This window comes from Metopolophium dirhodum, chromosome 2 (assembly GCF_019925205.1).
Source record: "Metopolophium dirhodum isolate CAU chromosome 2, ASM1992520v1, whole genome shotgun sequence".
NCBI classification, from domain to species: Eukaryota; Metazoa; Arthropoda; class Insecta; order Hemiptera; family Aphididae; genus Metopolophium; species Metopolophium dirhodum.
This window is the reverse complement of record NC_083561.1, coordinates 21,950,343-22,236,270: the sequence shown is the minus strand read 5'-3', so window position 1 is coordinate 22,236,270 and position 285,928 is coordinate 21,950,343. Positions and strand designations below refer to the sequence as shown.

Here is a 285,928-nt window from a genome sequence, read left to right as displayed (position 1 = left end):
CATTTTACTTTTCAAAATCTTGTAATCTCTTTACTCTTGTTGTATACCTACAACATACTTGGCTTAAAACAAATATTGAAATTTGACGACAGTCTCGTTTCAACCACTTATAGTTGGAACATTTTTTGACCATAGTCATATAATAATTATTATATTATTCATTTTAAGGTTTTTCATATTTAGTACGAAACGCCTAAACAATCGTTGTACATATTTTGTACCATATTATGAAAAATATTCAAATGTCGGTCACAACTTACCACTATAGGTTTGCGCGCGCTTGTGTGTGTGTGTGTGTGTATGTCTATACAAGAAAGCGGTGGTTACATAAAAACACTCAATTCGTGCCCAATATAAATTATGAAGATAGTATACTTAATAAAGTAATAAGTAATAATGTATAATATATATTTTACATTTGCAGGATAACCTGTGATGATTTGCACAGACCCAAATGTTTTCACATGGGCCGCTGCAGTAGCTGGTACAATTTGTATTAATGATAAATGATAATATAGTTATTGGGATGTCATGATGTTTTTTTTTTCGTAACCGCAGCATGCCTAAGGGTGCATCACTTTTGTAAGATTTGTCCTTTCGATATAGGTACCTAACATTCGGCGAGTACACTGAGTTGATGTACGCTATTGAATGCGTTAACATAGAAGGCATTTAAAAAATATTAGGGCAGTACTACCCTAGTATATGGCATGGCGTATTGGCGTGTATAACTGTATAAATATCGAGTATTATACAGGTGGTAATAGTGGTATCTATTTTATATGTAAATATACCCTCTATAGCTATTGCCTATAGATTACAACAGTACTTAACTTTTTTTATGTGTATAAAACCAGAATGGATGAAAAAAGTCGTCTGTCGATGAGCTTTGCCGAGAGCATTGTGCGTAAAGCGATTTCGAATTTATAACGGTATTTATTATACCACGCGTGGTATATTACACACTCTGTACGCGGCCATTTCGTGTACCTATTATAAGTTATTAGTATAAATAGTTATATTATAATATAAGTATTATGATATTATATATTACATACGTCCGAGCCAGTGGAGCAACTATTATAGTCAAACTGGGGTCCCAGTGTGACTTTTTTTATAATGTGGCCTAGGGGCCCTGTAATTTAAGTCTTCTCTCGTCATTTATACGCTTGTCATTGTACTAGACATTTAGGGTCGATCAACTGCCGATTAATATAGGGTTCTAATACATACTATTCATTATAAAAAATTTAAAAAAAAAAAAACGAAAATAATCTATTGTTGGTATTTGGCTCTTATGGCCTTATGTCAGTTAATATATTGGGGGACCCAATCCCAATCCTCTCGGTAGTTTCACCATTGGACTCCTCCAATAAATAGTGGCTAGTACATTTTACTCACTTCAATATTACAACACGCGTCGATGGTTTGACGATTTTCTATTTTACTGAAATATATTACCCATAGGTATGAATAATATAGGTATTATGTTATTACGTTACCTATGTTCGATTTTCAATTCGAAAAATATTGCGTTATTGTGTGATCTTTAATATTATATAGAACCCCTCCCTCATCCATTTGTTGAAATCGATCCGATTTTCAAAAACACAATAATCTTTTATAAGTAAATGTGATATATTTTTTGGTTAGCGATTTCTCGGTTGTGGTAAGCATATTCGACATGGAGTCACAATAGGTGTAATCACTAGGATTCAGAGTTATTTAATATTTTGTTTCATTACACAATCCATCATATTTTCACTCAGAATGCGGATAAAATCGTTTTTTTTTATACCTAGGTATAACAGTATAATACGTATATATTATGTATTGTATGAAAATTGATGACAATAAGGCAGGAATCGTATTATCGTACCTATATCCATTACCTTAATTATATATTTTACCTACAATGATGGCAATGATGTCGCTGGAAAATTGGTTTTGTTATAATATTTTCTATGTACATTTTTCACAATCGTCATTTGATAATATTACACTATAATAAACGCGTCACGTATGCCATTGCTATATTATCATGTTTATGGTATATTTCGGGTTGAATATCCTGTGCGTGGACGAATAATCAATCTTATCGTATTTCGTTATCAACATTATTTATTTTCTATATTTATTATATTATAAAATATTGATTTTAGTTAATATATTATATTGATAAGGCTATTAACAGTATACGGGATTGATTAATATAGTATTGCACTTAAAAGTTAAAACACGTAGAAAACTATAGTATTATCCACTATATAATTGATAGTTAAACCGGAGTACAATATTTAAGCGAGAAATGCTTAAAAATATATACTATTATATTATATTATATTACATTTTTTATATATATATTTTTTATTCGTAAAAATTTAGGAACCTAATTTTCTATTATGATTATTGCTTATGAATTTCACAGCCATTTTCCAACTGTTTTGGTTGTTATTAGGTATGTACATTTTTAACTTATTAATATTACAATAATTACATAAATATGTTTTTGTGCTGGATTCTGCACGATAAAAATGTTTCTGGCCGATTTTTCGTGATGTTTTCGTTGTCATATGGTCACTTATTAACAAAGACATATTTATGATTCATAGACTTTCTCTGTAGAGGAAAAACATCGGGTAGCATGCTATGGCTTTATTATATTATGGTGTTCTTCGAATTCATGAGTTTAATTGCATTAGTTTATTGAGGCCCAGACAGTGGCATCAATTATTGTAAGACGCAATGGTGTGCACAGTGCATTTGTATACTACATGATTTTATTTTATTACATGTAAGTTAATCTATACGTAGTACCTATAGCAATTTTGTATCGGTTTTATAATTTTATACCTACCTACATTATTGAATAGGAGGTACTTGTCTATATTATAATATATATTGATTATGGGTTTATTTCGATTTTATGGAATAATGTGAAATTACGAAACCGATTGAGAATTATTATACTTATCTACAGTCTAAACAACATAAACAACATTACGATTTGTTATAGGTATAACCTTACATATCGAAAGAAGAGAAAGTATTTCGTTAAGTACTGAAAATTGTTTTAATAAACCTGTTAATATTGTCGTAGGTCAAGTCTTACACAAAGCATTTTACAAATAAAAAATGTTCACAAAGACACGAAGTAGATACTCACAATTTGATATAAATAACAATTTATATCAAATTGTGAATATCTACTAACAGTGAATAAAAAAATATTTCGCGTAGACGTATATACCTAAGCATTTTATTATTTTATTAATAAACAAACAGAGCTGAAAATTCTGTTTAATCTGTTATCACACGTTTTTTTTTTTTGTTCGAGCTTAGGCCGTGTTTTAAACAATAGTTTAATATTTAAATTGTTTTTTTGTTTAATACTACAATATAATGTTTATCTATAAGCCGATGAGTGGGTAGAATTTGAGTAATCGCTGTAGATTATTCAATTATTGTCTTAATTTTTGGGTTTAATTAATTATAGGTACCTATTGTAAATTGTAATCGTAACTCATATCCTATATTATTAAATCATAAATCTCAATTAACTCTGTTAAACATTTTAATTTAGAAACTTTAATAATTTTTTACGTAGGTGCCTATCTATTATCATGCATAATAGTGTAATATATTATTTTATTAACAAAAAGTGTTGAAGTTAAACCTAGATGTTCTAAAAACATTTATTAAAGTTAAAATTTCTGAAAACATATATATATATAAATGACCCTGAAAACCAAAATTATATAGAATAGCAGTAAGTACCTTCGCGCAGTCACGTACATCGACTTATAATATGTCCTGATTTATATAAGTCTATACAATTCAAAATTGAATGATTATATAACAAATAACTAATAGATGATGTTGTACTTTTTAAATAATTTAATATTGTTGAGCTATAATAGTTTATGCTAGAAGCTAATAATAAAAATAAATAAATAAATGTTGTAAGTACCTACCAAATATTTTTTTTTGAAGTTCAAATTGATATCATTAAAACGGTAAACGCATTAAGTATCTAATGTCAGAATGTCTAAACAAGAAGTGTGCTAAATTAGTTGCTATAATTATTTTATGAAATGGTGGAATGACTTATTACATATTATTATTGTAATAATTACTAGTAATCCCGAACATATTATTCTGCTTGATATTTTACCTATTCTCAACACCAATTCTAAATAATATATGTGTATCATTATGTATATATAATAACAAGCATTAATTTGATTATTCTGAATGTTGTTCAATAATTATAATATTACTCATTTTAATTTTCTTTTTAGGTATATGTATAATATAATATTGTAATATTATCATGCGTGCACTAGATTATGTTAATAAGCGTAATAATCGTAGAGTTAAGAGTCAGAAAGACTGAAAGCTAATAAATAATTATATTTATATTTTTAGTCGAAGGTTTCATAGCAAGAACAATAAAACAATAATAATATATTAGTAATTATGATACTCCATAAGGAGTGTTTGGTTAAACAAAAGTTAAATAATATACACCTATTTGTATAAAAACTAACAATAGTAGCTATTCGCCTAATCATAATATAGCAACGAAAATCGCTACGTAAAGTATCTACCTACGTAGATAGCATAAAACTAAATATAAATCTAAAAATTGAAATTAATTTTAATTATACCTATATATCAAGGGCATTTTGAGAAATTAAAACGAATGTTAATGTGGTTTACGTGTTTCAATAAAAATGTTGAAGGATTTATAATAGGTAAGTACCAGCAACACTTACATTTTTAAAATAATTCATCGAAAAAAGGAAATTTAATTTTATTGCTCTAATGTATTTTAAGTTTGATTATACGAACGAGTATTTATTCTATAGGTACCTATACAACATCCTTAAGTGCTTAAACACTTTAAAGTTAAGATTCTCGTGAAATCTATGGTTTTTATGGACACTCACTTCCGAGTTCAACGTAATCCCCTCGTTAGATTTTTTTCTTCTTTTTCATTATCAGCTATAAAAACGTAATTATATTTTAATTTTAACCTCACAACAATGGAGATTATAGTGATGTGAATTTGTGAATAATACACGCGTTCTAAATGGGGCATTATATACACACTGCAGCGTAGATTTATTTTCTACGATTCGATTCACACGGTATCATACACAGTTTAATACCTATACGTAAAATACTACAAGGTATAAAATGGTATAATACAAAAAACAAAATTCCGTATATTATATTTACAATTTACATCACTAATTAGTAACTTTTAGAGACTTCTGCAGTAATGGATTTGTTTGTATCCCGCACCGATGCCGTGTTGTGATGTTAAGAGGTTTCGTAGCATATATAAACAAAATAAGAAATACATTCAAAATATGTTCGTAATGACTACCTACCGCCTATAATGAACACATGATAATCAATACTGATATTGTAAGTAGGTACCTAGTTATAATATTTTAACGATATTTCAAATATAATATAATATGTACACCTGTCATTAGTTGTATTAAAGTATGTTTTATTAAATAAAAGGATGTATTGTTTTTTTTTCAAGAAAACATGTTTTGACATAGGTACCTATATTGTAAAGTTATTTTGTAGAAATAAAGTATAATGTTATGGTATTTATATATATTCTATTTGTAAAAATAAAAAATAAAAAAATATAAAAACCTATTTGATTTTTATTTTTTCACCGGTTAATTTCAATTGAAGAGAATAATAAATATATTTTGCATGAAAAATAAGTATGTGCCTATATTATATGTTTAACAGTAACTTTAATTTTAACAAATAAATATTTTTCTATCAATTATTTTATTTATCATGGTTAACTTATTTATACTTAATAATATTTTATACTAGACCGGGAGGCTAGTATTTTATATAAATTATTATGTATTTAAAAGCTTCATTGAAAAATGTGAAATTATATTTAGTTTTATTTTTAACTAAGTTGTGTTAAATAATACTATATATTATATTTATATAGGTAATGAAAAATCTGACATCATCTACAACTTACTGATGAATTAATATGTAGTCCACCAATCTGTAGTCCATTTATTTTGTTGTTGTCAATACCTACCTAGGTTATATTTTCTAAAAAAAAGGCGAACATTATAGTAAAATAAATCAAGAGTGGCTTCACAATGAAAACGTGCTTTAATTTCGAAACGAATTAATTGATTGATGAAAATGCAGTGATTGATGCGTATTGTTTATTGTTCCTATAAACTCTTGACAGTATATAAGGGCGTTTCATTATTCATTTATGCCTTATGGTCAATTTACTATTTGTTTTCGGTCACGTTTGAACACATTATACGTATCTCAACCAGTCGGAAAATAATTGTATAATATTATGCACACTTACATGAAAATAAAATGTTTGCACAGTTGAAATTGTTTTTTAGGTTAAAATAATTGATGTAATGTAATATTTAAATTGTTATGTTCAAATTAATAATAATATTTAAAAAAATTCTTCTACGGTATTGTTTTTAGGGGGAAAGGACATAGGGACTTTAGTTATTTACTATGTAAATACTTCAAATCAATACGTATTCGCGCAGCTTTAAAAATTTTATGGTAAAAATAAATTCTAGAAAACATAAATAAACATTATAGATTCCACCGACAGTCATTGCGTTTTAATGAATATTTTAGTTTGGTGTTTTTTAAATGTATATTTAATATGTACCGTACCCCATCAGGAGGTGTTAGGTACGAAGAAATACTCTGACTGAGCCCGGGTCTTATAGCAACACGTCATAATATACTTTAATATTTTAAGATTTTCGTACGAACAATAAATCGTTGTAACTAGAAACAAGTATTAAACAACTGCAACTTGTGGCTGTAAACTTTTGGAATGAAAGAATATATTCTTAGCCATAAATACGAAAAAGCGATTAGGTATCTATACCGATCGAATAACATTTAATCACTTACTTTTTAGACAAAAAATTATTCCACAAAAACATCAATTAAAACACCACGAAATGCATCATATTTGTGACGAATAGGAAGCATTGCACCTATTATATAGTGCACAAATCAAAAATAAATAAATAAATAGATAAATCTATTAGCTCGCCGAACGTGCAGGATTCGAGCGAACCACAGAAAATGAACGATTAGTGCTCTGGCATCCTATCGTGTGAAGTTTGTCTGGACTATATAGTGGCATTGACAACTCTGGGGTTGTGGCGTCGTGCCACTAAATCCATTGTAGGTGATGTACAACGTTGCCAAGACGTCGTCCTACGTCTCATCGTCAACTCGTATCGGTACCAAAAAACAAAATAAAACTGTGCTGTTCACCGTAACATTATAATGTGTTTCTCACTGCAGTCGAGGAAAAAATTATATTATACAGGTTTGCACAGGTCAGCATTGAAAATCATGTCAGCCCAGCGGCCATACGCATTAACTGTCTTAAACAATTCTCCGGTTAAAATAATAATGTGTCGACGAATGCCATATTATGACGTCGTTACTTGTTTCAACTATATAATATTTGCTTGTGATATTTATTTGTTTTGTATCAGGAAGCTTTATTAACGTATAAATATTAAGCATTGCGACTTTATAACTTATAAGCATGTGAATAATGGATATATATTATCATTGTGTATAATATGTCACATACTCGCTTACTAACATTCTAATAGTGAAATTACTATAATAGGTATCATAATAGATAGATGATAAATTGATAAATAAAATTGTTCATCTTCGTGGAGCGAATATTCATTTTGCACACTTCGCAGGTAGCTGCAATGAAATAATACAAATCTATGCGACTGTGCAGTACAACGAGGACTATAGACACCATTTCACGAAATTTACTAATTTTAATGATCTTGTGTATAGTTTTTATAACTATATATAGTAACGGTATAAACTATATAGGTATAGAATACATTAATATCTGTAAATAATATCATATAATATTATGATATATTGCATTGAAGTACAATATGTAAACAATAAACACCGGGATCAGAAAAAAATATTCTTAAGACTAATATATTACTTTTTGCTAACCATTGAACAATCGACCAAGTTTATAAACTAAATTACTTAATATTCGACACACCACACACAGTTGCTGTATTTTCCTTACTCGTGAACATTAAACGTCTTAGTTAAGAAATAACTCATACCTATATAATATAATAATAGACAAATAGTGATAAGTAGACTAGGAGTGAAGTTGCCAGAGGGCGTCTGTCCTAATGCAGTCCTTAGTTTTCACTTTGAACAAATTAACATATATATAGACGATTATCGTTACCTATCATAGCTGACGACATCAAATATACGCTGACTATTCGGCATGGAGTTAATTTGAATGCAAGGTAGATTGTACAAAATAAATTAAAAGTATATTATAATATAAAATGACGGTCTTGGCCATAGTCCGTGTATTCCTAAAAATGATTAATATACAGAGGGAATCGCCAGACATGTTCACACCCTTTTTCTTCAATAATGGAGTTGTTAAACATCTGATTTTGGGGTTTTTAAATATACTATTTAAAACACATATTTTCAAACTATTGAGTTTTTTTTATCATATACTTAAGGAAGGGAAGGTCCTATGGACATAATATTATAAACTTCTATTTTTCAAATGAGAATTGTCTACGGTAAATTATTTAGTGTATAATTTTTCTAAAAATGTAGACGTATCAGAATCAAAATTCGTATGAGTAGTTTTTCAGTTATTTTACTTGGTGATCTACTGTGCTGTAAGGATAACAGGTTTATAATGATGATGGGTTTGTAAGATACGGAGACTTTAGTGATTTGAAAATTTTAGTGTTTAATATTAATTTATCAACATTAATAATTTGAAAAATGGCCTAAGTATAATAAATACTAGATCCAATATTACACCTATTTTATATCCTTGTAAAAATATTTTCTTAAGGACTTTTGTCCTTGTAGTACAACAATTTTAATAACTGAGAATTTACTCCTTTGAATTTTGAATTAGGTAGGTACCTACATCAACATTTTTAAAAACAAATATTCACTAAATGTCTAAATGATTTACAGTAATAAAGGGGGAAAGACAGAAGTTTGTATTGTCACAGAACACTTCTTAAGTAGTAAAAAAAAATTCAAGAATTTAAAAAATGGCCTTTTAGGAGGTATATCTTTTTAAAAATTCCAAAAATCAGAATTCGAATAAATTCATGATTGATGTTTGGTGAATCACATTGTATAGTATATGGACATTGGAATACCTATTGAACAAATTTCGATGTGTACCTACTTATTTATAGATATACGAAAGTAAATATTTTTCTAAATTATTGTGATATCATATTTTATTGATATGACTAATTATATTTGTATATTATTTATAAAATAGATAACTTGATATTTTTGTCTTTTGATAAAGGTCATCAAACCAGTATTATAAAGACAATTGAAAGCGATTTAAAAAAATGAAAATAAAAATAAACACATTCTTACAACTAATTGGGGATTTAGTCTTTTACATATTGATGAATGTACATAATTTAAAAATAATTTTCAATACTAAATAGTGTTCGCGTGAGTAGCACAAGAAATCAATTTAGGTACAGTTTCTTATGTTGACTTTAGATACACTATTTAACCATTATTCTAATAAGCATACATTTATCACATTTATGTCTCAATTGTCTATTTAATTTGGCGAAGACACTAAACCTACTATAGACGAAAATTGTATGAATCAACATTATTTTAAATCAAGGCCCAGTGCCCCATGGTCTCTTTTAAATCAATAACTACAGACATACAACAGTAGTACCTATATTAGTAAATAATTACCTTTGTATTGGTATTGACTTGTAAGTACAGTCTATACAAGTCGTAGACCGCGATTTTTCGATAGATATTGTACTATTAGTACGTACCTATTTAGTAATATTATTATTATCATTATTAATTTAAGGTTGATAGCCTTGGCTTTATTACATAAACAGCAGAAAATATCCAATTTATATAATTAATCTGTCATTCATAAATAGGTCCGGAGAAGGAATTAAATTCAAGCTATACGAAATCCGTTACTTAAAATTATTTCTTTCAATATTATTTTGGAAGAGGGGACTAGTGGACTACTATAATAATAGATAGTAATTAACCACCTATAACAGCTATTGATGTATCATTAATATATAAGCGTGCTTGCTTTCTCGTTATAGAATAATTATAATAAATCTTTAATTTGTAGGGATCAACTAAAATCCTTATGACTGATAGGTAGGTATGGGATCTTATACTAAGTTAGGTTAACATGGTACAGTTAATATTATTAAAGTATTAATGTATTATCTATTATTTATTATGTATTTATATGCATACTACTATAGAGAGGACTTGTTTAAATACCTGAATGTATTACGGACACAATACCAAAATGTATCTAACCTTAAATAGTTAAATATCTTGGAGTAGGGCAAATAGCCATGAGGAAATCAATCGTAGAATTACGATTGTTATAAAAAACGTAATAATTAATAAATTAACTATTTTTTAAATAATTAAACATTTGTACCCGGAAAGATTCTGAATGATAGGCGTTAGTACTTATAGTTGTGAATGTGTGATATATTAAAATATGTATAAGTACATAAGTGTTTTTTTTTCATGTATAAAACTATAAACCCACCGTATTACAGAAATTCCAACTATTCAATTTAAATGTATTTATGTGTAGGTATTAATATCTAGTGTTTTTAATTTTTAACATTTACTAAAAATACCTAGCCGTGTTTAAAGATCAGAAAACAAATAGTGGGAAAGAATAGGCTGGTGCTCTGCCTGTACAGTAGGTGTTGACTGTTGAGTATACATCGTCATTGAATAAGTCACTGTAATATGTATGTGTTAAATTTTAATTCAACGATTCGTCATTACATACGAAGAACGCTCCTGAGGGTCTTCCCTGTCTGTCAGCCTTTGTTGCTATGTATATTTAACTATACATTTATATTTATATTAAAGTAATTTAATTTTACTAGTAAGTACATATACGCTGGCGTTTGCATGATTTAATTTTTACCGAAAACATTACATTTTAAAATGCCATTGTGTGTCTAAAATATAATAATATATGTGTACCTAATCACTAATCATATACTATACGTTAAAAGTTTCAAGTACCCACACAATTAATAATAATTTCAAACTACAACAAAATAATTAAAATTTTTATTCTTCGTTTGAATATATAATTTCGTCCAAATTTAACCTAAGATAATATGTAACTATAAAAAGAAATTTCGTTTATATATTTAAAGATTTTTAGTTTACAGTATAATATAAACTATTATTGAGGATCATTGTATTCGATTTTCGATCCTTAGCTATAAACTTTGAGAATATTTTATACATTTTTAATTATATAATAATTTAGAAATTTTAATGATTTTGATGAATTTTGTGAAAATTTGATTTTCAAATGCTTATAAATCGAAATCCTGCCTATATGTATCTTTAATATTATTAAATATCTATAGTTAAGACTTATGGGAAACTTTGTATTTTATTTTCAAGGTTTTTGATCGAGCGAAAAATTTTTTATCGGTATTTATAGAAAAAAAACTGAAGTTTTCAAATAACTATAAATAGTTATTTTCCCCTTATATTGTTTTGTTGTTTCAACTTATTTTGAAAAGTACCTACTGCGAGTTATTTACTATTCGGACTCCCCAAAGTAGATACCAACTATAGATCCAATTTTCTACCAGAAACCACTCTCAAAGTTCTGAAAATCTGAGCATTTTTACAAGGTGATGACTGACACAGAAATAAAAAGGAACAGGTACATTTTTGTAAAATCAATACCTTCATTGCACCGTTCAGAATCTATAATGTCCTATATAGATTATTTTGCAAAATTCAATTTGGAGCATATAAAAATGACGTAATTAATAATATTATACCATCCATATACGGTTTCGAGTTCATTTATAAATAATATTTACATTGACTCATGTCTCCTCCATGTATCAAAAAACAAACACAAGTGGCGGTTGACATATTATTATACTGAGAATCGAACACTTCTCACACAATATTAGTTATATATTTATATATTAAAATATTTTAATTACTGTCTGTAACAATAAACGATGTATTTTTAACGATGTCATGCTTCCAAAAACCATTTATCTTAAGTTGTGTTTACATTTTTTTTTAGAGGAACCTACCTATATAGTAATAATAGGCACACAAAATAAATAATACTTATTATTGTTAACATCGTCATAAATCATAATAATAATAATAATAATAATAATAATAATAATAATAAAATTGTATTATTATTAAATCGTATTATTGGAAAACGAAAGAGTAGTACCTACATGCTGATAAAATAACCAATATAGATACCTACAGTTCTATAAAATTCGATTTTTTGTTAAATGTTGAGTAAACTACAACAATTGTTATAATCTACATTTTTTTTACTATATCTTTTATAATAATTAAATGTTATCTAAAATAATATCAGCTAGGTATTTTTGTTCAAAGATTGTTTTTACTTATTAGGCACCTACGCAAAAACTATTAATTAAAAATAATGTCAACTCAATGAAATGATGATTAAAATATTATGATGGATAGAATAACATCAACAATAACCTCTATCAATTATCATTGGTTGGCATTCGTCTTAATAATTAACCATTGCAGGACAAAATATTTATGTGAATAATCTCAGTTGATTAGCAGCTATCCTTTTATTGGTTTTTCATAAGATGAAATTGGTACATTTAAGTTTCTATACTCAGTATTTAAAGTTGTAACTTTTAAAAAAAAAATATTTCTTTTACAAAATGTGATGTCATTGCAAAACATCATAAAAAATATACGTTTTTAAAAGAGTTACAACTTGAAATATTGAGTGTAAAAACTAAAAACTTAAATATATCATTTTATGAAAAACCAATAAAAGAACACCTAATCAACTAATCAACTGTAATTATTCACATGAATATGAGATTAAAAATGTATTTATTATTTATAATCATTATCATTCAAAAAAGCACCTACTTAAAAGTGTTTAACAATAAAGAATTGTTTGAATAAAATATTTTCAAAAAAGTTGAAACTCTTCGAAATAATACGAGTATAAGTACAGACACAATTAAATGGATCACCTTGTATAATATATTGTTTCGTTGTGCATCTTTGAAAGTGGACACCTAGGTATAGTAGGTACCTATACTGTCCTTGCAATTTAAAGAGGCATGCTGTGACCTACTCCAATTGATTGACACACTAGGGGTTTTAAATAATATTATCGTATTGATTTGCATGCTTTGAAAGTTTTAATGACGAGCACACAAATCTTAAATATGGTATAGATATTTTAACATTTTATATAAATCATATTGATACGTCTTAATGAACAATCATTAGAATTTTTTATAATACTTAACCTACCTAACCTTCCATTTTCCAAGCAGTACCTATACTATTATATATACGTTTATGCATCATTTTTATTAGTATTTACCGAGATGATTAGTTGTCATCGAGTGCCGTGTGCTGAATGCTGATAGTTGATACGCATCCGTATTCCATCCATAATAATATGCTGTATTAAATATTTTAATATAGTACCTATAATAAGGTTGTATAGCCAATAATAAACAAGTAGTACACTCGTTAGTACCTACATATACAGGCCACCTCTACATCAAATTTTGGGTTCACGTACTAAATGTTTTTGCGGGCCCTATACAAATCTTCCAATAAAATACAACCATGTTACAAGTGATACGGCCGTATACGAGTGTCCTATACACGATTTATACTTAAAATATTATAATATACATTTATATCTATAAAATAAGTATTCCTATCAAAATTTCAAAAATTACAAATTAATTACAACGGGATCCTAAAATAGCAGGAGCCCTGTACTCCAGGTCAGTTTTCTGTCACATGGTACCCATAAAATAGCCATTAGTATTTTCAGTTGAAAAATAACCAGCGTTGAGATGCGTATTAAAGTTTATTCGAGTCGTGTCATGGCTTGAAATAGCGATTGCCTGTAATTGGCGGCGGGTATGATAGTTTAGCAATAGATATTATTCAATGTGCGATGTCAACTAACAGTTAAATGTCTACCAAAAACTTACTTAGTGTGAGCATGGTATAACTACCTATAGGTACGCGGTGATTTCAAAGGAAAATTAATACAAACAATTAATAAGTAAAGTCGGATATAGGTACTTTTTCCAATCACACCAAACAATCAATAGGTATGTAGTGTGTAATGAAAAATATACCTATAATGGTAAACCATAATTTATTATGTTGCAGTACAGGTAAGTACCTGCGTTAGTCTAAAATATATACATTTGTCTTGATTATAAATAAATAAAACCACGGATTCCGTTGTGCTGACGCACTTCGTCCAGATTTTATTAAATAATAATAAATATTAAATAACTTTCATAATAAGTCATAACTGCTTCGCGCACAGTGAATTACTTCATCACCCAAACGATTTATATAGGTAGTGAATTTGAGATCAACCACGACAGAAAAACATCTCAATGAATTGATCTCAAGCCAATTTTAACAAGACAGCAGCGAATTAATAATATAGATATTTAAGTATAATACGACCTCGTGATAACTGATAACCCCATTATTTTCAAATCCAGGACTGGGTAATGGGTTCTATTAGGTAGACATCTATATAATATGTAACTTGTAACATGTATATTATATTGTATAATATAAATATATATTATAACACTAAGTATTGACTAAGACTGATATAATATTAAAAAATTAAAACATAAATAAAGTAGGTATATTTTATTTGTAAATCTCAGGTCAGGTTAGTTTATTGGTACTTTAGGATATTTTTATTTTAGAGCACCCATACAATTTAAATGGACAATAATATGTATCTCTCGTATTTAAATATAGCAATGTCACTTTCTCTTAACTTCACGACTAGGTATAATATGTAAAAAATAACCAAGTAAATACTACAAAGTAAACTTTATTAAAATGTAATTTTTTTCTTAAAAAAAAAATATTAATTCATTTTTATCCAGATATTGAAAAAGTATCAAATATTTATTAATAATTTGTTAACAAAAAAAGATAAATATTTATATTAATTTATATTTGTATTCAGTGTAAGAGTTATATATTTATATTTCGATAACAGTGGAATGGGTAAAACATTGAACAGTAACCCTGAAGATAGACGATTCAATGATGCAAGGACTCTTAAGCGTTGCAGGCGAATCCGAAAATAATTGAAATCTATATAAATAGCGTAAAGGGTAAATTTTTCAGAAGGATCGTGTATCATATAAAACTACAACTGTTTAAAATTAAGGTAGCACAGACTTTCTAGAATCATGGTAATTATTGTATATAAGACTTTAATGGTCACAATTCAAATATTATAATCTCCCACTATAATTACAGTGGACCTTATGAAATTAATTACACAAAGGCCGGAGGAGAAGTGTGGCCGGAGGAGAAGTAATGCTAACGCGGTTCCTCCTCCCGTCCTCGATTCAAACAGAAAAAAAAAAAATTACACAAAGGTAAAAATAATATATTTTATTAATCTTAGTTAAAATGTATAGTAATTATTGATTGAAATAGTTCATAAATGTGCCTAAACATTTTAAAGTCGTGTTAAAAAAAATGTATTTTTATAAAAATTTTTGCGCATACGCAGTTAGGTAAGTTAAAATACGCGAACATTGGTATATGTATAGACAGTCGACATTCGACAGGTGTGTATAATTAGTGTAGTAGTAGGTACGTATGTATAACTTTATAATTAGTTGCGGTAGTAATGTAGACTATAGATATTCAGTTATTATGTATGTACTATTATACTACTATGTACCTACACTAATCGTAAACGAGTTGAGAGAAGACGTAATAATAATACCACTAAACGAACGCAACTCTGGCGTTTGACAACTATAAGTACTGGACGTCTATGACCATAGATTGAAAGCTTAAAACCAAAATAGTTACCACTTATTTAAATTATTTCGATGTAAGTTCCTTTTTTATTAATAAAAAAATAAAAAAATAATACTGTTTATTAATCAAATGACAAATGGTATAGTTACAATGTATTTTAATATGTATATTGGCATATTGAGTATGTGTGTATTTAGTGCCGTGACATATCTACGTGGGATATGGGGGTCATATCCCCCCGGAACCCAAATTATGTACACAATACAACATGTATATAACAGTATGAATATAATATGTGTATACTGAATGTCTATTAAATATTATATATCTCCCCCTCGAAAAAATCCTAGATACGCTACTGATTTAGTGTATATATAATGTATATTTCGTATAAAATATAATACATTATACATACAAGTCATTGTCAATAGTTATTTTTTTTAAACAACAATAACTAAAATAAAATGATTTTAAGTGTTATAATAATATGTATCTTTTATAAACTATATAAGTAGCCAAGTAGGTACAAAATAGTGTTCAAATGTGTAAACGTTAAATGTTGATAAATATACCTAGTAGGTAAAAAATCAGTAGATTTGTATAATATAGGTTTTGTGCATAATATTTTTTTATATATATAATAATGCTATCATTAAGTATTTTATATAATATGTACCATTGTAGCTATAGCCTATTATAGGTATATAATATTATACATTAATGTTGTACTAATTTAATTTTGACAGTTCCACATTACGGTTTATCAATTAATATATAATATAACTATAATGGGTATAACTGTAAACGATTTACACATAGCATACAATAATAATATGTCTGTTTGTTATGTCAGACTATTTGGGTTGTGAATTGTATTCTGTAGATAATTGACTGATGACATTGACCAATATACGCATACAGTTTAAAGGATATTATTCTCACTTTATTTTAACAATGAATGTTCTAACGGAAATCGATAATATATGTCTCAGACCACAGTAGTTGCGGTGGTTTCTTAGAATGTGGTCAGTTTTCAATAATAGTTTGATTTTTTGATCGAAGTAAAAAACGATACATCATACAGGTAAAATATATATCAGTTTTCTTAGATTCAGGTGCATATAATGTCATTAATATTATATTTATTTATATTCATTACTCATTAATAGCTGTGATGCAAATATACCCATTCAGAAAGCATTTAAAATACTTTTTTGATTTTACTTATAGTAATTGTACAAGTACCTATGAAAGAAAATTCATTTGGTAATTTAGTAATTAGTAATTAGTAATAAAAAATTGAAACGTTACAGTTAATAGTATCATTAGAAATTTGTACTACATATACTTAATTTTATCAAAAAAAAGAAAATAAATAAAAATTTGTATTTTTTTTAATTCAGAGATAATTTAATATTAAATAAAAAAAAAAATTCAAATACATTTTTAATAATTTGATTTTCACTATAGATTAAATAATGGTTAATGATTAGGTATCAAAAAACAGTACGGAATGTGACGAATAATTCTTTTGAATTTTGTAAAATATTTAATTTTCAATTACAAATACCTACGTGGCTACGTCCCAGGTCCTAGACAGTATTTAAATAAATTTACTGATTTACTCATATACCTACTTTAAAATACTTATAATTAATAAATAATATTTATGTTTTATAAAACATTCATAGAATATTCACTATTGATAAAAATTGAATATAAATTTTAGTATCAACTACCTAATTTTTATGAAATGAGAAAAAAATAAACAAAAACGATACTCGAGACATTCATAATTATTTGGATGAATGATAACTCATTGGATAACGCAAATTATAAAAACGTCGATTAGTTATAAAAAAAGTTTTTCAAAGATAAATTTTATTGTCTAAACATCGCCGGGCGCCGATCTGTAATCGTCATTAGTGATAATTTTTCTATTACTTTTAGATGTATTTGAAACAATTCTACCAAGTCGATTTTTGTTTCACATTATTTCCATCGTATCGCAGAGACTTAATAGGCTAGGTAGATGCCTAGGAAGTTGAAAGTCAGTAGCAAAATATTCAATATTAAAAATGTATGTATGCATTAGTATTTTACCTTTTTTAAACTGGTTAGGGTAGTTGTCAAAAAAAATACTGTAACTCAAAAAATGTAATAATTTGTGCCACTTGTCCGGATAACCAGAATTCCTAATTATTCATCAAATAGAAAAAAAAAATATCAGACAATTCTAAGTTCTTATATCTATTGTTGTGGTGAAATTAAAAATTCCAATATTGGAATTAAATTTGAAAGTGATTTACAAGGCTATATTATACAACCTATATCTACTGTATAATTTAAATAACCGTGTATAAATGATTTTGATATTGGATTTGGTTCGTGATAATTTTTCAAAAATGCAATGGACATTTCGTTTCTTTCAATTCATTTTAATCCAAACTATATAAGACTGAATAATATGCGTATAGCGTTAATTCAAATAAAAAATTGTGTATATTATTATAATATATACGTCGGTATATGTTTCGTATATATTTTCTAAATCTAATTAAAATTTTACTTTAAAAAGCCTTTATTTGGAAAAAAAACGAATCATTTTAATAGCTCCTTATTGTCTTCTGTGCTTTGATGAAGTCATCGTTTTTCGAAAACTTGTATTATACTATTTATATATATGAAAGTAAACATAATATGCAAAAAGTACCTATTATTTCAGTACAACACCAATAAAATTGGAGAAATAATAAATTAGTCACTCGAAAACTTTTGCCATTTCGTCAACATGGTGCCATGGGCCATATTATGAGCTTTGACTTTGAAGACACCAATATTGCAACCAAGTTATGTATACGCGTTGCATATTTTTACTTATAAATTATGTCGTTACTCGTTGATTATTAATCGACCGGGTGCTTATAAGTTATGATAAGTAATTTATTGATAAAAATTAGCTATAATTGACAATTTGACGTACTTCGACTATACCTTTACAGTCTACATACTATAGCTACATGTAAAAAATCACGGAATTTAAAATTTAAAATTAGAAATTTGTTTGTTTAATTAACCATAAACATCCTATAAAAATATATAATATCTTTTTCACACTTGATAAATTTACTCGTAGTGGAATAAATTGAGAATAGTTTTCGTTGTAGATGTGATTTTGAAAGTTATATAGTTGTTTAAATACACCGGTGGATCATTCTTAAAATAATTTTAATTACAAAAACGTGAAAGAATCTAAGATTAGAATCATATGTGTATATAAAAAACGCGTGCAAAACAATAATTCTCTCAAATGTGTTTATTTTGCAAAAAAAAGTTCTGCTATGTAAATTTTTTTGCCTGAATTGTTATACGCATATTCGTTGAAAACATTTGCAAATTAACATACGCATATAGATTATAAATAGAATTAGTTGGTGTATAAACTATTCAATCCATAATTCTATCATAGTGGTTAAAATAAATAAATATTAAGATATTTTGTTAGCACTAACCCTATAATATTTAAAAAAAAATTTCAATCGTCGAAACTTTTTTTATAGCTAAATCCAAAGAATGTTATAATAAGTTCATGTTAAACAGGTTTAATGTAACTTGAACAATTTATATAACAAACGTCTAAAAAAATAACTAATACTGAAATTGAATGTCGCATACTCTCATCGATTGGCAAATACTTACTTGAGACAATACAAATATATGACAACTTTTCGGACGTTTATTGCATTTATAAATAGTTAGGTAAGTGTGCCATAGGTAAGAAGCTTGGGTGATACAGTAATATTTCTTTTACTAAAATACGTTTAAACGAACTATTGGCAAAATATAACAATTAAAATAGATTATAATATAAAACAATATACTAATAAGAATGAAAATTATATAGTTTTCGAGGAAAAGTATTTAATTACTTACATTGGTAGGTACCAAGAATACATTTAACGTAAGTATTAAAACTGTATTTTAAATACATACTTATTATGATTAGTATTGAGTGATTATTAATTTCACTAATTTGTATTTGATAAATTTTAATCCTAGATTATGAGCGGGGCGATTTTTCTATAATGTGTGTGTTTTTTTTGTGACACTTTGTCTATAAGTAGTAAAAATGCTTGCATTTGAAACTTTGATGGTGGTTTCTGGTAGTAAATTGGATCTAGTTGGTACTTTTTTGGGAAGGGGGTGGGGTCAAAAGTAAAATATCTCCAGTTTTTTTTAATAATATTTTGGGAATAACAAAAAAAAAATTAAGGAGAAATGGGTTAGCAAAACTAGTTTTTGACAAAATCAATTTTGTGAATTTATTACATGAATGACATTTTTAAAATAATTTCACTCTTTTTGAGTTAGGTAAATATAGAAATTTGACATTTTGGATTTTTTTTAGTTATTTCCCTAAAAATGTTTTTACTCGGTCAAAAACCTTGATAATTGAATACAAGCGGGATTCTCATTATTTGTTCATGTACCTTTCAATTAAAGAATATCATAAATACATTGTCATAATATATTTTAATAAACGTTTACTGTTAGATTTTTGACTACTATATATTCTCCATATTTTCGAACATTTGCAAATTAATTTGCAATTAAAAACTCATAAAATGATGGATATTCATACCAAAAATTAAGGGCGTCCGCAGGAATTTGTCAAGGGGCAAAATATTCTCCTTTTTACATTTTTTCTCACCATCCTTTTAGTTATAAAGTATTTTTGTGACATATTTTCTTTCATATAGACAAGGAATGTAAAAATATTTATGAATTATACGTACATAGTTAAACTTAATCTTACAGCATTAATTTTAATTTATTGTTATGTATTTTAAATTAGCAAATTTTTTAAGAGATAAAATGTTATTGTTGGTTTTATAATTTTAGGAAATTTATAAAATTAAATATTTCTAGCTTGTATTCAGTCATTGATAGGTACCAAAAAATTAAAAAGTTTTAGCTATTGTAGGTATGCCATCTATGAACATTTAATTTTATTATCAAAAAAGTAAAAACTTGGTTGACACTGAAATATTGCACTTGGTCCCACCTCCACATCTCATAATCTATAAGAGCAATGTTCTTAGTTCTGACTCTGAATCGAATGTAATAAAAATCACTCTGTAAAAAAAAAAGTTTATTTTGCGATATTTTATATTACAACGGTAATGATTGAGGTTGGGGTTATAATGCACTTTGCATTGTTTTTCAAATTTACGCAATACTGGTTTTATAACATACCTCCATTAAACTTTTTGACGATTTTAAATTTAAGGTCATTTTTTGAATTTAAAATTTTTTAGAGCATTTTGAAGTTTTTTCTAAATTTAAATTTAAAATTTTATTTTTAAATTTGCACATGTTTTTATATGATTTTTATAACAAATATATGATATTAAGTCTAAATCTATAGTTGCAGAAAAAAAATAGTTAAATTTCAGATTTAGTAGTCTAAATGATAAGTTCTGTCTGTTAATCTTTTCTACAATCATTTAAAAGTTTAAAATATATATGAGAATATTTATACCTTTAATATTAAAAATAAAAATAATTTAGAGCACTATTCAGAATTGTTAGGGCATTTTTAGTTTTTTTAGAACATTAAAATAATCAATAATAATATATGATAATCAACCTAGAAAAAGCCAAAGGAGGGGCAACTGACCCTACTTCCACCCTCCCCCTTTTGCGGACGCCCTTGTCAAAGACTTGGACATTTAATAGCAAGTTCCTTATACCGTTGCGATTATTGGAATTTATAAAAGTAAAGTTGTACACTAAAACATGCTTAATTCTGCACATTTTCACGAATTGAACATTACAAATGACCCGCCGGAAAATGTCTCCTTCTCCCCCCCCTCCCCCTCCCCTGGTTGTAGCATCGTTTAATGAAAATTAAAATAATAAAACTCAGTGTACAACCGAAAATGGGAGAAAGACGGGACATGCCCTTACTTACCAACCCTCACAATGGACCGTCACTATGGTTTTTCTATAAGACTGTCGTCCCACCCGTGGTGTTAAAAGAGAAAGAGTAATTAGAACATGGTCGGTAGTACCTAACATGTAGGTACTATGTTTATAATATGTAGTTATTAATTAAAAAATTAATAGATAGGTACCTAAATTGTTCAAAACGAAAAAAATTTAAACTTATATTCTATTGAGTTTTAAATATTCAGAAAGCTGACTATATTATTACCACTGTAGGTTAGATTAATCTAACAACTTTTATAATTACGTACTTACCAATATTTTAAAATAATTTCTTAAATGCTGCAAGGGAAATTTAAGCTACCTATTCAATGCGTGTAGTTACTACCGCATTAATAAATTATGCAAAGTAATTCAACATCGTTTCTTCTTTCAAGAACACGATTTTACAAGAAATGAGTTTAAGAAATCTTTATTACATTGAAATTAACCATCATAATAGTATAATATGCTTTCTGTTATATATTATATATATAGTTTATAATGTAGTATGGCATATAGTGTATACCATATAGTACCTATGTATATTTTCCACTGTCTAATCGATACTTATGTTCATTAAAATGATAAGTAGCTAAATAAGGCATTGTAGGATACTTATTTGATTTCTACATGAATTTATTATGTGTAGGTAATAAAATTTTATGTATTTATTATTATATAGTTGTTCAAGTATAAATCCTCCCAATAAAATCATTTACAATATTAAGTTTATTTATCTGATAAAAAGGATTATTATAACAATTAAAATATATTATATAGCAGTAGATATAATAGAAATAATACTATATAGATGTAGCACGCGTCACGTGTTATATGCTCTACACATATACTTACTTTGTGTAACACATAGCACTATTGGCATGTACAATAAAATTGTAAAATATAAAACCTGGCACGGAATGTGAAAATATGAAATAGGTATAGGTAGAGAAAAATCTAATTTTCAAGAGCTATTTATAGTGGTTGGTTTACATTAATCATGTAAATTGATAACAACACGTGATTTGTACAAATAAATCGCTGTTAAATAAAAAAAAAGCGGGTAAGTGGATGCCACTTTGCTGTACAGTAGGATACAAGCGGGTCACTGTATAATGGATTGTATAAAATTTGAATTCAATGATATCATATCATTGTATACGAAAAAACGATTCTGAGCGGAGACGGTTTGTTAGTCTGGATATTTATATTGTTATTATAGCCTGTAAGTCGAATAAATATTATAAATTACAACGAAATAACTAAAATCGTTATTTTTATTCGTTTCTATGGTGATAAACAAAGCATTCGGGGGACGGAGTGGCCGAGCGAACTAAGGCGTCGGTTGTGATGCACACCGGTGCTGGTTCAAACCTCGGTTTACGGGTGGCATTTTTTTTCGGGCAAGTCACGGTGTCCGGAGAACAAGTGCCGCCATCCCCCACCCGGGCATGGCAGATACCTACAGGTGCCCACTTGAAAATCTGCCAAAACTACACACACGTGTTACATGTTTACCAACCAACAGTATTCTCCTCTACAAACAAACAGCTAATGGTCATAGTTGCCGGGCTTAATGATCAATTAAAAAAAAAAAACAAAAACAAAGCATTAGAAATAAAACCCCATTTTTAGCGGTTTTTTGTAATTTGTCGGTGGTTTTTCCCGTGGCATTAAATAACTATTTAGAAAATCAAAAAATGACCTCTCTAAAGTACCATCTTGATCCAATTTGCTAAAATATAAGATACTATGTGTTGATATCGACAAAAAACTTCTTCTGGTAAAAATTTTGTGTACAGGATAAAAAAAAAAATGATAAACACCATTGTAAACCACTAGATCCCTCGCTCCTCTCAGAATCTAATAAAACTAAAAGGTGGAAAAGTGGGTCCTGTGGTTCTGGTGTAGGTACATTTAGATGTCGAGTTGGTCACAGTAATGATTCAATTCGTTAAATTTGAATTCGATAATAAATCATTCAATCTATGCGAATGAAAAATGATTCTGAGCGAAGACTATCTGTTAGCCTATATCACCAAGTATAATATTTTATGATATTATTGCTATATTAAAGACATTTATTTTACAAATTTTGTAATACAGTAGGTTGAAATGAGACATTCATTCACTCGACTCGGCTTAACTGCTTAAGAAAGACATAATTCTCCAATAAATAGTGTTACGAGATAGCTAGGTACCAATTAGATATCACCTTATATAAAAAACTCACATGGGTCAATCACATAAAATCAAAATACCTCAACAGAAGACCTCAGAATATCCAAAACTTTCATACATCGAAACCTGTCTGCTGTACACTTATAGGTATCGAGTTCACCTCGTCATTAAGTATGCGACTGTACTAAATTTGTAATCGATGATAAAATCATTGTTTACGAAAAACTATTCTGAACAAAAACGGATTGTCTGTCAGCTTATATTTTATTTTATTACAATACAGGCTACGGACCAAGATAATAATATATACTTTGGATAATTACAAATATTTTTTTGATTAATAGAAGAAGAGTGAATAATAGTGTTGGTAAAAGACTAAGTTAAAAAATGATTGAATGTAGTTTGGGGGACAGCATCGGGAGAAATTGAAAACCTTAGTCTCGAACAGCGAAGCACTAGACGTAATTTTAATATCGTGGATGGTCGACAATAATTGGAACGGCTGTACGAAAGAAAGATATTATAGTATACTTGGAAATAATGAGTGACAGTCCCAGAGATTCACAAAGTACAACTTATTGGTCAATATTTGATTGGAGAATACGAGCATAGTTTTCATTACAAAAACGCATAAAAAGTTTCATGTCATCGGCAAAATATATAAGGAGAAGAGTGTGACGTAAAACTGTGGCCGCACAGCATTAACGAGAAGAAAAAACCATAACGAAGAAAGAATGTCACCCCGAGGAACCCCAGATGACGGAAGTACCTCCATGTAACTTTACATATTGTTTTCTATTTATCAAATAGGATGAGGACCAAGAGACTAAGAGAGAATAGGTTCACCATAACCAGAGTCTGATGAGATTCTAATAATAATGCTATGGTTTACTTGGTAGAAGGCCTTAGTATAATCAGTGTAAATAATGTCGACTTGGAAATGCTGAGCAAATGACTAAAAAATAAATAAGATGAAAACAAGGTTACAACTTACAAGTGACGGTTATATATTATAATATTACAAATTATATTTCATGATAATATATTAATGTATATGCTATTAAAGTAATTTGTTTTACTATAAGTAATACCATGATAAAATATTATAACATGGCAACGAACTGACGTCGTTGGGTCTTGCACTCTTGCGCACATCATTGTATCCAGTTCACCTCACATTACACTATATAATATTCTGTAAATTAATCATGACAACCAATGAAAAGCGGCCAACTGGATACTGATGGTCAGCGGGGTAAAGAGTAGGTATGCGTATCATTAAATTGCCATCATACTATGTTATTTTGTCGTGAGTAATTTATTTATTTAGCGTATCGCATCACAAGCACAGAGTAATATACGTTAGGTAGATTTATTTTTTGCCGAAAACATTGCATGATATATTATATTATTAATAATTAATTGTTATAATACTTACTTTTAATAGTACCTATTTAATATTTATATTGTATATGATATATATATTATTGTTAGTAACTTTTGAGTCAATGCCGACTTGCCGTATACGGTGTGAATGGGTTCGTGGTATAAATAGGTATAAATAGGCAAAAGCATAGGTAAAATTGTTCTAAATATTTTGAAAATATCATTGTAAATATATATCAATATATGAATTATAATAATTAGTAATATACCTAAAACTTTCAAGTCCCCGCAAACAATGTTTTCAAATCGCTACAAAATAACTAAAATCGTCGTCCTTCTATTAAATACCTAGTTTTATCCAAGTTTTAACTTAAAATATCTGTAATAAAAATTGTGTTTGAATATTTTTAAGATTTTATTGCCATACATATAAAAACTTAATATAAACATTTGGTGAAAATTTAAAGTGTTGGTTTTTTTAATTACAACAAAATAAGAAAATCAAATTGGTCGAAAACCACATTGGCGTAAAATTTTCCGATTTTTATAATTGTGTTTTTTGTTTTCCCATCATTTGATTTTGACCTCTCAAAAGTACCGACTATAGATTCATTTTCCTACCAGTAAAGATATTGAAGTTGAAAACGAAAGCATTTTTTATATTCTAAATTTTGTATTCACACCTACACAAAAAAAACACACATTGACAAATCAACACATTTATAATAATTTATGACAAGTGCTATTTTCTGCACTGTTAAAAATTCATAAAAAAAATATAAGTTTTTAAACACGATAAATATATTATTTCAGCCTATTATTGGGAACTATATTTTTTGTCTACTCGAGTAAATTACCGGCAGTATAATACAATAACTTTCTCCAAATATAATATTATAGCTCACTATAATATTATAATAGGTAGGTATATAAAAATATATTATGTTTACGGGTTTTTTTTATGCATCTTCCCGAGTTCAGTTGAAAATGTATTCCGGTTGGCGATGATCACTAATTTTTATTTTTTAACTTTATGTTTTTAACGTTTGATTTTAGATATGATAATAAATATTATGTATCTACGTATCAAGAAACGGGTATTGCCATTATAGTCGTATACATACTCGTAGGTGACTATTATGATACTAAATAGGTATTAAACATGTCATTGGATTATTGTTTTGGAACGCTGAAAAGTTGTTTGTAATATTTAAGAACACGGATGTTCCAATAACAATATATACCATCTTGTAAATGGTTCTTTATATTTTATTTTATGGTTAATTTATTACAAGACAAATTTCATGGTAAAACAATAAAGTACCTATAAACTATGGTGGCTCAATTATTAATAATATAATATGAACTAGGTATTAATACAGTATTACAGTATTACTAAATGTATAAAAATAAACTAGGTGTATTAATACTGATAAGATTAAGACACTATCTATACTAAATTATGTCAGGTGCGAGTTTAAATCCCAAATTGATCATTTTAAATAGTTCGAGTTAAATTAAATTAAACCATGAAGCCTAAACCCGAGATGAGCTGATACATTTAATATTATTCGATTAAAATATAATATATCATGTAAATTGTAGATATGTATGCAAGGTATTTAAATTAGTTTTTATCCTCAATAACTGATTTGGTTAATACTTTTGTGATTAGAACAAATTTCTTGTACTATATCGAGATAAGTGCTTAGGAATAAATGATAATATTGTACTCAAAACGTATTTCTAAACAAGTAGTTTTGATAATTCCATAATAAATGTAAATCAGTGTAATGAAATATTTGAGAATATAAATATTATACAGTGAAACTTTCAATAACGAATATAACGAAGTCGAATAAGCAGCAAAAAAAATTCGTTATATGGAGGAATTCGTTAAATAGAATTACGTATTTTTTTCAACTTTTTTTTAAAATTTAATGATGTATGTATGTAAAAAACAACATCAAACATCATATTACAGTTTAATTTAACTTTTAACCTTAAATGTAATTTAAAAGAAATAATCTGTAAGTTTTGTTTGCTTATTATTTTTGAAAATTGTCCTTTTCTCGTAAAAAGTTTCTATATCGTCAAGTTTTAAAAAAAATTCATCGGGAACATTTGCTTCTTGTCTAAAACCATTTCTTACCACTGATAAAGCGTTTAATATGTCTTTTTCTGTGAGTTTGGATTGTTCTACTGCATGTTCCTCTTCATGTTCCTCTTCTCTTCCTACTTCTAACTGAAGTACTGCAGTAAAATTAATCAATTTGCCTACTTTCGGTGTCTTATCTTTATCGGGTACATTGTTCATTTACAATTTTAGAACTATGACATAAACTATGATATAAAATTTGATAGTGACAACATTTACAAAAACTAGTTTTTATCCAATAATTATTTCGTTATATAGAAACATCAGATTCGTTATTTGGAGATAAATTTACGTGTAATTAACAATGAAGGTCATAGTTCTTAAAAATATTTCGTTAAACAGAAAATTTCGTTAAATGGAAGTTCGTTATATGGAAGTTTCACTGTATTATATTATTAAATACCTACTAATATTTTGGTTCGGATTTATTTATTTTTTTATAAAAACGACACTGGTAATAATTGTGATATAGTTTTAATGAATTCAATGAATAAAAATAAAAATTAATTAATATAAATTAAAAGTTATTAATACAGCGGTAATGGTATTAATTTTTTTTATCATGTATTTTTAAGTATTATATATATATATATATATATATAGATAACTATTTTATTTGCACGATACAGTTTAACATAAATCAAAAGTGAATAAGAATAACTGTTATAGGTAGGTATATAGATTAAAATGTGCATGGATATAAGATGAATAAACATATATAAAGCAAGGTATCTACGTGATATACATGTGATAGGTACATTAGTCTATAATTACTGAGATTGAATATGTAATTAGACATTTTGTAAATATATCAAGAAGTGACCAGCTCATTTTACTCCACCTATAATAGTTTAGGTACACATGTATATTTTTTTTTATTAACATAAATTAAATGTTTACAATTAAAAACTAAATAATATTATGTACACTATACATAATATGCATAAAATGTATATAATTTAACTATGTAAATGTGAAATGAAAATCTTTGTACAGACTAAACTCTGGAACTTCTTATCAGACCTTATTGATTTTTTTTTTAACAAAAGAGTATATCACGGAGAAGGTTTCTACGAAAGAAAATTTTAGGAAAATCCACCGGAAAAGTAGGAAATATGGATGTCAAAAATACAATAGTGGTGCCATCTGTCCAGAAAAAAATAAAGAAAAAAATAAAATAAAAATTTAGTTTATTGTTGCAGATTAAAATAATAATATTAGTGTATTATATTGGTTTCTATTGGTTAATCGGGCATGTTTGTTGTTTTGTATTATTATTTTTTGTGTTGATTTAAAAATCGTGTACATTAAAAGGCAATAAAGATAGCACAATTAATCTGTATTATAAGATAACATTTTATTTTTTTAGATTCTGAGCGAAGCGATGAATGTATTGATTCTACAATGATGTGTGTTTTTTTTTTAATTTTTTTTTAATTTTTTTTTTTATTTTAATTTTTTTTATTTTTGTGTCTGTCATCACCTTTTAGGACAGTAAAAGTGCTTGGATTTTCTTCAACAGTAACTTTTCTGATAGGAAAGTGAATCTAGTTGGTATTTTGGAGGGTCAAAATTTCCCAGTAGTTTTCACAAGCGACGTGAAAAACAAAAGAAAAATTAAGGAAAAACGGGAATTTTTACGCAAAATCTGTTTTCGAGAAAATCGATTTTGGTTTTTGGTGTAACTCTAAAACAAATGACCGTAGGGACATGCAATTTTGACTGAATGTTTATATTAGCGTTTTATATACACCATAAAATTTTGAAAATATTTTGACTCTTTTTGAGCTGTTTACGGCCATTGTCAGTTTTCAATTTTTTTAGTTTTTTTTTCTATAAATATCAATAAAATTTTATCTGTTGAGTAAAAAAGCTTGAAAATTTAATAGAAGGCTCCTAGGTTATTGTTTCAAAGGCAGATGAAAAAAATTAAAAATCCTTAGTCACAGTTTTTAATTATAAGCATTTAAAGTTCAAATTTTGACAAAATACGGAAAAATCACGAAAAATAGCAAATTATTTTGAGTTGAGAATTCATAAAAATTTTTCTTTTTAAATCTAAGATTTGAAAATGTAATATAAGATTACTCATAAGTTTGTCTACCTTTATCAAAAAAAAAATGTCTAGAAAAAACTTAAATTAAATTTTTATGAGCGTCTGAAATTTATATTTTTACAACATTTGATATTTACTCGATTTCTCATGTAACAATTTTCTTATTTTATTGTAATTAAAAAACGAATGACTGTAGATACTTGAAAATTTCACTGAATGTTCATATTAAAATTTTCTATACACCATAAAATGTTGAAAATATTTTGACTCTTTTTGAGCTGTTTACGGACATTGTCATTTTTCAGTTTTTTTAGTTTTTTTTCCTATAAATATCAATAAATTTTTATTTGTTGGGTAAAAAAGCGTGAAAATTTAATATAAGGCTCCTGATATATCGTTCTAATAGCAGTTGAAAAATATTAAAAATACATAGGCACAATTTTTTTTTATAAGCATTTAAAGTTCAAATTTTGACAACATTTATCAAATTTATAATTTATTAATTATTTTGTGGTTAAAAATGTATAAAATGTTTAACTTTTATGGCTAAAGATTGAAAATTTAAAACAAGGCTCCGAGTAAATAGGTTATATATAAATTACTTTATTCACAATAATATCATCAAATATACTTGGTAAAATCATAGGCTGACTGACCGTTTTCGCTCAGAATCGTTTTTCTTATACAATGATATTATATCATTGAATTCAAATTTAACACCATCCATTACAGTGACCCACTTGTAACCTACTGTACAGCAGAGCGACATCCACTTATCCACCTTTTTAAATTCCCCCGTAAAGCAAAGTTCTTGACAAGTACATACAAATATATATATTGACAAGGTTAACAAGGGTAACTAGACCTGGTTCTTTAATTAGTTTAGAATTGAAATTTATACATATTTTATACATTATACATATTATATTATACAATATGTCGTAGACACTTCGTGAAATCGGTCTTTGTCATGAATAGTTGTGGAAACGGCCTAACTTTAGAAAATACGAAAATATTTCACAAAACGGCCACTTTTTTCATGAAATCATCACTCCTATTTCACAATTTATAAATTTTTTCACATTGTGGTCATTCACTTGTGAAATAAAATATATACCTACCGAACCAGTGGTGTATCCAGATTTTTTTTTCAGGAGAGGTTATAATTCATTTTTGACGAATTTTATCTGAAAATAATTTATTAATGATAACGTTATTATCATTTAACAATTTTCACGCGAGGGAGGGGCAAAACCCAGTGAACCCCCTAAACCCCTCCTGAATACGCCACTGTAACCGAACACAATTGTTATTACTATAATTATATTTTTACATAATATTATCTACTTATTATAGGTATTAGTTATAATAATTAGGGTTTGGGATTTCTTGCATTTGCGTGTTTTTTGGGGTGGTTGAGAAATATTATTCTAAGTATCATATCACATTTGTTTTGTGAAAATTAAAATTAAATACAAAGTTTCACTGCATATTTTGTTATATTTTAAGAAAAAAACATATTATATGACAATTTGTTATTATATTAATAATATTAATAAAATGTAATATGCTTGGTCAATATCGTCGTGTTTGTATAATGTTTTAGGAAACATATTTCAATATTTCAAATAGTTAAATGTCTTTACATAAGAATTATCGATTAATAACTGCTATCGAAAATAATTGTACATTAAATGTACACATTTTGTACAATTAGAGGCTATTAATGATATCTAGATTCTCTATAAGTACCTACTACCTAGTATGAAGTCAAGTCAGTTACAATCGCTACGATTGTAATTTTATATCCTAATACGATGTGTACCTATAACTTATAAGATAGGAAGTACCTAGCTATTTATCTATAAAATTAATTTTTTTTACTACGTCTACATAGTACGTTCTTACATATTTTTTATTTATTTTTACATTTAATGTTATGGTTTAAATATTTATGAAATACTTTATAATTTTTTACATATCATTATATAAATACAACTTAAATATATAAAGTATATAAAAAAATCTTGTATACATTAAATATGACGTCAATAAATAATGATGGATTAATTTTGGGTAGTAAAAGTTTTAATTCAAAAGTAAAAAACGACTTTGTGTATAAAATTACACGATGTCAAATTGAAGTGACTGCATTTCATGAAAAAATTAAAGTTTTATGAAATTTTTCTTTATTTCACGAAGTGGCTACAACATATTATTATGTATACTATGTACCTATATATATTTTTTTAAATTCATGATTCGATTATAAAAATGTTATTTTTATATACAAACGATAAAGTATCTAAATCTTTTGAAATTAGTAATTTTGTTGTTGTCTTTAAAATGTATTACTATACCAATCTGTATGGACAAATTTTAGTTGCCATTTTCAACAGCTTAATTACCACAAGTATGGTGTGTGTGGTTCATCTTATCAAAGCCGTCTTAACGGATTTAAATCGATGTTAATAGAATTAAGGAATCTACATAGATAGTATGTGTAGCTAGTGTATGTTTTTATTTGCCCTGTAATTATTATGGTAGGTACATTGCTCATTTGACAGGCAATTGCAAATAAAAAGTTTTGCATAAAAATATATTTTCAACTCTTAGGTATACAATATCGATTTCAACAATTTTTATTTTTTTCATAAACCCACCCAGATAGCAATATGTCGATAGGTAGATTATTTTACCAAAACTTAAACGGAAATTTGTGAACACTAAAATATTATAAATTTATCTTTTCCTTATTTTATTAATGTGTTAAATTAGTGAAAAATAAAATATCGTCTATTTGGAGGTGCATTATAATTACATAGTAATAGTTGTATGTCTTATAATAATTTATATTCATTGCATTTAATGTTTGCATTAGACTAATAGAAATATTATCGCAACGAATCTATTTAAACATTAATGTACCTAATATAAAGTTTGATATTAATTTCCAAAGTCAATAATGTAATTTATTTAAATACCTAATTATAATTATTCATCAATACGATTACGATACGATTTTTTTTTCATGACATAAACATTTACTAAATTTTATCCCTATTTATAAATAACTAATATAATAATACGTAGGTAAGATCGTAAAGCTTTATTAAAATTTTTTAGGATTGGTAAAATTGTCTAAACGGTGTCATAATATTGTTACAATTTGTATGAGTTACAAAACAAAAACTATATTATAATAATTCTGTGTTTATGAAGCTGTAAATGTAAAATATTATATTACGTACCGTTTATCTAGCTCTTATATTTCGTTATATGCATAATGTTGATATTGAGCATAGGTTACGCACATACCTATAATATGCTATATATTAATATATTATAATAAATTATACAATATACTTTTGTGGCTATAATGCTATAATATTGCTGTAGATGTATTGATTTTTGACAAATGCAAATTTATATGCGTCTCCTGGGTTTTTATTGCATAGGTATATATATTTGAATTGATTGTTCTAGTCCATGTCCATGTACATGTAGATGTAATAATAAAATTATATTCAAATATGAATAATTGAGCGCAATGTAATTTTTAGTAGGTATGCCTGCCTATATTATAGGTACCTCACTATAAATAACTATATATAATATGTGTTATTATTAGGTATACCTAACGTATGCACGGCCACATACTATATAATGACGTATTGGCGTATTGCGTACAGGTAAAGGAAACCATTATAACACACAGTATACCTATCTATATAATATAATATATAATTGCAATACAAAATATTATGCACGTATGAAATTTAATAGTAGGATAGGTGCACACACTTTAGTGCAAACACGACATAATATATTATCGTTGTTGCCACACATAAGTGTTTTCCTAAATTATTAATATAAACCTAAAATGTAATACACATAATATACATATATTATATGTACATTCAAATCAAGGTCGAAAACTAAATATTATAATACATTTATTTTGTATATGTACATAGTATTAATTATTCATTTTATTATGGTTTATTATACGCATACTTCCCCGTATATAGTGTAATGTAATTTACACGCACAATCCACACACCACATATACTATATACATATATATTATATATACAATAATACAATATACATATATGTATACATTATAATACCTAATTGTATATAGGTATATAGACTGCAGCAGCCAGCAGCTAGGTACCTACCGTATCTGCAGGCTCCGATTCCAGCATTACGCATTATTATAATATATTATAATAAATTAATAATCGAATATTTTACGACTGTTCTATAGCTATAATTGCCCATCTACGATTATTGTTGTTGTAGCGCCGACACAAAACCATGCAGATCCGGCGGATCATGATTATAATTATTATGAGAGTGCATAAAAAAATATATATATATATTATACCATGCACTTGAATTTTGTCGAAAACAAGTCGAAGACAAACGGTCGAATTGATGACCGAAGGACGTTCCGTGAACATAATATTATATTGTATTGTGTATAACATACTGCCACGTGTTACGCAAAAATGGAAGAGAGCGATTAAAATAGCGACGACCACTGCGGTGATTTTGGTTTGCACGAAATGTTTTTTACAAAAAAAATGGCAACGCTATTTCTAATTATTATTATTGTATGTGGGAACGACGAAAAACCGGATAATAACAATTGTATAGAGTTAGGTATTGATACTATGTAGTTGCCTTGTAAATAATTAGATAGGTACCCGCCGCAGAATTAATATAATATTACAATTTGATTTTAACATGACACCATTTTTCTGTTTTTCAAAACGTGCCTGGTATTTAATTGGGCTCAAAATAATAATATTCAGATATCTACGCATAAGTTTAACACGTCGATTTAGATAGACATTTTATTATATGGGTATGGTGATGAAAAAAATGGTACCTAACAATGTGCAGTGGTTGATGTAACATTGGCGAGACGAATTATATCAATAATTATTATGCCAGTTTCTTTTTTTCTATAATAAATAAATGAAATACAGGCAATATATTATTACCAGATATAAATTAATATATTATTATTATTTATTTGTATACCGTATAATAGATAGGTGATATAATAGGTAATATATTATCGCTATTGTGAAACTAAGTAAATAAAATAGTTTTTTGGACATACATTCCACAATGAAAATTATAAACTACATATAGGTAGTTGGTGTATTATATTATTAATGTTTAGATACAATATAATATGTATTATAATATTATGTAGAATTGGGTTGATTCCCAATCACTTTAAAACCATTACTTCCGTTGAATCTGAGAAACTCAGAAGTTGGGATTTATTTTTATATTGACTTTTTTGTAACATAATATAAGTACCATATAATATAATATTATATATTTGCATTTAAAAAATAGTTAACGCTGATGTCATTACGCATCAGTGCATCACATATGTGAATATATAGTAACATTTGACATTATTATAACCCTCAGTATTTATTATTAATATTATTGAGCTTAAATAATAAAAATATTATTTGAATATCAACACTGTTCTGTAAATGTTTTAAACACTAACTATCAAGACAGTGTAATTTTTAAGTTCACTACACACAAAGATACAAGTACACAACAATACAATATCACAAGCTACATAATTGATCTGCCCTAAATAATAAGTGTTATCGATAGCCCCCAGCTGATTCAATGCCACCCAGCGTCAACATCTTCTGCATAACCACTATATTGTTATTACTATAATAGTACATCATTTTAATTATTACGACGATCGAGAAACTAAAAAATTATACATCGCAATTATAATTTTGGTTTTTAATAATTTCTTTCGATTTATTAATATTAATATAAATATTTAATTGATATTAATTGTGGATAAACATAATATCATCGTAAAGCACCGATAGAATATGAGGGTATAATTTTGTATTTTTTATAAAGACGTAGGATTTACATGCCATAATATGCCGGGTTGCATGAATAATCGCTAAACATTAATGAGTTAATTAATATAGTGAACTAATGGCATACCTACCTTGAATATGAATTTGGTCAATTCAATATTAGGGAACCATTAAATTCATCATTGTTTTAAGCAACCCGGAATTAATGAATTAGTATGTTGTAGTAATTAATACAAAACCTGCCTTTCCCTCTAATCGTATACAATATATATTATAAGTAACAGAAAGGACCTGAAATAATTTTTGTTCTAATCAATATTTTTATAATTTATAGTTACTTGCGTTGAGTTGCGTTGCGTTACACGCGTATAATATAAAAAATATTTTTATTATTAAATACTGAAAACAAAAAATTACAATTTGATTTAAATTTTTTGGAAAAATTCAAAACAGCCAATTTGTAAATCTGATAGAACAATTTTTATGGTAAAAACAATAATTATCTAAGCCAAGTAATTTATTTATAGGATTTTTTAAAATAACAATACATTTTAGAGTAAATTAATTTAAAACGTAATAACTTTTTCCAAAATGTTATTTTTGGGAATTTCTTGACATGAGTACCTACTTACCTATATATATCTTAAATTATTTACTAAGCATATAATCTTCATTTTTGTCATACATTTAAGGAGCAACATTTTTTTTTCAGGTCTTCCTGTTACACTCTATAATATATTATATATTATTAAAATGTATTATATAAATGTACGTACAGAAATGGCTACATGGCTACATAGCCCACTAAATTCAGCTATAAATTATATTTAAATAAAATCTATAAGTTAATTTATATAAGAAAAATTGAATACAAATAATTAACGATAACAATTTATAAATAAAAAAATTGACAATACATTCTTCAATTTTAGAATTGGTATAATATTTTATTTTTTAATTAGTAGAGAATAATGATTAAAATATTAATTTTTATTTTATTTTATTAATGACAAAGCCAAGTAGGAAGAAAGAAAATTACTAAAATGACTATAGAAAAGCAATTTATGTATATACATGTACCTATATACTTATTGGCTACCTAACAGTTATGTAATAAAAACCACACAATCAATATTAGTAATATTTTGAAGGTAAAATAATAATATTATAATTAAAAAGTGGGCAAGTAGGTAACCGCTCAGCTGCTGAATAGTATGCCGTAGTTGTGGAATTTGCCTCGTCATTGATTGAGTCACTGCGTAATGTATGTGTTCAATTTGAATTCAATGATATACCTATCTTGTATGTATAATATGAAAAACCGATTTTGAGTGGAGACAGTCTGTCAGCCTGCCTAGGACATTTTATATTGTATATTTATGTAGCTATATTAATAAATAATAATATATTTTTCTATTAGTTATTATACGTTAGGTTGAATTAATTGTTGCCGAAAACATTGCATTTGGTATCCTAAAATTATCAGTAATAAAAGAAAAAAATATTAAGACAATAGTATGGCAATCGGGCTTTGTTTTTGGAACCGATGCATGCATAGAATACACCACTAGATCTACTACTGTAAGTCAGTAGGTATAAACTCATAACGTTTTATTCAACCATGTGTCGGTACCTATGTATTGTAATATTTTCTAAGACTATCGTTTTAGATTCTGAGTGAAACGATGAATGTATTGATTTTACAATAATGTGTGTTTTTTATTTTTATTTTTGTGTCTGTCATCACCTTTTAGGACAGTAAAAATGCTTAGATTTTCTTCAACAGTATTTTTTCTGATAAGAAAGTGAATCTAGTTGGTATTTTGGAGGGTCAAAATTTCCCAGTAGTTTTCAAAAGCGCCGGGAAAAACAAAAGAAAAATTAAAGAAAAACGGGAATTTTTACGCAAAATCTGTTTCAAAAAAAATCAATTTTGGTTTTTGGTGTAACTCTAATACATGGAATTTTCACTGGTTGTTTATATTTGCATTTTCTATACACGATAAAATTTTCAAAATATTTTGATTTGTTTAAAACTGTTTAGGAATATTTTCTGTTTCCAATTTTATTAGTCTTTTATTCTATGAATGTCAATAAAACTTTATTTGTTGGGTAAAAAAGCTTGAAAATTTAATACAAAGTTCCTAGTTCCTAGTTGTTACAATGATATTTGAAAAATATTAAAAATCCTTAGTCACAGTTTTTATTTATAAGCATTTAAAGTTTAAATATTAACAAAATGTATCAAATTTAAAATTTAATAATTATTTGTAGTTAAAAATTTATAAAATACTCAACTTTTATAGCTATAAGGATTGAAAATTTAAAACAAGGCTCCATGTAAATAGGTTATCTATAAATTATTTTTTTCACAATATCATCAAATATACTTGGTAATATCATAGGCTTACTGACCGTTTTCGCTCAGAATGTTTTTCTTCTACAATGATATTATATCATTGAATTTAAATGTAACACCATCCATTACAGTGACCCACTTATAACCTACTGTACAGCAGAGCAACATCCACTTACCCACCTTTTGTTTATATTACGTTTATTGCGGTTTTTTTTTTAATCAAGATTAACCGCGGTTGCATTTTATTTTAGATTTTTAATATGTTAAACGCGTTTGCATTTTATTTTAGATTTTTAATTTGTTTTTTGTAGTTTTAGTTGTATTATATTCTGCCATGATGTTTCTTTATGTGATTTGCGCTTATGTTTAGATATATTTATTTTAATTGTATTGAAATTCTTATTTGTATAAAACGTAGATTTATATTAATTAAATTTCACAATACTTGAACAGCATAATCTGAATCACTATTCGAATATATTAGCATCTCAATTATTATTATTATCATGTTTAGCAAACAATTATTTTAATGATTGCAATATTAAAATTTTATCAAATGATTATATAGTTTTTAATCTCGATTATTTTGAAAAGTATACTGGGTAATTTTACTTTTGACCTTGCACTTTGCAAACTATATCATATTTTTTACCAGAAGCCACCCAAAGTTTATGATTTGATCATTTTTCTACTAAAAAAGTGTCTTGAGACATAGAAAAATGATAAATAAAAAAAAACAACACGTTGTAAAATCAATAATTCATCACTCGGCTAAGAATCTATAAATTGTAATAAATGTATTTAACGTTTGTTTTTAAAAGTTTAAATTTGGGTAGTTTTTAAATTTTACTATAAGTACAAAATATGCATAAAATGCAGAATAGCCATATTCTTTAAATATTTTCTTTGGACATCAATATTCTTATCTCATCATAATTATATTTGTAATATAAATTATTTATTTACTTTAAAAAAGTGATTGTAAGTTGTAACCTAAGAAAAGTACAAAATATTAAAATAGAAACAACATATTATTTATCAGGTTAGATGCACACATTTCAAAGAGTCATCATCATAGGTATTATAAGTGCAGTATAGTGGGGTGATGTGGTGAATTATTACGCAGTTTACTCATTTATTTATAACAGAAGTGTGTGGAAAAAAATGTGTATTAATGTTATACTGTCACGGTTTGTTTTAATTTTCTCATCTCTGACAACTGTCTCTGGGGTTGGGTATGTATAAAATAATATAACCGCGCAGTGAGCCACTAAAAATCAGAGTTTAGTCCGCTTCTGAATTACACAGAATGTATAAACTGAGTTATAATTTATTATAGATACATAGGTGTTGGGAGGGGGGGACTTGGAGGAGCTTAGCCTCTTCCAAAATTTGTATTAGTTTAGATAAACTACACAATCCAGTAAACGTTATTTGAAGAAATTATTTTCTAAAGTTTAAATAACGATTTATTATTCGAGTGTTTACCATAGTAGACATCTGAACATAGTATAGGTTTGATAATAGTATAATTACAAATTAGTAATTACTATTTACTAATTACAATACATTACCTATAACATTTCAGTTTGTTTAGAATATAGTCATTACTCGGTAGTAGTGTTTATTTTTATATATTTGCAATTTTGAATCGACAGTTACAATTAATAATTAATAGTACAACAGAATAAATTAAATTCATTAATGCGTTTAATTTATTCTGTGCTAGTACACGGGGATGACTGGATGTAGAAAAGTATACAATTTTAAATTTTAATTTTTAGTTGGATAATTTATAACATCACGTCATAATGCACAATGGTCATGAACCTATTATGCGAAACGGGATACTATTGTCTATTAGTATAATACCTATAACTACGAAAGATATCGCCAAGTACCTAACTGCAAAATGAAAAATGTATAGATGCCTCAATATTTAGCAATTTAAATAATACATTATACCATGACGTATCGATTTGTAAACAGTAGACACTATAATATACGTCATACTCATTTTTCCAACGCTGTAGCCTGTAGGTATTTGTATAAAAAATAAATAATGTAATATTATCATAGGTATAATGGATCACTATACGCGAAACTAGAAAAGGTCAGGCCAAATGATAAATAAGTTTTTTTATTTAAATTTTAAATTGTCTTAAGTCAGTGTGTCATTTCTATGGTCTGACTGGCCTGACCCGTAGTTTCACATATGTGCATCACACTACGAAGGTATCCTTTTACCACGTTTACAACCAAATTACGACGTTACCAATATGTTACCACGTAGGTTTCGCATACCTACTTCGATATTTTACATTCATTTTCTCTGGCTGTTAATTTAATTACAACTCTTGCTTCTGAGTAATCTTAGTGTTCCGGATATCCAGTAAAAATAGGGTATACGACAACAAGGTAATAATATAGACATATAATGAAAGACATCAGCTGTGTCGACGGCTTTCACATCCGATACCGGTGGCCCATGAAGAAAATCAACTGCTTAAAAAAGAGATAGGTTCACTATATATTCTCACCATTTAATATCTCCATTGCGGTTATTTAATTAAAATCAAACTTTCAATATTTTTACAGAATTAGTAATTAGTACTTTGAACAGATTCTATAAAATTGTTAAAAAAATTAAGTGACCTTAATAGTTTAATATCCATCTTTAATTCTTAATTTGAAAAATATTGTTTAAAAAAAAAATCAATATCCAATGTGTATGAATATAATATTATTGTATTGGTTCTCCACCTTTTGTACTTACCGTCCCCTTTTTACCAATCATCAGATTCCTCGCTTACATTTTAAACTCAAAATTTTATATTTTTTTTTAAATATTTCGTCGATTATAACTCGAAAAAACATAATACAATAATAGTATATATTATTACAGATAACAGATAATAATCATAATTCATAATATTTTATAATAATTCATAGTTTCAATTTTGAAGTAAACTAAACAGAGAATTATAATAATGATATTATGTTGTACTTTTTATGATTAGAAAGATGAACAGGTTAGTTGTCATAATAAATTTTTTACTTGTGATTATATTTTTCAAACTTATATTTATTACATGTACCTACATGAAAATATATATATATATATATATAGGGGAGACCCGGGTAAGTTGACGAGCTGGGTAAGATGACGAATTTATAATAACTGATAGTAGATTATATTAACAGCTGATGTTTTACAACAAATGTAAGGAATAGTGTTAGGAACAACTATTTTACTATTTTAACTATTTTATTGTTATATTCTGCGATTTTACCGATAATAAATAATCACGATAAAGACCATGTGTTTTTATTTACGATTTTCTGTTATCACCGTACACACTTTAATTTTTTGTGTTTTGAAATAACGTTTTTCCGAAAAAAGGAAAGTGAAATCCATTATATATTGTTTTTAATCAATAAACTATAATTTAAGCTTTATTTTTATGTATAATTAATGTTTATTACGTATGTTAAAATGACAAAAATATTATCATGATTAAAATATTATCGATCGGGGCAAGTTGACGTGGGTAAGATGACTATCGTCAACTTATCCCATTTGATTATATTTTATATTAAATATTTTTGTTAATTCGTGTACGTTTATTCACGAACTTTGTGCAGGAGTTGAATGTTGGAAAACATTCACCTGCGAGTTTTGCAGAAAACATATTTTATAAGTTGATTTTCATATTACTTTCATATTTTATAGGTATGAAGACTGAATGTTTATTTTTAGACTGAAGGAATTTTATTGTTTTAGATATTTGATATTAAGGCTCTTAGAAGGTTACAATTTTATTTTATTGTTTTAAATAGGTATTTGATATTAAGACTGAACAAGGTTACAATTTAATTTTATGTTATTTTATTTGATTTTCAGACTGAAAGAAAAATGTTATTTTATTGTTATTTGTCTTTAAGTTTTTAAGACTCTTCGAATTTTTTAATTTTTAAATATATGCACTGAATTTTATAAAAAGTATATTTACTCATTAAAACATAATATAAATTATGCTTTGTCAACTTAACCCGGCAAAATGTCAACTTACCCCAGCACATGGGTAAGATGACGAATTCCAAATTATTTTTTATTTAATTTTTTTAACTTGTTAAAAAAAAAAATTAAGTCTAACTTTTAATTTTAGAACATTCTTCAAAAGTACCTCTATCTATGTGTGTACAATTTACAATTATATATAAAGGTAGTATATTTTAAAAATACACCGAACCTTAGATTCGTCAACTTACCCAGGTCTCCCCTAAATTTTATTCGGTGGACTTTTGTCTAACCGAGAGTTTAATTTTCATAAAATATGTCGAAAAGCACAAAAAATATTTTAAATATAAAAATAAATTTAATGAATTTAAATTAGCGCACCGAATGATCCCTTTAAATTCATTATATTATTTTGCCTTTGTGAGGTCAATTTTGGAGTGTGGAGTTGTAGTGTGGGATCTATATACTATTCATGTGGTATTCGGTAGGAATTAATTTGAGCCTATTCAGCGCAAGTTTCTCAACTATGCGTCATTTTTATTAAATATTGATCATTCACCTCATAATTATTATACCGCTATGGATTTATTGGGTTTAGTGTATTTTATATGTGTAATATATATCGTATAATTATAAGAATTAACTATATATTTGAACTTCACCCTATTGGTATTGTACAAATTAAATAAATAAATTAGTAAGTATAAATTATACCTACTGGCTACTATATGTAACGTTTAGAATTATTGATAACAATGAATATAATACTCTAAATTAATTACTTATGATAATAATTTTTATAAAAAAATCTTTTTTTTTAAAGTTATAATTAGGTACTCCTATAATTACTCTTAGAATTTTTATAATATTCAATAAGACTATACGATTGCTGTATTTTTAGATTTAATCGTTCAGTTATGTTTAATGTAATCTAATAATCTATATTTATATCATTATGTTTCCTTATTTTTTTCTTTCCAATTATTTATCGAAATATCTTCTTTAATAGCCAATTTATGTTAAGATCTTTCAACAGCACAACACAAATAAAAATAATTGCATTTTCTTAATGTGATTACAATGTGAAAATATGATAAACAGATTAATGAATTCGTTTAAGCAAAAAGCGAAGCTGTTGGTAACTAATGAATTATTAGATAACGAATTACGTGAATATAAACATATTTTAAACAATTTATCATCTCATGAGGTACCAAATCAGGAAACCAACTAATTATGTATTTGAATATGCAGTGTTGATTAATATTTAAAAAATATTTAATTATAATAACAATAATAATAATATTTATTAATTTCTCCAATAAGCCATATACTTACAAGGTGTATACAAAATTCATAAAAATTATTGTTGGATCACCTCCAAAGCGAAAGCTGGAGCTGAGAGTTCATGTGAGTACAATCAAGTAAACATATCAAGAACTAACATAAGAATATACAATGTGTGAAGTATTACGTACAATTTTTCGAAATATAGAGAAAAGTTTTCAAGTAAGTAACCTATAAATAAATTGTAAATTACTAAAAGATTATTTTATATTTTATTTTAAAAGATTATTTAAACCAAGAGACACAAGTTTTCTATTTAACTAGGGACTTAAAATTCATGAAATCATGAATACTTATTTTATGTTTCGTACAAAAATGCGTGAATACAAAATATGGTCCAGATTAACAAAAAGTAGTTCTCAATAAATGAAGGTAATATAATATTAATATCTTTAACAAATCATTTTAAAATCAGTTAGTATAAGCCATAAGGTATACTTATAAACACTAAGCAGGGTGCGGATTTAAAGGGATTTTTATGTTAATACATAATTTTATTAAATGTAGATTTCTTAATTCTGATTAAAATGAGCACGTTTCATGACACCATAAATAAAATAAAACATATTCATTATTAAATATATTTGGAAATTTTGAAGTAAATACATTTTCTTAAATATTTTACGAATAAGTATACATATTTTCTTGAATATTTCGTATTTTTTTGACAATAATAATTATTCTGTGGGAAATATTTTCAAACTTATAATTATAATGAAAATACTTATTTAAAAAAAAGTTTTTCAATTCGATGAGTAAGTGTGAAATATATTATTATGTATTTGTTCATACATTATGTTAGTTAGGTAATAGGTACCTACATGGCTACATATAATATTATAATTCATATTAATTGATTTTCTATTTTTTTAATAAATATTTATCGTACCTAATTGCCAATAACTTTAAACAACGCGAGACGGAACAGCATAATATTGTGCAACGATAAAACTCAAAGAGACAATGACACTTTATCACGTGAAAAGAAAACGGCGATAAAAAAGTTTAACGAATTCATTAGAAATCAAAATAAAATAGAAGTATGATGAGACATTTGGTTAATAATTAAAATCTATTATACATATTTAATCAACTTAAGAGCTGATTCGTACCCGTAAGCTAAGAATCATAAATTAATACAGTTTAACATAAGTTGTTCGAGTGTTTTGAAACATTGTAATAGAATAAAATAATAATATTTTGCTTAAAAGTTAAAACATCGTTAAAATCCAACGAGAGAACACGGATAATGTTTGTACCTTAAAGTTTGATGATAAATCCACTAACTCTAATATTTAAATTATAACAATACACAATACATTGGAACAGCTCGACGTAAATTTTGGTAAGTTATGCGGTACAGCCGAAAGACGGAGACAACACTTTGCCACATTATAGGTAGGTACCACTGGTACCAAGATAGGTATAATATGCGGACAGGACATCCTCTTAAAATATTGTTAGGTATAATTATTGACAATGTGGCTATTGCAATTAAACATACACAATTCAGTGTTTCCCAAAACGGTAATTGTATGTGGTATCTCCCAAATCCCAATGTATGCCGACATAATATAAATATTTAAAGAGATAAGGTGGGATAAATAAGTAATAACCGTACAAATATAATATCGAAACATATCTTCTGTTAACGCGTTTTATTCATTGTGTTCTCTTATATTTTAGTGATACACGAATGATTTATTTGAGTAGCCTGATTATCTTAGTAGCCACCCATTATTAATTATTTTATGAGTTTTATATCGGATCATAAATTCGGGAGAGTAAAATACATTTTGACCTATTTGCTATCGTTATTCGAAATAATCATACAAATGTTGATGAATGATTTTCCTTAAACGACGATTGTACTTTCACTAAATTATATTAACACATTGATAATGTTTAATTACCAATATTATGAATTAATGTGGTGTTTGTTGTTTGCCAGTGTCTTTATTAAACATTTGATTGACATTTTCAACATTTTTATGACTTGTTCAAACATTTTAATTTCAGTTAATTGACTGATGATTTGCGTTTCACTGATGTATAGCGATGGCGATTATACGTTTTATTATTACCTACCTAATAATTCATGCCTTTAGTTATTAACTAACAAACTATAGTCTATAATTAAACAAAACAATAGAACATTAGAACATAAAACAATCTATATAGTAGTTAATAATTTTTTTAATGATATTCGGCAAATATTATATTTATATTTATAATTCTGAGCTTTTTAATAAATACAATTCCGAGAAAAACTTTAGTTTTCTTAGTATTCGTAGTACCTAAACCTAATGAATTGTTTCAATAGTTAAAATTTATAATATTATAAATGTTTTCATCGACAATGATTTATTATTATTTATTTCTCGTTGAATTTTTGAAACGCAGCTTTAAATATTAAATTAAAAATAATTATTTAAATCACAATTCTATCATATTTATTTAATAGTTAATAATATATTAGGTGTTGTACGCAACTAAACGCATTCGTTAACAGATAATAGGTAAGTAATAACTCGCTACAAGTTATATTATATAGTATTATGACACTATATTGAACATAACTTTTTATAAAATACAAATGACTAATGACTGGTAAATAATAATATTCGACAGTAAAAATGTATAGGTACATCATAGAGTTGTATGTTTAATATTTTGAATGAAATGTCATATTGTGATCTGTAAAATTACCGTTAAACCACTGTATATATATATATATATATATATATATTATGTAGGACGTCGGCCTATTGTTGTAGTTTGTGTTAAAATTTGTGTATCGAAAAAAAAACACAGATTTTTTTTATATTATTCCTCGTACCTTATACCTACGATGTATATTAATGAAAAATTAAATATGTTGTCCATGGTATCGTTTTTTCACGAGAAAGTTTTTTTTTCTATTACCCAGTTAGGATTGAATAAAATTGCAATACATTATATAGCAGTATATGTACCTAGGTATATACACTTTTTAGTTTAAGCGTAACATTTTACGCATTTGATATTTTCTTCCGTATTATGAAACGGAATGTGTTTTGCGCGATTTTGATTTCAAATCGCTGTTATCTAACGACGACCCAATACTTCGGTAGATAGGCATCTACCTGCTATATAATATTGTACGAATAGTTAAAAAATATCGCAGGCACGACAAAATTAATATGAATATAATTTAAAAACATATAAATTATTTTCCTAAATCGTTAAATGTAATAGCACTTTAAAATTAATTTTTCAATTGTATAGGTGTAATAATGTCTGCAACAAAAGCCTACTTTATTCAAATAATTTAATAATAATGTGTTTATTCAATCATAGTTCATAATATGTATTCATTATTCTCATTATTATATTATATTTTATTATTCTGAAATAGCAATTTTCTATTTTTACTAGATATAAAAAATGTTATGAGAACGTGTTACACAATATTAGTAGTTGTGTTTTTTGTATGTGAAAATCTATGCCACATGTTTGCTTAAAAATAAATTAGTGAACAAAGGTTTATGCTATAGATCTTTGCATCTCTATTGTTACCCATTTGGCCATTTATAATAATGAAATATAATTTTGTTCAAATTAAAAACTAATCGTGTATTTATTTTATTGCTTTTACTTACCTAAATTATATTATTTAGAATGAGTTGATAAAAATTTGGTATGAATTAAAAAAATGAGGGAAACTATTGAGTGGGACTTAGGCATTAAACAACGATTTAGCTAAACTACGATGTTCGGTTGACGGTCGTACGAATGTTAATATTGTAGAGATATATCATTAAGAGTTTAGAGGTTATTAATAATTCTTAAGGTAAACCCTAATGTAAAGAATTAAAAAAAAAAATAAATATTAGTGTAATTTGTATAATTTTATAATTGGGTTTACGAAGACAATACAGTTAACAGGATGTGATTGAAAGAAAAACTAATCTAATCTTTGAAGTACTATGGAAGTATGAACTAGTTATAATAATGGTTTATTTCGAATAGAAATAGAACTGGAACAAACTTCTAAGCAAAGACACCATCGAATTGAGCAATGTGAAAACAAAAAAAATTGCTTAAACTCAAATCGAAAAGTTTATTGCATAGTACTCGTCAGGATATTTGTAAGTTAGGTATAACGAATGGCAATTATAAGAAATCAGTAACATTATTTATTAACTATTAGCTACTCGTGAATCGAATGATAACATGAATGGAAATCAAGCAGAATATATACAGAACACACAAACTATAAAATAGTTATCCGATAATAGGTATGATATTCCTAGTTGGTATCAAAAATCCAATCTTCTGGTCAGACGAAAATATCCAATTTTTTTTTTATGAATTTGTATTAAAAAAAACATAACAAGCCAGTAGAATTAGAACAGTAGAAAATATGACAGTAGAAATAGAACAAATAAAATAAAATAATAATAATCAAATAGAATTAACAATACAGGTTTGTATACAGACAAAAATAACTAAGAGAAAATAAAGGAAAATTGTTAAAAATGTATATTTATTGATTTAAATTAGGAAGATATCCGTGTTGATAAATTAGATAAATAATGTCACTGGGGACTAGGGAAGTATGGACAATATAGTAAGTGAATATGGTTACAGGTCAGGTGAGTACTGAGTAGTATAATTGATTAGAAATAAGTATTTATAATCAATTGTAGTACCCAAGGGAATGGAAGACAAATAAAAATATAAAATTAAGAATCTATAGAGTCACCGAGAGAACGAAAGTTGATCAAGATATGCCAGAGGTTGTACCTAAGTAATTTCCTCCACACTCGAGATTGCTCAAAAGGGATGAGTTGAGGGAAAGTAAATAAGAATAGAAAGGGAGTAGATTATGATCGAGCTGTGAATGTAAGAACGCGACTATATATGGAGAGCCGATGAAGGAGAAAATTCAAAAAATCGTAATTAGGTGGGTTAGGGTTGGCTATATAATTAGGTACTTTTTGGGAATAGTGAAGGAGGAAAGAGAAAGGCCATTTTAGGTTGCTAATATTCCAAAAAAAATGTTCCTATCGCCGATAGGACTGTAGGAGGTCAGAAAAAAGAGATTTAAAAACATGGAGTTAATATTAATTAAGTAAGCTACAGTAGAATAAAAAAAAGGGAGAAAGTAGGTAACCGCTCTTCTGTACAGAACTACAGAAGGTGTCTATTGTCCAGAGTAGATGTCATTGAGTAAGTCATTGACCATTGTAATGTAAGTGCTAAATTTAATGATAAATCATTGCATGTACGAAAAACGATTCTGAAAGAAGACGGATCGTCTGTCAGCTTATATTATATTTTAATACATAATACTGGGTAAGGCTCAAAAACATAGTGTGAATGTGTGATAATATACATTTGACATTTACATAATATATCTTAGTAATAAATTAGAAGAGTAAATAATTGTGGTAATAAAAGACCCAGTTAAAATGGTTTAAGGATAATTAAAGGTGGGACAGTCAATGCAGTTAGATAAAAGTATCAAGTGATGTATTAGCAATGTAAAAATATTCCAAGTAACAGTTATACTACTAGGTATAGATAAGTGTATTTATCATATATACTATACATATATGTATATTGATATTATAGTAATCTATTTTACTACCTATTCAAAATATGGCACTTTGAATAAATTTTAATTTTTGCCGATAAAATTGCATTATTTTATTAGGTATATTATTAATAATTAATAGTATTTATGTATATTATATATTATTGTTATCAACATTTGAGTCAATACCTACTTACCGTAGAATGGTGTGGTGGTGAAAGGTTCGTGATGTAAATAAGCAATAGCATTAAATTAGTCTAAATATTTTTTAATTACAACAAAATAACTCAAATCGTTGTTCAGCGGTTAAATATCTCATTTTGAACACATTTGAGTTTAACATTTCTATGATAAAAATGTAGCTTGTATATTTTTTTTTACTTTTTAGTTCCAGTTGTAGATATGAACTACTTATGAGGAATCCTGTATTTAATTTTTAGTCCTAAGATTTAAAAATGGAACTAAACACATTTTAATTTAAAATTTTCGTAATTTTGAAATTTTTTGTTCTAACTGTGGTTAAAGATGAATTTAGGTAATTACCATTAATTATCAAAATTATAATAATATATTGATCTCACTTATAGATCGTTGTTTATACGAGATTAAACACATTTTAGATTCTGTGATTTTCGTTAGTAAAGTAAGGTATTGGTTTATAATACTTTACATGGTTGGTCTGTTATCAGGTTTTGTATCAGACAAAATGCTATAATAAGTATTTGACATTGAAATTGGTTTCTGGTATCAGATTTTATCTAAATATTTTTTTTTTTTTTGGGGGGGGGGGGGGTAAAATTCCTGTCAAAACATACTAGTAAAGTTTAGACTTTAGAGTAAGAGTATTGATTAACGTAGGTACCTGTATATCAAATATTTTTCGATAGACAATGAACAATGGTAACATATGTGCATTAGACATAATCACATAGAGAGTAAATTATATTATTTAACGATAAATTAAAAATACAAAATAAATGAATAATCAGGGGTGCCGAACACGTAGTTCAAGTGAACTGCCTTGAAAATTGGGCGGGTGGCTAAAATAATATACCTAGTATACTTAGTATACTACCAAGTCTTTCTGTTATAATTTTATTAAATACAAGAATGTCATAAAAATTGGTTATAAATTATAATATATAATTAGTTGAGCCCGCTTCACAATCGTTTGAAGGGTCACCTGTTTAGGGTGGGTGGGTGATTGGGTCAATTAAACTATTTTTGGACTGCTAGTTTTAATTTCATTCGGCGCCACCACTGCAAATAATAATACACTGATACACTATGGGTACTTGATAGTTGATTTAGGAATTTAATACAAGATAAGCACTGAACAACTATAGAGTAAGATTAGTTGATAATCGTGGTATCGAAAACAGTCAACTCGAGTGCATGCTCTGCAAAGAGTACGCATATAATAAATAAGAAATCAAACGATGCGAATAATCGAATCATGCGTCTGATATGAGTACAATCGACAATAGTGTTATAATCCCGATAAACAAAGTGCACTTGAATCAATAAAAGTATGATAATAGCATAGGCACGATTTCAATTTTTTCCTCGTGGTAGCTAAACAAATTTATGCCAAATTCGAAATCTCCCACACATTCCTTTAGCTTACCTTTTTACTTTAATGTCTTATATCCAACAATAAGGTTTTCACGCTACATTTTATTAATATGTTGTTATTGTTATAACTCTGGTCTGTTCCGGGAGGAGTTATAGGGATAATGTACACACCCCACACACCAATCTGCAACAAAACAAATTAACAAATAAGAAATAATATGGTATATTCTTGCTATAAAATCAAATAGAAAATAACCTCTAATGGATTATTCTAAGAATTTATTGTGATAATATTTTATTAAGAATTAAGATCATGTCACTGACCCGTGTGCAACATAGCAAATTTGCATTCGGCTGAACCAATCTTTTGTTGTGATAGCTATAGAATGAGAATGAATTCGCCTGCTATTATCTATCAAACTTAAGTCGAGGACATTATCTGTGTTTGTACGTTGGTTTTTTACGATATTACATTTTTCTGAGATATAATGATCATTTTTAAATTATAATATTTTAACTAATCATAACTTGCATATTATACTGAAGTATCATAGAAAGCTTTAACCTACACATACACTATACAGAGAATGTTATGTTAAATAATAGGTAAATTCATTATAATATTAAAGCTAACAAAACTTTGCAATGTTGAGCTGTTGACCGAGCGTGGTTCAAATAGAAAAAAAATAGTGCGCTGACGTCGTCTTAATCAATCTTATACATTTTTATAATAACAAATATATAAATAGTAATAATTAGATAATCACAGTAATATACTAATATGTTTAGGTGATAGGATCTGTGCCACTGTGGTTGCAGCTGATTAGGGATTTTGACCAAAAAAACATATTTAAAAAATTCATATTTTTGTGATAGTGATATAGGTTCTAGTAGTATAAACGATTTTGTTTTTATTTAATTTGGATGGTGGATAACTAAGTTTTTGAATTTTTGATAAGCAAAATTAAAAATATATTTATATGCAGAGGTGGATCCAAAAATGTTTCACGCGTAACTGTATGTAATGAGCCGATTTGAACCCCTCCTATTCTCTTTCTTAAAATGTATATACATTGTAATTGTATTTTATTGTTTACTTAATTCGAAAATGTATAGCTATTGTTATTTATAATATATGTTTATTTTCTAAACATATTGTGCTACCTACTTGTCGTAATAAAAATATTGTATCTATGGGGTTATTACTTATTAGTGATTGGTAATAAATAAATAATTTATAAATACTAAATAATCCTATGTAATACTTTAATTGCTGAGATAAGATTAAGGTATCATGAGTAAAAGCTTTAAACGTGTTTGTTTGGACATAAATATGTTGACCACCTGGCAGCCTGAGGCGATTTATAACAATCGTAATGTACATCTTTAATAAATATGTACAAATTCCAAATGATGTTAACATTGTTAAATTAAAAAAAAAACTATGATAAGTAGGTAGATATAATTTATTCCCCATACCCAATTATTGATATCTACTTATGCTATAAATTGTAATTATGATTTAATCCTAAAATTTGATGAGTTTTCATAAAATTGTATCTAATCTAAAGTTGCTGTATTATATTAGACACTAAGAATAATAACTTATATAGGTAGGCGATTGATTATAATAATCGGATTACATAAAACCACACGATTTATCTAACTATTGTTAGGAGAATTATTTTCAAATTGCGTTTGATGTTCAAATTTTTACTAAATTTGTTTAAATTACAACAATTTGCAAATTATTTTGTAGTTATAAATTAAAAAAAATTTCAATTTCAACATAATAAAACGTTCTTCATAAGTTATTTTTGGAGAAACCGAATCATCTCAAAAATACATATTATTACAGTTATAACATTAAATATATATTGTAGTAGGTGCCCATATGCAGTTGTCAGATTTTTTGTTCTTGGAAGTACCAAATTCCATGCCAAATTTCCATAAAAATAACTTTACGATCACTCGTGTTCTTAAACCGACCGACAGACAATATCTGTTTGAAAATGATTTAGAATTGCAAACCATGAGTCCATACCGATTGATGAGCCAAGATTGCAGTTAAGCCGAGTTGAACGAAGTAGCTACCTAAAACCAAGTTGAAGTTTTATAGAACTTATTAATACAGTGTCTATTTGATAAACAGTAATATCAGTAGGTATTAAAATTGTTGTGAAAAAGTTGTTAAACTCCAATAGAAATACGGGTTTAAATTGTGTTTAATTTAAATGCAATAAACTTAAATACTATTGACTAATACAATACGTAAATACCTATAATATTTCTGTATAGTTTGACGAATAAAAAGGTCGTGATTATACCCAAATGGCTAAGTACAGTAGTTATACCTCAATGGTTATCAATTATACACTCATACGTTTATTATTTACCCACCTATATAAACTAACACAATAAAGATAGGAACTAAGTACCTATATAAAATAAAATATTATAAATATAGGTATAGGTTAGGTACCTACTATCTAAATGCGTTGGTACCTATATTATTTTAGAGATTGTGTGTTCATCTCTTATACGAGACAAATATTTGCACTTTCGATAGAACCAAAAACCCTTTTCGGACGACAGTAAACCATTCCAGAGACTTGATAATTACCTACATCAACCTAATAAGTTCAATCACTTGCATGTCACAATATATATGCATAGAATATTTCCATGGAAAACCCCATTGTAATGATGTGATACACACAGGTGTATAATTTTGTATATCATTGATCTTTGATTGTTCGATATGATTTCTACATGGCGTTTGGATGTAGAGAAAACTAAATGAATATAGTTGTATACTTACTACGCGTGTATATAATGATTAAGCCAAATTTATCCCATTTTTATGAATTTAAAAATAATATAAATAATTAATCATATTGTGTATTTGTGTCAGTTAAATTAATTTTCTATAATTTTAACCGTACCTTTTTTTTTATTTATAAAGATATTTACAATCTGTTATCAAAAGTTTCGCATGAATAATTCGTGGGGAAAACTTCAGTTCACCAACGGCATCTCAGAAAATGTAGGTACCAGGTAGGTGCCATTACAGTCAACAACAAATCCAGAATTTATGAACAATATAAACCATACCGAACAAAATAAAATATCATAGTGAAACGTTATTATTTAAACTACAGTTATTCAAACGAAGACAGGAACAGTTCGTATTCAGTTGTTAACTTAGAATCGGTGCACATACAGACTGCGACAGTCCCCGGAAATCCGGTAAATATGTATATTATTATATATGGCTACACTAACATATACAGAGTGTCAAGTATACCCACGCGTCATATACGTCCGATGTTACTATCTATTTATATGCTATTTATATCATGTAAATTATTTATACATTCATGTCATAATATATAATATAAAATAATATAATCACGTAAAGGCCCCGGGATGTCCCTATCGGAGACACTTATCAAATATATTATTGACGAATAGTCCTCATCATTTTTTGTTTCAATATGTCCTACATAATTTTTCAAGAAATACGAAAAAGAAACTCGATCTAGTTTTAAAAATTAAAATACGTATTATTATTTATTACGTCACGTAATCACATTATTTTTTTACATTCAATAGTTTGACACAATAGCCGCCAACTGTATTGCTTATTCACGTCTAACGTATAATTAACAGAACCATGTGTCAACATAACAATGGCTACCTAGGTTTGTGTATATTATGTATGACTGTGTACCTTTCTCAAAAACAAATAATTATAAAGTGCTTTTCTTAGGTCATCATCTTTCTGCTTATTTACTCGCATCAACAATCATAAATACATTTTTTATTTTGATGTTTTTGCGGAATTCAAATCTGGGAAATAGGTAGTAAAAGTAGATGGTTACCTATAGTTCACATCACAAATTCAAAAATAGTAAAATATATTGTTCAGTTTTTGATAGTGGCGCAGGTACGTTTTAAAAGGTAGATGGGGGGGGGGGGGAGACGTTGTGTCGATACTTTTTTCATAAAAACATCATATTATGTGCTCAAGCATGCGTTTATATTTTCTATTATAATCTTATTATTCATGAAGTTCCATCAGGATGGCTACTTCCCAAAAACCCCCATCTGAAATTTTGTTAATTTAATTAAATTTTTTCTATTATTTTCCAATTTAAGTCCAGAACACGTCATACCTATAATTTGTGATTATTGTAATTACGTTCTTTTACAGATTGCACGGTCACTAGATTAAAAATGAAAACTAAAAACAAAAAAAATCTGATTATTATTTAACCCTTATTGTGATACCTATATAGCTTTATATTTTACTAATATCGTCATTATATGATCGCTCGTAAAATCGTAGGTACGTATAAAAGCTGCAGTCTATCCATATATTGCGATATTTTTGTAGATAGGTCTTTCAAAGTAAAACAGTGGTTGGCAGATACCATATTATTTTCTCTGCATCCCCCACCTGGCGCTGGTGGTTCAACATGGTTCTCGATCAATAACCGCTTTCACGTCGCCGTCCAAGAGTATTGGTCCGTTAAATGTATAATGAGCAGTGCGACGACATTCCGGTGAAACGAGTCTTGTAATAATAATTACATTAGATTAGTTAGGTACCTGTGCCTGCGTTTATTTGTGAGCATTATCGTTTCAGGTCCAAAGAAACGCGTCACCCCGACTCACCCGTTTGCGAAGGATTACGACCCGAGGGCGGCACGCGAGGTATGAGACGCACCACGCACATCGGTCACTCGTGTTTGCGCAGTAGTTATATTATTTTCAACAGTTTCTGAAACTAGGACCGGAATATATTGTATTGAAACTATATATACGCATTAATATGAACAAGTGTCAAGTGTCTATATAGTGTGTATTATAATAATATATACTATATTATAGGTTTTCAAATCCTGTTTGTTTGTACCAATCTGTACAAATAGGTATATTATAAGTACGCGGCGACTTGAAGTCGTTGTCACTCGTTGTCACTCGTTGATAAGTATTTTTAATTATTTATTTTGTGTGTGTGTGTGTGTGTGTGTGTGGGGAGAGAGTTTGCATATTTGTGCTACTTGTATAATTTTTCTTCGTTGAATTTGTTTTCTTCTTAAATATAATATGGTAATTTGATTATATAAATAACATCAATGAAATTAATTGTTTTTAAATTTATTAATTTACCTACGCAAAACTATGTTACTAAGACGTAGTAATTACTATTGTGTATGTTTAATATCATAAACTTACATTTTTTTAGATTTAAGTAAAATAATATAAATTTACAAGGTAAGTACCTAGGTATGGGTTCAATATAGGTAAGTGAGATATAATAGACACGACCTCCAATTACCACAAGAGTAGGTATTATATAATGGTATCATAATTTTTCTTTAATATACCTAATACCTATACAACTTAGTAGGTACAAAATATTCGTATAACTTGTAAATGATTTATTATGAAAAAAAATGTTCTACCTATGGTTTATGCCTAATATAGGTGTTTCAGCCTTCAGTGTTTGTGCATACTATACCTACATCTCTAATATGAATTAGAGAAATATTTATGACAATCTTGGAGATGGAATTCTTTATTTTTTGTGTTTTCTAATGAGTTTAGAGCATTCGACTCGAGCAATATTCGACAATATAATATAAATAATAATTAATGTATAAAGAAATAAGTACTAGACATGCCCTTATAAATTTCATTACTTTTACGTTCAAATTTGTTCCCGTCTGTTAAATATTCTCGGAAAAGTTCAAATATAATAATTAGGTACAGATAATCGCAATATCAATCTTATAACTGTATTAGTTATAACCAGGGTTGAAATTTTATAACAATTGCATATTTATAATAAAATGCTTAAAAAATAGCAAAGTAGGTACCCATGCTTAAAAGTTGTTTCGTGATTCAGAGAACTGAAGTATAGAAAAATGAAATCTTGAATATTTTTGCATATTATTTTGAAATGTTTACATTTTAGTTGCTATTTCTGTAGTTTTTTTTTTTAGTTATTTTGGAATTTTCACCTGTATTTAAATCGATATTGGTCGCATATTGGGTCATTTTAACAAAAACACGTTTTTGATTATTATCTAATTTTAAAAGACAGACTACACGGACGCGACGCGAGCAGCGGTGTTCATCATTTCGTATTATTTGGTTTTATTTTCAAACTTTTGTTAGATATATACCAATTTTGGTTGTCCCCCTTTTATGTCAGACTACTGTGATTAACGTCCAACGAGTGTTTAAAGCGTTGTATACTACAATCAGGCACGCCCGCAGATAAGTAGCTCACTAGGTACAAAATACTTTTAGTGACAATATAAGCTGTGGGGGGCTTTGCCCACCACCACAAATTCCCTAACCCTAATTTAATGACATCTGTATGATGAATTTTTAAAAATACAAGGATTCATAATTTATATTGATTACCTAATAATTAGATACTTACCTACATAATGGTTAATATAAATTGGTTATTAATTGTAATATAAAATAATTAATTGTTTGAAAAAATACACCATTTAATGAATTAGCCCTTATTTTGTTGATACATTAGTTTAATTTTTTTATATTATATCCAAGTAGAGCTTTGGAGTTACAGGGAATGTATTTTTATTTTATGTAGCGCATAGCTTTTTTTAACTAGTTCATCACTAGTTTTTTTTTTTAATTTTGAATTGCAATTTTCAGCATTAAATGTAGTTGTTTTACAATGCAATTAAAATATGAATATAATTGTATAACAATACAATAAACAATTCATAGTGTTAGGCTTATAAGTGTACAATAATAATTGGGGGACGGAGTGGCCGAGCAGACTAAGGCGTCGGTTGCGACGCATACCGGCGCTGGTTCGATACCTAGGTCGCGGTACCTTTGGGCAAGTCACCGTGTCCGGAGAACAAGTGCCGTCATCCCCACCCGGGCATGGCAGATACCGCTACGGGTGCCCAAATCAAAAATTCTGCCGAAACAAACACACACGTTTAAACAAATCTACAGTAGGTTCCCTCCCCAATACATTTTCGGCCCCTGCGTATAACTCGGCTCTAGACGACCTGCAGACATACGTAAGTATAGGTACCCGATTAAGTAAATCATCCGAAGAAAAACAGTAAAAAAATAGGAAAAATTGAGTACCAACCTATATAGTTGAATAAAATTGGACACTATTCGACTCATTTGAGACCGATGATTACGATGATGCGTAACTATTATACTACACCGAATTTAAAACGTATGATAACAATTGTTATATAATTTACTACAAGTGAGTGTGACGCAAAAATTCAGTCCAATAATTCTTACAAGGTGACACGGTGTCGTATAAGTCTGCAAGTACGTACCTATTACCAGCTATAGCTCGATAGTAATTAAATATATTTTCTCAATTAATGGCCATCACCCTTCACCTTAGAATACTAAATTACTTAACTGCTTCATGATGTGCTTAAGAGGAATTGATACTTGCGTAGTCACATGTTATGTTCCTATCCGTCTTATACAAACATGCGAATATTTAGAAAGACATTTTTAAACCCATTTCATATATTGTAGTGTAGTTACAGTAAATTTTATTGTATCATCAAACTTAATAGTAAGAATATTGTCCGTGTTTTTTTAAATATAAATTTGTTTTTGGGCTGGATTCACGATACAATTTTTATGGCCGACTTTTGGTAAGGCCTTTGTTGACATGGTTACTTATTAACAAAAACATATGGCTCGAAATCTATATTATATACCGATTCTGAATACCAGTTAAAACCATTAAAAACCAAAATGTAGATCAAAACTGAAAAAAATAAATACCAATATTCAAAACCGAAAACGAAATGGGAAGAAATGTTTTAGGTTTCAAGCCCTGACAAAGAAAACACCTAGCGATGGAATCATACAGAATTAATAAATATATCAGCAATAAAATAAATAGAATTTTTTTTTTTTTTAATTATATTTTATATACCTTTACATAGTACATTATTACACAAATGCTAAACATTACATCAATTACATTAAATTACACAGAGAACTATAATTTATATAATATTACTAATATATATATATTTTTTAATTTATATAATATAACAAATATTATAATTTTTTTAGGGTTTTTTGTCGTGCACATAGCATCAAAATTTTAACTTCAAATAAACACGATAACTACAAATTCAAATGTTACACTATACCAATACACAAAAAAAAAAAATGTTTTTAAGTTTGAATATACAGGCGTTATAATATATATGTATATATGTATATAGTAGTAATATATACTAAGAATATTATTTTAAAAGTTTTTATTACATTAATTAAATACCACTACGATATTTCCTTAGTAAATCGAATAGGGTCTATAAAATAATAATGTCTAAATTTAAAACCACAGCACAGTTTTAAAGCTGTTTTGAATTTCTTTAAAAAAAAAAAAAAATAATAATAATAATAATAATAATAATAATTGTTTACACATAGTGAAAGAAATTCATACACTGATCGTCATTAAAAATAACAAAAAAAAAACTAACAAAATGTCAATTAGAATAAAAAACCTAATAAAAATTAATAACTTTTTAACATTATTTTCATATATTTATAAATATTATATAATGGAAATAATAATGAACAATTTTACTTACACTGTCGAAATATTAATAAACCTTTACACATCAGTCTTGCTATGAAATATATAACTTTTTTTACGTTTTCTTTACACTGCCAATATTAAATTGTTAGTAGTTAACCCCATACAAATTTACGTAGGAATAATAAATTAAAATACAGATAGACAAAGTAAAAATTCTAACCGTTGTAAAGTCATAGATAGAGTAAACAGGCTGTGTTTTTTCATTTTATTTATATACGTGTATTCTACTTAAAACTTCAAAATAAGTTTATGTCATAAATCATTTATACTGAACATAATATGTTTACCATGCATAATATATTGCATGTTAACATTTCTACAATAATCTAACTATTATTTTATTAGTTATACACATATATTAAAAAAAAATTATAATAATAGACGAAAAATTATAACTAAAAATAAATCTAAAAATATAAATCAAAATATATTTATATAATATTATCATATTAGTACTAAACTAGTGTAAATAGATTACGAGAGGATTAAAGGGGATGTCCGAAATATTTTTCATTTATATATATTATTATTATTATTATATTTAATATTATTAATTATTTATTATAACAGCTATTCCAAATATTATTATAAGAAACATTACAAGTCTAATTTTAAATGGGGGAAAAAATCAGTATCTATGCTTTATCAATGAATTAGTTACTTGAGAATTCGATGAGAGACATTTGTTTTATGATTATAATATACTAAGTGCGTCTCGAGAAAAAACTATCTGATCACAATCTATCAATGTGTATGATGGAACGAGATGGCATTTCACACATAAATACAGCCCCATTCATTTATAAAAAATAAAATATTAATGAGGTGTTTATGGTTCTAATAATTAAAGGTTGCGTGTAATATACTCGAAGAATTACAAATATAAATTGCATAGGTGGTTAAATTTTTAGAAATATAATATTAACATATATAAAAATGTGTATTTTAATAATTTTGAATGCAAAAATTGTATTATCCGTTATTAATGGAATTTATATTTTAAATAATGATTGCGTATAATTAAATGAGTATAAACAAAAATGTAAATGTATAAAACTGCGATATCTTTTAAAAATGGAAAGTCATAAGACAAAGGTTACAGTCAAGACAACAGTTTTATTTCGATAAATTTGCGATAGGCGCAATTACTGGTAAACAACATTATACTGGTTACCTATGTTTGTTGGAGCAAAATTTACAATTTAAAGTTTATAGATGGGTACAGGTCCATTATATTAGAAAAAAAAAAGTTTAATTACACAATATACTAAAAATTAGCAGTCTTATTTTTTTTTTATTTTTTAGATGTTTTATACATATTATAACCAAAACATAAAAATAAAATATTAATTTTAAAATGTTTAATTTTTCTAGCCCGTTATCGGAGCTTAAAAGCGTTATTTGTGTTTGTTTTAAATGTTTAATACATAAATTGGAAAGAAAAGAAAACTTTTTATAATTTATCACTTGAGAAAAAAGATTATGTTCACATTTCTTCATTATGTACATATTATCAGGAACATCGTAGTCTAACTTATGCGTCTATGAGAAACACGTTTTGAGTTTTATAAAATTATATAAAATAATTAGTTATTACGAATGACAGGATAATTTTTGTATGTATATATATAAAAACATAAATTTATATACACATATTTATCACCAATTTTTTTTTCAGTACGGATAGAATAATAATAAAAATAAAAAATAATTGTGTACCCAAAACTGGTAGGATTTAGCTTACAGATTTTTCATATACAACATAAACATAATGGCTTTCACAGATTTAAAAATATGCAATTTTATACATTTATATATATATATATATAATAATAATAAAAAAAAAACAAGCATTGCTGATTAAATGTGTACATTATATAATTTCTTTATACAGCGTATATATATAAAAAAAAATTACAGGAATGAATTACTTTCGATTTATAGGTTTATATGCATAATATTTATATAGAGAAAGAAACTTGATTTTATATTACAGAAAAACAAACAAAACTTCACTATCAAAATCTAATTTAAACCCTGTTTAAAAATTAAATGAAATACTATATAAAAAAAAAAATTATACAAAATATTATACACAATCATTTGTTAAGTTAAAAAAAAATGTATTTAATAAGATGACCCGATTTTATTTTTTGTACACTATAATATAATTGGAAGCAAAATATACACGAACGCTGTATAAGAAATTCGCTAAGGTCACAAAATGGGGTGCTAATTGTTTTTAATATACATACCTTGTAAACGTCACCATATTAGAACTTGTTAAAAAAAAATTGTCGTATTTGCCATATTGTATTCAAAGTGTAATTAATATTAAGATATATTAAAGCCCCACACTAATAAGCTAATTAGTAATTATTATTTTTTTTTGTTTCTAACAAATAATAATAATAATAATAAAAAAAAAAACATCCAAATCCACGTATTGCTAACTAAATTTGGATACTAATCTTTTTAACGCACAAAAATTAAGTTAACCCACTAACTTTGAATAATAATAATATAGTAATTTAAAAAAAAAAAGAAAAAAATTAGAACTGAATTTGGATTCAAAATACTAATTAAGGGATACAATGATAAAAAAAAAAAAAATTGTAGTAGAAAATATAGAACTGTTTAAAGCACTCCATTTGTTGGAGGTCCAATAGGTCCCAATTCAGATACAGGCACAGACTGTTGGTTGCTCTTCATGAAGTACTTTTCCAATTTCGAAATAATATGCTTGCCGTATGTGTACTTGCGCAGAGATGCAAAATGGGGACGGATTTTGTGCATAAGCACCTTACGTTGAGAAGATTCGCATACATCTAACATTTTTTGCACTACATAATTGGCATATTGATCTTTCATCATTACATGTAAAGCACTAGATGGTGAGAAAAAAACAATTTAATAATAACTCAAATGTATCCACAATTTATATAGCTACTCACTTGTCGTTGAAACCGCAAACCTCTTCTATAAGCATAGATCGTTCACTACGTGTAGCGTGCGTTACACATTTCTCCACAACGTTTGATGCAAACTTATGCTGGGACAGTGTCAACACCTTTCCGCGAACAGAGCATATTAATTTAGATTTGTCCTCTTGTTTACCATGTTCTGTGAAATGAAATTACAATTGAATAATTTAATACATGACCCTAAGAAAGTGCACCCAGAAGAGCAGTTATATATTAATACAAATTGTACTCTTTAAAAGAGAACAAGATGATATTAACACAAACCTACCTAGTACATGTTGAATTACATAGTTTCCATACTGATCTTGTATCAATTGTTCAACGTGTTGATGCATTTCGTCAAGAATCGGTGCTGTTTGTTCAGATGTACAATGTTCGAGTATACGCTGAATGACTCTGCATCCGTATGGGTGTGTTGATAATGTTAAAACCTGGATAAATAAAATGTAAGTAGTTAGATATTAGTAAAGACCATATTTTTCTTCTAATGCTTATATTGACATTTGCAATTTAAAATCACTTACTTGTCCTTGGAAAGCATTGATGATGAATTGCAGAGCGTGTGGATCAACGCATTCGATGCACTTTTGTACTACGTGATTACCGTTTTGGTCTTTAACGCATTTCAGGACATGGCCATCAAGTTCGCGTACAATTTCCACTTGTTGTTCTCCACCCACGCTCTCCAACGCCTTCTGGATAACCCTGCAGCCATACATTTGCAACGCCAACGGTAATACATGTCCACGTACCTATTTAACGCACAGTACAACAAGTCAAGGTCATATTAGAACGTTGAAATATAATATAATATGCAGTAACGACATACCTTCTGCGCTAATGTAGATTTCTGTTCGGGCGTGCCAAACTCGAAGAACTTTTGAATGACATAGTTGCCAAATACGTCGGTCATCAAGCTGTATGCCGCGGCCAATATCTCTGAGAACACCAACTGCTTCTCGGGCGTGGAAGCCCTCTCCAACTTCTGCTGTATAAATCTGGAGCCATGTTGGTCTTGGGAAAACTCGACAATATGATTGGTGAGGTCTCGTAGTTGAAGACTAGGGTAACGATTGTTCCTGCCACAGTGCAGGAGAATTCGATTGATTACAATTAACTGATCAGATTTATGCCGCCCCAAATTGAGAGATGAGCCACACAAGTTAAGCGAATAACTAATACAAGCCAAGCCCGTCCTTACACCTCAATCTTGCACTGAATGAGATAAATATTTAATCCAGTTTTAATTAAAAATTTTTATTTTTAATATTTAAATAAAAAAATCACGTACGAAAGGTATTATTGAGTAAATTAAGTAATTTAAGTAATCGGTTTCATTGATTTAAATCTTTTGGACCATATACTAAATTAAATGCATCATAAAATTACATTACTCACACCAAGTCTCACCCTCCCACCTTATTCAGTGAGCTCATCCCCAAAATTGCAGTAGACTAGACGTTGTTCTTAGGAAGGTAACCTACCTGAAGTCTTCCAAGAGCCTGCTGCGGCCGGACGGTTTTGAGTCCAACGTTATGGAGGAACCGCCCAACGATGAAGCACTGCCACGGACGCCACCCATTTTGTTGAACAAGGAATTCGTATTGTTTGGATTTGCCGCTGTGCTAAACATGGCTCCGTTGGCGGCTAGACCACCCATAGCATAATCTGTTGCATAAATAAAATACAATTAATATAAATATTGACATGAGCAATCAATGTTATTTTGTGTATATAACATACCACTGGCTCTAAACTTGGACATGGCTTCAGCACCCGGTGCAGCGTTCATCAGGCCTCTGTTGGCGTTATTGGCCGAACTCATGAGGCCCATCTGTAAATTGGACGCGGAGCCCATAGCTGGTGGAGGGGTTAGAGATCCCGAAGCGAGACCCAAAGGGCTTTGGGACGCTGTATGGTATAGACAGAGGAGAATTTGTATTAGTCACACGACCAATAAATAGATGAATACGAAAAACAAAATAAAATATTGGTAAATACCCAGTGTGTTGTACTGCGGCCACTTATGACGGGCGTAATCCATGGACGGTGAAAAAGCAGACGTGTTACGGTCAAAGGAATCGCGTCTGCCAGCATTTCCGGAACCTAAACCAAGACTGACGTTGACATCGTGTACGCCTGCTGTCGAAAACACACACGGGAAAAAAACAGCCCCGTAAGTATTGTTGCTTTTAGAATACATACTTATATAGTTATATTTGTAGGTAGGTAGTATATATGCGACAATAAAACATAACAATTAGCCGCAAAAGCAGTGGTGTCATTTACACTGCAGTTTTAACTGTCGGGTAAACGTATTGTTCACGTACCTCATACGCGGTTAATCTACAGTTTAAACCGAAACAATAACTAGACGTCTATTATAATACAATATTATAAATTTAAAAAAACAAAAAAGTTAAAAAAATGTTAACGTTGTTTTTATTATCCGAGCGTAAAATGATAATTAATATAATATAATACGCGTATACAGGGTGGGCGCACCGTGGTATTTACTCGTGTTAGGTGTACATAATATTAGATATTACTTTGGGGCTGTCCGGGGAAACGCTATTACAACGCCCACAGTGTATAGGTATGTATATTATAATAATAACAATAATAATAATAAAGCTGCGAATCTAAATCCACGGGAACCGAATAACAATTGTGCTTAAAGCATATCGTGTTTTTACGTTAAAATTTATGATCCTACTACTCAGGTTTAATTTAATCGACCCCTGAAACTTTAAGACGGGATGATAATAGTAATAAATTTCACCGGTGGTATAGTTGTTGCAAGTGCGTTTTCTTCACCCTCACGTCATGGCGTAGGGGTGGTTAACAAGCACATCCATCTTGATCGTGTTGTCACTATACTTCCGTTTTAATTAACCCGTCGGCCGAAGATTTAAATGGCCACGTGCACGTTACACGGCAGCAACGGTTATTCTGCTAATTATGTATACACATAATAATACGACTACCAACGGGTATACTTAGTAGGTAACAAATCTATCAATCCGCGAACACGAGATAACAATACGGTGGAACGTCAAAGGTAATAATAATACAGACTAAAATAAAAAATCGTAATAGAGAAACAATACAACGAAGTATAAGCAGTGTATATATTGGTATGGCTGCAGGTTAAATTGTGTAGTTGGGTTAGAAACGTGGATGGCGTTGACCTCTAAAAGCACCAAAAATAGTATTAAAATGGTACTCCATTTCTTCGTTGAAACTACACGGGTGTACACAATAGAAATGGAAAACGAAGAGACTGCAGCATAAGTGTTATACACTGGATGGGCGGGGGTAGAAGAGAGCAGGAAAACTCTATAGTTCTCTCTGGCCGAGAGGTAGCAATTCACACAACGGTATGGGCTATACCAGCAGTTTGACCAGTATTTTATTTATCGATACCATGAGTGTATAGAATATAAAGGCTTAAGAGGACGCCACACCACTCGTAATTCGGTTGTAAAAACTGTTTCGCGCGGGACAACTTTTCTCGCATTATAATTTTAATAGAATAAACAAAATTTTACTACATATAGAGGACAATTTTATCTATGTCGTAGCGTTTTTATTATTTGGATAACATAAATACGTTTAAAGTTATAGGTTTGAGAACATTTGACTTTTTTGTATTTTTCAAATGATTGTTAAAAATTATTGGGTAGTGCTATCAAAAAAAAAACGACGCTACGACACAGATAATTTTCTTCTTAGTAAGGATTTACAATTTTGGTAATTCTAATGTTAATATTGAGGGAGTAATGTTGTCCCGCGCAAAACAATTTTTAGCATATGGAATTATTGTAAAATAATTTTTCTAATTATTATCGAATTATTCCCTGGTGGCGTAAAACGACAAAACGCGGCTTCCCCCACTCCATTCAAGCACTCGCGTTTTTCGTCATCGGCCGGCACCGGGCAGCCGCGCGACAAATTGTGACAAAAATAAACATTTCCGATAATCAGAAGTCGATAGACATACTATTATTATCTTGAATAATGAATATAGACCATATCTAAACTTATTTATAAGCTACACTTGATTATGTCGTCGACCGTCGTAGTCACCATATGACAGAATACGCTGTGGAATTACTATATTATATTACGATACCTATTATAATTTAGCAATATCAGAAAGGCCTTTATATTAATTACTCATTATATAAATTGTATTTAATTTTTATGCTGTTGTATCTAACCATATTTTTTTTCGTGCCAAAATTGTATTAACCATTGTTAACATAATGTCACCAAAAAAAATTCGCGTCATCCAAAAGAAAGGAGCCCGATCGGGTAAGACTTCTTTAAAAAAAAAAATGAAAAAAGTTCGTAATGGGGTTCGTAAGGATGTGCAGTAAGTACTTTTAAATATAAGCTTCAAAATAAAAATACATTATTTCATGTCCTATTTTGTGACTTTTTGTAAGTAAAATATTATGTTATTTTGTAGAACATAATATGTTAAATTATAACTATACAGGTATATATAATAGTTTTATTATTTTATGAATATTACTTGATTTATATGCATATGTTCATATATTTTATATTGATGTGAGTCTCGTATAAATTTGCAAAAATATTTACGATTTACATTTTTTTACCGTTCAAAAAATTGAGTGATCACTTTATTTGTATACTTCTATATTTTTATCGAGATTTTAGAATTATAATACAAATCAATATTTTATAAAATTATATTGATTGATAATATGTTTTTAATTTGTAACATTTTATTAATTATTTTTATTTAAACACATAATAGAAAACTATAATTATTAATTATTATTTTTAATAAAGGGATTAAATACTAATGCTTTATTTTATATTTGTCTTGCCTTCTTTACATAATTTTGTAAAAAAAAAATAAATAGGTACACTATAAATTTAATTTTAATAAAAATTTACTAATTTTACCGTATTTTACCTAACAAATTACCAAAAAATTTTTTTACGTAAAATACTTATCACTTATATTTTATAATACAAAATAAAATAATATATTATATAAGGTATTATTATTACTTAATTTTTTCCTATTTATATCAACAATGTAGGTATCTGCTATTTAATTGTAATAAAATATTTTAGATTCTGAGTGAAACGATGAATGTATTGATTTTACAATGATGTGTGTTTTTTTTTTTATTTTTTTATTTATTTTTTATTTTTTTTTTATTTTTTTTTTTTTGTGTCTGTCATCACGTTTTAGGACAGTAAAAGTGCTTGGATTTTCGACTTCAGTAGCTTTTCTGATAGGAAAGTGAATCTAGTTGGTACTTTGGGGGGTCAAAAGTAAAAATTTTCCAATAGTTTTCACAAGCGCCGGGAAAAACAACATAAAAATTAAGGAAAAACGGAAATTTTTACGCAAAATCGGTTTTTGACAAATTCGAATTTGGTTTTTGGTGTAACTTTAAAACAAATGACTGTAGGAACATGAAATTTTTACTGGCTATTTATATATGCCTTTTCTATACACGATAACATTTTCAAAATATTTTGATTTATTTTGAACTGTTTAGGGACATTTTCATTTTCCATTTTTTTTTAGATTTTTTTCTAGAAATATCAATAAAATTTTATTCGTTGGTCAAAAAAGCTTGAAAATTTAATAGAAGGCTCCTAGTAAATTGTTCCGAAGGCAGATGAAAAATATTAAAAATCGTTAGTCACAGTTTTTTTTTTATAAGCATTTAAAGTTCAAAAATTGACAAAATATGGAAAAATCACGAAAATTAGCAAATTATTTTGAAAGAATTCGTAAAAATTTTCTTTTTAAATCTAAGATTTAAAAATGTAATACAAGATTCCTTATAAGATTATCTACCTTTATCAAAAAAAAAATTTCTATAAGAAAGTATAGGTACTATTATAGGTCAATTTTTTTTTACCGATTTCTAATACCATAGATACGTATGTAATATGTTTTAAACCTAGACTGACATACCGTCTCCACTCAGAATCGTTTTTCTTATACAATGATATTATATCATTGAATTCAAATTTAAAATCATCCATTATACAGTGACCTACTTGTAACCTACTGTACATGCAGAAGAGCGACATCCACTTACCCACCTTTTTTACAGTGTATTACCACTTTTACCTAATGATTAAAAATTAAATTATATTTTTGTATTGCATATATTTGCTATAATATACATCTTATACTTTTTGTTTATAAAAATTTAAATAAAATTAATAATTAATTATTACTGCAAAATTAAAATCAAGTACCTACCTATTTATGTTTGTATTCAATTTTTGAATTACTTGACTGGGTGTAATAGTGTACCTAAATAATTAGTTATTACGAGTAAATAATAATTTATGCAAAGTTAAAAAAAATATACAAAAAATGGTATTCAAAAGTGACTATATATGTTATGAAATAATTTTTCAACATTTTTTTTTGATTTTATATTTATTTAGAAATGAAGATTTAATTAATGAATTAAATAATGTAATTCCGTCTTCTAATGCAGAAAATATGATTTTGAATTATAACTCAACAATTGTTTACAATAAGTATGCATATTTGTATTTCCTTTAGATTATATTTTAATCTATCAATTTTTTTTTAATGCAGTGTTTTAGTACACGATTTAAATCTTGATGAAACGTCTGTATCGTCTGTAGTGAATACATTATCATCGGATATAAAGTAAATATTAAAACCAAGTTAAATTATGAATATATTGAATAACTTTGTTATTTTATGAAGTAATTTAGATGCAACATTGATTTTTCCTGAATATAAGGCCTCATGTTCTCGATTAGAGTGAGCAAAGATTTAATACTATTTTTCTTATAAGTACTATAAGTATTTACAAATAAATTAATATGGGCATAATAATAGTGTATAATATAATTAACAATTATTGTAGAGACAACAATATTTCTGACCATAACCTAAGTGTTATGTATACTGCATCTGAAGATAGTTTATCATCGGAAAATACTACAACTGCCGAGTAAGTGTGTACAAAAAAACTAGTGTTATGCAATTTAATTTAATTTTAATTTTTTACTAGAACTTATAATATACTGTAAAACATTTATTCAACTATGTTATTTTTTGTTTTTTTTTTTTTTGAATTCACAGACCTTTAACAGGCCGAAGAATTATTGATATTTTTCACTTTATCAATCAAATCCAAAAGGTACACAGTGGTGGGTTCGGTTGTTCATTTATTGACATGGAGTATCAGAAAGAAACATTTGTAGGATTTCAGTCGATTTTAACATTCAAATGTAAAGTGTGTAACATCAAAAGTAAACTTTATACAGAAAATCCTAAAACAGTACAAGTCCCAATTAATAAAGCAACTGTTCACGGCTGTCAAGCAATCGGTATTGGTCACACACAGCTGTCTGAATTGTTTTCATTTCTTGAAATCCCATCGTTATCGATTAGTGGTTATACGAAAGTACAAGAAAACGTAGCTGATATTGTGCATGCAACAGCATGGGATGAAATAAAAAAAGCTGGTGAGGAAGAAAAAAAAATGGCGTTGGAGTGTGGTGATATAGACGTAGATGGCACACCAGTCATCACAGTTGTTGCAGATGGGCAGTGGTCTAAACGCAGCTATCGGACAAAATACGACGCCTTATCCGGAGCAGTAAGTAGGCTAGAGTTTGCATATTTTTTATTAATCATTAAAACATAACTTATTGATATATAAATTTGTTTTAAAGAAATACAGTCATACTGCATATGTAATTAAAACTGTAGTTTTGTTTGTATGTTTAATTTTTTTTTACCTTTAGTACATATTTTGGTAATATATCTAATATAGTATATATAGTTTGGTAATAATGATAATTAAACCAAATCTTATTTATTTCATTTAGGCTACGATAATTGGTTTTAAATCTAAAAAAGTGCTTTTCGTTGGAATACGCAATAAATATTGTTGTATTTGCCAAAAATCGAAAAATAGTAAAAAAGTCGCACCTGATCATCAATGCTTCCTCAATTGGAAAAAGTCCTCAACAAGTATGGAGGCCGATGGCGTGGTTGAAGGATTTATGAAAAGCGAGGAAATGCATGGATTAAAGTATAATTGTTTAATAGGTAAAAAAATTAAAAAAAAATACTTGGTAAAATAAAAAAATTGTGGCATTTAAAAACGTAATAGGTGATGGGGACAGCAGTGTGACTAAACGCTTAAATGAAATTCAGCCGTACGGTCCCAATTTTCACATAAGAAAAATTGAGTGCCGAAATCATTTGATGCGAAACTATGCCACCAAACTTACAGTGATTGCTAGAAACACAAAATACCCACTTCGTGTTCGAAAATATATTCTATCGAATATTTTACGATTTAGAGGTGATATCACAAAAGCAGTTATACATTGGAGAAATATAATTGGAGTAACGAAATTAGAAAAGATAAAAGGTATTTTGTGGAAAATATTTTACAATTTATTATAAATTGAATGATTTTTAATTTGTAGGTATTCAAAGAGATGTTGCTAACGCCCCATACCATCGACTTGGTCAGCATCTAAAGTGTGATTCTTATTTTTGTAATGGATCGAAAAATAATGATTTAAACTTAGTGCCAGAGGCTGAAAGCTCTGGAATGATGAATGAAATAAAAAACTATGTATCAAGACTTGTTTTAAATTCCGAAAGTTTGTTAGAAAATAAAAATAACAACATGTGCGAACAATTTAATTCTTTAATAAACAAACACATAGCCGGTAAAAGATTAAATTTTTCGAGTAAAAGAAGCTATAATACTAGGGTAGAAGCAGCCGTAGTTTCATTTAACTCTAAACAGTATCTAAGAAAAATACACAAAAAGATCTCCAACTGTAGTCCAGGTGTGTTGTAGTAAAAAGTTTTAAAATTTTGAAAAAGGTATCTACATTAAAAATAATTATTTTGTTTTATAGGAAAATTTGGGAAAAGATTCATAAAAAATTATGAACGAATAAGAACCAACACATTAAAAAGAAGACAGTTATTCCCAGAAGCTAGAAAAACTAAAATTATTTGTACTGACGGTCCAGATGCTGACTATGGTTTGGCAGAGCCGCTAACAAACCAATATTCACCACAAGATTTTGAAAAAAAAAAAAAAGAATTCCTTACATCCTTAGAGAATGCAGATATTAAAAAAATTGAAGATGATACTAGAAATCAAAGTGAAAGTGAGAAGTGGTACTATGAACGCAAAAAACGAATTACTGCCTCTAGATTCGGACAAGTTTGTAAAATGCGTTCTAGTACCAGTTGTAAAAACACCGTGTACAATATACTTTATGCTGGAAATGTCCAATCTAAATATTTACAATACGGCAGAGATACGGAGCCTATCGCTCGTAAAAAAGCAGAATGTATAATTGGCGAAAAAATACAAATTTGTGGTTTGATAGTGGATCCTGATGAGCCATACTTAGCAGCAAGTCCAGGTAAAATATTTGAATATTAGGTATTATATTATATTATTTATGTTTTATAATTTAATTTACGTATACAATTTAAAATATATCGGGTCTAATATTATATAGATGGCTTGATTGGTAAAACGGCAATTATTGAAATTAAATGTCCATATATTGCAAAAGACACTTCAAGTGCAATAGATGCTATTAACAAAAAATTAGTAAGTCATGTTGTTTACATATTATTATAATCATTGCGTATACTTTAAGCCTGTAGTTTTACAATTTCATTTTTTTAAACTTTATAGTTGCCATATTGTAACATAGTAGATAATTGTACAAAACTTAAAAAAGATAATATTTATTATTATCAAGTAATGGGCCAGTTGCATATTACCCGCAGAAAATTATGCTATTTTGTAATATATACCAGTAATTGGATTACGGTAGAAAAAATTTATTATGAACCAGAATTTTGGACTTCTAATATGGCAGAAAAATTAAAAATGTAATTTATTATCTGACCTAACTTAATAATATTTTAAGTAAGTACATTTTTAATTTGTTTATAATTTTAGGTTTTATATGGATTGTATGCTACCTGAAATAATTCAACCACTTTATCCAATAAGAATGTTGAAGTCCGATATCAAAGAGCCTGAGCGTATTATTAAAATTATGACCACAACTAATAATAATTTTAAAAAAATGTGACCTTTATTCTCATCAGTTATTCTATAATATTTTTAATAAATGTGAAACGTGTTTTTAAAAATATATTACCATTTCAGATTTTATTTAGAATGTTTACTGCCAGAAATTGTCGATCCACTATATGGAAAACGATTTTTGAAAAGTGATATTAGAGAGCCTGACCAGTGACCACATTAAACACCAAATTAATAAAAAATAAAAATATACCTATATTAGTTTCATGTATGATATAATAGTGTTAACATTATAATTGACAAATGATTACCAATAGGCAATACTGTATTTTTTATTTAATTTAATTTGAATATTTAATAACTCAATAGCATATATAGTACCAACGGTAATCGTATCTTTGTAGAGAAAGGTAGAATCTTAAAAATAATAATAGATAGCTTTGATACGGGCTACTGTATCATCTTTAAGAAGTACCCAAAAACTGTAATTTAAAACGTATACCTACCTATGTAGTAGCAGTATAACGTAAAATCATATATTCAATAATTAAATTACTAAAAACTAATACCTATTTAGATATTTAGGTAGGTAATATTAGTTTAGGATACTGTTATAAAGTAGATATTATTTACTGTATTGTTTATATTTTGTATGGAGTAAGCATCTAATAATGCAATAATTATAAGCTGAGTCGCCGAGAAGGTATGCGCGAATATTACGGCGGAAACGCGTCATAATATAAGGTGTTTACATTTTATATTTACGCGATCAGACACAGTCGAAGGTTGAGGAAATAATAAACATCGCTCCCGAATGAGCACAATCGTCCGCCGGTCGCCGACAACGAGTATTGGGCGTGGCTTAAACGCCGCGTGCTTGCGCATCGTGAAAACACTTAACAGCGCGTTCTCTCGGCCGTTCTATTCGTTTCGCTTTAGGTGTAGCGTCCTCTTAACAGAATTATTAGATACTTACACATTTATGTTGAATATATTGTGTTTTCATTCGACAAATTGTTTACAAATACTATGCGTAATATATATTATACATGGGTGATGTCAACAGTTTGATAGTGTCGAAATTGTTTTTAAAAACGTGATACATATACAATCAATTATTATACGCCATGCTAGTTAGTAGGTAACCCTGTAACAGCATATCTGTGTGCGAATCCGTCATGTTAACAGGTGGGAAAATAATGTAATAAGAACGCATTGTATGTGTATAGTCGTTCAACGCACACGCTATATACGTGTAGTAACTACCTACCTATACATATATATATTATTTAATTTAATTATAACATAGGTACATATTACACAAAACAAAACGTCATATTAAAAAAAAACCTACTCGTGTGAGAAATCGTGTCACTCAAATATGTATAATCGGGTATTAATATTAAAACGATAACGGGCGGGGCGGGGCGGAGAGAAAACAACGACGTGTGAAAACCTGCACTCGAGTCCCTTTATTTTACCGACGTCGACGGCAGGGTAGGGTATAATAGCAGTTGTAGTAGTGGTCGTGGTTAGCGTGTAAGAGTGGGGATCGGTTAAGTGCGGTATGGTATTATTATTATTAAACGCAAAAGTGCGTACAACATAAACGCGTGTAAGAGTAGTATTTGTAGATCGTGTAGAGGCGTTTGGATCCTTCGGGAAATCCTTTGGTGTAGTGTGTACCAACCAAAGTCGGGCGGCGGCACATATTATTATTATTATTATTATTATTATTATTATTAATATTAATATTATGCAAAAGCGTGCAAAACAAAAAAAAATTAAAACAAAAACCACATATATTATAATAAACTGCGCGTATATATTATAAAAGGCTTCGCTAAGAGAAAAACATAATATTAATCCACACGAATCCTATACACGCTGCGGCTGCTGTTGCACGCTATACGAGATTATTATATCACACGGTTATTGTTACTTGTTAGGTATATTATTATCATTAGTCGTTTTACAAACGGTTGAGGCGGACTAAGGAATTTCGCAAAGGCGTATTATATATTTATACGTAATGTATTTAATATATATATAAAATATAAATATTATATGTACGTATATATAATGCGACATGCAACAACAACAACAACAACAACAACATCAATATCAACAACGATGACGAAGGCAACGGCGACGAAGGCAAAAACGTACCTGCGCTGACCCCCAGCGACGAAAGGCTGGATGTCAGTGAGGTCAAGTTGGTCGAATAGTTGTTGGCTGCCGAACCGACCGCCTGCTGAGGCTGTGGTTGGAGTCCTGTCAAAAAACACCCCGAGATAAAACACCAATAACACGAAAGTGGTGGCGACAGAGGTAAAGTCGTCTCGGTTACGTTGGAGTAGGCGTTCATGGCGGGCGTATATACTACGACATATTTTAATGGTGTACACGCGGCAAGGCTCGCAATAACATCGTATATTTATGATAAATATTGTATTATCCGCATAAATGTGCCCATGGAAAATTCATTAGCCTATGTTCTACGCACGCACTGCCAACATTATTATGTACATAATATATACATATATATGTGTATATAAACGCAGCACTACGCTGCTTTAATATGGTCGTCACACACCCCTTCCTTTCTCCTGCCGTGTCGTAATTTATACACCCCGTTTCTCTACCGTAGATATCAGTAGTTGTCACGACGAATGAAAACATATTATATATACATGCTCGCTATGCGAACGCGCGGGTCCGTTATATTAGTTATTACTTATTACTATATATTGTATCTCGTCAGCGTATATTATTATAAAATATAATGTAACATTAAAACCACTGTTCGCGCGCGACAGTTTTATATATAATTACGTAGAAGATACACGACCGCCGTCAAATGCGCGTGAGGGGGTGCGTCTTTCTTTCCGTCGCACGATAATTAAAACATTTCGGGCGGCAGCGGAAAGGCGATACGACGCGGGAAAAACACGCTAATGAAAATACTTTCGCTTTGCATATTGCGCACACACACACACACACACACACACACACACACACACAAACGTTTAACGTAAACTTAACATTTAAATAACATATGTATAATGCCATGAGCGTGCGCAGACTCTTGGTTTCGGAGGTGCACATTAAAAATTAGGGCCCACAAGAATTTTGAGACATTATAGGTATAGGCAATTATTTTTACAATTTTAACAATTCTTACAGTGAAAATGGATAAAATAATCTGTATCTGAATAAAAAAGTGTATGTATAGGTTAACCAAGTTATTTAGAAAACAATATAAAAATTAACCATACAAATAATTGACAACATACCATTTTTTGAGAATTATTCAAATGTTCAGCGAATAACGCCAACACAGCCTGTCCAGGGGGATAGATAAACGAAGTTTTTATTGTTTCGGATCATTGACAACTTTCATCAACGCTAATTTATCATTAGCTTTGCGCTTTTTTATTCGTAGAACCCATTTTTAAGTAAAGCCTCAAAAACTAATTATACTTTAGGTTACCTATATATAACTGTTCACACACAGAATAACTCAAACGAAAAATAAATGATCGAAAACTAACCAACCCCATCGGGGTGTTTGTTTAATAACTAGGGCCTTGGGTGAAAGGTCCCGGGGGTACTACTTGGGCATCATCTGTGCTCACGCCCATGTATTTAATGTATGTTACAAACGACTTAATAATCATAACAATACTGCGCGACGGGCGATGCTATAATGACATTATATATTTATGTTATAGACGATATGGCGTACCTTGTTGGGCGTTGACGATGACCGACGCCGGCGACACGAGTCGGAGCTGACCACCGTTGCGGGTCATCACAAGCGATCCGTTTTGGTCGTAGAACGCCGGTATGACCTGGTACTGGGTGCCATCACCCTGCGACGGGCTCATCGGCCTGCGTTGTTGCTGGGCCGTGTTGGTGCCGTTGGCCGCGGCGCCGGGCTGACCGGCTGCGCCGGCCGGCTGTATGATGCTGCCCGCTGGGTACATGCCCCACGGCACGCCGTAATATTGCGGCACCACTGTAGGACCTGAGCCCATAAAGCCTTTATTGTGACAACACACGCACGCACACAATAGTAATAAAACGTTCGATGCAGTACAATAATATTTTGATATAATATAGGTAGGTACAAAATATTATTTTTAAAAAAATGGTTGGCGAATTAACACAATTATAATATATGGCATACGTCGTATGGTGAGTAGGAAGAAATCCGGATAGGAAGCGGGCCTCATTCTAACGAAAAATATAGAACCAGAATATTATAAAAAGTCCAGATGATTTGGCATATTGTTATAATATCTAAGGAGGGTAGTTCGAATAATCTAACCTACTGAAAAATAATAAATATCAAATTTAGGAAAAAAATGATATGTAATATTCTCAGTTATTGTTTAACAATAGTATCAATAACATTCTACTATGTTCGCCGAACAACGCCAAGCAGGATAGACATTACACAGGTACGAGAAATGCACCACATAATTTGGAAAAGAGGTACCTAGGTAGGTATATGAGTAAGAACGGGGTAGTAATATATTGTGATGAAAATCGTAATACATATAATACAATAATACTCAGCACTTACGTATATTATTCAGACTATATCGATTGATTATTTACCCGACTACTTGCACTGTTTTTGCATTTTTATAATCAAAATTATAAAATATTATTAAAGAAAATAAAGAAAATAAATTAAAAAGATATTTCATTATTTTTAGTACTTAAAATAAAAATTTGAAAATCATTTGAGTTTTGAGAAAAAATACATACAAATGCCATCAATTGAATACTTAACTATGAGCAAACTTGATATTATTGCTACATTATACTTAGTTGGTTCTTATTGTATTTTTGTAATAAAATAATTGTACGTCCATCAAAATTGAATTCAAATGATTTTCGAATTAGCGGGATTTTTAAATTTCATAAAATATTAATTCAGAATAAATTCAAATCAATGCACTTATGACGTTGTTGACGCTGTGACGTCAATATAATATAGGTATTAACAGTGATGTATATTAATTCGTTTCAAGTTTATTTTTTTAAAAATTCAAACAGTGTATGTCTCTAATTTAAATATTATTTAGTACCAGCAACAAGGTATGGCTGGTAATTGGTATTATAGAAGTCCAGTAAATTCTAAATCGATGCGGAAAAATAGTCGTGAGGTATATAAATGTATATGAAATACCTTTCGACATGCTTTACAATATTACGGATGACGGTATGCCGGTATATTAAAATATTTTATACCTACAAATATTAAGAGTGATATGTAGGACTACGTAAACGACCACGCACGTGGCACACTTACCGGCGATCATGTAAGGTTCTTGCGGGTTGATGATGTACGGCGTCGTGGCCGTCGTGCCCGGCGGCGCGAACGTGGCCGCGGCCGCAGCAGCGGCAACCGGCGTCGCAGCCGGTGCCGATGCAGCCGCCGCCAGTCCAGCGGCCGCCGCGGCGAGCTGTTGCTGCTGCTGCAGGTGAAATTGTTGCTGCTGCTGTTGCTGGATGAGCTGTAGTTGTTGGGACGCCAACGCGGCCGCCGCGGCCGGGTTTGCCGCCGCGGCGGCGGCCGCTGCTGCCTGCTGCGCTTGATGGTTACGGAACAGCTGCTAAACGAAAGCGTTAAAACGAATGAGTAAACTGTTGATGACATTATTATTAAGTGTGAAAAGTGTAAATACATTATTATAATTTAGTATCGATCGGGAGATTTTTATTGTCTTGTTTCGTCATGCCGAGCAAGTACAAAAAACAAACACTTATTTTGTCGTCATTATGACGACCACCGCGTAGTGTTCGACACAATTTTTACGAGTAATAATAACATAATGTGCCCACTGCCCGCCCACACATACATTATTAATAAATCGTTAAATTTAAAGAGCCGATATCGTGTTTTCATTATTACTTATTAATACCGCGTTGATAAGAGTCTTACAACATCAGTTTTTTTAAAACTATTATTATTTCTATATTTTTACATTGTTTTCAGGGTGACACGTGGCGGTAGATATTTTGTTTTTTCAATGTACAAATTTGTGAATAATAAATGAAAAAGTTTGTGTGGTGAAATCTGAAACGAAAATACGTCTAGCCTGTTCTACTATGATGTCCTATAGCAATTCTGGGGTATCAATCGAGCACAATCATATCGGTAGAGCTCTGATACCTATAAAGGCAAATTACAATGTCATATATATAATATTCTCGGAACGTCGTTGTCGACAGACAATAGGTAATTATTAGAAAGCGATATGACAAAGCGACTGATAAGGGTAATAGGTATACATTAATAACAAACAGCACTGTATACATGGCTTTCAGTTGAAAATTTATTATCATCGCTAGGTTTGTATAATATGCGCATGTCGATCTGCAGATATTATAATCAAATTTTTTTATGTCTAGTCAACTTCTATTAACGTTATCGATGGGATATTAATTTATTTTTCCACTTGTTTTCAGAACGGTCAAAAGTGAAATTGACATTCTCATTTTACGAGTTATGAACAAAATATAATATTTTTTCGGACGAATACATTTTCATGCAATATACGACGGCACGTGGTGTATCCACTATCCTCGCTGTTAAGTTATTTTGGTCAAATACTAAAATGTCAAAAACAATACTATACATGTTTTTAACATAACGCAACAACTGAACTTGTGGATAAATGAAAAGTATGAATATATTATTGTGAAAGGTATAGAAAATGTAGTTTTTCTTTTATTTAACTTAGTACCACTAACTATATATATCATGTATTGTATACAATGCGTACAAAAAATACATGAATACAAAGTTTTAATAATTAAACGCACGGTTTTTTTTCGTTATAAACTTGCAGTAACCGCAATTCGTACAAAGTATTTGACTACAAAAAAATAACAAATAAACATTTAAAGTTATTTTTTGCTACGTTTGTGCTCGCGTTTAATAATGTAGCAATATCTGCATGAAGCTACTGAACAGGAGGTGAAGGTATAATAGCATTTTAGGAGGTTTTAACATTTGGATAAAGATTGCAGGGGTGTAAACACGTTGAATCGCTATGAATATTTTTGTGTAATATAATCATATTTTTTTACAGCCGGTTGCAGATTTTAGAACGAAGTAAAAATGGTAATATTTTCACCCTACATATGCGCGGCTGCTCATACACAGAACTATAAACAGTTCATGAACCATTCGTTTAAAACACGATTGCGATACCTATGCGAAAAACGCGAATAATAAAATAAACATATATACAATATGTGCCTACACGTGAAAAATACAGGGAGGAAAAGAAAATATTATTGTAAAAACGCACAAGTTTCAACTATATTTTGACAAGCGCCCTAAGTACATGGCGGCGTAATAGTGGAAGAGCGCGGGGCGTTATGCATTATTGTAATATTACAAAATGGGTAAGTTACTACTAAAAGTAACACGGCTAAGGAAAAAAATAATAAAACCATCGTTCTTTATTTCGCCCCGCAAATGTGTCACGCGGGGAAAGGGCTACAACGCCGCCAAAAGGAATAAGTGTAGTATATTTTGGGGGAAATTCGATTTGAAGGTTCTAAAACGTTCGATAAACAATATCTTCTATAGACATACCAAACGAATAAATAAACATCGAACGTGGCTGTCAACATGTCCTCCTTCCTGTGTGTATTTTTTTTTCTTTCTACCACCGATATATTCGTATGTATAGATTAAATAATTTAAAGCGTGCGTATATATAATAATAATAATAATAATAATAATAATAATAATAATAATAATAATAATAATATGTGCAGCCGTACTTCGCCCGAAGTAAAATGCAGTTATTCACCGTTACGGATACTAAAACCACCACAGATTTCGTTTAAATTCCGAATGCGCCGAAAGAATACACCGAAACCTACATATATTGTTTTGCTTAAAAAGCTTGAAGTTTTTTTTCTCCCTGTTGTTAGCCACCGAGAAGTGCTTGGTTTTCCATTTTTAGCGGAGTTCTCGAAAGCGAACTAGCAAGAGGAAGGTTAAGGAGAAAAAAATATACGATTTTCTATCACCGCATCTTCCATTCCTCGTCGACGTCACTGTGCTTGTGTAGGCGAATAGACGAAGATCTCGGAAACCGAGTAGCACAATGCCGCGTAAGTGAGGAGGCAGGGGCCCCGGACGAAGTGTTAAATACCTGCAAAGTGGTTAACAGGAAATTTGACACGGGTATTAGCTACAGAATAGAGGCACTCGGTGCCGAAAAAAAGGAAAAGAAAGAGGAAGGGAAACGAAAAAAAATACGTAGAGCTACGTGCACGGCGTGAGAACGGACGAGCGGGACAGGCTACTACGACAATGACAGGCATTTTCACGGACGATATCGGAGGTATTTAGAAAAGCAATTTTGTGTTCCGCCACGCGTCGCACCGCGGGGAGTGGATACGGAATTTCGCGGGCGCGCCCTTAGTCCGGGAAAAGCAATTGATCATTTTGCCGACTATATACCATATATATATATATATATATATATATATAATACAAATATACACACACCACTACGTCATATAATATTATATATAGTATAAGAAGTAGGTACTACTACTACCATTGCAAGCTACTATATAATACTTCTACTCGTATTATATGACGATCGCATATCTCTATAAATATAATATATTATATTATACACACGCCGCCGATCCCTCCGGGGAATACTCTATATCAATATAATATCATGTACGAGACGATAATAATACGAGGTTGGCAATTATTATTATTATTTATAGATAATAATATATATATATTACAAGGTACGGTGCAGGGACTATACACTACGCGACGACTACCCACGGTATTTTGATCGAATACAATTTTTCTCTCAGACAAGAAGCCGCTAGTCGACGGGATCGACCCACACACTGTGCGCTAGGGCGCGTTGTGTCATCAAAATTTCATACACCTGGATCAGCGGTCGCCGCTCGCGCACACGATAGGATGTAATAAACGCCGCAATAATAATATATTATATATAAGACGTCGGTTGGAGACTTTCGGGTTGATTGGCCGTACATTTTTAACCCAAACGAACTGCGTGTGATCGTTAGGATGAAATACAACGGCTCGTTCATTTATTTATAATGTATTATTATTATTATTTACAATACCATTTGCCGTCTCTGGAAATTTTCACATGGACGCAATTTGTAGCGAGTGCTCGTAAAATGATTACGCGGACGTGCAACCTAAGTCTAAACCTCACTACGGCACTTTATTGTTATAATATTATAATTTATAAGGTTCGTGTCTTACAAAGGTAGGTACAATATAGTGTACAACATAATTAGAGCGAATTGACTGATTATCAAACTTAAAGGTAAGAAAATTATCGTTGCTGATAGCCGATAGGTTGGTTTTTTTTTACAATAATATTTCAATTTTTCTGTGATATAATGAGTATTTTTAAATTGTAATATTCCACATAATATTTCTTACATTAAAAACTTTGTGACGAGAAACGTTCGTTGTAAAACACATGTTTTTGGTTGTTTCAGTAAAAGAGCATAGTAATATTTAATCATCACTTCATGAAAGAGAAGTTTTGGATATTTTATTCGTCCAACACTTATCTGAGCGAGTACCACATCAACATTAACTTTACCTTGTCGCACAAGTTTGTTTTTGTACGAGGTGCAGAATGATCAAAAGAATAAGTTAGGTCTTTATGTACATAACTTTTAAAATTATTTCTTAAATAAAATGTCTCCTCCTATTTGTCTGCACACATCTTTATAAGTAGAATTCAAAATTATAGTATTATGGGAAAAAAATGAATTCAGCAACATAGTATGTTTTTTTTTTGTTGACGATACAGTATTTTATACATACATTATCTGTTGGCTACAAATATATAAACAATGAACACAATTTTTGTTAAAAAAATATTTATAAATAAACAGACAGCAAACAAACAATCTATGGTTAAGACAATAGAAATTGTAACGTTGTCAATAGATTTTGGAATTAATCGTATTGTAAAATGACAAACGCTTTTATAACTACGGTGAAGTATAAATTAACGGTTGTAATTAAATTCACGATGGGTCATTTTAACTTGTTACAAACTTGGAATAGGTAGTAAAACAGGAGAGGAGTTTAACCTTGTACAATTTACAGTAATATATAGATTATATAGGTACTATGTTCCTTATTTAATGTTTGACGAATCAAAGAAAATAAACTAGATACTCGATTAATCAATATACAAATAATTTTATAAGGTTAGGTTTTGTTTGACTGCGTTTTATATACCACCGAAATAGATTGATTTATTGAACTCATTCACGATTAAAATAAATAAATGTTTAAATGGTTTTAATATAATATAAATAAACATATTAGTTAGCTATAGTTAGTATTTATTTATGTGTATGTTTAATTGTTATGAGACAAAAGCAAATAATTGACACTTTATGACAATAAAATTATCATACTTAATAATTATGATTACATAACTATTATCTATCCGTATACCTATAGTACCTATATTGTTTTTAAAGCCATTGATTATTAAATTCTCAGGCGAACACATCAATATTTTAATGAAGTTAAAACATAACTGTGAAATGTTCCTATAGGAAATATTTGTAAGCCGGCCAACAGCAATAAACGAAATTTTGATTAATTATGGTTCGTTTAAAGTGCAAACTATAGGGATGGTATAAAAAAATGGCAAAAATGCGAGTTGAAAGTCTAATAAATAATATACATAAACACTTCACAGCAAAAATAAAATGTAAAATAAAATTCGCTAATATTAGACTTTTATGCGGTGAAATGTCTGAAGAAATTATCGGAATTTCAATCAAAAAAAAGATTAGTTGCTTTTGAAAATAAAAATTTGAATGCTTTTTAAGCGCCCAATACATAAAGGAAAGGGATATTAAAATAGGTTTTATGTAAATATACACAGACATATATATATACGGTAAGTATTTGACGTATTCATGAATATTAAAAAAAAAAAATACATTCAAAACTGTCGAACTAAAAAGGGTTGTAGGTCGATAAAAATGAAACAAAATAAAAATACGACCTTCCAGTTTGTGTGTAGATTGTAGACGTGCGCGTAACGTCATGACAAAAACACCAAAAAGAAGACGTTATTGTGATCGAAACGCAGGACACACGCATTTTGGACAAAGACCGTCGTAGACGATTACAACAGTAATTAACTCTGGAACGAAATCACTGCCCCACGGCGACACTCAAAGGATGTGAAGGGGTTCGATGCCCGAATTTAATATATATACGTACCTATACGAATGTTATTGATTCGAAAGTCCACCACCCTCCGATGCCGCACTTATATTACACCGTCCATCATCACTAATGCCGTACAACAAATACGAGTACCTATACGCTACTACGATAAAAACAAATACCGATCAGTCTGCGCAATATAGCATACATACTGTATAGTAATAATAATAATAATCATTATTATACACGCTGCACCGATATGACGACAACGAATAGGGGGTGGTAGTGCAGAGGGCAAAGGGAAATTAATTTGACGTGAAACTTTACGAGAATATAGGGGGAAGAGTCTGCGAATTAATTGATTAATTAACGATTGCGCATGTGTGTATCACACGACACGACCGATACACCATCATTATTATTGTAATAGAATATAGGTACATATTATTAAACTAACATAATCACGATGGCGTAGCAAAAAATAAAATAAAATAAAATTGTTGACTCGCGTGTGTTAATATATTATAATAAATTAAAACAACAATATCGAAGAAAAAATGGACAGGACCAATAATGGAAAACCAATTAGTAAGAAGCTGAAATAAAAACGTTCGTCGACGGAGAAAATCAGCGGGACGACTACGATGGCGATCGAGGAAAAACATAAAATTGAACGAAAAATTACATAATATTCCAAACGGGTGTCACACATCTGCGGATGGTTTTCCGACGTTTCGGATCGGCCGAAAAAGGTTAATATTATAGACGCCGAAATCGGCGACGAGCGCGTGCGCCCCGTCGTTAACAGATCAGACTCGTGTCTGTGTTGGTATTTATTTGTTTTTATATTTTTTGTATTTGACTATACTCAGGTGCGATGTTTCGAATCGTCGGGGATGTAAACGGTTCGTTAACCCCGCGATTCGTCTTTGTGTCCGACAGATGCGACGCGCAGATAATATATTTGTTCCATGTACACACGCCGGGCGCGCCCGTCATATGCAGATAATATATATAGGTATACACAATGCGGAGCGAACATATCGCTCAATAATGCGTCCGTAAGTATTGTTTTGTGGTTTATCGGAAACACGTTTTCACCGATTTCTCAACATCGACAATATGCCTGGAAAAAAAATAAATAAATCGGGGTCGATTTCTTAGTGAACGGTCTTGCGGAAAGGGCTGCCTTTTTGCGTCTTTGTTACCCTCGCCGCAAACGAAATGATAAAAACCTGAGTATGCAAATGGGAACACGATTCTTTATTTTTCCATGGACATCCGCGGCGCCAAAGAGGCGATGAGACCATTTAACGGGTCCACGAAGACTAATACCACAGAAACTACCTTTTTAGTTATTTACTCGTTTAGTTTTTTTTTAATCCGAATAATAAATCAGTATTATTATTCAGACGCATTAAAATACCGACGACCGCGATTTGCTGCAGAAGACTCAGAAAAACGACAACCTACCCCCTCCTCCAACTATAGTCGTCACCGGACCGGATGTGGGATAAGTGATGATGTTTCCTGGATGCGATTTAAAAAGGTTTACTCGAACAGTCTCGGCGACGATAGTAATTCAATTCAATGGCTCCCTCTAAGCTATTATTACACTACAGTTTATAATATAGTAGTCATATTTTCGTTACAATACGTAATTAAAATGCAATTTCGTACAGGCTTAATCTTTCTAAACAAAAATCTGTTAAAAGCTATATTATACTGAATAAATTTAAAACATTCGACCGTTTTTTTTTATATTAAAAGCGATACAAATTCATTTCAAAAGTTTTTTATACATAGGTATACATAGAGTTTTACATAAAATATAGCATTATCTTTTTGACACTGTATACCGGGTTTAAATGAACGGCCCATAAAGTATATTATATACATCAGTTATCTATATATTTATTTAAATGCATACCAAAAAAAAGTTGACAGTATGAGATTTTAAAAAATGTTTTATTTTTTTTTTGGTAAATTTTAATTAGGTTATTTTTTTATCATTGCACTTGAAATAATATAAAAAAAACACAATAAAGTACGATTTTTTTTTTTTTTTGATAAACATAATTATTTACAACTAAACATTGAGATAGATTGCTTTAGAGAAAATAAGAGGTACGTTTCTTATTTTATTGTTATTAAAACATCATTTTGATTTGCTAGAAAGCATTATATAAAATCGAAATGACGATAACAACAACATAGCGAAGACGACGGTTGCATTGTTTCTGACTCCGCGTACAATAATGAAAAATCGGTTAAAATCAAAAACCATTCAAAATATACACCAGGACGTAGCCATCGTAGTCGTCGTTGACTCTTCATTTGCATACGATCCTTGGAATCCATTAGAATTTGTTGGATTGGAATAAATTCCATTTCCATGACTTCCCAAAGTCTATATACAGTTGAGGATATGGGGGGTAGGGGCATACAGGCGAGCAGTAGTAGCGCCGGCGACAGACAGCAGCAGAGTTGATCTCCCCCTTCTACCATCATAGCCATCAAAACTCATAACCCCGTGGAAGAATTTCCCAGTCGAATATAATATCGGGCATAACAATGGCCCCAAAGGTTTATCTATCGTCCGTGCACAGTAATTAATCATCTATAATACTGCTCAAATTGACGGGCCGTACGCATTGTTTCATATACAGATATCGAGTTGGAGACAAATATTGAAACGGGTGACAATAACACATTAATAACAACGATTTCAGGACGTTGTAAATACATATTATTATGTGTGTGTGAGTGCCAAACCTATCGTCTGTATATTTAATATTATAATTATGAGGCATATATTATATACGTGGGTGGTGTTAAGAGTAAAACTTGTACCTACGTAATAATCAATTCAATTAAAAAGTAAAATATTAATTTATAGCGGGTTGTCTAAATTAACGTGTGATGGGAAATTAAAATAAAAAGGGGTTTTCAAACACCATTTAGCAGTCGTGTACATTATAATATATAATACTGTTTATACGGCTGCAGGTAAATGTGTGCAACATGCCAGCACCTATATAACATATATATTATATATTGAGTGTTACACGACCGGCACCAAGTTTGTCAATTAATTTGAGTTTAAGCTCTTTCTCTCTCTTCTCCACATTACATACATCGCTACATCCTCTAGATTACATTCTAAAGTTATGTACATTTTAAGATTGCCAGCTGGTATCGCGCGTGGTCCTTCGAAGTTTATGTAAACGATCTAATTATAATGCGGTTGGTCAAAGGTTTTGTAACCAGGGTGGGATTATATTATCTAATGGAGCTATCGGTGGTTAGCGTGGTAAGCTTCGTCGAAGTTTTCTCTACACGCCGCCGACAGGAAAGCGCGTATCGTCGTATAACGGACTACACAACTATACCATCGCGGACTGACAATAAAATGTTGCAATGCAGTTGATTTATTGTTGGGACATTAATATGGTCGATTGAAACAAAACAAACGATAACCGCTCGGTAAAAGCACTGTTGCGAATATGTATACTGGGACGGACGGAATAATCTGACGAAAATCGGATTTCGGCTTTAGCTATTATAGTCAGTTAGTATTTTAAAAATTGTTAAACATTTTCCCACATATTATGATTTTGGTCTTCTTTCGTTTCTGATGTTCTGATAATACTACATTTTCCGTTCGTTTATAGTTTGTGACACGAAGAATTAAAAGTGATTATTTTAAACGTTAAAATAAGTTTAAAAATAAATCACAACAAAATGGACTGTATTTCTAGTTGTGTAAACTAGAAAATTGGGTTTCACGAGGGGAAAAATGTAAAACCACTTTAGTGTAACGCGTTTATACAAAAAGCGTGTTATGCTTTTTCTATGCCAGGCAGAAACTAATCAACCACCCCTATACCAAAGGTACATAATGGAATTTCATCGCGTAGTATTATATTATAGTCGCGTATCCAACACACGACGGCTTTATGGATGTTTTCCTCAACGAAATCCCTTTTTTTGAGAATACAACAAAGCTATACAACAAAACTACACAACAAGCAAGACGCCACTACTTAAAATATATGCTTTGCGATATTTTAATAACCTAACACCACACCACGCATTGCTTATTAAAATAAGTATGGGAAAATATGATAATACATATTCCCAATAAAGGAACAATACAAACAATAAACAATTTTTTCAATAAACCATTCAGCGGTGTTTAAATTGTGTATAGCATTGATACATAATAATCATAATAATATACAATAATAAAGTAATAAATTACTATCAATTTATACGTGCGTAGTTATGGAACTTGAAAAATGAATAGTTTCATAAGTATAACATATACTCTATCTAATGAACACGTTATTAAAATAAATGTGTAATTTTTATTCAACGTTTGACGTTAATGAGGTAGGTTTTTTAGAAATAACAGTAATTTACGACTAATGCCGTTGTTTATAGTATATTACAAACGTATATATATATATTATACCAAATAAGAAACAATAGTTTGATTCATAATTTATAATTAAAATTATTGATTGAATTAATATGCAAAAGATGTGTGCGGAACCCCAAGTCTGGGATACACCTATAACAATTTGATATTTTGAATGCACACAAACTCCTTTATCTTACACCCAACCTACCTAGGATATTGTATATAATTTATAAATGCGTCTAAACTTACAACTTCCCCTCGGTATTCTCACTATTCAGCATTATTGTTTATGACATTTGTGGTCAAAACAGGGATTTTGGATGATTTCTGTAGAGTTTACAAATGTATGGGGTTTTAATACTTAAAGCTCTCGACAGGGGTATAATTTAGGTTCTATATTGAATTGCTCGTTAAAATGATTTTAACATGACAACTGGTAAAATTTGAGTCACAATATTATTATTAATAATAATAATAATAATAATAATAATAATGATACAAAACAATAATATGTAAACAATAACATCTCTTCCAAAAACCGCTCGAATATGTATAAATGTGTAAATAATAATTATTATTTGTTATACGATTGAAATTATCCAATTAACTTTTGTGCCTATATACGGTGTTTGTTTGGATCGAGTTCTGGATTTATTAATCCACATTGTTTGCAATAAATTTGAACAAACATTAAAATGTAATCGAGAAATTAAAAATATTTGTATGCATTAAAAACTGGTTACAAGCGTCGGCGAAAAATATAACATCATAATAATATAGTATAATCATAAATTATTTTAAAATGTCAGTGTTAATTTTTTCACCGGCGTCTCGTATGATAACGAAGAAGCTGGTTGGTATCAGGAAGCCTAGCCTAACCTAACCTAACGTTAAATATTGTCGTACTTACGAGTCGGACCCAAGTAATTAGTTTAGAAATTCCAACTCGTACAGTTCGGACAGACGTTTTGGATCAACTTCTTAAGCTGCTTATAAAACTAACGACGAGTCACGTGTATTTAAGTGTATGCCTACTCTCCACTAATTGGTCCATAGTGGACGCCTATAACATTTTAGGTCAGCCAATTATATTATTTTGTACGCGTCTACTATAATACTACAATTATTCCTCAAGGGAGGCGAGCGGAGTAGAAACTATCAAAAACGACCTTAACGACGACGTGACATTTAAATGTCATCCTACACTGACATTTTTTTAACAATATACATAGGATAAAAACTCGATCGCTGTAGCACACTGCTGTTAAATTATATTAGTTGGTAGAATATGCTACGGGTGGGTGAAAATACATGGCCTTTGCGGAAAACCTCTTTAGCAAGAATTAAAAAAACAAACATTATATCCATATGCACGTGCAATCCATTGACATTTACCCTCGACGCCGACATTATACAATATTTATTGAACATTATAAAACGGTGAATCGTGAGAAACGTTCGCTACCCACAATTGCCATTCGGACACTATTTGTAGTATCGAACACGAAAACCTGAACACGCAACGTCGCGCATTTCCTGACTTAATTTATTATATTTTTTTTTATCGTATACATTACATATTATAGGTGCATAGACTATACGTGTATCGCCGCCGTCTCTGGGATATATGCGACGTTCAAACAAAATCCGAACACGGACGCGAGGCGACACATTTTTATGTTGCATTCATTCATCCCCCCACCGTAAAGAAAATCAATTTTAGGTGGGTCTACTAAAATGCGTTAAAAATTATATCCGCGTGGTTCATTTGTACATCGCAACTTCAATAAATCGTGAAGATTGCTAAGTTCAGAGATGTTAATATATATATATATTTTTTAAGATTTTTAAATTATTTCATTTTAAATCTAATTTGCACTCCGTTGCTTTTTCAATTATATTTTGATTAAAATTATTATTAAAAAGAAAAAATATCATTACAGAAACTTCCTCAGTGAACAACTAATTATAATTTAAATGAGGCTTATGAAGAGCCAAAGTTAATTTCATAAAACTTTATGCAAACTCTACACACAAAAAGTGTAACAATATGTATATTTCGTATTTTATTTTAGCTTTTGTGTGATTCGGATATCTCTCCGATATATAACTCAGACAACTCAGTTATTCGTGACTCAACAAAGCAAACGTACGATTTCAACGCGGGGCCAATATATGATATAAATTTTAACAGCGTTCGTGCAAGTGCATTATATTTTATCGAATAAACGTACATTGGTATTTCTCTACGGGTAATCGAATTAGTTTTCAACAATTATGTTTCTGCAGTACCTATACACAACACGTGTTTTCAAATATAATCGTATCGTTTTGTGGTCGCTGTTTACACGATATATCGTGTTCGAATATAAACTTCGACAATACTGAGCGAAAACAGCGACTATTTTTTTGTTGCATTTGTTTATCCCCCCACCGGCACTAGAGTGATTTTCCGGTGGGTCTACTAAAATGCGTCGGACCACGTTTATTATTGTTTCGTTTTATTTTTATTTATTTAGACTATACAGGAACGGGAAATACACAATCCATCTTATCGATGTGCCAACTGTATATAATATATATAGTACGGCGAAAAAAAACCGTTCGGTAAACGTGTAACACACTAACGTTAGGACATATTGAACTTTTCCAAAGTTATGACCCAGCCTTCCTTCTTCCGTTTTCATTATGACGACATATTGTTGCCCGAGTCTGGAATGTTAAATTACTAGAATAATAATAATAACAATAATAAAAAAAATCGGGATCTTGCTACACACATTTTATTGCACATTGCACTCCAACGTAAATTAGATTTATTTTATTACATAACATTTATAATATATATATTTGTATTCCGGGCAGCGTGTGATGCTAACAAAAAATCCCTGTATTAAATTGAACAAGAACCATTGCTACTTAAAACGCAAGAGATCATAAAACAACATAAAAATCCTACCTTTAAATTACCGTTCTAAATTTCATTTTAAAATCAAAAGACTATATTATAACAAAAAAATAATGAAACAGTAAAAATATAAAAGCATATTTTTATAATAAGTTCTGTTTGATCATCATCATGTGCCCCATGTGTATTTGTTTATTCACACAATTATAATACATTTATTTAATTTCCTGAAAATACTAAATACATATTTTATTCTTATTATACCTTCTAATATACTGTTGTAAGTACTTTATATATATTATACCTACTTATTATTTTACCATAATAAAATACCAAAAATCAAACATTATAATCGAAAAGAAAGAAAATATAAATGTATGAATAAAAAATATAACGTGCATCACACTAGACATTTTAACATATACGTAAAAACATTCATTTTCAAATCACACTTAAGCATTAACGTCTTCTTTACATATTACAGAAATAAATTAACAAACCTCATCATTAATTTGCAGAGAAATAATTAATATTAATAATCCCTTCCTCCCATTTTATCGTAAGTAATGAAAAAATTAAAAGTTAGTGTCACCAAACCGATTAATTTGTAACATTTGTTGGAAAAAACAACTGTAGCTGCCAACGATAAAAACTTTGATGTCATTTTTTCAGTCATAATAATCTAAAGGACTAAAAAATATTGAATTATGATTGATCACTGTCGAAAAAAACTTCTTTACTCGTTTGGAAAACTGGTCAAATACTGCAATTTGTCATAAAAGCATCATACGTGTGATTTTCTGTTTACGCTGCAAATGCTGATAGCCATATAAATTTCAAACGATTCGTTTTTATGTAAAGTAAACAATTTAATAGTATTCATAATAAATTCTAATAAATTATAATGTATTTACAAAATAAAAATAAAACCACATAAACGATCTATTTATTATTGAGGTTAAAATGTATTTTAATTACAGGGTACAAACTACACTTTCAACATGGATGTATGAATATAATATGTATACTTATATACATTTATATAATATAATCAGTGTAAATATAATTTTATTTTTTAAGTACTAAGTATATATATATATATATATAAGAGAAAATCATCCTCCAAGCCTGTGCTAAAAAAAAAACGAAAGAGTAAATTTAAATTATATATTTAAAATTCTAATCTCTGGGATTTATAGTTTTTTTTTAAATTTTAACCAAAACTAATTTTATTAAAAAATAGCTTTGAGCAAATATCATTGCAAAAGAACTACTGGAAACTTATTGACGAGTTCTAAAAGTTATGCGAATGAATAGAAATCAAAAACCAACAAATTATGCAAGATAATAACAGCTTAAAATAAATATAAACAAATTTTAAAATTGAACTTTATCGTATGAAAAGTCAATTTTCAAAATAATTCAGCAAATAAAATGCACACACACGAACTATGAAGTCCGATTGAAACATTTAAAAAATATAAAACGAAAATAAAGGTTAAAAATTAACGGTATATTGATTTCACGATAATAATTATTTTGGACTGAGTAAATGAAGTTACAAACTAACTTTTTTCGTAGGTGATTTGTCGTATTAAAAGCTTAAAAATATCCTAACATGGGCGGGGTTCTATCATTTTAATTTTTAATATTTTGCACATTGCAAAGGGTTGTGTTGTTATTTTTATTTGTTTGTACACCCGGAACAACACTACCACCCAAGACCTCTCACCCGCCACAACACCCACAAAAGGTATTTCGCATTAATCAATTATTATTACAATTTGGTACATTATTTTCATTACTCAACCTCGACATAGCGTGTTTAATGACAAATGAGCCGATTCTGGCATAGGAAAATGACTAATGGAAAGCGCGTCAAAGGCGCCCAACGTTACGGTAGGGAATATTATGGGGAATGATTGGTACCAGTGGTGAAAACGTGCCAAAAAAAAAAAAAAATAAAAATAAAAATAGTAGCAATTGATTAATTCTGTCAGCATAACATTGTTTGCATGACCTTTAAGCGATCCAAAAATTCCATACCTTAAAAAAAATATCTATGACAGTTGAAAGTTTATGTTTTGACGAATATAACCGACTGCCAGAAAAGAATTTATCATTTTATACAATTTAAAAAAAAATTTTTAAAAACCATTGCTGTACATTATTTAATTTATTTTTTTTTAAATGTTTATATCAAAGGCCAAGTGCATATTATGATGATGAATATTTCAAGTATTTGTACCACAGTTTCTTTATTGTGATAAGGAAACAACGATAGGCTTGCAAGAAAAAAAAAATAAGAGTGCTTTAGATACAATATATTGTGTATCACAGAAACGTAGAAACGTATATTTAAATCGAGTGCTTTTTATATGGTTTCTGAAGGGATAAAAACATAGTACCTTTAAACTAGGTCATAGATACATGGATTTGAATTTTCCATATCGAAAACAATATTTTTTATACCTGTAATAAAACTGTTTTTTTTATTTATTTTTAAGCAAATTAAATGATATCTATTTATTTCTTTGAACAGTACTTCATTCATATAGCACGAGAAACTTAAGTAAAGAAAGTTCCAAGATTAAGTCTTTAGAAATATAACTATGACAAATGCATATTTAAGCATTAATTTTCATATTTTACTTAGGATTATCATTATTAATTTCTACTAAATTTTTTATTTATTGAGAATACTCAACTCCCATATCGAAAGTATGTCAACGTCTAATGATTTTTAGAGGTGTATTAATGTCCTATTATCTAAAAGTAACATAAAAAGTGAAAAAAATTATTATTTGCTTTAAAAGAATTAGTTGACCGGAGAAATTCGAAGTTTATACATTTTATCGAAAAATAATCGAAAGTAATCGAAAAATAATCTACCATACATTATTATTTTTTATTTTGTTCGTACAAAGTACAAAATGTAGTACCTACCTATATTATATACATTTAATGAGAATATATATGATCTTCACAGTGGCTTATAATATATTATGGTATACACACAAAAAAATATTTTTAAATTATTTAAAAAATTGTTAATTTGAAGAAAATATAAAACTGAATCTTAGTAGGTATTGTTAAGTTACATATGTACCTACAACTATATTGTGAAAAATAGTAAAATTTCAAAAAGGAGTTTTATGTCTTATGTATGTAAGCTAAATAGAAAACAAAAAAGAAAACCAACTATGACGTGTAATGTTAATTTGATTGAAAAACCTATAATAAGGGTCGTGTATTCAATTTTGCACAAATTCTAAGAGTATGTTTAATTTGCATATGAAATGAACCCAGGAAGAGTTTTGTAATACGCACACTCGAGTTTCTAGTCATTTTACAGAAACATATCAACAAACCTAACTCTATAGGTTGTGTTTACCATGGTGGAAAATGAAAAATATATGTATATTTTGGAGACATACTTAGATCTATAATAACCACAAACCGGTAGCAATAGCAATATGTAATCGATTTTTTTGTAATTTACTTTTTTCGTATTATAATATATCATTTGTATTCCCTAGATAACAAAATACTGGTCTTATTTTACGAACTACATAGCCATCATATAAATTCCCCTAGTTCTAAATATATAAATATATGATACATATCAACCTACCTATATATTATATTAAATATGTTATATTCATATCAAAATGCTTTATATTGCCATACGTCGGCCCTACGTATAATATTTAAGTTAATATGGTTCGGTAAATAGAAGAAAAGTCGTTGTGCACTGTTCTTGAAATAATAATCAGCAGACATACACGAAACATCTTGCAAGGAAGTACATTATTATTTGACTAGTTGAGTCATGCACCGCAAGATAATAATACACATAGAGTGGGGAGGGGTGGAATAGGTGTCATGATCACTGACAACTAGCCGGCAACAAAACCCTCCACTATAGTTTCCATTAGCCATTTCATACATTTCGACTGTACAAAGCCGTGAAAAACATGCAAAACTATTATCATTTTCTAATAAAATATTCATTGGATTGAACTTTTGAATGTATAAATAACCGGAAAAATGTACTCTATGTTAAATTGTACATATATACACCTGGGTGCTATATGACACATGTATTATGTTTAATAATCCGCAGCAGTTCCATTTTTTCTCACCAACGGCATTAGTTTATACTTGTTAAATGTTTCACATTGTGAAATTACTCTTTAAATAGGTTCTTTTTTTTTCTGCTGACAGGATAAAATTACTCAAATAATATTTTTCATCAAATATTAATAAAATATACTTAAATTTATATCTTTTTTTTAATCTACTTCAGCTTTGATAATAATAATTTAATAAAAACATTTTTTTTTTGTAATTTAATGAATATAGTAGTTTTAAACTCCAGACTGAATGAATTCAATAAACAATAAACTGCTTTAATTACACAAACTTAGGGCTCAGATTCTAGGATTTACTAATTATTATAAAATACAAATAAGGAAAAAATTATTAGTCAGCAGCTATACACCTAAATTTGTTTAATGCATCATAAGGATTCTAAATATAAAATTGAATATTGCATACCTATTTGAAGGGTTTAGATTTTTAGTACTATTTTTCCAGTTATAATACTATTTTTTGATTTTTCGTTTAAAATGACATTTATTTTACGTGTTTCATAAATCGTAGATAAGTAGGAAAAAAAGAGAGCAGATAACAAATGTATCCATAATTCCGTTTAGAATAGTTGAATAGTAATGTATTGAAGATATATTCAACTAATTTATTTTTGTTCCCACATATATTTACTTTTGTACCTATTTTCTATATTTTCACACATTATTGGAAGTTTATTATTTATTAGGTTACCTATAATATATTATAGTATACGGGTGACCACTTTGTCTTTTACAATAAAACTTGGAAATTGTACTAATTCTTTTTTTTTTATGTACTCACGATTGGAAGGTATTTATAATACTTGTAATAATCCACTCACCTGAAACAAAAAACAAAGATATCTATAAAGTAAATGATATATTAATGAGATACATTATTATTAATCTATACACAATGAAATGAGCTCAAGCGCATCAGGCACTATTTGTTATATATATTATACATCTATATTTAAATATTAACTTAAGCATGTACATTTGTATTCACAAGAGAATATTCAATAGGTTACATTTTCGTTTTTATTTTTGGCTTTCAAAATTATTATTTATTATGCAAACGACTATATCTAGGGGACGGTTCATTGATATTAACAAATAAAAAAGAGATAACAAACTCGACCGCTTTAAAATCAGTAGCTGTATAGAGCAAGAGAATAATACTTCGTTAAAAAAGAAAGTTGAATTTGATGTTATTTTTTTCACCAATCATTTTTACATAATATTATATATTAATACTATGGAATTCTAATACATGTTATATTCATGCAAATAAATAATTAAGTACACATTTTATTCAATCGCTGACGCATAACATTCAGTATTAAATTATACTTGCAGAAAAACACGGTACACGTTGTCACTCGATATTTTAATGAAATGTGTAAGCCTTGTATTAATAAAAATAATAAAATACTGTAGAAAATGTTCTAAACATTATATTCGATTAAATGTTGAACACCAAATTATTACAAGCCCGTACTGCATTTAAACTTCGGTAAAACAATTAATTAAATAGCATTTTAGTATGGAAAGGTACTGATAAAAAACCATTTTAATCAAGGGGTTGGTGTAAAACCAGTTACTATAATATGTCATATAGTATAGGATATAATATGCATTATACTTATAGTCTCATGTGTTACATCACATTCCTTTCCAAATTATCCGGCTTTTTCTTCGAAAGGTAATGAAAAGGGTTGATTGAGAATACCATTCCCTTGATAGTTTGAAAGGTGTGTCAGTCAGCGGGAGACTACCACACCCACAGAGGCTTTTAAGTTAGTGAAACTACGCCCTTTATTTACGTTAGCTCGTCAATACTTATTTTGTTGATTGAAAGTGTTAAGGTTTATAGTTGACCATCTAAAATGATGTTTGTTGGCTGACTAACCAAATGTGAAAAACAACTGTGAACAATTTCCGATCAATTTAATAATTCTGATGGCTAGGAATAAATTATAGGTTATATTATGGGTTTGATCTAATATATTATACTGATCAGAGTATAAAAAAATCCAACGTTAAAGAACCCATCTAATAGGATATTCTTATTAGCTGTTGATAGTACAGAGTTAATCTCGCACAAAGCCGTAAGATAATAACAACTTAATTCCATCGTTAATTACAGTTTACAACTAAAGACCGTCACTTAAGCTTGTTTCCTTTATACATACACAAGACGTTGAACTCGAAGCCGGGATTTATGCAACAATAAATAATAATACCAACAACAACAATTACACTAACAGAAGAAAACTAGCCGAAGTTCAGGATAGGAAAAATATGGGGAAAAATCCACGACAAAAATGTGGTGGTAGTCATTTTGGCGGTGGACACGATTTCATATACAAAATAAAAGGTTTGTTGAAAACGCTCGCGACGATGAACAAGCAACGATTCAATAACAAAGCGTATTTTCGCAGTACACGATGCAGGGGCGGCGGCGAGCGGCTGAGTATTCCGGGGAGAATTACGCTGGCGCGTGTGTATTTTATTTATAATTGCAAGAGTAAACGCGTGCACACGAGCACATCGTTCACGATTAAAAACGACGTTTTCGCGCGTGCGTCGACTGCGTACAACAAACCCGAGAATAATTTACAAACCGGCAAAGCCCCCGTAGGTCGGACTTTAGGTGGGAGGGGGTGGAGGATCGCGCACGACCCTGCTGAATATTGTGCGAGAAGCGTACGGAGGACAAATAACGTAAGCGATGAGAAATTCAGAACCACCGCTTTCCCCGTCCGTACACACATGCTCGCGTGTGTGTACATATGTTCTATATACCTAGCACACGTATATCCCCGAAAATATATATTATACGAGATTGAAGTCGTTTTTAGGGAGGCTGTGGGCGGTAGCGATACTCTATACGCGCGCTCGTGTGTGTGTACAGCAAACGATATATCTACGGGTAACGCGTTTCTATAGATTCCGCCGACGGACTGCCACAGCGACTATACCGTAATAGTATACGTGTATATATTATATCCGTCGCACGCGCGCGCTGTAATCATTTATCAAAACGGTTCGGGTGCGCCGTGCTACGTCTGACTCCTCCGCGGCCGCAGCGCGCGCGTGTACCGAAATTGCATAACCTGAACGCCGGCGGTCGTAAGAAGTGGTCCACGTGTCGAAGTCGCTTTTTTTCTGGTGATATTATTATACTCTCGTATTATTATACCTTATATATAATGTATATGCATAATAACAATAATAATAATAATATATCGTTTGTATATTTTGTGTTTTTGTCTATACAAAATATGTAAATAAATTTTTTCTCATTCAGTATAATAACATCAGTATAGCCGCTGTGCAATATATAATGGTAGGGGGGAGGGAGGGAGAGGGCCAAAAATTACTTTTGTAGAAATGTTATAGGTATATTGCTAGTACCACATACTCAATACTCTATATATTGCAACAACTGCCACCGCCGGCGGGATAATAATAGAGAAATTTCGATAACCCATTCTGTGTCGGTTGGCGGAGGTAGTAAGTTACGATAGTGGCAGCGGGTGTGCTGCAATTCACGCGACGGGACAGGGGAGAACCAAACACGAAGACAGAGGAGGTGGAAGAGGTTATTTTCGTATTATTAGGCTTTTGGTATATAAAAACGACCTACGATGGGGGGGGGGTGGGGGTGATGGAGGCGGGCACAATTCGTGCTGCGAGCCCATTACCGATATTAACGATTCTCGTGTTGCTAGACAATTTGAGAGCGCCGGTCACAGTACATAATCATTAATATTGGTTACCCTTTCTGTCGAAAAAGGCGAGATTCTACTTAAATGGAAAAAATACAAATTTGACCAACTCAGTCAAAGACGGGTTTTTCTTGACCGCCGCCGACACACCAATATATATATGAAAGCAAAAGGTCGATTCCCTGGGCAATAAAATAATAATAAAAAACCAAATGCATATATATATATGTCTCTCAGTCGTGCTAGTCGTTATTAAAATATGAAAAACCATTACAACGACAACGACGCCAACGTCGCGTGTGGACATCTTTTTCTTCGCACACCCTAAAGTACCTATTTTTCATTCAAACGGGATGTAGATATATGCGCATAATGATGTTCCGTTTTTCTTTTTACATAATTAGTTTTAGTCTTAATGAAATCGCTCGTTTATAAATTATCGTCACTTACTATTATAATAATGAGTACCTATAATAACCACTTAGATGATTAAAACGAATAAAAACAGAAATTATGACAGCCGCATAAGCGTTAAATACGAACAACCATTAATGTATTATTTACTGAACAAAAGTTTTGACTGGACGAATAATACCAACATTAAGTCAATTTTCAGTTAACCACAACAAAAGAACGCTCGGTAAATACTAAACTGTAATACTTCCGTATTATTTTGTATTAACACTATGTCGTGAAGCCCCCGCCAACTATGGTCATTAGCTGTTTGTTTTTGTTTGTAGGGGAGGGAACTGTAGGTGTAACACGTGTGTGTAGTTTTGGCAGATTTTTTAGTGGGCAGTCGTGGGCATCTGCCATGCCCGGGTGGGGATGGCGGCATTTTTCTCCGGACACTGTGAATTGCCCGAAGAAAAATGCCGCCCATGAACCGAGGTTTGAACCAGCGTCGATGTGCGTCACAACCGACGCCTTAGTCCGCTCGGCCACCCCGTTCTATTAGTATTATTTTTATAAACAAAATTATAAATAAAACGATGTTTTTTTTAACGAGAAAAATCATAATTTAATAACTATTATTAAACTATGTTGATGTCTAACATAATAATAGTTACACATCTTTAATACATTTCTATAGCCTAAACATAACTGTAAATATATAACAATAATTATTCTTTTTAATCATTTTAAGACACAAAAATAAATAAGTAATAAAAAAAAAAAAAATTATTATAATAGGAACAGTTTACAGTATACTAACATAGTCGGAATACATATTTAAATAAAATCATAATTAGGCTAAATTAGAGGTACTCGTTGAATGACTATAATTGATTAACATTAAATTATTTTTAACATTTAAAATGAATTAAAAGTTTCCATATTTAAGCAAAATACTATACCTGTAATTAATTTTTTTAACTTCTGAAATATTATACTTTTTAAACAGATACCTACCTCTGATTTTTTTTTCAAACAGTAATAATTATGGTAAAACTTTAATCTATTATAAATATTTAAAATATATTGTCACTTTGGATAAATACTGAAGACGCATGCTCCGAAAATGGACTAGGCTAGGGGAAAAGTGCAATACTCAAACCAAAAGTCAAATATTCCATGATCCTTTAATAAAACATATAAGTTTCTATATACCAAAATCCTCTATCCGGGTAAGCAGTTGAGAAACTAGTCGCACGTGCGATAAGACAATAACAGAAGTTTTAATCTTATAACTATATAAGCGCTGCGGGTACGTATTTTCATATATAAAAGTTATGAATAAAAAAATATTATATAGAAATACACTATTATACGGTATATATATATATATTTAACTTCAATACTATTATAATAAGGAAATATACGCACTGTAATTAATATGAATTTAATAAGACTTTTTTAATCGTGTGTAGTGAAGTTTATCGAAGTACGCCATTCGGAATCATTATTATCCATATACATTACATCTTATAGGACTTCGATATAGACGACTGATTTCCAATAAAGTTGGTAGGGTTTGCACAACACAATAAACTCGCGGTGGACAAAATGCATACGATTTTTATTCAGTCAGCAGACGTTTATTTATTATTATTTTTTTTTAACTCCATCCATGCGGTTATTGGATTTTATTAAATTTTATTCGAAAAAAATAAGTATATTTACTACCTATACACCAAAATTAATTTATGACGTAAGAAAAAAATGTTTGCATATGAAATATTGTGAGTGAAAGTTTAAAGGGGTTCGGTTCATAAGTTAGATTGAATTAGAATCCATTATATGACACTGGCTGCCTCCACCATAATATATAAATTTGCCAAATTAATATCGATTGATAATATTTTTAGATTCTAATACATCTACTTTTGATGTAGCTATTCCGAGATAAAATTCTAATAACTGAAAATCCAACTAAAATAACTTTTAAGTAATAAAGATAATATGTATAGTCCTTCGCCAATAAATTAATCTTTCTTTTCTATACATTTATCATTACTTCATTAATTCGTCAACCTGTTATAAATTTTCCATAGTATATTTACTATATAAAAATATTTTGTTAACTGTTACAAATTGGAAACTACATTTAATAATCTTGAACATTTACTTATTTTAAGCAATATTTGGTATTTCGTATATATTGGCACATGAGTCATCCAGGCAAAACTTAGTCTGATAATTAAAATTATTGATTATAAAGTTTAACGTTAATTGAGTAAAAGTGATAAAAATGAACGGAATAGATGCCAAAGAAAAATCGAAAGAAAAAACACTTTTGGAAAACTGCGAGATGTGAAATATGTTGTAATCTACTAATATTGTATATTGGATGTAATCATTAACCTAACCTAAAACAAAAACTACGTAGGTATAATAATTTCATCCGTATTTCTCGTCGGAAACTATTTTTAATATTTGTATCTTCAAAGGAGTTGTCTTCCATTCTAAATAACTAGAACCCAAATATAAAAAAATCTTTTGGCAAGACAAGTATAATATTATATGTTCCCAATATTTTTTATTGAAGGCGGTGGGTACCACCTTCATTTCGACAATGAAGTTGTACAATAAGTAAGCTGCGAGTAGTTTTTATTTACAATACATAAAAAAATTATAGACAAATGTTTTCTGCTGCACTAATTATAGTATAATAGCATGTTGTACCCAACATATTTGAAAATTAATATTACACTGGGTTTGAATAATAGGAATGATTTTATTTTTATCGACATTAAAATGTATAAACCACTTGTGCATAAAGGAAACAACGAAATGACACATACAGCGAACCCTGGTCATTAATAATGCAGTGATGGTTGTATATATAAAAAAAAGACAGAGTACAAGTATATAAGGCACATCGAAAATACCAATATTTCTGAATAATGATTTTCACTTGTATCTAAAATAAAAATTGGGATAGATGCATTAATAAAACATAACTTAATGTATAATGTATATTATAATAGTGTATATATACCATAAAAGCATGGATATCATACTATAGGTACTATTAATTGATACAATACATCCTATATAATATATCGTAAATTATTAAGGAAATTAACCATTTGTGATAAAATTAAGCATTTCAAAGCGCAAAGAAACTTTTAAGTCTTATATACCTACTGCACATCAAAGACCCGCAAAGATCCTCGTCGGCGAATGAATTAACGTCTAAACATCAGTCACTATACGCGACTCGCTATATTAAATACACAACAATATTATACACTTCTACAAGTACGCGCCTATATGCACGACACGTGCGAAACGCTAATGACGAGAAATCATTTCAGACTCCTTACATTTTCAACCTCCTAAATTAATAGACTCACTACAATACGTCCGCTGCCGATCTATAAGTACATTCGGTGAAATCAAAATTTACGTCCATTAGAAGCGGCTTTCCGTTTGCAATATTGCACACGGTGCAAAGTACTATTCTTCCTCGTGGTCGGCACCACTGAATTATTGAACCGATTCCACCGTGATGCGTACAAATAGACACATTTAAATTAATGTTCATGGGGGAGGGGTTGTTTTTTATTTTTATTTTTTGCCACTAAGGACAGTTTTTTCCTCGGCGTTTTGATATTGACCCCCTCCGGTAGTTTTATACAGAAGTGGTGATTTGTTTTTGTGTTTTTTTAACAACTTTGTTTCTATTTTTTTTCCCTCAGTCACCAGACTACTGCTATCCAAAGAGACATGAAAAATGCATCCGCTTGTCAAACGTTTAGCGTCTGTAAATCCCTCGACAGACCTTTAGCCCTACGTAACCATTAATCTTGGCCACCGCAGTCAAGTTATCCGGGCACTAGTGGAACTGGCAGTGGTGTTTGGTCGGCAACACTATACTATTCGTTTGTCGCATTTTCCGTTGTCTTGTCGCGTCACTATTCCATACCACACTAAGCTCCAAGAATGATACGGAAATCTCCTATGTAGTTCTTTTCGCACATAGAGGTACATAAACGTAGGTAAGAACATTATTATGTAGGATAGCGATTAGTACTTACATATACAAGACCAATCCCTCCCTCTTCTCCCATTTCGAGCAATTTATGCAATTCTATCTCAGACCTCAGTAAAAAAGGATATAATGTTTCACCAAGATTACAAAACTACTTAATTACTTTAGAGAATTTCAAAATAAAAAATGAATTAATGAATCGTTAATAAAGACATTGATTGCGAAATGCATCTATAGCAAATAAAGTAAAAAATTATCTTTATATTTCCAGATCAAAATGAAGTTAATTATAAAAACAATACAATTGTATGTATAATTTATATTTTAGGTATAGGTATATTATTATAATATGTATATATACCGTATAGTACTTCAATAAATGCATATTAAATCTAATAATTAAGGAACATTGCACAATAAAAAAATTTAAATATAATATAATTTATATTCAGATAAGTATACAGAAAAAATCGATATTTTTATATCAAACAAATTATAAATGAAGGTAAACATTAGAGACATCTTAAAAGCAGCTATTATTTATATTGATAATATAAAATATTATGAGTTATTATTTGATATGAAGAAATAAAAATTATAACATATTATAGTTATAAAATAAAATCTTACTAACAGTTTTTTTTATACAATTGTAAATTATTTTTTAGCAAGCTAACGTTGACTTAATAAATGTCCAACATTAATTAACAATTAATTAATAGTGAACTACCTAATGATCGTATTGTTTTTTGGAGTTGAAAATTAATTTCTGTTTATTTTTAATACTTTTCTGAGATCGTCTCATCTCAAAACGTACACCACGTCATATTTATTGAACAATGCACTTTCTTTCAGACTTATTTTCGAACACTTGATCATCTGCCAGCAAGAGCAATCGGATAACATCAAATATAATAATTTATTAACATAATATATATAAATTATATATAATATATTTTCTAGACATATTTTAATGCAGTTATAAAGCTGTAGAAATAGTGCACAGGAATGTACGTGCAACAAATTTGTAAAATAAATGTTTATCCATATACGTATCTTGAGAAATAGCACTTTTTTAGTTTATAGACAAACAACCTTCCTATAAAATCCATCGATGGATTAGATCTAACTGTTACCTTTCTATTCTACGAACCATTTACTTAAGAATTTATTACACGTATTATAACTAACTTAAGTTAACTGTTCAATGTGTTCGAATATAAATAAGCAGACAGCTAGCAAAATAGAAGATAGTTTTTCACATTTCATATACCTATAATCACGGTTAAGCTTTCAATAAAGTTATAAAGGCCTTATTATAGAACATTTTTATTAGTACAGCTAAATAATTGAGTGCTTATTTTAAAAGCTTACTATTTATAATTTTTTAGATATACCTATTTATAACGTTTTTATTTACGTTCATTTTGTTAACAAACCAACAAACACATTGTTAAAAGCTAATACATCTAAATAAACATTTTCGAATGGAATTCTTATAATAATATTATAAGAGTACTTAAATATCATTCTTGATAATAGTGAAGATATCATTGTCTCACTAAGAATATGAACTTCAACATATGCTAACACTAGTTACTAGTTATAATTACTTGTACATGGTGGCATGAAGTCACGTACTCAAACCCAAGAGCTAGCACATTTATTTTGCCCATTACCCACTCCTAATAATGTTGGATACCAGTTGTTTTTAAGCTTAAAGAGTTGTATTTCATCAAAACGTTTACTAAGAATATTATATACAAAGTCTTATTTTTTAATAGAGTTTAAAACTTTAATATTGGTATCAAACCAGCGTACAGCCAGAATACCAAATAATATTAAAATTAATTAATTAAAAACTGATAGTTTCCCATAAAATATTTTTATCGACATTAGTTTTCTTATAAAAACAATTTAATAATTAATGGGTTGACATTTATCATATTAAAAAATGTATTAATTGAACTGCCCTGCAGACATTTTTTGTTTAATATTAAATATTAAATTTGTTAAATTCAGAAAAAATATATATTATATAGAATCGAATAAAAAATAAATATTAAAATATTATCTATGCATATATAGTAATTTTTTTACGATGATTAAATTTCATAGTAATTAATTTAGCAGCAATATATAGGAATATACCAACTTATTACTATTATTTTTTAAACAAGTATTTATTATAAATCATAAACGTAGGTATATTTTTATAAGACTAATAACGAGTAAAAAATTACACAAGTTTAATAAATATTAGTTATTCAGAATACTTTTAAGTATTTGTGTTATTAATATCAAGTACCTATTTTTTTTTTATATGCATACATACAGAGTGATTCACCAAGAATTATAACCCCTCTTTTTTCCTATAATATAGCATTTATTCAAATTCTGATTTTTGGAATTTTTAAATATACTCAAAGATCATATTTCAAATTAATGAAATTGTTTGTACTACTTAAAAACATCCTGTGGCGTCACAAACTTCTGTTTTTCAAACGAGAACCCCCCCCCCCCCCCCCTTTACTGTAAATTATTTAGTGGATCATTTTTTTGAACATTTTGATGTACCTAAATTACAATTCGAATAAGTAGTTTCATAGTTATTAAAATGTTTGTATTTAGAATAATAGTCCTTAAAAATGGTTTTACATAAATATAAAATAGACATAAAATTAGATCTAGTATTGACTATAGGTACTTGGGCCATTTTTACAAATTATTAATATTGATAGATTAACTAATGACTACAATTTTAGAATCTCCATAGCCCCCATATCTTATAAACCCATTACCATATACCTTTTGTCCTTAGAATACAAAGTTAAATAACTCAAAAACAACTCGTACGGATTTTTATTGATACGTAAAAAATTTCAGAAAAATTATTTATTGTATAATTTATAGTGGAACAAGGGTGTTCTCATTTTAAAAACAGAAGTTTGTATCTCCACAAGATACTCATTAAGTAGTACAAAAAACCTCAAGCATTTGAAATTATGGTCTTAAAGTATACATTTCAAAATTCTAAAAATCAGATCTTGAATAACTGCATTATTGAAGAATAAAAGGGGGTGATAATACTTGGTGAATCATGCTGTATATGTAATAACACAAAAACTTTTAACGTACATGAAACACATAGGCTACACTGAGCTAAAAATAATTACACACAGGTGTTTGTACTTTCTGAACACTAAAATAGAGCTATTCGAACACAGTTATTCATAGTTACGGTTTACCGGTTTAACCTACATCGTATTCCAATAATCATACAATTACGATGGATTAAGATTTTTTTACAGTTTACATGAAGATGAAAATTAACTATATATTATAACTTCTAATCGAAAATAATATTGGCAAGATTAATAACCCCAAAAAGACCAAAAACCCTAAAAATGTAGGTATTATAAAAATTTTTAATTGGATTTCGAAAACTTTCTGTTATTTGTTAAGTTTTGTATGTGTTACTTCATGTAAGGAAATATAAATATTATTGTTGAAACTAAACAATAATATAAATATAATATATATAATGCATGTACCTATGTATAAATTAAGTTGTTTAAAATTAGAGAAAACCGTAAGTATTCTTTTTAATCGTCAAAATATCAAAAATATAAATAAACAAAATCGATATTATAAGGCAAGTATAACCAGCTAATAACATTAATATTTCGTGTTTGTTTTCACCCGCTGCAGCGAGTTATTAAAAGACGGTGATCTAGTTTCTACTATTTTTTAACCGGTAATTTGTTTTATACATTTATAGATCATTTGTTTGGCAGTCTAATTAAATATTCTCGCTCGTTTTCCCACATGGTATAATAGGAGCTTGTTTAACAGCATTACACACACAAACACACACACACACACACACACACACACACACACACACACACACAATACGAGTGGAGAAAGTGCTATATTTTTATCTACGTGTGAATTTATTTTCACCTGTATACAATTTTTTTAATGTAGGCTAAGTAGCTCTACTTATTTCAGAGTCAATTTGCGTTTATTTGTTTTATTTTGTTTATAATGTTAAAACCTAATTCCAAAAGTGGAACGTAGGTACAACATACACGACAATTGGGGCAAATCCAAAAGAAATAATACCCACTCGCATCGCACCGTTGAATATTTGATATGAGTATTAATTTTTTTCTGTTTATATCGTAGTGTATTTTTTTGTGTTTATAATGTATTAAGCTTTTGTAACGGTATTGATAAATCATGAATATGCTATAATATTCTCCAGCACGATTCGTATTGGAACATTACGCATTATTCGGCGAAGTTCTGTAAAAAAAAACCAGAAGGAAAGTACCTACAGTTTTCTGGAGGAGTAGTTATCCAAAATCATGTATACTGATAAGGTTTAGGATTTCAATGGTTGCGTGAAGAGGGTGAAGTAGAAGGACAATTATGTTAAGTGCTCCAGACAACAATAACGTTTAAACATTATAGTCGTATATTAATTTACTTGCTGTTTTTATATATTTCTATATAGTATATTTTTATTTTCCATTATTAACTTTTCGTTTCATTTGGTTGACGTATACACATATAACATAATGTTACAGTTGCAACTATATTGTGTGTGTGAGTACGTCAGAATGCCAGCGATGGGTTACATCCCCCGAAGCTCCGGCCGGGCGAGTGGGAACATAAAAATAAAATAAATGCCGGGTACACTTATTGTACGAAAATGACACGCCAGGCAACAATAATGATATTCATAGTAGTAGAATGGCATCGTGGCGTTATTTCGGATTCCATTTTAGCACTCAAGGACTTACGCACCGAAGACGTGCCCGAACATTCATTACACAAGCGAGACGCATTTAAAATTCTTGGATGGAGCAGGGAAAATGTACACAGTTTGCATGCAGAGTTTTGATCATAATTCCTTTAGTGATATATATTTTTTTTTAAAAAAACGAAAAAAAGCCAGGATTTTTACGGTTGTCTGTTTTTTTTTCCAAATGGGTACGAGTAAACATGTTATGTCATGGTAAATCCATATCACGGATAACAATGATAAAAAAGGAATTATTTCCGATTAAATGCGAGAATTTTGGAAGTTTTTACTCCACTACATCCGCGGAACATTTAAAGCTTAAATATCATATCATAGAGTAGGTGTATATAAGTATATTTAAGTACATCATAGTTCAAATATTCAGTATAACTTCAGTTAAAATTAAAGAACGATGAGACTTGTTTTTCACTACTTTTTCTGTAAAAAATAAATAAATACCTACCTAAAATAATTTTTTTAAAACTTGTACATTTACCTTCACAGCAGGTAAGTAATATACATAAATAACATCTCCCAAATTAAAGAATTAAATAAATATTTTAAGATCAGCATTTCCTGTCTGAGAATGTATTGTGGTGCACTGAGATGGTACTCGTCTTTCTTTTAAGACACACGTTTCGGTGTAAAACCTTTAAAAATACAATGCATACAGAAACATATACATATTCTGTTCAATAGTAGCAAACAAAAATAATAAGTCTAAAACATAAAAATATACTTAGTACATAATATATTAATTCACATATTACAGATTACATATTAGGAGAACACGAGATATGAAATAGGTTTTTAGATTCTGAGCGAAGCGATGAATGTATTGATTTTACAATGATGTATGTTTTTTTTTATTTTTGTGTCTGTCATCACCTTTTAGGACAGTAAAAGTGAATCTAGTTGGTACTTTGGGGGGGTCAAAAGTAAAAATTTCCCAGTAGTTTTCAAAAGCGACGTGAAAAACAAAAGAAAAATTAAGGAAAAACGGGAATTTTTACGCAAAATCTGTTTTCAAGAAAATCGATTTTGGTTTTTGTGTAACTCTAAAACAAATGACCGTAGGGACATGAAATTTTGACTGAATGTTTATAATTGTATTTCCTATACACCATAACATTTTCCAAATATTTTGACTTATTTTGAGCTGTTTACGGACATTGTCAATTTCTATTTTTTTTAGTTTTTTTTTTCTATAAATATCAATAAAATTTTATCTGTTGAGTAAAAAAGCTTGAAAATTTAATAGAAGGCTCCTAGGTTATTGTTTCAAAGGCAGATGAAATAAAAAATCCTTAGTCACAGTTTTTATTTATAAGCATTTAAAGTTCAAATATTGACAAAATACGGAAAAATCACGAAAATTAGCAGATTATTTTGAGTTGAGAATTCATAAAAATTTTTCTTTTTAAATCTAAGATTTGAAAATGTAATACAAGATTATCCATAAGTTTGTCTACCTTTATCAAAAAAAAATGTCTACAAGAAAGTCAAATTAAATTTTTATGAGCGTTTGAAATTCATATTTTTACAACATTTGATATTCACTTGATTTCTCGTGTAACGATTTTCTTATTTTGTTGTAATTAAAAAACGTATGACTGAAGATACTTGAAAATTTCACAGAATGTTTGTATTAGCATTTTTTATACACCATAAAATTTTGACTCTTTGAGCTGTTTACGGACATAGACAGTTTTCAATTTTTTTAGTTTTTTTTCTATAAATATCAATAAAATTTTATTTGTTGAGTAAAAACGCGTGAAAATTTAATATAAGGCTCCTGATATATCGTTCTAATGGCAATTGAAAAATATTAAAAATACATAGGCACAATTTTTTTTTACAAGCATTTAAAGTTCAAATTTATTAATTATTTTGTAGTTAAAATGTATAAAATGTTTAACTTTTATGGCTTAGGATTGAAAATTTAAAACAAGGCTCCACGTAAATAGGTTATATATAAATTACTTTATTCACAATAATATCATCAAATATACTTGGTAATATCATAGGCTGACTGACCGTTTTCGCTCAGAATCGTTTTTCTTATACAATGATATTATATCATTGAATTCAAATTTAACACCATCCATTACAGTGACCCACTTGTAACATACTGTACAGCAGAGCGACATCCACTTATCCACCTTATTTGAAACTGTTACCGTAAAATCACAATTTGTACATAGTACTTTTTTTTTAAAAAACCGTTGTAGGATTTTACTTTCACAAACATGAATATTATTATTTTAAAAATATCGTTGTTTTAATATAAAAATAAAATTCATACCTAATGTTTTACAATACTAAAGAAGGTCTATTTGAACTTTGATATAAACAGAAATGTATTATGATACATAACCGTTTAATTGAATAAAATAAAAGTTTTCATTAGCTAATTGAAAATTACTTTTAAATGTTCACCAAATGTAACTTTCAGAGTTAAATTAATTTAATTAGGAAACAGAAAAATTTATATCATATTATTGAGGTAAATGTTTTTTTTTTCTGAACTGAATATAGTATAAGCGAATTTAGTATTGTTCAAAATTCATATAACTTGCAATTAAAAAATTGAAAATTACTTCTAATTACTAAAACCAATAGTATGTAAATTTTACAAATAATTTATAACAGTAGATAATAGTTCAAAATATTTTAATCCTTTTTAACTAAATTAAATATTTAAATATTTAATTGAAAAATATTGGTAACAACATTTTTTTTTTTTATAATTTATGTAAAATTGTATACATTTTAAGCAGAACAATTACTCTTCATAGAAATGTAATATTTTATGTATTGCAAAATGTTTTTTTAGATGATAAATAAGATGTTCGTAAAAATTAAAACTAATAAAATTCTAAATATCAACAACAAATATACTTAATTATTATAAACATAATACTCTAATAGATATTTTATGAATAACATAAAACATTTAAATACCACATAAAAATTATTTTTTCGTACATAAGGTAAAAATAAGTAAAAATCTTATGCACATCATACATTTAGACATAATATTTTATTATGCAAACAAATCAATATTTTTAAATTTAATTTTATCATGTAGGTAGAACACTAAACGCGGCCAACTTCAAATTTATTACGTCCATAGTAAAACAAAGTCCTAAAGACTAGACACATAATACAATATTCGTCCAAAAGTTGTGTGCCTGTCTCTTCTGTACTGGGGAAATAACGTTAATAGTTCCACAATACTACCCCCTGCTAATGTACATACCACAAAATTGCTTTTGAAAAGCCACCACCACCGCTCCACTACCATTTTCGACTGTATTGCGCTGAATAAAATAACACGCACCTCAGTGCAAACAAAACCACAAAGGCTCGGCGGGTTCAAGTTATTATTAAAACGTCATTATGTCACCAACTTCCAAATACAAGACACCCTCAATAGGTAGGGGTTAGGGGTTAGGCAAAACGCAATGAAAATAAAACATAAGACTTCGTGATCTTTGCGAATACGTCATAGGTACAGTAATACTACTATGTAGTTCAAAATAAAAAGAAGTAAATATGAATTTCAATAACTTGATATACATTAATTTAAGTACTTTTCCAGATATTTATCTATACACACTTATGTAATATGAGTTATATTATGATGACGTATACTGCAAGCAATACAAGTATACCAAATCAAGTAAATAGTAAATACAGAGGCACACAATGTTTTAGATATAATAATAAAATAAATGTATAGGTATTAGTTAATAAATCGACAAAATAATATAACAATATCCATATGATACCATCACGATAATTTGATTAATTATATGTATTGATATTTGATATACATATTTATATATACATCCCATGCATTACTCATCATAAAAATTAAGAACGTTATTAATATTAATCATAATTATTTGACGAAATAATTAAGATTACATTGTAACTCAAAAATTCTGTTTAAAGGACTACAGTAGTAGTCATTCTAACCCAGCCTAATCTATAAAGTATTACTTTCTGTAGAAATCATTGAATAATAAAATTCTCAACGGAAGCAGTTTACAGAATAGAATTTATGAAAAAATCTAATATACAACTTATTGCTATTATAGGTATCTACATGTGGAAAATTCGTCTCGATTATCTAAATTATATACTAACTCCAAATCGTATATGTAGCTATATATATATATATATATATACTATATAGATACAGCGAAAGTTCATTAAAACTCAATTTATATAAAGTATAAATTACTATCGACAACTAAAATATTATTTTATAATAAATACAACAGATTGAAGGTTACTATAAAAAGTAATCATAATACCAAAGATAGACAAATGTGTCAACAAAAGAACTGATAAAAAAAATGATGCATCAGCGTATACAGTAAATTTATCCATGATAATGACTTGAAATGGGAAACCATTATCGCTAAATATACAATATTAAACATATCCTGTCAGATAAAAATGGAATGTTCATATCATTTTTATGTGTAAAACTGTAAACGGGCTTAACTACACTTTGCATGTTATATTAAATTTAAAGAATTACCTTCAACCTTTAGAGTTAATAATCTAAATATAATGTAGATGTGTTCCTAATTTGTTTATAAACCTAAATAAACAAAATAATTATTTTAATATTGAAGAAAAACTTTTTTCGCATTATTTTTTTTACTAATTTTCTAATTTAAAACCAATGAAATTAGAAACTAAAACTTAATGGATATTTCATATCAAAACTGTTAGTTGTCTAAGTAACCGAAATTCGACAATATCCCAATTCCTGAGAAGATGAAAACAGTACATATAACGAAGAATATCGATTACTTATTAAAAAAAGGTTTTCTTTCGATTTCTATTGTATTAACGAGATGGGAAGGAAACGCATTTATTGTTCAAAAAAAGCATTATTGATTTTTCAACTATACTAAAGAAATACATTGAAGGAATTTCGCTTACTGTAGTAGCGAATACTATACATCCTTTAGCAACTTATATTTTGATATGTATTTTTTTATTAACCAATATAATAAATTAGTTCGTTTCCTTTTAATTTAAGTTCAAACGGTTATAAAACAGATTACGAAATGGCAGCAAATTTTCTGGGATATCAAAATAAACCATCGAATATACTACACACACACACACACGCTAGTCACTACGTACCTTAATATAATATATGTTTTATTTAAAACAGCCAATTATTTAACTTTTCTTACAACTGACGGTTCGTCAAACTCTAGTGACGTTAAAAAAAAATTCTAGTAGAATACATACAAATCGAAAATAGAACGAATTGTATTTCCGGCAACGTCGTAAGCACACAAACGGAGTTCAGTGGCCGTCAGGTTTACGACGAATCTCTCGCAAAACCGGTTCCTAATAAAAAAAAAAATAATAATAAAAATAACGGATCTTGCTATTTTTATTTCTCTCAGTCTATCTCGTCCAATGTTCCATTAATTAAGATCTGCCATCAGCTAACAATTACCCAGTAATGTTCATGACTGGAACATTTATAATGATCAGAGGAAGAGGAATACTAATATACACAGTGTAAGGTAATGAATGAGATAAAAAAATAAAAATTTCCTTTTGTTGAGCGATCCAAAGTAAATGAACGATTATAAAATGTTTCGAACCCGCCCAAGCCAAATATTACAAGGTTCAAGTTCACAACATTTCAAAATCAAACTATATTATTATGTTTAATTCACTAAGCGTACATCGAATAATAAAAAAAAACCACAAAAAATTACTTTACATCACAACGCTTTCTCACATACTGCAGTTAACCACTGTTTACATAAACGTATATTTGCAACTCAGCTTTTTTAAATTATTAGAAATGAACCAATAATAAAACTGAACAGAAAAAATAATTTAAAAAAATAAAATAAATTATATACTAACAATAATGTTTTTGTACACGTATTAATCTATAGGATATACCTGTAACAAATAACCTGACAACCTTCACCCACCAAATTAAAAAATTCTATATAACATAACAATGATGTTTGAAAATTTGAACAAGTATAATATACAGCTTAATATACAATCAAATATTTTTTCTGTCTAAAACATTTATAAAAACACGTATTATACATTATTTGTATATTAATTATTAACTATACTTCAAACTAATTCTATCGGATTAACATAAATGATAATTATTTTGTGTTGTAAATAATTATTTATAGTCTATAGATACTAGAAATATACTATACAATTATTTTCATACTCACAGCACATAGAAGAACAATTATTTTCATTGGTTTTATTTGACCCTTATCCTTATAATTAATAATTAATGTTATAAGTTATAATAAATGGATAACAAATAATCAGTTAAATTAATGTCTTATTTAATAAATATAATACATTTAAACGTTTAGGTATGCACCATAATTCTGTTGACAGGTTTTAGAGAACATTTATATAAGTAGTATCCGTAAATTAATATTAATATACAAAGACCAGATGTGGTACAATGTAATATTTAAGTATAATGTTAATAATATGCTTTTCCTGAGATCTTAGCATATAATTGGTATACTCAATTATTAATTATCTACAATAAAATACCTTAGTTCAAAATCGTATGCCACCGTTATATATCAGAATACTTTATTCCAAACAATATAGATTTATTATATAATTATTAGAATTAAAATGTATATAGGTACCTACTTCAATTCAATGATAATATAAAGAAAAATATATTCAAATCTAAATGGATAAACTATACATTCATCAACCGCTGCGAGCTGTTTAATACGCTAAATTCACATTAATTTATTATTGCACTATTATTTATGATTATCACATAAACATATTACAATTATAAACAGCTCGTTGAGTTAACGAGCTTGTTCATTTTGATTGGATTCATCGATTTGATATTGCGGAATTCAGCACAATATTAAATAATTGGTTAGGTTGAATATTGAAGACAGGGGTTTGAGATAAGAATTAATATTATGTATTTGTTGTGAATAAATTTGACGTAGAAAAACACTATAATGAACATATCGTATACGATTTAATAGAATATAATTTATACTTCATATTGACTTTATTCTTCTTTTTTTTAGCTGGTTATTTACACATAAAATATATACGTTATTTATGCCTCGATATTCTCTTGAAACCGTAGAAAAAGCGTCCTTTCTAAATACGGAACGCATTACTCTATACTTCTAAAGTTCTAACGGTGAGCGGAAACGTTTATCTATATCCGGCACCAGCGTTTTGCCAACAGACGCACGAGTGTTCATCCGGCACCGTATACCCAATCCCACCCCTTGTTGCATGTGTCGAGACATTCAGCATCTTTTGCACGAATAATTTAATCTCTCCCCTCAACATTACCATAGCAAAGGATATGCCCGGCAATACAGCGGGGCGGCCCCATTAGCATTATTATTGAGCGATATTCGTTGTTATAATTTTTCGATTAAGCTTGTATTATTGTCGCGCGCGCTTGCGTCGGATCTCTGTGACAAAATACCTTTTAATTTCCTGTGCCCACTGTGTGCGAGTTTATACACTATTGATGGCTAACTCGATATATTACCACAGCGAACAATGTAGCAATTTAATATAGGTTATACGTTTAAAATATTATATGTATGCTTATATCCACCTCGGATGGTATCGGCAGCAGAATTTATAGAAATAATGCATATCATTATGGTGGACGAGGTAGAGGAAAAAACAACACGATAATAACCAGGTCAGTTCATATATGAATCTAATAAAAAAAAAATACAATCAAGATGGCACAACCAATGATTCAGATGAAATAAACGTGGGATAAAGATACTGTTGTGTAAGTTGATAATAAACAAAGTACCTATTTCTAAAAAAAAAATAGAAATCCTCCACTAATTAATGATATTTAAAACAGAAAAACCAAAAAATAATTATACAATATATATTACAATTTTAAGACAAGCCGTTTTGATTTGATCAACAATATACCACCATTAGGATGTATTAACGTTCCATAACTAGAGTATGGCACTTGAAAATCCGCCGCAAGGAGGCAAATGAAAATGTAGAAATGTGAAGATGATTTATAAAATAATCGACAGCCCCTAATGCGATTATAAGCCTCGAGAGGTATAGCTAAGTGCTTTAGTTCAAAGTTATATAAAATGAACATAATCCGATCAAAACCCGGCAGTGTTAACCTTTTGCTCTTTTGATAGAATTTTTGTGGATTTTTCTTTGACCACTGAAGCGCTAAGCATATCATCCGACAACACCTTTACGTATCAATAGAGAAAATATTGGAAAAATAGAATGATATTGAACTCTGGGAGATTATTACTGAATCTAGCTTATTTCTTTCTTAGATACTACAACTTAATAATAAACGCAAGCCTCAATAAATAAATGTACCATATCATTAAATTAACTAATTTATTTAACTAAGCTATAGTTTGTTATTCAAATGTGCTACCATATGAAATAGATTAAAACTGACATGTAAGGACTAAGGACACATATGACTACATTAAAAACGATTATAAAGTAAATATTGATTATGTAAAATAATTTATAATTTATAACTTATATATTATTATACATATGATTTTTTGACACGGGTAATAAGAAAACTTTAAAATGTCGATTTAAAAATAGACATCAATGTACTTTTATTAAGATATATTTAAATTTATTCATTAATTATACTTCTACGGGTTTCCAAATTAACTTATTTTTAACAGCATTTATAAGCCGAAAACGAAATAATTGATTACGACCGAGCGTTGATACTTCTATGATCCAGATTTACTCTTAACCATGTACGATTAACAGCACAAATCGAATTACTGTCCAGGGTGACCTCTTCCCACTTGAATTACCACAATGGTATCGCTGCCGGGGATTTAATTAAATTTTTCCACAGGATAGGGAACACAGAAGGAACAATCAACTAACACATACAAACTCACAAGCGCACACAATAATTTTCAACCCTTCCCAGAGATACATAATTGGTTTGGTAAGTAATTTTAATTAGTTCTGGACATTGCATTGGAGTAAATTAAGGTTTGAAACAGGTGAACCAGATTAAAATAATATAAAAATTCTTCCTTCGTTTTTTTGTGATAAATTTAAAAATTACTTACGACAACAGTACTTTGTAAACTTTGATTTATATAAAGAACATCACTCACCTGAAAAATAAAATAAAATATATATTAGTATACACAACATCGAAAAACAACAGTTAATATATGTAAAGCTATAGAATATAAAGTTAGTAATAAAAATATAATTTTTATCAGTTCTTAAATTATTAAATGGATAATTTGTAATTTCAACACGTCTCCATTGCGTAAGCAAGTTATGATACATTAACTCCATAGGCTATAAAAATAACACTGCACCATATTTAAATGTTTTATTGTCAAAAGTTTTCAAAACATTTAATAAATAAAGGATAATATGCATAACATATAAAAAAGAAAATACTACCATGTTCTCTTAGATGCGTAGATCAATTATTGATTTATTCTAGTTAACACAAGCAATCATAACATAGCACATTGCCAGTAAAATTAACATTCTGTGAATTATAATCACGGGAGGTTAAAAATACATTTATCAAAAATTAAACAGCTTTTGATTTTAAAAGTAATTAAAAAATATATATTTCAAGCCCGTCATTATTTTTGTAGATAAAAACTCTTTAATTTCTTTTATAATTGAAGCGTTTTTAAATGACATTAATCCGACAAACTCTTACTATGGTCTCAAGCTACTAGGAACGTCTTAAATATTATATAGTGTTTATTAACTTTTAATTCCTACTCTGTACGTCGTTCGTTAATATAGATTTATACAGTAATTTTTAAGCCAATTAACTATGAAAATCGAACATAAACTATTCCAATAATAAAGGAAAGGCTTTTTCACTATGCATAATAAGGTGAAAGTTAAGGCCATCGATTTTCTATCAAGGGGGTTTCCTTATGTTGGTATATGACATTCGATTTGATTCACGTCATTATGCATTATGTATATAATATTATATTATAGAAAAAAAAGAATTTGAACAAATTATATTTTATTATTGTGCAACGACAAATAAAAATTGGTTTGGAACCCCTGTTTTTACTTTGTCCAGACAATAATAAAACGCCATTTATAATAAAAAATTTTTTATCCAATATATTAAAGAGGAAAATAAGTAAAGAAACCAGTTAAAACGATTATTATATTTTGAATTTTTGAATATCAAAACAATATAGTATACATTTATAGGTCAGAAAAAGTCAAAGCAGATCACGGCCAAAAGAATTACTATGAAACAAATTAAATATCAGTGTCCAATAAGAGATAAGTAAGCCAATGAGTAGTTAATGTTGTATTCAAAAATTATGTCCTTTACTCCATAAGTCATTGAGTTAGTTTAGAACAGATTACTACTGTGTTTAGGTACACTTAACTCTTCAAACGTTTTTGATTTAAAACAATATTATATTAACACTATATAAAACTGTTAATAAACTATTAACAGTGCGTCAATGCATCATAATTGATGCTAATAGACATGTCATTGAAATTAGAAATTGTAGTAAAATGGAACCAAAAACAATGATAACAATTAATTAAGACCCCAATAATTACGCAGTATTATTTATTATTTATTATCCCACTACTAACATATTTATTTATTATTAAATTCTTAATTTGGAAATTTGTAAGTTTTGCGTAACATTTTTAACACGATGACGAAGAATTTTGTCAGTAATCGGAAATTGTAAAATGATCGGACCAACGAAAAACATGAAATGCGAGTCACTTTATTTATTAAAATTGTCGGAATAGCATAAAATAAACATTTTCATCGAAACTAATACATATATAATAATAACCATCACATTTAGTACAGTTTATGCAACCTTTTTTTTTTTGTTAACTTATATCTGAAGTAATAAAAAAAACTGTTCACCAAAGGTAAAACAATACGCACACCACACACCGTGATGGTTTATACAAATAGAGATATGGTTGTAAATCGATGATATTATCTTTTTTTAACACCCAAAGAGCAGTACCTCTCTTATTTAAATATATAGATAAGCACTAAGAATATAGAAAATGAATTTACTAGGTATCTAATCTACCTACGCACATATAAATAATGGTAGCAATTGAACGGAAATAAAATACAATACATATCCGTAATGCTCGTACAGAAAGAAATCTATTTTCCATGAAAATTGCATACCTTTGTCCGTTGATCGGCATACACGTTTCATAGAGTATTAAATCTGAAGACATACCCCACACGTATGTGTCAAAGCTCAGAAAAGGATAAAAAAACATAAAGATTTTATTGAAAAAAACTTAAGTAGGTAGGTAACTAATGGACAGTGAAAAAATTATATATCTAAAAAAATCTTAAAAAAGTCAACCTATATAAAATTATTGCTTTCTCAATGAAACTCCCCCACACTTTAATCAATAGAAAAAAAACTACTGTTTACTTTTAGTGAATTCGTACATTTCCAACTTTCATTGTTTTTTATTTAAGAAATCTCATTATAAATAAATTAAAAAACAAAATACAATTGACACGAATGTTTTTCTTTTATTCTTTCATAATTCGTTTTAAACGACTGTTTTTTATAATTAAGAGTACCGAGTTCCAAGTTTTGAGGGTTTAGATGAAAACTTTTTATTTATCACCTATTTTTACCATAAAAGTTTGGTTTTCTAGCCACTCGATTTAATTTAATTTTGCTTTTTATCAGAAAAATATTTATTTCTTAAGTAGATAAATGAACCACAAGTAAAATAGTTACCCAAATGTATTCACGATTCTAGAAAATACCTTACACTAAAGTTGAAGAAATTAATGATCGGATAAACTAAAAGATGTTATAACTAATGATCGTATGACGATACCTTCCTCTACAGAGGAAGTTTCAAAATTAATCGCCATTGTTTTAATATTCTGAGCAAGTGAGGGAGGCACCTTGAGTTTTCCGGACTTTTTGTTCCAAGCCTTTAAAGAAAGTTAATTTCATTAAATTTGCGGGTGAAAAACGTATGGCACTTAAATTGCTACGGATACCTTTCCGGTCTCAAAAACCATTTTTCATTACTTTCATTTTTTATATTTAAATACAAATAATAATAATGAAAGCCGATTTTAAGTAGATACTCCAGTGGCAATAATAAAGCACAGTTTATGTAAAACTAATCATAGTGTTATTAAGACCAAATAAATAAATAAATATAAAATACATTATTATACTTTTTTTGAAGTGTAAAAAAATAATAATACCTATGCATATTTGATGATTTTTTATTATTTTTAACGGAGCGATAATAAAATATTTGATTCAGGTACAACTACTTCCACCAATTATTAAAACTCATAATGACAAGGAATAATGGAAATGTATTAAGTTTTTCAAACATTAATACAATGAAATATCTATATATTTAAAGAATACGTTATGCAATAAATAAATTAATGGCCAAGATTAGAACTTTAAACAAACCTAGTACCTAGTAATTTATATAAAAACTCATTTTTACTTTTTTAGCACATATAATAAAAGCAAGAGAAAAAAGACACGTTGAACTATAATAACAATAAGAAATATTAAGACACGCTGATCTCTACATTTGTACAGACAATTCTTTATGACATGCGAGTTTGGGTCAATACTGATGAGGGTAACCATAATTCGCCCTGGAAAATATCGTTAGACCATCAATCTCTGAGATCCCTTTTTTTTCTTACTCAACAAGCGTTCTACGAAGGAATTTCATTATACGACGTCGTAAGTACGAGATAGGAAATGAGAGGAATTATGATATATAAATATAATATATTGAAGATTGTGGGGAAGAAGAAATGGAAAAATCCACGTGGATATAATTTTCTTACATAAATGATTTTAACCGAACAATAAGTCCTCAATATGTATTTAGTATAAACCTTTTCGAAATCAACAATTGAGTATAAAACTGATATGCATTACTGATATTACACATGCATAGAACAACCAAAAACACTACACCAACGGAGAAAACAACTATAAGAATATTTACCGTGTTTATAAACGATGCAATAACAAACAAAATCGAAATATTAAAAAAAAATAAGAATTATACACTATTTTCTGTGTTAATTTAAAAACCTTGAAGACTGTCAAATGTCAACCAATTTGTTTGTAAATAATAATAATAATATACAATATAGGTATTCGAATTTGCTCACAGATTCTTTATAAAGTCTCTGGCAAAACAAAAATGACAGGCTCGAAAACATGTAGCACACGAAAACACAATCTGCTTATAAGCAGTGGTTTTCGAAGAGTCATGTCCTAATTTGGAAGATTTGTTTTGTTCTTTGCCGTATTGATTAAAATACACCAATTGTTCAATACTACGTGTCCTTGGGCATGTTATTGTATCAAAAGATGACCAATCAGCGTCTGACTTGGTGAACACAATAATCTCATCACACTTCTAACGGCTTCCATACCGTTTATAATAGTATATTTCCAACATCTTATATCACCAACGAGATATTAATGAAGTTTAATTAAGTTTTAAAAAAACTATATTAAATTTCATTGCTTACGTATAATTGACTTACTTTAACGTACCTCGTACCTCGTACCTACTACGTATATCAAAATTAAATTTAACTGATAAAATCGTTTGAAATGCACCACACCACATCAGTATATACACATAAATGTTCATTTAACTTTTAAGAACATTATTAATAAACATTCGTGTTTGATTATATGTTGTAATTAACTTTTCCATCTAAATTATTTATTATATTAAAAATGATGCGTTACCCTGTGTCGTATGATAATATAAAAGCCGACGATCATGATTCAAGAAAACAATTTAATGCGTAGAACAAAAGAATCTTTTTTGAATAAAGGAAACTACTAGCGTGCATCGTTGTGACAACCAGGAGATTATTCCGGTGAACTCGGAAAAATTTCGTGTCGAAAATTAAAAAAAAACCGCCTTATGGGGTCGTCACGCTCTGGTTGTAAAGAAAAACACATTATTGTTAGCGTTGGGTAGTTTTTTCTATCGTTGTGTCAATAGCCTCTTATAAAACTAAATGTTTCTAGGGTTTTTTTGCGCAAACGAACCAAAATCAATCTGTACACGGTCTACTTGTGTCGGTTTCGCACGAATAAAACGTTTTCATAAGTAAAACTGATCTAGAATAGACCTTGAAAACTCAACGATCTGTATCCAGAGGTCTACGACTTTTAGAGCAATTGCTAAAATTTGGGTACTATACTCCATCAATTCACTTTAAATGTATTACATTTTGAATTTAAATACCAATGGCCATGATCGCGTAAAGTTTGTTAAATCTATATAGGTAGATAATATTATATATATTATGCAGGTATAAATATGTATGTATATAATATATACTATAAACATGTGTGTATTTATACGGTTATAAAAAATAAAACAGATTTATGGACGGGGTCTATTGAGATTTCAGAAATGGTATATACACATTTTCTTTTTATAAATCGTAATATATTTTGTTGTAGTCTCTTAGGACGAACAGTTATTATTTCCCATTACAAAATAATTCATTTTTTCCGGGCCAAGTTAACCGGCTTAAATCGCACACGCGCTGTATTCATCGAAAACACGTCACCGCATAACACCCGTAACCACCACCACCAAGCATGTCTTTAGAAAACCGTTTGACTTCCCCACTTTTTTGTATAATGTCGCTGAGTATATCGCGTATAGTCGGACGTGTGAAAACGACACGGTATATTATTCATCCGTATCAGCAAAAGAGTAAGAGAAAGATGATGGCTAATGGACCAGAGAAAACGTCGGGGTGAATAGAGATAAAATGCGTAAACGGCACAAACCATGATAGTGGTGGTCATGTAAAGAAAATCTATTTTACGTATACACTATACATGGTAGGTATACGATTTTTGTGGGTTTTTTTGCCAATAATAATATTATGGTTAATATTATATTTTTTTTCTCATAGATGCGATGTAAGAAAGAGTAGAACTGCTTTATTGGGGAATAGGTTGCTATAGGGGAGCGGCTTTGAGTGTTATCCCAATAGAAAAAAACCACGAGAGATCTGGTGCATCTAAGTTGTGCTTTTGTTATGCGTGGGGTGGATCGAGTATAAAGGATTCACGCCGTGCACGTACCATGGCCTCTTTGATCTGCTTGACACCGATCGGGTTGAACCACTGGTGCATGTTGATGAACCGTTTAGGCACCATTTTCAAATGGTGCCTTTGGCCGGCCACGGCCGCCGCGGTCGTGGGTATCGGATACGTGGCAGACAGACAACCACCGATGGACGACTGGTGGTGTTGTGGTGCCACGGCTCCGGTCGTGTCCACAGTCAACGGGGTGGTTGCCGCGGCATCCTGCACCAGACCGACGCCAGTGGCCAGAGGATCTGGCATTGGGTTTTCCAGTACCACCATGACGTCGACGGCGTTGGAGTCTCGGCGGTCGACAGTTGGTCAAGCACCGCTAAACGCGCCGCCGGATTTCGACCATGGTGGTATAACGAGCGTATGTTTAAAGTTAGTACCTACTTATATTAGAATCTGTGATATCACACACAAACGTCACGAAAATTTTTTTTACGAAAAGAAAAAATGTTTTTACAAATTTCATAAAATATATCCGCAAAGACACGACAACCACAAGGATTGATATCGGGACGACGAATACGGTTCGAACACGGTCAACGACGGAGTCCGTCCATAAAGACAGTCGCACAAACACTGATGCGTGTGCGTGCGCGCGGATGAAGGCGGCGGTGGCCGCGTGTGCGTTTTGCCGCGCGCGCGTCGTCGTCGGGCATATTATAGGCGGCAGGCGGCGGCAACGGCGTTCGCGCTAGGTGGGAAGAAGCTCGCCCCGCACATCACCCGCGATGAGTGTGGCGACGCATGCGCACACCGCCGCGGCCGGGCCGACGTCCAATCACAACCGGCCATACGGATTCCCGTCGCAGTCGTCGGACGATCGGGCAAGAAAATTCCCACCATTTTCGCGAAACTACACAATATTATACGCGCGTTCGACGGATGTCCGGAAGTCTACTATGTATATTATATAATAATAATGATGATGATGATACTAAAAATAGTAATAATGTACCGTACACTATAAAATACTGTCGTATGGCATAGTAAAAGAAAACCTAACGCTCGTTTAGGCTTACGTCTAGTACGTTAAGACTATAAAATATACAGTGTTAGTACGTACCGCCACTAGGTTTGGATAGTAGTTTGGATTTAGACCCCGAAATTGCATAAGTGCAAACAATTGGCCGTCCGAAAAAAGTACGCGTTACGTTTTATAATATTATTAATAATTACTTAATTTGTCCTATTCGCTGGCACGCTGCGACTATGACGAGTAGTACGTTTGGACATGACAGCGGAATTAAAATATTACACTGTATTGTACGCGGCGTGTAGAACACATTTCATGCTATGTGAATATGCAAATGTGTGAAAAATAACAACACGCCACTGACTACTGCTGTTCATCACCGATGACAGTGAAGGGTTATTATTCGCAATTAACAGTTATTTTAGAGCGCAAAATGTATAACGATATAATAATAAAAAAACCATATAACACATTTACATTAAATTCTCAATGAATAAAAAAATCAAAAACGACGATAGTTAAATATAGTTAATAACAACTTCAGCACACTATCATATCTTAAATATATATATATATAACAATACTTTATCGGAATTCTACCACAAGATAAATCTCAATACGATGAGGTAACGTAAGGACGGCAGCAATTAGAACAAATTATTTTAATTATACCAAACTGGAAATACTGTAACGCTAACCTATCTCAAATCGTCATTAAGTACAATCTTTAAAATGATTCGTTATGTCAAGTCTTCTCAGGAATATTGTATCAGTGTAACAATTTCTAAATAAATTTCTACAATATTTAATTGCATTTAAGGCATTTCTATGACGTGTAGTTTCAACGAAGATTTATTTCTCAGCTTGGATGCATACAATTATTATATTGTAACTTTTTATTTTTTCAAACTGAATAGCTATATATTTCCCAGAGGTTCATTACCCTTCTCCAAACTGCAAGTTTTTACCTTCTGGTAATCAAATTAAATCTGGGATACCACAGTATAATATACATTTTTAAAAGCCATCGTAAAAACGTCTTGAATACACAAAAGAAACACCCAGAGCTGGTCTTAATAAGCAGACTTTAAGAGGGGTGAGCGTAAAGAAAAACCCCATTTAACAGCAGCCATAAAAATTTGAGATTTACCCGCGCGCCGCTTCACACAAAAGTTATTGGCAGATTTAATCATTTAACTCTTGTAATTAGGTTAGATTCATGTAACCAATGAACATTTTATAATTTGCTTTATCCAACAGTATTATAATTTCCGAGAATACACAAAGGTCACTTAATGCACGTATTTAGTTAAAAATACGTTAGGCAGATTTATGGTACAACCACTATAACCATAAAAAATTATCTAATATTGTACGCAACAAATTACACGATGACAATAATTAAATTTTAGGTATCACGAGAAAAATTGTATTACAATTTGTTTGAGCATCGCATGACCACTGCAGTCAAAGAAATAGTCGAGTTCTAATGGAATATTAAATACTTAACGTCGTAAAGGATATTTAGTTCTCTAAAAACCAACAGAAATTGTAAAAACATCAGTTTCTAGTACAAAATAATATCAAGTTTTCAGATCCTTACATGATAATTAATATAATATAAATGTTCCGGCAGTTATAGTTTTAGAATATAAATAATTTAAATTTCTAAGTACTTATAAATACTTTTGAATACCTACTTCCCATGTATACACTATACAAACGTATTTATTTTTAATCCTCGGACGTCTTATGCAAGTAGGTGAAACAACAACCAGCCAACCTCATGAAAATTATAATATGAAATAGGAGATGACGAAATTTTAACGAATAAAATAACAATTATCGTACGTCGAGTTACATTGTTTACACCGAATGAAATAAAATCTTATTAACAACGTGCTAACGATATTTTACCAAATAAATTGAAAAATGAAAATAGTTTAATATTATATCCGGTATATGAATAGATTATAGATACTACCAAAATGTCCACCCGCGTAATGCCCAACGGCTGCATAGTTAACACTTTGTCCATGGCACTTTTTTTATTGTACTTTATTTGTTGTGAACGCCGGGCGGGTTTACCTAGATTCATACCAATATAATATTATAATATTAAATCCACGCGCTCGTCATAACACAGCCTAACACAGCCTCACTTCGCTTCTATCCGGAATCCACACGGACTATATGGTATGACGATAATGTTTAAATACCGTGATAGGTTATTATTTTTAGTCTCTTTAGATTAATTTACCACAGAAAACTGTCTATACTCTATACTATTGCGTCTAGTGAACGAACTCATACTACGAAATGAGATATTAATTAATAGGTTTGTCTTTATATTTTTTTATTTTTTTATACAGAGTACTTGAGGTCAACGGTTCGAAGCAAATATCGTTTACCAGTCATCCGTGCGAAAAACACTCTGAGCGTTATGTCCTGGAACAACGTAAAATGTATTTCACCTCCAACTCATCCCTCCCCCTCCCCCTTAACCACTACCAACGACATTATAATCACATCACAGACACACTTCCGAATAAAAGACCAAAGCACATACACAATCGAACAACAACAAACGGACATCGATATAATTATACGTTCGCACGTCGCAAGTAGCAGAGGTACACTCCCTCTAGAACGTGCAATGGTGGTTGACGGAGAATTCGGGGCAAAAATAAATAGAGACAGATTTCACGCGTTCAGCAATAATAGTTTACCTACCCGAGCAAAATAAAATCTGAAAAAAATTCCAACACTATACGCAATGTGCACACAACAAACATAGATACACATATCCGATATCCATACCCATATCCGGCGTAAATGTCTTTAAATATTCCATCACGTAAGGCTTATGGCAACGTAAATATAGACGACCGGCGGCGGCGTTTGACGTGAATATTGTGCACGGCGGATTGTTATGTGCCGGCGCCGCCGCGCGCACGAATTGCCAATGCTTTTTAAACTTTTTTCTCGTCGCAGCCTTCCACCCACCGACCCGTCCACCCAGAGCTACTACTACTACCACTACAAAGTCGTCGGTCACGAACAACGTGATGTTTTTCAATACGTATATACATAATATATGATATCCACTCAAAATAGATCGGTAGCATATTATAGAAGTAAGTCAGAGGCCAGCACAGCAGACACCGACGTCTCGGTGTACCGTTATCGTCGTTTTCACAGTGCAAGCGGGAAAAGCCGCAGTGGAGTTTTCAACGGGGGAGACAAATCGTCGCATCGCGAGGACCGGCAAACGAAATTTATAGCGATGCAACACGGCGACGGACGGCGGAAAAGCTGAACCGGGAAGGCAGTTAACAACATTGCGGCGGAGGGCGTGCGTCACATCCACGTACGCAAAGTACATGAATGTCGGTGAATTATAGCGGGGTCAAGTCACGTGGATGACGACGGCGATCCAACACTGCGTGGTTTTCCGTGATAGTTTTAAAACAAAAATTAATGACCGGTAGTAATAATTTAAATTTTTTATTTTTTTTTTTTTTTTGGTAATGTGTAATGTGTTTAAAGGGTTACGAAACTACGGGATAACCAGAGGGATAGATAGTACGGACGTCAAAAAAATATTGTGGATCGTTATTGTAACTCTCCGTTAACAAAAAACAGGATTCATGCGTACATGGAAAATGTTTATCATAATATACTCGCAGTTTGTTTTACGAATCTTTTACATCACTGTATTTTTCAATTTGATATTTATCAAAGCGAATATTCGTCTATCTTTTAAAACCCTATAGTCACAATGATTTACGCATGCACTGGAAAACAATGGGTACGCGGATAAATAATTCGCTGATTAAAAGATACATATATATGTAATGGTAAAATGCATATAATCAGTATCAGATTAGGACTTCTGAATCATATAGCTTATTATTAGTCATTATACACACGCTAACTAGCTGTATTGAATACAATTTTGAACCAGCAAATAAAGCAACATACAAAATTGAAAAAAAAAACATTATCATCAATATATAGAGGTATTATAATTACGACAAAAAACTAATTAATTGCTAGGATTATAAGATGATTAAGACAGTGATTTTTTTCTAGGCCAATGATTTAGTGTATAATAATTGTGTCTAGCATGCAAAATCGCACACATTAATACTGTTTCAAAATTGAACGGTTATTTGACAATCCGTTTTACCGGGGAATTTCTACCCTTCCCCCCCCCCCGAATTCCTAACGCATAACCGAAGTGATACATACACCCACACACCACAACCCGCTCGTTTCCCTGTCAACACATAGGCAAGAAGAAATATGTGGTGTATATTATACAGAACTGCGACAAATATAATTAAGTGTCCAACGCGAGACCTAAAACCAGATCTAGTCCAAAAACATATACAACCCTTTCGTGTACCTAGTGTTATGCGGTACAACCTGACGACAGATCAAAGAGAAATAAATAAACAAACCACCAACCCGTCATCCATGAACCCCATATATGTGTACACGAATACGAGTACCTGCATACGCGTACATGCAATATACAAGATACGCGTCACAGCGATGTAGGTATGCCATCATATGCGTATATATAAATTTTCCACTACGCGACGCTGAACGTCTTTGACACAAGCCCAACACTATTTCTTTTTAACGGAAAAAATAAACGGAATAAAAGGGATCTTTTGTCGCTTGGTTTTTTTTTTTTATTATTATTACTTTGATAAGCAAACAATGAAAAAAATCGTCACGGCCGCGAAGAACACGCACGCGCTCTTGGAACACGTTCGCACGACTAACACGTAACGGGAATTCTCGCATACACATAAGCAGCATTACACAGTACGGCGGCAACGGAGGCACTTATATTATGTAGGTACAACGCATTTTATATACATAGTCCGCATAATCGTCTGGCAATATAGTGCAACACAATAATATAATTTATATTGTTATAATAAATATAGTAGGTAACGGAATGATAAAACACGAGCACGCACCTCGGGCATAGGATTAGGACACTATTTGCGTCGCAATATAAAAAAATTGAGGATCCCGGCTCAGTTAACGTGAAATAACAGGTCGTTAGAAAAATGATACACACTCGTCGCGATACATATTGCTATTTAATGTAGTCGTCGTAATGACATTAACCAAATGAAATCGAATATGATGTTAAAACACTCAATGCCGTGTAGCGGGAAAGACGCGTGTGATGTATAATAATAATGTGTATAAAATAAACTTGTCAGGATTCTTAGAAGAAAAAACATGCGTGCTTTGGGCCAGTGTTGTTTTTTGGCTTCGATTTTTAATTATGAGTATTTGCATTCAGTACAAACCCTGAAGATTTTATTTCTCGCTTAAATAGTGTATAGTAAACCCTATGAAAATAACATTGCCACAAGTGTAAATGTATTACTCAATACATATTATAACAACTGTATTAACTGTGTACCTACATTTATAACACAATAAAATACAAACAGTGACCGTTAACGGACACAGTTGTTATTACATGAAATCTATGAAATCAGAACAAACAATATGGTTTGAACCATATAAACTGACACATTTAAATTGTATGTATTCTACCATGTACATCACACAAACGAAATCAAGTAATTTACTCATAAAAACATGTGTTTTATGTTAATTAATAAATTAACAGAATATAAATTCATAACAACCAGTGGGGACTATGTATCGAACTATAAAACATGCATATTGTAACTAACTAGGTAATAAAAAAAAAATAGAAAAATTCATTCGATGTAGGTATACATATTAATTATTATAAATATAATACCGTATATAGGTAAGAAGGTAACATATGTAATGTTCTTCTGAAAATGTTTATTGTTTACTGAGCAGGTGGCATTTTGTAGTATTGGAAAATAAAAACAAAGAAAAAAGTACCTATTTATTGCCGATTTTAGTGGAAGGAAAAAACACAATAATTTCGAAAGCGTAAAACACCGAGATTAGGAAAATCGGCGGATCCGATCAAAACACGGTAACCACTACCTTTTTTTGTAGTTTCGACCAGGCGTGTTTGCAATCGAAACCAGCAATTTCTCACGCTCAATATGCGAGCTCTGCCAGTGGCGGGGGCGATGAAATTCAATGCGACAAATAAATCTTTCGAAACCAACAGCTAGACATATATAGGTAACTACTCGTCATTTTTACATTTTAAAACAAAAACATAACACTCATAAGTCATAACATAATTCACGTTTATAAGTATATAATATACATACGTAGTCATATTTAACACAATGTGCCGATAGAAAACAAGAGTTTAACAGTACCAATAGAACTACTACCCAAAATATTATTGTTTCTGATATTATAATAAAACCGGTTTCCAATACTATCGTCAATTTAATATATAACTCTGTTTTCAATTACATCTCTATATAACACATCATATAATATCGACACCGTTGCGGTTTCTCACTTAAACTTAACCCCCCCCCCCCCCCTGACACACACACACTCCTACCACGACGAGGACTGTACAGTCCGAAAACGCTGCAATTACACCCAAAAGATCGCCGCGTCACGGTTGCCCAACTAAAACATCGCGTACGGGTCGACAACCTCAACAATATATAATATGGTCGAACGGCCGCGGCGGCGATGTTCTTCGCCACGGCCGCCGTGGGTCGTTGACGCGCGTGCCTCTCACACACGCACAATGTAACAACGAAACCCGTGAACAACGATTATTTATTTTTAATATTTTTTTTTTGCGTATAAACGATGACCAAAACAATAGTAAACTAGGTACATGAGGCACACTGAGTAGTAATAAACTTATCTTATTATGAGTGGGGACGAGGGCGAGATATACATACCATACGAGAATGTAGGTAGTGTGCACAAAAATAAATTGTATTATAAAAATAAAAAATAAATTACTATTTTTTGTTTTTTAGACTTCTATAAAAAATTTGAAGTGGATCTCCCAAAAAATATACCCCGGGTTTCCGTATATACACGTGGTTGCAGTTAACAATAAACCTCAGGGGGCACATTTTTTGGGGGCGATGATATTATCAGTTTGTGTGTGATATCCCCAAGACGATAGTTCGCAAATAAAACAAGAGAAAAAAATCAAGCGTTTTGCAGTTTTCTTACTAACGACCCGGACGCCGCGCCACCACCGCCGTAGTATAAAACCGGTCGGTGGTCGCCAGCGGCCAATAAACATAACGGGTCAAAGAAAATTTTCAATCCTCTAGTGGGTCACTTGGATTCTCGTAAAAAAAAAGACCAATGGCTTCTGCAACAACTGACGTTTTTAACAGAACAAACGTGTTACGATGGTCTAGTAACGACATTACAAGCCAAAAGATGTTAAGGGTGATTTCGTTGTTTTACATGTACCTATATAATAATAATATATGTATACACTTGTAAATAATATACATTTTTTCTCTAACGTAACTATGAGTACATTTTTTGGCACGTTAATACTAAATGCTCGAAAATAACGTTCTCAAATACTACACAGTTTGACGTTTCACTAAAAAAACTACTCAACTCTTGCGTTCGAAAATTGTGACCCGTGAAAAACAGACAATTTTAATTACGTTTAACACAAAAGTTCTACACTAAATAGAAAATTAATATGAAATACTATACTTTTAAGACTGTTATATTACTCATTTTAACACGCAAACACGATTCAGGCACATTTTACGCGTTATATGCCTATCGTGCAATGATTCAGGAAATGTTATGAAATGCTCCACCAACACATAAAAGTGACACTCAAAAAATAATAGGTTAACGAAAGAAAACAATATATAAATCGCCTTACGATATCATGTGTCACGTAATCGTTTTAGATATTTTGAACTATCAATTTACAGCGGCATTCAGATTATTATACTTATAGTTTTATAATGCAAAAATATAGGTAAATTCAGGAAAAGGAACAAAACTAAATGAAAATTTACTAAATTAAACGTAAACATTACGAAATAAATCAGTCATCGTGTCTAATTGCAGCAACAACAACACGTCAAATCCAGCATTTTCCATTAGCTTTAACGATTTTTATATGAACAAGCATCGTAATTACAAGCGATACACACGATTCAAAGAAAGAGGTAAATGAGGGGAAGCAGAGTTTTTGCCAAACTACTGGAGTCTGAACGAGACAACATTCAGACCGCCACCATTATTAATTAGTTGTATATCGTTCAGTTTAGACCCTTTTCGTGTATATACAGGAAGATGGGCTATAAATACCGAAATTATTAAAGAATGAACTTTTATTCGAAAAATATGATAAGGAAATAAATAATATTTATATTACGTATATAACTCTGATTATGTTACCTGTGTATAAAATATTTAATTAAGCATAGTTTACGTATGTCATCATGTAATAACTATAATATTACCTATAGGTAACTATATAAATTGAAGGGACAAAATAATATATGATTTTAAATTTTCGAAAGTCATTCACGATAAATTTATTGAACCCTATAGCTATGCTGAAATATACAAAAATATAAAGATTATAAATCACAAGGCAGTCATTTATATTGACACACTTGAAAGCGATTCGCCAAGGACATAAATAGACACCTGAGCGGAAACCGTCATGCAGAACCACCCTCGCGGGGCATGACTAATGATTAATGTATGGTGAGAACGAATTATTAAACGGAACGTGATCCGCAGGAAATTATTTGAAAAAAGACAAATTGAGTTCATAAAATGTAATCTAAGTAGAAAGAAATGAGAGGTTTTATTATCTTATGAAAAGTGAAATGGTCCAAATCATAAACGGTGACAACTCATTGGGAAATAGCCAAACCGCAAAAATTGTATATAATCGTGGTTTATTAAATAGAAATTTCACATTTGCATTCTCCAACTAATAACTACGAATACAATGTGTTATAAACTATTTGAATACAATAACAATATTGACTTTAAATAGGTAATATTATAAAATAAAAACATTTATGACAAAAATAACTATACCTAATATGAATGATTCGAATTATTTAGTTTTCAAAACAAGTTAACAAGTTAAAAAGTTTAAATTATATTATAAAGTATATTTATACACAAGTTTTATATTACCTATAGTTTGTTTGAAATAAACAAAAATATAAATCACAAATAAAAGTTTTGTATAATAGAACAATAAAAATAAATAAACAATATAGGTACGGTTTAAATACTGAAACTGACATTTATTTTACTATAGGCAATATCGGTAATGAATTTTAAAATATTCTTTAGTCACTGTCAGCCCAAATACTTTACTGCATAATATTCGTTATAATTATACTGTATTGTTTGTATCTTGTAAATTACGGATGAACTACACTTTCTATTTTATCTGCACATTTACACTTCTAATAACATTAATGAATCATAAATATGTATTAATAAGGAACCATTAATATACAATTAGGTTTATACAAAACCTAGTAGGAATTATGTGTAATTATAACATTTTATTCGTTTCTATGGAGATAAGCAAAACATTACGCAAAATCGGTTGAAAAACATAAATATCTGCGCCCAGCCCATAATTATGTTAAAAAATGCCAAAGCTTCTAATAAAAAGTGATAAACATACATTAATTTAAAAACAACATGATAATTTTCACCTACTTCATCCTCATAGTTTTAACTAGGTAACAAATGTGTTAATACCTTTACAAGTATTTATATAAAAATGGTAAGCCGGGAAAATCCCGATATCAAAGTTAGTTTTATAGCAGCTGTTTTAGATTTCTAAAAGACGCTAATGAAATAAATAAAATAAAATAATTATTTGTATATATAATGGATTAACAATAAATAACTAATTTCAATTTTATGCTGATCCTTCGGATGCAGTGATAAAAAAATTAGTTTATTAAATTTACTTGCTAAGTATTTACTAAACGAGCTCAATATTTCCTGGCATTATTTTTATCGCACAGACCAACTATCAAATATAGAATAAAACAAAATTTACCAACGTTTTTAATAAAATCATACTAAACAAATACTCAAGTTATACAATAGCAGATTTTTATTTTTGGTTGTCGGAACAAATCGTTATACTAGTAATAATAACCAGTAAAGAAGTAATTAAATAATTCCGTTAGTTCTGTAATACAACAGTCAAAAGACCACCTGAATGATTGAGTATGGTGCTCTAATAACCTAACCAATTTAATCTAATACCAGTATCATATTTGAAATTCTCAAATATTGAATTACACTTTACCAATGTAAAAATGTTACCATTGTAAAAAAAAGTAACACAAATTTAATATAGAAAAATAAGTATATAGGAAATCAGATATGACTATTTCATCGGCAGCGTATACGAGTAGTATAGGTCCACTTACTATTAGATTGACATGCTTGCCCTAACCTACTGGTACCTAGCAATAAACAATTCATTATTTAGGAATCGTGCTAATTACTTTTTGATCCTTCAAAGATAATATTGATTTTATTTATGAGGAAACTCAAATCAACAATAATAACTGACCTGTTGTAGTCTGTAATAAAACTATAATCGTATTCTATAAATTATAGTATAAACTCACGATACTCCCTAGGACTTAATTGTGTGCAATTACGATTGATTTTAGTACACGGGCCAATAGTTAAGAATTCATGAAAATCTGGGTGGATAAATAAAATATAAAAAAGTAATTAAAGTAAAAAGTAAAAAGTCAATAGGTTTCAAATTAGGTATAGACGTATAGCAGACTTACTCTTAGATTAAATGTCTAAACGATTAAACTTGTCTACTCGATCTAATATACGTAAATATAATAGCATAGCACAGGATACAACTTTAAAATAGTTATAGTAATTGCCCAAAGTTTCGAATAATTTAATCGTACAGTACCTGCGAATAACACTAGAAACAATTCACTTTTTCACAATATTCATTGCGTGTTAATACCACATATGTGCATATGTGCCACATACCATGTGTTGTATACCACATAGTTTATATATCAACATATCGTACCACTAAAATCCAATAATCCTACAATTTGATTTTTTTTTATTGTGAATATATATAATATATTTAAATAATTAAGACGTTGTATTTTTAATGAAAGACTTAACCTAATGCTATGAACTGAACTCTCGTCCGTTTGACTAAAACTGTAGATTGTAGGGTGTTAAAGTGAATAAAAAAATAAATAAATACTCGCCCATTCACGCTCACGCGTTCACCCACCCATCCATACACGCATACGCAACTCCAACCTATATCCACCCTCGATTTTATTGGTATTTGGGTCGACACTGATTGATCGACGTCGGCCGACGGCGTCCGATCCCGAAGATTTGTTGATTTTTTTTCCACCTCTCGCACACGGTTTTTGTTCGCTCTTCTTCACTACCACACACACACACACACACACACACACACACACACACACACACACACACAAACACTGACTCTACTTCCACGCACTTTTTCTCCGTCGACGTTTTATTATTAGTAGCGCTTTTTTAAACGATGCAGAAAGGTGTGTACGAGGGAAAAATCTGGCCGGCCGACAACAGGCCAGTCAAGGTGTGCGGCGCCGTTCGCACCCTGTCTACGCGTGCCAACAACACCGGTGCGCCCGGCAGCGGTTATACTCTCTCTATTAATAACCCCATCGCGTGCATGCCGCCGAATTCCACATATTAACATCCGCCACACCACCAAGAGTGAGAGAGACAGAGAGAAATAGAGACGGATAGAGTGAGAGACAGAGCAAACAACACTACACGCCGACGACAACTCTGACGACCCAATATTTTACCATACTCGAGCGCGAACGCGTACAAAACACCTGATGATAATGACACAGCCAACTCCACCAAAAAGTACACAGAAAATAATATAGCCGTGTACACAGTGACGTTGCCATAATGGTTATATTTGTGACAAAACCCTGACGCCTAGTCGCCGCTGTCCTCCTCGTCCATCATCTTCCCCTCATGCTCGTCCACCAAAACACCTCTGGAGGAGAAAACTGCGCGTGGTCTAGGGAACGGGCACGCGCGTACACGTGTCAACGTACTCGCCGCCGCCGTTGTATAACAATAGCGAGTTTATGATACCGTGGCCGGCGGCATGACGATCGGCCGTCGTGTCGTCGGTGCGGAACAAATGTGTTTACGTATGTACGCGCACGCAGTAACGGCGAATCCGTCTTCTAATTGGCACCGAAAAGTACGTTCGCTTGTCCGTCCGTCAGCCAACCCGCCACCCAACCACCCACACTAAGTACTGCACCACCACAAGCAGCTATCTATATACAACACAACCACCGCTACTCTATACAGTGGCTGTATTATTACACGCCGACGACACCATCGTCAACAGAGATTAATACGCGGCATCGGAGTAGTAGAAATTGCGAAACACGCGCGCGCTACGAGGTTTGGTGCCTAGTGGGGAGGTGGAAGATAGGAGGACCAGCTCCGAACGCTTGGAAAATTTAATTACGTAATATACCTAGTTTTCGAAAACCGCAAAATGCAATAATTCCCTGCGCGTAGGGACAACAGTTGAGTCGCGTATTACTACTCTCCCCTCGTTATACTCGTGATTCATTTAAGATTTGTCGTAAACCACTATACGATTTAATGTCACACCGATTAAGCCGGAAAACTTTTAGCGGGCATTGGCTCGTTCGTTAAGTAGCGCGTGGTTTGATTTGTTACCGAGTTTATACTTTATATTATACTCGTTAACAGTTTCATGAAAAATAATAACGACTGCATTGTTTTTGAATTAAAATTCGTGCTGTGTATATAGAACTACTTAACAAACACGCGATTTACTGAAGTTTTACAATACAAATTAATTTAAACAAAATAATGAAATTTATGAATTTAAATAAGTGATGACGAGGTTGGTATAGACGAATTAGACAATTTGACTAATGTCTTAAGGAATAGTATGATAATTTATATTGTGTGTCCCATGACATCAAAGTAATGTAAGACTAGATAAGAAATAAATAAAAGACAAAATAAATATGATCATGAATGTTAAAAACACAAAAATGCAAGTTAACACCAATTATCACTAACAAAGCATTTCTAATCAAAAATCCTAACTCATTTAACAAGTATATACCACTATATGATGTATGAAAAGAAACTCTGTTAATACTATTCAAATGTACATTATTTGCATCAAAAAATATAATGCTTTTGAAATATGAGCATAATATAGCTCGCATAAATGCATAATAATAATTCAACAGATATCTGGTACTTGGCATAAATTATTTAAATTTTAAACACAACTCATTGTTCCACTTTCTCGTTATTTTTGGTTGTTATTTAACTGAATTATGAAAATAATGCACCCAACATAATAATTAAAAACGTACGTGTTCTTAGGACATGGAGAATTAAAAAAATATAGGTACTAATTTTCTAGCGATGGCAACAAGCAAATTTAAAAAACTGACCTATATAGTAAAAATACCATTTATAATATCGTAATATTTATACATAAAAAATCAAAATTAGGATTTTGTTTAAAAATCTGGTTTCTGGTTAAAAAATTTTTAAGAATATACCGTTTATATTTCAAAATAATAACTATTTCAAACTACAAAATCAGTACAATATAATATTATTATATGTACTTAAAGAGTTCATTAGTGATTTCTTATATTTAGCAAGAAAAAAGCTATCAATTCTTTGACCTGTAATTTTATCCATCACAAGAGAATTGAGATCAATATCCATCACTTTTTGTTGCTCGGACTATCTTCATTCCTTTACTACCGGCAATTTAGGGCAACCCCGCCCCGTGTGAACGACAAACACTTGCGCAAAGGCTAATGTTGTTATAAAACACTCACAATAAAATAGTAAATTAATCTTTATCTCAAAAAATAAATTATTTATTTTATCAAAATTAATACAAAATGTCACTGAAAAAAATCAGACGCAAATTTTAAATTAAAATTAAGAGTAGGAATAAAAAATTTAATAAACGTTTTTTATATTACTTATTATATATTTTAGAAATTATTAAATCAATTATAAAAAAAATATTTATTCTTATTAACTTATTATAGGAATTGTATATTATAACGTTTATAGGTAATACGTTCGATACCTAAGCTAAAATAATAAACCTAAATTATATTTTGTATAAGTGTGCAAAGTATTGCACATAAAATATTTTTATTATGATATTAATAGGTGAGTTTTAACGTTATTTAAATACTAATGATATGTGCACTTTAACTCTGTTCGATTCCGCACATCGAAATATTAATAAACAATATTGGTGCCTACGTACACTTAAATCACGTCAATATTCATTATGTACATACCCATATTATACATACTAAAATCAAGTATAAAAAGTCAACAATCACAAATTAAGTACGTTCATAGAATTTTAATAAATGTTCGATTTTCAGCTAAATGCAAAACAGAATATTTGATAACACCAATATCAGAAACACAAACATAAAAGGTTTTGTATAAATTCGTCTAAACTATAAACCTTTATTTTATCACCGTCTAGAGTATTGCACCAAAAACTATTTTAAAATAGCATGAATAATGGCAAGCTACTCAACATTTAACACACAATTACACCCTTAGCTTTTGCATAATCAATTAATAAAAGATTCTTGTTATAGAAATCTGTAACATATTACAATTTTTAAATTTGAGATAAGTACTTATTGTAATTTTTTAACCTTGCAAGAATTATAATTGCACAACCATAATTAATAATTGTTGGGTATTCTTAGATTATTATTTTTATGTAGGTATTATTCATTACTTATATATTTATATCCAATATAATATTTTGTATGATTAATAAAAATTATTTATAATATTAACAAATGTGGAAATTTATTTATGTGAATACAACCAGAATATCGGTTGGACGCCAACAAACGCGGTTTATGAGAAGGTATAACATCTTACTATTTTTGTCGGAGAAAAAATTGCCTAACACTGTTCCTGTATTCCCCCCTGGCAAAATTCACTTAACGACAAAATATTTACTATCATCCTGGCAACACCAAGTGTGATGGCTGACATATTTATGTGTGCATTGAAAATGCTTATTGGCGAAAAATGTAATGCTTGGCACAAGTATATTGAAAAAAGATAATTCGTTAACACAAGAATACTCAACAAATCGAACAAGTGTGGAATTAAAACAAAAAATATTATAATAATAAATATCAGAATAAAGCATAATAGAAAAAAAAAGTTTATGCATATAAAATTGATTATATGAATGTATATAAATATTTCGCATGAAAAATGGAAATTGTTTTCAACATACCCATTTTTAAAGCTAAAGGTAGTAGGTAGGTACTATAAAACATTTTGCATACTTTTGTGAGTATTGATTCATTACACGATGAAAATGTATGATCAGATAATTTTAAAAAAGAATTCCATAAGACTAAATCGGAGTTCATTCGAAATCCGTTATATCCGAGGTTACATCTGAATCGATATAATAAAAAAACCACGAAAAAGTATACTTTTCGTACTACCATAATTTTGGAATATTACTGATCTCAGTTCAGATTCTCCATAGACAATGAAACCAAATGGATTTACTATGTATACTATGTATAATCAATGGTGTTACATAAACAGGTGACACACCAAAAATAACAGTGGACAGTGGTAGTTGTCACATGTAATGTGTGAATATATAGTTTCTGAAAACATAATAATATATCCAGTATCTATTAATAGTAGGTAATCATCTTCCTTCAGACGCAAACCACATTGCGGCGTAAAGCACACGATTAAACTACACACGATACACGAAATTGCATATACATAACCCCTTAATAAAAATATATAATATTATTATATACATTTATGCGTCAAACGCAAAATAATTAACTTTCGGCCTTCGATTTCACACCATATCTAATTATACCGGTATCCACTAAAATATAATACTCCTGGTATGCCCCATACACGCGGTACACGTACGATTTATTTATATATAAATTATACGAAGCCAAGAGAAAACGGGTGGCGCGGACGACCGATTCACTAATTGACAGAATATATGGCAATCATTACAGTATACCAAAATGGACAGCGATTACTTCGGTCGAGCTTACACCACGGTCACTGACGTAAAGCTAGTAAAGAACTTCACCCTGGTCAGGCGCATGCTTAAAGTTGCCACTGAACCAGTATCAGAATTACCAAGAAGTACCGGTGCCATGGTTACCGGCGTATACTATGGGTAAGACGGCCGTCTATAAATGTATATCGTAATCGCGTGATGGTAACCACGACATTTTCTGTCGACCAGTTTAAAGCAAAAGGTCGACGCGCTGTATGACTTTCAACAAAATATTTTATAGATGGAACAGTTTTTGAGACGCTGTACACGAGCCCGTTAATGCGTATCATAGTGATATAATACGTCTGTAGACATGAAATACGACGAAATTGTAACGATTAATGTACAGGTATAGTGTATTTTCTAGTACTATCACTCCGATTCGCCGAAATGCGTCGTCTGTTTTTCGAGGATTACATTCTGGGCGGCATGTGGTTCACCTATTATTCACAGGATGATCAATCTAGCGACAGAATATGCAGTTCTAAACGCCTCTAGGACATTTATTTAGAACTTATTGTATTTGGATAGGACATATTGAGTGACAACCAAGTATAACCTTGATAAAATAACCTTATAAGACGTGTAAACCGCAGTATATAAGTAATTAATTGATTTTCCATATTATGCTAATATTAATGCAAATAAAGAAGAATAACATTTCAAAAATGTACAATAAACATTCTATTAACGAATCCTATTCATAAATATAAATAATATTATCACTTATGTAAATAACTATTAAGTTAATTTTCGTAGGAAAATACAAATTATGATGAAAATATATCAAATACTGAATTTGCTTATTTAAATGATTATTTACTGGATATTTTACAAAAAGTAATTTTATCTTAAAATTACAAAATTATATCAACAATAATTTCCAGTTTCTTTTTTTATCATTAACTTTCATTAACTTAAATTAATACTTCCTACTTTACCATTTATTATATAATTTTAAAACTAGGTAAGTACTAATATTTTTGTACAAATATAAAACATACCTGAATATCAAATGGAGTCATAACATTTCCCTGGGAGTCAATAGCGCCTTGTTGTTGTTGAGCATTGTTGGCATGGTATGAATTGAGATCCATTTGATTTGGATCGCCTTGTACTTGGAATTGTTGGTGTAAAGGCATAGTCATTCCATGGTGATGATGATTCATTAGTTGTCCTTGGTGTAGTGCACCATGCAAACTGTCAATCACCACTACATTATTGGAACCAGCATTAGCTACTTGATTGCTTGATACTGAATTCATTGCATTTTTGTTGATTTCTTCTTCACATGGTGATGCTTGACGACTAAAACATCATATACAATTTATAAAATTTTTATGTAAAAATATATCAGGAAGTTTATTGCACATTAATATTGCAAGTTTTATTATTCAATAATATATACTGAATACATTTATGGGACTATACACATACAATAAATTATAGTTTAAGTAAATCAACTCAGAATCTGTTGTTTGTTATAATTACATAATATATCTTATTTTGTATGAATCACAAATTAATAACATTTATTTTTTAAATATCTAAGCATATTTTACATTGAAACTAAATGACAAATGACAAATTTAGTTTATAATTATATATATCAGGTGATTCACTAAACAAAACACACTCAATATTAAATCAATAAATGTTTTTAAAAATATTATTTTTACATAATTATATTTTCGAAAAAAAATTATATTTTTAGAGGATGTCTACACATAATTTGTTTTCTCTCTGACTCATGCTTAACATAGAAAATGTATGTTTAGTAGAACCAACCCTGTTACTTTTAATTCACCTATTATCAACATCAGTTAAGAACATTACATGTGTCCCTACAATGGCTTTTTTACGATATTTTAACTTTTATACAATTTATAATAATAAGCTTTTTTTAAATTGCAATAATTTATACACTCATAACATGCACAAAAATTAAATAATCATAAAATAGCCAACATGTTATTTTCTTAATTTAAAGTTTTTTTATTAGGTTAGGTTAGGTTAGATAGTATACTAATACTACCTTCACTCTAATTTTAAAAGTATTAACATGGCATTGGTTATGCTAAACGTAAATGTTTCACGTGGCTCAGAGTGAGTAAACAAATAGTATGCTGACGTCCAATAACCTTTTTTAATGACAACATACATTTTTAATTTTTGAATTTAATTTTTATACATTGCAATTTACCAAAAAATATTCTGCTTTGTACCTAATAACTAATAAGGAATTTAAAAAATTAGTTTTTAGATAAAAGAATCAGCAGTAAAGGTATAGCCATAGCAAGAAGTAAGTCAGAAATGCATTATACAAATAATTAATTACTATTTTTTATATAAAAAAACAAACAAACTATAGTTCAATCACTAAATACTGAAAAGTTACGTAAGGACCTACCACAAAAAATAATAAGAATATAAGTTAAGAAATACATAAATACAATATAAATAAAATAAAATATACTATACTCTATACATTATAAAAATATTTCGGGCAACATAAGAAAACACGTTCTATTCGCGCAACTATCCCCACTATAGTTGCTTATACTACTCATAAGCCCAACATGTAATCGCCCCACATGTGACACAACCCACTGTATCAGAAATATGGAGCACAACAATAAACGATCATTCTCGACATTTAACGAATCTGTAGACAGGAGGAATGCAACGCCGCAGAGTTATGTCATGATGCGCAATTCTTATTCTGATATAAGAAGATGTCGGTAAACCATGTTTTGTTTTATCTCTCTGACCCATGTACAGCATAGAACATTTACAGTATAACCAATTTTGTGTTTTTAGCATTTTTTATTAGAGTAATTGATCTATCATCAAACATTAAGTTAAAAACATTATCCGTGTTCTATGTGGACTCTTTTAGAATATTTCAATTTTTATGAGAGAAATAAGTTCATAAATTGTTACAATTTAAAATTATCAACTCTCTTTAAAATTAAATTATCCTAAAAATGACACCGAAGAATTGAGTTTATAACAACTATAAGTTTGATAATAGGTCAAATCACATTAATACTAAAGCTAATTACTCGAAATTGGATCTGCTGAACACAAATTTACCACGTTGTCAGTGAGTCGGAAATAAACAAATAGAGCGCAGACATCTTCTTATATAACATATTATAACCTTTTCTTCTTACTTTACACACAAATATTACGAAAGATTGAGTACATAATATTTTATTTTATAATATAATATATAATATATTATTTATAAATATAAGATATTTAAGATATATTATATAATAATTATTGTACCTAATATTAGTTTGGGTTATAAAAACAAACTGAACCAAACACAAACCAAAACTTGTAAAAAAATAATCAGAAGATTAAAATATATTTTACATTATTGATAAACTTAATTATTAAAAAATTAACTTAATCATATTATATCAAATAAAAATAATAAAAATAATGTCTTTCTAATGTCTTTCGACAAAACCAAGTTCAATTTTCAATTTTAAAACCGAACTGCTAGTTATTTAGTCCATTTTGATATTTGAATTAGACCAAATGAGTTTGGGTCATACATTTAGCAGTATCTAATATCACTAAATACTTATCATTCTGTTGTGAGATCAAATTTAAATTTATATTTAATTCATGGATATTTACTGTACAATTTGAAAGTATTAATAAATAAACATGATAAAAAAGGTGGATAAGTGGATGTCGCTCTGCTGTACAGTAGGTTACAAGTGGGTCACTGTAATGGATGGTGTTAAATTTGAATTCAATAATATAATATCATTGTATAAGAAAAACGATTCTGAGCGAAAACGGTCAGTCAGCCTATGATATTACCAAGTATATTTGATGATATTGTGAATAAAGTAATTTATATATAACCTATTTATGTGGAGCCTTGTTTTAAATTTTCAATCCTTAGCCATAAAAGTTAAACATTTTATACATTTTTAACTACAAAATAATTAATAAATTATAAATTTGATAAATGTCAAAATTTGAACTTTAAATGCTTATAAAAAAAAATTGTGCCTATGTATTTTTAATATTTTTCAACTGCAATTGTAACATTATATCAGGAGCCTTGCATTAAATTTTCATGCTTTTTTACACAACAAATAAAATTTTATTGATATTTATAGAAAAAAAAACTAAAAAAATTGAAAACTGACTAAGTCCGTAAACAGTTCAAAAAGAGTCAAATTATTTTCAAAATTTTATGGTGTATAGAAAATGCTAATATAAACATTCAGTGAAATTTTCAAGTATCTACAGTCATTCGTTTTTTAATTATAACAAAATAAGAAAATCGTTACATGAGAAATTGAGTGAATATCAAATGTTGTAAAAATATAAATTTCAGACGCTCATAAAAATTTAATTTAAGTTTCTTGTAGACGTTTTTTTTTTTTTGACAAAGGTAGACAAACTTATGAGTAATCTTATATTACATTTTCAAATCTTAGATTTAAAAAGAAAAAATTTTATGAATTCTCATCTCAAAATAATTTGCTAATTTTCGTGATTTTTCCGTATTTTGTCAAAATTTGAACTTTAAATGCTTATAAATAAAAACTGTGACTATTGATTTTTAATTTGTTTCATCTGCCTTTGAAAAAATAACCTAGGAGCCTTCTATTAAATTTTCAAGCTTTTTTACTCAACAGATAAAATTTTATTGATATTTATAGAAAAAAAAACTTAAAAAAATGGAAATTGACAATGTCCGTAAACAGCTCTAAATAAGTCAAAATATTTGGAAAATGTTATGGTGTATAGGAATTGCAATTATAAACATTCAGTCAAACTCCCCAAAGTACCAACTAGATTCACTTTCCTATCAGAAAAGTTACCGTTGACGAAAATCCAAGCACTTTTACCGTCCTAAAAGGTGATGATAGACACAACAATAAAAAAAAAAGTTAAAAAAATTTTAAAAAAAACACATCATTGTAATATCAATACATTCATCGCTTCGCTCAGAATCTAAAAGTAAATTGAAAAACTTAAAATACAAACTTACATAGGGATATATGCAGTAAGTAAATAATTATTTTAAATGTTATAGTTGGTTAATTTTTAAGAGAACATTATTTTAACTAGTAAAACTAAACCATTAATAGGGAGTGTAAATTTAATATTTGCATGTATGAAAAGAAAATTTTAAGTCATACAATTAAATAAATGTAATATAATGTATTAATTAGTCAATAAAAATTAAAATTATGATGAAATAACTTAAAAATAAATATTTTTATAATTTAAACAATATTAAAAAAAATACACATAAAATACTGAGAAAATTAATTAAATAAATAATACATTTGACTTACTGCTAATAATAAACAATCTATAATTACATTTCATCGCCTAGTTATACAAATATTAAAATTATAAATATTTACTAAATAAGATGATATATTCCTATATTTAAAATGTTCTATGTGAATTTTCTTAACAGTAAGAATACCAGCATTATTCATTTTTTTTAATAACCAATACAATAACCAATAATAATTTATTGAGATTTTGTATAATAAACTTATTAAATTCATTAAATATTTAAATATTTTAAAAGTACTTAATAAAATTTCAATATTTAAAACATTTTATTAGAATGTGGTAACAAAAATTCTATTTGATGAAAAATATATTGATTTTTGATCTGCTGTGACATAATTCTTTGAGATTTACTTAGCTGATGCTCTTTTAGTTTTGTAAAAACCTTAAGATCCTTTACCATATTTTTTAAAATTAAATCTAAGTGTTTATTAAAACATGAATTTATGACTTGGTGTCATGAAACAAAATTTCAAGATTTTAAAGATGTTTACTTAAGTATATTGTTTATCCAAAGTAGAAATTCAAATTTTAAAAAATGTTGCAATAAGTTTAATAAATTACGGCAAGCAATCTTAAGATTTTTAGTTTTTGAAGATTTAAAATCAGACCAGCAAAATTTTCAATTCTGTCACAGCTGAAGCATTTTTCTATTCAAAAAGTATTTTGAAATACAATATCAGATCCACTCTCATGTGGATGTACATGAGAATACTAATATGTATCATGGGCACAATGTGTAATACACTATTTTTTACTTATACTAACAAGTCATATCACACACTAAGCATGAATAATGATTGACTTATACAAGTATATAACCCCCATTGAAAATTACAGACTAGGACTAAGACACCACCATACATTGAATATGAGAACAAACCAGAATTAAAAATTTTAATATAATATACCATTTGAATGGATTTGATAAGAGTTGGATTACTTTGGTTCACTTCATTTTTTTAGAAATATAATTATCTTATTTTTCAACTATCTTAGTATATCATGAAAATTCTTATTTTTATGAATAAACATGCCTTAATTTGGATTCATATTATATAGTTTTAAAATCGAACTATTAGATGATTTTAAAATTAAGAATAAGTACTTAAGTAAACATTGAAGTATTAAACAAATTGCTAAAAATTAATCTAAGTATTTACTGGACACAATAAATTAAAAATTCAGAATCTAACTGAAGATCTATAGTTACGATAATTATAGAAAATTTACTGATTACATATATACAATATGTAAAAATTATAATATTTTTCTGGTAGGGTATAAGTTAAAAATATGTATTATATATAATAAGTAGGGTTGCCAACTTTTAATTTGGAAAATACCGGCCCAAGTGTACAAAAAAAGTCATTTTCAGTGAATTTTTATTTAATACTAATTTAATAAATTGAATAATATCTGAAACTGAACTCTATGAATATCACATATTCACGTTTGACAACACCATAGTAGGTACAAGGTACATACTAATCATACTACTTATAAAAATGTCAAAGTTGACGATAGACGTCTGAAGTCATTAAGATTATACGATATATTGACAGCAATATCTGATAACCAATTTCACAAAAACGATAAAATATTTATATATTTATATCAAAACTCTCAATCAGGTGAAAATACCGGCTTTTTATAGGTTAATACCGGCAACCAGCTTTCAGTCTATGGATGTGAAATAAAATGGAAAAATACCAGCCGGTTGGCAACCCTAATAATAGACTTTTCAATGTATTAAATATCTAGTACCAGTTTATTACTAATATAAAGTTAAAGTAAAATACGAAACTACCGATGTGGATAGAAAAACAAATATATTTGGAACTATAAAAACAGATAACAATTGAATTGTTTTAAAAGCTTCGTCACATAAACCAAATTTGTCTGAAAGCAGTTATTATTTATTCATAACTAATGTTGATAAAAAGGTTCAAAATATAAACCAAGACTACTAATTTCAAAGCAAAATTGAAAAACGTAAAAGATAAAAATAAAGTCTTAATAAATTGTATCATTATTTTAAAATACAGTAGAACCAAATCATTGTTAATTAATTAATTATATATATATATATATATAAATTACTACCAAAAACTAATTAAAAATAAATAATATCACATAACATAATAAAAAGAATCATATACAATTTCAAATTATCATAATTATTAAATATATAGTTGGCCAAAATGAACCAGCAACACTAACTTGATATATTTATCTTCGTCTAAGCCATTTTGTACAACTACCATACCATTTTGTTGAACAACAGTTGAACAATTTCCATTTTCCATTTCTTTTTTATTACTATTTACAGAATCATAGGGAGAACTCGGTGGTTTTTCTTTTTCTTTCTTTATAGTTTCACCATCATTAGAACTCTGAAAAAAACGGGCATTAATATGTCTTAGTATTATTAGTGTATTATATTTGAAGTATACATACAATAACTAAATTTCTCATTCTAGGCTCTAGGGGTTCCATTTTATTTGGTGTACTGGCTAAAACATATTCAACCATCTTCATACCAATTCCAGCTTCTGATGATCTCGGAGATAATATATTGCCAGAATCATTACCAACTGGAAAACCAGCCCCTCTCCTTGCTATAAAAAAAATAATTCAACATAAAATATTTATTATTTAGTTCTGACATATACCTAACCAAAATATATTTTTCTGTGATACTGGGGGATAGAGTTGTTTCTTACATCATAATTTGTTCTGATTTAATCTAATGCTAGGTATGTGTGATAGAATATTTTTTTATTTTTTTTTCATTTAAACCAATTTAAATTAATGAGTTTATTTAAATTTGTAATTATTTTTACTACATGCATATAGATTAATGTCAATTAACACTTCTTTATTAATAGTTGTGAAAACAATTCAACAATCAATAAGCCATCTATTAAAGCTATTATCTTAATTTGTAAACATACATCTGGCAACATGTAAAAATATAAAATACACAATTATTAGAATATTTCTTTGCTCCTTACAGATACACAATATTATGCATTGAGAACTAAAAATATGAATAAAAGATAAAACCGGTTCTGTTATTTGACTGCACTACTCTTGATGTAATAGTGAAAATGAAAATTATTAAGTAGAAGACTGGTTTTTTTTATAACTTTAGTATACTGCAGTGGTGCACAGTAACAACAACGTGAAGTAATGCTATTGAACTTGATTTATGTTGAATACATTATCTACGCTATTAAAATAACTAAATTGTCGCATTCTATTGTAAATGTTATTGGTAGATATATGCAGTGACTTACTTTTACAGAAGTACACATTATATAATATAATTAACAATAAGATCACAATATTTCAAAATGATTTTAAACTGTCTCTTTAAATGGTGACATGGGTAATTTAATGTTAAGCCAACATTTGCAATAAAAAATCTGTAAGAGTATGGGAATATTATCAGTTACCTTCTTATTGATAGACTCCGTATCGAAAACTAATCAATAAATATACCCATCCAGGAACCCATATCCAACCATTAATTTACTTATTTATAGGTAAATATGAAAAGTATGATTTGGATTCACGATTTGTCTCTAAGGAAACTTTTTTGAAAGCTATGAATTTAAATTTAAATATCTAATAATTCATATTACATTAGAGTTAATATTAGAAAAACCCCATAAGAAATGTAAAAGTTTAATACCTAAGTCCAGTACCAAATGGACATAAAACATCTTTAGTTGGCAAGAAAACAAGGATTTATTTAAAGTAGGTAAGTTGGATAAACAATTATTTATTAAAAAATTTTAGACTTACTATTAGAACTCCAAGTGGAATCTCTCCACATTTGGTGATGATGATCATTTAAATTAAGTATGCCTTTAGGTCCATCTTCTTTGCCTTCTTCGACTCCCCATAACTTTTTTGTTGAGGATGCAATCTATAAACAATTTTTTATTGACTTTAGATCTATTTTAAAAGTAGGATATAATAAAATTCATAATATAATTAGGAGAATTAACTACAGTATTTTCTATTACCTATTTTATGCACTAAGAAAGTTTGTATTGCATAAAATAGTATATTTATTATTGTGGTTTATCAATATTTCTGAATTTAATATCCAACCATAATCCAGTTTCTGTATCCTGTCTAACTTTTTTTAGCATCAACTTCCTTTAATATTGTCAATGTTTAAGCAATACCTACATATTTATAGGTAATAAAAGTGTGAACATTTCAACAACAAATTGTTTTAGATATTTGCTATTATACCTATTTATACAAATAATACCACCTATAGTAGTATTCATTTGAGCAGTAGTTTGTTTACATGATGTATTTTAGAAAAGGTACAATATTATATTAAGTATATTATCAAAAAATTCCAAAAGCCTGTCAATCTTGTTCATTAATGCCGACCAGCTGACTGATGATTTAATCCTCAACTCCTAGATCCTGGCTATATGTTATATAATATATAAATAGTGGACAATAACCAGTCGTTCAATAAAAAAAATGTATAGCTATTTTTTGTAATACCATGAATCTTCTCTTCTCTCTTTTCAATATCATTATGTATCTACCTTTCCCCAAACTATTTTGGCCTTCGATATCAAAATGTATCTCACTTAAGCCCGCTTTACGAAAGCTTGGGGATCCCTGAATTATATTAAATGATGATTCAAATAGTAATAGAACATAAGAACAATTATTTCAAGCCACTAACATATTATCGTGTCCCGGTGTCTGGCAGACACCTAATCCCAAAAAGAACAGTCTTCAGAACAGCAATCTAATAATATATGAAACAACTCCGTCGACTGCGAGAAGGAAAGAGGAATAATTTTCTTGGAGATGGTGGTAGCTGACGTTGGTTAGTTTTGGTTAGTACGTAATGATTGGTGGCGGTTCACGAATCTACCAAATCTCGCTACCAACAACAACAACAACAACAACAACTTAACACCGGTGCCACACTGCCACTGCAGTACAATAAAATAACGATCTAACCGGTTTTGCGAAAAACGATGCCGCCGCCGACACGATGCATGGAAAAAATCTCACAGGGACTGCAGGCCCAACAAGCCCCAAAGCAAATAAAACACGAAACGAACGATCAGCCGCCGCCTCGCATGTTACAACGATGATAAGTGTAGCGCATGTTCGAGGGGTACGGTGTGGTGTGTACAAGCACAGAAAATGACGATCAGAAGTGGCCTGGGCGGGGGGCTCTGGAAGAGCTAAGGTGACCTTGATGATAGAGGACAATGCCCGCACCAAGGTTTCCGCCGCCGATCAACTACTTAGTCGTGAACGTATATAGCGCGCACGCGCAGGAGAACTACATGCACAGACTCCTACACGAAACGCAACATTACGATAATATTGTGGTGCTATATAGCGAGAGTGGCGTAACTGCATATACGAGTTTTTTTTATTCTCATCTTTGGCAGTTTTCTGAAGTTTCGTAACAACAAACGACAACGAAAATATAAAATTGAAATAATATATAGCGATGTCAACAGACTCGTACACGGTTACGAGAAATGTGATCGAGAAGGAGGGTTACCAGCTACGAAACAGAAATAAACAGACAAATACGAAGCCATTCCCCCACACGCCGGCACGCGATGAGCACCCTAAATCGCTCGCGACCCCGACCCTCCGATGAGGAGCGTCGTCCGTGGTACGTCGCTGGCGCGGTAACACAGCAACCGGCTGTCGTCGCACCGAGCGCGCGATTACATCATCGCGGAAGTTTCGGTAGCTGAAAGTCTGTTTATTAATTTATTTCGCCGAATCCGCATATACAGCACAGCTACAACGCAGCTGCATAAATATGTTTTTACTACATTAATAACTAATAAGCAATAACGTATGCGCAATTGGAAATACGAAATGTAATACACCAAACGTCGATTTGAGACGCGCGCAATATAATATTTAAACTGACGACATAGGTATTATATTATTATTAATAATCGATTAAGTAAGTTAAATAAATTAGCTAATGGCCTTAGTCACAGAGTTTAAAAAGATCAATAAAAAAAACGGCCTAATTTTTAGTTTTAAGAGTTTAGCCAGATAAAGATGCTTATGTACCTATCTATATATTATTATTATATTCGACAGTTTACTAAAAAAACAAACTCATATAATAATGAATATTAAATTCAAAAACAAAATCACTCGTTTTCACATCTACAACTAATAAGACTTTAAAAATTAACACAAATAAACGTTTAATGAAAAAATTAAATAATAAAGCCACCATTATGATATTATAGAAGGTATAATAAGACTATTTATGTTACTAACAAACGAGTACTTTATAGTAGGTAGTACTACCCTAGTAGATATCTAAAAAATTATAAACATGCAACAAAAAGAGTTTCTAGCTTGTACCTACCCACGTTATAACATTTATTTAATTTTGTTTAATCCTACATAACAAAGGTACAAAATAGCTGACGTAAATTATTCTGATAACAATACGCTTTAAATTATATCTATGTACTAAGTTCAAAGTTACTTTAAAGTACAAACCAAAAATACAAGCATATACAAATTAATAAACTTATTATGACAAATTTATTTATTTCTGAAAGTAGACTAAATCCTTCATTTAAAAAATAAATAAATGTGGTAATCCTTCTTGTAATAAACAGAAACAAATATAATGTCATATAAAATAAATCTTTTTCCTAAATCAATATTCTTATATCCTTTTTTATCGAAACATTATAAGATACATTTAAATACACCAGAAGATAAGTACATATCAACTTTTAAATAAAACTATTAAATGTGATTTAACCTTGAATAATATTATAATACACATGCCGTTGAAGTGAATAACTAAATAAACTCGAATTAAAATAATGAAATTAAAAATTTACATTAAATATTTAGGTTTTAAATACAAGTATAAACATTGCATAAATAATAATTGTATTATATACGTACATTGTATCGTTCTAATAATATAGTATTACAGGATATCCTACCTCCTAATTCATACACCTATATATCTGAATTTTATAAACTTTAAAACTAATTTCTAACTTTTTTTATATTTTCTAACCCATGGGTAAAACACATAGGTACATAATAGGTAATTTTAAATCCCCCTTAAAATCTCATACACGAGTTCTTTTTGGTGAAGCAATCCGTAACTTACACAATTTTAAAATCATGAAACATCGAAATAATTTAAAGCATCTATGTAGGTATTCAAAAGGCTTTGAAAACTCAATAAATCATTTTACAAAACCTACTTATCTACTAGTAACTATAGTTTGGTACATCCTCATATTAATGTTATCCGCAAACAATTTTTGGTAAACCAATCCGTAACTTCAATATTTTTAAATCATAGGTCTTAAATATATAAAATACTTAACAAAATATACCTAATAGGTTTATATTATACAAATACAATATGTATTAGGTACTTAGCAAAAATCACTGATTTACGATTTATCTCCTCATATTAATATTGTCCGCATGTTTTCTTTGGTAAACCAATCCGTAACTTAAATATTTTTTTAAATCATAGGCGATTGTAAATTCAGGAAAAAACAACAAATAATTAATGGTTAAATAGTTCAAAATTAGTTTTAAAGAATGTTTAACTTAACAAATATTTAAACTATATTTTGTTTGGTAAACCAATCCAAAACTTATTATTTTTAAAATCATAGACAATCTTAAATGTACCCATATAAAAAAAAATAACAAATAATAAGGTCAAGCAAATCAAAAATTGATGATTTAAGAGTTATCTCCTCATATTAATATTGTCCGCATGTTTTCTTTGGTAAACCAATCCGTAACTTTAATATTTTTAAAATCATAGGCGATTGTAAATTTATAAAAACAAACAGTATTTTTTCAAAACATTTTACTAAGTCTACGAGAAATATAATCACCTCATAAAAATGTTTTCCGCATAACTTATTCGGTAAACCAATCCGTAACTTCAATTGTTTTAAATCATAGGTGATCATACATTTACGAACATTAAATAAGTATTGAAGTAGCTAGGTGTGTTGCTAGGAACTTAAAAAATTGCGTTTCAGTGAAAGGTAAAAAACTAAAAACACAAATTTACCTAGGTATCGACATTTTAATAAAACGCATAACAATAGGTACCCCTATATATTTATTAACTTCGAAATTAATTTTTAAAAAAATGTAGGGACGCCTTAACAATTAACAATAATTAAATACTTTAATAAGTCAGTCCAACCTCCTCATATTAATCTTGTCCGCATGTTTCCTAGGTAAACCAATCTATAACTTTAATATTTATAAAATTCAAAGATATTAAATTAAATTAAACCCTCACTAAAATTAATTTTTACTATGTACCAATTCAAAAGCTTTAATTGCATTTCAAGAGCTTAGGATCTACTATTAACTAACTATATAAGTATTAGCCACTATTAGGTATCTCCTCATATTAATGTTATCCACATATTATTTTTGGTAAACCAATCCGTAACTTTAATATTTTTTAATCATAGGCAATCTTAAATGTACCTATAACAAAAAAACTAACAAAATAAATAATACAATTTACACTTACTAAAATTAATTAATAAAACACTGATCAACGAGTTATCTCCTCATATTAATATTGTCCACATGATTTCTTTAGTAAACCAATCCGTAACTTTAAAATTATTTAAATCATTGGTAATTGTAAATATTTTAGGAAAAACCAACAAATATATATAGTTATAGTTAAAAAATAAATATATAACTTAACAATAATAGTAGATTATACTATTTATTTATTATTATTGATATTCCTAATTTCCTCATATTAATATTTGTCCACATATTTTGTTTGGTAAACCAATCCGTAACTTAAATATTTTTTAAATCATAGGTAGTTATAAATGTAGGTACTAAAAAACTAAAAATAAGTGTTTTTATATGATATAATAACTTAGCAACAACTAGTTAACTACGAATTATCACCTCATATTAATGATTTCCGCATAACTTATTTGGTAAACCAATCCGTAACTTATATTGTTTTAAATCATAGGTGATAATAAATTTATGAACACTAAAGTAAGTTTTAACTGTTATAAGTAATTTTAAAAAAAAAATTTTAAAATGATAGGTGATTAGATAAATAAATATATACTTACAGTATCCGCAAAAACCGAGGCAAAAACTGAGTACACTCTATAATAGTATAATGCAATTACCTACATTACTCAGTGCCCTATACATATTTTAGAATTCTGTCTGCGGGAGATTGATACTTAATCTAAAAGTCTAGTTTCATATCCCGCAAACAGAATTCAAAAATATGTATAAGGTAGGATACTGAGTAATATGGGTAATTTAATTATACAGTATACCTACTGTTTTCGCGGACACACGGTATTAATTTATTATTTGGTGGTAAGATGATAGCTCTACTGTTAAATAAAATAATACCTACACGAGTGCCTATAAGTATAAGTAAATGTACAATTATTACAAAAATATATTAGTAACTCTCTGTGGACTATATGTAGCTTTTTTTATTTAGGGCGGTTGTTTTTAATAATTAAGCTCAACTGTTATTTGCAATTACTAATATGTTGTTGTTATAATTAACGCAAACCTTTTTAAATACTATGAAATACAGATTAATATATATTTATATTTAGTTTTTACTAATAGTTTGATAATTATAAGAAAATATGTCCAATACGCGTAAGGGTGGTATGCATACGAGAAGGTATAGTAACAATTAAGTAAGATAATTTATATATAAATCGAGATATAAATAAAACATAGCAACAAATTACTAAAGATCAAATAACAAGTATATATCATAGCTAAAACGTATGATAAACGCACATTACTTCCTGTCCAACTTGTACTTTATTAATTTCTTATACCTAACCAAATTATTTTGTTAAGCAAAAAATCTTTTCCAGTATGTTTGATAGATAAACTGTCACATCTTCACATTACGAACTAACTTGGGATGGCATTACACAGCTGTAAGATATAGATATAAGTGTTTACGTCCTCTTGAGGAAAACCAATATAATAATTTTGGTTCTTTAAATACAAAAGTGGTCGTATCTGTTTAACACATGTTTAGTATGTACAATGACGAGATCAATGCGCAGTAGAGGGGTTAACGTGTTTAGTTTACTCGTAAATATATTACATCCTGTCTTAGATATTTTGTTGTTATAAATTAATATAAACACAAAAAATATTAACAAAAGGAACATTATAAAATATATTATTTATAAAGCTACGAAGTTAATGATAATCGAAATACCTAAACCTATATAGAAGGGTGTTGTTTCATTTTATGATAAATAATATATAAATATGAGAATGTAAAATAGTTCCGTAATAGTGTGCGTATAAGATAAAAAAAACTTTTCTCCGCAATCGAAAAACTTATAAATTTAACAGGGTATTAATGATAAGTTGGTAGTTACAACATGTTTACCCATTCAAGTTGAACCCTGGACACTAAAATAATATTAAAGGCAATTACACAAGTAACAGTTTCCATTTTGTAAACATTTTATACGATGAAACCTTCCAAACAAAAAACTCCACATTACGTAACAACAGAACACAATTATTTTATAAAAAAAAAAACATTTGAGATACAAATATTGTTACATGTCACGTACTTGCATAACGATAATAATAAAATGGTTTTCTAGAAAACTTTTAAATTCGATCGGTAATTTACGTCTAAAAACAACCAACTATTTAAAAAATATATTATATTATTGTGATTGCTATATTATGTACTACACGGTAGTAAAGTTGGGAACAAGAGCAAGACCAAGACGTATACAATACAGGACAAAACACGTGGGGTAACGAAATATACGCTACTGAGAATAGATATCGCGATTTATTGATCAGGCGTACCGCCCAGTAAGGTTTCCCACAAACTTGCGGAGAACCCGACACCCACGTGTTGCACGCTCCCTGCCACAACACTTTTTAATTCGCCGACCGTCGCGGTAGTTCCCCGCCACCCTAAAACGTACTGCACACACATGCGGTGGAGGGAACGGGCTCTAGAAATAACCACGCGAGTAGCGCGCGCTCACAGGTAAATCGTCGCACTTAAGTCCTAGACCCTAAGTTAGGCCAACGGCCTACTTTGGTCGATTGTCTTTTATTTATTCACTAATGGCAGAGATCCAAAACTAAGAAAATGCGCTTGAAAACGTTTTTGCATAAACTGCGGTGTTACAGAGGCTAATTAAGTAAATAATAATGAATTTACTAAATACCGTTTACTCGGCGCTCGACCAGCTAACTACCAATCAACCTCCTCTTACCAAAGTAATTCTTTCGAAGCAAATAAAAGCCGCTGCAATAATTTACCTCAATTCCGAAATAATTAAATCGAAATACCTATCAGTAAGTTATAAATTAATATAATGGATAGTAATTTGTAGGTGGAATACTGAGCTATGTATAAAGTATATAATAATTAAACATTTCAGACATATTTAGATTAAAACATATAAGTATAGGTACGTCATGAATCATGATATTGTTTATAAATATACCGAATACATTGTAAAACAATAAATATCAATAAAGCCATATATTTAAACAAAATATAAAATAAAGAAAATTAGGTATATACCTAATCATTCTTTAATTTAAAAATGTAAAACAGTCTAAGGAAAAAACAATAAAATATTGTAAATGACTTTATAGCTCCCACATAGAATGTTCAATGTTAAAATTAAAAAATTAAATTCTTTTTTTAAGAATTATCAAGGTTTTTTAAAGCGTGTAGCATAAGCACATTATTTAGGTTATGTTAACATCAAGCTTCTTACGAATTATGAATAATTTACTATGAACCTTTTGTTTTACATCGGTGACTAAAAATAATTAGGTAACTGCGCGTATAGAATTTATTTATTTAAACGAAAATGGCCTTTTGAGATACTTCTTTTACGACTGCCAAATGCATTTTTCATCGCATATATAACCGTAGTATACTTTATTAGAATTTAGAAATTTAGAAATTGTTTATTATTTATTGTTATTATTTTGTTTAATTGAATAATATATTTTTTACTTTTATATTATAATTTACCAATTTAAGTTCGTCGTACCCTTTGGACTATTTTATGCTTTCTAACAAAAAAGTAAAAATGTCAGTGTATTACTTAATAATTATTACAATGAATAGTAATAGAATTTCGCAGAAAACATAAATGTCCAACTATATACTTAGCTACTTGGCCTACGTGTCAGCAAAAAAGTTTTCAAAAAACAATTACCTGATTTCATTCATTTCGGCAGGTAATTTTTCTACGCATTAAAAAATGTATTACAATAAGGGAATAAACGTATGAATGCGTTAAATTGATTACTTAATGAGAGTGGTAGTTAAGATACCAAAATTATAACTACCTATGTTAGGTACCTACTTGCCGAGCTACTTACCTACCTATCAGGTATTTTAAATTATATAAAATAACGTAAAATTCCGTTGACAATTTTGTCAATAAAAAAATACTATGCGTAATGGGACCAATAATAGGTACATTCTGATAAATAATACAATATTATATTATGGCATAACAAGTATTTACGATTGAAAAGAAAGGGAAAGTAATAATTTTGACTTGAGGCCAATACGAATTGCCTTTACCATCATACATACAACAATAACACAGGAAAATCGTAATCAAATGATTTTTCATAGGTATCCTACATAAACCGAAAACAAAATCAACCTATTTAGCTCACTTAAACCTCAAGATCCATTTAAAAAACGTTTTAAATGAATCGATTTTGAACCACCCCACACGCGGCCAAGACAAGAACGTAGTTCATTTTTCATTACTTTCCCCGATCAATTTGACAAGAAAAGTAGAAAACAACTTTCTGCTCGAATAATTCGACACGACGATTTCGCAAGACGTCAAATCGCGATACAAATTTAATAACGGACGTATTCACTCGCAGAAAACCGAAAAGAGAAAAACGTAGAGAAATCCGGGGCCGAGCGATTGTCAACTGCGGGTGTTCTACTTGTGTCGGCGAACACAAGGATATACCCTGAACGGACATTATGTAATAGCTCGGCAGAGACGACACCGGCAACTACAATATACAGATCCCCGCGACCTACCTACCACACGGTTACGGCGCACATGTACATGAAGTATGAACGAGTCAAACAACGGAAACCGTACAATTCATACAAAAGGTGTGAGCATGACAATAAGCACACGCACGAGGAGGACGACACCACTCGCCTCGTCCGCACCGCACACGGGAACGACAACAAACAATGAAATCATAACCTCAAAAAAACATACGTACGCATGCCATATGTGGAACGCATATCACCGTATATAAATATAAGTAATACATTTATAAATATCACGTGCGTAATGATAATAATAATACTTTATGTAATACGATTTTGTGCGATATTATTACAATATTATGCCCAAACAAACGTGCTTTGGACTTGTTATTATTGTTGTAGACCACGGGGCTTGATGATATAACGTTCAACCATTGCTCTCTACGCGCGGGACTGGGAGGGGAAGATACAAACGACGTCTCTCCAAGATAATAATAATTTCATATTACGGGCCGAGCGCGTTGGGCACGCGTTTTCTGGGATGCGAATTCGCCACCGCCGCCGTTTTCTAACCTTGAAAATCGGTCTAGCGCGCGCAAACACACACGCGCCCACTGACGACGGCGACTCGCTCGAGAACAAAAGCGTCGGCCGACCGGTAGACGACCAAACTCGACGATAAACGTGGTGGGGGAACACTCCGACTTACTATATTTTAACACGCACGTGATGGGTATAATAACATTATTATACCGTATAAGTATATAATATTTATAATGATTTTTCACGATCGACGGCGGTGGGCACAATCGTGTGCTAACTGTGAAATACTCTACCGATCGCTCACCATTTCCGTGCCCATGTCTTTCATGGTTGTCGGTTTGAACTCCTGCGACAGAATCATGCGTAGCTCCTCGGCGACACACGGCGGCGTGTGTGTGAGCGGTTAGTCTTCTATCCTACCGCGACCACATGTACCCTTATATAGCACCGTGACTGAGGGGTGTGATCGACGCGCGCGAAACACGTAAGACTCGCGTGCACATATGATTATTACACTACGGTTATTATACACAGACACTCGCTAGAACACGTCAAATTATATTTGTACACTCTATTTACACTGATGCAATCACGGGGGAGGGGGAGAACCGTTTGCCGAATGCGAAATGTGTCCGGCTAATCGATAGCAGTAAATAATAATAATAGTAATAATAATATTGCAGCGAAATCACACGGTTAACGGACGCGCCGGGACGGCAACATTTCGCATGCGAACACGGACACACACTGACACTGGTGCGGTGGCTGAGGGCTGCGGCTGCGGCTACCGGTCGCCCGCCACCCACTACCCACCGAACACCATACCCGGTTGAAAACACTAGCGCTCCTTGCGTGCGCCGGCACAGCGGAATGTTTTATAATAATAATAATAAAGTGCTATACAATATTATATTATTATTATTTATATATTTTGTATTTGTATCCCTCCAGACGGAAGGAATACAAAACATTCGTGGGCTAACGACACCTAATCTCGTTTGTCTTTGAAATTTGAATAATATTGTTTTGCTTCGTATGCGCGACACGATCAAATTACGATAGTTATAAATTATAATACTATGATCTACGACAACGACAGTCAATAATAATATGAACTTAATAAAACGTTTAGACGATCACCGTCAATTTGCGGGACTTGTACCACTGTAGCTGTAGCCGTGAATCTGTCGTTCCGGCGCTATTATTACTTTCGACATTTTCACGGATATTTCTCGGAAAATAATATATTAAATAATAAATAATGTTGTTATAAAAATAGTTGGTATATAATATTATAATATTGTTATAATAATATAGTCGTAGGCCGTAACAGAACGGCAGAAAAAACCATTGCACCGGAACGCACGACGCGCATGCGCGTTTGCGTCGGTACAACAGGTAGACACGACACGCGCGTGTCAGGGGACCGGGAGACACCCGGAGCGGCGGCGGCGCGTAGTCGTCATGATATGTGACGGGCGCCGATAGATTCGCCACTCGCGACGAGCAATCGCAAAACGGACACTGCGTCGTTCGCTCTGGTCGTCGACACCCGACGTGTTCAACGCGATAAAAACCGTCGCGGCATTACAATAATATTATTGTGTTGCACATGTGGTGATGTCAGACCACGGTGACTTCTAATCACCAACATTTTCCATTTCGAATTCGATGACGAATGGCATGCCGACATGCCTTTTTTCGCGTATTAAATTCCAACTATGTATTCCTATGATAATCGGCCTTAATCGAAGGCACACTGCGTGCGAAAAGTACAAAAATGCAATTATTTTTTTCAGCGTAATTCCACAAGATTAATCTCCCGGCACTACATTTAAATTTATTAAGATAATATAACTTATAGATACTTAAAGCTACGTTTGCATAAAAACAAATTACGAACAAATAATTGCGCTTTATTCTGTTGCTAATTGCTATGGTAACCGTAAATAACTCTCGATGACGTCATTTGCAGTATAGTCACTCAGCTAATATATTATTGACACTTATATCTGTATGCCTGAATCGTCTGATAATAATATCATTTTATATAATTTATATATTATACATATTACTATGTACATACGACTAACAAGTAACAACGAGTATAATATTATGGTATAAATGAACTTGAGCTACTTTCAATTGTTTTAAAGTACACTTCTGAATAATAAAAATAATGCACACAGTTTGGATAATAAATAATAAATATTAAACCAACACAAACATGTAACATAATCCAATCGCTTATCTTATATAATTATAAAAAAAACGATGAAAGCAGTTGTAGGTAGGTACTAAGTACTTCGTTTTTTCAGAATTATAAAAATTAAATGTTGTAATATATTATTATTGAACAAAATATATCCAGTTATCAATATAATTATGCTAAATGTGCAGATACCTTAAAAAAATAAAATATACATTTGTTTTACAGAATTATCGTTTATCATAAAAAATTTTCTGGATAAAATCAACTGTTTTTAACTGTCTTGCATATTTTTAATATATCAGATAAACCTAGTGCCCATGAAATACATCTAAAAAATTAATAACACCCATCAAAATATTTTCCATTTCTGTTTATCAAAAATGTTTACTCATTGTATTTAAATCAACAAATTTTTCCAACACCATAATTCAAAGTTACAATTTTCAACACAAGTGAACAAACATTTTACTGTCAAAAACAATTTTAAATAAAAAAAGTGGGCAAGTGGGTGTCGCTCTGCTGTACAGTAGGTTACAAGTGGGTCACTTTAATGGATGGTGTTAAGTTTGAATTCAATGATATAATATCATTGTATAAAAAAAACTATTTTAACAGAAAACGGTCAGTCAGCCTATGATATTACTAAGTATATTTGTCATTTGATGATATTAAGATGATAAAGTAATTTATATATAACATATTTACGTGGATTCATATTTAAAATTTTCAATCCTTAGATATAAAAGTTGAACAGTAAATACATTTTTAACTACAAAATAATTATTAAATTTTGTTTAAATTCAAACTTTAAATGCTTATAAAAAAAAATTGTGACTATGTATTTTTAATATTTTTGAACTGATATTGAAAACTAACAATATCCGTAACAGCTCAAAAAGAGTCAAATTATTTTCAAAATTGTATGGTGTATAGAAAATGCTAATATAAACATTCAGTGAAATTTTCAAGTATCTACAGTCATTCGTTTTTTAATTGCAACAAAATAAGAAAATCGTTATATGAGAAATCGAGTGAATATCAAATGTTGTAAATATATGAATTTCAAACGCTCATAAAAATGTAATTTGACTTGTAGACATTTCTTTTTTTTTTGATAAAGGTAGACAATTTATGAGGAATCTTGCATTACATTTTTAAATCTTGGATGAATTTCTAAATCAAAATAATTTGCTAATTTTCGTGATTTTTCCATATTTTGTCAATATTTGAACTTTAGATGCTTATAAAAAAAAAATTGAGAGCATGGGTTTTTAATTTTTTTTATCTCCCTTTGAAACAATATACTAGGAGCCTTCTATTAAATTTTCAAGCTTTTTTAACCAACAAATGTTTTGATATTTATAGGAAAAAAAACTAAAAAAAATGGAAACTGACAATGTTTGTAAGCAGCTCAAAATAAGTCAAAATATTTGGAAAAATGTTATAGTGTATAGAAAATGCTAATATAAACATTCAGTCAAAATTTCATGTACCTACGGTAATTTGTTTTAAAGTTGCACCAAAAACCAAAATCGATTTACTCAAAAACGGATTTTGCGTAAAAATTCCCGTTTTTTCCTTAATTTTTCTATTGTTTATCACAACACTTTTGAAAACTACTGTGAAATTTTTACTTTTGACCCCCCCCCCCCCCCCCCCCAAAAAAAAAAAGTACCAACTAGATTCACTTTCCTATCAGAAAAGATACTGTTGAAGAAAATCTAAGCATTTTTAATGTCTTAAAAGGTGATGAGAGACAAAAATAAAAAAATTAAAAAAAAACACACATCATTGTAAAATCATACATTGCTCCGCTCAGAATCTAAAATAGCATACATGCTTCATCTGTTAAGTAGAATAAACAGAATAGAAATTGGCTGGGGAATATAACTAGGGATGGGCTGATACTAGAACCGATACTAGATATCGGCCGATATCAGTGGTATCGGTTTTATTGGTACCCGGTTTTTTTTTAATCCGATACTTTAACCGATACCAAAAAAAACCTATAGATCAGCATATTAAGGGGATTCAATACCGTGATTTTCTGTTTTTGTCTAACACACGCGTGACATAGTATTTTAGACGTGTTTTTTGCCAAACATTCCAATTGATCTATGGAAGTGATAAGAATTCTGAAAATAGATTTGAATTCGTCGTCAAGTCTACTGGAAATCGACTTCCCCACATTTTTGATATTATCCCCCAAATTCCAGAAAACGTCATATTAAAAAAGAGGATTTAAACATTTTTGTATTTCAATTTTTGGAGAAGCTAAAATCAAAAAATCAATATTGTAGGAAAGTCTTCAAGTAGACTTGACGACAAATTCAAATCTGTTTTCAGAATTCTCATCACTTCATTAGAGAAGTGTGTTAGACAAAAACAGAAAATCACGGTATGAAATCCCCTTAATAATAAAATAATAATTTTAGTATTAACTATAAATAATAATTCTAAATTTATTACCATTAATAAATATTAAATAATAATTAATGTTTTCACTTTTCTGGGTAATATTTGTGTTATCGGTTATCAGTTTTATTATATATCGGTTGATAGTATCGGCTCATGTTTTTTTGTCAAAAATCTTGTTTTTATATTTTCATATATTATCAGGTTTCGGTTTTATATCGGAGTATCGGATATCGGTAAAAAATGGTATCGGCCCATCCCTAAATATAACAGTTATAATTTAATCATTAAGTAATAATATTATAATAATAAATCTAATAAAAAAGTTTATGTTAAAATATTTAAAACTAAATTTAACTTGTTTTAAAAAGTATTATGTGCAATTTTTTGTACAGATTCCTCAAATGTTTAATAGCCTATACTCCCGCACGTTGATTCATGTTGTAAGAGATTATTTAGAACTTCAATAATAAATATTTTGTTTAACTTAAATTAGTAAAAGGATTCAAGCAGTGTGTGCTTACATAAGTGAGTAAATACATATTAATATATAAAGATTGTTTGTAAAAACCACAATCACAGTAAATTTATCAAAAATAAGTAAACTATAACCCAAAGCATATACCAAGTACAGTGTTTTTAAAGGTCTTTAAGTATTTAAAAAATGTTACAATACCAAGTCAGTTTAATTACTTTTAAGCAAGATTTCACATACTTACTAATATCAAATTTAATTCAAAACATAATATTAGTTTAATAAATTTAGAAATTAAAAATTGAAATATTAAATGAGTCACGATAACTAAAAGTGTTTTTTTTTCCCTTGAAGTGTGTATATAAGTTTTTTTTTAGATATATATCTCAAAAAATACATAAGCCTTTTTATTTCTATCGTTTTTGTTATTCGAGTTATAAAGACTCAACTGTATAATATAATAAATGTAACAATTTTTATTTTAGAACATGAGAAGTTAAAAACATAAAATAGACAAATAAAATACTTACTTCTCCATTTCGCATGTGTAAGTCCATAGTATGTTGCTGTTGTGTTGACATAATTGCATGTGCTGAATTATGTGCCATTGAAGAGTTTGCTAAATCTGCCATATGCTGCTGATAGGGATGTAATCCTGGGGGTGCTCCATAGACATACTGTTCTGCACCACCTTCTCCAGACTAAAATATAATGAAAAAGGTATACTGTAAGTTGCAATGTAAACCTATAAAAATGCCTGATTTGATTTTGGAACTATTAAAATACTAAAAACTATTATAAAACACAATAATGATGAATTAGTGGTACAATAAAAAATGTACAATATTGCTGTCAAATGCCTTAAATAATTTAGACGTGCAACAATAATTTCAATAGATGAAAACATATACATGCTAATATTTTAAATAAAGCCATACGTCTTTAATTGTAACAATGGGAGAAAATTGGTTTTTTTTAAATGTACAAAAAATTTATATAACTAACTGTTCAAATTTATTTAAATTAATAAACCTGAATTCAAATAAAAATATAATAGAGGTTAAAAACTTCAATGATATTTATAATTAACTATAAGTACTAAATAGTAAATATAAAAACTTATTTGACTAGAAAAAAATTGAAAATAATATATCTAAATGTCCATAAATTGTTTTTATTTTGTATCAGATTGTTTTAAAGCTCTAAAATACAAAAAATGGCACATTTAGGAGGGAAGGGTAATTTTGACAGGGTCCTGGGTGCCAAATTTTAAAGGCGATGAAAATTAAAGATTTATGTAGTGATCAAAAGATATAGTGGCGGTTATGTAAGTATTTTTTTAGTAGCAAAAATTAAATGAAATATAATTTATTATTTTTTTTTTTTGTATGAAAAAACTATGTCACCGTTATCAATTACAGTCTATGGCATAAATAGAAATTGTTTATTTGTTCTCTGAAAAAAATAAAAATTTTAAATGGTTTTCACACGAGTGAAACATGGCAATAAAAACTTAGTAAAAGACTTAAGTAAAATAATGGATTCTTATGAATATAATAGATTCAGATAATGAGGAATTGGTTCTTGATCAATTAGTGATGTTAAACCTATATACCCGAATAAATATAATATAAATGTTTAGTTATTATTAATATTTCTATACAACATATTGTATTCAATAAGTTTTGTTTAAATAATAGATCTACAGTGAGTACCGCTTAATGTGAACACATTGGTTCAGGTCATTTTGATTCCATTAACGGGTTGATTCCATAAAGCATATTTTTTTTCAATTTAATATTTGGTTTGGGATTTTAATTTTTGATTCCAATAAACGGTTGATTCTATAAACCAGTGATCACATTAAGCGGAACCCACTGTATTTTGAATGAACTATCATTTGTTTTCTACAAAATATATTTAATATTTCATATATCAGATAAGCATCAGATATAAAAAGAAATGTTATGTCAATTTATCAAAGTTGGGGGAAGTAAAAAGTGCGCACATAACACCTAAATGCATCACAATACACAAACACAATTTGGTATTCTTGTTGTACGCGGTATACCGCACACTTGTCGTGAACCGCACATCTACCGAGTCATTCCCACCGGTAGACTGGCGATTAAAATTTATCCTAATCTTCGTCTACTCCAATTTTAATAATATAATACCTACCTGGGTCTACCAACAATTATACCTGTAATTGTAATCATATAAGATAATCAGTTACAATTAAGTTTATGTTGAACACAAGTAATATATATGTTATTCTGTTTTAACATTATGTTAGCCAAAAATTTAAATTTAATTATTCAGTGGGAGGAAAATACCTTTTTTAAGAAAAAAAGAGTTATTTAAAATGATACTCTTCCTTGTGGATACTGTGGTTCTCAAACAAAATTCTATTCTAGCAAAAAACAGAGAAAATATTAAACTTTGATAATATGATGTACCAAGAAAGGTTGCCAATGAATTCAGTCCGTCCGTAAGGGTAACAATTTGTCATTACAATGATAAAAACGGTAAAATTAATAGTGGTTTATCAATGTCACACATTTTAGAACTGGCTTATTATTGCTAACAAAAAAAGAAATAAAAAAATAACCAAGTATGGAAGTTGTATAATGTATAACTGGATGTGTTGGACATACCAGTAACTGCTTTTGAAAAAAGAAATTAAAGGGGAGGTACAAATATTATTGTTTTAATCTTTAAATCATGATAAAAGAAAGTACAGCAGAAGGCGATAGTTAGGGCTAATATTGTTACTGAAAATATGGATGTAGACGGGCTGAGCAATGAAGAGGAACCTAATTTTAATAATAGAAATTATGGCAAAAAACTTACTAGTTCGTGGGTGTTTAGTATATCATTGTATCAAAAATATGAAAATTATTTAATAAAGGTAATAGTTTGTAGTAAAGAAGGACATTACACAGAATAATTTATTCAAATTTTAAATTTGTACAGAAATATACTCAGATAAATGGCTTGCATATAAGATGTTAGGGCCGACTGACTTAGGGCCGTTCTTACCATTGTCCGGTAAAGTGTCAGTTAACGCTAACCAACTGATAACAGATTTTATTACCGGCAGGACTCGGCCGGTAAGTGTCGGTTAACTTTCACCGGACATTGTAAGAACGGCCATAAGAGTATATACATAAAATCGTCAACCATTCCTATCTTTGTTCCCATCATATTCAGCAGAATGATGGTGGCGTCTAAAAAATGATGACTAATTTGAATGTTTTCTAAGAGATGTCAAATCATATTCTAATATATATAATATTTTTTGATACACAATGAATATTTATAAATATTTATATATATATATATATATTATTTCTAGATTTATATATATAATATTTATTCATATTTTCATTAAATATAAAAAATATGTGGTGGACCACATATGACGTATAGAAATGTGCAGTATTCCGCATATGACAAGAATACCCACTATTTTATTTCCAAAAATATTGCCATATACAAACTAAAATAATCCAGGTTATCCCAAGACTTAAATATTAGACAAAAAATGATGCAAGCAAGAAAATATATTGATATTTTCAGTAGATTTTTTTAGTTTTTTAATAATTTACATCACCGTTTCTCAACCTGTGGTACGCGTTTTTTAGTTTTGAGGTAAATGTTATTGTATTTGTATTGTATTTTATTTATGTATTTGTATAGTACAATAGTTGGAAAACTTGAAATTAAATTTTTTTTAATTAATATTAGAATGCAATTTGTAAAACTATTCGTTGAACAAATGTGCATGGAATGATTTGCAATTATTTTTTATCTCTACATAAACTATCATTGAAATAATTGGACCATGCTGTGGATGGAAACGTATTATTTTTAGAAATATATTTTTTAGAATACCATAAAATAATAACACAAACAGAATTATAACTAGTGGTTCTCAAGTCTCAACTATAATATTGGAAGAAAAACGATTTGGCGGAAACAAAAATGTAGTATTTGGTAAAAACAATACACGCCCAAAACTTTACATAACAAATTCAATTATTCACCTTTTATCTATAGGTAAGACACAAAAAATTAAGCTCATATTAAATATTTATGTTTATTTCATACATAATGTTTCATTTTGCTATACAAATTATACAAGTATACATTCATGTACTATGTAGAATTTATAAAAATAATCAAACCTATTTTGTAGGGGGTCACAAACCTCCTGAACCCCCACTAGTTGTGCCCCTGTATTTTAGTATTTTAACTTAAAATACATTTAAAAATGTAGACCACATTTCACTAGAAATGCATATATTATTTTATTTACTTTAAAACATCATAAATTGAATTTTGAAAGAAAAATGTTGTTACCTAGTTAAGCCAATTTTATTATTCTTATTTTAAAATAGAAAAAATATGAATAATTGAATAAGTCTTTAATTTTTTAGAATAGCTTTTAAAATCAAATAATTTTAGTTTAAAATATTTATAATGTAGTTTATAAGCTATTTACCCAATTAACTAATAAAAAACTGTGTCCTATCTACGTGCGTAAAATATTCTCTTTTTTTTGCAAATCATAATATAATAAAACCTTTCTAAGTAAACAAAAATATATGAATAAAGCAACAGTTTTTTTTAAAATTCTCACTTTAACTAATATTGGTTGTAATTGATATTGTACATTTGGTACTTCAGATATCTGAGGTGGAGGTTGAGACATTTTCGCAGAGAAATATTTCCATTTCTCCTGCATCTTAAACATAAATAACAGTCAATCAAACCTCAAATCCTACTTTTTATCCTATATTATATTTTGTAATATAAGTGACATATATAAAAATAATAATATATTAACTTACTTGCTCTAAAAAACAGTCCTCAGAGGTTGCTGGCCACCTAGGCTGTGGGAGTTTAGATGGTAATGGAGCAGATTGTAATCCATATTCTTGTGATTCACCTGATGCACAATCAAATACATAATTGACAATTGGTTCTTCTTGTACTGTTTGTCGTAATACATTTTCTCCACTTGGTTCATTCTCATTTAACTGTTGTTGATGCTCCTAAAATAATTAAGTTGTAAATATTTCCGTGCATAGAAAATATCATAAACATACAATTTTGTTTATACTAATAGCAAATACAATTATTTGTAATATATTAAATAGTTAACCATTTATTGTAAAATGTATGTATATTGTATAAATAGGTATGTATGTGTTATACTTTTTAGAAATTGAACACATAGGTTTGTCTATGTTGTCCATTTTTTGGAATTTTAATTCATTTTACTATGAATTATAACAAAATTATAAAATTGTACCATGAAGAGGGGAGAATTATCATAATCATTAATAAGCTTAATTTATAGCCTGACTTTATTACAGTTCCTTGATTATTTGCAGGACAACCAGTAGCGCCGAATGAAATTAAAACTGGCAGTTCAAATAGTTTGATTGAACCACCCGCCCCTTCAAAGGACTTTGAAACTGGCTCAACTAATTATGTATAAACAATTTAATGACATTTCTGTGTTTAATATAATTATAGCAGAAATACTAAGAAGTATGCTCCATTTTTTACCCAATACCCAACCACCCAACCATTATTAAGAGGATCTCAGAGCACTATTTGTTTTCTCTCTCTGGCCCACGCGAAACATAGACAAAACGCATTAACGCAGAATCATTTTTTATACGTTTTTAAGTAATCATAGAGTAAAATCACCCATTACAAAAAAGATAGAGAATAATATTTTTGAGGGAATGACATATCGATTTTATATTTTATTGTTATTTGACTTTGTATTCGACTTTTAAAATAAACAAAAAAAATTTGTAAATTGAAATTATGTTTAAATTGTTTTGTGACAATATTTAGACAAATTGATATGTCAATCCCTCAAAAATATTATTCTCTATCTTTTTTGTAATAGATGATTTTACTCTAAGATTACTTAAAAATATAGAAAAAACAATTCTGCATAAATGCGTTTTGCCTATGTTGCGCGAGGGGCCATTGAGAGAAAACAAATAGTGTGCTAATATCCTCTTAAGGCAGTTCAATTAAACTACTTGAAGTACATTTTTGGCGCCACTGGGGACAACCACCTACACATAGAAACCATAGAACTAGGGATATTTTTTAATATTTAAAAAGAAATAATATAAAATTAGATTGAAAAAATAATGAACATAGTTTTAAGATATGGATTCCAACAACAACAATAATCTAATTGATGCTCATATTTTGTCTTATATGGTAATATCATTTTTGGTCAATGCCTACCTAATAACCATAATAACCACTATTTCTATACTATACAGAAAATATATTATAACATAAAATACAAATGCATAATATGAGTGTATTAAATCTTTACATTAATATAAATAACTTACTTGCAAATGATTACCACTGTTATTCAACACTGTATTATTTGTGCTGGAAACAGGTACATTCCCTGCGCCTAACCACTTCATTTGAAATTGTAAGAAATCTGAAATTATTTTGTTTTTATTTTATAATTTCATAATAATAATCATAATATAAGTATGGATATGAATACTAGGCCCCACCGAGAGAACTCGTGTGGGGGCAATGAGATTAAAAATAATATTCATAGTATATATTATTATAACTATAATAATATAACTAATTTATAAAAACAAAATAAAAAATTTAATAACACTGGATAATAGTTATAATTTACAACAGAATACAAATCAAATGAATATATTTAGGTATGATACAAATATATCGGTATATTAGAATTTATTGAAATATTTGAAATATATATAGAAACATAGAATATACACCTAATATGGTTTTATAAATAAATTGAATATTATCATTAACTAATAATAATACAGGTAATCAAAATAAAAATAAAACATCCATGAAACAAGCTGAACATAAAAATAAGAAATAATGTTCTCATACCTACAGGCTATAAGTAACTCTTAGAATTTATATAAATATAATGTATTCCTTAAATAGTTTGGTTAACTCATTTAAGGATTCGACTTCTTTTACATTAATTAGATTTTAGGACTCATATAATTAAACAGAACATATGCCTAATTTATTAAGTACTAGGATACTCTATTTATATAATACATACTATAAGACTCAGTGTCGTATATAGAAACTATATTTGGGATGGGCTATAGTAGATAGAAACTAGCAAGTGATCTATTACTTAGAGGCTACTGTCTACTATATATTTAACAGTTTCTATAAAATATATTCGTATTTGTTATTTTTCGACAAACTATGAAATATTATAACTTATAATAGTACCTAATAAAATATATTGTTGTTCTATTTAAAAAGATTATAATTTGGGGGAGGGGCTGCAGCCCACTAGGCCTACTCCCTATATACGCCACTGCTATAAGTATAAGTTTATACAAGTACATACAAAAAATGTGTGAATTCAATTTTTAAAATACTAAAATAGGTATCTACAAAGAATATTAAGGAACCAGCAATAAACTCAACAAGATTAACCTTTAATATAATTTTATTTTAAGAATTCCTATTAGGTACCCACTTATTTTGGGTTATAGGTATTAGGTCTTCAAATGAAATAAATTAAAATAATATATTGAGTCCTTTTATTACCTACATTTTGTTTTTCGACTCAAAAACATTATATTCATTATTATTATCAAATATAACTGTCTAACAAGGGTTGCCATGTTATCTTTTTTTACTCTAGAGTGGGATGGGGGTGAAAATTCTTAGGGAAATATAATATGTCAGATCCATTTGAATTTACAAATAGACAACATTTCATTACTAAGTATAAACATAAACACTCAGGTACATAAGAAAAATGTTAAAAACATAAATGACAAAATGTAATATATTTCATGCAGAAAATTTAAGTTTCTTGGGTTTGTGATGAGAAATAAAACTATTACTATCAGGAATCCGGTCTAGAACATTAACTATAAACGGTGGCTACTTAATAGAATGGTAATGAAATGATTTTCAGCTTCATTGTGATACACTTTGGAATCATGAACCAAGATCTTAGTTCATGGTTGTAATATTGAAGACCTGGCATAATAAGACATAATATAGTAAATGTGAATACACTGAGGCTGCCTGTTTAGCTAAAAAAATTATTTTACATGTGCTTAATACACAATTGATCTTCAGCCAAGTACTAGTGACTACAGCAGCATATAAACAGCAAAGACAATTGAATAAATAAAATTATTTCTACGTAGTTTTAAGAATCCAAGGATTTTTATACCTAGTCCTATACATAATATCAATAACTAAATCAAAATTTAGATGATAAATTGACACCAAGGATTTTAAATACTGAAAGTGTTGGATCATATTATCAAGAGTAATAGAGCTGCATAATATTAAGAAGGGTATAAATGGTTAAAAATGTTAGTCCAAGGTAGACAAACATTTGCAAAATCAAGAACCAATACATGGATAAATTCTGGATACATTTTAAATTGCATAACAAAAATATCATACAAAAATAACAATTCTATTGCTAGCGGTTGGCATATCAAAGATTTAGATTCAAAAAACAGTTAGTATAGTGTATACCTATTAAATCATAAAATCAAACCATTATTGGAATTAATATTAATTTTATATGACAAGAATTACAAACATTTTATATTATAATTATAAATTGAAAAGAGGAATAACTTTAACAGTTGTTGATTTGACTAAGATTTTCTATTGAGGTTTAAGGAATATCAAAGTTCACCCAGAAAGTATCACAAAGGCTAATATATACCAAGTACCTATAATTTTATCATAATAATTTTAAATCTAGGTTTATTATTTGGTTCATAAAACCATTAAAATGTAAAGCAACTTAAATATTTAATATAAATAACGGTAAACCAGTTTTTTAGCATAAATTGCTAGTATAATACAAAAATTATAGCAAAACAGTGAATTGAAATCCAAAGAAAGTTCAAATCAGTATAGACCACAGGGAGCCTTTATATTATAATTGAATCATAATAATAAGATCAGGATCAGTATGCGTGGAATGAACGTCAATGATGGACAAATCAGGGCAAGTCACTGGCCAAAAGGATTTAGCATACATCGGTATTTGGTGGACTCACTTGTAACGATAGCCGGCGGATGGTGAACGAAGAACCAATTGAACCGATGGAAAAACGTTCAGCAATAATCGAGAGATGATTTGTTTACACTGTTATTAATCAACCGACGGTTTTTTAATTGCAATACTATTGGGCAATGGCTAATTGTTTCAATTTTATCTATTTTTTATTATTATTATTGTTATTTATACAAAATACCTCTGGAACGCACAGCCGGCACTCAGCATTCGCTCACACCACACACACACATACACGCACACAAACACAAAACGAACTGACGAACGGAACTTTACAATATTTTACAACACGATATATCTGTACACCTATATAATATATACTATACACGCGTATATAATGTATATTATGTATGATAATTTTTTTCAATTTTTTTTTTTTTTAAGCTATGATATAATATTTACAAATTACGCGGCCTCCGTCGGGAGGTTTTGTCCACCATTGAATTACATTAGACAAGGACGGTCGACATTGATAGTTCTCTATGGTGTTCGCTCCGTCGCACGCGCACACGGCTGCCGTATATCGTGACGCCGTCTCACTCCCGCCCGTGCGCGCCGATCGGGTGTTCCGCGCCAGCTTACGGTTCTCTCTCTCGCACGCTGCTGCTACCCCCGTCGCCCGGTCAACAGATAAAACGGTAGCTGCCACAGCTGCGGCGGCACTGTTCGGGATACCTGATAATGGTGCTGCGCGGCGGTGGCCTTGCCGAAGTGTTGTTGATACGGTACGGTCGGCGAAGCGCCGGTGGGCGGTCACCTAGGTGCTTGTCACAAAATATTCACAATCACACAGGCCCGTCCATCGAACCGCACCGATGACAACAGTAACGCCATTGTTCCAACCATCGTTGACCGCCGTTTCTCCTCCACGCCGATCGCGAACACTGTACCATAATTCCGGGCGCGCCACACCACCGGCACTGTGACGACCTTAGATTATATTATTACCTATACATATTAAGTAGTACATATAGTACTAAATAATATACGGAATGAGCTCAGCCAAGGCGTCTGTAGCAGCTGACGGGCGACGTCCCACAGCCCACGACAGTACACGGTGTCGCCGCGTCAGTTCGTCACTGGCACTCACTGCTAGTTATGCAAAAATCTAAGACCGTGTCCACTACAACTGTGCAGGCTACTCTGCCTCAGAACGGTGTACACCAATGCGGTAGTATTGCAGTATGCCAATTCATTGGTGGAAATGTGGGGGGCTGTTCTTGAGGAGACTTAACACCCCCCTGAAAAGTTGATGGATATCCCATAGATATATTATAGTATGTCTAAGGGATTTCCGCCTATGACGCCATGGCTGAATGGCATATGCACATAAATGTGTATTAACTATCAAGCCATGATCATGACTGAATAGATCTACTATTATAATTCATAATATCTATATATCCAGTATTCCAGAGGCACATTTTCAAATTTTTTGTTGGGGGGAGACGTCTAAAATATAAGTAAGTGTATATTATTATAATAATACATATGAGTAGAGATCGGGACTAATTGTTGCACAAAAATAAGAAAAGTAGCTGTGATTGTCTGATCATCAACATCGATGAAGGTTTCTAATAGCAAATTGGATCTACGTTCGTTTTTACTTTCAGGAAACACAAATACGAAAATGTGTAAAATATATTAATCAATATAATGATTTAGATATAATATCTAATGACTATTGGGTACCAAAAAGTTAGCACTTCTTCGATTTATTTTGGTTTTTTTTTCTACAAATTTCATTATAATTATTCGTTTGGTCTAAAAGATTTAAAATTTAACACAAAGTTCTTACCAAAAAATTACTGATATTTAACACGGAAGCTTTTAATTCTTTACCCGTTGTGACAAGTGGGTAATAATGTAATATTAAATGTAATTATCATTTATAATATATTTTATAATTAGTATACGCCCACAATGAGGACTCAGAAAATCAGAACAGTTATTTTTCTTTAGATAACAATAATATTATCAGTTTTTATTATTTAACCTATATAGCTAAAAATAAGCACAACTAGGGAAGGCTAAGGAAATTACTCATAGCCCCCTCAAGATGGATTAATCTTTGAACTCATATAATATAAATTCAAATAATTCAATATAAATAAATAATAATAAAGCATTTATCATAGATATTGTAAACTTAATTATTGCCGTTCAGTGACGTACGCAGGGGGCTAACGGACTGACCAGGGGACTTTTTAAAACTTGTTTAATACTAAATTATAATACATCTGACTTTTAATTTGTTAAGTAAGACTTGAAAGAAGTTGTGAACACTTCAATTAGTAATTAATAATAATAAAATAGGCAATTAATAGGGGTAGGGGCAAAGCTCCATCGGGGGTTACTTTTTCAGGGTAAGAATAATTTTTTTATGTAACTTTTTATGTAATGACTAATGACTATTGACTAATGAACAGTGTTTTAAAAAGTAATGAAATTACGTTACTCGTTACTTCAAATATTTTTATTTAAATTACATTTGCGTTAGGAACCTAAAATTATTTTTATCACGTTACATTACTTTTTCATTAATAAAATAAGTAATGCGTTACAAATAACGTTATTTTTTTTTATCATTTTTTTTTAACCATATTCAATTCATATGATTTAATTATTATGTATATATTTTATAATCATAGACCTAGTGATAATATACCTATTATAGTATTGTGTACAAATGTACAATCATCTCACCTATATGATGGCTATATAGTCATAAGTAGAGTTAGGATGTTGATGACCTAAAAAATGCCCTAAAAAAATGCAAAAAAGCCCTAAAAACTTCAAAAAATGACCTTAAAAATTATCTAAAATACTAATTAAGTAAGTGAAAAAACTTATTTATAAATAATAATTTTTATTAGAGATATGGGTATAATAATGGGTGTAATAGTAATTTAAAATATGAATTGCCCTAAAATCTATCATTTGTGAACAATACCCCACATTGTATAAAAAGTACAAAAAATGCATTTATAGCTAAAAATGCAAAAAATGCAAAATAAAATTAGAATATTCTGCATCAAGGGAGCATGAAACAAATTTTTAGCTAGGATAGCATTGTACAGAATAAAAGGAAAAAAAATGCAAAAGTCATCAACATCCTAACTCTAGTCATAAGTCATAAATTATAATTAATTTTAATAACATTTTATTTTAAAATTGAACTCTTTTCTTTCTGTTAATAAAGTGATAATATTTATTCCTGGAATGATTGATAATATTGTTAACTATTATTGGAATCAAAAATAAATATAATTGATTTTTAATTTTTCTGGGATACCCTATCGGCTTGACGGCTTGTTTTTGTAATGCCTTCAAAAATATTGTATCCGATATTTACTCATATCGATATTTGCTATCGATAAAATGATCGATATCGATATTAACAAACGATTAATGTAATGAGTACAAGACTTGTATCGATCACAGATATTATCTATTTACTAACCTTGATACTAAACTTTATAATTTACATTGTTATCAAGTGAAGCTCAGCATTGCAGCTGTCGACGCCCGCCATTTTCTCGGGGCAAGACATTTCATTCATTATACAAAATATATATTGGGAACAACATCGTTTTTAATGGTAAAATAAAATAGTAAATGTAAAATGACTTTTATAAAATATTTTTTCGTTTTTAAATTTACAGGTTTAGAAATAATAAAATACAATCGAAAATAAATCGTATTTAATCTTATTTGTCATATGAAATACCATGCAATTATTGCCCCCCGACCTTGATGCTTCAATTCACGGTGGGAGTTCGCTATCTACGCTATCTATAAGAATATCTTATATTATCTATGGCTATCTAGTACTAAATAAGATATCTGTGGTCCGTAATCCGTGGCCCGTGCTGATAACGAATAACGATATTGTGACTTCGGGAATTACCATGCTGGTGAATGGTGATTATTAGTATTGTACTATTTGTGTTCTTACATTTCAACTTACAAGTTGTTTCTTAAATTTCTGAATAGCTTTTCTCTTTCATTTGAATTTGAATTTTTTTTGTTCTGCATACAAGTTATCACTATGCTTTGTGGGGTAATCTAAACTCTGTACTATAGTAGTTTGTACTCACGAGTCGCTACCGCCTACCAAAGACAACTACAATTTACTGTTAGTTCTTATATATAGTATCACAATTATTAAGTCGACCTAAAACATACACGTGGATCGTCAATAATCAGTAAGTAATAATTTTAATTAGAAAAGTTAGTTTAGTCTTGTACATTGTACATTTGTACCTTTGTAGTGTATGTTTTATCTAATAAAAATGGTGCTTCTTGTCAAATCCATTTTTTAAATTTCCTGATCAGTACATTTTGTTGTTTAATGTCTTTAATTATACAAATTAATTAATAGGTAGGTAGTATTAATCCGTAATATAAACAGTGCTTGGAAGGAACTAGTCAGTATGAACTTTTGGGAATGTAGTTCCTTTTTCATGTGAATGAACATATTGAAATTTTTTCAAAATGTGTTTTAAAGCACTGAATTTTAAAAAATTGTTCCTCTTTTTTATTTTGGAAGTTATACCCAAAAAACAATTGATTTTTTAAAACATCAGGAACAAATGCACTTTACCCAACCCCCTTTATTGAAGATACCATGATGTTGCAAAAATTCAATTGTTTTCCGGTTTTTTTGGTATAACTTCTATAATTAAAAAGAGTGACAATTTTTTCAAATTCAATGCATTAAACACATAATGAAAAAAAAAATTTGAAAAACGAGCTTAGGCTGTAAACTGGATTTATACCGAAATTTTGTTCATATTTATTTGTTAATTTATTCCTAAATATAGGGAATTTAAATAATTTTTATATCAAAAGTTTTTATAATTTTTTTTTTAGAAATTTAGTCAATAGGTATACAATAATATTGACAATGTATACAAAATTTCAAGTCAGTCACGGTATTCTTATCGGCTTTAACTTGTATGATATAAACAAATTAAACAATTTATTACTATCTACAAATTATATTGAAACAATTTTAAAATTATTGATGAATGAAAAATGTTCCTTATTTAGGAACGAGGAAAGGAACTAGTTTCTTTATTTAAGCCGAGAAACGATTTAGTTTCTTTTTAACGAGATGAATCTGAACGTGAACTAATTATTCCTTTTTTAAAGAAACTTTCCAACCACTGAATACAAATTAATAGTTTTTAATATTTTATTTTGTTTGTTGGTGTTCTTCACTTCTTATTTTGTATTTTATATTTTACACTAGATTAATAAAGATTATTTTATAAGTATTATATTATTTCAAAGTATTCGAGAGTACAAAACTTCAGTATTAGCCTCGGCACCACTACTACACATCATTAACTGTTTATGATACAACCAGCAGCAATTGCTGACAGATATATTTAAATATTGGCATAGTTATGTAACTTTTGAAGGACCTCCTTTTTGGTTTTAGTAGATTGTCATGACATTAGAAAACATGGCTACAAAAAATATATTTGGGATATCATTATCAAGATGCACTGTTCAAATGTACGTCCATGAAGTTGTGTAGACCTGCTTTAACCTTTTCACTGCTGCACAATAATCAACTTGTTTATGTTACATAAAATAAAATACTTTTAAATATTTAGATGTATAAGATCTAATTATTTAAGTTTAAAATAATGCGAGCCAGTTTTCCTAAAACTTCATAGTTAATGACAAAATGATAATATTATAAAATACAGGAACGTAATAGTATGTCTGGAGCAGTGAATAGGTTACTAGAACTAGAACTGTGGACTAAAACAAAAATTATTTATTTAACATCATTAAAATAATCATTAATCATAGCAATTGACTGAAATTAACAGATAAAACTCTATTAAACCAAAAATTTGTAATTACTTGTAAGTAGAGTCCAGATATTTTCATTTTAGTTCCATGAAAGTAAAAAATTAAATGGAAGCCACATGCCCACACCCACATATAACGGAGATTACAAACCTACAAGATAGCAAATTTGCATTTAGAAGAACCAGTTGTATGTTGTTTGCTTTTAATATTAAAATGAATTTGCCTATTATTAAAGTTACATATAAGAATATTATCTAGGAGACTGCATAAGCTTTTATTGATATTTTAATTTTCAAGTGAGTTATAATTAATAAGTAACTATGTAAAATATTAGAATTTAAAAATGTTCTAAATGTTAAAAAAAAAAAAAAAAAATAAGTTAAGATGACATTCATCAGTAAAACTTTATGAATAATAAAAATAAAAAAAAAAAAAAAAATGTTCGTAACTCAATTTAATATTTATACATCATCAAATGTTTACAAGATGCCTAGTTAATAATATTCTTATTTTTAGATTTTATATTAAATCATTTCACCATAATATTAAAGCTAAAATAACATAATTGATTCTGCTCTCTGCTGAATAAAAAATTTGATATATTGTAAATTTGTTTGACAAATATAACATAATATGCAGAGTATGACGGAGGATTTTTATAATAATTTACCCAATATAGATGATTTAAATTATTTTTTTAATACCTTATGATTATTAATATATCTATTATAAAACCATTATTTCTAAATAGTGCTAAATATTTAGGATAAAATTAGAAGGGGGATGCAAAAGTGTAAAAACAAAATGTGCATACCTGAATATTAAAACATTTTATTGATTATATAGGATATAATTAAAAGTGGTACGCCTAAATATTTTCAAAAAAGAAAAAGAACTCCGTCACCCTCTCCTCCACCATAACATCAAGTACATTTTCTAAAGGGTCCTTTTAAGGACCATCATCAGTTCTTTTCAGAACTTCTAAAATACCTAATATAGATTTGATTTGTAAACTGATTTGGTTAACATTTCTTATGCTATACCATATACCTATTTTTGATTATATTTTAAAAAGTTGTTCATATCTAATGTCTATAATAATATCTACTGTGTGTTGAACACATCAATCTAAAAATGTCTTTTGCCCAATTATTATTCTTGCTTAGCATCATCCTGAGGTATTGAGATTTGTTTACTTTTCAAAAGTTCCAATTTGCTGTGTTATTTGACTAAAATATATACAACTAATGAATATTGAAATTCATTTCCATTATTTTGGCTTTCTCTCCATTTAAGTTCAGTCCTATTCTTTTTGCTGCTTGCTTTAGGGTTTTTTTGACAGCTCTGTAGTCATTCGCTAAACCATAAATCTGAAGCTGATCTATTGATACTCTAGTTGATTGTACTAGCATCCGTCTAAGCCAGTGGTTTTCAACCTTGTTAACAATATGGAACAATTCAAATATCTTTTACATGTTCAATCAAGGCCTAAGGGTGACCAGACTTGAAATTTCACCCCCTAGGCCCTATCATTTATTGAAATTTAATTTTATAGTCTATGAGGCACATGATATGTTAGTTGGAAGACATTTAAAAAGAGGCTCTATCCTTTTAATGTTAGCATTCGGCTCATAACAATTATGTGTCTTGACTAGTATATTTATGCTGGAAGTAGCTATCTTCTCAATTCTTCGTCTTTCTATTTTTCATCACCTTATGAATGAAGTTGGAAATAATTTCCCAGTTTTCTTCACAAGATATCATCATTGTCACCATGGAATCTGGAGTGCATAATTTTCAGTTGGCTGTTGATTCACAGAATTACTAAGAATCTCTTGTTGAGCCAGATATCGCAGATAAAGAGTATGTGTTGCACGTGGTATCTATCTGATTTGCAATACCAGGAGGCAGACGACTGCAGTTTTCCAAACCTGTATAAATAATAAATAAGCTGGAAAGCAACCATATTTTTACTATATATACAGACTGATTCATTTGTCGTTGAAAACTCATTATTATTATTTTAAAATGTATAAATGTTTTTTACATAGTTTTAAGTCGTTACAAAACAATATTTTTATTAAAAATTATATTTTACTTTTAAATAATGAGTGTTTAATGTTAAAAGAATCATCCTGGATAGTTCATATATATCAGGGTTGGCCAAACCGCGTCTCGCGTCATAGACTTTTGTGTCTTGCATCTATCGTAACATTTTTACAAAAAAGTTTTTTAATTTATTTGAAAAAGTATAATATTATATTAAATTACAGTGTATAGAAAAAAATAAGTAAAAATAAAGTGTTCTTGGTATAATTTTTCTTTATTGACTATTTTGTTATTTGTAGCGGGTTTATTTTGCTTGTAAGTTTTTTAAAATCAGGACTATATGTTGTTAACGCAGTCCTTAACAATTCCGTTAAATGATCGTCCGTTAATGTTAATCGATGTTTAGATTTACCCATTTCATGGTTGAGTATAAAGTCTCGCAAGAATTCTGAAAATTGATATTAACTTTTGAGCGCAAAGAGTAATTTTTGGATATTTAATAACAGGCACATATTTCCAAAATTCCAACAAAGAATGACCATTATCCGTGTGTGTCTAGGTCTCTATGATATTTTGATATTTATAGTATTTATGAAGATAAAATTTAATTTGACATTATTGTACAATTATTGTTATTGTGTTCTTCACATTTTATTAACCTTTGATTGGGTATGTGATAAAGTTGTACGTAAATAAGTATGTGGGGTGTTTTCATTATTCGACTATCTAAGTAATGTAATTTTAATTTTTTTTAATTTTTTATGTTAAATTGTAACAAACTATATTATAGAAAGGTACTTAGGAGCTTAATTGTGGAGATACATTAAAATATTAATTATTTTCAATATTATAGATGTTCAGAACAACCCCCCTCCCTAAATACGTGATTAAAAGTTAAATATGATACCTTATCTTATCTTATGTACAATATTATATATATATATATATAAATTATATAATAATATGACCTTTTTTTTTCTACTGGGTCTACTAGATCATATACAATGGTTGGAGACATGCCCATCTTACCTGTGTAAACAATTTGACATACATATAAGCGACAATTTTCTAAATTATATAAATACACTGGAGAGAAGAGAGATGTAGCATATTATTCATTTATTTGAATTGGTACTTATTTATTTATTTTATTTTATTTATGGACAAATATATAAATATATAGTAATCAGTGACCAACGGTTAAATATGTGACACATGTGGACTTCCACCATCTAATTCAGAGACTCGTCTCTTATATATGCGTCAAATTGTTTATACAGGTGAGAGGAGAATGGCTCCAACCATTGTGTATTATGATCTAAGTTCCACATAGTAAAATAGTAAATCATAACTAAAGACCAGATTTATATTCTCTTAAAATATCTTTAAACATCATTATTTGCTTAAATGTGCATTTAATATTTTTTTTTTTCAACATTATTTTAATAGTGAAGTATTAATTAGGTATTAAAAGTTGCGTATTCTAATGGAATACTATTGCACTTTAGTAAGAGTTGGAAATGATAAAAAAAAAAAAAAATTCTAAATGTTCAAACATTTTTTTCTGGGTACCGTAATATTATAATTCAAAATAAATACAAATTTTTTCTCACAATTTACGAAATATTCCAAAATAGTTAGAGTCTAACCCATCAAATATTCTCAAATATGCAAAAAAAACTTTTTCCTACGTATTCGGAATTGAACGAATCGTCCACATTTTTTACTCTCATAAGACTGCCTCTGGTCATTAATCATAACAAAAGCTCAACTTTCCAATCACAGACGGCACTATCTAAATTGCATTTTTAAAAACTCAAATACTGTTTTTTACTCTGAATGGCTTCCTGCAATAGTAAATGATTGCCATTTATAATAAAAATCTAATTCAGTTTCTAAGTTTCTATAATTAGCTTTTCTTTTGAGTTTTGATGATAACATAATAAATTCTCATTGTACATAAGAAAATCTTTTTTCATTTAAGGTAAGTATAACCTTTGAGCAGGGATGAGCTCAAAGAATGTGTCATATTCCCATGGATTATAATTTCTTAATTATGCATGAACTATGTTTACATTTGTGAACTCAACTTTTAAAATCTTCTACATAGAGATTCTCCTCACATTTTATAAAGCTGAGCATGTCACTGCCAATGAGTATACATTTTAAAATCTATTCTATGGTAAGATTGTTATATCACAGAATAGATACATTTGATTTACTATAAAAAAAATAATTTATAATAATAATAATTTACACTTCTTGCTCATATTATTAATGTTACACAAATACAAAAAATATTAAAATGAAGTTATTAATTCTATGTTTTGGCTGGACCAGTCTTATCAGTATAAACATTATCATTGGTTTGTAATATTCTGTATTGTCCAATGTTTATAACTATAAAAATAAGTAAACTATCTTAAAATATGAAAAGTATAATATTGTATATACATACTTATCTAAGTAAAGATTTTTTAGAAAAATATGGTTTAAATATATTTAATATTAGAAAATCACTGTAACAAACAATAATTATAATAAGTATTAGTTAACTCTGTAATTTTAATTTAAGTTTAAAAAATTTAAAATAGTTTGGATAACTACACATGTTTTTACATTTTCCACAAAGTTAATAATATATGTTTTTATAAATAACAGTTTATGGTTTAATATTTGTGTTGAATTATATGTTTATAACTTATCAAATAAAAATCTTTGTAAAATGTCATAGTATAATTAATTAGTATTAAAAGTATTTTACAGATATATGATGGGAAAAGTAAAGAATAGGAGAAAAAGTCTAAATTCATCTAAAAAAATGCGTCGGTCTGTTAAGAATTCTAAGAATTTGATTGTAAAAGAAATGATATCCAAAACGGTAGCTATGAACATTAATGAACCAAATGCAAGTGCAGTTGATGTAATAGAGGATAACAATGAAAATTCACTTTCTACAGATGAACTTAAAAGTATAAAAATGGTTTCTCCCAAAGTAACAGTACCAAACATTACAAATGATGAAATTATAGATATTACTAATATTACTGGTGGTGATAGTACATTTGAAAACTCCCCAACTGTAAGTCATAAAAAAACTGCCCTGAACATCAATAATGATGAAATAATAGATATTACCGATATTACTATCACAAGCAATACACATGAAGATGTCCATAAACAATTTTCAAGTGATACATTATTATTTGATGTTGATGATGATGTCCAAATTATTGATGTTCCTACTTGTGTTCAAAATAAGTCTATTGAACTTATTACTATATCAGACGACAGTGATGAAGAAAATACATCAAATCAAGAATCTGTTGAAAAACCAAATAGTTTTAAATCTGTGCATGAACGTCTAGGTATTCCTACAACAAGCACAGTTAAAAGCTCATATAATAGTCCATTACGTAACCGTAAAAGAAAATGGGAAGAAGAAAATATAAATAAATTTATTTCTTTGGGTGACAACTTAGGAGGATTTATTATTGATACACAAAAAATTTCTCCTAACTCACAGAATTTTATTACGTTGAAAAAAAAACCTGTTAAGAAGTTCAAGCCACACGTATCTTCAATAAGTACAACATCTAGAACCAATAGAAAACTGCGACCAATCATCATTGATGGTTTAAATATTGGATTTGCGTGAGTTTTGTTTCTTAAAATTCTGAATTATTTCATTACAATATAGGTATTAATAGCTTATGAAAAAATTCACATCATGGAAATATATTATTCAACTTTTAAGTATTTGATTATCGTAAAAATATTAAATTATAAAATTGATTTGTTTTTAGACATGGTTCAGGAACGTTTTCAGGAAAAGGCATTGAATTATGTATAAAATTTTTCACCGATCTAGGACATAAAGATGTGATAGCATTCATTCCACAACATCGACAGGGACCACCTGGGTCTGAATCGAACACCATCTTAAATAATTTAGTTAAAAAAGGGCAAATTTGTTTTACTCCCAGCCGAAAAGTCCAAAACACAAGGATGACATGTCATGATGACCGGTAATTTAATGATTAGCAAACTTATTAGATTTAGCTCAACTCCAACTGATTCTAGGTTGGTCAATTATATGGCCCATATCACTTGTCGGTGCAAACAAAGATACTACCTTTTTAACAAGAACTGTGTCGAAAGCATTTTTTTTTATCTTTATCAGATTTAGTTAATTTAAAAATATCAAATAAGGGTGAAATAGTTTGCATGCACTTAAAAAGATTGTCTAATAATTTATTTATTATAGTGTCTAAAATCATATAGGTAAAATTATTTTTCGTAAAAATTTTTCATACTTTTATCAACTTGATTATTTGAATTTGGATCTATATTTTTTTAAATTTTTTTTTTTTGGTATATGTCTAGTATGTTGTTTTAAAAAATCAGATTTAGCATCAATATTGAAGTATCTAGTAGAAAACTATTAAGCTGAATCAATCATGTCATTGATACCTTGATTATCATATCTATTATAAGATAATGATAATATTATACGTGTTTTATATAATTTAGTAATTATTTTAATCAGTTACTAAATTGACAATTTTTTTCATGATTAGCTTTGCTAAATTTTCAATTGAGACTTGTTGACAGCCAACTTTGTTTTTAACAAATTGCCGACTTGTTTTGAAATATTAATAGTTGGTAGGGAACGGATAAAACACCACACAACTCCTCTATAATCTAGTCCAGTGTCTATAAATTTGTATTTTGACAAATTTAGATTTAAAAAATAATAGTTATTACATAATATGATATATGAATATATAACTGACTAACTGATTAACTACAGTAAATTGTTTTAAAAATTACATTCACCATCACCTTTATTATTATTATTATTATTATTTCATAGAATTATACTCAACTACGCCCATAAATGTGATGGAGTGGTTGTTTCAAATGACAACTATCGAGATTTATATGAAGAAAGTGAAGCATTCAAAGAGATCATTGAAAATAGGTAAAATAATTATAATTTATGTTTTATACCCACTGCATAAACATAAAATGTAAAAATAAACATTTAATCAACAATTTTTGTTTAATAATAGTAACAATTTTTACATATTAAGATGTGAAATAACTTATTTTTAATATTTTAATTAAATTATCCTTAGTAAAAAAAATACAATTGGACCTATTTTTCATAAATTTATTGGTGTTCAATAATAATTTACTCATTTTTTTTATTGTTTTTAGACAAGTAATGGTTACATTTGTCAGGGATGAAATAATTGTTCCAGAAGACCAATACAATCGAAGATCAACTATCCGGTCTCTTTCAGATATTTTGTGTTTTCCAGAATAAATTTATACTGTCTAACTGTTTAAATATACTTCAACAAAGTAATATTTTAATTACAAATGAAAAAGAGATTAAATTATGTTATTTTTTTTTATTATTATTCATACCTATTTCAAGTTTAATTTGAGAAACATTTATAATGTATATTCAAAACATTTAAGACTGATAAATTTTCTTTTTAAATAGGTATAAAAATAATATTTTGTTACTTACATAAGAAAAAAAAATGTAAAATAATGTGGTTTTAGTTTACTGTTCAAAACACTAAAATAATTACAATAATAATTAAAATACATTATTCATTACATTGAAAAGTTTTATTTATACCTAATAAATTACAATTTACAATTTTAGAAAACAGTCAAATACAAGTAAAAACTAAAAAGTTAAGATGTATTAAATTTAAAATTAATAATAAATCATTGTCTACGTTGACTAAGGTTTCTGAAGTCAAAACCGACTATAGAACTAATTATTGCTAAAAATAAATCTTCTATATTATATAATATATATTAAAATTTAATTTAATATACAATATATTATAATTATATATTAATTATTATAATATAAGTACTTCTCATTAACTTTAAATCTATACCAACATACTGCTTTATAACTGTATATAAATAGATTCATAGTATAAATAGCTTAAAATTAATTTGAATATTTTGAAAATGTTATTAGGTATAAAAAGTGTATATATATATTGTGGCAAAAATATTTTTTGAATTGCAATTAAATAAATAAAACTTAGTTTATGCCAATGGTCCACTAATAAAATAAACACATAAAAAATTATCGTTATTCATTTAAATATCTCATGTCTAGTCAGGTTTCAGTGCCGCAACTACCGGTGGTGCAGGGAGTGCATGGAACCCCCGGACCCCTGTTGGATCATAAAAATGTTTAGGCTGGAGGCCAAACCATTTGGTTTAAAATTTTTTTTTTAATTATTATGTTTAAACCTAATATACAATAGGTAATTGATACAGCATCTTGTTTGATTGAAAAATATGGCGAAAATTTGGGCTGATAAAAATTATTTTATTATTAGCACAAAATTGGTCCAATTTTTATTCCCAGTCCGTCCCTGCTTTTAGGCCATATCAGCATTAACCATTATTCAATAAAGCTGTAAGTTATAAATAGCTATGATAAATAATCTGAGGATTTATAAATTAACTTATTTATTTTTATCTAAGAATAGATGAATAGAATGTTTTTATTAATTCTAACACAGATTTTGGGTTAGAATAAATGGTTAAAATGCTTCAATTTTCTATTATCTTTTCTGGTGGAATGTGAATTTTGTTCTTGTATTCAAGTCGTCAAAAATGAAAATTCCCAGTAATATAAAAAAAAATGAATATAATATACGCAAATCCAGTTTTTGACAAAATCTATTCTTTTTTTTTTGCTGTTATAACTTATAAGTATACTTCTGACGTCTGTAACTCAAAAACAAAAATATCCATACGCGGTACTTGACATTTCTATCATAATATGTTTATATTAGCATAATGAAAACTTTCCAAAATAATTTGGTGCATTTTTGAGAAACATTTGACATATACCTAACATTTTTTTTTCTATACATGTCGATAAAAAATGTTATGCAAAGTCAAAACTCTTGAAAATTTAACACAAGGTTCCTCATATATTTTTCATAAACCATTTAATAAGCATCAATGAACTGTCACAATATGTGTTGTGTTTAAAATTCGATTTTTGACTGTAAAAATTGACCCTTCCCCTCCCACTAAAAAAAATTAGAAAAATAGGTGCATATGTGAGAAGAAAATGCTACTATAATATGAATGTTTCGATTTTGTTAAAAAGATATTTAATGGAAAAGTTATTAACAAATAATATTTGTATAATATTAGAATGAAAATATGTTTGTCTGTGATGGCTCTGACTGATAAATTAACTTAGTATAGTTAGAAATTTTGAAGAAATTATTTGAAAAAAAAATATTTTTTTTAAAATATTATACCTATCTAAGTTGAGTAAGCGTCTATTTTTTGTTTTAGCAAAATGATACAGATTTGTAAATGTATTTAAATACATACTTTTAAAATTAAGTATTTGAAATACTGTGTGTCTGTTTTGCAATTTTTTGATTTACATACAATTTTATAGTATTTTAATTTTTTTACAAGACTGACTATAGATATATAATATACAATATAATTGTATTATTTATTTCAATTTTTTTTTCTTAAAATGGATTTAACCGTTGGTGACTTAGACCTATCCTATAACCTAGACCACTTTTAAATTTTTATATATACCTACTTATCAAATAGGTAAGTTATTAATAATTTTAGGTTGATTATTTATTTACGTTTCGTTAAATGCATTTATCTTCGGGTTAGGTTCATCGTTCATATCACATTTTTTCAATATATTCACGGAATAATTATATCATAAAATAAAAATAAAAAAATTTATTTCTCGTATTAGTTATAGTATGATCTAAATTTTAATGGGTAAGGCACAAATAGATAGAGCCTCTGAGGAAGGTGGAATAATCATATGGTAATCGTTATTGAGACACATTTTTGGAATAAATAACTATTAACTAGAGTTAGGACGTTGATGACCTAAAAAACATACGAAAATGCCCTAAAAAAATGCAAGAAAAGCTCTAAAAAAAGTGCAAAAATGCCCTAAAAACTTCAAAAAATGACCTTGAAAATTATCTAAAATACTAATTAAGTAAGTGAGGAAACTTATTGATAAATAATAATTTTTATTAGAGATATGGGTATAATAATTAATAATGGATGTAATAGTAATTTAAAATATGAATTGCCTTAAAATATATAATTTGTGAAAAATTTGTATAAAAAGTACAAAAAATGCCCTAAAAGATGAAAAAATGACTTATAAATGTTAAAAAATGACGTTCAAAAACAAAAAAAATGCAAAATAAAATTAGAATATTCTGCATCAAGGGAACATGAAACAAATTTTTAGCTAGGATAGCATTATACAGAATAAAAGGAAAAAAAATGCAAAAGTCATCAACATCCAAACTCTACTAATAACGATAGCCATTATATATTAGCTATTAAGCGCCGGAGGCCGGAGCCTCCGTTACTTTGAAAGTCGGAACATTAGTTGTTAATATATCTTGCATATTATGTAAAAATGTTATAAGTTATATTATATATAAGTTTGGAAGTTCCTAGTCGGAACAAATATTTTTATGTTTCTCGGAAAAAAAGTTCATGCCTATATAAATATCACGATTTAAGATAGTATGGTCGCCTGCCCATCGACTTGTGATAAGAAAGCCAGTACAGTGAATCTTACTTTTTTTACTATAGCAGTGCTCCATGTGAGCAAAATAGTGTCGTAAACTCGTAATTCGCGCGACTGTTTACTGTTTAGTGTTTACATCATACGGATACGACATATTAATGGTATCGGTGTAATATGTACCTTGATGACGCTAGTTTTTATAAATGTTATCCACCGATTGGATTCTAATTAAATAATTACAACAGTTTTAATACAAACAATATCCAAGAACACAAATAATAAAGTTAACAAAAATGTTTAATAATAATAATATATTAGTTTACACCATATACAAATATTGCTAAAAATGTTAAACATTAAACATAATAAAAAATAAATAATAATTACCTACCTATTTACGGTATCATCTTTTAATATTGAAGAGTACTATAATGCCTCCATACTTCATAAGCTTCAACAAACTGGTAACCGTATGAAGACTTGATATCATTAAATTGGCTTGAAGGTACAGAATCGTGACATAATTTAATTTCATTTAATTTATCAATTATGTTTTGTAAATCTTCGTATGTTTCAACTACAAAATTAGAGATGAATCCTATGTCGGTTATTTCTATTTTTTTACTATACACATATAGTATAAGTTAAATCTGTTAATCATTACAAAATTATAATATTAAAATATAATAAAATAGCTTAAATAAATTAAAAAATTTTCAATAGGCCATCAATCAAATGTATTTCAATATTGTTATGGAAATTTTAAACCTTTACCTTCAGTAAAAACAAATTGTTTTTCTACAGCTCGAGTAAAATCGTTCCTGTATGGTCCCAATTTATGGAAACACAAAACTTTAACTTTAGTATTAGTCTGGCTAACATCATAATACCCCTTCTCTGGGAGCTTTAACAAGTAAATTTGAGACAACAGTTTTTGGAAATCTAAAGCTTTTTGAATGTAATACAATAAAGAAAAAAATAGGGAACTTAAACCAATTTAATTATTTAATTCATTTAATTAACTATACGTGTAAATTAAAGTACATACACATCTATGTGATAAAAAAATACATTAAAATATAGTTAGATTTAATAGAAATTAATATAGGTACCTTCATTATTTTTGGTGATGGTAACATAAGTAAATCATCATTTAACTGTGATTCACTGGATGTATTATAGCTGTGCTTATTTGTAATATTAGTGATCAATATGCCAGTAGACTAAAGTTAAATAAGAAGGAACATGAAAAAATTAAATGATTATTCAATTATTTTATTGGCATGACTATTAGTTGCTTTTATAATTAGTACATACTTCAGATGAGTTAGAAGTTGAGGCATTACTTTTTTGTGATAAGTCGGTTAGATTTAAATCATCTTGTGCATGTACCTGTATAACAGTCAACATCAAAGATGAGTTCCGTAAGACATTGGTACATTATTATTAATTAATTTATAATATAAAAATAACCAAAATTATAGCAATATAATTGATTATTAAATTATATTAACATAGTAAAATATCAAATGATAATTAATATATTTAAACTGTTTAAAGTATTATTATATTTATATATTAATTCTGCCATGTTAGGTTTAAATATACAGTTTTAGGTGGGTAAAAGTAGTCTGCATAGTTTTAATTATCTTCACTAAAAGCGCTATAGTATTAAAAACAACTGATTGCTAGATTCATATTGATGGTCGTCGGATAAGCTATTTTACCGTTGTAATCGATGGGAAACTATTCTATCTTAAATCGTGATAAATATTAATATATTTATTGTATTAATTTAATATGGTACATTTTTTTTTGGAACAACCACAGAATATTCTAGGGAACAACTATTCTGTGGAACTAAAAGTAGTGATCCGACACCACCAGAATTTATTATTTTGTGATAAGACCCGGCTAGAGAGTCGAGTAGAGACAATCTTTAATCGTGATTAAGGATTCCTGAATAGTGAATATAGATTTTTAGTTTTTACGCGGGCCCGAAATATATACATATGACATACCTAGTTATAAATATTATAAATTTTACAATTTTATTATGTAGGTAGTGTAAAGTAAACGATTGTGTTCAACATAACATTTCAATTTGTAAATAATTTAAATATTTTGTCTGATATCCTGATCTGCATCATGGCCAATATATACCTACCTTATTTGAAGTTCTTCAAAGATCCGTTTCTTATTAAAGCTGAACTTATTTACGCTTTACAAGAATCCAGGGACAGATGTTTGCACCAAAGTACAAAATTGTAAGTACTCGTTTTTAAGAGGACGTGATACCATATATATTGTAAATAACTGTATTTTTTCAAAAATATTTTGTTGTCCCTCATATGCGTAACAATTAACTAGTATTTATAATCAATGGCATGACATTACAATAACGTGTTACGTTATAAATGTTTGCAGTGGCGTAGCCACGGTGTGGTGGCAATGCCCCCTCCCCCCAATTGGCCGTATTATGTTGGCGCTGAACGTTTAGGCATATTGACCTAACAGCCAACACGTTGGGTACAAAATATAGGCACAACGTTGAGACATAAAATAAAAGGTACCAATCTAATCCATCTTATAATTTTAATCAGTCTAGTTGACTCTGAATAGTGAAATAGAAAAAAATGTGTACCTAAATGTATTGGTGCCAAAACATGGTATTATTTTAAAAATATGATGTACACAAACGTATTCATTTTTGGTGTCTGAAAGAATGTGCACCTTAACGTATGTTCCCAATCATTCTCCCAATTCCCAAGTGGTCATGTAAATATACCTATCTTTTTGTACCCGAGTTATGGCCATAATTTTTACAAATGATCAGTATAAAACTGTTGAACAATTGCCATAGAGGTGGTCTTAATAATATAAAATAATTTGATTTTTTTTACAGTCTTTCAGAATTGATGATGACTTTAAAAAATGTACCTCCATATTTTGAATTTGAAAATGAAAATGATGAATTTATACGTTTCGAGTTAGAACCAGCTTTCACTAATTTAGAAGATTATTTGGTGTATTTTAAGGCACGTGCATATTATGATCTAGAAGATTATCCCAGGTAATTTTAAATATCTATATAACATATAAATTGATTTTAATATATTTTTTAATACTATATTTTTAGCTGTGCACACATAGCAAAACATACAAATAACAGCAAATCTATGTTTTTGCATTATATGGCTAGATATTTAAGTATGCATAATGAATGTATTTATGAGCGTACTAATTTATTTGATTCATTTAAACCAATAAATATGCGAGCATATATGGAACTATTAGATGAACTATTAATACTGAATGTATATGGTAGTGAAGATGATTCTGATGAAGAATCTGAAGATGAACCACAACTTCAAGAGGCATCTGATCTTGACACTGTTAATCGAAAACATTCTATACAAGAAGATGATTCCACTCCTAAAGGAAGACGATGCAGTAGGCGACCACGTAGTTTAAGAATTGAAAAAGCTACCACAACTACCTTAGGAAAAAAAAACAAGATTACCAAACGCAACAACACCGCTAAAAAAGTCAAAGTTACAGCATTAGCAGCTCAATCTGAAAATAATATGTCATCTGGTGATCACAAAGAGGCTAGAATTAAACGAGAAGACCCATATTTGTTATGGCTTACAGCTGTTATGTTAAAAAGAATAGATCGATGTGATGAAGCTGTAGATATATTGGTCAGAGCAATACAAATTCAGCCATGTTATTGGGGTGCGTGGATAGAGCTATCAACACTAGTTAAGGACTTACATATGGTGATTATTAAGAATATTTTACTGTAATATATTATACCAGTTAGAACAGTTTGTTCAATTATTTATTATGATTATTAATTTTTCAGCTTGATGCTTTGAACTTACGACTCAATGAAAGCAAAGAACATCATTGGATGCATCTACTTTTTATTGCACATATGTATGTTGATTTTCAAATAACTGACCGAGCACTAAATATATACAATGATATTTGGAAGCTGGGCCATTCTGTTTTTCAAGATTGGCCGTATATGCAAGCTCAATTAGCTATTGCCCATCATAACAAGCGCGGTAAATATTAATTGATAACTAATATTAATACATCAATTCACTTTTAACAACAAGTTTGAATTTTTTACAGAAATTGCAACTGCAATAGTATCATTTAAAACTGTTATGGAAATGGATCCATTCAGGATAGATAATTTAGATCTATTATCAAATCTTATGTATGTCTGTACTAGTCCTGACGAACTCGTAGTTTTGTCCAAATATGTAGCCTCTATCGACCGTTACCGTCAAGAAACATTATGTATCCTTGGTAATATATATTAATAATAGTGTATGGAATTTAAAGCAAAATTTAAAATCATCTGTTGTTTATTCTAATAAAGTTAATTACATTTGTAATGTAGAATATCTTAAAGGAGGCTTATGTATATTATATATTAATCCCGTATGAAAATGTTGAAAATTATGTAGTTATCTTAATGTAAATATTAAAAAGCACTAGAAAACGGGAAAGCTGATTTCATGTACTTCATGAAATATATGTATTAATTTAATACATTTTAATACATTTAATCTATAATTGTTTATTAATTTATACATTTATAATAAGTATTCATTTTGTATATTATATTGCTTTAAAATATGTGCACGACTAATAAATATATTTTTTAACAATACCATTTTGAGAACATAATATTAATTGTATTAATTTGTTTTTAGGGAACATGTATAGCTTAAAATGTGATCATGCCAAATCAGTTTTATATTTTAAAAAAGCTGTGAGAATTAATCCATTTAATGTAACTGCTTGGACTTTACTGGGGCATGAGTACATTGAAATGAAAAACTCTTATGCTGCCATTATCTCATATCGACAAGCTTTAAGTAAGTTATCTTGTCTAGATTATCAATGATAAAGTAATTATGAAAAAAATGTTTCTTGTTAGATTATTCAAAAATATTATTCGTTTTACAAAATATCTTTTAGAGTATCTGTGGATTTATTTTGTAAATAATAGGCGTGAATATATAATATAGATAATATAGATACGTCGCACGTAAGGTAATAAATCATCTTAAACACTTGTACCAATTTTAGTAATTTTGTTATTATTGTTTATTAATTAACTTAAATATTTTTTATGAAATAAAAAACAATATTATTTTATGCTGTATTAAACAATTGATATAATATTAATGAGAAATAAGTATAAAACAACAATAAACATTTCATTTTTAATATGATTATTTGCATTTAAAAATTGTTTAAAAATATAAAGATTTCAATTTTCAAGATTAAAATATTTTTTGGATGGTTGGATGAGTTAAAAATAAAGCATTAAATTAATTTAAACAATGGATACTTGCCAGATTATTACTTATTAATGTTTCATATAATTGTTCCTAATTGTAATAATAATAATTCATATTATTTATGTTCACAGAAATAAATATAAGAGATTACAGAGCTTGGTATGGTCTAGGCCAAATTTACGAACTAGTGAAGTTGCCGAATTATGCATTGTTCTATTTTACACATGCACGTGACTTAAGGCCTAGAGATTATCGTATGCTAGTATCTTTAGGAGAAATGTTTGATCGTGCTGATCGTATTTTTGAATCAATGGCTTGCTTCTATAAAGCCTTATTTTACGATACTGATGGAACAATAATGCTAAAACTCTCAAAGTATGTTACTCATAATTTGTTTACGATATACTTAAGCTTGTGTGTTAAATATGTTTACAATTTTATTGTATCCTACCATTATAATTATATTTTAATCTAAGATATTGATACAAATTGGCTGTAATATTGTCTAGTGTTCATGTCATACTTTCATCATGTTTAGTGACAGTCCCAGAAATGTTTTCAAGTAACGGCCAGCCTAAGATCTAATTTTATAAGTGTGCAATGAAATATTAATTAAAAACTAGGGGTATGACACCTTTAGAATACACAAACTATATTACAAACAATATTTATAATAATAACATAATGTTTAGGTGTTAACATATAATTTTAAAACAATATTTTGTATGCGCCATAGATATTAAATTGTAAACAATTGCGCACACATCATGATAAATTACATAGTAAATAATTATTTTTCCAGTGGTTACCGCTTATTATAATCACGGTTAATTTTATCAATTGTATATTGTTATTGAGAAGTGTAAGTACTGCACTGTATTACGTACATACCTTAATTTTTGTTTAGTATTATCAATCGGTTTATGTTATCCGTTTTGTCCAGTACCAAAGTGATTACTTTAAGCGACGACCACTGTAATTGTGATAAAATGTGAAGGAGCATCTAAGCATTTTTATACGGAAGTAATATTATAAGGAATATGGTGATAATTTTTATTTAAATATATAAAGTATAATACAAATTATCTATTAAATTTTGGTAACTCGGTGACCATATTTTCTTTTACAAGCAATAAGCAGTAACAAACATTTAAAAATTAAAATTATTGAATGAATTTGTTGTATATTATGTTAAAATAAAACTATCATTATTGTGAATTAACAAATTAACAATAAATATTAAATATTTTATATTTTTATAGGTGTATAATATTTATTTAATTGTTATAGATTTTATGATAAATATGGTGATTGCAGTAATGAATTAACTCGTGAAAATTTTAATATGATGAATAGAAGAGCTTTGAAAATTGGAATTAGAAATAGAACTACTATTGAATTGAACTTGATATTAAGCAAAATATATTTGTACTTGGGTCATTATTATATGGATCTACATTATTATGATCGAGCTATTTCTTTGGCTGGAAAATGTCGTGATTTGTGGAAGGAAACGGAGACAAATGCTTGTCAATCCTTAGGGGTAAATAAAATATAATTATTCATCATGTAATATAATATATTGTATTTATTTTCAATTTCTAGGTGACAGAACATGTTACTGCTCTATTAGCTGAGATTGAAGCTAGAGCCGGATCCGATAGCTCTCTTGCCTCAACACCTGGTGCCATTAAAGCACGCAGATTTTTGTTTGCACTTTAAACTTGACTTTACAAAGTTCAAACAAAACACTAAATATAAGGTCAAACTTAATCAGTTGAATTGGATATTTAAATATTTGTATTGATATTTGTATTTGTATTTTTGTAATTTATTTTTAAAATAATATTGTCTGAATAATCATAATATTAGTTATACATTTTTCTTTTTTTGCATAGTATGATATACTGCTTAAAATGACATACGATATCCTCATACTAAATATAATGAATCCGTCTTACTAATACATGACCTAAGGTACAGTTTCTAAACTGCAATAAGCTGTTGCGGCTAGCCACAATCACTGCTCTACTATGGAACAGCATACAATCCATGCATATTTCCTATAGGTATGTATATTATACAAATCTCATCAGAGTTATTGAGTGGATAATTTTCCTTACCATATTTTGCATAATGGGGGCAAAGTTAGGAGGTTGCAAAATTGAAAATATGAATTGGGTAGTATTATTTGACACAGAACCTGCAAAAACTTTGGTGCCGACTGCTGATTATAACAGCCCGAGTGGCTGAGTGTTTAACTTGTATGCTTGCATGCCTATATTATATATTTATATATATATGTGTGTAATTAGGATTAGGATGTTGATAGCATAAAAAAGAACCAAAATACCAACAATTTTTTAATTCCCCTAATGAAATATAAAAAAATAGTTCCTTTTACAGTTAATATGTCTATGTAAATTTAACCTTGTCTGGATTCCATTCAATTAATAAATATAATACTCGATAAACAACTTGTACCTATATTGGTGTATGTGTATAAAAGTAAATGTCTTTAAATCTAAAATTTGAGAAAAATTCCCCACATTGTACAAAAATTACAAAAAATTATCTATAATGAGGAAAAACTTCTGTGCTAAGCGGATTTACAGTATCTCCAACCAACAAAAATGTTGGAAGTCAACTGAACCGGATTAAACACAAAATTTTTCCGTGTATCCAGTTTAATTAACATATAATTTTAAAGTAAACATTCATATGCTTATTTTATTTCATAGAATTGATTTTATGAATTTTTAAATGTTTTCGTTTATTCCTTGTCCTTGTTTATTAAAATAGGCTTACGTTTTATTTGTTAAGCCCTATCAGAAGCAAAATAACAGTTTATCCATTTCTAGGATGATACTGATAATATTTATAAGTAATAATTTATTAGGACAATAAATTAGGTACCTTATATGTAAATAGATAAATAGGTAAGTTGCAAACACTTATGAGCAAATAAGAACTTTTTAATTAAAAAAAAATTAACAATTACAAAATAGCAGTGGCGTAGCCAGGGGGGGCAAGGTGGCCAGAACAATTTAAAGCTATGAGTATGAAATTTAGTCAGTAGTTTCATTTTATGATCCAAAAAACCTCTAAGAAATAATTTTTCAAAATTCAACCTTACGGGAGTTAAAAGGGGTAAACATGGAAAAAATTGACAGACTGGTTCATTTGCCTTATCACCAACTTCACTGTGTCTGTAATCTAACGCAGGTAGATTACTTACCTGATAATATACTGTTCGCATAACCAGGGCCAGATCTAAGCTTTTTAACACCCGGGGAAAATGAAAATAATACGCCCATTTCAAGGAGGTGGCCAAAATTGGTATTTTAAAGAGGGCGTTATACCCGCATGTGTTGTATCCGTCTTACAAGTGCGTAACAGCAAATTTTACGCTCAGCAGAACACGTGTAGCTTCGTTAATATAAAAATTAGAGCGAATTGACCTCTTATAAAATCTAAAGGTAAGGTTATTATCTAGGTAACCTAATGGGCTTTTTATTATATTTTAATTTTACCGCGAGTTATGAATATTTTAAAATTGCAAATTTTTTATACATCTTAAAATACTCATAACTCGTTTTAAAATTAAAATATACTAAAAAGCCCATAAGGTTGCCTAGATAATAATCTTACCTTTAGATTTCATAAGAGGTCAATTCACTCTAATTTTTAAATTAACGGAGGTACACGTGTTTAGCCGAGCGTAAAATTTGCTATGTTACGCACTTGTAAGACGGAGACAACACATGCGGGTATAACGTCCTCTTAATACGAAAAATCAAGCACACTTGCACACTTCAATCTACATTTTATACATTTCCAAAATAATAAGAACCTGGTTGTTTATTTGACATCTTTAACTATAAAAATAAATTAGATGAAAAAAACAGTTTATAATAAAAAAAACTAACCAAATAGAATATAAATTTCCTTTTAAATTATTTTAATATAATTCTGTAAAACATAATGTTCAATCTGACTTGGACTACATATCAATAGGATAGTAATTTTGTTTTAATTATTTAATTATGTTGTACTTTTGTATACTATTAAGTTTATCAAGAAAATTAATAGTTGTATGCTTGTATTTAAAAAGCTACGAACATTATGTAATTTAATAAATAATCTGAAAACAATTAAATCAGTAGTAAGTAACATTTTATATAGTACCTATTTGAAAAAATATACAATTCTTAATTTTAAATTGAGTAAAAAACTTATTTTTACTTACGGACATGGTTAATTTCCATTTTTTTTAGTTTTTTTTTTTTTTATAAATATCAATAAAATTTTATCTGTTGAGTAAAAAAGCTTGAAAATTTAATAGATAATTCCTAGGTTATTGTTTCAAATGCAGATGAAAAAAATTAAAAATCCTTAGTCACAGTTTTTATTTATAAGCATTTAAAGTTCAAATTTTGACAAAATACGGAAAAATCACGAAAACTAGCAAATTATTTTGAGTTGAGAATTCACCTAAGATTTGACAATGTAATATAAGATTACTCATAAGTTTGTCTACCTTTATCAAAAAAAAAATATCTACAAGAACCTTTAAATTAAATTAAATTAAATTAAATTTTTATGAGCGTCTGAAATTTATATTTTTAAAACATTTGATATTCACTCGATATCTCATGTAATGATTTTCTTATTTTGTTGTAATTTAAATACGAATGACTGTAGAATGTAGATACTTGAAAATTTCACTGAATGTTTATATTAGCATTTTCTATACACCATAAAATTGAAAATAATTTGACTCTTTTTGAACTGTTACGGACATAGTCAGTTTTCAATTTTTTTAGTTTTTTTTTCTATAAATATCAATAAAATTTTATTTGTTGTGTAAAAAAGCGTGAAAATTTAATGCAAGGCTCCTGATATAATGTTACAATTGCAGTTGAAAAATATTAAAAATACATAGGCACAATTTTTTTGCTTTATAAGCATTTAAAGTTCAAATTTTGACAACATTTATCAAATTTATAATTTATTAACTATTTTGTACAAAATGTTTAACTTTTATGGCTAAGGATTGAAAATTTAAAACAAGGCTCCACGTAAATAGGTTATATATAAATTACTTTATTCACAATAATATCATCAAATATACTTGGTAATATCATAGGCTGACTGACCGTTTTCGCTCAGAATCGTTTTTCTTATACAATGATATTATATCTTTGAATTATTCAAATTAAACACCATCCATTACAGTGACCCACTTGTAGCCTACTGTACAGCAGAGCGACACCCACTTACCCACCCTTTTAATATATAAGCACAATAAGAATATAAGCTAAAATATTACATTAAGTAGTGACACTTCCTATATTGACTTGACTAACTATTTTTTGACCGTTTGACCATTTTCTTTTTAGTCGTCGATGAGGATTACCAGGAATTTCGTTTGATGCTAATTTACGGATTAAAGGATTTGTGTGGGTTATGAGACGATCATGAAAACGCTTATAGAAGTATTTTGCTTCTTCTTGGACGGTTTTTTGACGGAGATCGGTGTGGAGGGTGTGATTTGTTATGTACGGTGGAGAGTTAGTAATTTTTCGTAAAGTAATGTTTTGAAACGTTTGACAAAATATATTAATATAATAGTATGTATATATATAATATATTATATATATTATATGCAAGAAAGCGATGTAATTTACCATACTTTATTATATCATTAATCGGAAAGTACCTACATTAATCTATGAAATACTGTACAGTGTGTACAGTTGACAGTTGCGGACGGGTATTTCCGCGGCACTGCCTATCTATTTCATATTTTGTTCTTTTTAATTTGTAAATCAATGTTATTAGTTACTACTTATCTTGATTAAAAATAAAATTATTTTATTTTATTTGCATACCCAATATCACACATTTCCTGTAAAATATTATTTTGTAGTTTTGACTTTTGTTTTAAAGTCCATTTTCAATTTTAAAATTTAAAACTTATTAAAAATTAAAATCTACCATTCCTCCATGACATTGAAAATTCCTGGGCACGCCACTGATAAGAACCAACAAAACCTACATAACTACCTATATCCTTAGATCATATCCTTGTATATATTATGATATTATGATCTAAGACTACATCGATATCGATATAATTATTTGTATGTGATTAATTAATAAAATTACTTTAACGATGTTAGAAGGTATATTATTATCTAAATTATAATAGGTATTTAAAATCTTAAAATGTTGTAAGTATATAGCCAGTACCTATAGGTATGTAAATATAAAATATCCAATATATTTTTTATTACCCACTATAATGGGACAGGTACAAGGTCTTCCAATACGCTCTCGTTCCACAACTCAGCTGGTGTACCGACAGTTTTAATATAGACAATATACTATATTTCTATGTTTACGGGTGCCAGGATGTACCTATATCGGTTTTGCAATAAGACAATAGATTGGACGATATGAATTTATATAATTAGGTATATCATTTCCATATTACTAAGTAGGTGCTGGCTACTTATAGTATAGGAATTCGCCGTGCCATTTTATGTCAATATAGGCGTATATAGCTATTAACAGCTACTCGAATCGGCCATGTACTATATTTAACATATATATTTATAAATAAATGGGTATACCGTCCGTGTGTTTTTTCCTTTCTATTTCGTGCTTGTCGTTTTATCGCATTTATGGGTAATTATTGTTCTTGTTAGTTGTTTTTTTTTACATTTAACGATTGGATTAATAAACGCAGTTATCGATTGTATAATCAAGTGAGTAATTGGTATAATATATGACAACAATAAATTGAAGCCATTGTATACAGACATACAGTTCGACATTTTAAAAACGCAAGACCAACACGCAAGCAGGTCGTGCATGAAAATAAAACACAACCGTGTACCAAGTAACAACCTATATATACCATTTACCATAACTTACGCCTTTAGCTAGGCTTTATGGGAAACATAATACCTACGTTCTACATATCTATACACATACCTGACAAATTATATTGAGTTATCCTTTAGATTTATTAAGTATAATATGTATAGTGAAATCACCAACTTCCTATCGAGTACCAATGGTGTTTGTTTTTTTTATTTTCGAGGTCGTATTAATATTGTGGAATATAGGTCAGTACCTATTGGGACAAGTTGGCAATAAAGAGTCGTGACTATTGTGAGTTTACAGGATACGAATAAAAAAAAACAAGCAAAGGAATCGTGACTTTACCTATATATACCAACTATTGAACCATATAAAATGTAAGTTAAAGTTATTATTACTGAATACAGTATCACAGTTTAATCGTTTATACTACAGGTACCTATGTGGTAAATAGCATGTACTAGGTACCTAAGTCCACCTATACCTATAACTTATAAGTATATATATTTTATATTGACTTATATTATTATGAGCCATGGCCCATGAGGTCCTATAACTAGGCACCTAAAACCAGTGGCGTATAACAAACATTTGCCTCCCCCTCTCGCAAAAAGAAAAAAAGGCCTCAAAAACATATTTTATTATATTCGTAATATATTACGAATTATTATGGGCCTCAAACACCCCCGTGACAAACGGTCTGCGGGCCCTCAGTTACGCACTGTCTACAACCTATTTAGTTGTTGTAGATAGAAAATTACGTTTATTGCTTAAGTTGTAGTTAATAATAAATGGGGTAATAAATAAGATAGGTATCTAAATTAGCTTATAACTTATAAGTTATAAATAATAGACAAGTGATACCTCAAAGCGTGGATTTTATTTTTTTTTTGACTGTCTGAAAGCTCAAAAATAAATTGTATTATCTGGTATAATTATTATACATTTATACTGTACCCATGCTCTTTAAAGTTTCAGTTCAAAATTTGACACTGATTATTATATTTTACTCTCAAATGGGTACAGTCCCGGTGTCATAGGCCCACGCCTAGTGTGGCATTTTCAAAACAGTGATAAAATTGTTTTATGGGCGGTACACTTTGATTTTGCTTATCGCACTATATATTTGCTTGAGACGGCCCTAGCTAAAATACCTAGCTATAAACGTATAATCTACTATAGTAGTATATTTAGTGTATTAATCTGTTTTAAAAACATCATTAATCGAGTTCATAATATGTTAAATTTAGTTAAGTTTCATAGCATTGTATTTTATCGTAACAAATTGCGATGACAATTGCCAGTTGATAATCATTATCTATTCATTTACGATTATTATATTATAGGTACAGTATAAACTTACTACTTACAGTATCAAAATATAGGATTTTTGATAACTGTAGCTGTATAAATATACAGATTATTATTTATTATCTGACTTTATCATTAGGTAGTTGTTTATTTTTAATTGAGAATGTTTGAAAATCCAGCAAAATATTTCGAATAATGTAGGCACCAGAACTAGATATCTATCTAGGTCAGTGTTTGCACTGTGATCGTGTGCGTATCAGTCCGGGCTTCGCTAAAATTGAAAATTATCATAATCACTCAAAAATAACTTATACAAATAAAGGAGTGCAGTGCATTGTGTATAGTACATTTAAGTAGAAATAACAGGTAAATTAATAATAATTCTGATAACTTCATTTTTATTTTGGTAAAATGTTTTTGCGCTCATGATGGGTAGGTATTTATTTTTGCACTATGATGGGGTTTAGTTTTTAATAGTCGTTTAGTATAATTTAGTAGTATGGTATTATTTTAATCAGCTGTAGCATTTATATGAGGCGTGAGTGTGACTTTTATTGCGAGCGTTTTTTAATTTCCTAATTTGTTCAAACTGAAAAACCGGTTGCTATGGCGTGGAACGCACTTATATCTATGCTATTATTATATTTATTTGTTTATGTGCATTTTAACGGATAATTTTATGATCCAATTAGGTACATATTATTATTATAATTATTATAATTATTTTTTTTTTATTAGTTACATATTATTATAATTTATAATGTATAGTATATCAATTAAAATCACTATTTACTCTATCATCGAGCGGTTTGCGTTTGGACGAATTTTTAAAAAATGCAATGTGGGCGAGTGATTTTAAAACATTGTATGTATTTGGGCGAACTTTTTTAATATCCTGAGATGCTGTATTTAATCAATCCATTTTTCCTCTCATTTTGACAGATTTCGGAATGTCCATAAATTCCACGAGTATACCATATATGATGAAAAGTGGATTTTTTTTGTGTTTAGGTGGTTAAAAATTGAAATGATTAAAAATCAAGTTAAATAATATTAAAATTAAAAAAAATATGTAAGTGAAATATAAGTGTGTGTAATTAAAACTTGAAATGATGTACCATAATATATTTAGATTGATATATAATTCCCCATAGGTTTTATATGATATTATTTTTATCTTAATCTTTACAAATTTACTATTTTATCATTTATATTGTATCATACTAGCTCAAACACATTTTAAGAAACTCGCCCAAACATACTACTTTTATTATGTGGATAAAAAGGTAATTCACCCAAACGCATGAAGCCCTCTATCACCACCACCCTATAATGTATGATGTATTGATCAATTGAGCCTTGTTACTTTTTAATGGTTAATCTAAATAAAAATATGTATTGAAAAAATCTTAAATATAGTTACACGTCTTTTAACTAATTTTAACAATGTTAATGGGAATCTAAATAATCAGCTATACCTAACAGATTTTATTATATTATATTTATGTAATAATAGGTGTTGCTATAGCTTACTCCTTACAGAAATATGCGCATATAGTATTGTTATTGTTATGCCTATGTAAAATGTAAATAATGTAAAAGGGTAAAAGTACAACAATATTTACAAGTATACCTAAACATACAGTTTGGCAGAAACGAAATACATAACGACTGTCGTATTGTCTATACAGTTATAAATTGTAATATATCATATTCATGTTTATGTAGTAATATAGCTAATATAGGTACCTACTTTATTATACGCACGACGGCACATCGAGGTCATCCCAAGCAAAAAAAAACTTGGGAGTCTTACAAAAAATAAATAAATATCCTTTGATATGCTGGTTCAAACTTCAGGGTCAGAGTAAATCTATATTGAAATATACCCATTATACAAATATAGTATAATACGAGTATTGCGTGCACGTATTTTTCTAGAGAGTAGAGATCGAAAACGATAGATCACGATGGCACACGCGATGCGATGCTGCAGCCACAGCTGCCACACTATTCTAACTCCTAAGCTATCGTACTATATATGTTAAGTGTGTTCAAAAGTCCTTATCATCCCAAGTGCTTAAGTGCCTTAGTGGAAAATCAATATATATTTCAATGTTATTTTTTTCAATAGTATATTATAATATTGTAATAGGTACTTAAAAAATACCCATTTCTTGGCATAAATTAAAAATTTGATTTTTGAAAGGATATTAAAATGTCTAAGATATATCGCACTTGTTTAATCAGTCTTAATTGAGTAGGTGGGGTTTTTTTTTATTGCAATCCTTGAAACTAATCTACCTTTTGGCTTTTGATGAAGCTTTCTGTGCAATTTAAAATGAATTTATTTTTTAGTAAGATTCTATATATGATCTGACTATTAGGTGACAAATACTGAAATACCTATATTACTTCTGCAGTGCTGTAGGTACTATTGTTACTATAAACGGTGGCAACTGCTTCAAAATATTAACCTAGCATATGCGTAGCGTATTAACGTACATTGAACGTTTTTAGGACAGAAACTCGTGGGGGCTCCACCCCCATAACCACGACATTTCTATTTTCAAGAACTATATTAGGTATACCTATTAATACGATTCAACCAATATTGCGTAGGAAATAGTGCAATAATATAAAATGTGGCAATACTCCATACGGAACCTGCATACACGAGTACGGAAGTCAACACTCTACGAGCATTCTATAGAAATTCGGTCGCTCAAACCGGTGCGAAACCGTGAAAAAACGCACCAGGGTGTTTGTACCAGGAACTGGAACCTCACCGAAAAGAACCGGTTTTGAAACTGGAACATTTTGAGTATTGGAAGCCGGAACTTGACCAAAACCCTTATTTAAATTAATTTAAAAACAAAAACTTTACCGGAACCGATACTTTTACTATTTTATGGAATAGTTTTTTAAGATTTATTTTGGTTTCTTATTTGAAACAGGGTTGTATATTAAGTGACAGTGATGAGTACATTTTTTACTTATTTAGTCCTAATTATATGTTAAGATATGTGGTTGAAAATTGGTATTGATCCGCCATAATTGACGCCAACCGACAATTCCAATATTTTATTATTTTTGAAAAATCGAAATGAAACCGAAAACTAAATTTTTATTTTTTTAAAAAAAAAACACCAAAATGTTAGTTTTTCCAAGAACCGAACCGGAACCGGAACCATACAAGTCATCAAAGTTCCAGTTCCTGGTATGTACCGTAGCATTGATATAATGTATTATCCTTGTGTGGTATAATGTTGGGATAATTTTACACCAGTTTGGATTAACAAATTTCTAGTATATAGTATAATATGTCTTATTTAAAATTTATCGACGAGAAACATCTCTAATAACCTGACCAGGTATCTTGGTGTTTCTCCGCAATTCGGAGAAATGTTTATAACTACAACTAATAACTATATATGTATAGTAATTATAATATCCACCCCAGTTACAACCCACTTCAAAAAGGAAGATCAAAGCATTTTTCTTCTATAAAAATTGTCATCAGACACAAAAAAAATTGGAACACGCCTATATTATTATTTTAGTTTGGCCAACAAATTGAAATTTTCTTATGACAGTCAATGATGAGTGGTTAAGGGTGAATCGCCCCTTTGGATTTGTAGTGGTGGTCTTTTGATAAATAATTTATTATCATTGGGCGTATTCATAATTAGTGAATAACAATTTTTCAATCTCTCCTCCCTTGGTGAAGCTTCAGATACACCACTGGGCACTGGGCACTGAGTGGGCAGTATATCTCAGTACCGTGCGAACTTTCGTTGGCGCCCAAGGCAATAATGTATGGCACTCCTATTAAACATACGTATTTAAACATTTTCCGCCCTTTAAATTGTTACAACTTTTGCATCCCTAGGGCACTTGCCCCATATTTGCACTTAGGTATGTTTTCGAAAATATCAAATCACTTGAATGTATCCTGTTGTCTTGTATCTATAGATACTATTTATCAAGCATCTTGCCCGTCCTCGATGAAGATAAATAAGTTAGGTTGAATAATCCTATTTAAAATATGTATCTATCGATTTGTCACGTAGTGATCATATCCATATCAATGGATATGATTTTTAAGCTACATGTTTATTACCTAGTTAATATACCTGAAGATCATATTTATTTCACAATATTTTATTGGCTAATATTTTCCAATAATTTATGTGTGGTATAGTAAGTTGTAATAGGTATAAATCAATTTAAATTTGCTAGTAAAAAGTATCTAGTATTTCAATTAATATATGAATATAGTTTATAATACCAAGTCACCAAATAGGTATATATGATAACAGCACATTAAAATTAATGTTAACAACTTTACTGGATAGGATATTGAAACTAAATGTTGAACTGCACTCGACTCACTTGGCTCACCTAGAGACCTTGAGCATTGTGAATTTGTGATGTGTTATGAATTAATAATCATTAAATTTGAAAGCAATGATAAATAATCAATCTTTTGAAGTATGATGAATGATGATGTGTGTTTTAAGAATATTCGATATTAAAAATAATTTACTGTTCAAAATAATATGGAAAATTATTAGCCATCGATGCTGAATAAATTATAATTTTGATGAGATAAAACTTACTATTTATTATAGCTCTATAATATAATAGGCGCACATTCGCTGTGAATTATTTTTTTAAATATATTATGTCGCATTGTCGCCCTTGTTTTACTTGTATCGTGTATTCGTGTGTACACATCGCTGCATAATATATGCGTAATACCTACGTCTCTCTGCTCCTACGCTTATTGTCAAAATATTATACCTCAGAACCGACGTGCTCACAATAATATGTAGTAGAGCAGGTACCTATAACGTCACACGTGATTATATTGCATATATATTAAATTATAATATTATCATAACGATACCTGTATGGAGCGCGCGGTATATACCTACACTCCATTCGCGCATGTATATTATATAATTATAACGAAAATATAGGTACAGTGTATACTGTATATACATACGCGTAAATTGGAAATTAGGAAAACGCGGCGGTCTCGCGGCCGTTCGTTAATTATTCAAATCGTATATTATTTCGTGTAATTACGGTGGCGGCGACGACGATGACCGCTCTTCACACGCGCGTTCGCCTACGCCTGCAGTATAGGTATAGGTACATCATGGCTGTACGTGCAGTTATCTCCGGTGGTTGCGTCTCCGCCATATTATATTATGTTATTATAAACATACACAGGTAGGTACAATTATATTTGCATAAGCATAACAATAATCATAATAATAATAATAATAATAGTGAAAATACGCGGTACCTATATGTATTCGTCACCGTCTACGCGGCGTCGTCGCATGCATATGCGTCGGAACAAACGAATTTCGTTTGGCGCGCCGGCTGTGTAATGAATGGGATCGCCGCGGTATACATAATACGTGTAAATGTGTAATATGCGGCCGTACAGAAATTATGTACATACATATTATCATGTTTAATACGATATAGTATTATACATTTATGTCGTACGCCTTTACGCACGCGCTCAGCGGCCGGTGGATGACACGCGGCACAAACGTCGCGTGTCGCGCCGATAACATTATTGCGTTCGGGCAAAGTATAATATTTTCCGTTTTATGTATAATAATATACCCAAGTTCGTAATAATATAGATACCTACCTACCAACCTAAGACATCCAGTTTCTTCGCACTACAATATAATATAATATATAAGTAATATTACTATCGTTTGGTATATCTTTTGTTCGGTTTTTTTTTTATTGTTTACGTTATATTTTACATATTTTATATTTACGCTTACGCACCCACCCGTCGATGGTGATGTAGGCACATATGACACGCAGTGCACCGGACAAATTTCTCAGCGACGCTCGTGGCTGGCGGTGTCGTGATGATCGGATACCGCGGTCGCGGTCTTCGGACACTGCAAGCCGTAACCGTAATAGTGTACACAGCGTTTTGCATTCAAACAGTCCAACCGTAAGTCCAGCGCAAGTCACATACCCATATTTTAATACGATTTATAGGCTTATATTTAGGTGGTTCGGGTGACCATATTATTATAATCATTTAAAGTGTCGACCTATTTCGTCGGCGAAACCCTGCTGCGGATGCGCTGATATAGATTCAACCTGATCATAGAGCATAATAATATTATGTTCGATGGCCTGATTAAAACTACCTGTTTCCCAACCTGGCCAGAAAGTATATTCTGTTTGCCAGGTTTTATATTTTTCCGACCACAGATAGTTGTCTAATTTCGTTTGTTCCATGGTCAAACCAAATATAATTTATAATGCACATGATGTATAGCCATGCGCCGCAGAGATTTTTTCGGAATTAATAATATTCTATTCTCGGCCTTGAAACAGGTACGAATATATTTTATAAACCCAAATCAGTTTTCATTTAGTTATTTGCAATACTATCGACAACGATTATAAATATTTTGCATCTCGAGCAAGGTGAGTGTTGAATCTATCCAGTATTCAGTGAGTAGATATATTATATAGTGGGACAAAGAATTTGTTTTCTGGTATTATTAAAATTATTATCTTATGAACACACCCTTTTTTATGAACCAAACTGCCGTCAAAATAATTTTACCCATCAATTAGCCATTAATTAATATTGACACACAATAAACGACGTTGGCTAAAAGAAAATATTGTGAAATAAATATATAATATATTCCTATATACCTACTAGAAAAAAAATTAGGTATGCAAACAATCAATGCGCCAACACAAATCTCATTCGTAAACACGTGGACAATCACATTAATAAACAGTACATTTTTATCAACAGAATTGTAAATAATAATTCTAATGCAATAATTTAATGCCATATTTAATGTAAATGTATTATATATCATGCATGTGAGTAATGTACCTATCATTGTACACATATTATATGGTGTTTTTAGTAGATATGTACATTATTATATTATAGGTACTGCATATAGTTATAGTTAAGGCCCATTTAAGTTTTCTTTTAAATTACCCATAACCAGGGTTGGGCAAGATACTCAAAAAAAGTATCATAATACATGATACCTGATACATGCATTTAGTGTATCAAGATACAAGATACAAGATACGTGATACTTTTATATTTCTAATCGAATTGTATTATAATATACTGTCTATAATAATATAAATATAATATAATAATATAATATAATATCTGTACATAATAAATACATAATAATAGTATTTATAAATATTTATAAAGTCATAATTATATTAAATAATAGAATAAGTCTATAGGTACACATTATACATTTATAACTAATACATCACAGGGGGCATGTAGTGTCCGAGCGGACTAAGGCATCGGTTGTGACGCACACCGGCGCTGGTTCAAACCTCGGTTCACAGGCGGCATTTTTCTTCGGGTAAATCACGATGTCCGAAGAATAAGTGCCGCCATTCCCCACCCGGGCATGGCAGATACCTACGGGTGCCCACTTGAAAATCTTCCAAAACTACACACACGTGTTTACCAACCAACAGTATCCTCCTCTACAAACAAACAAACAGCTAATGGCCATAATTGCCGGGCTCAATGATCAATAAAAAAAAAAATAATACATCACATATATTATGATAAAAATACACCAAAATTAATAAATTACATCTTAATTTATACTTATTATATAGTTGCTTTATGTGTAGAATAAAATTGGTTTAGTGCTTTTCTGTAGGTATGACTATTGACTGCGTGAAGATACGTATATCGTGTACGGCCATACGGACACCTTAATTTAATTTTATGTTTATCAAACTATCTTAAATTTATAAGATTGTATGTGGACATGTGGTACATTTTTTCGTTATCGTTAATTTCGACTCGATTGCACCTGGACAATTTTTCGTAAAAATACAATCCACGACGAAATTATCTAATATCGAAAATCGAAATGTTTTGGTACTATTCAGTACAAAATTTTACAATATTAGTATCTTGTATCTTTTGGCAAAAAAATATACATGATACTTGATACTTTAAAATTATGTATCATGATACAAGATACAAGATACAATTGTATCTTTGATACTGCCCAACCCTGCCCATAACTCATTTAGGTTTTCTTTTATATTTGAATTTACACACAGTTTTTATTTTTAATATTAAAACAACTGCTTAAACATTTATGCGTAGGTAGGTACATTATAGGTAGGTACCTAATAGATACCTATATTATAAACGTTATAGTACCTATACCTAATACCTATACTATCTGTCTGCAGCCTACGCCCTACATAATAAAGTATTAGAAATGCAATGCCACGATGAATTTGCAAATATTAGCATATATATAATATTATGCATAAATTATTTCAAATAGTTTTAACTAATTCGTTTATTACGTATCAGTCATGTCAAACTCAAAGTATTAACTGGGTCGAAAACATAGAAAATAGTACTATATTATGCGAGGAGCAAAAAAAATCTTATTAAAAACCATGGCACGCTACTCAATATTTTTCGTCTACAAGGAAAATGTATATGAATCATAAATATATTTTTGTTGCTGTAACATGAAACTATGACATCAAAAACTTTACAAAAATTGGCCAGAAACAAAAAATCTTGTACCCAGCCCCAAAACATATATATGTTAAAAAAATATTTTAAAATAATTCCTTATAATTGTATTCATTAAGACAAAATTAGGAGTAATTAAATTGTTTATAAGTGTTCTGTATTTCAATTATTTATTAGACATAATAATTAATATGTCTAATAAATAAAAAAAATCAAATAACTTATTTATAATTTTCACTTGATTTTCCAATGAATATGGCCATGGGCCATGACCACAAAAAAAGAGTTGTAGCCCGCTCGTTTGACTTGCCTATTCGATATTATGAATAATCGATATTTAAAATGGTATTCACTATTCACCTATGCATGATTCCAATTTATTCTAATAAGTGCCTACTAAAAAACTTTAAGCTATCAAAATAGTTCACACTTAAATCGTAACATTAAGGATTATAAAATACTTGTCATAAATCTATCATCATATTTTTCATTAGGGCGTGCAGTGATGATAATACCGCAGACGGTGGCAATCGTGTAGAAATGCTCATGTGGCTAACAGATCCATGTCGGTACGATCGTTGGACAAGACCAATACCACCAGACAGTAACAGTAAAACCGGAGCACCTACGCGTGTGTCTGCTCGAGTATATGTATACTTTTTAGGATCAGTAGAGGCCCAACAGTTGGTTAGTACAATTAAGAGCTTTAAGGTCCACCATTATTCGTGAATGAACGTTGTATTTATAATATTAACAACAATTTAAATTATTTTCCCTACGCCATGGGCGTGGATGATCAATTTAGACAATATAATTATAGGTATTATGAACTTTATAATATATGGTCTTTTGTCTATAGATTATCGTCATTCTTCGTCCATAACAAATATTCTTATATTATTACCTATTTAAATTTAAAAAAATCATGACAAATGTAGTATAGTTTTCGTTCATGTAACCATTGTAACCTATCCTTTGTGGCTTTGTACTTTTATTATTGTACACTTGTATTTTACCTAGTAAAATAATTAATACACGATATAATATCATAATTTATAATATAACAGTGTGCAGGCATTACCAGAATACCAGCAGACTATAGTTGCGTACAATAATTAATATTATGACGTATTGTTCTATCGAATAATATTGTATCCTTCTCTTTGTTTTTCAAACTGGTAAACAATACCTCGTAAGGTAGTCACCTGATTGAAGTTGATATATTATGTAGGTACCTATTATTTAATAGATATACTTAATGTATGGGGTGGTCGACGGTCGTCAATGTACTGTAATCTGTAATACTGTATTATACAATACTTCGATGACTACCCCGTGCACAAGTGATTATGTGTGTTTACGAGTACTACAACTTACTGTCTGATAGCAATAAAAACTTATAATATTCGTATATTTAAAATTCAGCATTTCACGGCCCATTTATTGATACGGTATCGGTGGCGGGATGATCGGCTTGTACATTCTTCTTCGAAGTCTTCTATACAGGGCGAGAACAAACTTAAGGAACGGGTATGGACTCCACATGTTTACATCGTCAATGAACACGATTCAAACATAATGGGATCCGGCCGTCAAGACATACTAGTCACGGTTCAACCGGATGGAACAGTTTTGTATTCAGCTAGGTCGTAAAACACAATAATAATTGTACATCAATTTTAACTGCACTATACTTTATGATAGTAATCGAATTGAAGTAAATATTTGTTTGTAGGTTAAAAGTGTCGTTATTATGCATGATGAATTTACAAAAATTCCCATTTGATCAACAAACATGTCCTTTGATACTGGAAAGCTGTTTGTAGACTATTTGATTTTGTTTTTACATTTTATGTACACCAATGATGTTGTATGCTTGCCAACATGTAGAGTTTATTATATTTTCAGGGACTTATAACAATACTCATTTGGAGTTGGTGTGGGAACACGATTCTCCTGCTGTACTGAATAGCAATTTGCGAATGACTGAATACAACTTAGTGTCAATCTGGACAGACGAAACGGTCAGTGAATACGCGTTGTTACCGTCTGATGATAAACACGATAAAAAAAAGGAATATTCACCATTATCTGTTGAACATGTACACTACTATGGAAAATTTGGTAAACTTATTTAATTTTTTTAATTTAATTTTTGAAAGTATAGGTAATTAATAATTATAGCCTAAATATAACACATGCATTTTTTAATGTTATAATATCCCCACCAACAACAACGCAGAAGTATCAAATAAACATACGTCCTCTCTCCCCCAAAAAAGCTTTTTCTGCTAAAATGTAGTGTGGGAGTAGGGGAGTATTTCAATTTTAACTCAACATTTTTGGCTTAATATAAAGGTACTACGTTACATAATACATTGGCTGTTTCAATAATTTATCTATGATCGCCACTAAATCATGTTTAAGGGTTTTGCAGTAGCTCACTATTGATTCGCTAAATGTTTAGTGATTGCAACCTGGCATTAGTCTAGTAAAAACATACTACCTACCAGTAGCGTATCTATGATGTTTTCAAGGGGGGGGGGGGGAGAAACAATTTTTAATAGACATTCAGTATACACATATTATATTATTATATACATGTTGTAATGTGTACAAAATTTGGTCTTTGTGAGGGGGGGGGGGTAACCCCCGTAAATACGCCACTGCTACCTACCTTATACTATATTTATTTGATAGTATTTTTTTTTTATATGAAATATACAATCTTTACCCTGGGGGGGGGGGGGGGAGGGCACAATAAGAATATGAGCTAAAATTACGTGAACATGAAGGAGATTGTTGAAAGAAGCCACCCAGTAGTGACACTTATTTGAAAGTATAAAAATATTTATATTTTATACTGTTTATGTTAAAAATGCAATACCTACCCATATTATAAAACATACATACTTATTTTATTCAAAAAAAATGTGTTTTTTAATAGTTTATTAATTTTTTGTTTGTCAAAAGCTGGGAACTATAGTCAGTTAATAGTTAACTTTGAATTAGAACGCGAAGTTGGTCACTATATAATGGACTATTATGTACCAAGTATCATGCTTGTAGTTGTATCATGGGTATCGTTTTGGTTAGACCCAAATGCAGTACCTGGTCGCACAACATTAGGTAAATATATCTATGTACTAAACATCCATCATTTAAGGGTCCTGGTGCCAGTTTTTCAAGTTTTCCGCAATTCAATAAAATTTGAAATTGAGATTTTATATTTTAGTTGCCCTCTTAATTATAAGACTTTTCCACTTATCTACTACCTGATACCTATTTAGAGGGGGTGAATAGGGTGTATTATATCGAAAAAGATGACTTTACGGGAATAACTCTCACGCTTTGTAGAATTGTCGGATTTTGATGACTATTTTTTTATCTGAAAGAAGACTTCCTACAGCCTGCATCGATCTCTAATTTTGTATTTTATTTCAAATAGTTATATTAAAAAAATTGTAAAAAAAATGCTTTTTATCTTGTATTTTTTTAGACATATTATAAAGTTTGAGAATAAAATATTGAAAAATAGAGATTGATGCGGGCTATATAATATTCCCTTCTACAAATTAAAAAAAAAATTATGAAATTTGGTTGATTCTACAAGGCGGTATCGTTATTCCCGCAGAGTGTATTTTTGAGGACAAAATGACATCGGCACCGGGCGCCTTAAGATTGTTTTTACTAATCCAATTATATTTTTAATATGCCATGTTTTCTTTTAACGACAACTGCTCTACCTACATCTACAGGATATAATGTGGGTTATATACGTGATTCAAACTATTTTTTTCCATACATAATTAGGTATAATAATAAATTAAAACTATAAATATCGTATTACATAGATAGTTACATTAATCAAATTGATTGTTGGTGTATTTATTAATACACGAACACCCATTTGGCATTTGTTAATTGTTAAAATGTTTTGATTTTAAAATTAATACCCACACGATATGTCATATTATGTGTGTATATAATTCAGGTACCAGTACAATGTTAACATTCATTACACTGTCCAGAAACATCGGCAGCTCGTTACCAAAAGTTTCTTACATTAAAGCTACTGAGATATGGTTTATTGTGTGCACGGCATTCATATTCGGTTCATTGGTTGAGTTTGCATTTGTCAACACCATATGGAGACGGAAGTAAAGTATACCTGATTAATGATTAGGTACATATCCACTGGGCCGGATTAACCATGTCAAGGCCCCAACCAATGCAATTCTGGGGGCCATTTAACCCATTTATTACTTCCTAAAATACATTTTTACTATACCATAATTCAATTATGTTCATAATTAATACTTTTATTTATAATACTCGTACAACTATATACACTACGTCCCAACGACTCGGGGACTCCCCCAATGCTCTTTGTCATGCTAACCAGTACTGGCAGTCATTGGCGCAACTAGGGGGGTCTTTAGCACCCCTTGTTTTTTTAGGTTTAACTATCATTATTATGGTGAAATACCACCAATTGTATGTCTTAAAATAGAAAATATTATATAGCACCCCACGTTTTAGATGTCTAGTTGCGCCTATGCTGGCAGTACTGCCAACCTTATGAAAGTGGCGTGGTCATAGAGTAGATTAATATGTAGTACCAGTAAAACTCAAATTCAAATTACATTTTCACCTAATGTACTAAATATCTCAGCGCACGGGGCCCTAGCCGATGCGGGCCCTCTAGGCAGTTGCCTATACATTGCCTTATGGATAATATTCGGCCCTGCGATATCTAATATATAAATATGATATATTCCTCATATCAAGTACAAAGAAAGTGTATTCACGTTTACGATGTAAATGATATTGCAATAGAACAAACGTGGAACTGAAAAAAGTCAATAGTAAACATATTTTTAAGTCAACATTAACGCCTCAGATGCAAAGGAAGTCAGTATCTGTGGACAGCGGTATTGACAGAGGTGCTACTGGTGCTAGTCCAACAGTGACGAGTGGAAAATTAAATAGAAGAGATAATGTAAGTATAATACATATTCCCATACGTCTAATAAATTTGAAAATATATATCTACTTTACCGTGCTATAGCCTATACAATATTTAGAAAAAAAATAATAGCTAAATGAATAACCATACTACTCAATAAATTATCCATGGCCTACAAAATGAAACCTACAGCAGGTGAGGGACTTCGGCCCTTCCCCACGACCCCACACATGACCGGTAAAGCACGACTGAGCATATTATACCTTTTTAGCAACACGATTGAGCATAGAGTATGTTATTCGATGGTGCCACATTCATGTTGCCGAAATGTTGTAATTTATTATTTTCATGTATTATTTCACCAATTATTGTGATACCAGACGGGAGACGTGAGCCGAGCCCAGCTTTGTCGACAATGTTAACGATTAATAAATTAGTTCCGGAGCAATAAAGTTCGACGTTTTAAACATTTAAAATTGGGGGAAAATATAAGATAATTATGATACAATTTGAAAATTATTATAGAAACAATATCAGTGTTCGATCGACGATCACCCATACTCTATACTCTATAGTATTATTGACTTTAAGCTATTTTTTTTAAATTCATACCATATTTCGATTTTATTATTTTCACCATTTACTATTAATACCTATTATTATTATCAAACAGATTTGTGAAATGTGACTATATTATTGACTATGGGATCATGTTTTATTGACATGTTATATTTTGAATTATTATAATTATTTAAATAAATATTGTTGTATAATATAGCTTTAAATGAAAATGGCAACTTTGTAAAGTTTTTTATGCTCAATCGTGTAGGTTTTCTTTTGTATTCCAATTTCCTTTGATACGCCAACAGTTTTGCTCAATCGTGTCGCAAAAAAGGTGTTTTATGCTCAATTGTGTCTCATTCCAAATGACATGTGGCTAGCATAGGCATGCACCCCGGAACAGCAGATGAAGCATGACGTGCTGTCCTTGAACTTTTTTTCGGACAGTCGTAAAATATTGAACTGTGTAAATTTTCACGGTTCTACAGCCACCCCCCTCCCCCACCACCATTAAAATGTTGGATTTTAATGAGGTTCCCAACGAATTATAAAAAAAAAAACAATTTTGAATATTTTCTACACCAGTAATTAGCGTCAATTTGAATGACCTATTTTGAAAACGTACACAAAAAGCCCTATTTTTAAAATAGATTATTGGAAAATGACCCGCATTAATCTCATAGGCCCTGAAGCCAAAGTCTCCGCACGCCTATGGAGTCTACTGGCTACTCATTATACTCACTTTTAAAGTTTTAACCATTCAATACTTGCAACTAATTAATAATAAGTTGTCTTATTATTTACTTTTTTAGTAGATTAATAGATATTAAGACAAACACCAGTTACTACATATAGGTAGCCAAGTAGGTACAGTCAATGACTTGAAACGATTTTGACCTTTTAACAACTATAAAAGATTCGTTATTGATAATTAAATTCTCTAAAAAATTGCACAGTTTCACACACTTCCAAAAATAGATTTAAAAAAAAATAAATTTTCATGTAAATTGAGATGAAAAAAAAAATATTTCTACTACCTAAGCATAATAGTAATATAATATGTAGGTAACCATTGGTAATTCTACAAATAAAGAAAAAATAATATTCCTTTTTTGTGAGCCAAAAACTATTTTAATGTGTGAGGCGTGAGCTACCCTTCAGACCCTTCAGCTACATATAGACTATAGCCAATAGGGATTGAAAAAATACGCTATGAACACCAGTCAAGACTCAAGGAATCTATTGATAGAATTTAGAAAACAGTTTAGTAGTTTTTGAATATCTATAGCAGTGGTTTTCAAACTTTTATTAAACGCGGCACACCGTACACCTCAAAAAATTTTCACGGCACACTGACCTTTTTTTTTGCACTAAATAATTAGATGAACAAAATTGCTTTAAATTATAATTATATAAGTACATTTAATTAGAAATGTGTGCTTAACGGGCTAATATTATTAGTATTAATTATTACATTAATTATAATTATATTAATATAATATTTATTAATTATATATTTATAATTTTACTCTTGGACGAATAGTTGAACTTTCCTAAAGACCGCGGCAAACTCAGTGAATGCTCGTGGCACACCAGTGTACCGCGGCACCCAGTTTGAAAACCACTGATCTATAGCTAACAAAGTAACATACAGATAGACAAACATCCATTTTTATATAGGTGTATAGATTATTAGATGGATTATAAGCTGACGAACCGCCTTCATTCAGGATCGTTTTTCGTATACAATTATATAATATTAATATTATTAAGTTCAAATTTAACACATCCATAATAGTTTACAACGTATGTACAGCATTACAGCAGAGAAGTACCCACTTGCCGACCTTTTTTCAATTTATAATTACGAAGTGATTACATATTATGTATTTATAGATAACTGATATAACTATCTATACATTTAGATACAACTATAAGAACAATCGCTTGATTTTAACGATTTTGTTTTATTTTTTAAAGAGATCAAGGAGTTTGCTGACCGTTGGTGATTTGGGCCCTGCCGTATGCACCAATCCAGAGCCTCTTGAAAATTTTAGTATCCGGGTACCAACGTTGAATGATAATAAGACTGGCGGTGGTGGAGGTCTGTTTACATTAACTCCACAAGAGATTGCTCAATGGATTGATCAACGCAGTCGTATTGCATTTCCTGCAGCGTTTCTAGTATTTAACTGTTTCTATTGGCTTTATGTATATGTTTGAACAATATGTCATATGATACCTATATTTTATACAAAAATAGATGTTTTGAATCGTTTTTATTGATGTTAATCACATATTTCTACAGGTTCATAAATCTATGATTGAGACTTACATTTTGTGAGTAAAAGTTGCATTTGTAATGTAAACTTTAGATTTCAAAGATCTAAAAAATGCCATATTAGTTTATTTTATTGTTATTACTAGATACCTACCTACCATATATTTAGTCTACTTTTAGTAAATTAAAAATTTTAGATTTATATAACCTAGTATATATTATTATATATTATATAATATACTAGATCCAATTTTCTACCAATAACCTCCATCGAAGTTGATGTTCAGATAATTGTTTTACTACCTTTACAAAAAGCTTCTCCAGACAACAAAAAACACACATCATTGTAAAACCAATATACCATTCATCGCTCAGAGCCTCAAAATCTAAAAAGAATAATTAACAGAAGTTAAAATACCTACACAAAGTTGAAATGTACAAATATTTTCAAATACCTTACCTAAACATTATTAGACTGGACATAACAAAAATAAAATTAAACATAATTTATTTTTATTTTTAGTTTTAAGAAAAAAATATTTGTTGGTCTTTAGAAAAATAGACAGCCCCAAAATCATATAATCATGCTGGCCAATTTGTACTAACTCGATGCAGCTACGCGCGTTATACCCGTTGTCTGGGAAATAATTGTTTTGTTTGAAAAAAGTAAGACAAAATCTGAATATTAGTTCATTCACAATTTATTATTCGACGTCACACGTACTATAAGACTCACAATTATGTCAAACTTCTATGATTCCGAAAACATCGACACTATCATCGAGGAAGTGCTGGAAGACCTCATCACTGTAGTGTTGTTGGATTCCAGCATCCGCCAAATCGAGACGACCGTCCTGCTTCAGTCGGTGTTTCAGGATATCGTAGCGATGGAATTAGGCTACTGAGACCATCTTCAACTGGACACCGGCACCGATGATATAGACGAAGATGGATGGTCGACATCGTCGATCAATTGGTCGACGCTCTGGTTCACTTGGTGTCGGAAACGTTATCCTCCGTGCCGCACGTACAGCCCGGAGACGCATCCGTAAACGGAAAGGTTGTATTGCAGTAGGGGAAGACATAGTGAACAGCTATGGCTTCGAGGTCGTAGTAAACAACGTAATGCTGACCGAGGGCTCGGGAGAGGCGAGGATCATGTTTGAGGTACTGGACGGTGAGCTTGATCCGGGAGTTAACCTAGCAACCCACGCAGTAATTTCACGCGGGCGGATTAGGCGATTCGCGGCAGCCGTGTGGAGGGGAGTTAAACGGGCCGGGCGTGTGGTCATTTGCTTAGGTTGCTAACTATTAGAAAGCGTCCGCAGAACCCGACACCTCCGTTCCTCAGGTTGAGGACCGCAGCCAAGTTGATGCGATGTGGGGTCGAGGTAGGTACGTGATACTGTACTTTTGGGGGTGATCGGTGGTAAGTCGTAACACACGTTCTCCGGCCACCGGCGGTGGTGCTATGGGACATCACAGACGATGTGCGCTTGAGGTCGGCGACACGCGAGACCCTCTGGAGACGTGGCGGGCCTCGGCTGCTTCGGCCCGAGAGTGACGCCGTCCCGACTGCTGCAGCGTTGCACGAAGACGACTCGTGACGGTGGCGATGGCAACCGCGGAGCTCACGGCGGGTGAGTGACGGATGACTATAATTATGTGGTGGCTAAGAACACGGATGTCAGCAGTACTGGATCCACGAAAACGAAACGTTTTAGGATTCAGCGGTGCGCGACTCCATGGCGAGGCCATCGGATGCGGCAGACACGGCGCCGACGGGATGCCAGGCTAGGGCGAAATCCACAGAGAGTATCAGGACAGCGGTGCGTTGCGGTGCGCCGATTCTCTCCCTTTTTCGCCCAGTGGTATAATAATATAGTCTTCTTCGCTCGCTACGAGCTTGGGTCACCGTCGTCGCCGTCGCAATAGTCGTCTTCAGCACGTCCTTCAGCAGTACCGTCACGCGGACGAGATGGCGCACTAGCCGTCCGCTCATATGGTCGTCTTCGCGTCCCGAGTAAACGCGCCCGCGACTCTCGTCCGCCTAGCAAAACCGGCCGTGAGAACGATGCACTACCCACTTGCCATCACGTACCCACCACCTCACCTCGTCTTGACTGATGTCTTTTTTTTACAATTATCTTCATTGTAATTTATTCTGCCACATTGAGCACCTTTTTTTTTGTTAAAATTATTATTTCTGTTTTTTTGCCACATTGAGCAATTTTTCTTTGTGTGATATTTATTTTTCGGCATAATTTTTTCAAAATTGTAAAACACTTGTACATTTTTCATTTAACAAAGAAATTATTTTCATATTATATATATCAAATATCATTTATAATATTATTAAATGTCATCATTTTTTGACAATTTTTGTATTATTATTTATCTCACACCTCTTGTGTTTTTTGATTACCTATTTTTCGAAATTATAAGCCACGGTGTTTAACAATGAGATTATCTTTATACTTGATATTATATTATATTATATTATTGTATCTACACATGTTTATGTATAACCTCAAAGATAATATGAATTTTGTTGAATAATGGTTTTGATTTCGTCTACATTTGTTTATTGGGAAATTTAAATAAATTCAAAGAAAAGTGACTTTTAGTAGGTAATTCGAGAAAAATAATAATTATTATTATTAATTATTCGTATAATATTTGTATAATATTTAAAAACACGGTTGGTTGAAAACAAAATTAAAAAACTATAGGTAATCAGCTGTTTATAGAAACGGAAAAATCTCCAAAATCATTCTTATAATATAGATAATAATATAAGTATATGTATAACCCAGAATTCTCCATACAGCTTCATAACTGCTAATATAACGTCCCACTTAGTTTTTGTACTTCATTGCCGGATGCATTGGAATTTGCAAGTCCGAAAAATCCATATCGCTGCCTTATTTCACACATTTACATATGTATTTGATCGATTTTACTGAACTGCAGGCCTCTACATTTGTGCACATCTTCGAAGCTCTATATTCTATTGATGAAAATATTGTGATTTGTACATCGTACGTCGTCGTCTATCCTTACAATCCTTATAATATTACTATTAGCTTCTAGAATCACTATTCAATGATTAATATTTTTACTATAATTTAATGTCTATTTAAGCAGGGGCTCGTTGCCGGTTTTTGAAATGTCCCGAAATGTCCCAAAATTCTATAAAATTTGAAAATTATATTATATATTTTAGTTGCTCCAGCGTATCATGTTTTAAGGAGTAATATTTAGGCAATTCACATAACATAAACATTTGGGCTATGCTATGTGTGAGTAGTAAATAAACATAAGTGTGTGTTTCCAAGTATCGCTGTAATGCCGCGACAGGCAACTACCGCCGGATGCAACTCTCGCACGCACACGTCAATACATCGCAAAAAATGAAAATATTAAACATACTTCCTGAAGTTTGATTGTGATTTTCAACTAACTAATTTCTCGAGCAGATACTACGCTCTGTCCACAAACTTATAACAGTACCTAACTATTAATTAAATGTTTATATTATATTTCAATTCCTTTTGTCTCTGAATTGGTCTACTTCAACCCCACCGAATATACTTCTCTTAAGGAAATCCTGATCGTCACACGTTCCAGAACAATTTTAATAAACGTGGTGAGAGATCACTAAAATTGTACCTATACGTAGGTATTAATATAGTAGGTAATCTAGTATCTATCTATGTATATAAAAATGAATTGCTGTTCGTTAGTCTCGCTAAGACTCGAGAACGGCCGGACCGATTTGAATGAATTTTTTGTATGCGTTTGGGTGACGCCTCGGATGGTTTGGATTCTCAAATAATCTCCCTAAGTGTCCACGAGGGGATGTGCTCAAACGAGGATTTAGAGATTTACGGTGGAAATTGTTGTTTATAAATGGTTGCCATGGGTTTTAAAGCTATTATAATAATAATTATTGGTTGCCGTGAAATCAGTGTATTCATTCAATGCATTTAATTTTTTTGTACGCTGTGTTTTGATATTATATGTATCGGTGGTTAATCCACCATAGCAGGTGGAATTAAGTAAAAACGACAAAATTGGTATAACTTTGATACTTTAGAGTTAAATCATACACTTATGTACAAACAGCACGGAGTCCGCTATCTACCGCAGGTAGATAGCCTACCTGATAATATACTGCTGCGAATAAGAATTTTTATTCCGGGCAACAGAATAGTTAAGATGAATCTAGAACATCATACACCGAATATTAAATAAGGCATTGAACAAAGTTTGAGTCATATACAATTTGTGCATTTAACGGGTAACGGAGTGCAAGGGATCAGCTAGTAGGTATATGTATATATGTACTTAATATGCATATTTGATTTTTATTGAATACAAATCATAATTTATAAACTTTAAATCAATACATTTCATTGCCAACAACAATTTGTACAGTAGAAAGGTCATTATCAATAGACAGTAGGTAGGTAGGTACTTTGTACGGAGTTATAAATTGGCTAAACAGAGGTTAAAAGCCTAAAAATATAATTTTGTTCGTACTACACACTTTATATTAAATTTGGATTTACCGTGAGAAGCTTCGCCCCCTACACCCTTCCCCCCAAAAAAAATGTATTTGATCATAGCTACATAAGCATAGAGTAGTAAATTTCTATTTTTCTTTATCTACAGAGTAGGTACTGCAGACTACATCACAATAAAACGATTTATGTCGGTATATTGGTAAGATTATTATACATAATTTTACAACATATTATGCACTGAACTATAATATAGAGACAGTGAATTGCGGAATAAAAATCACCGACCCTAGGAAAAATGATCCCAGACTAAAATAATACTCACAACCACATGAAATTGATTGATCAAGTAATTATTAATAGCTAATTAGTGTAATTACCACATTGTTAATATTTAATTACAAATATGCACTAGGTTTAGGTATACTTATCATTAAAAAAATTAATATATTATAAATAATTTTCAGACATTAACAATAATATTATTTTGTTTTATATCATGATTTGAAACAACACATATGTAGGTAATGGTTCTTTTACCTAACCTACATTAATTTACTATTGTTTGATAATTATTTGTATTATTTGACTTATCGATCATTGGAAATATTTTTATTTTTTATTTTATAATCTTTTAAATATTGTATCTATACCTATAAGTAAAACTTGTGAAAAACGACTCCTAATAATAATAATGATGATAATTATTATTAATATTTAAAATTCTTATCTATCTATTTCCCAATGTAACATCAAATAATTTTTCAATTAATGAAGAAAAAACTGTAAAAAAAAATGACTAGTTATTACATGCTGTTCAGGGGCGTACCCAGGAATTTTTAAAGGGGGGGGGGGTCCAAATTTTATTGACATGTAAAAAGTATACAATAAGTGATTTGCAACTTAAGAATTTTAAATTTTGTTAATCAATGGGGGGGAGGGGGTCCAGACCTATAAGTATATTATGAATACTTTTATCAAAGGGCAAAACCCGTAAAATAAAATAAAATAATATAGGACGAATACAACAAATGTATACATATATGTTTATCATACCTATATATTAATAAGACACCTGTCAAATATATGTATTAGTAACTATTATTTATGCTTACAAAATAATCTGAAACCTGATATTTGTGTTACCTACCTACACATGTATATGCTACCTGTAATGTTGTTTTGGCTAACCCTGAACTCAAAAAAATATTTTAAAAACATAAGCAATTAAAATATAATAATTTTAAATATATTTTAATATTTTATTGACAAAATTACATTGTTATAGGGTTATAACCAAAATAAAGGTAGGAATTTACAAAGTTAGTATAAATGTATAATTATGTAGGTATAGATATTTATTTGTAACATATGTATTATATTGTATAGTAGATATATAATTATAATTTAAATATCACAAACAATATTAGCTAAAATATAATAAAATAGTAGGTAGGTATGAGGTATCTATGTAACAATATTTTCATATTGTGTTATAAACAAGTATGTATTTGTCATTTGGCAATTGTTTTTCGACAGTATGATACATTTTTTGTTTTCATGATGCTTTTGGTCATTGTCAACCAATGCCGAATGTTATTTTTATAATTTATATTCACTTCTAAAATTATACCATTTATTAAATTTTATGAATCAATAAATTAGTAGGTATTTATTTTGTTTACAAATGTTTAAATTAATAATATTTATGTACTTTTTGACATACATAGTATTAGTGATATAAATATTTGAGTCAAATTATTATTTGTTGACCCTCAAAATTAGATAATATCATAACTAAATAAATATAGGTAGAAAATTTTTCAACCTTCATAAATGGATATTTGAGTTTTTTAATTTAAATACCAGAGATTTTACTTTCAAAATTAATATTGAACAAAAATATTTACTTTTATAGTTCTATTACCTTTAGGGCTGCCTCCTTTGAGAGATGTCGGACCTGGGGTTCTGATTGTTCTGATTTTACGAGGTGAAAAGATGGGTAATAAAATGTAAAGAATAATAAAAAAGGTGGATAAGTGGATGTCGCTCTGCTGTACAGTAGGTTACACGTGGGTCACTGTAATGGATGGTGTTAAATTTGAATTCAATGATATAATATCATTGTATAAGAAAAACGATTCTGAGCGAAAACGGTCAGTCACCCTATGATATTACCAAGTATATTTGATGATATTATTGTGAATAAAAAAATTTATATATAACCTATTAACGTGGAGCCTTGTTTTAAATTTTCAATCCTTAGCCATAAAAGTTAAACATTTTATAAATTTTTAACCACAAAATAATTAATAAATTATAAATTTGATAAATGTTGTCAAAATTTGAACTTTAAATGCTTATAAAAAAAAATTGTGCTTATGTATTTTTAATATTTTTCAACTGCTATTAAAACGATATTTCAGGAGTCTAATATTAAATTTTCACGCTTTTTTACCCAACAAATAAAAATTTATTGATATTTATAGAAAAAAAAACTAAAAAAAGGTGGATAAGTGGATGTCGCTCTGCTGTACAGTAGGTTACAAGTGGGTCACTGTAATGGATGGTGTTAAATTTGAATTCAATGATATAATATCATTGTATAAGAAAAACGATTCTGAGCGAAAACGGTCAGTCAGCCTATGATTTTACCAAGTATATTTGATGATATTATTGTGAATAAAGTAATTTATATATAACCTATTTACTCGGAGCCTTGTTTTAAATTTTCAATCTTTAGCCATAAAAGTTAAACATTTTATACATTTTTAACCACAAAATAATTAATAAATTATAAATTTGATAAATGTTGTCAAAATTTGAACTTTAAATGCTTATAAAAAAAAATTGTGCCTATGTATTTTTAATATTTTTCAACTGCTATTAGAACGATATATCAGGAGCCTTATATCAAATTTTCACGATTTTTTACCCAACAAATAAAAATTTATTGATATTTATAGAAAAAAAAACTAAAAAAATTGAAAACTGACAATGTCCGTAAACAGCTCAAAAAGAGTCAAAATATTTTCAACGTTTTATGGTGTATAGAAAATGCTAATATAAACATTCAGTGAAATTTTCAAATATCTACAGTCATTCGTTTTTTAATTACAATAAAATAAGAAAATTGTTACATGAGAAATCGAGTAAATATCAAATGTTGTATAAATATAAATTTCAGACGCTCATAAAAATTTAATTTAAGTTTCTTCTAGACATTTTTTTTTTGATAAAGGTAGACAAACTTATGAGTAATCTTATATTACATTTTAAAATCTTAGATTTAAAAAGAAAATTTTTTATGAATTTCTAACTCAAAATAATTTGCAAATTTTCGTGATTTTTCCGTATTTTTTCAAGATTTGAACTTTAAACGTGTATAAAAAAAAACTGTGACTAAGGATTTTTAATTTTTTTCATCTGCCTTTGAAACAATAACCTAGGAGCCTTCTATTAAATTTTCAAGCTTTTTTACCCAACAAATAAAATTTTATTGATATTTATAGAAAAAAAATTTAAAAAAACTGAAAACTGACAATGTCCGTAAACAGTTCAAAAAAAGTCAAATTATTTTCAAAATTGTATTGTGTATAGAAAATGCAAATATAAACAACCAGTGAAAATTTCATGCATCTACGGTCATTTGTTTTAGAGTTACACCAATAACCAAAATCGATTTTGTTAAAAATCGATTTTGCGTAAAAATTCCCGTTTTTCCTTAATTTTTCTTTTGTTTTTCACATCGCTTTTGAAAACTACTGGGAAATTAAAATTTTGACCTCCCCAATGCACCAACGATATTCACTTTCCCATCGAACAAGATACTGAAGTCGAAAATCGAAGCATTATTTCGACTACTTATCGTGTACACAGACACAAAAATAAAAAAAAAAATTAAAAAAAAATAAAAAAAAAATAAAAAAAAAAACACACATCATTGTAAAATCAATACATTCATCGTTTCACTCAGAATCTAAAATTGAAAAATGACAATGTCCGTAAACAGCTCAAAAAGAGTCAAAATATTTTCAACATTTTATGGTGTATAGAAAATGCTAATATAAACATTCAGTGAAATTTTAAAGTATCTACAGTCATTCGTTTTTTAATTAAAATAAAATAAGAAAATTGTTACATGAGAAATCGAGTAAATATCAAATGTTGTAAAAATATAAATTTCAGACGCTCATAAAAATTTAATTTAAGTTTCTTCTAGACATTTTTTTTTTTGATAAAGGTAGACAAACTTATGAGTAATCTTATATTACATTTTCAAATCTTAGATTTAAAAAGAAAAATTTTTATGAATTCTCAACTCAAAATAATTTGCTATTTTTCGTGATTTTTCCGTATTTTGTCAAAATTTGAACTTTAAATGCTTATAATTAAAAACTGTGACTAAGGATTTTTAATTTTTTTCATCTGCCTTTGAAACAATAACCTGGGAGCCTTCTATTAAATTTTCAAGCTTTTTTACTCAACAGATAAAATTTTATTGATATTTATAGAAAAAAAAACTAAAAAAATTGAAAACTAACAATGGCCGTAAACAGCTCAAAAAGAGTCAAAATATTTTGTAAATTTTATGGTGTATAGAAAATGCTAATATAAACATTCAGTCAAAATTTCATGTCCCTACGGTCATTTGTTTTAGAGTTACACCAAAAACCAAAATCGATTTTCTCGAAAACAGATTTTGCGTAAAAATTCCCGTTTTTCCTTAATTTTTCTTTTGTTTTTCACGTCGCTTGTGAAAACTACTGGGAAATTAAAATTTTGACCTCCCCAATGCACCAACGATATTCACTTTTCCATCGAACAAGATACTGAAGTCGAAAATCGAAGCATTATTTCGACTACTTATCGTGTACAGACACAAAAATAAAAAAATAAAAAAAAAAACACACATCATTGTAAAATCAATACATTCATCGTTTCACTCAGAATCTAAAATACACTAGGAATATTATTGTAATAATTAAAATCATAACTTTAAAATTATATATAAAAAAAATGTGATATGTGATATATTGTATTATTCAGTAGAATAATACAAAAAACAAAAAACCTGTAATAAATAATTAATTATTTGGAATTTACTTCTAAAAGTACTAATTTTATATAAAAATTATTACTTTTTTAAATTTAATTAAAATAATTTGCATATTTCTGGTTCAATTGCATATGTTGGTTGATAGGACTATTAAATAGTTTTAAAATCAAAATAAAAATGCACGTCAAAATGTTGAAAAGTTTTAAAGATACACAAACAACTGCGGATAGGCTTGGTTTTGATAAAAAAAAAGGAATTTGCCCATAACTTAGAAAATAAAACTTAAACCCCTCTCCCCTTAGGGATATTTCTTCATAATTTTTGGTAAACTTTCATATTACGTCGGCCGGTCACTTTCCCCGGAACACATTGTATATTTATTTTTTATATGGAACTTACATTTTTTCTTTAAATTTAAAATCACGCGTTACATATTTTAATACTTTCTCTTATTCTGATTATGACTTTACCATTTTCACTAACAGATAATGTCTTTCATCTGTATTTACCATTAAAGAAAAGCTGCATTCAACAAAAATATTGCTAATAGAAATTTAAATTATTTTCCAAATAACTTATGAAAGTTTGATGACATTTGCACGTGTCACAATAAAACATAAGTTTCCATTTTTGAAAGCTCTGTGTAATAACTGCTATATTATAAATATGTAAAGATAAATATGTAGTTTTGAAATTATGAATTATGAATGTAGTGTTATTGACATAGGGATGTAACTAGACTTTCTAACAGGTCCGAACTTATTTATTAACATACACAATCAAGATGTATGTTATATTCATATTTAAAATACACATATATCCATGTAAAAATGTATATTTGATTCTGGTTTGACTATTATTTTTTGTTTCACAAATCATTATTTTTTTTTATAGTAATTAATTTTCAATTTTTTTGTTTAAATATTTTTTGAAATTTTAGGTTTGTTAAACTTTTCTATTGTAATTTGTCAGTGATAACTGATAACTAATATATATTTATAGTATCACAAAATACAAATATTGAAATGCGTAGGTATAAATATTGTATAAATTCAACAAATTTATTTCAAACATTAAAAAGTTAACAATAATAGTCTAGAAACAAATAATACAATGTAACAACAAATTATTTTTTTACAATATGACCATATTCTTTTGCAATATTTTGTTCAAACAGTTTTATAAGCTCATCATTGGTTTTATCAATTTTCATTAATTTTTGTTCTTCTAAAAAGGACAAACGTTCATCAGATTCATCCATCAATAAACTTCGCATTGAGGCAGATTTTCTAAGAAAAATTAATATAATATACGACATTAATAACTACTATTTCATTAATTTTTTTAAGATTCAGTATATACTAAAAAAATGGTTTGATAGGATGCAATAATATTGTCAGAATGCAATAATTTGTGTTAATTGAACTAACATACCTAATTAATAATATAATAAGTAATCCCTAACAGAATATAATTATACAATAATATATACTAATATAATTAATATTACATTACATTAATTATCAAATATCCTTGAATGTATTAGGTATATAATATGGTTATGAATTATAATATGATAAAGTACATATATATATATATATATATATATTGACTATTTGACTATATATTGACTAATTACTGAAATATAAAAATTGTATGTACTTACTTCATACCCTTATATCGAATTATGGATCCAACAACTAGTATAGAAAGACAGACACCTGCAATAGCAATATTTGATGCTAGCCAATGGTTTTTTGGATTATTGTATACATCTTTCCAATTTTCACTAATAAAGATCAGCAAACATAAATTTGTTTTAAAAACCAAATTGAATATTCTAAATTTGTAATTGTAATTAGTTAAACGGGATAGGTATTCAGTTTTAATATTCTAGATTTAATTAGATAAGTATTAAAAGAGATAGTTCAAATTCAATTTATTTTACTATAAAATTTTAAATGATTCAATTTTTATAGGAAACCTACATTGACTATGGGCCTATTAGACATCATTAATTTACTATAGTATCAGAATTGTTATGCTTTGCCCTTTTGCTTACCTATTTTGACGTTCCCGGTAATGATAATAGATTGGATTACTATTCTTGGTGTATACCAATGTTTCATCATATAACTTTTTCTTGTTTTCATCTATTAGTACATTATATGCTTCATTGATACGTACAAATCTATCATTAGAAGAAGGACCACATACATCTGGATGGTTCTAGAAAACATAGGCGCAGACCGTATTTATATTAAGTGTAACTTGTGTTAATCATTTTAAAATAGAGATAAGCAAATATTTACCAATTTAGATAATTTAATAAATGAGTTACGTATTTCTTTTTTTGTACATCCTGGTTTCAGGTTTAATGTGTCATAGTATGAAGACAAATTTTGTTTTGATGATCTAATGAATGATAAAAATATTATTTAATATTTAAAAAAATATTAAACTCGTTTTTACGACATGGATTTTGGTATACTATTGAGAATTAAACATAATTAAAATTATTATTCAATTAAGACAAAACACAACTTATAACACTTTTAGAAAGTAAGAAACATATAATAGGTAGTTCTCATGAGAATAACTTTAAAAGATTTACAAACAAAAGGAAATGATACAAGGACACTAATATTATAAGGCAATCACATCAGAGTGAAGTTTCCATTTTTAAAAAAAGAAAATAAATAAAGGAAAAAAAAGTAAAAAACAATAAAGAAGGTACGAGGATTTACATTTAAAAAAAGGCATCATGGCGAGTACCTATAAAAGGCAGGATTTATAAAAATATAAATAAAAAGAAAGGGTTTTGTAGATGATTATGATATGTGACCAAAATCAATAAACAAATATTTAGATAATAAATGTAAGGAAAATTGAAAGAGTAAATAGGTAGGTTAAGTACTCCAATAAAACTATTTAAAACCCAATAGGTACTGTTTAAAATTAAGACAACTTGGTCGCTAAAAAAATATAAATAATGTACCTAATAATATTGAAAGAGTCAAACAATTATGCTGAAGTGTGTAAGTAATAACTACACATTTCTAGATAGTTTTTCCAACCAAATATATTATTATTAATAATTTCTCAGATAAAAGAGTGGAGAAAGGAGTACAGGACACAGGTCATAGGACATAGGTCATACAAGTACAGGGAATAAAATATGAATACCAACCATCAAATCTGAAATCTTGATGTTACTTGACGTTCAGAATTTATCCAGTGTTAGATATTTATAGTTAGAATAATTATTAATATTAATATTTACAATTTATATTTTGAAAATATCAAATAACAATTGCGTCGTGACTTACTGGCAACGTATTGATATATCCTTGAAACCAAGTCGAACTATTTTAAGAGCGATAGGCACAATAAAAACATTGTTCATAATTTATGTTTTAAGTAGACATAAAAAGTACTTAATTAATAGTAAAAATAACTTCACCAAAAGTAAATTGTATGGATGCGTTTAGACAAAAAAAAAACAAAACTTAAATACCTAGGAAAAGCCAAAAAATTTAAGTTTTATCGTCAAATGTCGTATTGTTATTAAGATTTCTGATTTTTCATTTATGTTATCAAATTTTTGAATGAAAAAAAAACAATGTTGTTGTTGATAATAATAACTCGTGATAATATACATATGATAAATAGCGTGATAGTCATAATAGGACAGGTGGCGCGAAAATAATTTCTGATTCAAATAAAAATATGAAATAATATATTTTACTATTTTAGAGACATTTCGAAGAGATAATGCTAAAATCGAAAATATGACGAGGCGTGATCAGTAGTCGGTAAAAAAGACCACGGAAAAATATTAATACATCCTGGTATGAAAAGTCCACTGTAAAATACCCTCAGTAATAAACCCAAGTGCGCCCGCAGGATAAAATCCCAGCCGGGGCTAGATACAAATTACTTGTAAATTATAATCTAATTTTAGTTTTAGCGATATTGATAACAAAGTCCATGCAGTTAAAAATTCCAAGGGGGGCAATGACGCCCTTAGAACCCCTATGCGGGCGCCGATGAATAAACCCCATATGAGTGATTTGTATACCTACCTATACTGTAGTATTATAATATAATATGAATTTGTATACCTACCTAATAAATTAATATTTTATAAAATATGCAATCTTCAAGTAAGCTTAACCATGCACAAATTTTAACGTACAATTTAAAAAAAAAAGCGGGTTAGTGGATGTCGCTGTGCTGTGCAGTAAGGTTATAAGTGGGTCAATGTATAATGGATTGCATTGAATTCAAGTTAATGCAAACTTGAATTCAATGATATATGCAATATCATTGTATAAGAAAAACGATTCTAAGCGGAGACGGTTTGTCAGTCTGGATTTTTTATATTGTTATTATTTATTATTGCCTGTAAGTTGAATTAATATTATAATATTATAATTTTTTATTCGTTGTTATGGTGATAAACAAAGCGTTAGAAATTAAAATCTAATTTATAGCGGTTTTTCGTAATAATTTGTTGGTAGTTTTTCCCGTGGCAATGAAAAAATTGAAAAATGACCTCTCAAAAGTACCATCTTGATCCAATTTGCTAATCGAAGCACTTCTTCTGGTAGAAATTTGTATACAAGATGAAAAAAAAATAAACACCATTGTAAAACCACTAGCTAAAGTATAATATACAAAAAAAATGTCATTGTAGTGTATATAAAATATAATACGTAAAAGCTGTAAATTGTGTTTATATATTTTGGTTCCAGTATGAAATTACTTTTGGACTTTTGGTAAAACCTATTGTATTAAACTGTCAAGCCTTATCTAATGTCTACGGGCTACGATTGAACATCTTATACATTTTCAATAATTACAGAATAATTTTCGCGATATTGACAAATTTTGTTCAAATACTTATAAGTTATAAAAACTGTGCTTATGTGTCTTTAATATTTTTAAATGGCTATAATAACAACTTTTACCGGAAGTAGGTACAATAATTTACAACCAATATATATCGAGTCACATATTCAGTTTCCAATATTTTTAGTTTTTTTTCTATGAATATCAGTAAAATTATACTTGTTCGGTCAAAAAACCTGAAAAACTAATATACAAGGCTCCTGATATGTTACAATAGTAGTTGAAAAATATTAAAGCAAAATATTTGTAATTGACAATAATTTAAAAAAACTTATGCCCATAAATGCTTAAAAAGAGTCAAAATATTTTGAAAATTGAATAGTGTATAAAAAAAACTAATATAAACATATATACAATTTTTTTTTTAGAAGGACCTAGGCACCAAAAATCAAAATCTATTTTGACAAAAACTTGTTTAGAACATATTTTTCTCCGATGTTTTTGAAAAGTATTGGGAATTTTTTACTTTTGATTCTTTGAATGCACCAAATATATTCTACCAGAAAGATGTTGAAGTAGAAAATCGAAGCATTTTATTGCCCCAAATGTGATATAACTGATAATAGACACAAAAAAACCAACAAAACACATCATTGTAAAATCAATACTCTCATCGCTTTGCTTAGAATCTAAAAGAGTTTAATTCGCAAAAATATAAATCTATAAATTATGGGCATATGTTTTAAAGTTCAGCAAATATTTATCATACAACTTTTTTCATAGCAAAATTAATTTAAAAAATACGTATTATATAAAATTATGGGTTTTAATGAGTAAATAATTTTTATTTTAAATACATGATTGTTTTGTCTATTATTAGTTATTTCATTTCTTGTATTGTTTAATTTTAATGGTTTTAAAATGTATGGAAAGAGTTTTCATGCGTAACCTTACGAATTAGTAATTCGTGGATCTGCGGTTATACTGTAATTTGTATTGCAGTAGTTTTATTGATTATGCTATTTTCAACCAATTAGACGAGTAAAGAATACTTAGGTACCAACTTGCAGGGACTAAGAACATAAACCAAATATTCTTTAATTGAAAATGTTTTGATCTTGCACTCACACTATAGGTATAGTGCTAGTTTATTTTAATAACAAAAAAATTTTCAAAACTGATTGAAATGCTTAAATAATATTCTTATTCTTTAACTTATATTTTATATATCAACCAATATTTGGCTATATCAGATGTATTTACGGAACAGACTGAATAAAAATCCAGCAGGTATAGAATATAAATTGTTAACAAATGCATCTTTTGTTGTAGGGTTGTCAGAAAAGCATTTGTGAGTTGAAGTACCTATATATAGTTGTGAATACTACGCCATTGTATACTAAACACTTATGCATTATTTATAATTGACTCTAAATCTAAGGTGTAAATGGAAATTTGGTTGGGTTATATACTTATATCACAAACAATTCTGTGAAATACCCTTGGACTTCTCAGCAAATATTTTATAAATTTTAATTTAAGTACCAAAGTACCTACATATTTATATATCTTTATACTATACTTGCAATTTACATAACTCTATGGCCTGCGTGGGCTTCAATAATCAATAATCACCAACACTCGTCAGTATTATTTATTTAATAATCATAATTCATAATAAATAAAAGGGTACTATTATTAATTGTTTTATATTTTATACATACCTAAGTACCATGCTTCTTCCAAAATTAAAAAATATAATAATTATTAATTGAAAGTATATAATATTAATTATTATAGTACCTATATGAAGCGGTATTTTATTTTGTTTCATTTATTCAAAACAGCTGGCAACTACAGTTTCCACTAGAATATATTTACATTATATCATATAAATTGTTAATAAATAATTTTTTAACGGTTAGCAAATATTACAATGTATAAAAGGTCAAAACCTACATGAAATATGTAGGTACAGTAACTTTGGTTGAGTAAATGGACGGAAGTCGCATTTAGTTTAATATTAAAATGTATAATATATTTTGTTTTTATTAATAATTCATTACCTATATCAGATTTTGAAAAATTTAAATCAATACAATTTAAACAGCGGTAAAATCTTACATTGTTCAAGGAAACTAATAAACTGATTGTCCGAAGCCTGGAGGAGTCGTAGCTTATATTCAGATTAGTCGCCTCTGTTATAATAAAAGCCACGCCCTCAATGAAATACAATCAAATTATTTATTTTTTTATATCCGGTATTAGTATATTTTTTTCTACAAGTACATTTTTTTTTTTGATCGCATCTGATTTAATGAGTGATTTTATTATCATGTTTGCTGCAGTATATTATATGTTCTGAATGTTCTGACTTCTGGTTACTGACAACCATATAAGAATATAAGATATATCGGAAAGAAAAAAGATTAAAATTAACATTTAATTAATATTAATTTTAATTTTAAATTCTGAGTTGAGCATTGAATATTTGAATGTATCGATTTTACAACGATATTGTGTTTTTTAGGTGGCCGTCTTCTGGTAGGAAAGTGAATCTAGTTGGTACTTGGAGGAGGGGGAAGTAATTATAAAAAGCGTAGAGAAAAACAAAAAAAAAATTGAGATAAACTGGAATTTTGACACAAAACCAACTCACGAAAAAATTTGTTTTGGTTTTTGGTGTATCTCATGTTTTATGAGCGTCTAAAGTTTTCTACTTATAATAAAAAAAAAGCCACATTCACTTTTATGGGCGTTTGATTTTCACATATTTTTGACATTGGATATTCACCCGTAAATTAGTAAGTAGTAACTAATTAAAGGATGTATTAATCCGCAGTTAATTTTATGAAATTTAATAAATAAAATAATTATTTGAATCAGTAATTTTTCAATAGTTAATTGTGTTCTGTTACAATTGTAATCCAATACAATTTATTTGAAATAGCTTTGGTAAAATCTATCGATTGAGTAGTTACTAAGAATTTGGTCTAAAATCTACAGAATACCTATAACCTTAGCGGGAATTTGTTATACTTACATATTCACCGCCCATGGGCTATGACATAATGTTGTCATTTATCATATTCATAACTAAAGAATAAATAAAATACATAATAACATAAATATAAAATAATTGAATACATGAATAATGTTAAATATAAAATAATTGAATACATGAATAATCTTAAATAAAAGTAAATATGATACTTATAAAACTTACCTACAGGCTACAAATCTAGTGTCCGTATGTACAGTAAATTTATATTGTGTCACGTAAGACATGTTAAACTATGTCTTATGTGACACACAGATTGACTATGAATACGGACATACAATGTCATATTTAGGAAAAGTATGGACAATTAAATGGTACATATTTTATGGTACATAAATACATAATACATTATAATTCATTATTACACATTTACACAAGGAAGCTGATTGTAGATCTGAAAGTACATAGATCTGCCATAGAAACTAGAAATCAGCGTATAACGATGTAACGTTTTATACACAATACGCAGAATGTTAAAATGAATATTATAACAAAATTACAAAAACCAAATTTTGAATAAAACGTTACCTATTATTCGTTGTACTGACTTCCAGTGTTTATGGCAGATTTACTGATCTAGTATCTAATAATCTAAAGCCGTGGCATATATATAATGTAACCACTGGTTAAAAAACAGTCCAATTAGGTATATATAATATATATACATATAAATTATACATATATACTAATTTTTATCACCAATATTTTAGGATAATATTCAAATTGCAAATGCATTAACAAATTCAACTTACCGGCTACCATACTACTTATAACAATATAAAAATATAAATATATTAATCTCGTGTCCGCTCATAATCGTTTTACGTATACAATGGTATAAATCACTGAATTCAAATTTAACACCATCCATAACAGTGAACCGCTCGACACCTAGGTACTGTATAGCAGAGCGGTTTACCCACTAGTCCTCCTTTTTCTTTTCTTTTTTTTTTACTTTTAAAGTATTCCTGACAAACAGTCATCTGAACTTATTGTTGATTTAATAATGTAATTTCTTAACGCCAGTCGCTAGGAACAAAATATGTCAAGTTGACAAGTTATATATAGTGCAAGTAGAGATGATGATAGTTAAAATAGTACTCTACAATAATATGCAATGATATAATAGACAAGCCCGGATTAAGGGCTCAGAAGGGGGCATGGCCCCCAAGCCTCAATAATTATAATTTATTTAGGGGCCTCAGATTTGTCCATCACTTTTTTTGTAAGCTATAACACTGCATAAATCACCTAAAAAAATCGATGATTTATTAAATTATAATCTATACTATTATACAAAGAGGAGTTGTTAGTTACCGTTGTTGAGGTTAATCTCTAGAACTACTGAACCAATTTCGAAAATTCTTTCACCAATAGAAAACCACATTCTTTGTGAGGATCATAGGCTAATTTAAAAAGGGAATTGATCACCCCCCGTTAGGTGCTCAAACAGGAACTTTGAGATTTACGATAGAAATTTTTGTTTATCAATGGTTGCTATGGGTTATAGTAGTTGAGAATAATATTTATTTATTATTATCTTTTTTTTTAATTTGAATATTATATTTTAATATTTAATGGAGCGTCTCAATCAGTCGATGTTACGATCAGACGTGTACTTCCAATTGCGTGACGCCATCGCTACACGGCCAAAATTGGTCGTTTGACCATTCTCTCAGCTACTCATGTCGGAAGCCCACGAATGATGCATTCAATCGCGAATTGCAACGAGAGCAAGACTATAATCGTGATGAGCTGGCTGAAAGAGTCGAACAAATGTGCCAAAAAAAAGAGCCAAACATCATCCTCCACTTTTGTTTAACATAATCACAAATCAGTGGAAAACTATACCAATAATTATACCACTATATAGTTATGGTGAAACTTATTTACTCGATAATGGTCACATATTTGATTTTGATGGTATTAAGAGTAATTCTCAATATTTTATTAAATCCGGTCATATTTTTTACTCAAACCATCATCGAGTAAAATCAACCATAACTATTTAGTGGTATAATTATTGGTATAGTTTTCCACTGATTTGTGATTATGTTAAACAAAAGAGGAAGATGGTCTTTTGCTCTTTTGCTCATAATTAAAACATACTGCAACAAGTAAAATTTGGTGCTTCTGACTCAGTACCGAGTACTGTATGAACACTGAACAGTATAAGCTTCATCTAAATATTTTCTACCTACCAACATAATATATTTTGAAAAAATAAGAAAATAAAATATAAAAATATTATATAGACATATAGTTACAATTGTAATTTAACTTCAAAAGTGGTTCTTTATCAACAGTATACACTCAAAAAATTGGTAACCGAAAATATTCCATTACGTCTGATAAATGTTTATTCCGATTTTCCTTATTATTTTCCTACACTTGATCCATTTCATTAGAGATTTACACATCTATTAATAATTAGAACATTATATTTAGTTTCGGTCAAGCCGTTTCGGAAGAATTCAGTAACAAACACTGTGGCACGACATTTTTATATATTCGATATACATATCTACTTGATATGCTGTAGCGCAATGTCCGCGATCTGACTTAGTTGGATTGCCTACCAAGGTGGCTGAATTGCACTTACTGCTGTGAGTTACATCCAAAAGGATTTAAACGATCACAATTTTTTAAAGGGTTGTCATTTTTTAAGGGCAACGAAGTGCACAGGGTCAGCTAGTTTATAAATAAAGTGATACATTATTCATTATTTATTGCTATGTAACTAATACCTATATAATATATTTGTTATAACAGGTACCTAATACTATATAATATAATATACATTATTATTATTTTTTCGTACAGGGGCCTCATTTAAAACTTTGGCACCTGGGCCTCAAAATGTCTTAATCCTGGCTTGATAATAGATATTATATTATATAATATATTATATAATATAATATTAAACTATATTATTAGTGTACGTATAACATATGTCAGATAATGAGAAATGCATAACAATTAGAAAGATAAAAGTGTATAATTAAATTGAATTAGAAGGTCGTGCACGCTTGAGTCGGCGGATTGAAGGTGGGAATTTCCATTAATATTTCTGTATAATATATATGGCTTTTGAAAATAAAAACGCTATACTTGAGCTTAGCATCATATTATATACATTGTATTATTTTAATAAAACGAACGTAAAAACAATTTCTAGTTAACTGACTATATTATTTATATTGATATTTGAGAAATAGTATAGATACCTAAACACAATATACGTATATACCTAATGACGAGGAAAACGTTATTTTATTAGAATTTATAACTTATAGACGTACTCAGGGTCATAGATACGGGGGAGGGGGTAAAACCCCTTCACCCTTACAACATGGAAAGTACATATATAAACGTATTTACAAACATTTAAAACTACTAAAATATTTTGAAGCAGTGCCGTAGCAAGGGGGGCAATAACCATGCCCCCCATTGACATTATCGAAACATTGAAATAACATAAAAATAAATTATTATTGTTAATTGTTGAGTATTTTTTTTAAATATTTTATGCTTTGCCCCCCCCCCCCTGTCTAAATTACCTAAATCTAAGTATGTGTATATTATTGACTCTAAATAACCAACGTAGGTGTAGGTGCTATTAATAATTACGGAAAATAAAATGCATTATATATGATAGGTAATTACAAAATAATATGATTTTAGATTCTGAGTGAAACGATGAATGTATTGATTTTACAATGATGTGTGTTTTTTTTTTTATTTTTTTTTTATTTTTTTTTTTATTTTTTTTTTATTTTTTTTTAAATTTTTTTATTTTTGTGTCTGTGTACACGATAAGTAGTCGAAATAATGCTTCGATTTTCGACTTCAGTATCTTGTTCGATGGGAAAGTGAATATCGTTGGTGCATTGGGGAGGTCAAAATTTTAATTTCCCAGTAGTTTTCAAAAGCGATGTGAAAAACAAAAGAAAAATTAAGGAAAAACGGGAATTTTTACGCAAAATCGATTTTTAACAAAATCGATTTTGGTTATTGGTGTAACTCTAAAACAAATGACCGTAGATGCATGAAATTTTCACTGGTTGTTTATATTTGCATTTTCTATACACAATACAATTTTGAAAATAATTTGACTTTTTTTGAACTATTTACGGACATTGTCAGTTTTCAGTTTTTTTAAATTTTTTTTCTATAAATATCAATAAAATTTTATTTGTTGGGTAAAAAAGCTTGAAAATTTAATAGAAGACTCCTAGGTTATTGTTTCAAAGGCAGATGAAAAAAATTAAAAATCCTTAGTCACAGTTTTTTTTTATACACGTTTAAAGTTCAAATCTTGAAAAAATACGGAAAAATCACGAAAATTTGCAAATTATTTTGAGTTAGAAATTCATAAAAAATTTTCTTTTTAAATCTAAGATTTTAAAATGTAATATAAGATTACTCTTAAGTTTGTCTACCTTTATCAAAAAAAAAATGTCTAGAAGAAACTTAAATTAAATTTTTATGAGCGTCTGAAATTTATATTTATACAACATTTGATATTTACTCGATTTCTCATGTAACAATTTTCTTATTTTATTGTAATTAAAAAACGAATGACTGTAGATATTTGAAAATTTCACTGAATGTTTATATTAGCATTTTCTATACACCATAAAATGTTGAAAATATTTTGACTCTTTTTGAGCTGTTTACGGACATTGTCAGTTTTCAATTTTTTTAGTTTTTTTTTTCTATAAATATCAATAAATTTTTATTTGTTGGGTAAAAAAGCGTGAAAATTTGATATAAGGCTCCTGATATATCGTTCTAATAGCAGTTGAAAAATATTAAAAATACATAGGCACAATTTTTTTTTATAAGCATTTAAAGTTCAAATTTTGACAACATTTATCAAATTTATAATTTATTAATTATTTTGTGGTTAAAAATGTATAAAATGTTTAACTTTTATGGCTAAAGATTGAAAATTTAAAACAAGGCTCCGAGTAAATAGGTTATATATAAATTACTTTATTCACAATAATATCATCAAATATACTTGGTAAAATCATAGGCTGACTGACCGTTTTCGCTCAGAATCGTTTTTCTTATACAATGATATTATATCATTGAATTCAAATTTAACACCATCCATTACAGTGACCCACTTGTAACCTACTGTACAGCAGAGCGACATCCACTTATCCACCTTTTTAAATTTGCATACAATGCAAATATATTAATGATAATTTTTGCGAGCTATAACCAGTCTCTCTACTGTAACCTGTTATTTGTAATTTAATATCTAAATATTAGTCATTGTTTGGAGTGGATGCACAACGTACCTTCAAATAACAAAATAACAAACGAGATTAAATGCACTTTGTCGTGGTCTGAAATTCTAAAGTGAAAGGAGTGTGCACAAGTATAATGCATATTATTGAAGGTGGTTAGATTCCGGTATAAATACAATTTTAAACAATACCTACTTATTATAGTATTTCAATTTTAAATAAGTGGAGATATCACAATATTTAAAATAAAAATCTGTAATTACCTTTAAAGTACATAAATATTGGCAACAGACAAACACACCCTATACTCAGTGGACTCCATTGCACTGCACTCCTGGTCAACAAATTTTTTTAATCGTGCACAGTATTTCTTATGTGCAACGTTTGTTGCTACGTAAATTAGTAGTTTTTACTTCTTAATAAAAATAATAAATATAATTTTAATGATATAAATATATTATTTATTTATTTGCAATTCATGTAGAAGAATAATTTATGTGAATCTAACTTAAAACTTTTAAAGGGAATAAAAAATAATAATAATGATAAATAATAATAATTGATTATCATATTAAAAACTCGTTCTGAACCAGTTATAATCTTGTTTTTTTTATAACAACTTATTTATAAATTATAATCTATTTTTATACATTTTAAACATAAATATACTTATTTTAAATTCAATTTTTTTTTGCAATTGTTAAATATAGATAATTCGTGAAAGGCGTATCTATATGATCTGAAACGTGCAGTATAATATTGTGGGTATTAGGTAACAATTATTATAATATTATTACTGTTAGATCGCAAATATTCAATCGGTATTAATTGATTTGTTCAAATTTCATCTGTAATTAACATAGTATACTTAATTAAACGACTAATGGACGAATTATATTATTATTTAGGTAGGTACCTAATCGATAAAAAAAATATAATATTATAATATTATAATATTTATTTATTATATTACATGGTATTGTCTATCATCTATGTATTAAATTATATAATTATGGCTAAATTAAATTAAAAATTATAATAATCAGATATTCAATTTAAAGCAATTCGAATTATATAGGTGCCCATAAATATATTTTAAGAAACATTGCAGAGTAGTTAAATTATGAATAGGCAACATGGCAAAAATGGTATAACATGGTAAAGTGTACTGTAATCTTTATAATATTACCTATTTTGAGCATTCTGTGTGAACTTAAATAATTCTTATTGCATGCAAATTTTAATTTTATTATGTTGTTGCAACTAATTTTGTTTATTATAGTTATCATTATTATTTTTTATCGGTTCTCCTCACGTTAGTAATTTATTGTTTAATTTTTCATAATAAATATAGTAGGAATTAGGGTAAGTGGAATCCTCTCCCCAATCCTGAAACCCTTCTCGTCACCTTAAGCGCAAATGATGCAAAGACCTACTAGATAACAATCTTAAATAATAAAAAAAAAAAATTAATTAAAAAAAGGTGGGAAATTGGGTGTCACTCTGCTGTACAGTAGGTTACAAGTGGATATTACTGTAATGGATGGTGTTAAATTTGAATTCAATGATATAATTATAAAAATAATTCATTGATTTAAAGTATATAAATGATGATTTGTATTCAATAAAAATCAAATATGCATATTAAGTACATATATTATACATATACCTACTAGCTGATCCCGTGCACTTCGTTGCCCGTTAAATGTATAACTAACTCTATATGACTCAAACTTTGTTTAATTCGTTGTTTAATATTCGGTGTATGATGTTCAAAATTTATCTTAACTTTTCTGTTGCCTGAAATAAAAATTCTGATTCGCAGCAGTATATTATCGCACGTATCGCATATAAATTATTATTATTTGCCATTCGCGATAGGTAAGTACCATATTATATTTTGCTATAATTCCTAATAAAATATATAGGGGCATAGTTGACATAGCTTCTTTTTTCTTTTTTTTTGCTTTCGATGTTTTCTGGCCAGACTAGATTTTTGAACTCAAAAAATTGGCCTTCGTGTACCATTGAACCTGTGTTACGGGAACAATATGTCTCGGAGTTTCATACTCATTTTCGTGTGATTTAAATACTTGGTGATAATAATAATATTGTGTTATAATATATTGTCAGGTGCGCGAGTCTGCCATCATCATGTGTCATAATCGGGGATGATGACACCCGGATCAACAGGTCGACAACGGGCGGCGGCATGGGCGTGCGTGTCATCGCGTCGATTTGAATAATTGTGACGTCCAAACACTTCACAGTTGTAGTTCACACTAACCCCTACACAATCCCGGACTAGCATATCAATGTAATAATATGAATAATAATTTGTAATAATATTACCGTGGTTTAACGCGCTAATCACGAGCTCTACAATAATATGTGTTATACCTAATTCATAAATCATAATACATCACGGCAGGGATCACGCACATTGACTCTCTGAACGCCCGACCTCTGCTCATCCGGTGGAACGACACTAGCTTGCTTTGATCGTTTTAAAAACTTGGTGTTAAGGGGATTCCATACCATGATTTTCTGTTTTTGTCTAACACACGCACGACATAGGATTTTAGACGGATTCTTTGCCAAACATATCAATTGATATAATTAAGTGATAAAAATTCTGAAAAAAGATTTGAATTCGTCGTCAAGTCTACTTGAAATCGACTGTCCCACAATTTTTATTTTTTGATTTTAGCTTCTCCGAAAATTGAAATACAAAAATGTTTAAATACCCTTTTATAATATGACGTTTTCTGGAATTTGGGGGGATAATATCAAAAATGTGGGAAAGTCGATTAAAAGTAGACTTGACGACGAATTCAAATCTGTTATCAGAATTCTTATCGCTTCAATAGATCAATTGGAATGTTTGGCAAAAAACACGTCTAAAATACTATGTCGCGAGTGTGTTAGACAAAAACAGAAAATCACGGTATCGAATCCCCTTAACAGTATAGTAGTGTACAAGACAAGTGTCGGGTGTGCTGTATAGTGTGAAAATTCAAAACATACGTTTTTCGGCATATTATGGGCATGTAGCGAGTGGTACGGAAATACATTATTTACTATGATAACTACTCCACATCAAAAATCCGATACGACAACTGAACATTTGTTGGTGTGGATAGTGTACACACCATTACAACAAATTCACACTTTCTTAAAAAAAACCAAACGCTTCAGTATACACTATATTATTCAAAAAGTATAAAGCATAAAGCTATTATACTATTCTTAAAGTAGGTACACTACCTATTTAAGGACAACAATTATTTTTCAATAGTTTTTAATAAGTTTCAAAGACTCTTTTTATTGGCTGGTAGGGCTGGTAGGCGGGCGGGGTTACACTTTATATTGGGTCCGTTTGTCACGCAGCATCACGAGCGTTCGACCGAAAGCCGTGTCGCCGGACAACGCGCTATGTATTATCGATGACGGCGGCGCGTGGCCCGTCCACCCGTGGCCGTCGCGAACGTAGTTGTAAACTTTCTCCAAGGGCGGAATGACTGGCGGGCGGTGCGGTCGGGTGGGACGCGTATATGATTACGGTGTTTGCGTGCTGCTGCTGCACGTGATTGATTGCGCGCGTAATAAAATATATACGACCCGAGTGCCGAGTCGCCCCGACATAGTCCGGCCACCAAGCGGTGGCTGATATACCGATCGAAAAAACACATACTCACACACACACACATGCGCAAGCGGTTAGCAATCAAAAAAAACCTCTTTGCGGCGGCGGCGGCGGCGTCGGCAAAAGGGATCTAGTAGTCGGCGGGGGACGTGCGGCGCCCGCGTTAAGGAGAGCCGCGGCGCAATCAATCCCGGCCAAGGTCATATCGGGCCGACGGCAGCACAGACGCCCTGGCGTCGTCATGACGACTCCTTTCGCGCCCGGCCCGTGGATCCCTTGCAGCGTCCGGACGCCAGGCCAGCGCGTAGTACTACGACGCCGCTTATCATCGAAACACCGCCGCCAGTTGTAGTACACCACCACCGTCCGCCGACACCGCCGCCACCACCGCCACAGCCACAGCCACAGCTGCACTATTATATACGCTATATTATAGTACGCGCACTCGAGTTATTATTATTACTATTATTATTATTATATTTTGGTCCCTGTCCTATCACGCCGGTGGTGTACTCGACACCGCCACGCGACGACTCCCTCGCTGCGGCGCTCTTACATTACTCACACCGTCTCTCTTCTCTTTCTCTCTCTCACTCTATCTCTCTCGTCACTACTCCGCGACTCGCCGTCTCGTACCCTATAGTCACGCGTTGTACTATCACATCGCGGTGCCTTGGCGTCAGATCAACAGATTATAAAACCGATCGCGCGTTTTGAGGTAAAATCCGTTGAACATGTAGTCTCGTTGATATTCTATGCAATTATTTTTTATTTCGTATCTGTTATAGGTACTATTATTATTATTTCATATCGTATTGTTATGATATATATATATTATACTATTATTTTTTAATTCGTTTTTAATCTTTTGCGGTATACCCTTACCGGTTGTAGCCGCTGAATGCATTCGAGTCTTAAACACTATAGGATAGTATATTAGCTATATTGCCATTTGTGCCAATGTTGTTATAAACGTATGATAGTTTGAGACAGTTCGAGTCACTGGCATGTTATTTTGTGACTTCAACTGTAATATTATACGTATTATTATATACCTACCTATTTGATGTCAATATTTTCTTGAATTTTCTTGAATTTTTCATAGTAGTATACATATACAAATGTACAATCTACATCTTAATATACCAATATATTGTATTTGTTAATTTATTATTATTATGATCAAGGAATATAAATATAATATGATATAAAATTGTAATTTTTTTATCATTATTATACAATAAAATATTATTTATTAATATTGAAAATATTTGAAACGTTTTAGACACCATTAAATAGTATTGTTTATTTGCTTAAGCTTTACGAAATTAGTTTTGTTTTATACAATTATTGAGAACCTACGAAACATTATCTTAAATTAATAATATTAAATTACGTATCATATTTTATTTAAAATATAGTACTTTTTAAGTAATTCACATGTATAGATATAATTGTATAATTAAAAACATAACATTTATTTATAATTTAAAATAATACAGTTTGTAAATAATTCACTATGAATAATTAAGCCCCATGATGGAAATCAAATATTTTTAATTGAATTATATTTGTATTGTATGTAATACCGAGAAATTCATAACCACGATAGTTTTTTTAAATTTTAAAATAAAACTAAAACTAAAATAGGTACTTAATAATAATTTTCAATTGCATGTATTTTAATTATTAATTTAAAAAATGTTGTTATTTATGAATTATTTATCATAAAATTATCATTTGCACGTTGTTTTTAATGTTGAGCTATTATAATTGTACAGTATACTGCATATCTATATTAATTATTGATGGAAGAATGCGTAATTTGTGAATTTTTACATCTATTGTATTGTATTTGTTATTGAATAGTGTCTAACGAATATTTGAATTCTTAAAATGCACGTACAATTAGTAAATATAAGTTATAATACTACTATTATTACTACTACTAATACCTACCTAATACATAATAATAATTTATTAATTTGAATAAAACAGGCAGAAGCCCAATTTGTAATATCTAACAAGTATCAAATAATATACCTACTTAAGTTAAATTAAACCGGTTTATAAACAAAATAAGATATATATAAAAGAAAAATATGCATATAGTAGGAATATGTAAAAGAAAAAAGAAAATAAATTATAATTTATAATTTATAAACAATAATAATTTTAATTAAAGTTTTAGTTGAAGAATTTTTTTATGGTAGAACAGATGTATAATATTCTTAAAAATACCTTCATGCAATCATACGTCTTCTTATAGTTTTTATATTTGTTTGGACATATAAAAAAATATATAAATTTGGCTTTTATATTAGGACTCGTCAGTCGGGGTGTAGGGGAGATTTATAGTTTCAGGAAGTGCGTGCAAAGGTCTTAACTAGGCCAAATATTGCATTACCATTTACCATAGTGTATAATTTTCTTAGGGATAAATATAGTATTAATAGTGTAAGCACAAATGATTTTTAAGTCTTCATCCCATTTCTCATATTTTAGTGTACTACGTTTTAACCCATACTGAAATTAAGGATTGTGGATTCTTTACTTTTGTTTACGATTAAAAATAATTATTGTAATATTATTAATGAATTAACTTCTTTAAAATCAGGTCATTATTTTTCATTCTAAATGTATTCTGTTCTGTATGTTTTATGTATTGTTGTTTAGTATACATTATAATAATTATGTTTTAGACTGTAGACTGTATGTAGTACCTACTAGGTAAGTACCTACTACCTATATATTATTTACACAGATGAATAAATAATATGGGGCCATAAAATATCAGGCAGTACCTATATATTTTGCAACGTACAGCGCTTTAGTAATAAAAAAAAAAAACAAAGAACAATGGATAAATGAATAATCAATAAAGGGCGCTTTTGTATTATAGGTATATTTTATAGCAGTTATTAAAAAAATATATCGGTTGCGTACTTTGCTAACGATTGTAATAAATTGTCAACACTGTTGTTACATTATTCAATTACTTAAACGTAAGTAAATTTTGTCAGTGTTAAAATGTACATACATTAGTTTAAAACTTAACATTTTAAGTAATTGATAAAGAAGATTTTTATATTGCGTATAGGTAGCGTGTCTATAAGTATGCAAAAATGCGATTATACGATTTTTTATATTTATTTATGTTTATGCGATACACGGAACAGTACCTATAAATTGAATTTCACTGCTTATGTTCCTTTATTTTTTTTTTAACAATAATATATTAATCAACATGATTAGAAAATTATTGGTTAAATTTTTATAAATACTATTAGAGGGCATACACGTGTTAGTTCACATATTATACCTACAATTATTAATTCTCATTTAATAAAATATCGAAATTATATTATAAATAAATAAAAAACTATTATTAAAATGAAGGTCATTCGTGTAAGAGGTGGTCAATAGGTATTTATTTGTAAAAAAGATTTTTTTTTTAACATTTCAACTAAATGATATAACATTGTTAATAATTCGCAATGATTAATAAAATGTTGAGGAACATAAATTTATATTTAAAAAATAAATTAATATTTTTACAAAACCATGATAATTTAAAAATGCGATCTTTATACAATAAGTAGGCTATATAGCCATATAGGTAGGTAAGACTGTAATATGAGACGGTAAGACTATAGTCTGTAAACGTGTAGTATTTACCAAATATGACAAATCGGTAGGTATGGAGTGTAAAAAATAAATGTTATATTTAATTTTTACAATAATTATTACCAATTTAAAATTTAAAACATTCTTTTATTATTAGTCAATGTTTAATAGAATCTCAGAAAAGATATAAATAGCTTAAAATTAGTCAACATTTTTTTGTGTATATTATTATTTTAATATATAGTTTTGACAATAGCCAAAACTTTAAATAAGCCCTTAAATATATTATTTATAAATACAGCAAAATAACTAAAAACTTTAGAGGCGAAAACCGTGATAAGCTCTATATATACATCTAAAAACGATTGTAATTTCGTTAAAATTTGAATTTCAACCTACAAAAATTGTGTCTACACGTATTTTTAAAATTGTTGAACTGTTATAAGAAAAACTTATGAGGAACAAAAATTTTACCAACATAAATCGAAAAAAAAAATGTCTAACTGGATCCAAAAACGGATTCGACGTAAATATTCCACTTTACAATGTATTTGTTTGTTATTGCCAATTACTTAAAAAAGAACTGGGAATATAAAATTTACTGGATCTTGGCTGGATTCGGTTGATTTAATTTATAAGAAGTTAAAAGTTTCAACATTTTTAGTTCAAATATAAAAAGTCATTTTAAATTAAAAAGTTGATTTGTTGGATACGTAACCTAACAAATATATTTTGGATCGTGTCTCAAAATTAATTTAATTTAATTTACAAATAATTTATATTATTATAAATATATTGGATGGATGTTATATTTCAAAGTTCAGACGTGCTTGGGTTTTAATGTTTCATCTAAAAAATACTCACTAAACATATCTATTCATTTGCATAAGTTAATAATCAGCGCGATTAACACTAGCAGTCAGAGGCTAAAATATAATTTTTTTCTTACTACACACTTTATATTAAAATTGGAGTTAATCATATAAAATATATTTTATTTACCTGTAGAGATCATACAGTATTATATACAACTTCAAACTTGTATAGTTGTATAGCTATAAGCTTATTTATCATAACCATTAATTTTTTTATCAAATATAATTTGTAATCATTAAAATAACTGTGTAATATTACCAATTAATAATTGCAACGTAATAGTTTGCAATGGTTTGTATGACAGAATAGTAGAGAGAACTAATTTGTACCGAACTCGAAAGTTAATCCAAGTACATTTATTTTTTAATTGTTTGTATTTATTGGAAATCGAAGATATATTGAATATTGATACGCGTTCGATATAAGTACGTATATTATATATTTTTGTTTTATTGATTTATGGACCTCCTTTAAGCATAGCTTGTGTTGGTCGTTGGAGTAGGAGAAAAGGGCTTAATATTAGTACTTAAAATAATGATATTTTATATGCTTATGTTTGCAATTACAGGATACTCATATTATAATTTACCAACGTAAATCCTTCTAACCTATGTTTATTAATGCATATTTTGATAATTTTGATTGGTCCTGAGTAATTGTTGAGGTTTAATAGGTAAGACCTTCCCAAACTCAAATTCCATTTATTATTCAATTTTAGATGTAGTTATAGTAGGGAGTTAAGTTTAAAGTATATAAGATATTATAATGTCTCCATAATATATACCTCGTGAGTAGAAATTCATATTATTTGTATTTTCTGATAGTTGTCTAATTATAGAAACCGAGAAAGTGTAACTGTTAATGATGTTTATGAATACTGGAACATTAATTCAAATGTTGAATAGCTTTTTCTGGACGTTTCAGAATTTTCGGGCTGTTAAATTGAATTAATCTAAAAATAGACCTATTACATAATTATACCTTCGCCTATAGTGGCCTCCTCAAATAGTAATCTGCTGTTACAAAATAGATGTAAATTATTGTTAATTTCTCCGATGGCATTGTAATTTACATTAAACAAAAATATTGGTTTATATTAAAATATTAAAAACAACTTACCAATGGGCGATGATTAGATGGTGGCAGTGACCGACCGACGTTCCGAAGGACGTTTGGTTAGGGTTTGGGTTCTACGGCCTGCGTGTTTATATGTACATGCATGTGTTTGTGCACGTGATAGGCGACAAACGACGGTACATAGTACGTTTTCCAGGTTAATGTTTACTCCAAGTCTTCCAATCACAACAGCCATCCACAACGACCTTCGCCTATGAACAATAGGAAGTGGATTTTGTAAATACCCTTGGTTAATAAGGCACATCCTACAATAATCTAGTTGACTGTCTATCCAAATAGAATTGAGGAAGGGTTAAATATTATCGTACACTCTGTGTATTTAAATTTTTTTTTTGTTACTGGCGTCAAATTATTTATGCGTTAGTAGCTGTAAAAATGATTTAATATTGAACATTGAGTATGATTTCTGGTAGAAATTTGTATCGAATAGTGAGGGGGGAGTGCATAAAGTTAAATTCAAAGTATTTTTCAATATAATCGGAAAAAAAAAGTGGGCAAGTGGATATCACTCTGCAGTACAGTATTCCCTTTAATGGGTGTGTTAAATTTGAATCAGTGATATAAAATCAACGATTCTGAGCGAATACAGTCTGTTAGTGGTTAGCTTAAACTTATTAGTTATTACTATTTACTAAGTATATTTTATGATTTAATTGTGATTAAAGTTATTTATTTCACTATTAGTTATAGTGTAATAGATTTAATTAATACAATACAGTAGGTTGAATTAATTTGAAAATGTCATCTGTCTATAAAATATAATTATATACTTACATAGGTACTTTAAAAGTTTCAATAGTACCAAAAATCATTCATTTTTTTAAATTCCATTTTAAAAACTTATGAGGAACCTATTACTAAATTGTCAAGCCTTTTACCCAAAGAACATCTTTTCATTGATATTTATAGAAAAAAACTAAAAAAACTGGACATTAAAAATGTCTGTAATTAACTCAAAAAGAGTCAACGTATTTTGAAAATTATACAATGTAAGTGTAGAAAATACTAATAAATACATTTGGTAAAAATTAAGTCCGGTTATTTGTTCTTGAATCACTATAAAAAAATCAATTTTGTCGAAAACTCGTTTTGCGTAAAATCCCGTTTTTTCTAATTTTTTATTTTTTTTCCTAATGCTTTTGAAAACAACTGGATATAATAATATCTACATCCGGTTTGCTACCAGAAACCATTTCCAAAGTTGAAAATTTTGAATTATTTCGAATACTTTTCGTGTTCCTACATAGACAAAAAACAATAAAATAGAAAAACAAAAATACCTTGGTACTTACATCATTGTAAAATCAATACACCCTTCCGTTCAAATTATGGAAAAAATGTAATTTTTACGGAACACCAGATTTCAAAAAACATGAAAAACTGAAAACTTGAATTTTAACTTAATATTTATTTTAGAACTTTAAAAATATTTAGGTTCTTTTTGTGCTATTTATAGCTATGTGTATGTATTATAAAATATTTCTTTAAGAGCAAATAGCTTGAAAATTTTTACTGCAGGTTAATCATAATCGTTCTTACCGTATTTAAATAAATAGTTACCATTTTTATAATCGTTTATATTTCAAATTTTTACAAAATTCACCAAAATCACTAAAATAAGTAAATTATTTTTATAGTTAAAAATACATAGTTTTTGATTTAACATCTAAGGCTTGAAATTGATGTAATACAAGATTCCTTGTAAGTTTTACTGGCATTTAAATAATAGGTTTAGCGTAAAGCAATGCCTCGTAAATTTTTTTTGTTTTACTTTGAGAGTTTAAGGAATTTTTTTCGTGTACAATATTTTATTACTAATTACACAATAACGAGATACACTAAAAACCTATATAATAATACTGCATAGAGACTTTCCTGGGTTTCTTAAACTATTTATTCTGTATCAGATACCAACATTTTGTACGCCTTGCCTTAAATAAATTAGAAGTTGAACTTTTAATTTCCATCGAAAATTAAGTTTTAGCTGAGTTATACATTTTCAAGTTTTAAAGAAAATTAATAATCATGATAAACCGTACTAATTTTTCATCGATTGCACACGATGTAGGTACACGTACGCTCTAACAGTGTTGCTAATTCACATACAAAAAACAAAAAATTAAATAATTTAAAAATCGGATCAGAGGACACGAGTTACACAAAAAATTAAATACTCCGGGACACTGCGAGTGGCATTTTAATTTGTACATCATATAGGTCTCGAATCCCTTGTCGGTTGACCCTTTGGAATAATGCAAAAAAATAAGAGTACCCCCCTCGGTTTTTAGAGAAAATACGCATAGCACTTACCCGTGTCGAAATATACATATACTTTAGTTTAAGAATATTGAGATGACCTTGAAATATACATGATTTACAAACGTTAGAAGTGTATTGGAACGGTTCAGTGCCAACTATCGCCACGAGCGGTAGACACATAACGTATTATAATTTATAGGTATATCTTTCGCACGGGAATTTTCGCGTTATCGCGTTGCCTATCGCAATACAATGTACAAAGTCACAACGTATAGGACTTGGACCTATACGGTCGTGCCGGTCACGCGCTCACAAAGCTCTCGTTGGTCGAACGGGCCCGGTAGGAAGTTCGCCTCGACGGCGCTAACGGGAGAGGATATTATTATACATTATAACCCATTACAATAAATCTCGGCGCGACCGCTTCGCCTCGCGATGTATACGGAGCGGCGTGCACAATGTTAATTTATTAATTTTTCACGTTCAATACCTACCCACAGCGTTCATAATAATATTATTATCTGGAAGGTATATATTATTGTGTGAGAAGAGCGTATACCCTCGAACCACGTATGTACCCACCCGACCAGAATCGACGTTAATGGTGGTCCCGCGACTCGGCCACTGCCAAAATATACACGCGATGACCTTAGCGACGCCGCGTCTGTTAGGTTTGGTCAGGTACTCTGATACGCCGTTTTCGAGGACGAGATTAATAATAAATCGGGAACTAATTAATATATATATATATATATACACATATTGTTGTATAACTTTATTTTTTATTTTTAAACGTGTCTACACGTCGTATGATATAGTTACGCCCTAATAATTATTTAAATTTTAAAAAATAATAAAATTCTTGGCCAGTCGTTGCCCGTTGGGACTGGTGTTTTAAAATTTGAAAGTATAATAATTATAAATCATCGCATTTTATACAGAATACATAGAATATAATATATCTGCAGTACACCGAAACCCGGTTTACTATACATATTTATTACCTAGAGTTTATATCTACATATTAAACATATGTGAATATAATAGGACATTCTTTTAAGTGTTAATTTCAAGTGGATTTATTATACTTAATATCTTATTACTTAATATCACAATATATTATATCTGTAATCTGTATCAAAATTAGTACAAAGCCAAGATTTTCTATCCGGTTATTTTATATTTGAAACGAAGTACTGACAAGTAGGTAACTTTGTATTATAGTCAAATTTTCTGAAATTTTATGCAGCCGGTATTATATATAGTTCAAAAGAAATGATATTTCACAATTTTTTCACAATATTTCGAAGGGTTTTCCTTACTTTTAAGGAAACTTTTGTGAAAAAATCTATAATCATATACATATAATTATAATATTTATATGACAAAATAACATTTAATTAGTATAATTTAGTTTTAGGTTAGATTAGGTCAGGTTTTTGCAACCATTCTAATATTCTATATTTGTATGTATAAAATAGAGAGCATACATAATTACATGTTTTTAAAACCGATTTAAAAGTAACAAATAAAAGCTTTATATTATGAGAACTGAAAATACACTTAGTATAATATTTATCGTTCCCTTTTTAATGATAATTCAACTCTATCTTTTATTCCTACTATAATCTCATATTCTCATCACATTATAGGTATACTATTCTTAGGATGGACCATAATAACTGTCTACCTTTCTCACGCTTTTAAGTTTTTTTACAACAAAACTCTCATTTTGCACTTGTCATATCTTGTTATAAATGAGGTACTCGGTTTAATGCCAGTAGCGTCATACATTTCAGATGAATTACAGTATTCTGTACCCAAGCACTCAAGGGTTGGTTTTAAGGGAATAATCCTCCCCACTGAAATTTTCTAGGATTACGTAAACTTAGAAATTTAACACTATTTAGAATTACAGCGTACATAATTATCCCTCCCACCAAAAAAAAAATTGTTCTGAGTATGGCTTTGTATGCAGTAATATTAAACTGCGGCTAGGTGAGCGAAAAATTTCCTATGATTAAAAGGTTACCTACCTATAGTCACTATAAAGTGCCTATTTAGAGGTTCCCAAAGTTAGTTGTTTTTTCTACATTTTTATTTTGAGTCTGGAGCCACTTACTAATATAAAAAATGCTTTATCTTCAACTTACAAGGTATTTTTAGACTCTGGTAACAAATTGGATCTAGTCGAACAAAAAAATAAATTTTTTTTGTAGTAATTCAAAAACGAGTAATCATAAACACTTAACATTTTTACCAAATTTATTTTATGATAACATTTTCTAGAAGTTATATTTTTTCTAATTAATACTGACTCCTTTTTGAATTTTTAACCAAATTCCTCTCAAAACAGTAATAGAAATTAGAAACACTATAGTTTATTATATAGTTTTCAAATAAAAAAATAATAATTCAATACCCATCAAGTAATGGTAGTATTACCACTGGGTGACTCCTCTCATCAAATAATCATGTATCTATTTTTTTCTATTACCACATATTCCTATTGTTCCTAAAGGAACAGAATGTGCCTATATTATACCGTAATAAAATATAAATGAAAAATTCAACACTGACCTGCGCTAAGGTGGGCAAAGCGAGGTGAGTATTTTCGACTATTTCCTTTCACTAATCTCTGATTTTATTTGTCGTATGTCTAATCTTTTTTTTTAACTTACTGATCGATCTTGTATCAAATTATTTCCGGCGTTAACAGCCCAACGGTCCTTGAATTGTCACTCAAAATTGGTTGTTACGGTTTCATATAATCGTATCCTTTATTCGATTTTAAAACTTGAATGTAGAAGTATACACTATAAACAAGTTAGTTTCCTGGTTTTGAAGGTACATTATAGGCTATAGGTAGATATTTGGAGGGACCTCAAAAAAGGTCTTATCCCCCTTGGCCCTTAAAAATATAAGTGCTTAGTTGCCTAAATGCCCTAAATACCCTATAATAGTCATTATTGTAAAATGTACTTTTATTAACTTTTAAATTAAAAAATTTCAAAAAAAATTGGGCAAGTGGATGTCGCTCTGCTGTGTAGTAGGTTGCAAGTGGGTCACTGTAATGGATGGTGTTTTTGAATTCAATGATATAATATTATTGTATAAGAAAAACGATTCTGAACGAATACGGTCAATCAGCCTATGATATTACCAAGTATATTTGATGAAATTATTGTGAATCAAGTAATTTATATTATTTAACCTATTTACGTGGAGTCTTGTTTTAAATTTTCAATCTTTAGCTATAAAAGTTGAACATTTTATAAATTTTTAACAACAAAATAATTATTCAATTTTAAATTTAATAAATTTTATCAAAATTTGAACTTTAAATGTTTATAAAAAAATTTGTGACTATGTACTTTTAATATTTTTCAACTGCTATTGTAACAATATATCAAGAGCCTTGCATTACATTTTCACCCTTTTTTACCCAACAAATGAAATTTTATTGATATATATAGAAAAAAATTGAAAACTGACAATGCCCGTAAACAGCTCAAAAAGAGTCGAATTATTTTCAATAGAATGCTCCTAGGTTATTGTTTCAAAGGCAGATGAAAAAAATTAAAAATCCTTAGTCACAGTTTTTATTGATAAGCATTTAAAGATCAAATTTTGACAAAATACGGAAAAATCACGAAAATTAGCAAATTATTTTGAGTAGAGAATATATAAAAATTTTTCTTTTTAACTCTAAGATTTGAAAATGTAATACGAAATTATCCATAAGTTTGTCTACTTTTATCAAAAAAAAAATGTATACCAGAAAGTCAAATTACATTTTTATGAGTGTTTGAATTTCTTATTTTTACAACATTTGATATTCACTCGATTTCTCATGTAACGATTTTTCTATTCTGTTGTTATTCAAAAACGAATAACTGTAGATACATGAACATTTTACTGAATGTTTATATTTTCATTTTCTATACACCATACAATTTTGAAAATATTTTGACTCTTTTTGAACTGTTTACGGACATTGTCAGTTTTCAATTATTTTAGTTTTTTTTTCTATAAATATCAATAAAATGTTATTTGTTGGGTTAAAAGGCGTGAAAATGTAATGCAAAGCTCCTAAAATATTACTACAATAGCAGTTGAAAAATATTAAAAATACATGGGCACAATTTTTTGTTATAAGCATTTAAAGTTTGAATTTTGACAAAATGTATTAAATTTAAAATTGAATAATTATTTTGTTGTTAAAAATTTATAAAATGTTCAACTTTTATAGCTAAGGATTGAAAATTTAAAACAAGGTTCCACGTAAATAGTTTATATATAAATTACTTTATTCACAATAATATCATCAAATATAGCCTACTTGGTAATATCATAGGCTGACTGACTGTTTTCGCTCAGAATCGTTTTTCTTATACAATGATATTATATCTTTGAATTATTCAAATTAAACACCATCCATTACAGTGACCCACTTGTAACCTACTGTACAGCAGAGCGACACCCACTTACCCACTCTTTTTAATTTAATTTAATTTTTTATGTTTGAAACAATTGAAGATAACCAATTTATAGAGTTTATTCTTCTGAAAATGTTGACTTAGTTCATTTTCTCATTTATTTCAAGATTTTTAATAATATTTTTAGTTAATGGGTAATGGAAAACGTGGTTTTGTCCGGGTGGCGAGTACCCCTCTATGGCTAATGGATATATCCTCACGGGATACCCTGTATTTAACTATATGAACAAAAATATATTAATTTTTTTTCGAGCCAACAATGCGTGAGCCCTTATTTAAAATGCAAATTTGAGCAAACATTAAATAAGTTTTAATTAAATTAGTTTAATTACTTATCATAATTTCTGTTTAAAACATACAAGAGTAACTACTAAACACCTATTTGTTTTTTTACTTTTTATGGATAAATTTCCAAACATCATTTTAGACTTTAGTAATATCTATATAACTAATTGTTTTATTTGTAACACTTTGTAAGTTGCCCTGTTGTAATTAATAATGTCAAGCAAAGCTTAGGCCCTTAGCCCCCCCTCCAAAAAAAAAAAAAACTAATAAAATAAAATATGTGCTATGCTGCTATAGCCCAATATTTTAGGGCTATTTGCGCCAACTGACACGTTATAGTGTATGGAAAACTTATTATTTACCTGTTGACTATGGTTTTCATCGTGACTTACATTATCGTGATTACCAATACTCACAATAGGGCAATACCATTCTCGATGTATACACGTTCGTGAAGTTCATTTTTTTAAAAATCTATGCCTTTTTTGCAAGTTATTTGCAAGTATTTGACAGTTTTTTTTTTAGAATTTGTAAGTCCAAACTTTAACCGTGAAACCAAAAAATGTAAATATGGGCCAACTTCACGTAGCCCACCCAAGTTGTCCAAGAACTTCAAAATAGGTACCAAACGAAAGCTTATGATTAGCAAGTATTTGCAAGTTCAGTTTTAGAATTTGAAAGTAACTGGGAAAGCCAGTAAGAGCTGTCAAAGTTACGAAGTTAGCCCACCCAAGTTGCCCTAAGACTTTGATAATGGTACCAAACGATAGCTTTTAATTTGCAAGTATTTGCAAGTCTAAACTTAAAATTTTGCAACTTTTTGCAACTTTTTTAAAATTTTTTGAAGTTTTTCAGTCATATTATCTAATTTTCTAAAAAGAATCTTTAACAATCTTATTATTTTTTTTCATCTTTCGGCTAATTTAACTCTAACTAGTTTTAAAAAAGCTCCCTTGGATATGTATCTCCGGATCATAAACTCCTTTATTAATTTCTTAATGACCCAGCTGCTTAATCTAAACTAATAAACATTTTATGTTATTTTAATATTATATTTGAATCATTACTTTGTTAAGTACCATAGTATCTATATAATTATTACTTCTTACATTCTTTATTTTTTTTTTTTATTAAACCACTTAATTGCAAGGAAAACAATGAAATTTCCACGAACATACAAAAATAATTATGTATATTATATATATGTTTTAGTTTATTTTATATAGGTACATACAATTTGTGTACCTAGTTATAGTAGGTATGATATAAATTGGCCTACAAGAAAAAAAAATTAGCCACCAAAAGATGACACTATACATTTACTATAGTTTTTAATTTAAATATTTATTTTCCATAATAATGTATAAATGTACGACTATTATAGTAGTGTAGAATACATTTTAAATAGTATAATATTAGTTTATTAAGACAATATTTAAGTTTACAGCTAATAATTAAATTATCATTTATAAAATATAGGTAGTTAATAAATACAATTGTTATTTTTATTGATTTATTATTGTGTGAGTATTATCATTAAATACTAGTATAAGTGAATAATAATATCATGTTTATATATTTGGTAAAATTTATCACTTATTAGCTATTAAGGTTTAAATGTTAATAGCGCCATTGATTGTATAAAAATGATGAATATAATATATTTTAGTGGAAATTAATTCGATTTTGCAGTAATTGAGAGAGCTAAAATTACTTTTGAGGAGCTAATTTGATTGTAACATACACTAATTGTATCTATTTATATTGCGATATCATTAGAACCAATAATTAGTTTTTTAGTAGTCTTAACATAACTAACTGGTTGAATAAAATATAAATTAATGTAAATGTACCTACTTGTAATTTATTGGAATGATTTTATCTGACACTAAACGGTGCGAGTAATGCATATGCACCTGCATTGATTTAAGTATTTTCCTGCTTATAATTTAATATAATACATATGGATTTCACTATTTATTTTAACGTAACATTAAGTGTCACATAATTTGTATGTGTTGACCTTTGAATATATAATACTTACATTGTTATACATTGACACATAGCCGGGTAATATTATTCCGAAATAACGCTCAAGTCCACGATTATGATTTACTAGTATAACAGAATCAGTGTACATGTATAATTTAAGATACCTATTTTAAACGCGTGACATATAATAGTGAATTTTATTTTAAGACTTCCTAGTTGTAAATTTATATTGTTCGCAAAACAGTTCCTTTTCAAAATGTCTGCAAAACAAAGATTTATATTTCATTTTTTGCATATTGACGTTGAAAGTAAACGTCGTATCAACCAATACATCGCTTTAACGACGCGTATAGTGTTTGAAGGGCACTCAATTATGTTTATTTTATATTCATTCAGAACGGGATTTCGCTCTTGTGGATTAGGATATTGGGCGTGTTCAGTTTTCTTTGATTTGTCTGAGTATATAAAGAATGGAGAATGTAAAACCAAGCACAGTGAGTCGTCGTTAGAGTTCAATTGTTGTTGTATTCCATAATTTTAATTGTTATTCTTCGTCCACTGTAAACAGTTTGTCGATTATTTGCAAAAAAAAAATGGCAACTTCTATCAAAATTGATAATGGCTTCGCCGTCAAACTTTCGTCTCATCAACTGGTATACAATGTTTCATTAATTTTAATTAATAATTATTTATATTTGAATTTTTTTACAATTGTATTTATAACCAGGATAATAATATGTGTAAGCTTTTTGAGGATTTTAAAATGTTTTTAACTTATCCCTTTTTTAAAAACAAATTATTATAGATAACCATATTTGTACTGTGTTCTTAAACTAAAACCTATGTAAATCTATATGTTGTATAAATGTTTGAATAATTAATATATAGGATTGATTATTAAAAAGCTTTTAAAAAAGTTTATGAAAAATTATATTTTATAATTTTTACTGACAGAATGCACAAACACTGAATAGGTATAGCAATAATTTGAATAAATACATTAAATTAAAAATGTTATTAGTATTTATCTAATAACTTTCTTATAAGATTGAAAATATTATACTTACAACTTTACAAAAAGAGTTTTTGAATTTTATCAAACCAATAATTTCTTAAACTTTTTGTTTAACTTTTTGTTTAAACCTTTTATCACATACATTATACTAAATTTAACTTTGATCATTATTAGTCCAACATCCATAAGTCCGATGTTTGACTATATAAAACATTACAACAATTTAAGAAAAACATTTTTCCTGAATTTTTTTAACAAAAACCTATCAATCTTATATTCCATTGTAATATGAACACATTAGACATTATTTTATTCAGTTGTTTAGGAATAAATACGACATTTACCATGAACGCAAAGGCGCAGCAAAGAAATAATTAAGAAACATGTTTTACTGAAATTCGTACTGTTTATAAATTAATATATTTGTATTTTAGTTCCAGAAAAAAATCTATTACAGTAACATCATGGACGAAACAAACCAAGCAAAATTCAGCTACAGCATAGTACCCACCACTGCCAAAGATAAGCATACTGTTGCTGCTTTCCTAAGAAAATTCTTTTTCCGCGATGAACCATTGAACGTAGCGATACAGTTATTGGAAGAAACAGATTCGGCAGCCAAACTTGAAAATTACTGCATTAGCTATTTACAATATGGTATATAAATTATAAATACTATGGTCCGATTGAATAATTCATAAGTTGTTGTTGACTTTGTATTGGAACTTAAGTTCGTAAAATAAGAGGAATATTTAAAATAAAATAACAAAACAATTTTAAGAGATAATAATATGCAATGTTTAGAATATATACCAGAAACCAATAATTATTATTTATCAAACATAATCGTAAAATTTAGTAACACGTGTTTTTTTATTATATGTAACGTTGTATAAATATAAATTAATTTATATTTAGGAATGACATTTATGGCAGTATCTCAAACTGGTGACATAATGGGCGTAATTTTGAACAACATAATGCATAGAGACGACGTAGAAGAAGACGACGAGGACAGTGAAACATGTAATGACAATTTGAAGTTTAAGGACATCGTGGTTCTCTTGGAAAAAATTAAACGAGAAGCAGACGTGTTTGCCCAATATAAAAACGTAAATCGTATATTGGAAATAAAAATTGTTACAGTGAATGAAGCTTATAGAGGCCAAGGAGTATGCAAGGCGCTCGTCGATAAAACAAAGTACGCAAAAAAAAAACTCGTATTAATACGCAAATCGAATATTTGATTAATATCTATTCGGTACTATAGGGTTCTTCCTAAACCAACCTAGTTTCAATTTTAATATTTAATAAATTATCAATATTTTTTATTAATTATTATTTATTACCAATTAAAAATCATATAGGTATTATGTATTAAATTTCACTGCCCATCTGTGGTCCGTTGATAATAAATTTCATTAGAAAATATAAATATACGCGTTTATATACAAGCTTTAGAGTAATAATTAAAATGTATTTAGATTTATATTGTAGCAAATATTTATTTTACAGTATACAATTACAAAAAATATTAAAGTGAAATTTTAATTTTTAGAGAATATGCACTGGAAATGGGTTGCCAAATGATTTACGTAGAGTGCACCAGTCATTATTCTGCCAAGGCAGTCGAAAGACTTGGTTTTCAATGCATTTATTCGCTGGCCTATAACGATTACGTAAACGAACATGGTGAGATGGTGTTCAAAACACAATCTCCACACAGAGGTGCCAAAGTGTATGTGTTGCCTTTGTAATAATGCCTTCCATTCGATTTGAACCTCTACACAGTTCGCCCACCTCCTTTACAATAACAATAATAATCATTAGTCGTTACCAGTACCGTATTTTTTGTATATAATTTATGAATTTTTATAATGTACCAGACTATTATGTTCAACGAAAAATCAAAATTATAAACTACAAGTATATCTATATATATATATATCATGTTATTGTACTTTATTTATAATTGTTGATTTATATAAAAGATATTTTATTGATTTTGCTTTGGTCTACTGTTACATTATTATGAATTTCTTGTTTGAAATGTATAATATGATATTATATCTTTAAAATTGATATATTTCTATGTTTCATAAAAATAATACTAAGCGAATTATTATTATTATTATTATTATTATTATCATTATTATAATTATATATTGTTTTTTTTTTGTTACATGTATTATGATATTGTGTATTTAATAAAAGAAATATTCAAGTTATAATACCTACCTATTAAATAAATATTGAAAATTTTATAATTTTATTAATACATAGTATTAACTATATAAATGTGTATATACAATAATAATAATATTATTATAATTATTATTATTATTATTAAAAAAAACCGTAGGATTTAAATGTATAGGTACAGATAAAAAAAAAACCGGGGAAATCTCTATTGTTTTGAATAATATACTACGTCATTGAGTGTCGTAGTTCACTGTAGTCTGTAATGAACGTGTTAAATTTGAAATCAATGATAAATAATTGTAAGTATACTAAAATCGAATCTGAGTGGCGACAGAACTACAGAAGTCTCTTTCTTTAGTTTTATTTCTGGTGAATAATATGATATATTCTATAATATTTATAGTATCGGTAATATATTTTTCCATCAGTAATATGAGAGGTTCAACACATTTTTTCCCTAAACATCACATAAATAAATAATTTTTATTTTAGTATTACGAATTTTATCATAAAAATTATTATTATTATTATTATTATTATTATTATTATTATTATAAGGAAAAGCCGACATACCTACATAAAATTATGTGAATAGGTTCGTAGTTAAAATGAATCTAAATATTTGAAAAAATGTATTTCCATGCATAGGAATTAATAATATTAATTAATATTTAAATTTAACAAATTAGCCAAAAAAAAGCTGTTTTTCGTTTAATTTATTTATTTAATTTTGTCAAAAGTGGAACTTCAAATGGCTAAAAAAATATATTTTTTTTTAAATTAATTTATTACGGCTTCAACATTATAGTCATTAGCCGGGAACAAAAACATATTTACATGTTATTTACAATCATCATAATATTTAAATAAAGGTAATACAGTACAACGGAAATGGTAATAATAATGAAAGTAATAATAAAACATATTTTTAGTAACTATTTAAATTCTATTGTATAGATTGGTTATTTTAAGGAATGAATTAAACAGTTAAAATTGTTTATACTTAAAATATCTTTTAATGTTAGATGTGAAAATTTTTTTCTTTCTTCGGTTAGATTTGGGCATTCTAGGAGGAGGTGTTTTGTGGATATAAGTGAGTTGTTGCAGAGTTCGCAGGTTGGTCTCGGTTCTCTTCTCATTGGACGTGGGTTATATTTGTGTGGCTAATTTTTATTCGTGTCCATATCACTTGTTGTTGTCTTGTACTTAACGGAGGAGTCGGGTTTGGTGCCAAAAAAGGTTTTATTTGGTATAACTTGTTATTCTGTTCCTGGTCCCAGAGTCGTTGGTGAGCGTTATTGCTACGTTCTACGGTTCGAGCAGTGTCCTTAAAAGATGAGAGTTCTATTTTGGGGGTATTGTTGTTGGTGGAGGCTTCTTTAGTTGCTACATCAGCTTTTTTATTTATTCCTGGTATGTTATTGTGGGTGGGTATCCATATGAAGGATACCGAATGGGGGGGGGGGGGGGGCAAGGGAAGAGGCTCTTTCTTGTATGTTTTTATTATTTCATTTGTTGTCCCTTGGTTTTGTATAGCTAGAATAGAACTAAAGGAATCACTAGCTATTAAAAAAGACTTTGTATTTTCCAATTTTTTTCAGCTAGTTCTTTGGCTTTCAGGATCGCTAGAGCTTCAATGGTGAAAATAGAATTTAGCTCCAGTGAGGAGAACTTGAACATTTCTTCATCTGTAATTATAGCTAGTCCAGTTTTGTCGTTGGATTTTGATTCATCGGTGTTTTGGTTTTATTGATTTAGTTAAATAAATTTGAAATTTTTGAAATTTTGAAATTTTATTTCAAATTATAATGATAAAAAACGTTATACTGGTTATTTTATTTTGAATTATGTTTTATTATTATATACATTAATTGTTAAATGTTAAATTTCTTTATCTGTATTATTCACTTTCTGTTTAAATGCACATTGTTGTTATGCTAATATAAAAAAGATATTGGGCTTTAGCTCGTTTAAACTTAAATTAATAAATAAATCAATAAAGCAATTTAACATTTAACAATTAATGTATATAATAATAAAACATAATTCAAAATAAAATAACCGATATAACGTTTTTCATCAATATAATTTAAAAATTTCAAATTTATTTAACTAAATCAAAAAGACCCAAAATATTTTTGAAAATAATTCCGTGTCTATAGTAATATAAATATTTGGTTATAATGTCTAGTCTCTATGATTATTTCTATCTGAATTATCAACCAGCATAATTGTTTTGCTAAAAACTTGATAATAGGCAAAAAAATGAAAAATAAACACACTCACAAATATCATTGTAAAACCAACCCATTAATACATTTACCCGCTATTATAATCAATAAACAAAATAATTCTAATGGAATTATTTAATTAACATTTTTCGTTTCTTAAATTAAGTTATATTTTACTAGACGTATGCGACATTTATAATTTCTATCTATAAATTTAAATTTAATGAAAAAAGTAATTTTTAGAATTTTTCGAGCTATCGTATAGGAGTAACACGTTTGAATAACACTAATGGATCTTAAAAGTGTTTTATTAATCTAATTTATTTTACCAGTCTAGTAATGTTTGTAATTTATAAACATTGTCCATGTTGCTTTATTAATATCTTATTCTTAGACATTAATTTAATAACAATATATCACATATGAAAAATGTAATTAAAATATGAATAGGTTACTAAATAGTATATGAATATATTTTTTTTTAATGATGTAATCATTTGTATTACTAATTCAGATTACAAACTATAAACAAAATCAATAACATAATGTTAAAACCCATAGAAGAATTTCTAAACTTCCTTAAAGAGCAAATTTTTTTAAAACTTTTGAGTAAATATTCTATAAAATTACATAAAATTGAGAAAACGTGATAGAAAAACTAAAAAGCTTAACCTTAGAAAAGTTCATATTTACAAGACAGTAATACATCTAAATTAAAAATGTATTTATTATGATGGTACAGTGGCGGTCAAATGATTTCGTCATGGGGAGGGATATGGCAAATTTTTGAACATATGCATTATAATTTTATCATTAAAAATATAATGTATGGTTATGTCTAATATCAATTTATAAAATCATGGTAAATACAAACTTTATTTATAACTTAGGTATACAGACTCGCGGACATTCCCCCCAATATATTTTTGATGTGGATATTTCCCCCTTATTTTTTTTTTAAAGTTTACTATTTAATAATAATATAAATATAAATATATGAAATTATTATTTTGCCTATTGTCTAATATTTTCAAATATTTTCATAAATAAAATAAATTAATAATTATAAATGTATATTTTTGATCAACTGAATTACTTGAATCAAATTCAAAAGCAATTATTAAATTGTTAGATATCCAAACTGGTATAGTCTTAACAAAAAAATATGATCAAAGGCTAAAAAATATGTGTTTAGAAATAACAAAAGAATTAATAATCAAATGTTTTTTACAAAATGTATCATTTTTATGCCGGAATTTTCAGCTATTTTTATTAATTATTAATTATACTTTATTGTATGCTTATTTTATTTTTATTTTTATTTTTTAAGTAGTTCAGTGGATCGAACATGTAGATTTATAATCTATTATGAAAGAAAAAAAAGGTGGATAAGTGGATGTCGCTCTGCTGTACAGTAGGTTACGAGTGGGTTACTGTAATGGATGGTGTTAAATTTGAATTCAATGATATAATATCATTGTATAAAAAAAACGATTCTGAGCGAAAACGGTCAGTCAGCCTATGATATTATCAAGTATATTTGATGATATTATTGTGAATAAAGTAATTTATATATAACCTATTTACGTGGAACCTTTTTTTAAATTTTCAATCCTTAGCCATAAAAGTTAAACATTTTATACATTTTTAACTACAAAATAATTAATAAATTATAAATTTGATACATGTTGTCAAAATTTGAACTTTAAATGCTTATAAAAAAAAATTGTGCCTATGTATTTTTAATATTTTTCAACTGCTATTAGAACGATATATCAGGAGCTTTATAATAAATTTTCACGCTATTTTACCCAACAAATAAAATTTTATTGATATTTATAGAAAAAAAAACTAAAAAAATTGAAAACTGACAATGTCCGTAAACAGCTCAAAAAAAGTCAAAATATTTTCAAAATTTTATGGTGTATAGAAAACGCTAATATAAACATTCAGTGAAAATTGTCAAGTCATTCGTTTTTTAATTACAATAAAATAAGAAAATTGTTACATGAGAAATCGAGTGAATATCAAATGTTGTAAAAATATAAATTTCAGACGCTCATAAAAATTTAATTTAAGTTTCTTGTAAACATTTTTTTTTTTGATAAAGGTGGACAAACTTATAAGTATTCTTATATTACATTTTAAAATCTTAGATTTAAAAAGAAAAATTTTTATGAATTCTCAACTCAAAATAATTTGCTAATTTTCGTGATTTTTCCGTATTTTGTCAAAATTTGAACTTTAAATGCTTATAAATAAAAACTGTGACTAAGGATTTTTAATTTTTTTCATCTGCCTTTGAAACAATAACCTAGGAGCCTTCTATTAAAATGTCAAGCTTTTTTACTCAACAGGTAAAATTGTATTGATATTTATAGAAAAAAAAAACCTAAAAAAAATGGAAATTGACAATGTCCGTAAACAGCTCAAAATAAGTCAAAATATTTGGAAAATGTTATGGTACATAGGAAATGCAATTATAAACATTCAGTCAACATTTCATGTCCCTACAGTCATTTGTTTTAGAGTTACACCAAAAACCAAAATCGATTTTCTCAAAAACAGATTTTCGTAAAAATTCCCGTTTTTCCTTAATTTTTCTTTTGTTTTTCACGTCGCTTGTGAAAACTACTGGGAAATTTTTACTTTTCAGAAAAGTTACTGTTGAAGAAAATCCAAGCACTTTTACTGTCCTAAAAGGTGATGACAGACACAAAAATAAAAAAAAAAAATTCAAAAATTTAAAAAAAACACATCATTGTAAAATCAATACATTCATCGTTTCGCTCAGAATCTAAATATGTTTATAATATATATTTTTATATTTGAAAAAAATAATAATTTTAAAAAAATAATAATATTATATTATATTATATTATATTATATTAAATTCAATATTATTATTTATTAGTCAATAATAAACTTTAAAAAAAAAAAATTTGGGTGGAGGGGAAATGTCTGCATTAAAAATATACCGGGGGGTAATGTTTAAATGTCCTACTAGACCGAAAACAGTCGGGGGGAAAATCTCAAGGGAGGGGGGGAATGTTCATTTACCATACAGACTTTATAAGTATATTATAGTATTAACAATATTTTTATTATATTAGTAAATCTATTTTTTTTGTTTTTTTTTTTTGCTTATTCGTCCAGTACTTGTTGGATGTTATCTTTATAACAACTCCACGATAAACAGCCATAGTAAAAATATTACCACTAAGTCACATGGGAAAATTGGTTTTTATATTATAACTCAGGAGGGGGTCACATACAAATTCCAAAAATAGTCATACAAATTCATACAAAAAGGCTGTCCTTGGATCTATTGGCCATAGAACGTAAGTATACGTAACATTCAGTGGCTTACGCGGTGGGGGGGGGGGGCTAACAGGCTGAAGCCCCCCATCACCCATATTATTACTATATTTATGAAGTTTCAACTGTCAACTAGTAAGCAAGACGTACATTTCATATACGTCTTACCAGAACGTATATGAAATTGTATACCAATTGCATACCAATCATCCTAAAATTATCAGTAATTTTTTGTTAAAAATATGAACTACATGTATGAAATACCTTGTATTAAATTTTCTAGCCTTAGCTATACAAATTTAATATTTTATAAATTTTGAACTAAAAATTAACTATGGTTTTGTCAACATTTGAACTTTAAATGCTTATAAAAAATAACCATGCCTATGTATCGTTAATATATTAGCTATAATAAAAACTTACCTATGTAGATATTTATAGAAAAAAAAACTTAAATTCATCAAATACAATCCAAGTGAAGACAGTCTAACCAAAGTTACCAAACAATTTCAAAAATTTTTCATTTTTTTCTCCAATTATTTTAAAAAGTACCTCCTAAAAGTATCATCTAGATCCAATTTGCTTTCAAAAACATCCATCGGGCATCAAAGTTTATGATCAGAGCAGAAACAAAACACCTCAAATAAACGTCTGAAATTATTAGACTGGACAAAATAAAAATAAAATTGTAATTAATTTTCAAGCCCCCCCCCCCCCCAGTTGAAAAATCCAGCGTACGCCACTGGTAAAATTTATTTTGTATTAAGTTTTGGGTTGAATGTAATATGTAACTACTGGTGTATTATGTTTTATATGTCTTAAATTTGTATGAGACTAAAGCACTTTCAAAAATAAAACCCGAAGACCGCCTATTATTTGGTAGTAAGTCAGGACTCATAGGCGTGACTCAAATTAGCATGTCTCAACTTCAAAGATACCTCATTATACAAAGAAATAAGAATACATTAAGATATTTTCCTGCTGATCGATGAAAATAAAATATCACAACTTTATTTTTTTTAAATAGTATTTAATTTAATTGTCATGTCAGTCACCAGTTAATTTTGGAATGTATCAAAGTCAACATAATATGATCCTCTGCCAACCTCGCAGTCTTGCCTCACGCTAAAACACGCATATCAGAATACTTGGGTGCAGTTTGAGCGTCAATTTGTTAACTAATTAATAGCAATTAACGAACGTAAATAATTTATACACAAAAAACTTATTTTGAACGGTTAATATATAAAACGAATAACAAATGTATTGACGTTAGCCGTTAGTAACTTAATCATGCTGTTAAATGTATAAAATTAAACCTACTTTGATCTTTTGGTTAAATAAGATAACAATTATAGCATTATTCAATATTGTACTATTATTTATCAAACTATTTAAAAAAAAACCTATTAACACTATTGATTATTAAATTTAAATTATGGTCACGTATTATAAAGCCAATACGTATTCGGCAATATCGTACTAATCTGAGGTGGCGACTGGTGAGGAAACTTTCACATAGCTAAAATATTATAATATTATACATTTGGGATTGTTTTTTTTTTTATAAAAATAAATGATTTTATACTTTCCGTAATAACTGTAATAATCAGCGTATGCTTATTGCTGAATAATGTATATAATATCCAGTGCTGGTAGCCTTGGAATTTTGGATGCTCATATTTCAAATTTCTGAACATAGAACAACTTATAAATACGACGTGTTTCTATGGTCGAATGTCACATAATAAAAATAGGCCCGACAGCTTAAATTGCAATACCGCAATGATTAAAGAATCCATGAGCTCGAAAAATGTCTATATGAAATGTCAGCAGAAAAAATAATAACACATAAAACTCATTACTAATAGTTAATGTTAATTAAAAATGTGGTGAAAAAATATCTCAGCAAATAATTATTATGATACAGTACCTAAGGTAGATGCATAGTTGTACCTATATCTATAAATATGATGGTGATTCGTTAGAGCATAATTTTTGTTGTTTGACTTTTTCTTCGAAAACTCCAAAACTTTGTTGATTTGTAGGTATTTTTAAACTTTTTAGAATTTTAATTTTAATTATTTTTATACTAATATGATTATAATATATCATGATAAACTTGCACATTCCGTGGTAATGCGCATAACGCCGATACAAATATGTTTGTATTTCTTTTTAACGTCTATAAAATGTTTATGATTCTTTGACTTTTTATCACCATACATTTTTAAATTGTAGCTATAGCATATTTATATTAAATGTATTTTAAAACAACAGTAACGTTAGGTGACTTGCAATTGCAATGCATATAATGTAAATCGTTATGCATTTACCCATTTACATCGCATTCGTTAATATATTCAATGCATTTTAAACTAGTCAATTATTTATACGAACTGAAAATATTTACGGACCACTAAAGTGTTCAATAATGCTATTCGATCGTTTCCACTGCAGCGAAATTGCATTAATTTAGACACTCGCACTGTATTGATGTTGTCTCAGGTAGCACACCCAGTTCCCACATATATTTTACTGGTTTCTAATAATATTTATTTACATTCTAATTCAGTAAATGTATAATACTTACTAGTACCCTACCTACCTAATATCTATAGGTGTGTTAAAATCAAAATGTTTTACATTGTTATTTGTAACAGAATTTTATTTTTTTTATGATATGTATTGTAGCTATATATATATTATATATTTCCCACCCAACAACCTTGGACTGTCTGTGTATCAAATGTATTTCATATAAACGTTCATTACTATATGAGATAGATGAAAATTAATTCGTTGGTGTTATCTTTATTTCCGTACCTAATATTGTGCGTCATGAAATCTTGTAGAGCGCCACATAAATGTTCAATACATATTCAAATATGATAACGTTTTTGTTGAATTTACAAAATTTATTTAATTAATCTACAATAGTTTAAAAGTGTTTCACGGTCCGGTATATTCGGTATTTCAGTATTCAGTGTAATGTGTTTATGTTTAAATAGTTAAGTATGTATGTGGTTCAAGAAGGAAAATAAAACCGTTTCAGCAACAATAAGTTATAACTATATCACTTAATACCTATATAGGTATTAAACGATAAGTAAATCATAAAATACTGGAATAGGTACGTATGAGTTTATTGTTATATAGATGCACAAATTAAATTTCAAGTAGGTTTTATAATTTATTTAGGTACTCCATGTTGTCAATTTTATTATAACATGTATTTTTAATAATATCGTGAAAAATTTAATTTCCTGTTTTTAAAAAAATTACCAAAACTTCCGTTTTTTCGATTATTACCTGTAGCATTAAATAAAATTATAATATGATATAACTTAACATATTATTTATAAATACTGTACTAAATTTTAGCGATATATAATTCCAAAGTCTATAACCATTAACCATACAATTCATACAATAATTATACAAATAATTAAGTATGTTATTAGATATGTTGAAGGAATATTACTGGCACCCATGTTTATTATACGGTCAGGTCACATATAGATATATATAATGGTAAATAATTAAATATATTATGATAGAATATACTTAGGTATTACATATATATATATATATAATACGGTAATCGGGTAATCCCTATAATTATTGACAATTAAGATAAATTTTAATTAATTTTGAAAACATTTCAATGAGCCAGAAGTGACCTCAAAGCGGTTTGGACAATCGGACGGCGAAAGCATAATCGGAAGCTCACCTAAGCCTGACCAGGTGTAGTGGCCTACCTCCACCGCGGAAAAAAGTGAGAATCGTTTTAATTCTATTATCTTACATAAAATAATAAATATTATTCGTATTTCAACTAGAATTAAAATAGCAAGCACTATGTAATATACATAATTCATATTATAACACCTACATATTACATAATATGTATGTCATAGGTACCTACATAGGTATATATTATACATTATATTATGCGTGGTTGGGTGAAAAATGATATTTTCACACGAACCGGAAAGGGCTGTACATATATTTGTAATCACCGTACGGTGAATAATTTCTCCAGAATTCATGAGATATTATATAATTATAATACTTGTGTACCTATAAATCTATGCTCTGCCCGGCGAGAGAGCACATGCCGAGTCTGCGCATTCCCTCGAGACACCCTGCCATAGAGACCGGTTTCACTATGACAGAGTGTCACGTGGGGATGTGCAGAAGGACCGTTTTTCGTTATGTATTCTCTCGCAAGACCGAGTATACTCTACAGTGACTAAAGAGAGTCAACGGTAACAAAGCTATTTTTCGCAGAATGAATGTGTTGACCATTATTGAGGTCAATATTAAATATATGTACAGTAAGTATGAGCTGTATATTATTTTACTTTTTGATATATAAAAATGGATGGACACTGCAGGTAAATAATATATATTATATTAATTTAGTTGATTTTTTGTTTATAATAATTTGTGTATAAAATACCACATTTAGGTATATTATAATTCAAATAAATTGTAATAAATATTGTACTAATATTACTAGTATATACAAATTAGTTTTACATTTAACGAGCGTATAAATAAAGTACGTATAAAACTGAAATTATAAATCGTTTGTTTTTGTAAAATTTATTGCATTGTGGGTAGATATGAATAATTAAATTCTCTGATAGTCCGATGTATACAATAGCATAGTATAGTGCAATACATTACTGTTTAAGGCAACGAAAATTAGAAGTGTGGTGAACAGCTGTAGCTAAATATATACGAATTCACAAAAAGTAATGAACTAGAAAGGTGTACACTTTATTTGAGAGTAGTTGTACACCTGTGTCTGACAATGTTTACGTTCATTAATTATCTTATATTGGAGTGTATCATTTAAAAACATTCTTAATTTCTTTAGAACACAGGTAATATAAAATGAATACCTAATTAGATCGATCGTATTTTGTTGATGATAATTTGTTTTAATTTAATAGTTCATAGTTTAATTTCCACCATCCGCATTAACATTGTTTGGTGATTATTATAGGTATGTGGTTATTATAATATGATTTATACCTTCAATCAATTTGTAAATTATTGTTTTTGTTATTAGTAATTTGTTTCACTCACTAGTAAAATGATGATAGTATAAAAATAAAACACATTTAATTATAACAACATTTTCATATTAGCAGAAAAAAAATAATACTTTATATAATGCATTTGATGCATGATCTATTTTAGTAACAATAAACAATTTAACAAATGTAACAAAAAAAAACCAAAAATATTTCTGTTTTAATTACCTACCAGCCTACTTATTTTACATACACCTACCTATTCTTTATTTTAAATCGTTTTCTAAACCATCAAAATATAAAAGAAAAGTTACATGAATTAAAATTAATAAAAAACAATTACGTAATAAATTTATTTTGAAATACATTTTGTGTCACTGGTGCAATGTAATGAATAAAGTATTTTAAATTATGTACTTTGAACTATTGAAAAATAATAAGGAAAAAACATTCTAGGATTAAAAGATAAAAGTTTTTCAATAAAATATTCTAATTCCTATTGTTTAAAATATAATGGAATCAAAATACATTACATAATATACTGTATTATGTAATTGTGTGTTTATGCTACATAATTTTAATATAATAAAATACCGAGGATAAAAAAATTAGTAATTAACATTCAACTAAATATATATTTTTAATTTATAACATAATAATCTATTACATTTTATATGCATACAATATTAGGTATCTATTTCAATACAAAACTAATTATTTATCATTTCGATTATTGTTCTGACTATAATATTCTACAAATGTACAAGTTCTAGTTAATTTACTGTTAACAAATAAATATACGAATACCTATAATATCTTGAATTCTTGAATGTAATCAAAAGCATAAGGAAACAAAGTAGAAAGATAAACAATGAATATCTGTAAAATCAAATTATATTGTAGAAATTATGGGTAAGTACATTTTACAGTTTATGAATAGGTACCATAAAAACAATTATTATAATCACGAAAAATATAAAAAGGATAAAATTATAGCTTTTAAGTCTATTCTTATGTTACCTGTTTTATCTTTTTTTACCTATAAGTATCAATTTTCATACGAATGTGATTTAAACAAGAAGTACAAGGTGATACAATTGATTTTATGATTATAATATATACAGAGTGATTCACCAAGAATGCTCACCCCCATTTTTTCCTTTAATAATGAATTTGTTCAAATTCTGATTTTTGGAATTTTTAAGTATACTCAAAGCCCATATTTTCAAATAAATGCAATTTTTTGTACTACTTAAGGAGTGTCCTGTGGTGATACAAACTTCTGTTTTTCAAATGAAAACTCCCCCCCCTTTTTTTACAGTAAATTATTTAAAGATAGATTTTTTGAAAATGTTGATGTACCTAATTCAAAATTTGAATGAGTAGTTCCTTAAATATTAAAGTGTTTGTATTAAGAATAATAGTCCTTAAAAATGGTTTTACATAAATATAAAATTGGATCTAGTATTTATTATACGTCTTGGGCCATTTTTACAAATTATTAATAACAATAGACTAATATATTAATATTGATGACCACAATTTTAAAATCTCCATTATAGCTCCCATATATGGATCTTTTGTCATTAGAACACAGAGTTAAATAACTAAAAAACTACTTGTACGATTTTTGATTTTTATACGTCAATAATTTCAGAAAAATTATCTTCTGTACAAATTATAGTCGAATTGGGGTGTTCTCATTTGAAAAAAAAAAACACAGAAGTTTATATTCCCACAGGACACTTTTTAAGTAGAACAAAAAATGTTCAAGAATCTTAAAATATGGTCTTAAAGTATAATTCAAAATTCAAAAATTCAGATTTTGAATAACTGCATTATTGAAGAAAAAAGGGGTGAATCAGCATGTATATACTATGTATAAATATATAATACATATATACTATATACTCACAATTTATTAATACAAACTAATTATTATTATTATAATTATTAAAAAAAAAATTATAGATAGAAATTCATAAATCAGCAAAATGAATGCAGCTATGACATCTGAATATGCTTTTAAAGTTGTTCCTATCATTACAAAAGATGAAATTACCGTGATTGAGTTTTTGCTACAATATTTTATCCGAGATGAACCGCTGAATTCATCTGTGGAGTTAATAAAAGAGAAAGACATCGCTAAGAATTTTAAAAATTACATAATTGGATTATTCGATAATGGTGAGTGAAATAAAGTAGTTTTGAACAAATCATCCGAATAATATAGTAATAAGTAGTAGTAATAACAATAAGTACTTATAAGTAATAATAATTCTAAATTGTAAATTTTACATCTAATGAATTAAATAATAAAAATAATAATTATATATCATTAGATATCCGATTAGATATTATATAAGTGTTAATAACATATTACATATTATGGTTATAAACTATTAAATAAGTTATAAATAAACACACAATTTATTGAACATTTTAAAATTAGTCTATAATACTTAAAATTGATAGTTGAATTTGATTGCACCATTTTACAAATTTATCTTTAAGAGGCCGCTACACCAACATCTGTTGTTTACAACTTACGAATGTGTAACATACCAAATTTACGCTCAGTAGTTCACGTTTAGCTTCTAGTTTAAAAATTAGAGTGGATCGATCAATTATGAAATTTAATGGCAAGAACATTATCCGTGTTTGTATGCCAGTTTTTTACGATTCTTCAATTTTTTACCGTGTTTTGAGTATATAAAACAGTACAATTTAAAAATGCCCATAACTCGCTTAAAGACTGAATTGTCCTAAAAAACAGACATACGAACACAGATAATGTTCTTACAATTAAGCTTTATAATAGGTTGATATACTCATATTATATACACCTGTAATTTTTAAACTGACGAAGATAAACGTGAACTGCTGAGCCTAAATTTATCATGGTATACATACTCGTAATACGGAGACAACAAATGCGGGTATAGCGTCCTCTTAACAACATTTTAAACACTAATATAGATAGGTACAATTGGAAAGTTATAATATTCTTCAGACAATCAATCATCAGATCTCAATAGTTGCAAGTTTCAATCATCAAATTAAAATATATTGCATATGTTATGTAGGTATAAATTATTTTAACAACCATCGGGATAAAAACCTAACCGGAAAAAATGTTGAAGTAGAAAATTGGAGCATATTTACTGCTCCAAAAGTTGATGACAGACTGAAAAAATTAAAAATTAAAATACACACATTATTGTAAAATCAATACATTCTTTTGCTCCGATCAGAATTTTAAAATAGTAACTCTTTATAATGTAAATAAATTAAAAAAGTAAAAAAATAAATTGTCTTTAATTAATATATAATTCAATAATATAAGCAGATATTATGTAGTCGAATGCATATTATGTGGGTTGTATAATTTAATATATATAATTTATATAGATTATAGGTATTAGATATATGTTATTGTTACTATATATTTCATAGTAGAAATGTGTAGCATTTTCAAAATTGTGTGCGTAATATGTACCTACATTTACTGTAGTTGAATTATAATTCACAATACAACTTAAGTGCCATATTATATAAAATAAGTCTATTAAAGTAGGTAAGTAACTCCATTAAAAACTAAATATTCCAGTACAATTATCAAAGTTCCCATGACTTAAGTGCAATTTCGTGTATTTCTGTGATAATATTAATGAGTGCTTTTATATTTTTATAAAATTTATTACTACGGTCGAGAATAGAAAGAAAATTAAGGATATTGAGATATAATCAATTGTGAACAAGGTCGTGTTGAAACGATGATAGAGACGCCCTTATTTGTCACCATGGAGACCCTGAAAATCAAAAATCCCCGAGTCGAGTAAAGTTCTATTGCCGTAGTTTCACGCTACAGATCAACGAATTACAATCATCAAATTAAACGTATAACAATCGTATTAATAGACCAACGCCGAATAATTAGATTAAGGTAGGTAATAATGTTTTGTTGATAATAAAATTATTATATAGGTACCTAAACATAAAAATAAACAATAATGCATATTATGATCATATTTATATAAAAAAAAATTAAATTAAATTCAGTAGGTAACGAATTAAATAGACTTTATTTTCTTTTTATGAGTTTGAGTTTATTTTTAAAAATTATAATTTATACAAATTTTTAAGATTTAAAAGTTTTTAAATAAACATAATTATGATTTATACTGCTTCATGTTGCTATTATTTCCTTATGAATCGTAAATCGTGATTGGGTGTGGCCAAAATAAATTACGTTACATTTTTCAAAACACTATAGATAGACATTTTAAAATACTGTCTTAATTATTTTTTATTAATATAATGTCTGTACTCTATAATCTATATCATCATTAAAGTGGTATAGTAATTATTATTGAAACATACTCACATAAATCATAATTATTCCAAACTAATACTTTTGTAATATTTTTTTAAATTGATAATTTTAATTTTAATTCGTAAGTCAAAAATTCATAACAAATACACATGATTTTTAAAATTTATAAATAAAATATGCAGTTATGTTATATTGTGAAATAAATAGCAAAAAAAGTTAGTAACCAATATTTAAAATGCTAACAGCTAATAACAATAATTATTTTAAAATTCTTTGCATTTCAGTGATCTGTAATCTGTAATTTGTATTATAGTTCAAAAATCATCTTTACATTATTACATTTCATAATATGATTGCAAATTACAATAACTTTATCATTATAAATACTAATCAATAATGAATAAAAAAATGTATAAATATTAAGTTTTCAGAATATTAAAATATTCAAAATCTTAGAAAAATGAGCGAAGTTATCAAATGCATCCACAATATTGTCCCAACTACTGCTGAAGATAAACAAGTTGTCATTGAATTTTTAAGGAAATTTTTTTTCCGAGATGAACCTCTAATTTTGGGTATAAATATGCTGGAAGATGTTGATTCTTTAGCAAAACTCGAAAACTACTGTTTTAATTTTGTGGACAATGGTGAGCTCAAATATAAAATTAGAAAATATAATGCATATTCATGTTTCTAAATTTTTTTTTTAACTGTAGTAAAAAATAATATACATAATTAGGAGATACCTAAATTATATTGTATAAATAATATTATATTTTTATTCAATAGGTACTGCATTCATACAGTATAATAACAAAATATTTTTTTTTAAGAAATCAATAGGGCTGAGTGTTACCGAGTTAAAAAGTTAAAAGATTCAAAATTAGGTAACTCAACTAGTTATTATTTTATTTGAAGAAAAAAAAAATTTCCTCGTAGTTAAAAAAGTTATCAACTATCTAGAAAATATTATTTTTCAAACGTCAAATTAATCACATAAATTACAATAGATTTCCAATAAATATGTAAGGCTCCTTAAAGAGAACACCACACCCTCATGTGTTGTCTACGTCTTATTTATATACACGTATAGTACGACATATGAAATTTGTGTTCAACTGTTCCAATTTTGTGTAATACCTAACCTTAATAAAGAATTATTACCAATCTTAAGAAGACCGCATGTGTTTTCTCCGTCTTAGGGCCCGTATTACAATCGTTAAACTAAGGTTAAACCACCGAATTCGGCCGGTAAAATCAGTGGGTTAGGCGTAACCGAGATTTAAACTATGATTGTAAAATTCGTGTCTTACACACGACTTAGCAAATTTTCGACTCATAACTCACTTAAAAATTAAAATATCGTAAAAAAACCAAGAGAGCACACAAATAATGTTGTTACTTAAAAGTTTGATAATAGGTCAATTCACTCTAATATCAAAAATGACAGCACCCTATTGAAACCAGCGAACGAAAATTTGATATGTCGTACGTGCGTAAGACGGAGACAACATAATATGCGGGTGTGACGTCCTCTTAAAGGCAAGATCATTTGTGCTTTCTCGAAGGTTTCTTATGATACTTTAATTTTCAAGCAAGTTATGAGTATGTAAAATATTACAATTTATTAAAAATTATCATAACTGGCTTGACTATTAAAATATCGTATAAAAACATGAAAAAACACGGATTTACGACTGAACATTTATGTTTAATAATAGGGCAATTCACTATATTATTAAAGCTTACTTATACACAATTGGCACTGCTGAAAACAAATTTACTATGTTGTACTTTCGTAAGACGAAGAAAACACGTGCGGGTGCCACACCTTAACAGATTTAGTTATTGAGTGATTATTATTGTGGTCATTGCCCATTGGGCATATTATAAAGATATATTATATTTCATTGAAAATGTTGTAATTAAATATTAAATTAATTTAACTGTTTTCGTTATTAAATAATAAGTGATACTGTGATAACATAAGTTTAACAAAAATAATAATTATCAGAAGTAATTTTATGATTATTTATTAACCGATACATTTACCAATATTTGTTGTAAATAAAAAAAATGTTTAGGGCCAATAATAATAATATTTTTGGATATATTTACATTTGCATGTTATATACAGTATACATATTTTTGTATTTATGTTACCTACTATTAAGAAACTAACCAAACCTATATAGTATACACCTGTTACTTCAGTCTTAAATTTAAACAATAATAAATTACAAAAAGTCTAAAGTAAAATACATCAACTATGTATTTATTAGAGCAGAGGACTTCTAACATTTACATATTTGTTTTACGCAATCGTAAAAAATTACCAGCTAAAAATCAATCATTCGTACTACAAAACCAAATCTGTATTTAATGTAACACATTTAGGTATTTTTGCTTGTTTAGACATATTTAAAGTTATTTTTATTTTTTTAACATATTTATTTTTTTTTTTACTATTTTTGCATGTTTTTGTTTGCATATAAACATTATAAAACCGATAGTCAGTTCTTATATTTGATTATTTTAAGATTCCACGCACTATCGCTGAGATGGCGGGTTGAATGAGTATTTGAACCGAATTAAATATTGTCCGTGATTATTTAACGTCATTATTATTTAAGATTTTATTTATTTTTAATATTTATTGATCAAACCACTAGAAAACAATTTTTAGTGTTTATTTTGGGTTTAAGTAGATGAGTGCTTGCATATTTTGTTTTTTTTCTACATATCCTCTTCCCTAGTAATTACTAATCAGTAGAGCTCGGATTTGTATGCATTTGCATATTTATTCTGGTTGACCGTATATTCGTATGAATGTATGATATACTAAGTGAGCACAACATTTGTTTCATGATATATAACGATTTAAAAAATTAAACTTTTTTAGTGTATATTTTTGAATATTTCATTTTTTTGTGCATATTTCGATGTTTTTTTTTGTTCTTTTGGACATTTTTGAAATAATTTTGTAATCACGATAAGTGGAAACACTCAATGAACATTATTATACACATTTTCAAATAATTAATAATGTTTATTAGTTTGCCAGAAAAGCAGAATTGAAATATATGAAGCCTGCACATATTATGTAGTTATTGTCTTATTGAGTGTTTCCCACTTATCGTGGTCACACTGTATATAATATACTACTGCAGTATAAGAAAAAATATTATATTTGTATAGTTTCGATAAATATCAAAATAAATTAATAGGTATACTTGTACGTATATAATTGGTTTTCCCAAATATTTTTCATATTAATTGATTCCTATTTGTTTTCTTATAAATTAAAACTACCTACAAAATGATGAAAGTAAAGAAAAAATGAAGAAAATTATTTTAACATTTTTTTTGCAAATTTTTGCAATTTGATTGATTTTTAATACATACAAATCCGTGCTGTAATAAATTGTTAATAATTAATTGTTTAAAATAAAATATTTGTTATTATGTTGATTTACATTTACATGACTTACTTTATTTTGAAATTCAGGTTTGGCGTTTAAAGCCGTATCTCCTGATGGAGATTTAATAGGCGTCGTCCTAAATAATCTAACGTGCAGAGTAGACGGTGAAAAAAAAAACGAAAGCGAAGAAGACACAAAAGATCACACCAAGTTTAATGATATTACGGCATTTTTGGATAAAGTCGAGCGAGAAGCAGATGTGTTTAAAAAATATCCAAACGTAGATCGTGTAATGGACATAAAAATAATTTCTGTAGATGAATCATTTAGAGGCCAAGGAGTATGCAAAGCTCTAATTGATAAGACAATGTAAGCTTATTAATATTTATCTCATTATAATAGGTATATGGTATTACCACAGAATAGATTGAATCTATTTAACACATTCTGTGGTGTTACTTCGGTAATCTATTACTATTAGAATATAACCGTTGACATTAGTAAAGTTATTAACATTTTATTTTTATTTTATCGAATAAAAATATACAACCTGTAGTATGTTTTTTTAATTTTTTGCAATAGTCTGAGTCATATTAAATGAGCATGAATTACACAGCTTCATCTAGCATGGTAACATCTAAATTAAACATATTAAAAAACAATTTTAATACATATGGATTCATTATTGTCTTAAATAGTGGGTTTTACTGATATTAACTATAGGTATTATGTTGTTTGAATGACCCGTAGCACAATTTCAATAGAAAAACTGGGAATGCTGAAGTTCAATTTTTTGAATAAGTCTTATCATAAGCATATTGGATTACACAATAAACAACTTTGCTTTCACATAAACTTAACAATGACTTTGTACTTCATAGATTCATTAATTATTATAAAGTGAGAACCAATTAACCATAAATATTGAATGGCATAAAGAATGAGGGTTTTGATTTCAAAACTTAGGCCTTAGGATGCTAAGCACACCCAAACTCCCCTTTGCGTTGATGTGAATAACCCCACGACGGCATGACCTATACATTTTATTTATTTTGTAATGAAAATTACGAACATTAATTATAATAGTTATAAACTTATAACTTATAAGCGTATCAACAAATAATAATTGCATTCTTAAAAATCCTTAATCAATTAATTATTTAAAACGAGCTGTACCTAATAAAATTCAAAATAATACAGGATGTAACAGGAAAAAAATTATGTTACTTAAACGTATGACAAAAGTTGTGACAATTATATTATGGTTAAGAAATAATTTAAAAAATATAGGTACCTACTGATGTCAAGAAATTCCCAAAAATAATATTTGGAAAAAAATGATTAGGTACCTATGTTCTAAATTAATTTACTCAAAAAATATGAATATTCAAAAAAATTCTAAAATATAAACTACTCGACTTAGATAAAAGTTTTTACCAATGTTTTTTTTTGTTCCTATAATCAGATTTACAAATTGGCTAATTTGAATTTTTCAATAAAATTTTAATTTTTAGTACCTATTAAAAAATAAAAATATATTTTTTTAATATTATACATGTAGCGCAAGTGACTATAAATTAGATATAAAAAAAATTTTAAAATTTATCAGAAAAAAAGTTATTTTTCAGGTTTTCCTGTTACACTATATAATAATATAGGAATCATTTTTAAAATTAAGCAAAAAAAAGTTGCAAATTATCTTTTGAAAATGATATTTTGTCACAATATAAATTTAACTTAAAATCTCGCACTAGAAAGAATACAACCTGCAGTAATATGGTATGTATAAAGGTGATAAAGCCATGTCCGAGAATTAATGACGTTTATATTTACTTTATTGCAGCTCCTTTAATAACATTTTATTAATATTATACATTTATACCTATTTATTATACAGATTACAGCAGACTATCTATAACATATTACTTTATATAAAAATGGGTGTTGGTATATCTCCCTATAGGATAGCTCACACCACAATTTTTTTGGTTTATTGGTTGCTGTTAGTCACATATTATATAACTATTATAATTAGTAGTCAGTAAATATATGACATATACATTTTTATACAAATATATTTATAAAAAAAACAAATTACTGACACGGGCAATGCCGGCGGGACAGCTATAGTATTATAATTTATATTATAAATTATAAAATATACTTGTGTTTTTTTTATTACATCAATATTGATATTTAATATCTATGTATAAGTATTATTTAACATTATATACTTTTCAGAGAGTTAGCGTTGGAAAATAAATGTCCAATGGTTTATGTCGAGTGCAGCAGTTATTTTTCGGCTAAAGCAGCAGAGAGGCTTGGTTTCGAGTGCATATATACCTTGTATTTTCGAGACTATTTGGATGAAAATGGTGAAGTCGTTTTTAAAACTCCTCCTCCTCACGATTCTTCAAAGGTATTCGTATTACATTTAAAAAAATAATATCACAGCAAATGCACACATATATAAACATATTCAGTTATATCCCAATAATCAATAAATGGTATAAAATACCTAGTTGAAGCTTTTCATGTATACTTTCTGTCATTTGAAAAAAAAAATGATGTAACATATAATATATGGTAATCGCTGTATACTTACAACCAAAATACTAATCTATATAATGTTTTATTTTATAGGATTTATGAGACTATTATTATAATCATTATTGTATTGTTTATATATATAACCTATATTCTTTGTTTAATTATAATATATTATGTGTACTAAATAGAATGCTTAACTTTTGTCTTTTTGTATAATATATAAGCTCTTATTATACAGTACATATAATAAATATAGATAAGTCTATACAATATCATATTACATATTATATACCTTTTCATACCTTAGTATGTTTAAAATACTATTAAGTTTAGTCCTCTCTGAATCGGCTAAATCCTTATCCCTTTGAATAATTTCAAACACACTAGGTATTTTCTATACGTGTATTATATATTATAAAACATAAATAAATGAAAATCCTATTACTGCTTGTATAATAATGTGTATACCTGTACTGTATAATCAAAATATTACCTTAATACAATAATAGGTATTAATAAAAACTGCATTGTATGAATTATTTCATTTTTTAACGTATTTTCAAGCGTTTGTGCATAATAATATTTCACTAGATTGGTTGGAGCTTTTTTTAATTGTATACATAGGCACAGTGGCGTATCCAGGCAGGGACGTTACCAGGGGGGTCCATGGGGTCCGTACCCACCCTCCTCAGAAATGTCATCGATGACATTTTTTTAGAATCTGAGTGGAATGAAAAAGCTAGTGTTTTTACA

At 28.9% G+C, this 285,928-nt stretch overlaps 9 protein-coding genes across 34 annotated transcripts; 6 read left to right on the top strand and 3 right to left on the bottom strand.

The window, feature by feature from the left end:
- Window positions 1-58,975: 58,975 nt before the first annotated feature.
- Window positions 58,976-174,322, bottom strand: LOC132937928 (maternal protein pumilio). 10 transcript variants are annotated; one of them, XM_061004546.1, is made up of 20 exons: window positions 173,764-174,322; window positions 170,851-170,948; window positions 169,309-169,512; window positions 169,098-169,202; window positions 164,983-165,153; window positions 149,504-149,627; window positions 148,151-148,311; window positions 147,914-148,086; window positions 141,349-141,652; window positions 77,609-77,912; window positions 76,031-76,327; window positions 74,452-74,556; window positions 64,187-64,327; window positions 63,929-64,096; window positions 63,670-63,853; window positions 63,015-63,264; window positions 62,710-62,937; window positions 62,454-62,616; window positions 62,156-62,324; window positions 58,976-62,088 (listed from the first exon to the last, which is right to left on the bottom strand). In XM_061004546.1, the coding sequence occupies exons 2-20, from the start codon at window positions 170,929-170,931 to the stop codon at window positions 61,839-61,841; spliced, it is 3,582 nt and encodes a 1,193-aa protein (XP_060860529.1). In that variant the 5' UTR covers window positions 170,932-170,948; window positions 173,764-174,322; the 3' UTR covers window positions 58,976-61,838. The 10 variants fall into 10 exon arrangements, with proteins under 10 accessions (XP_060860529.1, XP_060860528.1, XP_060860532.1 ...); XM_061004545.1 differs by having other exon boundaries at window positions 173,566-174,320; XM_061004549.1 differs by having other exon boundaries at window positions 64,187-64,324; window positions 173,566-174,320.
- Window positions 65,615-73,389, top strand: LOC132937929 (uncharacterized). 2 transcript variants are annotated; one of them, XM_061004556.1, is made up of 10 exons: window positions 65,615-66,563; window positions 68,645-68,740; window positions 68,802-69,837; window positions 70,070-70,292; window positions 70,357-70,620; window positions 70,679-71,050; window positions 71,123-71,641; window positions 71,741-71,835; window positions 71,923-72,122; window positions 72,193-73,389. In XM_061004556.1, exons 3-10 carry the CDS (start codon window positions 69,412-69,414, stop codon window positions 72,326-72,328), a joined length of 2,235 nt encoding a protein of 744 aa, XP_060860539.1. In that variant the 5' UTR covers window positions 65,615-66,563; window positions 68,645-68,740; window positions 68,802-69,411; the 3' UTR covers window positions 72,329-73,389. The 2 variants fall into 2 exon arrangements, with proteins under 2 accessions (XP_060860539.1, XP_060860540.1); XM_061004557.1 differs by lacking the exon at window positions 65,615-66,563 and having other exon boundaries at window positions 67,580-68,740; window positions 68,802-68,876; window positions 68,937-69,837.
- On the bottom strand, window positions 92,705-123,862 carry LOC132937931 (uncharacterized). 2 transcript variants are annotated; one of them, XM_061004558.1, is made up of 2 exons: window positions 123,213-123,862; window positions 92,705-95,848 (listed from the first exon to the last, which is right to left on the bottom strand). In XM_061004558.1, the coding sequence occupies exons 1-2, from the start codon at window positions 123,495-123,497 to the stop codon at window positions 95,822-95,824; spliced, it is 312 nt and encodes a 103-aa protein (XP_060860541.1). In that variant the 5' UTR covers window positions 123,498-123,862; the 3' UTR covers window positions 92,705-95,821. The 2 variants fall into 2 exon arrangements, with proteins under 2 accessions (XP_060860541.1, XP_060860542.1); XM_061004559.1 differs by lacking the exon at window positions 92,705-95,848 and adding an exon at window positions 115,927-117,188.
- A 2,748-nt stretch (window positions 174,323-177,070) lies between the features above and the next one.
- Window positions 177,071-187,266, top strand: LOC132938625 (uncharacterized). 2 transcript variants are annotated; one of them, XM_061005562.1, is made up of 6 exons: window positions 177,071-177,183; window positions 177,248-177,790; window positions 184,220-185,117; window positions 185,270-185,491; window positions 186,340-186,447; window positions 186,687-187,266. In XM_061005562.1, the coding sequence occupies exons 3-6, from the start codon at window positions 184,234-184,236 to the stop codon at window positions 186,793-186,795; spliced, it is 1,323 nt and encodes a 440-aa protein (XP_060861545.1). In that variant the 5' UTR covers window positions 177,071-177,183; window positions 177,248-177,790; window positions 184,220-184,233; the 3' UTR covers window positions 186,796-187,266. The 2 variants fall into 2 exon arrangements, with proteins under 2 accessions (XP_060861545.1, XP_060861544.1); XM_061005561.1 differs by having other exon boundaries at window positions 177,072-177,183; window positions 184,230-185,117.
- A 4,534-nt stretch (window positions 187,267-191,800) lies between these two features.
- LOC132939528 (cell division cycle protein 23 homolog) lies at window positions 191,801-197,255 on the top strand. Its single transcript, XM_061006741.1, has 9 exons — window positions 191,801-192,329; window positions 192,968-193,135; window positions 193,202-193,844; window positions 193,931-194,135; window positions 194,206-194,385; window positions 194,796-194,960; window positions 195,521-195,764; window positions 196,680-196,932; window positions 196,995-197,255. The coding sequence occupies exons 1-9, from the start codon at window positions 192,211-192,213 to the stop codon at window positions 197,109-197,111; spliced, it is 2,094 nt and encodes a 697-aa protein (XP_060862724.1). The 5' UTR covers window positions 191,801-192,210; the 3' UTR covers window positions 197,112-197,255.
- Window positions 197,256-203,835: 6,580 nt separating this feature from the next.
- On the top strand, window positions 203,836-219,972 carry LOC132939631 (pH-sensitive chloride channel 2-like). 4 transcript variants are annotated; one of them, XM_061006905.1, is made up of 10 exons: window positions 209,143-209,322; window positions 209,437-209,589; window positions 212,655-212,847; window positions 213,586-213,806; window positions 213,896-213,978; window positions 214,069-214,284; window positions 215,134-215,289; window positions 216,155-216,320; window positions 217,000-217,162; window positions 219,671-219,972. In XM_061006905.1, the coding sequence occupies exons 2-10, from the start codon at window positions 209,501-209,503 to the stop codon at window positions 219,911-219,913; spliced, it is 1,530 nt and encodes a 509-aa protein (XP_060862888.1). In that variant the 5' UTR covers window positions 209,143-209,322; window positions 209,437-209,500; the 3' UTR covers window positions 219,914-219,972. The 4 variants fall into 4 exon arrangements, with proteins under 4 accessions (XP_060862889.1, XP_060862886.1, XP_060862888.1 ...); XM_061006906.1 differs by lacking the exons at window positions 209,143-209,322; window positions 209,437-209,589 and adding an exon at window positions 203,836-203,957; XM_061006903.1 differs by lacking the exons at window positions 209,143-209,322; window positions 209,437-209,589 and adding an exon at window positions 208,709-208,832.
- Window positions 219,973-230,596: 10,624 nt separating this feature from the next.
- On the bottom strand, window positions 230,597-233,143 carry LOC132938906 (dnaJ-like protein 60). Of its 2 annotated transcripts, none has more exons than XM_061005894.1 (5): window positions 232,886-233,143; window positions 231,869-231,971; window positions 231,619-231,785; window positions 231,223-231,396; window positions 230,597-230,845 (listed from the first exon to the last, which is right to left on the bottom strand). In XM_061005894.1, the coding sequence occupies exons 1-5, from the start codon at window positions 232,960-232,962 to the stop codon at window positions 230,683-230,685; spliced, it is 684 nt and encodes a 227-aa protein (XP_060861877.1). In that variant the 5' UTR covers window positions 232,963-233,143; the 3' UTR covers window positions 230,597-230,682. The 2 variants fall into 2 exon arrangements, with proteins under 2 accessions (XP_060861877.1, XP_060861878.1); XM_061005895.1 differs by having other exon boundaries at window positions 231,223-231,345.
- A 13,814-nt stretch (window positions 233,144-246,957) lies between these two features.
- LOC132938268 (arylalkylamine N-acetyltransferase 1-like) lies at window positions 246,958-264,299 on the top strand. Of its 3 annotated transcripts, none has more exons than XM_061005007.1 (4): window positions 246,958-247,096; window positions 262,503-262,725; window positions 262,987-263,269; window positions 263,627-264,299. In XM_061005007.1, the coding sequence occupies exons 2-4, from the start codon at window positions 262,533-262,535 to the stop codon at window positions 263,823-263,825; spliced, it is 675 nt and encodes a 224-aa protein (XP_060860990.1). In that variant the 5' UTR covers window positions 246,958-247,096; window positions 262,503-262,532; the 3' UTR covers window positions 263,826-264,299. The 3 variants fall into 3 exon arrangements, with proteins under 3 accessions (XP_060860990.1, XP_060860989.1, XP_060860988.1); XM_061005006.1 differs by lacking the exon at window positions 246,958-247,096 and adding an exon at window positions 251,175-251,306; XM_061005005.1 differs by lacking the exon at window positions 246,958-247,096 and adding an exon at window positions 261,535-261,706.
- Window positions 264,300-272,608: 8,309 nt separating this feature from the next.
- On the top strand, window positions 272,609-285,619 carry LOC132938269 (arylalkylamine N-acetyltransferase 1-like). 8 transcript variants are annotated; one of them, XM_061005009.1, is made up of 5 exons: window positions 272,609-272,952; window positions 273,496-273,597; window positions 276,839-277,054; window positions 282,712-282,994; window positions 284,867-285,619. In XM_061005009.1, exons 3-5 carry the CDS (start codon window positions 276,862-276,864, stop codon window positions 285,069-285,071), a joined length of 681 nt encoding a protein of 226 aa, XP_060860992.1. In that variant the 5' UTR covers window positions 272,609-272,952; window positions 273,496-273,597; window positions 276,839-276,861; the 3' UTR covers window positions 285,072-285,619. The 8 variants fall into 8 exon arrangements, with proteins under 8 accessions (XP_060860992.1, XP_060860993.1, XP_060860995.1 ...); XM_061005015.1 differs by lacking the exons at window positions 272,609-272,952; window positions 273,496-273,597 and adding exons at window positions 278,587-278,813; window positions 279,635-279,850 and having other exon boundaries at window positions 276,929-277,054; XM_061005013.1 differs by lacking the exons at window positions 272,609-272,952; window positions 273,496-273,597 and adding exons at window positions 278,587-278,813; window positions 279,628-279,850 and having other exon boundaries at window positions 276,929-277,054.
- The last annotated feature ends 309 nt before the right edge of the window (window positions 285,620-285,928 follow it).

What these genes read in the sequence shown, in the direction of transcription:
- LOC132937929 (XM_061004556.1), top strand. Translation starts at nt 69,412, where the DNA reads ATGGAGTATCAGAAAGAAACATTTGTAGGATTTCAGTCGATTTTAACA. An exon ending in ACGACGCCTTATCCGGAGCA is followed by an intron (nt 69,838 to 70,069) that starts GTAAGTAGGCTA and finishes TATTTCATTTAG; the next exon opens with GCTACGATAATTGGTTTTAA. An exon ending in ATGGCAGAAAAATTAAAAAT is followed by an intron (nt 72,123 to 72,192) that starts GTAATTTATTAT and finishes TTATAATTTTAG; the next exon opens with GTTTTATATGGATTGTATGC.
- LOC132937931 (XM_061004559.1), bottom strand. Translation starts at nt 123,497, where the DNA reads ATGGTGGTACTGGAAAACCCAATGCCAGATCCTCTGGCCACTGGCGTC. An exon ending in AGCAGATCAAAGAGGCCATG is followed by an intron (nt 117,189 to 123,212) that starts GTACGTGCACGG and finishes TTTATTTTTCAG; the next exon opens with GTGAGTGATGTTCTTTATAT.
- LOC132937928 (XM_061004546.1), bottom strand. Translation starts at nt 170,931, where the DNA reads ATGAAGTGGTTAGGCGCAGGGAATGTACCTGTTTCCAGCACAAATAAT. An exon ending in TACACATGCGAAATGGAGAA is followed by an intron (nt 149,628 to 164,982) that starts GTAAGTATTTTA and finishes AATTGTTTATAG; the next exon opens with ATTGCATCCTCAACAAAAAA. An exon ending in AATCTACATTAGCGCAGAAG is followed by an intron (nt 62,938 to 63,014) that starts GTATGTCGTTAC and finishes TGCGTTAAATAG; the next exon opens with GTACGTGGACATGTATTACC.
- LOC132938625 (XM_061005562.1), top strand. Translation starts at nt 184,234, where the DNA reads ATGATGGGAAAAGTAAAGAATAGGAGAAAAAGTCTAAATTCATCTAAA. An exon ending in ATGACATGTCATGATGACCG is followed by an intron (nt 185,492 to 186,339) that starts GTAATTTAATGA and finishes ATTATTTCATAG; the next exon opens with AATTATACTCAACTACGCCC. An exon ending in AAAGAGATCATTGAAAATAG is followed by an intron (nt 186,448 to 186,686) that starts GTAAAATAATTA and finishes TATTGTTTTTAG; the next exon opens with ACAAGTAATGGTTACATTTG.
- LOC132939528 (XM_061006741.1), top strand. Translation starts at nt 192,211, where the DNA reads ATGGCCAATATATACCTACCTTATTTGAAGTTCTTCAAAGATCCGTTT. An exon ending in TAGTTAAGGACTTACATATG is followed by an intron (nt 193,845 to 193,930) that starts GTGATTATTAAG and finishes TTAATTTTTCAG; the next exon opens with CTTGATGCTTTGAACTTACG. An exon ending in AGAAACATTATGTATCCTTG is followed by an intron (nt 194,386 to 194,795) that starts GTAATATATATT and finishes ATTTGTTTTTAG; the next exon opens with GGAACATGTATAGCTTAAAA.
- LOC132939631 (XM_061006905.1), top strand. Translation starts at nt 209,501, where the DNA reads ATGATCGGATACCGCGGTCGCGGTCTTCGGACACTGCAAGCCGTAACC. An exon ending in TGCATTCAAACAGTCCAACC is followed by an intron (nt 209,590 to 212,654) that starts GTAAGTCCAGCG and finishes ATTTTTCATTAG; the next exon opens with GGCGTGCAGTGATGATAATA. An exon ending in TCCTTTGATACTGGAAAGCT is followed by an intron (nt 213,979 to 214,068) that starts GTTTGTAGACTA and finishes TTATATTTTCAG; the next exon opens with GGACTTATAACAATACTCAT.
- LOC132938906 (XM_061005894.1), bottom strand. Translation starts at nt 232,962, where the DNA reads ATGAACAATGTTTTTATTGTGCCTATCGCTCTTAAAATAGTTCGACTT. An exon ending in GATATATCAATACGTTGCCA is followed by an intron (nt 231,972 to 232,885) that starts GTAAGTCACGAC and finishes ATCATTCATTAG; the next exon opens with ATCATCAAAACAAAATTTGT. An exon ending in TACCGGGAACGTCAAAATAG is followed by an intron (nt 231,397 to 231,618) that starts GTAAGCAAAAGG and finishes TTACAAATTTAG; the next exon opens with AATATTCAATTTGGTTTTTA.
- LOC132938268 (XM_061005005.1), top strand. Translation starts at nt 261,647, where the DNA reads ATGGCAACTTCTATCAAAATTGATAATGGCTTCGCCGTCAAACTTTCG. An exon ending in AACTTTCGTCTCATCAACTG is followed by an intron (nt 261,707 to 262,502) that starts GTATACAATGTT and finishes TTTGTATTTTAG; the next exon opens with TTCCAGAAAAAAATCTATTA. An exon ending in CATTAGCTATTTACAATATG is followed by an intron (nt 262,726 to 262,986) that starts GTATATAAATTA and finishes ATTTATATTTAG; the next exon opens with GAATGACATTTATGGCAGTA.
- LOC132938269 (XM_061005009.1), top strand. Translation starts at nt 276,862, where the DNA reads ATGAATGCAGCTATGACATCTGAATATGCTTTTAAAGTTGTTCCTATC. An exon ending in AATTGGATTATTCGATAATG is followed by an intron (nt 277,055 to 282,711) that starts GTGAGTGAAATA and finishes TTTGAAATTCAG; the next exon opens with GTTTGGCGTTTAAAGCCGTA. An exon ending in GCTCTAATTGATAAGACAAT is followed by an intron (nt 282,995 to 284,866) that starts GTAAGCTTATTA and finishes TATACTTTTCAG; the next exon opens with AGAGTTAGCGTTGGAAAATA.